Source organism: Sparus aurata, chromosome 7 (assembly GCF_900880675.1).
Source record: "Sparus aurata chromosome 7, fSpaAur1.1, whole genome shotgun sequence".
NCBI lineage: Eukaryota > Metazoa > Chordata > Actinopteri > Spariformes > Sparidae > Sparus > Sparus aurata.
The window spans coordinates 19,288,925-19,524,574 of NC_044193.1; the positions used below are offsets into that span (position 1 = coordinate 19,288,925).

General features: G+C 43.0%; 5 protein-coding genes and 2 long non-coding RNA genes across 16 annotated transcripts; 5 read left to right on the forward strand and 2 right to left on the reverse strand.

Moving 5' to 3' along the window:
* Window positions 1-2,814: 2,814 nt before the first annotated feature.
* LOC115585552 (uncharacterized) lies at window positions 2,815-13,181 on the forward strand. 2 transcript variants are annotated; one of them, XR_003984721.1, is made up of 3 exons: window positions 2,815-3,071; window positions 6,847-7,129; window positions 12,297-13,181. It is a non-coding gene; the product is annotated as an uncharacterized LOC115585552 (long non-coding RNA). The 2 variants fall into 2 exon arrangements; XR_003984720.1 differs by having other exon boundaries at window positions 2,820-3,067.
* Window positions 4,669-16,077, reverse strand: LOC115585551 (uncharacterized). The gene is made up of 6 exons (XR_003984719.1): window positions 15,941-16,077; window positions 12,359-12,588; window positions 11,000-11,274; window positions 7,477-7,678; window positions 6,763-6,913; window positions 4,669-4,706 (listed from the first exon to the last, which is right to left on the reverse strand). It is a non-coding gene; the product is annotated as an uncharacterized LOC115585551 (long non-coding RNA).
* gpr157 (G protein-coupled receptor 157) lies at window positions 15,596-23,000 on the forward strand. The gene is made up of 4 exons (XM_030424005.1): window positions 15,596-16,216; window positions 19,381-19,594; window positions 20,271-20,465; window positions 20,992-23,000. Exons 1-4 carry the CDS (start codon window positions 15,840-15,842, stop codon window positions 21,208-21,210), a joined length of 1,005 nt encoding a protein of 334 aa, XP_030279865.1. The 5' UTR covers window positions 15,596-15,839; the 3' UTR covers window positions 21,211-23,000.
* A 3,909-nt stretch (window positions 23,001-26,909) lies between these two features.
* Window positions 26,910-35,212, forward strand: slc2a5 (solute carrier family 2 member 5). The gene is made up of 12 exons (XM_030422580.1): window positions 26,910-27,117; window positions 27,228-27,326; window positions 27,414-27,574; window positions 27,646-27,770; window positions 28,553-28,705; window positions 28,792-28,917; window positions 29,000-29,187; window positions 29,371-29,481; window positions 29,598-29,699; window positions 32,806-32,881; window positions 33,092-33,219; window positions 34,656-35,212. The coding sequence occupies exons 1-12, from the start codon at window positions 27,070-27,072 to the stop codon at window positions 34,878-34,880; spliced, it is 1,542 nt and encodes a 513-aa protein (XP_030278440.1). The 5' UTR covers window positions 26,910-27,069; the 3' UTR covers window positions 34,881-35,212.
* On the reverse strand, window positions 35,121-42,361 carry ca6 (carbonic anhydrase VI). Of its 2 annotated transcripts, none has more exons than XM_030422579.1 (10): window positions 42,328-42,361; window positions 39,121-39,300; window positions 38,475-38,623; window positions 37,934-38,029; window positions 36,893-36,959; window positions 36,652-36,809; window positions 36,395-36,521; window positions 36,179-36,262; window positions 36,052-36,084; window positions 35,121-35,953 (listed from the first exon to the last, which is right to left on the reverse strand). In XM_030422579.1, the coding sequence occupies exons 1-10, from the start codon at window positions 42,344-42,346 to the stop codon at window positions 35,325-35,327; spliced, it is 1,542 nt and encodes a 513-aa protein (XP_030278439.1). In that variant the 5' UTR covers window positions 42,347-42,361; the 3' UTR covers window positions 35,121-35,324. The 2 variants fall into 2 exon arrangements, with proteins under 2 accessions (XP_030278439.1, XP_030278438.1); XM_030422578.1 differs by lacking the exon at window positions 42,328-42,361 and adding an exon at window positions 39,833-40,056.
* A 6,371-nt stretch (window positions 42,362-48,732) lies between these two features.
* eno1a (enolase 1a, (alpha)) lies at window positions 48,733-58,035 on the forward strand. 3 transcript variants are annotated; one of them, XM_030422582.1, is made up of 12 exons: window positions 48,733-48,887; window positions 51,421-51,515; window positions 53,492-53,587; window positions 53,725-53,783; window positions 54,547-54,616; window positions 55,241-55,374; window positions 55,527-55,749; window positions 56,154-56,351; window positions 56,836-57,037; window positions 57,125-57,233; window positions 57,363-57,421; window positions 57,512-58,035. In XM_030422582.1, exons 2-12 carry the CDS (start codon window positions 51,431-51,433, stop codon window positions 57,573-57,575), a joined length of 1,299 nt encoding a protein of 432 aa, XP_030278442.1. In that variant the 5' UTR covers window positions 48,733-48,887; window positions 51,421-51,430; the 3' UTR covers window positions 57,576-58,035. The 3 variants fall into 3 exon arrangements, with proteins under 3 accessions (XP_030278442.1, XP_030278441.1, XP_030278443.1); XM_030422581.1 differs by lacking the exon at window positions 53,725-53,783 and adding an exon at window positions 54,070-54,128; XM_030422583.1 differs by lacking the exons at window positions 48,733-48,887; window positions 53,725-53,783 and adding exons at window positions 51,316-51,336; window positions 54,070-54,128.
* Window positions 58,036-60,882: 2,847 nt separating this feature from the next.
* Window positions 60,883-196,537, forward strand: rerea (arginine-glutamic acid dipeptide (RE) repeats a). 6 transcript variants are annotated; one of them, XM_030422327.1, is made up of 23 exons: window positions 60,883-61,222; window positions 92,198-92,264; window positions 118,068-118,572; window positions 127,696-127,766; window positions 152,491-152,596; window positions 154,739-154,835; window positions 157,173-157,277; window positions 163,263-163,311; window positions 164,811-164,935; window positions 166,705-166,804; window positions 167,800-167,898; window positions 176,321-176,401; window positions 187,362-187,524; window positions 187,628-187,720; window positions 188,238-188,437; window positions 188,699-188,860; window positions 188,958-189,071; window positions 189,166-190,544; window positions 191,193-191,415; window positions 191,507-192,227; window positions 193,768-193,938; window positions 194,046-194,226; window positions 194,321-196,537. In XM_030422327.1, exons 3-23 carry the CDS (start codon window positions 118,212-118,214, stop codon window positions 194,352-194,354), a joined length of 4,635 nt encoding a protein of 1,544 aa, XP_030278187.1. In that variant the 5' UTR covers window positions 60,883-61,222; window positions 92,198-92,264; window positions 118,068-118,211; the 3' UTR covers window positions 194,355-196,537. The 6 variants fall into 6 exon arrangements, with proteins under 6 accessions (XP_030278187.1, XP_030278190.1, XP_030278188.1 ...); XM_030422330.1 differs by lacking the exon at window positions 92,198-92,264; XM_030422328.1 differs by lacking the exons at window positions 60,883-61,222; window positions 92,198-92,264 and adding an exon at window positions 100,202-100,871.
* Window positions 196,538-235,650: the final 39,113 nt, after the last annotated feature.

Genomic DNA, 235,650 nt, shown 5'->3' on the forward strand with positions numbered 1-235,650 from the left:
TTGGCCTCTTTTGTCGTTGACAGTGCGTGTCTTTTTAACTCCACTTGGCCTTGGGAGGAATCTGCTCGGCTTTACAAAATGAGGTCAACAAAGAAGCATTGGCGCAGTGAAACACCTTCTACTACAATCTCCATCATTCAGTCTATCTCTAGACCAGACAGAGTGAGCCCAGCAGAGAGAGAAATATGTTTGTGAAGTTAATTTATTGCTAGCTAGCTTCAATTACCTCCTCTCTGACTCAATTTTTCATCACCAATGTCAGATTTCCCCTAAGGATAGCCCCTAAAACCACCTAATCACTTACACTCACTGAAGCCCTTTTTTTTTATTTCACATCTTGTCAAGGCTTTCAGAGCTAAATTCTGCCATGTGCACCCAAAAAGTTTCATAGACACAGGAGTCAGCTGTCAGTCAAGGCAATTCGCCTCCTCGACTGAGGACTATTGAGAATTTGTCTGAATTGATGAGTAAACCAAGCAAGCTGCTGAGCTTGTTAATCAATATGTCTATTATCTTTTCCGGACAGATCAATGGAGCAGAGGAATCGACTGTGAATGGCCAAAGAAAAAACACATGCAAACGCACCAGCTCGACTCCATTATCTGCCATGCGTCAAGAATGTCTTTTTGTGACAGATATCCCTTTTTTTCCCCTCAGATGAGCATTACGTCACAGGTTGTGTCTGATAAGTCAGGCAATCAGGCATTGACGATGGCCTGCTATGATACAAAGTACCATACAGAGTACAAAAAACAATCACCTACTTAGGTAAACAGTTCCTATCAACAACAAAAAACCCTAATAGTCAGGCAGTTTTCCAAGGTCTTAATGCAAATAAACGTGAGTGAGAGTCTTGTGTGTACACATTCAATGAGCTGCATAGATGACTCAACTCTGAATCTCAGCACTCGTATGATCTATGAGCCCTAACACACATTTACACATTCTGCCCTTGGCTTGGCTAACAAGAGAGAATATTAAGAAGAGTGGAGAGCCAGAGGCGATGAGGTGACAGTATCCAGGTAAAGCATAGCGAGGTAATCTAATAGGACATGTAAAAGGGCCCCTCCTCATGGCTTATTCATCACAGGGGATGCCATTACTGAAAATGGCGTGGGCCATGTGAGGGATATGCTGGCGGGGGCATTTTCCCTGGTGTCAAAGAGTACAGAGGAGAGGACAGATGCTGCGAGGCTCTGCAGGCTGCTGCAGTAGCAGCGCTGCATGCAGATCGCACATGCAGGGGATGACGCTCCGCTCTCAGCTGACGGCATGGTGCACACCTATGATTCATGCTGACACTGATTGATATGGACAAGCAGCAGATCGTCAACAATCAGAGATGATCCATTATGTGAATTTTACTGATTCAGCAGTCTTTTCAGGATTCATAAGGGCAGGGATACAAGCTAATCAGGTAGAAAAGCCTTGATGTAATACACAAACACTAATGTTCTTATAACAGGTGAGGGTATACCTTGACTTGATGGATTCAAGGTTAATATGAGATACATGTACCAGAGGACAAAAGATCGCAAGGCTCACCTGGGGTCCCAGGCAGAACAAAGTCATGCAAGAAAAAAAAAGTGGGGGAAAAAAGGCCTGGCTCCTGCAGTGAGGAGCAGAGAGCGCTGCACTGCTGCAGAGAACAGCCGAGGCGCTGATGCCTGAAACGCACAGAATTTGTAATGGCGCCACCATTCTCCATACAAAAACCCATGCAGCGCACTGCAAACGTCATCACCGAAAGAAAGACAGAAAGCTGAGAGAGTGAACCACTGAGTGCATTTTTGTGTAGTAAAGAACATTGCAGAAAGAGAAGTTCAACCTTATTGGCTGACTAAATGATGGATGATCTCACTCTCACAGAGTTGTGCAACGCGCAAAAGACAAATTTGGTTGGTCAAAGATATTTCTATGTTTTAGCGCACTGCAGAATAGCACCAGTAGTGCAGTGCACTGTGGGTAAGGAAAGGCAGGTATAGGGGATTGCAGATTAAGGACATTTTACTTTTGGTGAAGGTTATTTTGTTCCTGAGGCAATTGTGAACTTCTGAGCGAGTTCTGAGATAGCAGCAATATTCACTTACTGATTGCATTATTATTGCTTGTGTGTCAAAATGTTTTGGTGATCTGTGCGCAATTATCCTGTGGTGTGCCTTGTGTTTTGTTGATGTACATGGTCTAAACAATTTCTTTAGACTATGATAAATAACCATGTATCCTTGCTATATCACAGGTGGATCATTTTGATTTAAAACTGGTGACCAAGTCTCTGATTTTCTTAATCCAGCCTTAAACTGTCACATTTTCTGTTCCTCTATGTACATTTTTTAATAGTTCAACATCTTTTTCCAAAACATAGCAGGAGAAATCCTTCCGGGCATTTTCTGAGGAAATTAGATTTTAGAAATAATCTGACAAGTTCTAAATCACACCAGAGGAGATGGCCTCTCTGTGGAGCATACTGTTCCTCACTGAGGTTTGAGCACACTCATATCTCAAAGCAGCTTTTGCTGTAGTGTGAAAATGAATTAAAGGGGGAAGGAAAGTTGTGCGTGCGTGGAGGGGGTCTCTCTTGTGAGGAGTCCTTTACACTGATGATTCTCAGGGGTGTTTTTGGAGTGGGGGGGTTGGGGGGGGTGCAGAGGAGGACAGGGAGGAGAGGAGGAGGATGGACTGAGGATGTGCACACACACTGACCCTGGAGGTTGCATTCCCCTTTAAAAGTCCCATCCCACTCAGATACGCAGAGCTCATGCAGGATCTGCTGCGGCAGTGGGGGAACACTGCTGAGCTGTGCAGTTTATGCTGCCAGCAAGCGTGCAAAGAAGAGGAGGGGGAGCGAGCGCGTACAGGAGGAGGAGGAGGAGGAGGAGGAGTGAGGGAGAGACAGAGGGAGAGGGAGAGAGAGAGTGCAAACAATGTCATTCTGTTCAGGAGGCAATGCTGCAGTCAACTTTGCCGCGCCATGAAGGCACATCACAAGCGACCATGAGGCTCAGAGTGAGTGCAGAGAAGTTTTCCTCCTTGCCGCCCCGTGAGCGATGCAGTCCGAGACTCATCCGTAGGTATACATTTTATTTCCTCTCTAGTCTTATTCACCTTGCATGTTGTCTCCTAATGTCTGTCTCTCCTTTTGCATTGGACGGTATACTTCCTAAATCAGCCTTACAGGAGTTGATGTCGGTGTGCATGCCTGCAGTGTGGAGGCTCCCGGCTGCTTCTGTCTCATCAGTGTCAGCCTCCTCTGCACCAGCAATAACCAGGCAGCAGCCAGCCAGCCAGTCAGTTAGCAGTCAGGCTCTGCTGCTCCCTCATCCATGTTTAAAGCATGGTACGGGCTGGAAATAGCAGCCGGCGTGTCAGATAGCGGCTGACTCGCCATTTGACACAAGGACAAAAAAAAAAAAAACTAGCCAGGATGGAAGACTTCAGTAGAGGAGACTTTTATCTTTGCTGACTTAGCTTTAAGGAAAGAACAGACAGTTACGAGCTATCCACTTTTCTCTGCTAGTTGTGGGTTTATATTTAGCAGCATGTGTTAGTTGTGAATATGATGCTGGAAACTGGTAGGAAGGATCTATTGTGTCAGTGGTCCTGTGCTGTCAGTGTCTGAGTTCTGAAATGCGGAAATGAGGACGAGGCTACAGTGGCCTGCATGGGACAGGGGAGCTGTGCTGCAGTCATGAAGTTGTGCACTGGCTACTGGGACTTTTCTGCTGTCCTAAAAGTGGATTTCAGGGCAGAGCACGGCTTTTTAAGATTCTTTTTGGGGAGTTTAGCACATACTGTGAGAGAAAGCACTGAGGTGGTTTTGTATGCATTTTATTTTTTTTATTTTTAGTTTTACTTGTCTCTTGGATAAAAACAGACATGAAAAGGTCTCCAAGAGAACATCCACTCCAATAATGTCAGTGCAGCAGTATCTCAGCAACTCTTTGCTCTAAAAGTCGATGTTGCTACTTTTGTCTTTTATGCCATATTGCTCTGTCTATGCTCGACTGCGAGCCCTTTCAAAGGCCATGTAAAAATAGTTAGTGGGCGAAAAGCTTCGTATAAAAGTGAGTCAGTGTTGAAAATTGTGCTGTGAAACCTGTCTGGGAGGTCTCGATGATGGATCCAGCCAGGTCACTTCGCCTGGCTCTCGCCTGGCTCTGAGTTCACCTCAGGTAACTGTGCTAAGACCTTGAAATGCGGGCCCTACGTCGTCATCGGGCTCGTTGTGAGGCTGAAGTCCAGAGCATCTCTCTGGCCTTTGGATTTCTCCCCACTGCAGGCGGGTAGTGCGGGGGAACAAGGCGATAGCTAAATGTACATGAGGTCCGCGCCACAGCTGGGGCCTGACATCATCTTGGAACATCTGCAGTTCTATGGCTCGCACTTTCACTGAGGGTGGGTGCTGCACTGCCAGCAAAGGAAATTGCCGCACTCACCTGATGTTCCTTGCGCCTCACTTCTGCCCTCCCCCCACCTCCCACCCTCTCTCCTCTTCTTCCCTCCTCCTCCTGCCTCGTCTCCAATTTCTCTACTGTAGTCTCTCTCAGAGGTACAGTTGCCCAGCACAGCGCCTCACCGGCATGCTTTGCACCTCTGTGATTCTGCCCTCCCCCCCATCCTCTCTCCTACACTCACCCTCCCCCCTCCCCGCCCCTGATGAAAAAGTATGCAGCACATGCTCCCACCATCCTCCTTGAGCAATTTGCCTGAGTGAATAGAGAGAGCGAGAGAGAGAGAGAGAGAGAGAGAGAGAGTGAGCGGGAGAGAGAGAGTGAGAGAGAGAGAAAAAAAACCAAGAGCCAGTGAGCCAGCAGCAGAACAGCAATCCTGCAGTGTCCTGCAGCAGCTGAGTTCCTGCAGTGCCGGCCGTGAATAGCACACATGCACACACACACACAGACGCTACTGCACACACACTCACAGGGCTGCTCATCGAGACTCTCAGACACAGACAGCCCCTCAGTCATGTGACACACTGGTGGTAAATGTGAGGGAAAGCAGGCCGTCTCACCCTGGACTGGACTGAGCTGAGTTTAGAGACAGAAGACACACACACACACACACACACGCACACACACACAAACACACACACACCACACACTGCTCATGGAGCTCCACAGGGAGGCAATGGTGAGATTAGCCGGTTGCCCCCCTCCTCTCGATGGTGCATTGTCCCGTTCCAGCACTCCAGTTCCGATGATGTAATCAATGCAGCAAGCTTTGAACTTGCTGGGCTAGGGGTTCCTGCCCCCCCACCCCCCCCACCCCACCCCCTCCACCTCTCACACACCCCCCTCAGGTGTGTGAGGCCTCAGCTGCAGTCTGTATCCCAGGTAGGAAGATGAATTAATTTCAGTTTTATGTGATAATTTAGCTATTAAAGTGTAGGCTGTCCACATTTCACTCTTGTGCAAGCAGCAGATAGTGTCATGCTGCCATAAATTAAAAAAACAACTCAATTGGTGAAACTACTGTTGGCACTTTGTCAAAGCGCTGCTGTGCAGTGCAGTGCCGCATCACCACTTCTAATAAATTAAAGCAACTGTCTGCAGGCGAATACGCCTTTGCCGCTCGTCTTTTCTACAAAGTTGCTCTAGTTGCTTTCAACGCGGGGGGGCGACCCTCTGAATTCTTTCTGGGTGTAACATCATAGTGACTTTGCTCTCTCATTGATAAGGTCATCAGTCAGTTGACGGGCTGCAGTAGAGTGGAGAGCAGCACCAGTGATGTTCAGTACGCTGCTTTAAGAGATGCTCAGGCAACCAGATTGAGACCATATTGTAGCAGGTGAGATTTGCTGAGCTGGTTCCTGCCACTGCACCTAGAATCTGCCTAGTGATCAACTTCCACTACAGCAGTGATGAACTGGCATTACCCCTCCTCTAGTGAAAAAAAAAAAAAAAAAAACCTCAGCTAGCATCAGAGCAGCTCTGCATAATTAGCACTCGTGGATGGTGATGATTCTGCACATTTGACACAGTTTAATGTGTCAGTAGCTAAGCTGTACATAGATGTACATTTGTATTTTATAGCTCTCTGATCCATCAGATAAAGGATTATTTCTCCACTGCATTAATACATCACTTTAAATTCAGATTTGACATGATTAAACATCACAAATCTGGGAAAATATTAATATTTCACAAGTTTTTGCGCATGCATTCCTTAAGATTTTCCCAGTCGTTTAATTCATGCTGATAGGCTTCATCTGTAACTGATGTGACCTACAGTGGGTTACTGTGTAACATCAATTGATGAATCAGCAGCTTTCATTAGTATGCTGTGCTGGTGCCCAGTTACAGCTTCTATAAACTATTCATTCTGCTGTGTAAAGGATAAAACAGCACTACTTGCTAATAAGACTATGAATGAAGCGCAATACTGTAGCTAAGATATTAATTTCACTTGTATCCGTTCAGCTTACAGCATTAAAGATAGTTTTTTAACTTCAGCCAGTAAAAGACGGAGAACACGGTGCTGCTGCTGCTGCTTCCACAGGCTGGACAGGGAAGCTGAGAGAAGAGAAAGAAGTCACTCCCTCCAGGCAAACTGTTCTTTATGCTCCGTGACATAACAAAGATGATTTGACAAGTCAGACCAATTCAAAAATGCTCTTCTCTCTTACACTTTTTCAGCTGGTCGGCATTGTCACCTCACATCAGCTAAAGAAATCTGCTTCATCGTGTCCACCAGCTTAATTTATGTTTAAACAATAACCCCTTCATGTGTTGAGTGTGGAAAGTAAAAGCTGTGTATGCTAACCGACTGAAGCAGGCTGAGTCATGCTGGGTCTTTTTCCTGGGTTTCCCCTCTCTCTGATCCTCTGCTCCTCCCCCTCTGGTCTAGGAGCAGGCTCATACACCGGTCCGGCTGTTGGTGGCGTGTTGGAACATGCCTTGACTTGTTGTGCTGCCTGAGTGGAGCAGAGAGAGAGAGACATCCACAGAGACACAGAGGGAGAGAGAGGAAGAGAGAAGCTTGTGGTCAACACTTTGCCAGTGTGAAGTGACCCACACAATGGGGGAGCCCTGCAGCCCTGGTGGACAGACTCCTGCTGATGTCAACACCCAGAGTGCACTCACTGGAGACGAGCCTGGATGGAGGAACTCCACTGCTGCCTGGCTGCGTGGTGAGTGTCAAAACTGTGTGTGAATAAAAACCTCTCACATATAATATTACAACTGAGCACTTGTGCAAGCGTCTTGGTTAATTGTTATTGCAGAGAGAGGACCTCTACTTTAAAACTCCAGAAAGACTAATTAGTGTGGGGAAATCAAAAGATACTAAAATGAGGCCTTCAGATCTGCTTAATAAGTCCTGTAAATTGACTGAAGTATAAATGAGAACATGTTCATTTGAAGTGTACAGCTTTAAGTATTGTGAAAGCGTCCACACCGAGTCTTGATGCTAACCCGATGCCATGGTAACTATACAAAAGGTTATTGAATGCAGTGATACACCCGGACACACACTTACCAATCACACAGTGGCACAGTAACCTCCGCACAGACAGAGCACCACCGTTGACCCTTTCACAAGCCCCTGGGGACTCGGCGATCATTGTCTGACCACAGTTTGATCCTCACAGAGAAGGACAGCTGTTTTTGTTATTGTTTTCTCTTCTGGCCAGAATGAAAGCTGGTTTCCACCGGGAAACCCAGCAGACCACGTCTCCTCTCTGAAAAAGCAGAAACCAGACAGAGGAAGAGTTCTGAGTTCCTAATTTTTTACAACGGAGTCCAGAGAATTAAAAAATTAGTCATTTTAAGTCAAGGGTTGTCATAAGATTACACACGATGTACATAGAAATAGACATGCTGTCAGACTGTCCACACTGTCACACTTAAAAGCTTCATCTTACTGACTAGCGCTGCACTAAAAACTCAAATACATTAGTCACTCAAGTGACTCAAAAGATAATCATTTAGTGTCTTGTGTACTATGATCCGTGTATTTTGCTCCTGTGTGGTCAAGCCTGCAGATAGTTACTGGGGCAACTCTATTTTCAGGTAACCACAGGTAGTGTGTACCGTGGGTAATACTCAAAACCATTGAATTATTAACTGCACATGCAGAAATGAATTCACGCCTCTGAAAATAGTTCAAAAATGTACAACTATAGGTAGAGAACAGGCTTTTTTTGAAAATTTCTAATCATATTCCATCGACTTAAAATGCCTCCAGTGGTGATTTTTAATTCTCAATTTAAAATTAAAGTATAAAGCAAAACTTAAATTCACACTTTTGCTACATAAACCTCAGGAGAGGCTTGGCTCCAGCATGACATCGTGTGAAGCAACATTCAAAAACATGGCTGTACAGTAAATACTAGTGTCATTGTTGGCCATAAGATGATTAGGTTTGTGTAAAAGGAACTGGAGCAGAGAAGCATGACTGTTTGAGCGTTGTTAGCTGACACTGGAACAACCAAGAAATGCACAGCAGAGAGGAGCGCGGAGGGGTGGGTGCACAGGGTTTGTGATGTTGGGTAGCTGGGAGATGAGTGTGATCCAGAAAGTGTAGGTGGGTCTGAAGTTGGGATGTGTATTATATATAGCTGTGTTTCCACCCAGTCCCCAGAACTTTTGGTTCCAAGAAGTCCTTTTCAAGAACTAAAAAGGTTCCTTTTGCCAACAGATAGACAACGATAAGGCCAATTAGTCCACTGACGTATGAAAAGGTCATGGATTCTTTTTACACTAAATTTGTCTGTGTATGAAGACACCACAATCATCAACATTCTATTGACATACAATTAATAAAAAGTGGATTAGTGGTTTGAGGTACACATTTTAAAATATGGTGGCTGTAATAAAATCATGTATAAATCCTATTTAAAAACATTTATACATATTAAATGATATACTGTATTATATATACACATTATTTTTCATCTTGTTATCATGATTTATCAGGCTTTATAGTCTCTATATGTATTCTTATATATGTATATATCTATATATTTATAGATATATATAAATATGTATTTGTATATATATATATATATATGTATATATATATATATATATATATATATATATATATATATATATATATATATATATATATATATATATGTTTATGTGTGTGTCTGTGTGTGTGTGTGTGTGTGTGTATAAGAATACAAATGATAAATGATAAATCATGATAACAAATTGTCTACACTTACACAATGTAACTATCCTGTGCGATTCCTGGTTGTATTCTGTGCAATCCACATCTCTGTGCAATTACATTCATAAGTTTTTTTAAATGCTGTCTTTAGTTAATTTGTATATTTTCGGCTTGCTTCATCTTGTTTCATTTTTATCTACTATTCAATCACTTTCTGCCTCTCCTTCTGATTCTGAAATTGCTGTTTAACAAATGAACTTCCCCACTGAGGGTTCAACAAATCTGTATTTTATGTGATCTGTGTTTCTGGAAAGTACTACCCCCCTAGCAGGGACTTTTGGGGGATAAAATAATAACCCCAGATACTAATTTAAACCCTGGTATCCACGGTGGAAATGCAAAAAAAAAATCACAGTCCCTTGGGGAAGTTCCTGAGGTGGAAATGCAGCTAATGTGTGTCTTTGTGTTTGGGTAATGTGATGAGAGCTCTACATAGTTGCTGAGGAGGTTTGTTGCCTGTAGGTTGAACATGTCATAAACTACAGATTTATTGGGGAGAATTGCTAGTGTAAGAACTGAGTCTAAAATAAAGAAACACTATCTCAATTTTGTTACACTTTAAACTGTTGATGTGGAACCTCTCATACTTTAATAAATTGACCAATATTAAATCTTAAAATATATTAAAATAGCTGTATCATTTTAAAGATCTTTATCTTTATGAAAACTTCAAAGCGTTTGGTTTTGACACATGGGTGTAATGAGGCATGTCTATACTTCAACATTGCCAGACACATCAATTAAATTTTTTTTTCATATAGTAATTTACTTTCTAACAATTTGTCTGTTATTTAACAAAATAAGCTTTACTTAGCATAAGGTCACTTATGGTACTTTGAACATTCAGATGATCTTTACAAAAGGACATTGCCTTATAAAATAACATGGATGTATAAAAATGTCTTAAATATTATTAATTACTGGTGTTTTATCTGATTTAAATCACTTCTGGTATCTGAAAAATTAAGGCTCATAAGCTTAAATTATTTTTTTGGCCTCTGTCAAGTTCAACATAACAGCTGTATTAGAGATGACCACTGTGTCTCTTACTGAGGTTTTTACCTGCTACAATGGGTTTTTTATTCACAGGAGTTTTTCCTCACTTGAAGCGAAGGTCAAAGGACAGAGGATGTCGTTTGCTGTACAGATTGTAGAGCCCACTGTGGAAACATGATTGTGCTTTTGGGCTATATAAATAAACATGATTTGACTGGAACTTCAAATATTCCATTTACTATTTTGAAGGTTGATTAATCATTTAAGTAATTTTTCAAGTAAAGATAACCAAAATATCCTTGTTCAAGCCTCCTACTGTGATGATTTTCATATGTATTATGTGACTGTGAACTTAATATCACTGTGTTTTGGACCCTTGGTCAGACAAATCTTGAAATTTGAAGAAGCAACCTTGGAATTAAGGAGAGGTAATTTATTTACTAAATGAGAGAATAATTGTCAAATTAATTGTTGATGAAATTAATCATTAGCTGCAGCTGTATTCGTGTTGTTCCATCTGGATCACTCTCAGTCGTATTGGCTCCAATATCCCTCTTACATCAGCATACTCTGCCTGAGTCATAACTATTTCCTTTTCCTGGACCTATAAATTCCAAATTACGGTGTATTTAACATTATTTTAAAATAATTTTGCTTTCTAGTCAATTTCAATATTTTTTTAGGTCTCCCACGAAATCAATTCATGCAAGATTAATCCACACCTCACTATACTATATTATACTATACTATACTTTAAACTACCTTTTTTTGTTTGGTCAGTAATACAGAAAAAGGAAGATGAAATTCTATCAGGAAAGCTGGAGCCAACCTGAGGCCGCAAACATATTTGTTGACAGGTTTTGAGAGTCGAGTCTTTGCTGCTCCTGCTGCTGCTGTTTGCCATTCATTTAGCAAGCCGGGTGTTGTTTTCACTGGCATTCCTCAATCCTGTATTAGGGATTACATCAAGCCCTGTGCAGGAAGGAATTCCTCTCATCATGTGCTCAGTGGAGGTGGCGTTTGGCCTGCCACAAAGACACACAGATGCAGCCGTTTGGCCACTAAAAGGAGGTCAGGTGCTCCTGTGCTTGTCAGTTGATATCACTTGTGTAAGAGAAGAGCAGGGAAATAAATATTTAGTGTTGGTATCATCAAGGCCTATTGTGTCAAAAATTATATCAGTGCATCACCAACAGTAATTAAATCCTGTCTTTGACATCAGATAAGGTCAAAATGCTCCAACGACCAATCATGCAAGCAATGTCCAGTTATACAACCAAAAATGCGTCATAAAATACACCAAAAGCAGACATGGGGAGCTACAAATAGCCTTGCTGCGAATTCTAACAGTGAAGGTACACCCAGTAGAGGACGTTCATCCATCTGTGTTTTTCCAAACATCCCTCCGGACACCTCCCTTCCTCCTAAATAATTCCCTGTTCCTTCATTTGCAGCAGATCACTCTCTCGTATCCATGTTGTCCTGTCAGCAAAGCAGAGCCCACAGGGAGAGGGCAGTATGGAATGGTCAGTCGGCCCAAAAATAGCACTGCAGCGAGCAAATGCAACTGATAGCGAGGGGGTTTTAGATGTTGTCCCTTAGGTACACAAACACACAGACACTTGCATTATATAGTGCTCATGTGAACAGATAGCCACACCAGATACACACACACACACACACACACACACACACACACTCACACTCACACACTCACACACACCACACACACACACACACACAAAGATGAGAGCTAAATCAAACTGAGCTTTTTGTTGCAAAATCATGAGTCATGGCAAATCTATTCTTAGTTCGGGGGTGTTTGTGTTTGCCCAAGTTGTGTGCACTTAAAGTGATGCTGCAAAAAAGGCTAGAGGAGTATCAAGAATCTGTTTGGGACAAGCTTTGGGTCACTCTGGGCAGTGGAGCATCAATGTACCGCAGTTATATAAAGCCGAGTTGGGCAGGAGAGAGTGCCTCTTTAAATCTTAATCCAAGATTTCCAAAGAGAAAGGGAACCCAACCATATGTATATTTTCATTTTACATCCAAATGTATCAGGCAAAATCAGTCTTAATCCATGACACAATTCTTATTCAATCATTATGTCCCCATTTCTCTTATAGAGCTTCTGGCTATTGGCATAGGATCATGCCACCCCCCAGGGGTTTTAGTGTGAGGCCGTTACCTTCCAACCACTGCACCATGAAGCTGGGCGTGAAAAGTGTGAGCGTCCGCAGTGCCAGACTCACAGGTGGAAGTATCACGGCAAAGACCAGTCGAAAGGTGGAGGGAAGGACCGTTGGACGTGGCTCCTGTGGGTGTTTCTCTGGCAGTGTCTTAGCTGGTTGTTGTGAGGAGTGAGAACGAAGCAATCAGCAAGTATACTGCCGCAGAAATTCTTCGCAATAAGAGGCCCTGGGATCACAGCCGGCACAGGGAGAAAAACTGCATTATCAGCATTGTAGCAAACATGGATCCTGCTGCTACTGTAAGTTCTTTACATATGTGTGCTGACACTGTAGAAATTAACAAGCGCAGTGGATCTGATACACAATTAACTGAAAATAGACTAAGAAAGCATGGCCTTTTTGTTGACAGCCACTACAATATTTACAATTGGATGAAAGCGTCAAATGTCTGCACTTTGTGTTGTGTTTTTATTATGCTCTGCTGCCATCTTGTGACTGAAAGCAACCTCCCAGCCTGCTTTTGTTCATTAAACACTGCAGCAATTTGTAAAACCTACATCGTATTTTGTTTTCAGTCTAAATTCCATTTCACTCAAGAAAAATGGCCTGGCTCATCATGACTCGGGATTCCTTTAAAATTGTAGATACATGTTGTTTTTAATTTTCATTAACAAATTTTCACGAGCAAGTACTTTCTGGATGCTAACACATTAATATTAAATGTGGATGATTGTTATTAATCAGTTACAGTCTAATAAAGTCTTCATGTCATAAATTATTACTGTCAAAATAAAAAGGGGGAAATTAAAGTTGCATAAATGTTTTCACTTGACTCATTTGTTTTCAGAGTACACATGCATTTAGTTATTATGGAAAAACTTGTGTTGTTGCACTGTGTGAAAGCACTTTGAGACCCTTGAAAAAAAGTGATGTTGCCATGCGAGCAAGGTACAACTAATGAGTGCAGATGAGGCAGAACGGCTTGGATGCCAGGTGCACACTAGTTTAGTTTTTCACTGAGCGAATGCAGACACAGCTGACTGTACAGTGCGCTCCTGATCTAAGAGCCAAGAAACACCTTTTGCCTTTTTTAGTGGTCAATTTATTGTTAACACTTGGACTGTTTTTCTGCATTGTGAAACTGATGCTGATAATAATGCAGATGTGTTTGCAGCCGACTGCAGGACAAAAAAGACAACGCACCACTGCATTGCTGCAAACACAAAAACGGGTTGCATTTTTATGGGCTGCAGCAATGCAGAAGCATTAAAAGACTGCTCTCAGACAACGAAGCTGCTTTAAGGCTTTATATCTTTTTACATTTCTTCAACTCTTTGGAAAACCACAATTATAAGGCCACCAAAAATGAACAGCTGCTCCGGGCATTACTCATTACTCAAAAATGTCACAAATGCTTACTTTATGATGGTAGGCCCGTGAGCCCAATGAACTGTTTGATAACGAGGAAATTTACTTACAGGCAAAAGGTGACCACCAGCAGCACATTTTAATTAAATCTGCATTATAATTTCCTTTTTAAAGTCCTTTCATTGCCCCAGAATGCTGAGACTGTTCCTGTTCAATGAAGGCAACAAACTCAGGTTTTCCTACAATTCAACGCTTACATACTGCATGGGTAATGCGATGTGTTACTGTGACCTGCCTTTTAAAAATGAAATATGTGCATCATCTGCATTGTTTCAATCTGATGTTTCAGTTAAAATTCAGCCAGTTAATGCATTCATGCAGAATACCTTAATATTCATAATACAATAAGTAGTGCTGAAATGGTAACAATTAACAAAAGAATAATTGGCAACAATTTTTATACATGAGTAACCATTCCAGTTTTTTACCGAGCAAAACTGACATTCACAGTTTGTTTTAGTGAACTGTGGATTTAAGACCTTGAGATTTTGCAGACGGTCGGACAAACCCAGCAATTTTAAGACATCACTTTTGGTTTCTTAGCAATTGTGACAGGCATTTTTGAATATTCTCAGGAGTGTTTATTAAGCATGCAATTAATCCTGTTAACCCAAAATGAATCGAAAGATTGATCAATAATTAAAACACTTATTAGTTGCAATCCAAATTGTATTTTGGGGGACAACTACAGGTGCTTCCAAAAAATATTTAAACACATGAATAGACTATGGAAATGCCCTGTTTTAGATTAAAAATGAGCAAAAACTTAACTGTCTCCAGGCTTCAAATTATTTTCAGAAATTATTTTACAATTAATTAATTAATTCAAGCCACCATGAGCTAATAAGGGATGTTTTTACTGTCTAAGCTTAACTTACTACACCTGATGAGGTTTGTATGTACACTTTCATTCTCTTTGTGCTGCAATTCTTTTCTTTTTGTACTATACTTCTTTTACATGACCCTTTTATAAGCTTGCACTTGTGTAAATACCTTTTAAGATAACACGTTACTATGTTACAATGAATAAATGGTAAACTTAAGTTAATAGTTAAGAAAATATATGAATTGCAACTTGTTAACTTGGTAAATAAACAATGTGTATAATCACCTATAAACATTTTTACATTGCAGCTGATGTTTAACCTTTACAAATGCTTAATACATTATATCATTGAATTGTTTGTTATAAGTGAAATAACTAGTAACTACAGTTTAATCAACATAAGTTTACTATTTATTTATGATGGTTATTTAAAAATGGGCTGAATGCAACTAATAACATCCACTCAAATTACTGTATTTAAGTAATTTCATTTTGTATAAGAAGAATACTGTGTGCTTTTACTTAAGTATTGTTTCAATACCAGTAATTTTACTTTCAATTGAGTAATATATGAGTAGTGTAACTGTGCTCGTACTTGAGTTCATTTCAGTCTTTCCACAACTGTTAAAAAAGTGGTACCCACTTTTACTGCTTTGCAAAAGCTTAATTAGGAATGGGACACTTATACAATGTATTGGGTACCTTTGCTTATTTATATATGAAAATCAGATGTAGTATTCTGTAGTGCTTAACTGCTCTCTGTGTTAAGCATGCCTGAAATGGCAGATGGCATAACAGAACACTTTAAAAACAAACGTGCCTGGGAAGGAAAAGTAAAGGTTGTCATCTGTTTTTATGTTACTAACTTGCTAGCTTTACCAAGGCCCCACAAACAAAGGCCATTAGAGACTGAAATAGACTATAGCCCACGACCAGCTGACTGACTTCTGCTTTTAGTTCCGGTTGGTGCAACGAGAAAGAGAGGCGGAGAGGGAGGGGTTAAACACTGAAGGAAAGTTTGTTTGGCTCCCTTAAAAGCAATGGACGAAGTTTGTTAAGTCATAAGGCTCGACTCGGTTTTAAATGCCACCTACACGGAGAGACTGTGCTAAAACTCTAAATGCAAAACATGAAAGTTTAGTCGTCTCGTCGGAGGGATGTTGTTTGTCAGAGAAACTTTTGTGCGTGAGGTTATCGTAGTTCATATGTAATCACACTGAACGATGGCAGAGGGAAACCACACAGTTGTGTACTTGTCAGAGCAGGTGATCGTTTTGTTTTCGTGCGCACTGTCGTTTCTGGGCTCCTCGCTCATCATCCTCACCTACATTATTTGGTCGGACTTGAGAACGACTCCGAGAAAGCTCCTAGTTTACCTCTCGGTGTCTGACTGGCTCTCCGCCGTCTCCTACGCCTTCGGAGCCTGGAGAGTTTTTCGCACCAACTCGGTGGACTGCATCGTTCAGGGGGCGATATCGACTTTCGCCAACACCAGCTCCTTTTTCTGGACGGTGGCCATCGCTGTTTACCTTTATGTTTTCATTGTGAGGTCCAGCCAAAGAGTCGCTGACAGTCTGGTGTTGTTTTTTCACCTTGTCAGGTAAGTTCATAGGTTAGGTCTAAGTTGTTTTCTTCGTGGCTGCTATGCTAACTAAAAGCTATTATTAATTTCTGGGCTAGCGAATCAAGTTAACGTAGTTAGCTTCGGTGAGACAACAAAAAATTAAAGCCACCTGCTGCCTGCTTCATTAACGAGTACACGAACTTGTTTCAGTTTAGTACATGTGTTGGACTGGCCTAATTTGTTCATGGAAAAAAAAAAAACATTTTAAGGCTATAAAGTTAGCCTCGCTAGCTACTCCAAGCTATCACAGCGAGAAGAACAATGTTTCCATGGCAACACGGTCATAGGGAAGTTCTGAGCCCCGCGCGGAGGAACTTTCTTAAAGGAGCCGGCCTTTTTTCAGATAAACGCACTGATAAGTGAGTTATCGCATTTGTTTAAGTGAAATTAAAAGAAATACCCGTTTGTATACCTTTATTATGTCAAAGGCAGACACTGCTAAACATCTACATGTGTTCATAGACCAGCTGATGGAAAAACTTGAACTTGACCTGAGGTCGCAAGATAGTGTTTTTTAAGCTCCATCTCTCAGTGGGACATCAATGTTATCACAATAATCACACTTAAAGTGACTTCCCAGTTGTTTATCTGCTTTGGCAAAGTAAAATGTGAATACATGCAGGCTGCTCTTCTTGCTAACTAAATGGCCTATTAGATCTAAATGAGTGCTGGTAAAGAAACCTTTATTTTTTATTGCTGTAGGCTGTTTATTATCACTTTCAAATTACAGTCTAGTCCCGTAATGATTTAATTATGTCTCACAATGACATAATTATCCCTAATGTCTTTGTAGCATTGTCCTAATCTGTTTTTCAATTAGGCAAGGCGAGTTTATCCTACAGCACCTTTCAAATACAGGGCAATTCAATGAAACATTAAAACAGGATATAAAGCAACACATTACAATACTGGAATGGCACCCAGCAGAGTGCATACCTCCGCCAAGGCCTAACAGTCCCCTTTAATTCAATCAAACCTAATCCAACATCAAAGTGAAAATCTTGGTTTGGCAAGTAACAGAATATGTGTAACAGGATTGTGTAATCTGGATTAAAAAAAAAGTTACAGAAAAGAAAATGTGATTATATTACAAATACATTGAGTAAAAAAGACAATTAGATTACTAACATTAAAAGATTGAAATACTGGTTTGTAACCACTAGGGACTTTTCTGGTCCGAGACCCATCCTCCATCCGATTTATGTGAAAATCTGTTCAGTAGTTTTTGTGTAATTGTGCTGACAAGCCAACAAGACACAGCTGAAACATAATCTCATGGGTGGAGGTAATAAGACAAGATATCGTAGTACATTAAAAAGTAAAATAACATGGAAAACAAGGCTAAAATTGAATAAAACAGAATAAATAGCAGATTGAAAAAAATCAGTGTAATTATCACAGTGCAAGATATGGATGAAGAATCCCAAATTTAATTAAAAAAAAAATGTAGTTTCAAACATGAAAGTTTAAAAAGAACAAAAAGTTGGAGCAGAGCTTGGGTTGAACGCTACTTCCCCATGTGAACGTCAAGCTGTTCTCTGCTCCCTTACGTTCTTTGTACTACACGTCTTACAGGAAGCAAACATTCAGATTTAGTTTTTCATGTTGTTGAGTGAGTAACACTTGGAAATTCTCTGCAACTGCTTGTCTCACTTTGTGCAGGTGATGAAATTTGATGAAAAAGACATGGGCTGACATCAGCAGCGGGGAATGTCTTGACCTGGTTGACTGACATGGAATTATTGTCATCCTCGTCTACTGGTTCATGGAAATTGTTCTCACTTAGTGCAAGAGAAGACTTAAATAAAACTCTGATTCATTTGTACCATTTCATATCTTATTTAAAGTGACACTGTAGTCAAATGCAACTAAAGCAGATGAGTAGAAATTAGGTAACTCAAATGGAAAAGGAATATGTAACATTTGCCATTTTCATTTCATTATGTTTGCTCCTTTGATTGCCATTGCCTTTAGATAAAACAACGTATTAAATAACAATCAGGGGAAATCAGCTCCATTTTATCAATACAAAGGTACAGGAATTTTGACTTAACAAAATATATTCATCTTTACTTTGAATATATCATATTTAAACACATTAGATTTCCATAGTTGATAGATTTGGTCATTTAAATTACACACGATATGCCATACAATATTGGTAGAATTTGATTTGTCCCAAAATGAAGCAATATTTCATTATTGTTAAGCATAATTGCCACCCAAACCTGAAAAACAAGCAAAAATATCATGCGTGTTTTTATGTACTAATAGTTATAAGCTACCACAATTACCAAAACAGTGAACGATCACAGTCACACAACTCTTTAAGATTGGGTTTTTCAGGATTAAACCCTCATAAAACAAGCTTTCACCATGTTACAACTATCAATATGAAGGAAGTTAAAAGGTTGAGCAAACCACTTGTTTCATTATAAGCTCCGGTCTACTTTGAATGCTCTGAATAAGCACATACGTCCTCTGTTGTCAGCTTTCCTTCTGCACATTAATGAGCTGTCCATGTTGATTGTGAAGATGTGAGGAGGGAGTTGATTCACTGTGCCCCGCTGTATAATTGATCTATTTTTGGACACAAGAACATTTTCACCCCTGGGTGCGCCTCGCAGCAGCGTCTGTGGTTGTTGTCATTCTGATTCCGTTTCTGTGAATTCTCAAATGCCCCATTGAATTGAAGATCGCACAACAGAGCCATTCATCGAGGGGTGTATGCATAACACACACACACAAATAACAAGCCCTTAAGCACTATGGTATTTCGAATTATTAAGCTTATGCTGCCTTGAAAGTATTCTTTTAATTTGGTGTTATAAGAGACAAGGCATTGCTTCAGGGGGAAGCGGAGTAAACATTGTCCCTCAAAGTGTTGAAATCACTTTGTGGTTTTATGATGCACAGAACAAAAACTACACAGCTGGTATGACTCTGCACTGTGAACTATGTAACACAAACAAGCCTTAAGCACAAAATAATCTATCACATGGTGTCACATGTCTTTGCAGTTTTAATGCTGAACCCAGCAAACAATTATGTTGAAACTTTGCGGAGATGTTTAAAGATAGGATGTTTTGTCAAACTTTTAAGGGAGTCAAGTTTAATCCTCAGTCTGTTTTGTACTCTAGCTGGGGCGTTCCACTGGCCATCACCATTGCAGCCGTGTCCCTGGGCAAGATTGGCTATGACGCATCAGAGGTGTCGGTGGGCTGGTGCTGGGTCAGTATTGAGGCTTCTGACCGGGTCCTGTGGATGCTGCTTACCGGAAAGATCTGGGAGTTCATGGCCTACCTCACCCTCCCCGTCCTCTACATCCTAATCAAAAGACACATCTACATAGCGGTGAGATCCAAACCAGGATTTTACCAACTCCATGCTAGCTCTTATTCGTGTATTTTAAGGATTTCCTTTTCTGTCAAATGACCCGTCAAGATATGTATGTTAAACACAGTTCAAACCAGAAAGTACTTAGAGATAGGGCAACTAACAGTTATTTATTATTGTTTATTCTAAAATTATTAGTATTTTTTTTTAAATGCTCGTCACAGTTTTCAAAAGCCCAAAGTAACATCTTCAGATTTCATCTTTTATCCAACCAACAGCCCAAAACCCAAAGACTCTTCATTCATGCTATACATGAAAAAGAAAAACTGCAAATAGTTACATTTAAGAAGCTGGAACCAGCTAATTTTTTAAATCTTGCTTGAAAAATGAATAATATGATTGATCCACTTTCAAAGGTAGATGGATTCATCTTCTGAGGACCATGAATGTCTGTACAAGCATTGTAGTCCATCAAATAGTGTTGAGATATTCAGTCATGACCGAAGTGGGAAACTGATCAATAACTGTCCATTACTAGAACCGTAGTGCTAGTATGGCTTAAAAATCTCTGTCATTTTACATTAAGAAATCATCTTAAAGAGTCATCCATCTTCTTCTTGATACAAACCAAAAATATCAGGTTTTATATTCTGTTTTTCTGCTTCATGTTTTACAAAACAACTGTCTGACGCAGCATGCTGCCCTGTCCGAGTACCGTCCTATCTTGGGAAACAGGCCGCAGTCACACTCCTTCTCCTCCATGGCTGATGTGAAGCTTACACTCATTCCCATTATCTTCATCGTCCTGCGCATTTGGAGCACGGTGCGCTTCATACTGCTGCTAGCCGGCTCTTTGGCCAGACAGCACCCACTGCTGGTCACTCTACATGTGAGTTAATCTGCGGTGTACTCCTCCTGCTCAGTGCAGCTTCATCCTGTAGATTGCGTGTGTGTGTCTGTGTGCGTGAGTTGTTTTGGGTGTGTGACAGCACATATGTGTGTGGGTGTATACGTGTGTGTGCTATCATTAGTTTGTGCTGTTAAAGTTATGGTGGTGTGACTTCATGCTGGCAAGCCTGTGAATCATCATGCCATCATTGTGAAGTAGCTTCCTGTGTAAATTATATTGTCACTGAAAATGTGTGTGAAATATGTTTATTTGATACAGCAATGAAATATATCTTAAGAAAAAAATATTTTATTAGTCAATTAAAAAAACCTTGTAGTAAATAAAAATATATAATGTCCAATTATTACTCTCATTAGGTGCAATCACAATATGGTATTCTCTTTGTCAGATAGTAATAATACGAATTTCTTTTCACATTTTTAAAACATTAAAGGATATTTTATTCCAATGTGATACTTTAATGCTTTCATACTCCCCTTAAATGCTTTATTTTTGGACCCTACAGGGAATTGGAAACACCTCCCAGGGAGCAGCAAACTGCATCATGTTCGTACTTTGCACTCAGCCAATCCGCACGCGGCTCTGCACCGCGGTCTGCTGCTGCAACAAGTGTCGGGAGGAGATGCAGTACTCCCATGATGCTCCTCCGAGCCTGCTGCCAGGACAAGACACCTCCGCACACACAGAAGAAGACAACACCAGTCGAGTCCGGACTGATAGATGATATTTGACTCTGGAGGTCACTGCTTCACATTTAGCCTCATTAAAGGACGTTCCTGCAGCGAGGTTTGGCAGTTCTGCAGGTGCATCCACATGTGCCTGTGTCACGGGAAAACGTCAACATGCCTGCACTGATGAGGTTGATGCTTCCTGACTGTACGAATATGTTGCACACAAATATTGTAGTTTGATGGATGGATGTTACAACAAACTCCCAAATGCAGTTTTAGTTCTCTTTACATGTGTTTTGGTGGCATTTTGAGCACTTGTGCCATCTGTGAAAGAACATCAGCAGCTTTATTTATCCTGTACTGTGTGGATTCACTTACGTAAAGGTTACTTACATTCTGAGGTATCACTGTGAGATGAATATTCAGTTTTCACCTTGTTTCCTGAGTATTCAAGTATTGTAAAACTGGTAAAATGTGTGTGACGGTATTAAGTTATAAGAACTCTAGAATTCTTACTTGAAGTGAAGTTATTTTGATCGTTATTGTTAGTTTCACAAAAAGCTTGAAGTGATCACTTATGACAATTAAAGTCTATTGGCTGTAAAAAGGTAGCTGTTTTCTTTGAAGAAATTGCCCAAAAATGTGTTAAGCTAAAGTTCACATCAGTTAGAGAGTATTTGCAGCAGTTGAAAAAAGACTTTTATCAATATAATCATTCCAGTCCTGTATTCTTAATCCTCCCCGAACTGTACTCTGTTGTCGATCTGTGTTCTCAGTCATTGTTTTGCTAAAATTTGGCTCTATACATTTCATGTTACAGAGCTTTATAGCTGTAAGAAAGGAAATCTTTACTTAGTGGAAGATGGGGAACAAAATGCTTCCATCACAAATGTCCAGATGGACTCAAGAACAAACTCATGAGATTTTGGTGGTCAAAGGTCACGTGACCTCACGGCATCCTATTCTTTTGAAGGCGAGTAAGACATCAAAGGGATTTCTTCAAATTAGGCACAGACGTTGTTTAGCTTCATAGCCGAAAGGTCAAAGGTCAACTTCACTGTGTCATCATAACATGCTGCTAAAAATGTTGCGGCCTTTATTCAAAGCCATAGCTTAGGAGCAGCAACTTGTGACTGGTGCACGGAGGCAAACCACTGCGGTGCAGTAATTCTAGTTTATGAATGTTTTCTATTATTTGAAGTGGAAACCTGTCACTGTCAACCATAGTAAGTGGAACGAGCTAAAACTGACCATAGCTGCTGTTCTGATTCTTCTTTTGCTCTTGGAAACTACTAACCTGTTACATCCATCGCTGAAGCATTTATTTTTTTTATATTAAAAAAAGTATATATTTGGGGTATGTTATCACTTTAAATGTTCAGTGTGTTGGGGTTAGGGGGAGCTATTGGTAGTAATGGCATATTATATTGTTAATCATGTTTTATATTAGTGTATATACACCAAGAATAGTTTTTGTTACCTTAGAATGAGCCTTTTATATCTACAGAGTGAAGGGGTCGTGTGTGTTGCACCGCTGTGTTTCTAAAGTAGCTCAGAACAGACGAACCAAACAATGTCTTGCCTTTTTCCGAAGTCTTGTGTCCACTTTAGAAGAGTTATACAAGACAAAGGGTATTTTATTGGTGGCATTCTGCTGCCACACTGCTAGATCCCACTATATCTTACACACTGGACTTTAAACATATTCTACAGCGTAACCTTGTATATAAAAGTAATTTCCAGCATTCTGTGTAACATGACCACTGTTGTGTTCAAAAGGTTTGTATATTAGACTTGGCCATCTTTTTAAAATTCAATAAATGAGAATAAGATATGGACACAGTTTTATGTCAGTGTTCAATTCACTTCAACATGTACACCAGAGTCACATTCTCCTACGCTGCTCATATCAGAGTTTGATGTCTTCACTTCACAGTTGCAACATTTTTCAGACAGCGGTTGCAAAAGCCAATCACTTTTCAACATGTCACCAAAATTGACTCGACATCATCACGGTCATTGCGGTCAGGATGCATGACCTATCATCATCACATGCCATCCTTCCTCCTTGAAACCAGCGCCTCACTTCTCCTTTGACCCCTGCTGTTGTCGGCTCCCGTTTGTCCGACTGAGATGCAGGCCGAACGCATACCAACAAGAAGTATGAACCCGCTGAACCTCACGGGGCTGACCCGGTTTACAACCACAGCAAAACCTCCTCAAGCTCCTTCGGCTCTTTAAAATATCGCCCAAGATCCATTGAGTCTGAACAGGCCTGCATTCAAATAAGATTCATTACTGTGTTGATGTTTGGGGAAGGTGAGGGAGGAGAAACTGCACCATGTTGACAGCCAATTTCCTTTTATCCTCAAGTTTGACTCTCACAAAGGGCAAGCGTTTATTTTGGGAGGTATTGTTCGGTCTGTTTGATGAATTAGGCAATGCAAGGGTGCATGATATTGCCACAATAAGCCTTTATATCAGGTCAGACACACTTTTCATTACACGGCAACAGCACTGTGCTCTTATGAAGGCAGTTTGTTCTCATACATTTAATCCTGAACATGGAGACCTTTACTGTTTATACTGAAAATATTAAAAACATAAATACACAGTTTTTATGAGATCAACAGTTTCCATACAATCTAATTTTATCTGTGGTCTAAATTCATGAGACACAGTGCAGAGTTCGCTCCCTCAGGACCATCAGTAACACTGACGTTGCACTTGATACCATGTCTGGGAAAATGGAGGCAGCCGTTTATGCTGATGACATCCAAAACGGCCAGTGCACAGTTTTCTGTCCTTGAGGATGGCAGAGGCCACACAGAGGACCGACACTTACTGTATTTCCTGCAGGAATTAATCCATTGTGTGCATTCAGAGATTTGGCTGACATTGAGGTAACTGAAGCCTTCAGAAACACTTAAGGATGAGGGTTCTGCTCTCTCCTCCGCTGGCTCTCTGCCCACCTAATTCATTAAGTTAAAGAGAACCAGAGGGCCGTACTACGCTGCGCAGGGTGACCATTCACCAGTCAAGTTAATGGAAGCCTTTTTTTTTTTTGCCATAACACGGGCTGTTCATTTGGCTGTGTCAGTCGTTCTCAGAGCCAATTGTCAAACGCATTGTCCACCAAAGATAATGGGCAGTAGGTCAGAGCTGCGACAGCACGTTTTAATAAGATCTGACAGAACAGTTTTTACACATGGAATAAAAAAATACATCCTATTTTTCAGATTATATATTCCCTAAATGTGCCAGCTCATGACTGTCTGTCTCGATGTGTTTCTTGTTCTTCCTTTGAGGCCAAAAGGTCACAGTTTCCATTTGTTTCCCCTGTTAAAATATGATTACATCATCATCTCAGTGGGACCTCATGGGTGCGTTCTCCTAATGAGAGATCCTGCAAATGGCTCCATCATATTTTAAGGTTTCACTCCTCAAAATACATGTAGCTGCTGTCACACATCTGAGTGGTACAAGGCAGCTAGGCAAGGAGCCAAATGAAGATGGGCTCTGTGATTTTTTGACAAACTACTCTCTATGGGGACCATAGTAAGAGCCAAATCCCTGTCTCTGTACTCAGTAGCAATCTATAACATTGTTATACGTTTTCTCAATACAAAAACCAAAGTTACTGAACTGTAAAATCCAACTTTTTGTACAATATACTCTGTAATAATATAATTTGTAATTTAATATAATTTGTGTGTAACTAGCGTACACTAGGGCCCATCTTAATAGCAAGCACTGGGGCTTGTTTTCAACTACCTTACACCACTGCAGCGTTCTCAAAGGTAAAACTTAGTCGAGACTCGATTTGTGGAACTGATGCTGATATGATGTTAGGTAAGTAAAAATGTCCACTCTTGATACATTGGCCAAAACACAAATACACAGTTGTGTATTGTAATGATCTCTCAAAAGTGGTTACAAAACACTTGTGACAAAGACATACAATGGAGGCAGGATATTTTACATATTTACAATAAACTTTACTGTCTAAAATGACATCAGTGCAACGAGAGAGTACACTGCACAAAGAATTTTACAACTAAAAATTACCCGAAGCATCTTTTTCTGCATTGAAATATTTCTTATATAGTTTTTCATATCGGTCAACATAGAGCTGACTCTGATATAGATATCTCTGTGATGGGGTAATATCAGATGATAATATTAGCCAACTGATATATTGCTCGGGCTCTATTCATAGGTCCTTGAAACCCTTAAAGGTTTGTATATTAGGGGGATCAAGGCCTTGAAACTTTCTGAAAATTGTCATGGACACACATTGAAAGTACTTGAATTTCCAAATGTTGTGCACATATATAAATTCAACTTAACGTTTGTAATTATCACACATTAGTGTCTGTTTTATGCCACCTGAACACAGCACTGTAAAACAATCTATCGACGTTCACACATTCAGGCCTCTCTCTGTTTAATCATTGTCTGTGTCCTTCTGTAATGCCTGCTAGTTCTGATTAAAAGATTCTCAGTGTTGTAACAGAAATTAACCTTCATTTGTGCCTGTAAAATATGTTGTGTCAGGTCGTTAAATTTGAGGGTATTGTGCCTGGGAAGTCCTTGAAAAGTCAGTTAATTTGATATTTCAGACGGTGTGGGAACCCTGATAAATACTGCAGGGCCGATGAGGGAAAGTGGAAGCAGGCGAGTGAGACAGTCGGGAAAGCCGGAGAGAATCTGGTGGACAGGTAGAGGTCGGCAATGAAGGGGTCCGGGGAAGTGAAAGTCTGGCCGGAGGAGGGAGAGAGAGGCAGAATCTGACAGCGAGCTTTATTGTATTGCCCCTGTGTGTTGAATCTAGTATAAAACAACCGAGGCAAGAAACTCGATAAAATCCAGCAACTCTGTATTCAGCTTTTTTGTGCATCTTTTAAACACTGAGCTTTTGATGAAACATTTTGCTGGATCGAAACTATTTTATTTTTTGATGTTGATGGAAAGATTTCCCGATACCAAGCAGGCGTAGACGTCTATGCAAGTCTGCGGGGTCTTCCTTATTCCTTAAGAAGATTACACCACTCCATTGGTTTTTGGTAAACTGTATTGAAATATATAAGTGGTCTCCTAAGAAAATACTGACAACTTTATTTAACAGTACATCTTTTGCAATATTTTGCTCTGAGCATATCTGACTTCTGACTTTATTTCCTTCCAGCACGATCCATTCACAGACCTACACGCGAGGCCTGTTTTTTTGGCGGTGAGGCGTCCCGGAAGTAAACAACATCCAGTTTTAAGAGCAAGCAGCTTCAAGGCCGTTGTGTTGATAAACAGCTTTTGAGATAAGAGGCAACGCAGCACGTGATAAAAGTAAAGACGGGGCACACATACAAAGAGATTTGCAGCTGTTGTGTCTCTGCAGAAAAATTAGCCTAGTCGCTAATCAGTGTGTGAGATGAACCGTCTTCAACGTGGGAACAGATAAATCCTTCAGATTGTGCGAGGACCCACACTGAAGTCACTCCGAATGTGTGTGATTCCATTATCGTGTTGTCACTTAGTGATAACACCTCGTCTGTAATCTGGCCTCAAGGTGAATAAGCAATAAAGACACTTGTGTGGTGTAATCGTTACATAATGCCAACCTTTAATGGCAGCTGTAGCTACCATCCATTGAACCAATTTAGTTGAAGCTGCAATAAAAGTCTCTCATATCAACAATCAGCCCAGGGCATTATTTAATATACCTCGAGTTTATTGCATACAAAACTCCCTGCAGCCGAGAGCACAGTCAGCAACATGAAAACGGTAACTGAAGCCAAGCTGTAAACCACTGCTACGCTCTCTGATCTAGAGTCCAGGGGGGCAGGCAGAAACCAGTGGTGCAGGCATGACAAAGTGAGCTGTGGTTATTACACAAAGTGAGTCCAAACAGTGCCATGGCGAAGGAAAATGAGGACGGGGGGAAGCCAGTGGAGAGGAGAGGGGTGAGTTAAATGCCAAGTCTGATCATCACATCTATGTTTGTTTTGTCTGTAAATAGTGTACACATGATGTTGAGTTGTAAAGAGAGATTTCACATGATGTCCCCTGACAGAGATTAACTGTGGTCCTGGCATTGGCAACGCTCATATCCGCGTTTGGTTCATCGTTCCAGTATGGATATAATGTTGCTGTGGTCAACTCTCCATCAGTGGTAACCAAACCAAAAATATTAAATGTAACTTCACAGTGATTCAAAGGTTGTTGTCACTTATAAGATGATGTGTTTCTCTCTCTTTAGTTCATGAAGCAGTTCTACAACACCACCTACATGGGGCGTTACGGCAGGCCGATGGAGGACAGCTTCCTCACTCTGCTGTGGTCTTTCTCTGTGTCCATGTACCCGCTCGGAGGCTTCTTCGGCTCTCTGATGGTGGCCCCTCTGGTCAACAAGCTAGGGAGGTAATGTTAAGGGTGGATCAATCACATTAAATAAAGCGTAGATTTGTTTGACTGATGTGACTCTGCTACAGGAAGGGCACTCTCCTCTTCAACAACATCTTCTCCATCGTCCCCGCGGTGATGATGGGAGTCAGTGAGATTGCAAAGTCCTACGAGATCATCATCGTGGCGAGGGTCATAGTGGGAATCTGTGCAGGTCAGATATGTTCAACCATGTCATATGATGTCAGGATTATCCCGGCCAGAAAAATGAAATTCACGCTTTTATCATGATTTTTATTCTGGTATTTTTTAAACCTGGGCCCTTTTTATTCACATGTTTTGGTGTGTAAATACTTCAGAAGTACCAAAAGATTTGGAGTTGTTCCAGTTGATCGCCTCAGTGTTATCCTTTAGGGCACCTTCGACCTTCAAAGTTATGTCTACCAATGTTTACCTGATGCTGACAATCTAAATGACGCAACAGCTGTAATGATTCATCTTGCAAGATTTTAGAGCGAGACTTCATCTTGAATGACACTTGTGTTCCTTGTAACAAAAAAGGATCTTACTCTTTAACAAAAAGCTCCACCTCCATCTAGGAATTGTCTCTTAGGATAACCTCAGCCTGTTGGGGGCAAAATCAAGCATTTGTGCCAGAGCAAGGACTTCACGTTGTGATGTCACAACTATACAGTCTCCGCCGTCAACCACGCCTTCAAAGGCGATACAGAGTGGGCTGTGAGCTGACAAATCAAGGCACACTGGGCATCTCGGGAGGAGGGCCTTAAAGACACAGGCACTAGAACAGACAGAGGGTGACTAGAGGCGTTTCAGAAATGGACAGCATGAAGCATGAAGTTTGACAACTTTGAACCTGAAAATGAGCTCAATATGGGGCCTTCAAGACACTCGTGAGGATATACATTATTGATTATTATGATAAAGGAAATTCACTGTGAGTAACTTATCATGAGTGTTTTATTTCCTTGTCTGCAGGTCTTTCATCCAACGTGGTGCCCATGTATCTGGGAGAACTCTCTCCAAAAAACCTGAGGGGAGCCCTCGGCGTCGTACCACAGCTCTTCATCACCGTTGGCATCCTCAGTGCACAAGTGCTAGGCATCAGAAACATCCTGGGCAACAGCACAGGTAAAATACCCATTGATTAGACGATGAAGCACAAAGCACATGACAGCTGATTATTTGAATAAAGTCTGTGTTCGCTCTGTGTCCAGGTTGGCCCCTCATGCTGGGTCTGACTGGGATTCCTGCCGTGATAGAGCTCGTGCTGCTGCCCTTCTTCCCAGAGAGCCCCAGGTACATGCTCATCCAGAAAGGAGATGAAAAGACAGCGAAGAAAGGTGAGAAAACACTGGAACTGCCTCAAAAAAATAGCAACGGAAGCTGGGAATCATGGCAGTCTGTATGCTCTGTCGCCCTCAGCGCTTCAGCGTCTGCGTGGCTGGGAGAACGTGGAGGAGGAGCTAGAGGAAATGCGTCTGGAGGAACAGTCGGAGAGGGCCGAGGGCCGTCTGTCCGTGCTCAGCCTGCTGTCCCAGCGCTCCCTTCGCTGGCAGCTGGTCTCCATCATCATCATGAACATGGGCCAGCAGCTGTCGGGGGTCAACGCGGTGAGCCATGCCGTTGTCCTTGTCCTTGTCCCTGACCCACTGATGCCCACACTGACTCTGTCTCAGATGTAACACTGATCAGTGTGCATCAACTGCAACTTCATTCTGTCATTTATAACTACAATATACTGTACGTTCCCGGCTAACTATTTAACCAGAAGGCCTTTCTCTCTCCCTCCTCAGATCTACTACTATGCAGACAGCATCTATGCCACTGCAGGAGTGAAGGAGAATGATATCCAGTATGTCACTGTGGGAACAGGTGCAGTGAATGTCTTCATGACCATAGCTGCTGTAGGTATCCCGTGAACAAAGTGAACCTTTGAGGGGAGGAGCTGAAATCTACCGTCTGGTGTTTGATCACATCAGCAGGAGGCAACTGTTCTGAACAGCAAATTTGTTTTCACCAGGTCTTCGTCGTGGAGGCCTCAGGGCGACGGCTGCTCCTCCTCTGCGGTTTCGGGATCTGCTGTGCAGCCTGTGTGGTGCTCACTGTCGCTCTCAACTTCCAGGTACCATGTGAAAGCTTCATTGTGGCTCCCACCCTCAACGCCTTACTCTGCTGCCCTCAAGTGGCTCAGCTTCTATTCTCAGCTATTTCAGAGTTTCTCAACCTTGAGGTCAGGAGATTTATTGTGGAGACTGAGTCATACAGGCTTTCAGGACAGATTTATTATATGTTTGTTCATTTTCTAGAACAGATTACTGACAGATTGATTGCTCTGGCTCTGTAGTCCAGCATATTATATTTGAAATGAAACAAGATTTAGAGATTGAAGCGCTAACATGTACCTTTAATTTGAGGAAGATTACATCCACGCCAGGTGAACTGTGTTGGTAGATATGTAGCGTTTTGCAGACACAATCCAACTGGCCAAAATGTATAGTACAAATTAAAATACAGTTATATTAAGTCATCATATCAATAACCCCTACATCAGTAGATACTTTTGCATTTTCCCTGGTGATGTTCCACCTTTACATCTTGCCTGTTTTCCTTTTGCTGAGTCCTCAAACCAACTCCCATCAAAGTCTGTCACCTTAATGGTCGAGAACCTTTTTACGATTCGGCCATAAAAGTTTAACAGCGGCAGCGAAAGAAGACTCAAGCACAGAAACACACAGGAGACCTCACGAAAACCCTTAAATTTAAGGCTGGGAGCAGTCAAGGAACCTAAAAAAGGAGTAAAGGTAATTTTGTCCCTGAATCTTGCTTTGGTGCCATACTTTTGTGCTGTGTTAAAGTCTATGGGAGCTGCAATGAGAAACACACACATTTCTACGACTTCTGATGAAGAAATACCTCCAGAAAATAAAAAAAAAACACACTTCAGAGAGTAGGTTAATGACTGATTTTGGAACATTATCAGCGCTGAAAAGAAATCAGTTGTTAACCTGCTCTCCCTCACCAGAAGTCACGCGACGTACATATGCTGTGTTTGAGTGTGTTACTCCATGCTTCTCCCATTGACTTCAATACAGCTGACACCACATTCTGGTGTGAAAGCAAGATTTGGTGACATAAATTCACTTTTGGAGAATACATGGTAGCAGTCAGGAATCAAAAACTACAATCTTTGAACAGAAGGTGAGCCAAGACAAAAACTCTGGCAGGACCTCTTATGTGTGTCATTAGAGTCAAGCACAGACTGAAGGAGTTAATGATCTAATAAACTCCCACAGGCTGATGAACCGTTTGAACAGGGAGAGTGCTGATTGCAGGCGGCTGCAGGTAATTGAAGGCTGGTAGGGGCCTCTGGTGGCTCTGGAGGATAGCACAGCAGTTAGCAACAGCGAGCATGAACAAAAAGTGTGACGTAAAAAGAAAAAAATCGAATCTTGTGCAAATTTTCTCTGTGCTTTGATCACGTCTTTTTTTTTTTTTTTTTTAATGGGTGTAGGTTATGGCTCAGTAACACATTGTCTGGACTCCAGAACAGGACTCGCAGGAACAACCTGTCAAGTAAATCCCCAGTTTACAATGTAGGCGGTCAGTAGCATACAATGAGGCAGGACAGGCAAACAAATCCAAGAACCCAAAGAAAATTATTGAGAACCCAAAAGGCCGGCACCATAACAGGACATGAAACATATAGAGTCAACCGCAGAGAACCAGTGTGACGTAGGATGTTAAGTCAGATGGATGGTAAAGACAGGAGAGATTTTCATGTTCACGTCATCCAGGCGGTCTTATAATTACAGAGTTGGTCGTACGAGGGTTGAAGAAATACTGCCCAGTGACAAAACAACACCGTACGCTTTAAATGTGGGCTTCATGACACGCAAGAATGTCCGTTATATTTGTTTGGTTTGAAGTGCCAAGTCAGATATATCAGAGATACAACATGAATGCAGCATAAAAGGCAGGTGTATATATATACAGGGGAGCTGATGAAGGAGCTGAGAGTGGGTATGCAGGTGGTGGTGACATGTAGGAACAAACTGAGGACTAGGAGGAGAGTGGCTCTGAATGAAATAGTCAAACAAAATTTGAGACCACCTTGAAATGGGATAGCAAAATCCATCCACAGACAGACAGACAGACAGATATATAACCACCTGGCAAAGCACTGTAAAACCTGACAAGGTTTATTTAATGTACTTTAGTCCACTTTTCTTGGCAATTCTGAAGTAATGGATTTCGGGTCAGGCCGATCCTCAAACCTGGCTTTTTGATCTCAGCTACACACTTGTAGTTTCACCCGCTTGCAGGGTTGTGTTGTGCACTGTTACGCTGACAAAATCTTTCCACAGACAGACAGACACTTGGAAAATTACTCAAAACTGCTTCCGTGGTAGTTCCCGCTACAAAAAGTGTCACTAGGACCACATTTTATCACTCGAAAGGTGAAAACATTACCGGTCCATGCTGTTGCAGCGATGTATTTTCCTGAACATTCTTCTTTGACCTTGACGGAAAACATCATACAGTCAAGGAAAGATGTGAAGGGGAATTCATACTGACTTGTGAAAAGATGACTGCAGTGCTCAGAGAACCTAGCGGCACTTACACTGGTGCTGCAAAGAATTGTAGTAGGGCATTATCTCCTTTTCCTTTCTAGTTTGGGATATTTCACTCAGTCAGTCTGTTCCTTAGTAATACAGACTATTCGACTGCAGCCGGAGGGGGATTGGCAGGATCTGAGATGACAGACGAGGCAAAAAGAAAGATTAGAAATGAGCTGTCACCATGGCAGAGAGAACCATCCATTTATGTCTGAGAGTCAGCACTTTAACCTCACGGTCACTGTTTCGTTAAATTCCAGTGTGATAGAGTATGAAGTCAAAGCAGCGGCAATACAATTTACTCCTGTAATGTTTATATAGCATACATTTAGTGCTTGGTCTGGAAAAATTAAATGCTGACTTGACATGTCTATTCGCCAGGGTCATGAGAACTTTGAGACATAAACACAGACTCATAAATGCATGAGAAACACCGGCCATTAGACGGAGCCACAAAGACAGCGCTGCCCCCATTTAACCCTGTAATCTCACCTGCATCCCACACCGTCAGACAGGCTTCAGAGCAAAGGCACGATTTAAAGGGAAAAAAAGTGAAGAAAAGCATCAGTGTGACCGGTTAATGATAACAACAGCTTCTGTTTGTGTTGACAGGAGAGCGTGACTTGGATGCCCTACATCAGCATCGCCTGTGTCATCATTTACGTCATAGGGCATGCAATAGGACCCAGTGAGTCTGCCCCCGCCAGTGGTTATTTACACACACACACTGATTACAACAGGGTGCTCCATTAGCTGAAGTGTTGTTTGGATGTGAGCAGACATGTAATGATATATGTTGTAAATCTGAGACATGAGCATCCTGACTGTGACCCTCAAGACTGATGATGTGTTTCCAGTGTTTTGGTTGTGGTTGACCACATCTGTGGGATCTCTCTAGGTCCCATTCCTTATGTGGTGACCACTGAGATGTTCAGGCAGTCGGCCAGGCCCGCCGCCTTTATGGTCGCAGGCTCCGTCCACTGGCTCTCCAACTTCACTGTTGGCCTCATCTTCCCCTTCCTAGAGGTCAGTTACACAATTTCTAAGAACTCTTACATTGGGGGAGATAAAAGTTTATTATTTTGAATTGTAATTAGTTACAGATGTTTTGAAGAGTAAACAACAACGTCAAGTCCCATCCTGAGTGCGATCTGATAATTCTATATTTTGAATCACTTTGCTTCAGTTTTCCGTTTTTACAGACAAATATTTAATTCAAGGCAAGGCAAGGGGATTTCTCATCTCTGGCAGCACTAAGCCGATTGAAGAGGCATCATTTTGGACATTGACCCTCCTCAGGCATTAAACTCACAACATGATACAACATCATTACCACAGAGAGATGCCGACCCTGCTGAAAAAACCAACATAGACCAGCACTAAAACCAGCACCAAAACACAACATATGCTGGTCTTGATGGTGACCAGTCACTAGCAAGACCAGCATATGTTGTGTTTTGGTGCTGGTCTATGCTGTTTTTTTTCAGCAGGGGAAATACCACAAAGATACAGAAATGTTTTATCTCTTCTTGTGGTACTTTTGTATCTCTGAAGCAATTTTGTGTCTCGTTTGCCTCATTTTCACGTTGGTGTGCTAAGCCAAGCCAAACGGCTACCGGCTGTAGCTTCATGATTAATAGACAGACATGAGGGTGGTATTAATCCTTCCGTCTATCTCTGAGCAAAAGAAATGGCCGACCACTTCTGAAGGGTCAGATGACAAGAAGTAAGTAGAAAATATACTGAATGGTCATTGCAAAATAGGTCATTTTGATTACCAAACTAGAAACACTTTTCATAGCCTTCAGGCAAACTAATCCTAGTTAGACAGCATATGAGCAAGCAATTTTACACAGATCGAGAGTTATTTTCAAGTGCTCAGTTTCCACTGCACTCAAAAATGTGTTTTGCCTTTTGATGCTGCACTTGACTGTTTGACCTGCAATGAGCAGAATGATATATGTGCAGACTGTATACACTAAAGGCCACTTTCACAGCCATCTGCAGAAGGAGGAGTGAGCAACTGGGAATTGAATTGTGATTTGGGAATTTTAAATTGAAATTTAAGTAATTATTCTTTTTAAATCACATTAGACATACAGTCTTACTTCCAGCAGAGCATTTTCATGTCTTCAAAAATTATTGGGGGGGAACTTCAAGAATCGTTTATTCCCAGCTCATCTTTCGTCCATCAGAGGAGGCATTGCTCAGGACCTGGTGTTGTAATCTTAATATACATCAACATTATTCTTGACTCATGTTTACTTCCTCTCAAGTCATAATCGACAAACCAAAAAAGCAAACAATGGAGGAATTTGTTTAAGTAACAGGAACTTAAAGAAGAGCTTTCCAAAAAGGGTAGCGTCACCCTCTCTGCTGTTTGAATCCAACCAATCGTTTCTGAAATGTTTACACTGTTGAGGACACACTGATCACATTTCCTCTCCCTTGTCTCCCTCCAGACTGGTCTGGGCCCCTACAGCTTCATCATCTTTTCTGTCATCTGCCTGGTCACGCTGGTCTACATCTGGCTGGTGGTCCCAGAGACCAAGAGCAAAACCTTCCTGGAGATCTGCCAGATGTTTGCCAAGAGGAACAAAGTGGAGCTCAAACTGGGTGATGGAGATCTGTCATTGAAAGAGACCAAAGAGAGCCTGGAGGATGCATTGAGGGTCACGTCCTTCTGAACACAAATGGGAGCATTCAGAAGAGAGGAAGTCTCCGCTCTGGGGGATATTGAAATGGACTGGAAAGGTTTTAACTTAGCCTCTTTTTTTATCATACAAGGAATTCTTACACAATCTCTTTTTGTATTGTTTATTTGTGGCTACTTTTGATCTTTGTGTAATTTATTGCTGCTTAAATATACTGTGAAAAGTGATCTGTGCAGCCTGTGATGTGCTTGAATCATGAAACAAACCAACAAGTCCCTTTTAAACCTTTATTAATGATGCAAATATATGAAAACAATACATGTCGGAAGCATTAAGATGCACTTTGCATTAAATATTGACTCACAGGTGCCCTGAAAGACATTTTTATTCTTCATTACACATGCCAAACACATTTCAAACCCCCTCCATCATCAGTGACATTTTAAAGCTTGCGCTAACGGAAGCAGCCGAGCCTCTTCAGGAGCATCTGTACTGATTGTCCAGCTGCACGCCTCCATACATACTCAGTTTGGTGGTCCCCCAGCTCAACACATTTCCCACCGTGGTGCTGTTCCTCTCACATGACATCTGATCGCGGATGTCTGCCGTGGTCAGGGGATAGTCCCACAGGTTGAGATCAGTCATCTTCCCCACAAAGGCGTTCTCGTTAGTGATCCCCAGATACCCATCCTGGTCTCTGCCCACGACAAACACTCCCCCAGGGCTGATAGTGTAACCGCTCTTCAGGTACCGCTGCTCCCCCACCATGCCATTGATCCACAGCTCGGCGCCCCCGGTGCTGGACGACCAGGTGATGCAGTAGTTGGCCCAGTCGTGGGACCTGAAGTTGTGTGGCAGGTTGACGAACTCGTTGCCGATCCAGAGGTCCACCTCTCTTGCATCTCTCCTGATGGAGATCATCAGCTCATTGTCATTGCCGTTGCTTGAGTAGGAGATGACAGTGCCGACATCATCCATTTGAGGCAGGACGTGCATGCATACGGTGAAGGAGATCAGTTCCATGGCCTGGCTGAGGTGGGCCACGGCATAACTACCGGAATTTTTGTCCTGGAAGTCAAGCACCAGCGGAAACAGGCCACGAGGTTCTAGGAAGAAAAAAAAAAATTTGAATCAGACTATCTATCAGACTATCTAGACTGTCCATCTAGCAATCACATGTCATAGCTGTAATCAAAGGACTCACCATATTTGGCAGGCCTTGAGTTGCGTTGTCCACCTTAAGGCAATAATTAAGAAAGAGAGTAATTATGGGCACTTTAATTTCACATCCAGCCATTTCTAACAGAGTCTATGATTAAGAGCTCCCTCACCTGAATGAATGTGCTTTCCAAGAGACGTGATGAGACCCTCGATCTTCAGGAGCCTGGACTCGATTTCATCCTGCCGACAAAAAGCTGAAAAGAAAAAGGTGATGATAAAAAAAAAGAAAATAAGGATTAGACTCAGGTCTCATGCCCCAGCTCAGTTCTGAGGAATAAATGATATTGCCCCGTTGTGTAATCACGATGTCACAACAAGTTACACACTTCCTTTCCCAAGGCGTGGCAGGAATGAAGACTCCACCACCCGGTCGTTGAGCGGCTGGGCAATGCGATAGTCGTTCCACAGGGTCTTGTTGTCAATGTCCATCAGAGTGCCCTCCAGTTTCCTGATCTGAGCACAACAGACAAGAAGAGAAACCACATAATAGTCAAAATAAGCTGGTTTCCTTAAAACGGTGACAGTCACAGTCCATAAATAACAGCTGTAACCAGACAAATACAGGCTGTCCTGTCTGCTGTACCTGGTTGTGTGAGAGAGTGATGGGCGTATCGAACACAGTCCAGAGGATGCTCTCGTAGCAGGGCGGAGTGGTGAGGGAGCCCTGGTATCTGAAGAAATGGTTGAGGTTCTCCGGGAGCATGGAGCGCACATCGATGTTCGATATGTTCATGGTCTGACCTGTGAGGATCAAAGAAAACTCAGTCATGTTCGGCTCGAACGCAAAAATCAAGGACGGCTCATCTCTTTGTGCAGCTACTCACCTGCATACTTGATTTTGTCCAGGTTGGAGATGAAATCACTGTAGTAGGTGTTCTCAAAATGTCCATCCTGAAAGAAAACCAAAGCCGTGTCAAAATTACAGCTCGAAGGTTCAGTCAAAACAGGAGAAAGGACTGACGGCCACGACTACAAAAATAAGACCCAAGTGTAATGCGTGAGTGAATACAAGAAATAAACTCAAACAAATATTTTCTTATTGTTTCCAGGTAGTTACAGCTGAAGTGCAGGCGTCAGTCTGTCCCCTGCCTTCCCTCTCTGCTCTGTGTGAGTGTGTGTGTGTAGATGTAGCTCAGCCCCGCTCTTGGTCACACAGACCTGCAGCTCTTATGTCAGACCGAGAGCAGAGGAGAGAGACGGAGACAGCAATGTAACCTGGTCACTCAGGTTTTAACGAGTCATGACTGTTACTGGCTGAGGGCTACACACCACTGCCCAGAGGTTGAAACCCAGAAATGTCCCGAATACAGCAAAAAGAAAAATTAAGAAATCAGAAGAAAAATGCACAAGGCTAGTTGTCTGAGGATGCATAAACTGCTACATACTACTGGTGGGTGATGATTGAGAACACTGTACACTGACAAATCCTGCATAGTTTTCCTTTAAACGGCTATAACCACAAATCAGTTGCAACTTAATGAGTTTGTCTGCTAACTCTCAGCCACTATGTACTGAGTGTACTCCTGCTGCGGTGAATGCCAGCAGTGGCGTTGCTGCAGCAGTGACCTTTCCCAGCTAAGAGCCAAACTGACCGCCTGAGATCCAGAGCATTACTCTGGAAACAAGCACTCATTCATTATGTCTTCATTTAAATGAGCTCTCAGTGGAGCCTTTCAACTCAACAGGATGACCAAGGAACAAAATATCAAACACTTCAAAGGGGCATCAGGTGATTTCACAACAAAGACTGTTTTTTGGTCAACTTCCTATTGCAGCATTGATGGTCATGTCATCTCGGACAACCTGGTGGCGAGAAAAAGGAGAACATAGAGGACAGTGAACAAAAGTGTGTGTGGCTCACGTACATCGTAGAAAAAGGCGAGCACTGCCAGCCCGTCTGGTTTATCTCTGGCTTCAGTGAAGCTCTTGTACTTGTCAGAGTTGTAATGGACAACATGGAGCTGGAAAACAAGGTGGAAATACAGGTTAGGTGCCAAATTCAAATGGAAGAGAGGCAGATCATCAGACATTATAGAACACTATCAGGGAAATATTCAGAAAAGAAAAAAAAGAAAAGAAGGGCGTCTGTCAAATACATTTACATGTAGGCGGGTATGAAATTGAAGAAAGAAGAAGGGAGAGGATCAGTTTCCCCATGACGCAATCCCAGCCCGACATACTTCGATCTCTCATGGTAATTCATGTCCTATGCTGTGGGAGTGAACCGAGGCAGTGTAATCTACAAAAGCAGTCTGAAACGTCTGTTTGCCAAAGCATCTAACTGCTGCAAAGGCTTTCATGTAAAGAGGATGTTTGTGTGCCACAGTTAGTTTTCCACCCTGTCTTGCTTTGTCAAGGCTAACGTCAATGTTGAATTTGTTAAAGTCAGTCTTGTTTGAGCCAAACCTCTGCCATGTAGCGGATGCCGTCGATGGTGTGCTCTGCTCCGCTGGCCTCCAGGTCCCAGCCGCCCCAGTGCAGGTGCATCTGGACAGCTGTGTATTTTCCTGGGAGGCCCTGGGTGATCACCATAGACGGGGGCAGGTCAATTTGAACTGGTGGAAACATAAACATAGATATTAAAGTTGTATTTATTCAAAGCAAATTGCTGCAGGTTCCTCTTTTGCCATTTGTTTCTAGTTTATTCTATATGCAAAATAACAAATAACAGACTATTGAGACTGGTTTTAGGTTGTGAGCATATGAAATCAGCATCACTGACGAGAGGCAAATGCAGTGCAGTACGTTTCATATCAAATCAATACCATGCAGCAACATTGTTCTGGGAAATTGTGCAGGCTTGATGTTGTAATGGATTTCACAACTCTGGAAAGTTTCGAGAATGCAGTGATTGAATTGTGAACCATAGAAGAATCAATTAAGAATTGCGTCATTTAAAAAAAAAAAAAAAAGAAAAAGTGAAATATTTTCAGAAATTGTCAGCATAAACATAAAATGAGGTTTAAGCCCCAGAATCTAGATATGCCTCAGTGGTGAGTTTATAAGCCTGCCTGAGTCATTTACACACTTTCTCCCAGCTGGCTTCTCTTACCGGAGTGCCCGTTGTTGGACATGAGGAAATTCCCTCTCTGAGCATCATAACCAGTCAGCTCCAGCTGCAACATGTCCGGGTTGTGCCTCACGCTGCGCCGCTGGATGTCAATCGGGGACTGCTTCTTGCCACCACATGCGGGGTACTTGGTCGGCCAGTGCATCTGGTCCAAAGCTCCCTCTGTGGGAAGAAGAAGATCGAGGACTGAAAAACCACTCACACATTATAGAAATCACCCACTTTGTTTGTGGAGTATTAAAACCAGCCACATGTTGTTGGCTTTACTGGCACGCACAGGACTTGCTCAACTGGATATTGTGGCAGCTGATATGTGTTTTACTTATAGTACTAATCACTCCCATAGCATGATCCACTACACGCATTAGTTTCTCTGTCCAGCTCCAGGTGGAACCACACTCAGGTCATCCGAGGTATCTGGCCAACGCAGCGCGCTCCACCAAGGACAAACTAGCTGCCAAATTCCTCGGGTGAATGTCGGATAACTTTATTAATAGCGTGGTAATACTGACACAACTTGAGAAAGAAAAAAACTTTTAGTGTACAGCTTGCTGCGCAAATGTGCACTGGTTAGACCAAGACCGTGACGCATGTTTTACGCATGAAAAAAAGCTTCAAATCCGGCACAAATTACGCATAAAAGTTGGTTGTTTTTCCTCAGTTCTTCAATCAAAAAAAAAAAAAAGAAGCCTACCGGTGTATGTCCAGTGTATTCCATCATGAGGAATCCCCGCACTGACAACACAGACCAAAAGTGCGGACACAAACGCAGAGAAAAACTCCATCGCCGCGTCTCTCTCTTTCTCAGTTCCTACACGCAGGACACTGACACCTCACAGAGATTCTCTCTCTACATTTAAACTCCGAAAGTGAAGGGAGGTGTTGAAACCTCTGATGAAAACGCCCAGCAGCTTCCTAGCAGCCCCATAGTCAGCAGCTCTCACCCACTATCTGACTCTCCACTGTGATATTTGAACAGGCTGCAGCCAATCACATCAGGTGGACACCAAAAATAAATCATATATTTTTTCTTTAGAGTTTCATATTTGACTTTTGAATAACATGAATAATGGCGAGGAGTTAAAGACAAAAACTTTCAGATTGTTGGCTTTCTGTTCAGGATCAAAGTCGTGACTGAGAATCTAACTTTATTTTAACTTCACTTGCTTAGAACAAGCAGCTGCTGATCTGTTTTTCATTTGGGAAGTTCAACAGATCTGGCAATCGTTCTTCACAGAAAACCTTAGTACAAGCACACTCATGCCACTGTCACTTTGTTGGTAAAGCTGCAAAGTCACTCTGAAAAACCCCAGATGGCGTCTGATAAAAACACACACCAGAGAATAAAAAGACATGAGAGCGAATGATTGTGAATACTTGGATACCATGACATGTATCACCTGTTCATGCACGCCAGTCTCAACATGTCCACCTAACCCTCAAATGCCAACTGTTCAGCTCTGGGGTGTTTGAAGTGAGCAAGCAGATTAATTCCAGGGAAACGCATAGAAGGGAAAGTGGAATGAGTGCTTTATGGGAAGAACAACATCTTGATAGAGATTTTAAAGGATTAGTTCAACTTTTTTGGAAATATGTTGAGTCACTTTCCTGCCGAGAATTGGACGAGATACCACTTTCATTTCTGTCTGGTTACCTCAGCTTAGCATAAGTCTTTATGTCTTTAAGTCTCACACTGAGTGTGAGACTTAAAGACATAACATGAAACTCTTCTGCACTTAAATGTCCATGAAAGTCTAGATCTTCGAGTTATGTCCCTAAATCAGCCCAAGTGTTTCCAAGTTTCTAAGTTTTCACCGAGGTAACGGTGCGTTTCAGAGAATGATTCATCAGTTACGTCGGTGAAAATGACTAAACCTCCCATGAATAAAACTGTATCATTACCTCACCCATCAACATTTCTGCATGAGAGATAGATTTTCATCTGCAGTTGTGCAATATGTACATGTTTTAGTTTCAACAGAATGTGACTGACAATTCTAGACAGCAGTTAGCGGTTACTCTATCAATCTGCTGCCCCACATTTGTTTTGTGTATGATCTCAACAGGTGGTCATCTCACAACTTTAACAATGACAACTCCCATGATCTCACGCCGCCTCTTGACGTCATCTAATGCTACATTCCTCTGCCCTCAAAAAGTTCAATGTAGCGGCCATCAAAATTGGAATTTCTAAACCGGAAGTTCCACTAAGCCCAAGTTCACAGACAGAGACACAGCTGACATCCCAGCAGTATGGCAAGAACATAGTAAACAATTACCTTTTACCTTTTCATCACTTTTTACTTTGTGCAGTGATTGTGTTGTGAGACGTATTGCAGCAACTCTGTAGTTGCCATTTTTATTTCCAATAAGTCAATTAATGCTTGATTGAAGTCTTTGTGAGCATGCGGTACCAGTCTAGTCCTTCTGACAGAGCCCTGATCTGTTAATTCAGCTGCTGTTGTTGCTTGTGAAGTTCACAGACTTGCCGTACGAACATCTCTTTGTTGCGGGCCTCCATGTTTTCCCAAGCAAATGCACTGGGACACATTTAGATGAGAAGTCGGGAACAGCAACCTAGAAATATCGTTCTTGGACTTGCAATGGACTGCAGAAAAACTGTCTGTCTTTATTAAGATTAAGAATTAAAATAGTTACACATTTTCTGTATATTGCACTTAAAGATACTTTACAGAAGTTAAAAGGAACACAGCACATTCATAAAAGTAGATATAGAATATAACGTTAGAGCAGAAAGTACAAAGCTGTGATTGTTGAGCTTTACAGGTGCCGATTAGCTGATTTTGCCTTTTAACAGAGCTAGGCTAGCTGTTACCCCCTTTATGCTAAGCTAAGCTAATTGGCTTACACTCTGTTGGCACAGATTTAACCAACAGACATGTGAGTGGTATCGTTCATCTTGTCTAACTCTCTGCAGAGAAATAAAATACATTTATTTTCCAAAATTATTTATTTAATATCATGTTAATATTGGAGGTTTTAGGATTCAAATTTGACCTGTGCATTAATGATACAATTTCAATCCTCCATGGGGAAATACATTTGGAATTAAGGACTCAATTTAGTCCAAGAGAGTTCTCACGGGAGTGTGTGTGTCTGTCTGTGTGTGTCTTTGTGTGTGTGTGTGCGTTAGAACTGATTAAATCAGGAGGTGATCAAAGGACTCACCTTGATTTAAGAGTCTCATTGTTGCCCTCACATCCTTCCTCTCAGGACTTGCATTACATCCTCTCTGCAGCCTTCGCTTGATTGATACCAGTTGTTGTTGTGTTTGGCTGTCAACACCGGGAAAAAAAAAAAAAAATCTGCTTTAAACAAGCCCAGGTGGAGAAAACAGAACTGACCTTTACGGATGAAGTGCCAGAAAAGTGTTTTCTACAAGCCCTAAGTCTGAGATCATTAAGAAGCCACAGGTTTGAAGCCCCTCGGCGCTCAGCTTGCATACACCAGCACTTATAAATGAAGCGGAGCTGTCTTCTTCTACAGTAAATCACCAGGTTTATCTTTGCCTTGAGGACAATCATAGTTTTTAAGGGTTTTGGGGACTCTAATGATGCAATTGTACCAGCCAAGAACAAGCCTGGCAATTTAAAGGCTACATATGGAGAGCGTGACATATATGATTCAGCTGCAGACTGCATACAGACGCCTGTTAAACTATCTAACAAATAAGCAAAACAAATCACTGTCAATACCGAGTTAGTTGAACAAGGTTGTTTCTTGGCTACAAGTGCTTAAGTATGAGATACATCCTGGCCTCTACAGTGTCTTCTTGCATTTATGATCCCGATGAGAATTTATTTTCCAGTTTGTTCCTGCTCTATGTTGGGAAAAAGCCCCACAACCTACTTAATAAGCTTCAGTTCCAATGATTTGTGATGGTAATATAGTTAGCAGGCTGATTCAAACCATATGTCTCCCTGTGACTTGACTTTGGATGTAAAGTAGCTTCCGACAAACATGTGGATAAGTAACCGTTTACAGTTTGATCTGCTCAACAGGGAATTGGGATGAAAAGTTGGGCTTGATGGACTGTTGAATAGATCAATATGGCAGAAAACATCAAACTTAACCAGCAATAAAAAAACGTTTAGAACTGTAAAAACCTTGGGGTTTTACGGGAAATATTTATTTGCAGTTATACACACAAGCACACCACACTGTTTAAACAATTGCATTCACGCATGCAAACACACATGACTGATGCAGAAGCTACACATTATTTCAACAATGTGTTTGCTTCCTTTTTCACTGTTGGTGCACCACTTCATTCGTCTGCAACATCTCAGTATCTCTCACCATCAGCTGTGAGTTTTGTTTTTATTTTGTGGTCTGCACACTCCACGCCCATGACCCCTAACTGTCTTCAAGTGAAACATTTGTTTGTTTGTTTTTTTATTTATTTTTATTATCTTTCTAATTTAACATCATGTGTCATTCATTCTGAATTGCACAACATTTTCCTTATTTACAGCCTGTAAGTTTTACATTCTGCCTCCGTTTTCAGTTCAGGTTGAATAAAGTGTTTTGTTAGATGTACTATTCAACATTTTTTTCTTTTCTTTTTTCTAATTCTCTGGTACTTTGACATATATGAACTAAGATATTGTAAAGATAAATTAACCTTGTGCCTTGAATATATTTTTGTAGATTTGTGCAAAATGAAGGAATCTCTGTGCTGGCTGCAACAGCTGATTTGTGTTGCTACATCTTTGCAACTCATATGTATTTAGCAATCTTGAATCAGTTTTTCATTTCTGTCTGTAGAATCCACTCGTGACTGACACTAATGGAAAGAGAGGAGAACTGTAACTTTGCATTGCTTGATTAGAATACTTAGTAGTCGACATTGTCCCCCCCCATGTTCTTACTTAAAATGCTGTAGTGGCTGCCAGTCAACACTTCAAAACATGAGGTATTAATGGACTGGAGTATCTGTTCAGCTTTTAAAAATGACAGAAAAATGATGTATTATGTGTATGCATGTGGGTTTCTCAGGTTACTTTCTCCGCACTGGCACCAGAAAGTTCCTTGAGTTAGGAGAATGCAAAGAAATGCATTTGAATAAAACAAAAACAGGTTGTGTCGTTTTTGTCTGCGACAGTCATGTGGCTTTCATGGTGCAACCGAAACTGTGTGTTATCATGTCTCTATCTATGGCGCTGTGATAAAGTCATAAACAAGTAACAATGCAATTTGTCTTCTCGATAAGAAGCGACCCTTCCACAAATGAACCACCTCACGAAACAAGCAAACTCATCTAACTGGGGAAGTTGTGTTACTTGGAACCAAATAGCTGTGTGAAAAATAAATGAATACAAATTGACGGGTCTTACTTCTTCATTTACTTGTACTTTAACCAGGGTCTGTTGGAGACAAAGACTCTTTCCAGGAACAAGGAACAACTGAGTTGCACAGCTGCACAGTACACAGCTGGAAGCTGCCCAGTGCAACCACAGTCTGAGTCACTGAAGCTGCATACTCTGACACTGTGCGCAGCACGTCAGCGGCAATGACATTTTCATAAGACCAAACTGTATGAATTCTCTGTAGAATAAGGTTGCAGGCTGAAGTGAATGATCTTAAAGCAGCCGTGTATTTGACTTTCACATAGATTTTGTCTGCGTATGTGTTGGAGCCAGAGGGCACAGATGGAGATTTAGTCACTTCCTCAAAAATATGCAGGCTTCGCTCTGGTTTGGCATCTCCCCAGCTCTGTGCAGACTACGTGACATTTTAATGTAACATCAAAGACGGCTGGTGCTTTAGTTATGGGAATTTTTTTTTTAATGGACTGACAGCAACATGCAGGTTACTAGCTTTCTTTGAATGCTTCCTCACATCCTGGTGCAGCTTTCTAATGGTGACCTACATATTTGCAGGGCACAGATCACTCAGGTAATGGAAACTCAGGCTGCCACCAGGTGACTGACTGGAGGCAAACTGAGTAAAAGTAAATGTGTGACTTAAAGGAGGAGGTTGACATGTTGGTAAAATATATGTTGGAAATATGCATGATAGGAAATTTCTTTGGCCCTTGGCACCCAACAGGCAAGAAGCAGAAACTAGGGGAAGTTACTGTACCAGGTCACATAACCTCTTGTGAAACAGTGAATTGTCATTTTTAAACTTGTTTTTGGTCCTGATTAAAGAAACTGAAATAATAATGTGTGAATTAATGAGCTTTAGAGGTGCTGATAGGTGGATTTTGTTATCTTTGGGCAGAGCCAGGCTACTGTTTCCCCCGTTTCCAGTCTTTTTTCTAAACTTTGCTAAACTAAGTTAACGAGCTGCTGGCAAACACTCAGCAAGAAAGCAAAATGTATTATCGTATGAGTGTAGCAAGTATATTTCAATGTCAAACTTTACCTTTAAAATCTCATTTAAATGACGGAACTGGAATGGTGAACAAAGCTGACTGATGGCTTTAATAATGGTTGATAAAACATTTACTAATTCTTTGTAGATACTGATGTTATGAAACATTATTTAGAACAAATTTTGATTTATGACAAAAAGGTCATTCAGCCTCAACATTTTATACGCCATTAACTCTGCCACGACATAACCAACAACCAACCAACAAAGTCGTTAATAATAGGTGTCACGAATTTCAAACTTTCTAATAAGTCATTAACTTCAATGTCAGTAATAATCACTTTTGTGGCATGTTGGGCGTCTTCTTTGACAGCCAGGAGACGCAGACAGGAAACATGGGAAGAGAAAAGGGGGACATCATGCAACAACAGCTCCCCGGTGAGGAATTGAACCTCTGACATTTAGATTTTAACCACTGGCCCAGCGAAGGGCACCTGTGGGGCTGTCGTACTAATAAACCAACAATCCTGCTGCTTGAAATGTAAACAAGTTGATGATGAAGACGATCCATCGAGCCTGCAGCTGTAGATAAGTTATTAGTAATTTTGTTTTGGTCCAGATGTTCTGCAGCTGTCTTCCTGAAGGTCGAGTGGAGTAATCTTTCTGATGAACATCAAGCTGAGGGAGTTTAAACGACAGCAAGAGTGATTCTTCACAATCTTGCAATCCAGATTCAATCCAATTGTTCTTATGAAGGCGTGTAAAGATTTATATGGTATTTCTGAATTACTTGTGAACCCCTGCAACCATCATTAGAAAGTGGTACCCATAATCTCCTCTTTGACTAGTGCTAGATTAAGGATTTCCATTCATACTTTATGTGGTTTCCTTCTAAAACAAGATGTGAGGCGAGGGAAAAGAATGTGCAGCTACCTGAGATTGAAACTGTGGTCTCTATCACTGCAAAGCTGCTGGATAAGAGCACAGATTTCCACAAAATTCTCTCTCCATAGATGGCCTGTGCAGAGCAGGACGCACCAGGGGTGAAGACATGTCGACATGTTCAAAGAGGAAATGCGCAAAATAAAGTAATGACCGCTGAATTCCTTTTAACTGCCTCAGGTTCCTGGTACTGGTGATGCAGGCTCACTGTCACACTGTTATGGCTCACTCAAAGAGAAAGCACCGTTGTAAATGTTATTAGAAACACTTGAGCTTTTCCTTTTTTTAAGATAAGTCAAAAATTTCTGTCGTGAAAGAGGTCTATTGTCTAGGAGTGCAACTTACCTGAAATTAAGAAGCTATTATTGCCATTGTCAAGATGTTTATTAAGTATTTTTGGGGATTTTTCATGGTTTTATTGACAGGAAGGCTTTGGGCGATGATGTGAGGGGGGATGGGGGAGAGGGCCTCTGAACATCGGTCGCATACTCCACCAACTGAGCTACTGGGGCCCATTATCAAGTATTTTATGTAACTTTCATAGAACAAAGGAAACAAGCTGGATGACCCTGAAATAAGACATCATTATTCAATGGTGAAAAATAAGTATTCACTCAGGACCTGTGCATAAATACAAGTTGAGCTTATTCTTTTTTACTATCTGCAACTTTATATTTCAAAACTACTACTACTTTTATCTGACGACTGGAATTATCAGTAAACTTGCAGATTAAAATTTCATATACTAAATATATTGTCAGTTCATAATAAATGAAGCAATAGCAGCAAAATGAACCAATTTACTGCTCATATATTCATAATAATGATATGTAATAATGTAATAATATAGACTAACACTGACAGGTAGACCTCTGCACAAGCACTTTTATTTTTGATACTTTTTCTACATAGAATTGAAAATGCTTCTGTGCTTCAATTCACTAAGGATGATTGTGAATAATTAGGCAACTTTCCAAGTTCGGCCTTGCCTCTCTTACTTAGTTTATTTCAATACTCCTTCCAGCGCTGTCTTTAAACCATAGTTTCATCACAAAAATGCTGAGCACATGAATAAAGTAGGCTACATTAAGTTTATTATAAATTATAAATTATCAGCTTTATCAGAAAATACATGTACTGTGAAATAGAACATTCTTGATATTGGGCTTGATCACTACAACATACTACAGAAGGTTGTTTTTTGTAGCTGGTCATGACTGAGTAAAAAAATTCCTCTCTCCTTATGTTGATGATTACCTCCTTCCAAACTTGGACATGTCTGCTGGAGGCACTTGTTGCAGTGCCTCCATTTTACTGAGAGCATCTGTCCAGCAGATGGCGCAGTTGGATTTAAGAAGGGGCTGAGTCTCAAGGTCACTGCAGCAGGCTGTCATCACACTGAAGCTCCAGCAGCAGCAGCAACATCGACAGCAGCAGCAGCTCTGATCTGCTCTGCTGTTTGTGGATGCTGCACTCACTGCACTGCGCAGCTGCGTGGGATCAATACGTCTTGAGAGACGATGAGACGTCAGATGTGCGGGGGGGGGCACTATCACTCAGGCTGTGATTCAACACGGCAATCTCCACGTGAATGAGTGCAGCCATTCTTTAAAGAACAAGTGGTGCATATTTCGAGCAGTTCTACGTTATCAGTCAGTAAAAGGGAAGGGTTTACATAAAACATGGATAAATAATTGATTATTGATAGTAATAACTGATATTAAGGACAAAACATGTTAAATACTCCCACCTTATAGCACCTTTAACCCTCCTATTGGTCCAATGTGCTGAACAAAATACCCCTTTTGATATGCTGCTGAAACAACGTTTCAATGCATCCATCAGCCAGTTTTGCTCCAGACGTCTGGACATATTTCAGCCCACGGGACTACAACGATGCTCTGTGGTCTTGTAAGAAATCCACACACCTCGTCGTACCATGAATCTTGTAAAATTCGTGATGGGAAAAGAAGAGTCAGAGCCAGAAAACGTGACCACAAGTGTCATGTGACCAACAACGAACCACTGCATCGGAGATCCCTGCCTGCTACTCTGCACGTACTCACACTGCGTCATCTTTCCGCATTCTGCCTCTCTCATCCTCACGCCAAGGAAATCACTACGTTTCCCATAATCCACCTCAATTAATTAATCTCCCTCTGTGTGTGTGTGTGTGTGTGTGTTTATGTGTAATAAAAGTAATTATTATCTCAGGTGAAAGAAAACTCCGCATCCTCTTCGCCTTCATTAACGATGTGAGGTCTGACTCCTGATGGTGAACGTGCGTCTCTGCTCGCACTCTGCCTAGTGAGTCATCCCCAGCCAATGAGCTTCCTCGCCTCCGCGTTACTTCCTGGTTCCGTCCGCTTATCATCCAACCCGAGGCGTCACGAGCGCCTTCTCCGCTTGCCTGCCTGCCCGCACGAGAGAGAGACAGCACCGTCCTTGCACACAGTTAGGCTGTAAAGGTAACTTTTACTACGTTATTTCTGCCTCTGAAATGAAATGTTTGTCGACGACAACAGCTTTAAAGATTAAAAGAAGCTTGTATAAGTCAGCTCGCGTTAATATAAACTGAGTTACTCTTTTATAAATGTGTACATGATGTTCCACATCCTCGACGATAACCTCGGTCTTGTCCTTGTAGTGGCTAGTTCTCCATTGATTATTCCTTTTTTTACACACGCCTTATTCTCCTTGATTGTCTTCTCGAGTTGATGTTTTAAAGGCTTGCAGGATGGAGTAGTTTGTAGCCCAACGTCTATTTTTAAACCAGGCCGTCAGCTGGCGAGATGTCACTCCATTTAGAGCTGCAGGGTCTGTGGGAAAAAGGGCGTCAGGTTGCAAGTCCAACTCCCAGCAGCAGTCCTCTCCATTTGATGAAGACCCACTATATGTGTCTCTTTTGTCTGTAGATTTGGAGGATGTGATGGTATGTGAGCTTTTGTCACAGGCTGCACATGTTGGCACAGGCAGTGAGTGCTACCAGTTGCTTGCAGCAGACATGGGGGTGTGTCTAGTGGCTGTAGGAAAATTACTGTATGGAGCAAGATTACTCACTATGTCATTTCTTATGATGATCACTAATTTCTCTACTTATCACACCTCCAGGAGACACTTTTACATTGACAGAGCCACTCAGTTAGAGGATTACGAGTGAATTACTGCAGTTTTAAAGGTGTTTTTTTCATGAATTATTATTAATCATGTATTAACACAAATATGGCTCACTGCCAGACACTATTGTAGCCTAACGGAGGTCTCAGCCAAACTAACATGCATACACACATATCAGGTGTCAATCCTTGATTATTTATTTATCTGTGGGTGCCATTTTGTGCTGCCAGCTTACCTCCTTGATTTCCAAGTTTACACAGGACCTGCAGCAACAACAAAAAGGAAAAGGAAGAATCTGTGTCTATATGTTAGGGGTGTGGCTAACAGTAATTCCTTTATCGATTAATTAGTTACTTTCTCCATGAATTGAATGATAATTTAGTCAGAAAATAATAAAAATACATCACAATCACCCAAAGTAGTTTTGAATCGCTCTTTTTTGTACAATCAACAATCCAGTGCCCAAATATTTAGTCTTTGAGCTCCAAAGATGAGCAATTGCATGAGGATATGCGTCTTCACAAATTTCTGGAAGTCGGGGTTTTTGGCATTTTTGGACTGAAATGATAAAATAATTTTTGTTTTTGGTTAATACTTAAACCCCCTATTGTTTCGTCTATATTTTTGGACTATTGTTGTTGTTTCTGTAGATGATTTAATCTGCATAGCAAAGGTTAGGTTATAAGTTGAATTTTCAGAGTTTCATTCCAGTACAATTTTGTACCATCTTGGATACATTACTTTGAGAATTGTTGACATGTTTTTATATAAGATGCTTGTTTTCATTCTTCTATTCATTCATTCTTTCATTCTTGTTGGTGAAACAAAAGATAAATCTGCCATAATTTGGTAAAATGTTTATTTTAATCAGGTATGATCTAATCATAGACTAACTTCACGAAAATTGTATAGTCACTGAGACATACAATGTAAAGTGTACTAACTTGACAGTTTCAGACACTCAGTGCCAGAGACACATTTGGATATTTAGAAAAAAGTATTTAGGTTCAATATCCAGTCCCATTAAACTGTAAAACTTCCCACTTAACTAAAGATCATGGTCCATGTATTGGTGTCTTTGGGGGATTTTGCCTATTGGCTGTAGCCTGTGGCGAGTTTCCAAACATACTTTTAAGGCCAGAGGATTTTCCATCGGTTCTGCTGTACTCAGACTGTACCCAGAGTTCACTCATGCAATCAGAGTGGGTAGATGAGTGAGTTGGTGCAGATTCAGGACAGTTAGATAGAACAGTTGAGAATCAATAGTGCAGCAGTGGGCGTACAGACTGTCTGACCTCAGCTGCCAGAATTCAGAGAGATAATGAAGGCTTCATGAGATTGGACCACTACTCAGGCTTTTGACCCATATCAGTACAATAGACAAAAAGAAGCCAAACATGCATTGTGCCAAGTCATTCACTTATTGTTCCTTATAGTGAGTTGTCACTGCTGTTATCAAGAGCTCTTACTCAACTGTTTGACAGCAGTGCTCTCAGCTCAGTTTTGACAGGATTTTGCAATGCTGGTGTGTAATCTGTCATATTAAGTAAACGGAACAGACTTTGAATAGATTTTTTTTTTTGCTGCATAAGCCACGCCTTTCTGTGACTAATACCCCTGCCAGCCTGACCAGCACACATCAGTCGGTTCAGGTGACCTGCACAGCTAATATATATATGTATCTATTAGATGGTTTATTGCTCTTAAGCTATAAATTAGATTGCATTTTGTCCCTCCTGCGTCATTGAGCAGTCAGGTTTCTGCAGAGTCACTGTTTTGGCTTGAAGTAGCTTTAATTCAGTAAGTAGCAGTGTCAGGTAATGGGTGTCTGCTCAGACTGTTGAACAGCACTGATGTCATTTTTCTCTGTGGTTTCCTCTGCAGATCCAGAACCATGTCCATCCTAAAGATCCACGCTCGCGAGATTTTTGACTCCCGTGGCAACCCCACTGTGGAGGTCGATCTGTACACCAAGAAAGGTACTGTATGACTTAAACATATGAATTTATGTACTGAAAAGGATTGCACGCCTAGCTAGTTGACAACTGAGAGTCATTGCAAATAAAACTTTAGTGCTTTTTAAACATCTACACATTCTACATTGTTTAACAGGTAATATGAATCTATCCATAATTATAACAAATAATTATGATATAATGTAATTAGTTAGTGTAGTGCTGAAGTTAAAACATCAAATTTGAAGTACATTTTCATACATTTTTGTGTCATGTTCCATTGGCTAGCAAGTGAAATTTAGTCAAGTTGTGGAATAGGACGGTCAAGACAGTGTGGCATCTCTGTTGCCCTGCACTGTTGCAAGCTGCAGGCTCAGAGTCGATCAGATCAGACAGTGAATGTGTGAAAATAGCTCCTGTAACATCACACTGCCTGTACAGCACTCTGTTACTGTAATGGTTCCTGTTTGTGAGCACCAATACCTTATACAGTAGTAAACCTATGACTTGAATGGAATCTCTGATATTGCCTGCAAGGTAGAAATGTCAAATTAAAACTGCTTCCTTAATCTAACAGTATGTCAGATTACATAATGAAGCTGCTGAGTATAAAACATCCAAACCCTGTGATATATGAAACGTCTGCCTAATATTGAGATCAGCTTACTCAATTACTAATAGCCCGACTGTGACTGAAGTCTTTTGATGAGCTGCTCTGCTCTGAGATCTTAAACAATGGAAGAGCTCAACCCCATGAAATGTCCTGAGAATGTTAATGAAGCAACCTGAATGACCACTGACATGGAAGTGAGTGGAACAGGCTACATTGCCTAGAATGCATTGGCCGGGAATCGACTGCTCTCTTCTGCAGCCCGGTCGTCTCCACAATAGTTCTAGTTTACTGTAAATAGCACCCTTTTTCCTTTGTGACAGGATTCCCTTTTATGTCAGCCAGGCCTGTTTTGGCATCATTAGACCTAACCAAGTGTGCTGCACCAAGAGCACATCTGTCATACAGTTACTGTAATGTGATTTGCTGTGTTACGTAACCAGTCTGCCTCGCGGTCACAGGAATACTATGCTTGTAGTCAGAATGATGCCACTTCAGTAGCTCTGGTAATCTAGAGCGACATTTACACTCACTGTTACTGTTATATCCTCTGCTTAGTTGGGTTATTAGCACAAAATAGAAATCTATTTAATTAAATGTACTTGTGCATGATGCCTTTACGCCGTCAAGACGTTCTCAGTAGAGTTGTTAATATTGTAATACTGATGAATATTTGGATTGTATTTGACCAGATAGATTGTTAATCAAGCAATGATAGCCCAAGTTCTCAGTTTATATAACCAGACTGGCTGCTGGCAGCTGCATCCCCCAGCAGCGGCCAGGTGATGTCTTGATGCAGATGATTTTTTAATCCTGAACTCTGTCCTCCAGTCCTCCAGTAAGCCTTAAATCCCCTCAGACTCACACCATCCCTGCCCGGTCCACTGAGCAAACTCAATAGATTTTTCCTCACCACTAAAGTTCTCCTTCCTTGAATGAATCTGAACTGGCCATCCTCTTATATATGGGTGTGGCTTGGCATCCTTCCACAGATGCAATGCGCATGCTCAGTTGGCAGCCTGTGTTCCGTTGTTACATCACAGCCTTCTGCCGCACAGCCAGTTCAACTTCCTCCACACACGTTGCTTTATTCCTCTCTGTAGTGCTGGACAGAATAGTAATGTATGTTACTGTGTCAGAAAATGCATTTAGCTGATTGGATGTCGGCCCCATTGCCTTTTACTTTACTTTACTCCTTGAATATCAATCAGCCTCGCCTGCACTTAACACTCCCAGACATGTTTGTGTTTTGCAGATTCTATGTATCAGATATGAATCGCATAGTTTAAAGTCAGACATATTGATTGTCATGTTAACATTTTTCAGTTCAGTCCTTTGCGACATGAAACAGCAGTTTAGGAAGTGACCAAATGTCCTCTGTGTCTCCAAGGTCTTTTCAGAGCTGCAGTGCCCAGCGGTGCTTCCACTGGCATCTATGAGGCTCTGGAGCTCCGTGACAATGACAAAACACGCTACATGGGCAAAGGTAAGGCATTGATTCCTCTTCTCATCTCACCAAACTCTATTTTGTTGCTATCTCTCATGTCCTTTCAACACGTCTATACAGTCTGTGTCCTCCTTCATCATTTCCAATTCCTCCATCTTTCTTCTTCCTCCTGTTAGGAGTCAAAAGAGCAGTTAAATATATAAATGAATTCTTGGCCCCTGCATTGTGTAACCAGGTAAATAAAGTGTGGAATAACAGGATGCCTCTTTTCACGTACCGGTGTGTGTCGCAGCATGAAGAAACTAATCTTGACAGGCACTAACAGATGTTCACAGATCGAAAAAGAAAACATTAGTAAACAGCACATCCATAAATGGCTAAATAATAGTCTCCCCATCAGAAACACTCACATGTCCTCATACATAAGAGGATAAGATGAGGTGCTCTGTGGTCATCTGTCTCGCCTGCTCTGCATGGACTTCTCCTGTCTGGGTTGGTCATGGTCTGCTTGTCCCTTGCAGGTGTCTCAAAAGCTGTTGAGCATATCAATAAAACAATTGCACCTGCACTGGTGGCCAAGGTAGGACCACTTATTGTTTGACTAATATTACTGTGCAATAAAACTTTAATAATGTACCTTGAAAATTCAATAGAAAATGGTTCCACAAAAATTTGTGCCATTGGCAGCTTTACGATTTTAAAACAAAGTGGTGAGACATTGCATAAACATGTCGTGTCATGTTGAGCAGTTGTTTTCTTCTTCTTCAGCATATTTTACATTGATGTGATTGTTTTTTTACCTTTACATTAATATAGAAGATATATTCTGTAAAGCAATGCATTAGCAGAGCTTTAGTGGTATTATTCTGATATGCTGTGATCATTCTAACATTACTGGAGTGTGTTCTTCTGAACTAATGAGTTTTAATATATGAAAACCTCGTTCAACTTTTGTTTCCATGTGAGCGGTATAAAATGTCTTGTTGTGTCTAATCCAGGATCTGAGCGTTGTGGATCAGGCCAAGATTGACAAACTGATGCTGGACATGGATGGCACAGACAACAAGTGTAAGATGCTACTTAATGTACTATGACTGGCTTGTCAATATCAGACAGGGCTCCAGACTTTACACACTTGCTGCACTGGTGCACCACACTTAGTATATGTACACCCAGTTATACATTATAACTTAATTTCTTAACACATCATGTAAATGATTGTAAACGGGAAATAGTGTGAAAATACATGTTTTTCTTCATCAATATCACATGCAACAAGGGTTATAATAATCACCATTATTTAAAAAAAACAAGCCTCTAAATCTCAGGCGCAATGGTGCGATCAATGAAAATCAAATCGATATGACTTTCCATTTTTAGGCTCGGAATTCAATTACAATTTTATTCTAACATTTTTTGTCAACACTGACTGCTATGCCATTGTAAGACTGTTGAATCTTGATCTTACCTTTTCAGTAACCACTTATACATTGTGTTTATGCAACAAAGGAGTCAGTTAGAACCTTATTATTTCATAATCATTCATACATTATGGATTTTTGTCCAGAAAATACTCACTGAAGAATACAGATATCAGAAGACAATACTGGTTCATTAATGGATTCTTCAAAGAATTACACTCAATATACACAATACATTTAAATATATTTTTTTTGTGTATCTATCCCTCAGCTAAGTTTGGTGCTAATGCCATCCTGGGTGTCTCCCTGGCTGTGTGCAAGGCTGGTGCAGCAGAGAAGGGCGTTCCCCTCTACCGCCACATTGCTGACCTCGCTGGCAACCCTGAAGTCATCCTCCCTGTCCCTGTGAGCATGATAGTGCAGTTATCTAAGTCATGTATCACAGGCTTCATAGAAACTCGTAATGCTCGTCGGACAGACATGTTTGATTTGAAGAGTCATTACATTCAGTCGTGATTGCTTTAAGCTGAAAGGGGATCCTGTCTGCTTCCTTTCAGGCTTTCAACGTCATCAACGGCGGATCCCATGCAGGCAACAAGCTCGCCATGCAGGAGTTCATGATCCTGCCTGTGGGAGCCAGCAGCTTCAAGGAGGCCATGCGTATTGGTGCTGAGGTGTACCACAACCTGAAGAATGTCATCAAAGAGAAATACGGCAAGGACGCCACCAATGTAGGAGATGAGGGAGGCTTTGCCCCCAACATCCTGGAGAACAAGGAAGGTGAGTAAATACACTTTACGCTACAAGTTTCAATACAAGCCGACAGAGTTAAGATCTAACTGAATAAATGACTTTTTTTGAGAAAAGAGCTTCATTAAAAGTTATTACTGTGTGCCTTTAACTAGTCATAGGGAGTCTCTTGAAAGCATTACATTCTTAGACCTCCCAGGGTAGTTCTTCACTTATCATGTCACTCCTGGCCTGACACATGGTTTCTAAATTAAGGCCTCCACTCAGTGCAGAGTGCAGTAAGCGCCAGCCTCTGACTCCAGTGTCAGGTCAAGGTGCTGATATGGCAAAAACCCCAGTGGAGCAGAGTCTTCAGTCGTGACACATTTTTTGAAAAGGATTGTTTTATATTCATATCTAGTCACAAATGTATTGTATGATGTTGTTTGTCTCAGCTCTGGAGCTGCTGAAGAATGCGATTGCCAAGGCCGGCTACACTGACAAGATCGTTATTGGCATGGATGTGGCTGCCTCTGAATTCTACAAGGCTGGCAAATACGACCTGGACTTCAAGTCTCCTGACGACCCCAGCCGCTACATCTCCCCTGACAAGCTGGCTGACCTGTACAGGAGCTTTGTCAAAGATTACCCCGGTGTGTTTTAAACAACGAACAAATCTTCTTCATAGCCTTAAACCATGTACAATTTGCTGCTCTCAAAGATCAAAAGCTTAAGATGTTATAGAGATGAAATTAGTATAACAAGAAAAAAAGGCAAAGCATAAAGAACAGTCTCAAATGGCTGGACTTGGTCATGTCTACTAAATTAATTTGACATAAATTTTGAGATGAAAATTTTAAATTGTAGATCCTGCTTCTGTGTACCTGCAGTCTGCATTATACCTGACTATGCGTTGTTTCATGTTCAGGTTTAGGGTACTTTATTTGTACACAAGCAGCCAGCTGGTGAGCCCAGTGCAGCTTTTAGCAGATTGTTTTTACCGCCCCCGAGTGGCCACAAATCAGTCATTGAGGGTGTAAGGTTTCAGTCAAAACTTTTAACTTTTAAACACTGGATTTCGAAAACAGTGCTTTGATTTATGACTGTAACACTGCATACCTTGTTCCTATCTTACAGTGGTGTCCATTGAGGACCCCTTTGACCAGGATGACTGGGAGGCATGGACCAATTTCACAGCCAGCACCAGCATCCAGGTGGTGGGTGATGACCTCACAGTCACCAACCCTAAACGTATTGCCAAGGGTGTGGCCGAGAAGGCCTGCAACTGCCTGCTGCTCAAAGTCAACCAGATCGGCTCCGTCACAGAGTCCCTGCAGGCGTGAGTGTCCTCAACAGAGTGCTGCCATCACTCTATACAAGCTGTTATATGTATGTATTAAGAGGGATGTATGTTTCTCTCTTTTAGCTGCAAGATGGCCCAGAGCAACGGCTGGGGTGTGATGGTCAGCCATCGCTCTGGAGAGACAGAGGACACCTTCATCGCCGATCTGGTGGTCGGTCTCTGCACTGGACAGGTAGTTTTCAGTCTTATTTTGAAGTCCATTGGTGTGTTTTCAGTAATATTGTTGAGATTTTTAAAACTTTCTATTTAAAGCTTTTACCTCACGGATCGAGTTTTATATGTTATTTGATTCTTTTCCCAGATTAAGACAGGTGCTCCTTGCCGATCTGAGCGCTTGGCCAAGTACAACCAGCTGCTCAGGTGAGTCATGGCCAAAAGAAAGCTTTGATAGTTGGGTGTTAACCCCCACAGAACGTTCTAATTTTACAAGCTATCATCCCTCTCTTCCAGGATTGAGGAGGAGCTCGGCGACAAGGCCCGTTTCGCCGGCCAGAACTTCAGGCATCCCATCTGAGCTGCTCTCGCTCCTTGGGCCTCTGTATGTTCATTGCTCATAATAAATAACCCCCACACATATACGCCACGCTAGGTCGCCTGCCCGGTCCGGAGAGAAGATGGAGAGAACGAAGCTGAAATACAAGGTCCAAGTCTGTGGTCTGTGGCGTTGGAGAAGCTACAGTACGTCCTAGTACAACCACAGCTCAGCTCACCCTCAAAATATGCTTTAGCTCCTCCTGAATAGTGTTGGTCCCTATGTTTGTGTCAGTGTAACTGTGTGAGAGATTTTTGTTCCGCTTCTCGTGAGTTGTAGTGATTCTTGGTGCTCTACTGAGTGTTTGAGCTACTGTAACTTTAATACAACTCTGCCTCAAGCAGTGGTGATAGTACTGTTATGTGCAATGTGTCGCATCTGACAAGGTCTTGTGTTGCTGTAAGCGTTGGCAGAAATATGTAATAAACAATATAGTTTGAAATTGTGTGTTCTACTTTTAATCTTAGAATGTTACAATTCCCAAGTCAATTCAAAGATTTATAACATAACCATGAATAGAGGCGCAAGGGAGGAAACAAATAAGAAACTCTGGTTTTTAAATCTACAATTCAGCTCATAATGATCACTATCAAATGAAACAAAGGTCAAAATCACAAATCATTTAGTATTCAAAGCTTTTCTGCAGATAATGTGAGTGGATTTGCAGTAAAAAGCCTCCTCAGTAACTGCTGTGAAGTGTTTGATGTAATCTGAGTGCCACCAAGAGGCAGAAACATGAGCTCGGTGCTCTGAGACGCCATTTCTGGCCCCCTGGGTGAAAGAATCCAGAGGCTCTATGCAAGCTCTTTTTGTACGCAGCCATGCCAAGATAAATGAAGGTCTATTCACCAGTTGTATGGTACCAGGGGGGATTGCCAGCTGGGTCCGTGCCACACCAATTCACTTTGTGTGAGCCCTGTCTGAACCTACCTCCATTGTTTAGCCGTCACCAAGGAGATGTACAACAAATCACCGGTACAAAGAAACTGCCAAGTGTATATTACAGAATCTATAAACATCCTGCGGCTATCAGCAGCTGCAGGTTGCATTTAGCAACACATCTTCTTCACACTTAAATGGACTCACAATCATGTTTTCACAGAGAGTTCAAAACAGTAAGAGCAAAGCTGGCTGACTTGTAAAGTGATACAAGAGTGGGTTATAGCCTAAAATACATGGCTTTCTATGAGACTGCAACGCTCAATTTCTTTTCTTTGAGACCTGCTCCATCCAGTGGTCAGATTCAGGCAGTACACTTCCCTATGACATGTTCCTGGTGGACAAGAAAAGTGGCAGCAACCAAAAGGTTTTAACCTCCAACCACAGTGACATCGAAGGTCGATAGGCTGATAAGTCGGTCAAAAGAAAATTGATTGCTAATATTCTTAACAATCAGTTAATTGTTTCGGTCATTTTTCAAGCAAAAATGTCAAACCTTTGGTGGTTCCAGCCTCTTAAATGTGAGGATTTGCTGCTTTTCTTTACATTCATGACAGTATACGAAGTATTTTTGGATTTGGGACTGTTGGTTTGGTAAAGAAGCAATTTGAAGATGTCTCGCTTTGCTCTTGGAAATTGTCATGAGGATTTTTCCCCTTTTTTGACATTTTACTGTCTACACCATTATTCAATTAATTGTGAAAACAATAGGCAGATTAATTGTGAGTTGCAGCCCTACTTGACAGATTATTTTATTAATCTTCATCAAAACGTGCAGGCATGTTTTCTCATTTTTCTGCAGAAAACGTTCATAAATGTGAAACCAGTTTGCCACCTAAAATCAACATTAAAGCTGATATTTACTTACTCATTTGACTACTGTAACAGGCCATACTAAAGAAAACTCCCGGTGCACAAATAAAGCCTGAACGCACCAGATAAATAAAAGCTAAAAACTTAAATCATCGGTGACTGCTCCATCAAACTGCAGCTCAGTTTAACAGAAGAACTCATTAACGGATCAAATATCTGATGTCCAATCCCTGTGGGCCTTTCAAGTTGATAAGCACTACAACTGCCACGACTTACACCATATGGCAAGGATCATTTAAACAGGATTAGTTTGATACAAACAATTCACTTCAATTCAATTCAAACAAAAACACATACTGGCCAGTTTGTCCCTTTCACCTGCTTTCCACCGCACTTCTCGTCAATCAATGGTGGTAAAAGATAATACTGATATAAAAACAACTAAGGTGAAACCCAACCACTGACCTTTGATACCCCAAGCAGCCCACAAATTGTGCATGTGCCAAGAAAACAGCACCCGCTACAGTCGTATTCTATACTAGACTCTGACTGACTTTTACATTTATACTTTAGTTATAAAATATTTCATTATGGACTTTTCATTTTGCCCGATTTTTGTTTTGTTTTGATTCTAGTTTCGATTTTGTCATATTGCTCTCCTACAATTCTGTTATCCGTTTACAGTATGCCTTTTATAATATAATATGCATTATTAACTGTATATTGACTACTGCAGTACTGCAGTTCCTTCACATCTATCGACATGAATTCTACTCCATTCTATTCTATTCTTTTCCACTCCACTCCACTCTATTCTATTCTATTCTAGACTTGTCAGAAGATTATTTTCTAATCGTGTTATTCTTTAACAGCATACCATTGGTTTCTGTCCAGTTCTGCTGTTCTTTATTGCCTCCAGTGTTAATATCTATTCTATTCTATTCTATTCTATTCTACTGTCATCTTATTCTCTCCTAATTATATCAATCCGTTACTGCATGGCCTTGATTTCTGTTTGGCTCTGCTGTTTGGTGTACATTTACAGTATGACTATACATATATACATTAATACACATCAATGTTGCCATTCCCTCAAATCTACCAAGATATATTCTATTCTATTCTACTGTCAGATTATTCTTTCTTGCACAACATACCTTTTCTGTTCTGTTCTGCTGTTCTTTCGAGTGTCAGATGTTAAAATCAACTCTATTCTATTTGTATGTATTCCAGTCTATCTGTGTATTGTTAGATTGTGTCGTTAGATTCATATGCGTATATCCAGAAGTTCCCTCAAATCTATGACTATAAATTCTGTTCTATTCTATTCTGTTCTATTCTATTTCACTCCACTCTTGTGGGCTCAGTGACAGTCCAGATATAGTCTGATAGTATCCCAGGTTTATGAGGATGAAGATAGAGCCGTTGTTGTTACCGAAGAGACATCCAGAGGAGGACTCTCCCTCTCTCGGTGGATGTTCCCTCTTTTGGCCAGTGGGTGACGATATTTTACCGGTTGAACTTTGAGAACCCCCCAACTGTTCTCACCCCAAGATGAAGAAGGATGCTGTCATGCTGAGTGCCCCTCACACACACTAGTCTGAGCATTTCGGCAACGATTACTCCCTCTTTATTCTCAAGTCCATCATTTATGACAGCATTGTCTCAAACGTGGTGCGCTCCGTTATAGCTACATAAGAGAAGATACATACAGGTGGCACTGCAGCTGCTGTGCTACTCTGTAGTGGCGACACTTGGCTAACTAACGTTGGCTAATTGCCCCTACCGCTGCTGCTGCTGCTGCTGCTGCTGCTATTGTTTGTTGTTGCAGTCTCTCATCAAACAAATCACAGATGTTGTAGATCAAGCTCTCTAAGGTAAGTGTTGTGAGCTTCAACCTGCCGTCTTCTTTGCCTTTGACGTTCATCAGCAAGCGAGAGGGGGGGGGGGGGAGACAAATATTAAGAACCAGTTTGTAAACGTTGGGCTGTTAACGTACACCCTTGCTCGCTAGCTATTTGGCTAATTTGCCTATTAGCATCAGCTAGCTAGTTAGCTGATAGACTTGTTTGCCCCTTACTGTTGCTGGTTACCATGGACTAACGTTAGCGGCTAGCGCCAGTGACTAGTACTGATTGGGGAATGCCAGCCAGGAGCAGTGTAATGTCTGGATAGAAACAGCTCGTTGACACCGGTTAGCATAGAGCACATGCAACACACACAACATGGCTGCACTTTATTAAACGCTTTGTGGGTTTAACGTGCACGTAACCTTGCAGTACCTCGCAGCAAGCGGTTTCTCATTTTGAATCACCCAGTGTAGTGTCTCTGTTCCGGGGAGTAGCCGGAGCCCATTCAGCTATTGTCATTAGCTCATGGAAACGTTAGCTGGCGAAGCTAACTTGCTGTCTTTGTCTGCTTGACTTTTGCTCAATTATTGTTATTTAGCGTACAGTACGTGACCATTTCCGAGCTTGGTTTGGCCTGGTATTAGCAAATGCAGCACTGGATGACGGCACACTCACGTTGACTTTTAAAAACAAAGCTGCAAGGCTCGTTAAAGCTTGATTGGAGACATTTGTCAACAAATACAATCAGCAGAATTGGCATAAACACTTCACCCCTGGCAGGCTGAGCAGTTCAAAACATTTGACAAGTGCAGTAATGATTCACATGAGGTTCAAGGATAGTGGCATTTGCTGGGTTTATTCTTTTATCAGTGGAGTGGGATTTTTGAGCTCAGACTAAGTTATCTTGTTTGACATTAGTAAACAAAAGACAATTCACTGACATTATTTGGCCAAGGCGACCATTCATGGTCTGTCCCCTAAGTCAGATTCCAGAGATGCTTTCTGTTCATTCTCATATCTGTATTCACAAAGGCAGAACTATTAAGAGCAAGTGAATTATTTTTATTGAGTGCTTATGACTCACTCCTGACTTATTCACTTCCCAGGGCTACATTGCCCTGCACAATTGTGGACTTCACCATAACTAATGAAAACACACTCAGCTCAACGATCAAAGGATTGAGGAACATTTGTTTTTGCTCCATAAATGCCAAGCTATTTTCAGCCATCTGAAAGAAATGTTAATTTAATGTTGACAACAAAGTCGGCACTTCTTTACTCGTCAGAGTGCCATAATGTCATTACGCTGGGTCTAAGGAGAAGTTTAATGAATTCTCTGATATCCCGGCAGCCCTGCATTGTAAAAAACACATACATGCTCAACACCACATTATGTTTGAAGGCTATAAACAACCTAACATTAGACAACTACACCACTACTCCTTTCAGTCATTACCTCCAGTTCAGGCCTCCCCATGATGACGTGACTGTGTCGAGAGCGGTCATTGAACTGAAAAACAAAGTTCACACTCACATAATGTATGCCTGTAATGTCTGATACACACTACAGTTTAGTAACAGAAGGTTAGGTAATAAAAAACACACACCCACATGCTCAGAAATGTTTTGTAAGCAATACTAGGTTCTTTAAAAAAAAACCACACCTGTTAAAGGTGAGATATGCAGTCTTGAGGATTGAATTTGATTAGAAGAGGAAGATCTCAACTGACTGATTTTTTATTTCATGCCCATCCTTAAAGGAGAGCACAATTTCATACTGTTTTACTTTGCTCATACTTGGAGGACCCTGGCACCTTTCTAGCTTCAAACAGTGATCTTGTGACCAGAACAGCTTGTTATTCAGTATTCAGTTATAATGTATTCTTACCTCTGTAATATTATAAATATTAAAAGTCTGAGATTGAATTTCTTCTCCAAGACTACATACTGGCCCGTAATGCAAAAATGTTCAATAGATTTAACTGGATCAAGTCAGTGCAGTTGTTATTAAAGTGGCACCTTTTATATACACCTTTCTTTTTATCTCCATACATCTTGCATATGCACATCCAAAGTTTTTGTGGCTGCCAGCATCTTAAACTACCACTTAAGACTGTAAACTCGCAAGGTTAGGTTACAGAGGTCTGCTATTACGGGCTATATGTTGATTACTGCTTCAGAGCAGCTCTGGCAGAAAAGCACCTTAATGTTTGCTTTATGTTTTTTTCTGTTGGGAGAGCGTTCTTTAGGTTCAGCCAAGATGATAATTCAGAATAGCTGAAAACGGAGCGTTTGTGGTGTTATTTCTTATTTCCAAGGCTGTTATTTGTGCTAAGTGTGTGAAGTCATTTTTAAATCCACATCATCTCTTTAGTTCAGGGGTCAGAGGAGGTGAGGGTGTTTTATAGTGTTTCAATTTGAATGGGATCTCAAGAGCAGCAGTGGGTAAAATTACATATCCAATGACACACTCCGTCCATTGAGTGTTAATCTAGCTGGGTGGCTGTAGCAGCGGCAGCAGAGCAACGATAAGAGAATTGTAATAACCCTGCTATTTTCCTTTAATGACTAATGTGTGTTTGAGTAATAGTAGCCCCCTGTGAGCACTATGTGGCAAATGGAATGCTTCTATGATGAGAAGGAAAGACCCCTTGCTCTGACTCCCTTTTTTTTTTTATTTGGAAGATTTGTCAGTACACAAGCTTGGCAATTCAGTGTTCACATGCTGTGCTCCAATGGCGTCTTGCTGGTTTTCACCTACATGCCGTCACTGCGTTTTTCCTGCGCCATGAATTGTCATGAAAGATGATTCTCCATTATAATGGCTGGCTAGAGTCTCGAGAGCTACTTCAGAGGCATTGTGTTGCAGTATGAGATGGTGCTATAACCTGTCATCACTGTGGTTAGCCTGGATTTTTAAGAAAAGAGGCATTTTACTTGCAGAAAGGCTATTGTGTTTCAAATAAAGGTGATTAAGCTGATTTATTGTTTTCTCCCAGACTGTTTTGTGCAGGGATTTCACATACAGTATAAAATTATGTTGGCAGGAGACGTAGGTAAGCGGTGAAGTGTCTGCTTGACAGAACCAACACAGGAAATGATGTGTAATCAAGCGTCTTGAGACATCAGGTTTGTAATTAAGACAGTCTGTTGCCTTATGTTTATATTCTAATGACTTTGCACAGTTGTTGCGAAGAGGACGCAGTGGACAATATGGAAAACAAGTGGATAAACTGATTTAGCTTTTTCCTTTACAGCACTTGATAGCAGTTTCATTGCAAGATATCTGGCTGCTACATAGAAAATTAATGCTCTGAACAAAGGAGCAATGTTCGCTCAAAGACCTCTTGATGGGCCATTCAAGTGCTGTATATTCATTAAAAATAACAATCTGTCAGCACTTACTGACAGCACGCACAACAAGCCAAGCTCTCTTTATTGTTCTCCGAAGATGTTTTTCAGTTCCTGTGCCAAGAGCTGGGTAATTGGCTGTAGCAAAGCCTTGCATGTGTTGTTTTAAGATATTGGACTGACACGCACAGGGCACACTGGCAGAAATGAGGCAGGCATCCCCCCCCCCACCCCCTTCCTTCTTCTCCTCCTCCTGGCTTATCCCAGCAAGTCAGAGGAGGCAAGACGCTGGATGTGTTTTTGTGTTCTTTGACAGCTTCCCTTCACCTCTCATAAGAGGAGATCCAAGCATGCTGCATCATATCTCATCATTGTTTGATTCAGGCCTAGCTCTGCAGCAGCTCCACACAATTGTGCCAAGGAGATAGCATCAGCAAGCGCTATCCATGTTAACAATTGTGAGCTGTCTTGCTACATACTGCTGGTGGTATTTGATGTACTAGATGTGATCAAATCTGCTGTTATTTTTCTGTGAGCTCAGCCATCGTGAAGTCAGTTCATCCTGCAAATGGTGTCTTCATGTGTCTTGTTGGGGCCCGCCTGGCATGGATTCACATCTAAACTAATCAGACATGTTGGGTTTTGTGTTGTTGCCAGCCTCTTGGCAGGTCCTGGGTGCACTTATAAAAAAAAGGAAAAAAAAAAAGTTGTCGCCATATTTGCCTTGTTCAAAGTTGTATGTGGCTGTGAGGCTATGAGGCTGGAAAGTGTTGCAACTCGCCACATTTCAGTGTCTTCTGTGATTTATGTACATGAGGGGTTGTACAATAGAGTGAGTGTGTGGAAACTGGAAATGGAGGCTTGGCTCTTGCATTTGTCAGAGTTGTGGATCAACAGCAAAATGTAGGACAATGAATACATGAAATAATTGTGTAGATAGCGGCTACACGCAGCAGATTTTTTGTCTCTAGAGCTGTGATTAGTTGTCAACTAATAAATTATTTATTTCGTATTTTGATAACGGAAGAAAAAAAACATCTGATTCCAGCTTCTTAAATGTGAATATTTGCTGGTTTCTTTGACGGTGAAACTGAGTATCTTTAGGCTGTGTACTAAACAAGACATTTGAGGAGGTAAAAGAAAACGTTTAAAATAATCACTTTAGCTTTTCGTGTTACTACATTTCTCATGTGTCTCACTAATTATTAGGTAAAACACACCAAAGCAAGCCAATGATAGCCTAATTTTTAAGGATTCAGGCAAGATTGGCTAATAATAGCACTTACTCAATTACAGTGCCAAAAAGCATGAATTGAAAGTGTTCAAAAATAACAGTCAGCCATTTGCCATCTCAGTAAAAGAGGAAAATGAAATGGTGTAGGATCAGCTGGCTGGCCCCTGAGGAGAGGGAGAGAAAGGGGGAGAGAGATGAGGAGGAGTGCCTTGCTGCTGTGTGTGTGTGTGTGTGTGTGTGTGTGTGTGTCAGTGCTGATTAGGTAAGAGATTGCCTCATGTAATGACACGGCATGGCGCTAGTGGTGCAGAAACACAAACAATGCATACCAGTGTTTTACTGCACACACCCCCTGCAGCTGCCTGCCTGAAGATGTTTATATAGACATATACACTCTCCCAAGAATATTTCACCATCTTCACATGGTGCCCTTTTTAAACTGACACACACACTCACTCCATCCGGAAGCCCTTCTCGCCGTGCTCTCCTTTTCTTCTGTAGCACAGATGAAAGATGGAGGTGATTAAAGGGAAGAGGCACAATGGAGTCTGTGTAGTTTTCTATTAACGCTTATTGTTACTATTGACAGCATCATTTTTTCAGCACGGACAGTATGTTGTTAAATATGCTACATAACCTGCAGAAACCGTGGCTCTGTTAACTGAATCTTAACCATAAGTGAACATGTCATACTCCTGTTCCTGCCTGTGACAGTTTAGGTTTCTGTCGGTGTGTTGGACCCTTGATACACAGGAATGTTTACTGAGCTTTCACTCATTTGCTTGGCTAATAATACACCAGTTGTAACTGGGGCTGGAGATCCGATCTTAAAATGATATTACTATATTTTTAGGCCCTAACATGATACACAATTTATTAGGGCTGTAATCAACCAAAGAAATCCTTGGTCGACCAAAGCCGTGAAGTTTTGACTAAAATCGACTAATTGGGGGGGCAGGGGGGAAGGGTTAAGTAAAAATAATTAATTAAAGATAAACATTAAGACTAGTAGTGTATTTGCTTTAGATTAAATCGTTTTTGACCCCATTATTTTTGCACTTAAATTGATTAATTTAAATGAATTAATTAATAAACACACTGGAGTCTGTAGGCTCTGGCAGCATTTTGCATCATGTGCTGGGGATGCTGCCTGGGCGCCTGCAGTTATAAAATGATTATTAGACTAAAACATTGAAATATGCCAATTCTGATATGTTCATTTACTTAAAATGGACGGAGCAACCTAAAGCACACAAGTTAGCTTACCGTTTTTAGGTGATATACCATGTTTGTAGTCGAGCTGTGATATACAAACTGCTGTTTGCAAACTTTGCATTCGACTTTATATTTTTATGAAATGCTGCCACACTGCTGATGTCTTTGACTTGGTAGAATAGGAATGACTGTAAATGAAACGCTTGAAAATAAACAAATATTTAACAAACCACCGGACTGAGGCCTTCTAGCACGTTCTTCAATCTAAGTCTGTTGTGGGTTGGGCTAATCCAAATTAGTGAAAACAAGGGGGTGTTCTGAAGACACACTGTTACATGTGAAACAGGGGTGCTCTGAAAACACCCCCATTAGCACTTGGTACTTTCCTCCTGAAGTCAAATGCCACATGCAGGACACACAGCATTGGGATGGAGAGGACCCGCTGCGTCTTTACGCACTGCCATAGCAGCATGTAATTAACACCAAAAATCCACCAATCAGAATTTTGGTCAAGCCAGAACGTATCGACCAGTAAATCGACCAGTCGACTAGGAGATTACAGCCCTACAATTTATACATCTCAGTAGTTTGAAGTCTTCTCAGCACTTTATAAATGCCAGGACAGGGCCACAAAATTCTCGATATTTTAGGCTACATCATATATCTCTATCTATATTGCGAAAGTATTGTAGGGATGACTATTGGTACTTAAAATATTAATACAATAATCAATAATGTGGATATAAAGTTGGTTAAGGCAAGTATTGGAATAAGCAGAACTGTCTGATAAGTTCAAGTAAAGATATCACTACTGTACAGGAAAAGACGATATGTATGACAAAAGCTAGTCTCAGCTAGAATGGCACTCAATAGAGCGCATGTCTCCGCCAAGGTCCAACAGTCCCCTTTAATTCAATCATGCTCTGTCCAGTATCAAATAAAACATATATTTATATCCGCTTGGATGGATTCGCATCAAATTGTACTCATAGATACCAGCCATTTATATAACGTTTTTGTCATGAATTTGCATTATTCCCAGAGAAATTAGCTAAAAAGTTGAAAACACCCTATCTGGCAATGTCAAATAATGTGAGGGGGAAAAAAATTCCTGTGGTAAATAACATATTTATTTACATATCAAAATTAGGAATCACTTTATCACATTAAATTAGATGTTATGGTGCTATAAACAATTAGTTATTTTTCGTGATAGTGTTATAAGGATGACAAAAAAATTTCATGTTTTAAAATATGTAAACTCTCCTGTAGGTAGATTTAGCATCCTAAACCTGGCTGGACCAATATAAAACAAGTTATTATGAAAGTAATTTAGTTACAGTGTCAAGCAGTTTCAAGCACTTTATCCAAAACCTTAAAAAAACACTGGATTAAAATGTAAGCATTTTCAAGGTTTTTCAGCACCTATACAAACCTTGACACTTTGGGCTGCAACCACACTTAAAATCGAAGATGATTTATGGTCTTATCATAAGATAACAATATACTATCAATATACTGTCCAGCCCCATTTTAGGCTGAGTTCCATAAAATTGTATGTTGAAATGTCAGTGAAGTGTAACGGTCAACTGTATTTCCTGACGGAGTGATTGAGGTAAATAGTCCATTTGTAGAGAATGAGAAGCCAGAGAAGCCGACTTGATTAGCAAGTCTAAATCATGCAGTTGATTTAATTGATTGTTTTATAGAGAGATGTGTCAATAACAGCTGTCTATTGTCCAGAGGAGCATATGTCTCTGTCATTAATTAACGTGTCTGTTATGCTGTGTTTTTTTTTTCTGTACTGTATTGGGTGTGCAGGACATTGATTTTCATCACTGTGAGTGAGATAGATCATATACACATCTCTTTACAATGTGCTTGTTGTGCTCTGTGGCCTCCGTGACTCATACAGGCAGTGCATTGATGTTGGGAGTGTGCACATGAGCCACAGTTTGCTCGCAGAGCTGCACAGCCCCAGACCTGTGACTGATGTTTTAATGGAGACGGCACCCAAGCATGTTTTGAGCTCAGGATTCATGCAGCCATAAGGAAATGACCCCCGGTGACATTGTGGCGCTCTGCACTCTTCTGCTTACGAGGTGCCTCCGGTAAACTGTGCCCTTGCTCGCCCTTGCAGGTTGGGCACACCTATTGAGCCCGGTGAGCCCTCAGTTTAGGTGCTGCGACTTACAGCTGGATCCAGTGTAGGTTTTAAGGATGGACATCTTGTCTCTGTACCCCAGTTCCAGCAGGGAGCACAGAGAAAATGAGTTCTGAGGATTGGGTTTAGATTTGCCACTGTAGCACTTCAACTCTGATACACTCTAGCTACCATCAGGGAAAAGGCTGTCAGAGAGAGAGAAAACAGCGAAGCACAGCAGTGCTATCTAATAGATCAATTTGTAATAAATCTGTTGCCTCAAGCTGTTGTTGTTCGCTTCTACTCAGTAAAAGGTGTCTGCGTTTCTCAGGCAAGAAAATGCTTGTCAGGCAGGGCATACAGAACTATCAGTGAACGAGACGCGCCCAAAGCACAGTAAATCATTTTCTCTGTGCTCAGTTTACATAGGTCGAACACATTGCTCTCTTATCAGCACATTCCATTGGTCAAAAAAGGGGGGGGTTATAACCAATCGATAGGACTGAGCACTGAAATGAGGAAGTAACGCTCCCCTCACATTAAATTCCCCCCATTATCCAATATGAGCCATTAATCATGATGAAGGAGCTATTGATTAGACTATCAGCCAAGGTTGGTCAATTTATTTGCCGAGAGTCATTCCGCAGTGTGAGGATCAGTTGAAGTCGAGCTGCTGCTTTACAAAAACCAAGTGGCTGAATTGAATCGGCCCCATTATTATGACAACAGTTTGTTCTTTAAGGTAACAAAAGAGCGGGCCTCTATAAGGACCACATGGGACCTCTCCTGCTCCTCCTCCACTAGCAGCCATATGGACCGTACTAATTGTGTTTTACGCCAACCATTTTCACCGATCCATCGGGGACTTGTGGAAGTGCTGTAGCTATAATGTCACCAGCAGTGGGCTGGCTCATGAAAGAAACATTAGCGAGCGAGATGAGAAGACAGGAAGGCAATACACTGCAAGTCAACACAATTATTGATTTTATTCAAATGAAATCGGTGCTTCTCTGTTCCGAGTCTGCTGCCTTCAAAGGCTGATTTCTATTATTTTCTTTTCCCAATTGTAGCTTTTGTCTGAGTATTCAGTTCAGTCTCACACATGCACTTTGTCAAATGGTAAAATCAAATGCTAGGCATGATGCCAGTGTGTAAATATAGAGCTATAAAAGAGGACTTGTTCTTGTAATCCCATATATCTCCAAAGATGTTTTTATCCCATTAATTCACATGATGATTTATCTGATTCTAGTAGTAGTACCTCATGTAAGCCCGGCGTAATTGCTCCACAGAGAAATCGTCTCGCTCTCGTTTTGTTTTGTGACAACACAAATGCTGAGGTTCGAATGTTGAATGTAAATGTGACATTCACATTATTTGCTCTGCCCTTCAGGCCACGGATTGGTTGTAGAGTGTTTGAAGTGCTAAGTGTGACTGAGGCAAATCAGTGTGTGTTTTAACGTGTTTATAATATGCAATCATGAAAAGGGCACATCTATGGAAATTGGATCCACTGAAGGAGGTGGAGGGGAGGGGAGAGGAGGAGCGATGGAGTGGTGATGGTGGAGAAAGAGAGAGAGAGAGAGAGAAAGTGTGTGTGTGTGTGTGTGTGTGTTTCATTGTGTCCCCGCTAACAGTTTTCTTGTAATTATTGAAATTGATGTTTGCCGCGGAGCTGTAAATCTGCAAGATCTCTTGTTAATAAAGCGGCAGAGGAAGCCGAGCTGTTAGGCTGGGAAATAAAAGGCAATCAAGCCTCCAACATCCCCGTCCCTCGCCCCAAAATGAAGCAGCAGAAATCCTAATTAACTGAGAGGACGAGAAGCTCTTACAGTGCTTGGCTAGTCGGTGCCAGAGCTACAGTAGCTGCTATACTCTAATGAAGACGCTCTGCAAGCCGCCCGCAACCTCTCTCTATCGCCATCTCTCTCTCTCTCTCTCTCTCTCATCCTTCCTTCCAGCCCTCTCTATCTGGCTCGCCCAAGGTATTTTCTCCCCCTCGGCTCCTCTCCTTCTCTTCTTCCTCCGCCCTCCCTCCTCGAGTGTGAAGTTGTGGATGTTGCACTGATGGAGTGAGAGGAGCCTTTTTTCTTGGCCCGGAGGTGTCTGGGAGTCCTGCACAGGAAATCGGTGAGCTAGACGATAGCCTCTGTGATGGTTATTGCTGCTTATGTATTAGTGCTACGAGAGAGAGGGAGAGAGAGAGACTGCATTGATCTCCTCCCATTGATTTCATAGATCCTCTTTAAGATGACAATAAAAGTGTCTTTCTGTGTCATCTTCCAAGTGCCTCCTTTTCAAATCAGCCATGTGGCAAATTACTCCTGTCATCAGCCGCCCATATTCAAACGGCATTGTGTGATCATCCGTGGAGTTGAGAGTCAGGTTAAATCCTTGCTTTGCACACTTGATATTTGTTTGTGCAACAGCGCCGCAAATCTTTGAACATGACATTCAGTAATACATTGGTTACGTACTGCTGCAACTAAAGCTCTTAGAGTTTATAGGCCTGTTAAGTGGCTTTTACACAAAATAAGTTATGTAGCTCCGAGCCACGTCTTTGTTGCCGTGGAGGACTGATTGATTGTTTGAAACCCGAGCACACCTCAGCTCCCAGCCAGCTGACTTCTCACTATTTACCTGTAAACTTGTCCTTTCCCGCTTTTTGCTTTGTCTGTGGATGGCCGCAGAGCTCTTTCTCTGTCGCCTCTCCCCCTCTTTGTTGTACCAAAGCCTCCAGGGATGAACGGACAAATAGAAGACAGCGAGAGGTGAAGGCCCCCCCCCCCAACCTCCCCGTTCTCCCATCTATCTTTCTCCCTTGCGAGGCACTCTGCCAGACAAGTTTCCAGGCACTCAAAAGCAGCAAATCGACTCACTGTAGGATTCACTGTCACTTAGCCGAGCTGGGGCACAGCAGCACGCTAGGAGGCCAAATCCTCCTCCCCCTCCTCCTCTCCCCATTTCAGCGCCTTCTCAAATGAAGAAAATGCTATTTGGCATGCCATTGCTGAGGCCTGGTTCTCTGTATAGACAAGCTTATTTCACTCCAGCTCTTTTTAAAAGCCTCTTCAGTTTTACATTAGTGGGTTGGTCCCGATGACGACTTGATTAAGAGCTTGTCACATTTCAAACAAGACCAACTGCAAGGGGTCTAGTGAGCGGCGTTCCATCTTGATTCGCTGCAGTTAATTTTAAACAACACGATTGGCAGGCGAGATGGTGCGGCGCCATCCCACGAATCGCTCATCAAGGTTGGGGATGTTTTGTTTTGTGCACAGATTTCATGATTGTGATTGAGCGCGAGGAGAGCGCTGTCAGAGTTGCAGGCTCTTCCTTTTATTCTTGGCACAAAGCAAACGATCCGCTCGGCACAAAGCCAGCGCTCGCTGCAAACGCCAAATGTAGTTTGCAAGAGGAAGGTGGCGCCTGGTTTTTTGCTCGTGCCCGTGCACTCCGATGGATGCGCACAAGCACGTAAACACATGCGCGCACGGTGTAATAAAAGTGAAAAAATTCTCCTGACAGCAGGAGTTTAAATTTCGCTCCTCAGTGCGACAGCTTTGTCACAGGGAAGCGATTCGCCACCACCTCGGGCAGCCCTCAGAGACCCCTCCTCGGAGAACTAGAAGTCCCCCCTTTCTTCTCCCTGTTTCCCTCTGTATTTAGCACTCAGCCTTTTTCTCTAATCAACGACAGGCTTGTGAAAATCTCTACATAAAACAATGCACAATGCTGCTTTATTTCCCTTTTTTCTCTTCCCCTCTGCCTGACTCTTCCCCAGAGTTAGTTTTTTTTGTCTTGCCTTTGCAGCTGCTGCTGTGAAGAGGATGACAACAGGCATAGAAAACTAAAAGGACACGTTGTCCCCCCCCCCCCCCCCCTTTTTTTTTTCTCTCTTTAGGTTTCTCTGTAAGCAGCTACCTTGCTAATGTGGCCGCTTACATTACACAGGGCTCGTCCACCTTGTATTTGCTGTTTCGGGGAGATAAACACGATGAAAGTGAGAAATAGGTGTGACGTTCTCAGGGAATTTAGCTTAGTAATGTTGCTGTACGTGTGGGTGTATAGGGAGGAGGATGGAGGTCATACGAGTGTGTTTTCCAGATTCTGTTCATAAGCAAATGGGGCCGAGGGACTGGAATCGACGGGCGTGTTTTAATTGTTTGTGACACGTGAAATGAGAAACAATAATGTGTGACTAGCGGGCCGGGGAGATTACAATCTGGTCTGGCGCTTAAAGGAGTGTCAGAGAGATGCATTACCACTTCTTTGTGTCCCTTTCTGCCCCCTCTGAGCTATAAACCACTCAGGAGCATTTAGCCAGCAGTGATTTCTCCTCCGTTCACCTCCTCGCCCTGTTTGTGATCCTGTGGAGCTGCTGGTGGAAAACCTCCCAGGCTTCTTGACTGAATCCCCTAATATGTGTGTCTGTGTGTGTGTGCGCGCAGCCCGGGTTCTCTGCAAATCTCTGCAGCACCACCTGATTTGACTTGGTAATGGGGCATTGATGAGTCTTGGGGGAAATCGGAAAAGGAGCACAAAAACGCACAACGAAAAAACCCACTACTGCGCGGCGGCGGTGTTGAAGACAGCGTCAAGTTGCTCAATAGCAATTGACAAAAGAGGAAAGAAGATAGGGCGAGGTAAAAATGGAGGACTGTGGAGATATAGCTGTCATGTGTTGATGCCTGCGGCCGCCTGCTATTTCTGCAGGGGTGGGGGAAAGAAGCTTAGAGGTGGAGATGGGCTTCAGCACCCGGGCTTCAACTCGATTTGTATTTTTTACTCCACTGTAGTGAAAGAGCCAGTTCTCTCCCCAGGACAGCAGATTATTTACATCTTTAGCAGAGCTCGTTGCTCACAGAATATTGAGTTCAGTGTGGAGGACATAAAAGGTAGCCAAGCCAGGAGTAGTAGGGGAGATAAAAGCAGGATCGCTTAAGCACTCTGTGTTATTTGAAGCACATTTCTACCGCTGTTGATGTAGCCACTAGCCTAATAATTCATCTTGCCTAGTTTTTATCACTCAGCACACACACACACGCCCACACACACACAGTAACTACTCACAAACACAAATTCCCCTCGCCGGCAAGGGTTGGCCCCCTCTAATATAAAACAAGCGATTCAAAGATGAAATGCTCATCATTCTGCCATCTCACCATGGCCATCCAACAGATGAGTAGTGCTGCTAACAAAAAGCAGGGGGCTGCCTGCGCCCGGCTCCCTCACAGGGGCATCTTGTCTGTGTTATCACTCCAGCTAGTGCTGCAATTAATATTAATGTGCTTTAAAGCACGCTCCAGCAGCCCTGCTTCTCTCTCTCTCTCTCTCTCTCTCTTGTGTGTGTGTGTGTGTGTGTGTGTGTGTGTGTGTGTGTATATATATATGTGTGTGTGTGTGTGTGTGTGTTTGTGACTCAGGAGGAAGAGAGCAATAAAGCCAGCGGGGGATAAGAATCTAGGCAGGATATGACAGTCCTCATGTCAGCTGTCTTAGAGCTGGAGGGATATGTGGATAAAGACAAGGGATGAAACTGAATCCCAGCCAGCCAGACAGGCAGGTAGTACAACATGTAGGTAGAGACTTCCAGCATCCACAGCGGCTGCAGGGGGGTGGGGGGCGGCCGAGCTGTTTATTTAGTCATGTTGTAATAATGCTTGACCTTTTCCTTCAAGTCCACGGCCTGACCTTTAGCACCTTACTCCTCTGCAAATCGGTGAGTGTGTGTGTCTCTGTCTCACACACACACACACGCACATGCGGAGAGGGAAACGAGCACCTCCTTTGCAGGGAGCTTCATGGTCTGCCAACTCCAGGAGTGGATTGTTCCAAATTAGTATGCATTAGGTGGTTAGTGCAAAGCATTTAATTATGCGAGATGGCACTAAACTGTCTATGTTATGATTAGCCCAACACGTTACAACCTTAATTTCTTCATTTTTTTCCCCTCTCTCTTTCTGGGGGGTGAGTGGGGGGAGGGTGATAGGCTGCTGAAGGGAGACGGCTTTAGAAATGCTCCCATATTCCCATTAGATGTTACAAGTATCCCCAGTATCTCCGCAGCGTGTTTTCTCCCTCGAAGGATTTTGATATTTTCTTGTCTCCCCCTTTGCCTTCACCCCCACCCTTCCCTCTTCATGCCCCCAGATACTTTGTCAGACGATATTGAATCAAGTCACTTCCTTTTTATGTGTGTATGCGCACGTCCCCGTTCTCTGTTTTCACTGAGCCGCTTTTCATGGTAGGCAAGGCTTTTTAATCTTGGGCAGCAGGCAGCGGTGGCAGAACCAGGCTGGGCAGAGTCAGAGCGAGCGAGGGAGCCAGGCAGCCATCCAGCCATCCAGGCAGGCAGTCAATCAGTCGCTGCAGTGGAGCCCCAGCAGCTCCCCGGAGGAGCCCATTATACAGGAGAGATATCAAACCATGAATCATTTACGCCAGTCCTCCCCTCCCCTCCCTTCTCCTACCCTCGCATGCAGCCTTGACGCCTGGCCGGCCGCCTGCTTGCCGCTGTCTGCATCTTTAATGAATGATTATTGCATTTCATAAACATGGGCTACAGTAATTAAAGTATTATTGATCCTTTCCAAAAATGTTTTTTTTTTTTTTTTTACTTTCCTCTTCACATCTTTTTTTGTTGCTATGCCGAATAGAAAAGTCCCTCTAGGAACAGCACGCAGTGATTTATTTAGCCTGACGGTGTGATTTTATTTTTTCCCCCTGTTCAGGCATTTCAAGAAAAGGCTCCACTCAGGGAGGAGGGTGATAATACAGCAGGGCGGGGCTTTTTTTTTTTAGGTTGTTGTCATTGTGCAGTGTGTGGTGAGGATTGTGTTGGTTGATATGTTTTTGTGTTTCGTGTAAAAAGTGTAGCGACAGGGGGGTTAATATGCTGGAAAAGAGTGATTTAGGTCAGTGGTCGTGTCTGCATCTGTCACTCTGACAAGCTGGCGCTTTAGGAGGCGGCCCGGCGTTGAATAAGGGAGAGAGTGAGAGACAAGTGAGGAGAGAGTCGGCTCTTTCAAATGGAAAAAAAGGGAAACCTGACTTGACTGTGATTTGTTCGCTCAGCGACAGGCACCGTGTTACAAGCAGCCGTTTGATATAAACCTAATCAGTTTCACCTCTTCATTGAGGATCAAGACAGTTAAAGCCTCTGCAAATAAGTGCGCGTCTCCCTGCCTTCCTCCATCTGTTTTCTCCTTCCTTCTCTCCCACCCTCCTCGAGCTCTCCCTGCTGTCATATTCCTGTGGTCATTTCTCCTTCCCTCTTCTCACTTTCACTACACTTTGCTTTCTTTCACACTCTCTCGACATCTATCCCGTGTTCCCTCATCCATCCTCTCCCCCCCCGTTTCAGTCACTTTAGTTTCTGTGTAAATATCACAATTGCTGATGAGGAAAAAGTGCTGGCATCTCCGCAAGGGGATTAGAGGAGCCATTTTGTGCGTCACTTATTAATGTGTCTATGTCTTTTTCTCGCGTCCCTCGTGAGCTGTGTGGATTGTTTCTTGGTAGCCAGAAATATGTTTTGGTCTTTTTACACCACACAAGTTTTTACCTCGAAAATTGGCAATTTTCATTCAAAGTCAAGCATTCAAGTTTTATGTAAAGCGTTATGTTTTGATGAGATATTAGTTCAATCTAATTATTTTTATTCATAACTGTTGTTTTGCTTCACAATAACATCATCATATAACCACTAGCTAAACACAACATAAAATCAGACAGTCCGATTGATCCTGACATTAAAAGTCTGAGATAGCCTGTCTCTGCTGATTGCTAGCCTTTTCTCACTGCCCTATGGCTCGTCCCCTTTGTTAGTGAGCCACATGGCTCTCTCTACAGGGCTTAGTCTAATCAGTGCTAAATATTCAGCGGTAGCCCATAGCCTAATCAGCCAGAGCATAATCATTGTCAACCAATTGCATTCCTCTTGACCTCCCAGACGGAGGTAAACTGCACAGCCTCTCCATAGCGCCGCCTCAATTACTGCAGCAGTAACGGTGATAAAGAAGACCACAGGCTCAAATGAAAACGGCTGATTGATGTGGACACACACGGCTTATAATTGGATTATAAAGAAGGACGTTAATGGTGTTAGGGGCTCCGTGGTGGACCGGTAATCTAAACACTGACCAGGTATTTAGTGATTTCCCCCTCCTGCCTCTTCATCTAATGCACTTGTGCATCATAACTGTATCCTCGGGGGTTTTGGCACCTAAAGTACAACCCTCTTGTCTCGCCCTGCTACAGTGTCAAGGGTGTGTGTGAGCGAGTGTGTCTGCGTGCGTGTGTGCATGTGTGCGTGCGTGCATGCGTGTGTGTGTATAAGTAAAATGCTTATGTGAGCTGCCAGTGACTGGCTCTCTTATGCTCGTGACAGCTGTGGGGTCAGAACAAAAAGCTGTCTATTTCCAAAGCAGCAGCCCTCCTCATCCTCCTGTCTAACACACACACACACACACACACACACACACACACACACACACACACACACACACACACACAGAGTGAGTCAGTGTGAGAATTTGGGAGGATCCCTGTCCTACAGCAGTTGCACTGAACAAGGCTACAACTAAAGCTTATTTTGATTATTGAGGAATCTATCAAATATCTTTTCCTGATCAAGTCTGTAGCCTTCTCTTCACAGTGATCCACAGCTCAAAGTAATGAATTTACATATAACGGTCTAAATATAATTGAGTAGTTTGTCAAACAAAAAAACAAAAATTCAAATTCAAATGAATATATTTTTTGTAGACTGACTAATAGCTGCAGCCAGTGTTTCCTCAACATTCATTCGGGATGTTGGACCATCACAGTAAGAAAATTACCAACACAGCGAGATAAAATTGGAAACTAAGCGTTAAAGTCTACCAAAAACAAATGGTAACATACAAGCATAGGGCCCATTGCATAGAAGTATACCTTTAATCATGATCAAACAATAGATATAAAAAAGTCAGTGCTACAATCACTTATAGCACTAGAAGAAAAAAACCAAGAGACCAACAATGATGGATGCAGAAACGAATACCATGTCTCTTTCTGTCTCTGTCACCACTGCTACAAGACTAGAGGAAAGACTGCAATGCGAAGTCGATAAGTCCTTCGAAAGAAAATTAAGTTTGTGATCGCTTATCATTTTTCTAAAAGAAATGAAAAAACACTTGCTGGTTGCATCTTTGTAAAATGTAAGAATTTGCGTTTTTTTTTCATCATTTATCATTTTTGGACTGTTGGTTGGACAAAAGAAGCAATTTGAAGGCATCACCCTGAAACTCTGAATCTGTGATGAGCATTTTTCACATTTTTTGTAGGTCCTTTAAACTAATAATGAAAATAATTTTAGTTTCAGCCCTATTTACTAATTGATTAATCAACAGACGGAGGAGCTGGTCAGTCACGTTGCTTTGGGGGGGGGGTCAGTGCCCCGGTTGTTGTCAGACCCCTCCTCATTTATTTCTGTTTATCCTAATGGAGAACGTTAAGAGAGGGATGTAATTAATTGACCCTGGCAGCTTAAAACGGGGCTGTGTTCGAGTCCTGGAGCAGGTGCTCACTGTGCTGCTCCACCTTCCTCTCCATCAGCCGCTCGTCTCAGTGTGCATATCTCCGCCAAGAAACCCGTGACTCCCTGCTCACCGATTGGCTTCTGTGCTAAGTGCACTGATGCTGGATGCCTGAGCCCTGCATGAACGGCATAATACCAACTAATGCCTGAAGGAGTGCTCTCCCCATTTCTATCTCGCCTCTCCCCTCAGCCGCTGCTTAGCCAAGCCTGGCCGGCGCAGACTAGAGCTGAGTGCCTCCTTTTTCTGCTCTCACTATGCTGCTGCTCTGCCTGGCAGTTTATTAAAGGGAATACTAGCTTTTTCCTCGCGCCCGGGCGTTTGATTTCGACAGCAGCAGAAGCTGTCATGGCAGATAAAAGGCAGCAGGGCCCCAGAATTACGGTGCACACACACAGCATCTGTATTTACTGCGTCATTCTACCCGCCTCTGACAAGGGAGGAGGAGGAGAGGAGGAGAAAATGGAGGACAGGCTGCTGCATTCATGTGTCTTTACATTGACATGTCTCATCAGGGAGAGAGGTGGACAGACAGTCTACAGTGAAGCCATCAATCAGCCCTTTTCAATACGCCTGTCCAGCACACTGTAATACTCACACATAAAAACCCACAATGGACGGGCGTTATTGCTGCTGTTGACGTATTTCTATAAACCCAGTTTTCAGCTGCCTTTTGTCAGGTCAAGTAAAATAGTAAGGTGATTGTGTTATGCTGGCTGAATATGTCAAGGCTGACTGGGACAATCTGGATTGATATTGATATTATCATCAGGTTTATTTAAACTACAACATCATCGAGGACAGGCCCTCATTTTCAGTCGTGTCGAGTAACAGTTTAAAATGATGTATAGGATTTGAAATGGTAACAGATATAAAAGTAACAACATTGATTGTAAAAAAAGGCTACAAATACAATTCATAAAAGATAAAGAGACGAAAACAGTTCAATTTAAAAACAGGTTCAAACAGAGGCTGAATGGTTCATATTCATGGATTTGAATTCACCAATAGTGTTAAAATGTTCATTTAAACAGGGCATGGGGGGGGAAAAAAGCTAAAAACTGATCTTCCAAGGTCAGTACAAACTTGACAGGCGTGTAATCAGCGGTCCAGTCTCATGCCATAGCGTGTACTGGACTCTAAAGGACAGCATGTTGGGGATGGCGGTGCCAGCAGGGGGTGATAAGATGGGAGCAAAGGACAAACATTCCATAAAGAGCCAGAAAATAAGAGCAGGACAGAGGTTGGGGTTGGAAGTAGGAAGGTTTGAAAACCTGAACCTGAACTGTGCCAAGTTTTGGTGCCTTTTTTATTTATGAGTGTAGTGTAACCATCATTTTCTTATAAGCAGGCAAAAATACAAATAAAAAAATATATATACAATCATATATTTATAAAGAGAGAGAGCAGTTCTTTGTTCTAATTGTGGGCGTAATTGATTCCTCGGATGTTTGCCACTTTTAGTTAATCAGATAATTGGTCAAAATGATTTATTTTTATTTCAGCCTCTAATAAAAAGTGTTTTCTCTCTAAGCCTCGCCTTGAAAGCAACTTAACAGAGAGATCCTGGCAGTATTCCTCTCCGAGGCTGTGGGTCATGCTAATTTTGCATCTGCATCATTTCATTGAGCTTTAATTAACACAGCAAGGATTCGGTGTCCTCCAGTGTCATCCACTCAGACAGCTAATACAGACTCATTAGCCTAACTCTGAAACAAAATGTTATTACACTGTTTACTCTTTTGGTATATATTAGAATTGATTAGGTTGATGTATTCATCCACCTAAATTAAGGTTTTCACATCATATCCTGTCGGCCATTTCATCTGCGTAGTATCAGAGGTCTGATATAAGCCTTTTATTTTATACAGTACTACCTTAACCTGCTTCCTCAGCAGTGTTTTGAAGGAGCCAGCTGTCTGTCTTCCTCATGCATCTCGATGCTGTAGCCCGTGGTGACAGCAAGACTAATGTATTCATGGCGCTGCCACGGTGAGAGGCATTGCTTTACCTTTGCTTAATTGAGGGGAAACTCCCCTGACACCTGCTTAGCACAGCGCTAGGCTAGCAGAGCGGCCAGACTCAACCCCAGGAGCTGAGGCCACTGAACCCTGACTGAGAAATAACACAAGCCAAGACCACCCAGGGACTGCGTGCCGAGGGGGGAAATGATTTAATAATGCTGATGAGATATTACGCCGGCCCCTTCCTCCACTGTCTCCCTCTCTTTCTGTCATTACTTCTTACCTGAGCAGGGAGACAGCTCTGACTCGGTGCCTGAAGGTGTATTTAGATGGGGCTGCTAAATATTTCACGCCCTAAAGACAGAGGAGTGAAAGAAGAAGAAGCAAAAAGGGGAGCAAAAAATAAGTGCAGAGGGTTTTGACATGGATTGTGGAGGGAGGTTAGTGAGTGTAGTCAAGGGCAGTCAGGGCAGGCTTGTAATTGGCTGACACCAGACTGTAGTGTGTGCGTGTGTGTGTGTGCATGTGTGTGCGTGTGTGCGTGTGTGTGTGCATTCAAACACTATCTGAATACTGTAAGGCCAAATATATCACCCCAGCCAGACTGCATTGCTTTCAGGGTGTTGATATGCTGCCATCAGCATGCACTACAGTGAATGTTGATCTCAAGTACAACAGACAGTGTATCATTTTCTTTGGGCTCCAATACTAAAACTCTGCAGAGATACAGGCGCTAGTCCCAATCTGAGACACGGCATGACAGCTCCACTGAGTTCCTGCCCTGTTTTTAATTGTCCCATGCCCCAGGGGCTGCTGGGAGCTAGCTGGGCGGGGCTGAACGTTTTCTCCACGGGGGGGGGGGGGGGGTGACAGAGCACTCGTGGTGTCAGGTGCAGGTGTGTGGAGAAGAGATGGAGAGGGGGCTGACGAGGAAACCATGGGGAGTCGAGTGGTGGGAAGCCTTCCACTCAGATGCAGAGAGGAGAGGGAGCTTTTATGAAAGAGGAAAAGCACGCTGGAGACATCCATCACCACCGCACTCACTGATACATATGATCCAGCTGACAGACAGACACCACTGCTATAGATTGATACGGAGCACAGTGTGGCCTTAGTGGTGATAGTGATAGTATCCTGTGTCTTTTTAGTGTGGACAAGGAGAATGTTTTTTATGACCTCTGTAATTTCATTTCAGAATGTCACCAATATTTGAGCCAAAATGATGCCAAAATCACTTTCCTGCCATTAAAAGACTTGGGCACAGCACCCAAGCATTGTAATCCACATTTTATTTATTGTCTTGGTTTGTGTTTTATTTATTTTATTTACTGTATTTATATACTTATTTTACCGTGCCAGAGAGGTTATGTTTTCGTCCGTGTCTGTTGGTTTCTCAGCAGGATCACACAAAAACTATGGATTTTTCATGGAACTTGGACGGCAGATGTGTCTCAGCCCTGATTAAATCCGGTCCACTTTTGGTGTAGATCTGGATAAAGGGACGGATTGAGGAACTTTTTCCTCTCTTTTCTTTAGCATTGTGAGCTAATTTTTCTCGGGGAATAATTCATGGATTTTGATTATCCAAAATAATGTTTAAAAAATGTAATATTTTTGGTGGCAGCTATCTATGAGTGAGTACAAATTGATGTAGATCATTGTGTACTCTAATAGGCTTGCTTGAAAGGTGTACTTGCATTGTAATGCACTTATATATTTTTTCCTTATGTCACTGATACAAGATGGTCTTAAATGACATCGATCTTGTTTATCGTAATTATTTCTGAGACAATAAATTGTCCAAAAGTAGTTAACGTGACAAGTCTGTATGACCGTCTGCTCCCCACTTACTCTCCAGTCTCTAGAGCTGACATCAGGAATAATTCAACAGAAGAATCCTTTTAATGATCCGTTGATTGTCATTTAAAGCAAAAATCATAAACATTTGGTTCCAGGCTCCTAATGGTGAGATTATGCTGCTTATTCTCATTTTAACCTACAAACTATGGACTGAATATATCTCTTTTGACTGTTGGACAAAGACGTTATTTGAAGATGTTACTTCTAGAAAAAAAGTGATTTAATTCAGGAATAATCAGGCTATTGAGCAAATAGTCTGCAGATTGATTCATAATGAAAAAAAAATTCATTTATAGTTGTGGTGTCAGATGTGGTAACTATAACTATCATTACTGCAGTGATTTCACAATTGACCTTATTCTACATATGTGTATTTTTTATTAGCTGCTTTGTGCGTTACAAATTCCCATTTATATGCCCCCCCCCCTAGCAGAGCCCAATTAATATCTTAAGATGCCTCCTCCACGTTATAATGCTAAGACAGTTTCCCTCCAGCCTCATGCCGTATCATCTGTCATGTTGCTGCTGTGTTATAGCCTCTGTACAGATCCTGCAATAACACTGCGCTTTGTACTATTCATCTCGCAGCTACATGAAAGCCGAGTCAGACGGTAGAGCCTGTTTTATGCAGCAGTTGGATTGCTGCGAAATACTGTCGAAACTCCGTTTGTGATTCATCATTCCTTTGAGGTGTACACATATTGAAAATGCCGATGAAGAAACAGCTGGAATGCATGCCTTAATGTGATTATGCTCTCTCCGACGATGACTGTACTCAGGTTAGGGTAATTTGAAAAAGTATGTTTACATAGTCCTTTATTATTCAGAGCATTGTCTCAACTGGGGAGAATATTGACAGATTGCAGTCACTGTAAACAGTCATTGAGCCGATGAGTCTTTTTGTAGTGAAACATCTGAACAATAGCAGAGCTGTTCAGGGCTGCAGGAATGAAATGTTGTGCAGCCAAGAGGAAGCGGCAGCGTGGTTTTTGGGTCTTGCTCTTCCTGTGTTGCTGGCACAGAGACGTCATCCAGCCAGTCATGCAGGGGTCAGGGGCTCTGAAAATAGCCCTGAAGGGATTCAGGCTGCACTGATAGCATACCTGCTGTTACCCTGAGATGTTATCCAACAGCAGAGCCAGCCCCGGCCCCCTCCCAGCTGCTGCGCTCTGCTTTGAATTCTTCTGCAATACCTCACACAAAGATGGAGTGGGGCCATTATACCTCTGGCTCTCTTAACGCTCCCTGCAGACACACACAAACATGCTTAGTTCCACCTGCACAAACAGGCATGCACGTTTCCTGCAGCCATGCACATCGTCACTGCATCCAGCTCCGCATATGTTTTCAGAGATCACACTCGTATGCGACCACACACACATCAAACCAGATTGCGCCGTCGCCACAGAAAGCTTTCGCGGCGGCTTTTTTTTTTTTTTGCTAAGGGTCAGAGTTGACTGCAAATTACAGCTGGTGACCGAGCGAAGGCTGGTGATAGATCTCATCGTGCTCTGTGTTTACCCATACACACCTGCACCCCCACCGATGGGGGAGGCGGCAGCGAAGCCGAGAGCACACAGCCATTTTGTAACACCTCGAGGAACTTTCCCTCCTCTCTCCCTGTATGAGGAATAGATGAGGTGGTGCCATTAAGTGAATTTGCTGTTATTTCCCCAGGCTCTTAGCTGAAGATGTCAAACCTCAGCCACTGAAGCAGCCAAGGATGACTGCCGACTCACACACACACTGCGCTCTCTGCCATGCACATGATCAGCTTTCATGCTTCTGTGTAATTTATCAAATTGCTTGGGCATGTGATGAATGGGCCCAGATCTTAAAAGGAAAAAAAAAAAGACATTTATTTTGCATTAGGTTGCTGTAATGCCCATGTACCAGCTTAGAATTTAATTACAGTAAACATTCACATTTTTCTGAAACAATAATTCAGTAGGCCTAATTGCTTTGTAGTTTCACAGACTACACTTGAGCAATTACACAAGTAGAATCAGCTTGTTAACCAAAAACTGTTCAATCCCATTGCCTGTACTACAGCCTACTATATTTCCTCACTGTGTTGATCGCAGCGAGCAAGTAGGCTTCATGTTCTCTGCGTTTTCTCACAAATGCCCCGTGCTCACACATCCCTACTGTAGAAGAGGCTAGTTCTTTCCTGGTGATTTGTCACAGTTCCTCATTGTATTACCCACCACCTCTCCTTCACACTCCAAATCCCCCCCCTTTCTTTCTCTCCCTCCCCTCCCTCGCTCCCCTAAATCATTTCTTTACATGTGTGTGGGTGCCCCCTCTCGCTGTGATTCTGATACTTCATAACGGCGGGAGGAAATTGAGCTGACCTTGAGGCTGCCGAGCTCCTTTTATAATGCTGATGTATGGGGCTGTGGGCGCAGGCAGCCAGTAAGTGAGAGGCATGTTTTTATTTGCCGGGGAGCGGGGCCCAGTGTCAGGACACATAACAAGGTTCATTTCTCGCCCACTCGAGCTAGCTAGTACGCCGGGAAGCTTAGTGTCAAGCATTCGAGTCCACTAAGTGTTTACCTGCATTAGCCTTTGTGTGCTGGAATAAGTTGCATCATGCTGCCTGTAGGGTGATGACGGGGCAAAGCCACGCGCGGAGTTAACCCCGTTGACAGATTGGTGCCAGTAATATGTTATTTAGATGATGCTGCTGTATTGCAAAAGTGTTGCCAAGGCCCTCCTCTCAAGGTTGAAGAGGAGATGAAATTCATACATCGTTACTGTCCAGTTTGCATTTTATCGAGTACAGTCTCTTTGACAAACTCGTATCAACCCCGACTGTCACCGATGTGATTATTTGTTCAGTGAAGATGGCCCACTTTCTTCTCCTCTGCAGCTCTCTACTCATCAGCGCAATCAACTTCCTCCTAACACAATCAGGCTGCTCTCAAATTACGGTCATGATTGAGACCAAGTCGGTGGCAGGAACAGACGAGAGGGCTCATGATTCTTGCGTGAACGCTGTTCAGGAGGTGGACACAATAAATTAATATCTGTAAAATAGAGTGCAATCTAACGCAATAGCCCTGCAATAAGTGCAGCAGATTTTTATCAGCGAGGTGTCACTTGGAGACTGTGTTCTTTTCTCCAGTGTGGAATTGATTTATATTATAATGTCGGCTGATTTATTTGTTACAACAGTTCACCCCAAAATCAATAATTCATATTCACTCTTACCTGTAGTACAGTTCCTCCATCTAGATTGTTTTGGTATGAGTTGCAGAGTTTTGGCCTTACAGGTGGATTCTATCTAATCATGGGGCGACAATAGAAAGACAGTAGTTCCTACATGAAACTGCTCACAACGAGGTCTGTGGATTATCTTGAGAAATGGGGTCATGAGTGGTGGAAAAAGACACTGCTGTATTGAAGGAGAAGGCCAACTTCTCTATGACCATTATCTCCAAAGCTCATCAACTCCCACCAAATGTCTATCTAGATGGATTCATAGGTACAGCGTGTATTTCTGATTTTGGAGTGAACAGTACCTTTAACTAAAATCTGAAACATGACCAAATTTAAAGCAGGGCTGCAAATGAACTTTAGTTATATCATCAATGAATCATGTGAAAAATGGTTGACAACAAATTCTCACAGCCCATCGAAACATTTTCAAATGTCCAGAGGTACAAAATCTGAAAATGTAATGGATAATGGATTACAGCTGGTTAAAATGAACGTCAAACTATTGTGTCCACATTTATACGTAATAATAATGATAATGATAATGATAATGATAATCCTGATCAAGCCTCGAGCCTTGACACATTCATGCCTACACACAAAACAAATTAACTGATTGCATAGATCAAAACACGTTATCCAGAATCGATACTGAGCTCATGCTGCTAAAGAAAAGAGGAATGTTTGTAAATGTCACGCACTGTTCAGGTGTCCCTGATACAAACCCATTCATGTGGAACCGTATGGGCTGCAGACAGTCAACAAATGTAAAAGGGGTGCTTCAAGATTAAGACGGTTTTACATGTTAGAGTGTGAATAAGCATCTACTCTAAATTTAGATCACACGACACAATGTCCTCCAACCCTAATGCAGTGCTGGTGGTGGAAGAGGGTAATTTACTATAATGATGCTTTTCCATCTTCCACACCAGGATGTTTTGTGTTCAAACGTTTAACCATGCATGTAGAACAAAACCATCTGCCTCTGCACAGTGTGCAAGTTTGAACGCTCCCAGGCTCCGAATAAAACTACTCTGACATTGTAGTGGCGTGACATTTTTCACAATGAAAAAGACACAATAGAAATAATATCCAAGCGTTCCTTTTTGTTTTTACTTTGTCAGGAATGTGAAATAGTTGCTTTAGCCCTAATTTGGAGCCTCGCATGGAACACTAGTGGCTGTGGTTGACATTAAGATGAGCGGAGGAAGCCGATCAGCCCTGCCAATTCGGCTCACTTCTCATATGGCACGGATCCACTTGCCTAACCCCATGTCTGGATGCTGCACTCTGAAAACAGGCAAGCACCCAATTCATTCAGTGCTCATCCAAAAGCACATTGACTGTGCGCAAAATATGTTTTAGCAGCTTAACAGCGGCAGACTAATCAATCGATCCAGATTTTGCCGTCCATTGATCTCGGCACACCCTGGGTCCAGACAATTACAGCGCGTGTATGATAATGATATCATTAGCAGCCCATGGCCGATCTATTAGGGCAGAGGAAACACTGATAGAAATCACCCGAACCATACATAAAAACATTTGCACTGCCAAATGCTGGGAAGAAACGGTCCAAATCTGCTTTGCAAATGCCTCCCTGTCACTCTCCCCTCCTCCCCGCCTCACCACAGGAACAGTAGAGCGGCGGGCGAGCCTGCTGGTGCTGCTGACTGGCATTCTGTGTGTTGATGAATGTGCCGGCCTGACGGCTCAATGTGCTTACCTAATAGGAGCTGCTCTACTGTCACGCTGAGTTTCTCCGTCTCTCTCTCTCACTCTCACTCACCTCCCTCATGTCTTTTTATTTTTTTTCTTCTTCTGGAGGTAGTAAGGAAAGCGTTCCACTTGGCTAGACACTGCAGCCTCCATACTCTGTTTCTCAAAGGTTAATGGAGCTGCCTCACAACGCACACTAATCACCAGGTAATTGCTTTCGTTTGGCTTGATAGGTGGCTAAGGTCAGCCACGATGACCAGCGCAGCCATTTTGGATGAGGGAAGCAGGTTGCTGCCGCTTGCCAAATATGGTTGCCAAGATTATGCTGCTGGTCCATGATCTTTAAAGGCTTTACCCAGTTTTCTTTGGCCCCAAGTGCGTTTTCCCTGTAGAGGTGCAGGTCTAATTTTGTATTTTGAACTAAATTTCTTTCAGCAGTGTGTTTTTCTTTTGGAATCATTGCATGGATCTGAATTGGGACTAATTTTCCTTTCCCATTGACCAGGCAACTAGACTAAAAGAAAACATTCAAAAAACTGTAAAAAATTTAGCACAATTTAATCTACAAGGTTAAATATCATCCCCCAAAATATAACCCACTGTCATAAAATCCATTTGAAATGTGAAATATTGAAATGTTGATCACATTCTTCAATAACGAAATTATATTTTAAATCCTGCTTAAATATGTGGCACACATGAAAAACCTCACTGATGAAAGCTGACAAATACTGTTTTTGTAGACAATACTCAACATATCGCAATTATTGTTCAAACCTGGAAAAATCTGTCTTTTTAACATTGAAGGCACCTCCCATGATCCCTTGCTACTTCATGACATCATCAAACTACTCTTTTGATGCCATTGTTTTGATTATCAGCCCCTAGAGACAGAAATTTATTACAATGGAAATTCATTGGCCAGACGCAGTCACATGTTGAAGATGAAAATACATATTTGATTTACAAGTATAGCCGTGTTGTTAACATTGGTAAGAGATGGAGTTTTTTTTTTTAAAAGGCAACATTTGATTAGAAAGACTTGACATTGCAATATGTAATATAAGGGGGCTGAATGTAAAAAATGTTATGTAAAATAAAATGTTCTGATTCCAGCTTCTTAAATATGAATATATTCTGGTTTCTTTGCTCTGCTGGCAGTAAACTGAATATATTTTGTTTGTGTCGAGTAATCATGGGTTCAGAAAAACACTGATTGACTTTTACAATTTTTCTGACATTTTTAAGACTAGACAAATAACAGATTAATTGAAAATTAAAATAATCGTTAGCCCCGGCTTTTACTCTCACTAGTCGACAAGAGAAACACAAATCGGTTATTAGTGTTTCTCGTGTTGACTAGCGAGAGTAAAAGCCTAATCCCACACATCCTTAATCCTAAAACTCTTAGAGTATGGAAATAGTGGGGCTGCCTTTGTTCTCCTCATGTTGTGTTGTAGAGGTGTTTAATGTGGTCACTGTGAGCCTGGTGTTGAAGTAATGGCTTTTTCTGACATACCGGACAGCCGGAGACACTGACAGACTGAGAGGGGGGACTGAAGTCATGAAAGCAAAGAGCTTGTCTTTGATGTCAGCCGACTTCCGCAGGGCCCTGGTGGTCGGGGGGGGATTGGGATTTCAGCACAGGATTTTGGGATTGTCGTGTCAAAAAGGTCTCGTCTGGGTCAAGTAAATTTTAGTCTGTGTGTGTCTGTGTGTGTCCATGTGTGTGAGTTTGCATATTGGCAAACCACAGCTGAGACCAGGCAGCTGAAGGAGGAAAGGCCAGTTTGTCTTTGTCCACATCAGCCCAATGCCATTCACATACAATAACACTCAACCTGCAGTGCATGGAAGTGATCTTTCACATGAGCACACATACTACAATATAGGAGTAGACGTTTCTAGGCCTGTTGAGCTTGTTTTAGTTGCTCCGTTGTGACCAGTGTGAGTGACTGGATTGATGGGCAGTTTGTGAAAGGAATGATGTTGCATGCCTTGTGCTGTGTGGACACAGCCTCTAGGCCCAGATATGGGCAGATTAAAATGGAGATAAGTTAGTCACAGACTGATTTTTAGAGGGTTTTTAAAAAAACTAGGATACACGTGTTTGTTTGTGTGTGTGTGTGTGGGTGTGTTTGTGTGTGTGTGTGTTAGCTTGATGGCCACATTGTCTGTCGGCGTGGAAATCCCAGAGTTACTGAAGGGATTGCAAAATCGATGTGAGCTATTCATACACGGATCTAATCCTCAGATTTACTGCCATTTAATCTGTGGTTATGGCACGGCTCTGATGGCTCTAATGCCGTCAAACAGATGTCCCTGCTCAACCACCCAGGTTAGGCTGCACCTGGTGACACCACTGAGCCCTGGCACTGGGTGTCCCGCGCTGCACATTTCATCTTCTCCTCAGGTGGCGACGATTGTACGAAAACATGCATTATAGTGTCACGGTGCATCTCCGCGACAAAATCAAGCCAAATGTTTACACCAAACATCTGTGACTGACCCCCCTAAACCGCTGATCATGGTGTGGATGTGAATATTACGTGCTTATCTGGATCGTTGTTGTGTTGTGTTTTAGCCGTCTTTGACAGCATACAGCCTGCCCGCTGTACAGCTGAACAGCGCTTAGATTGCACGGATGGAAATACTTGTTTTTTATTCACTGCACACCTGGTGTTATTTCCAAATTCAGAAAGGACCAGACCATTTCACTTCAAAACGCAGACTGAAATCAGGGGGTGTATTGCATCAAAAGCAGAAGATGAATAATAACAAACAGGATCATGTTTTACGTTTTATGTTTTGTAGCGTCAACAAATAATTGGTTTAGATAAGAGCCACACCTTCCTTTTTTAAGGGAAAATAGCTACATTCTACAGTGCCCTGCATATTTATTAGTAGTTTATCATCTTGTCTTCTCTCAGTAGTTTTTCATCATATAAAAGTACTATATTTTATAGCAATCGAATTTAATGTTTTGAGTCGAACTACATTGTTTCTATGCAGCAACAGTAATTTTACCATAAACTCAATGAAACATCACTGGAAAAGAACCTAAAACGTCAATGAAATAATTTTCAAAATACTGAGTGAGGTTGAGGGAGAATGAAGAACAGACATCAGTGAGTATCAGTCCTGTGATTCACTGCCTTCATGTTGTGCTGGTAGAGGGAGGAGGGGGCTGGTGTATCTCAGCCAACAGCAGTTAACAAGGATTTGCCAAATTTTACAAAGCCAAACATACTACATATAGACAGCTTTTGTTTTAGCATACTGGTACCTGTTCTGTAACAATATACTAATAGCTGAGCTAGGGCGAAACTTAAAATAACAAGTGTAGTTAAAAAGCACTGGTAAAAGAACTGTTAAATTTTGTAGCTTATCTATACTGTACTATCTAATAACTATGTATTGTAATATTTGATTTGGTTGCCCAGTCCTTTTTTAAGTTTTTGAGGAAATTTCAAAATATCGAGACATATATCTTGTTTAGCGCCTTGTGATATTGCAATATAATTTTGAGACTAAACTGCCCAGCCCTTACTATTTTGTACCATCAATTGATAATTTGTCAACTGTTGATGACTCAGACAAAATCCTCCCATATATTACTCATACAGCACCATCTGTAAAATGTCCTTAAATTTCTCCTCATAATGTTTGAATCTTAATATAATGAGATACTACAAACATGTAGGCTAAATTACTATTTTAAACTGTGTTGAAAAACAATTCAGAATTGTTGTCGTCATTCATTTTGTTTTGCAACAGTTTAAACCACCAAAAAAGTGGAATTTTGAATGGAGTCGTGAGCAGATTGAAGTTTTCAGTGGATCGTAATTGAGCACAATGAACCGTTTTAGGAAAAGAACGACACAAGTATGTAACAATCAATTTCGTTTAATGAGTGAGTTGTTGCCAGATGGTTGATTTGTTAAAATCAAGATCTAAATTAACAGGAGGGTAGACAAGTCAACCCTCCCGTTAATTTGGATTCTTACACCCATACCCCATACTACACACATACAGGACAGAAATACAGACCTGTACACCACCCGTCTGTGCTGTATTATACTACAGTGAAATAGAGCAGATTGGTGTAGCTGTGTGTGCGCGTTGCGTTTCTGGGTGTTAAAGAGAGTAAATGCAGGGAATCTCTGTGTGCGGATGCCGAATGTGAAATGTCAATGTTATTGAACAGGTGCTGCGAGGCAGAGCTGTGATGTTTTTATTTCCAAGCTCTTGTCAAGCAAGGCAGAGAAGAGAGGGCTCATGGGATAATGGGGGAGGTTCAGGGGTGGGGGACTGTGCGTGTGCGTAATTCTTTGTGTATATGTGTGTGTGTTTTACAGTGTGTGTAGAAAGTACGAGTGCCTAGATCTGCGCATACCCAGAGAGGTTTTATTGAGAAGAGGGAAATGAATACGGGCGCAGAATACCAGCTCGCAATCTCCTCATAGAAATGTTAACTGCACTGTGAATGGTATTATTTTTATATTGTGCACCTTCATGTTTTTTCAGTGCCTGTATTCACCATGTGTTAAACATGATGCCAAATATGGCAGCCGTCTTCACCCATGCATACGCCTTTACTGTCAAGCTGTTATCACCTCGTTTGTTCCATTTACACATCATTCATATTTTCTCCCCTTGTCCTCTGTGTGTGTGCGTCTGTTCTTCTTCCCCCTTCGTTTTTTTTTTCTCTTGCAGACTGTCGTTGTGTCAATACTTGTTGAGAGGCAATGTGGCAGTGAGCTAGGAGGTGAATGCAGTCAAGGTTAGTCAACAATGCTTTGTGACACTGGAGTGCTGACTAACACGGCCCCCTAACCCCCCTCTCCTTCCCCCAAAATGTTTTCTGTTCCTGCCCCACCCAGTGTGGACCTTGATCATCTTCCCCACCTGCCCTTGGTGCTTTTTAGCCTCATTCCCCACCCCTCATTGTGAGCAGAGCTGTATAATTTGTGGATGAATTAATTTAATCAAAGGAGGTTAGTCATTTCAGTTGTTTACAAGCAAAAATGTCAAACATTTTGCTGGTTGTAGCTGCTTAAATGAGATGATTTGCTGCTTTTATTTCTCATTTATGAGAGTAAATGAAGAGTCTTAAGGTTTTTGAATTTTTGTTTGACAATAGAAGCAATTTTAAGATGTCACTTTGGAGCAATTTTTAATTAAAAAAAAACGTTTTTACATTGAATAAACTAAACAATTCATGAAAACATTGTGACAATAATCACTCAATCAATAATCACAGTTTAATCACTTGTTAAAATAATCGTCAGCTGCAGCATTAATTGTTGGGGTTCATCAGAGGACAACGCTTGAATTTTATTATGGTGTTCTCAAGGTTTGAAAAGTGCTCGAATATTGGATAACTGCTAACTCATGCTAACCCACTCCTGTGTTTGTGCCTGGATGCATTATTTGCTATTTTTTTCACGAGTGCATTACAGCTACCCATGTCTTACCCAGTGCAATGCTGTTTTTTGGTGGCTTGAAGACGTCATGCAGGTCTTTGTCATTGCAGTTCCACTTGTGATTCTGCACTGCACTTTTAATTCCAGTGAAAATGTGATTACCATGTTGCCATTTCCACTCCCCTATCCAGCTCTTTTTTTTTTTTTGAAGAGGTGCGAGAGTGAGAGCAGCGCCTATCTGAATGTCCACGACAGCGGCAGAGAATCCAGCCACGAGGGGGGGGGGAATGGGCTGGGCTGCAGTTCAAAGCCGACTAGCAGGTTACTTAATGAGTTTGGTAATTGGCTCGCTGTGGCCTCCGCGCATCCCTGCCCTCCTGCTGCTGATGTGTGCAGGAACAGAGAGAGCCCGACCCATCCATCTTTCCACTTCCATCCATCCCTGCTCCAGGAGCTGACTAGAGGAGCTAATGCTGCGCCAAAAAACCTCCTCTGTCTGCTCCCCTCAGCCCTTTCTATAGAGACAGTTAGTGTGCTGCAAGTTAGGTTTCCAATCTGCTCAATATCGAATATCAGCAGCGTTACTCTATCTCTCTTCCCCCAGTCTCCCCCAGTTGGTCGCTGGGTGTGATCCCCCCCCCCCCACACACACATTTCTATCATATGTTAGATGCTTCATGCATTATGCAGAATATGTGCATCCAAACAAGCAAATTGCAGAATTTCCAGCTCAGCACGTTCTGAGTAGTAATTCTCTGTGTGGCCGCAGCGGTATAATGAGAACCACACTTCCATGCTCAGTTGATTCATAAGTCCAAACAATAAAGACAAAGAGCAGCGAGCTTGCCATGTAATCATCAATGACACATAACATGTTATTCTCAGTTTTTTCGGCGCATTATCTCCTCACCAGGGACATCAAAAGGACAGCTATTTTTCTTGTCGCGATGCTGTTGTAATAATGTGTGGTTGGAGGGAAAGCATCACATCTGGTTTAAATCTGTTGTGAAATTACAGTGATAATAGTTTGGGGGGAGGGGGGGGGGGAGAATCTTGAATGACCTTCACAGTTAAGATGTAATTGAGAGATGTTTTTATTCTGTATTGTTTATTGCTTTGTTTGTTTATAATAAGCCCCTAGAATTTACTGCCTTCGGGGATCCGCACCAGTGAGGCTAACCTAATATATATTCTAACTAATGAGCAGGCTTCCCACCTTACTACCTATTCCCATTAATTTCCATTTTGTACCTTTAAAAAGCCGTAAATAAAGCCCGCGCACATTAGCAAATGTGGTCTGTAGTCTCTAGTTGCAAGAACCACTGCCAAGCTTTTTATCTACTCCCATAGTGGAGCAGTTGATTCTGAACGCTGTAGGGGTTGCGAGGCCAAAGCACAGCTAAGTGGCTCCTCTTGACCTCAGCGCTGATCTCCAAACTGTCTGCTCCGACTGCACACAGACACATTTTCACCCATTCGCTCCCAAAAAAAACAGTCTAATCACACAAACACGGCCTCGACACTCCGGTCTGCACGGCGTCTCTGTGAGTAACACATCCTTTTTTTTCTCACCGCACCCAGCGCCGACATGCTCGACCGTACATTTGCTTTTGGGATTGCTGTTATTCATGCCAAATTGGAAGAAAGAGGGAATGTGAGGAGGACAAATTCGAGATGTGAAAAATTAGCCTGAATGAGTCGAGAATCTCCTTTCTCTGACCTATAATGGATGCGCTTATTCTAGTTATCACTATCTGTCTGTAAACTCGATGGCTGAATCATTAGGTTACACATTGAGAGCAGCCAAGTGCGACCAGAGGAGAATAATTGATTTCTGATTTTCTCAGTGCTGGTACTGAAGGGAGAAAAAGAAACATGCAGCTCTGTGCGCCATATTGAGTATCTTAATATGCATGTCATGAATGGGAGCGTAGGGAGTTAATTTTTTTTCTTATTGTTTCACACACCACCACATCCACCTCCTCCTTTTTAGCACAGCAACAGCCTGAAACCTGCACCTCCCCCGCTCATCCATAGGGTGGCAGTGTGTGGAGGTGAGACGGCCATGTGCTCTGTGTGAAATGGAGCAGTCACTGGCTATTTGAGCAGATTAGCTCAGAGACAGTAACCACACAGGAATCACACACCCCAACCGCCACTCTCTCTCTCTCTCTGTCTCTCTCTGTTTTGCTCTCACGATCATGGACCCCACTCGCTTCGCTGACTTGCCGATCAAGTTTAAACACAGTCTCACCCCGCTGCAATAGGATTTTCCTAACTGGTTCCAGAGCCGAGCATCAGACACATGTACTGTTTGTTTATCTTGCCGTGTCTTTGTTCACAAAAGGATTTGCCTGAAATGTAAACTTCCTCCTTTTAGCCACAGCCTGCACTCTTTCTCTCTCTTTCTCTCTCTCTCTCTCGCTCGCTCTCTCTGTGGCCCTCCTTGGAAATACAGTCTCATTCCTCAGAGTCTGTTCTCAGTGCAGTCCACGGCAAAGGCTGAACTGCTCTTTTATTCAGATGAATGAGGCCCTGTTTTTGCCCGGAGAATCAGACGGACAGTCCATGTGAGAGCCTGAAGAATGTGGAAAATCAGGGCCTCAGTGAAGTAGCAATCGAAGGCATTACATGGTTTGTTTGTGGCTGTTTCCGCTTCCTATGTTTGTGAGTTCATGGCCGTACAGCGCCGGCTGATTATTCTCTGGCTCATAAACATTTCACACCCCGATTCTCTTTTACCTCGGCTTCTTTCATTGTCTTGAGAAAACTGTCGACTCCTCAGACGCAGCGAAAGCTGCTATTAAAAGCTGTTTGTTTCTCCTTGTGTATATATATCAATGAGCAATTAGGGTTTGCTTTGTTTTGTAAGTAGAAACTGCTGTGGCTCCTCTCAGTAGCATTTCATCGATTTGTCAGCCAGGTGGCAGCTACCTCCATCTGGAATAAGGTTTACTTACATTCTTTTTTTTTTTTTTTACTGTGCAATAGTTTTACCAAATGGCTGCTGCGAGCAAGTTTCACTCTCTTGAGTAGCTTGTGTAGCTTGGCAAAGAGATTAGACATATGTAGCCTACAAGTGTCTTGGTTTTCAGAGTGTTGTGAGGCTGCCAAATGCGACTGTGAATAGCTATGTAAACAAGATAGCTATGCGAGGCTAGACCTTGCACCGATTGCCTAAAGTGAAATACCATTCCTCGGCTTCCCTCACATTTTAACAACTTTGTTAATGATCGCAAATAAAGGGCTTGCTAGGTAGCAGCCTAATTGCTAGCTGTCTGTTTGGATTGTCTCCAGAGGACATCTTGATGACGGCTGTTTGCTCGTGTGGAGAAAAAAGTGCGACATCCACGGTTTTTAAAGGCCCCTTTTTTCCTCCTTTGTTCATTAATGAAATCTCGCTCTTTCGAGTGCTGTTCTTTTCAGCTAAAGCAATACTCCTTGAAAACCGTGATTCTCCAAATCCACAAGCGTGCAGTTAACCATATTTAGTTGAGTAATTTCCTTGAGTCACTTTGTTGGGAGATTGGAGAGGATTGTTTTATTGCTTCCCCTTCTCTCAGCCCCCTCCAGGCAAAGTCTGTGTTTTAATTAGTCGTGTAAGACCCTATTTTCCCTTTGGATTCCCCCAACTTGTAAAGTGCTCTCTTAAGAATCCATGAAGGCTAAAAGGGGCAATGAATGATTTGAAGTCAGCTTTTTTTTTTGCTTGCCTGCCAGCAGAGAAGAGAGAGGGGAGAAGGAGGAGGAGGAGGAGGTGGGGGGGGCTATCAGCACTTGCCGTCAGCATGAGGAACAGTAACTTGAAGCAGCAGTCACACAGAGTCTTTGTTCTTTATGGATTTAGTACGTGTGGCGAAGAGAGAGTCGCTGCTTTAAAAGCCCCATCTGGAAAAGCTGTTCAAGTTTGCTAATATGAGTGGAAGCGGCTCCTGTAGGTAATACCTGCCCGAGAATGGTAAAACAGTCTGGAGGTGCAATCTAGCACATCCGCCTCCCCCCCATATTATGTTTTGGCAGCAGGGCAGTTAGCTTGTTACACTGTCGAGATTTAGTCGTGTTAAAGTTGAAGCTTCAGAAGTACACCCCCACCGCCACCACCAAAACAACCTAACCCTCCTCTCGGTTTACAAGTCTGTTTTCATCTCCCAATCCCTCTTTTTTTCCCCCTCTCTCTCTCTCTCTTCTCCCCTTCAACTCGTCTGCTCATCCCTGGTGAATGTATTAAATGAAGTTACTAGATATGAGTGCTTAAGAGGCCAGGGCCTCTGAGGCTTGCCAAGTCTCTCACAGGCTTGGCTCAGTCATCCATGTCACTTTTTTCTGTTGTTTCAGCTACTGGCTGACTTACTCGAGCACTTTCTCTCTTTCCCGCCCGCTCGGTCTGGTGTTTGCTGCCTCTGAGAGGCTTGTTTTTTCCTCCAGCGTGAAGAAAAAAATCAGGCTAAAGCAAACAGTGTGTGTCAGCCACAGCTTTTGTTAAGTATTCATTTTTAATGAGCGTAAGTGGCTACAGAATCCTATAAACCATAAATGGAGTAGTCAGACTGAGGAGGAGGGGAGGCAGCGAGGAAGGAGGGGGCATGTTGGCCTTTGATTCAGTGGCAGTCTTGCAGTCTTTTTGTTTAGTAACACTTGTACTAATTATGCTTGATGTGGATGAAGAAAACATATTTCAGAGCGATAGTTTGTGTTGCTTTGTTGTGCCATTTGTTTTCCCTTCTTCTTCTTCCCTCCTCATACTGGTTCTTTCTTTGAGCTCATACAAGGAATTGTTCTCCTTTTAATAATCTTTAGGAAAAAGAGCATGTCACGGGAAAGTGTCGAGCGGCGCGCAGCTCCGTTAGATTTAATTTCCTCTGAATTCAGGAAGAACGGGCTCCGAGTAAACCAGTTTTTGTTCTGTCGTTGCTGGAAGAAGGCACCGTAGCTGTAGATGGAGGAGTTGCTTGGGGAAAAAGGTATTGTGATGGGCCGTTTGAATGCTGAACAGAATTGAATAGACACAGTCAGCTTCCCAGATACATGCTTAGGCCTGTAGAATGTGGAGTGCTTTGCTTGTAACTGCACCGGTTGTCTCCTTTCATTATCGGTTAATGGTGCCCAACTTGACAGAGCCATGTGATAAACAGTGGAGCTGTGAAATCCTGGAGGTGGAGTTCTCGTCCGCCTGATAATGCGATCTCATCTGCCGGGGAGGGGAGCCTGCCGCGCCAGCCAATCCAGCTTTGCTGCTGCTCTGCCTTCAAGAGAGGATTCACCACACTCTTGCCCTCTGCACCGCTCCAACTTAAGCCTCGCTGAAGATGTTGCCGTTCGACTGTTTTTTCTTCTCGTAGAATCTTTTTTTTTTTTTTTTTTTTCTCTGGAGCCTGATTTACCATTGTAGTAATTTTCGGGCTGTGATTGCACATTAAACACAAAGAGACAAGCATTTCCGCCTCCTTATCAGTCGCTGGGTGTTTGTGTAACTCAGGAAAAGAGGCAGACTGTGTGTGTGTGCGTGTGTGTGTGTGCCTGTGTGTGTGTAAATATCATAAACATTGACCTTGTGAAATGTATACATACTGTGATAAGGGAGGAGCTGTTGCTTGCTGTGCTGGTGTTAGGTTACCACGTAGAGGGTGGGTGGTGGGGTTCGACTTCTCAGGACAGTTGCCTCAGGAGGAAGGTTTTACCAGCACTTTGTTACACAGCACAAACCCCCCACCATCCTCCTCCTCCTCCTCCTGCTCTGCTATTGAAACGAAGACGACCAACATGGCTTGTAGCACAATGAAGGACCCCCTGCACACCACCCCTCAACCCAATTGCTATTGATCCCCACTGCCTGTCTCTCCTGCTTTGCCCGGCTTTAGTGCATTAAAAAAAAAAAAGAAAAAAAAAAGGTCCCAATGTGCAAACTATTTGCTTTTCTTAATTGGATTTTGACAGTGATCCAATATCATGTTTAAGACAATGAAAATGTGTCAAGCGACCGGCTCAGTAAAATGGAAATCATCCTATTAATTTATAACTTAATGCGGTCCATCTTTTGTCGTCGTCCCCCCTAACCCAGCTCCACCCCCCTAATGTGTGTGTGTGTGAGGGGGTAAAAAAAAAAAAAAAAGACAAAACAAACCATAGTGTACATTATTCAACCACAAAATGAGTTCCGAGACCTTGTGGGGGGGAAATAACCAGCATCACATCTCTTTTTCTTTTTTTTTGGGTCCTTTTTTTATGATGTGATGCATTAAAAATCAGCCTCCCAAATATTGCTAATGGACTATTCACATTATCATCCCGGCTTGTTTCTGCCTTTTTAATGGGTGGGGTGACTAATTAATTCATTATCCAAATATGCAAATGAGCTCCACAAGCCTGAGCGGCGTTCAAGCCCTTTTCTCTCTCCCAATGTGAAATCATTACGTTTAAGGACGGATGACTTCATTTATGTTGCTAAAGAGGCACTATCTAGTTCAGAACGCACACTTTGATATTCACAACAGTAATGAGATAAGAATACAGTCTTTAATTTTGTCTGTAACTGAATAAACAAGCAGTTTCTCTGAGGAAAATAAGGTCCAGAACACTGTTTGTTTAAAGCTCGAGAGGGTGGCAGGGTCTGCCACGCATGAACAAACAAAAAAATTAAACCAATGTGAAATGGTGTCGTCCTTTAAGGTCAGTTTGTTTGCTCAGTTGACTCAGTCATGAAAATGAAGAGGTGTAAAACGTCAGCGAATGTAGATGGTGCTTTCTGATTTCTAAGCGTTGAACCCTGTCACTGTGCAGACATTATTTACAAGACACTTCTACTATTACTTCCAGCTTTCATTGTCTCGCTCTGTTTTTTGTTTTTTTTTCCACTCACATTCCCATAAGCATGTTTTTTTTTTTTTCCCCAGTTTGTTTTTTTTTCTCCCCATTGATCCTTGATGATGGTCAGTTTTGGCTGCCGTGCATCTCGCAAACACACAACACACACTGCGCGCAGCTTTTCCCTACGGGGGCTGCCATCAATCAACAGCCACATTGGGCTCCCACCACCACCACCACCACCACCTCCTCCTCCACCCTTTTGTCCCTGGCGATTATTTGAATCCAGTCCATGTTTTTGTTTCGCTCTGATTTCTCTCTCTCTCTCTCTCTCTCTCTCTCTCTCTCTCTCTCTCTCTCTCTCTCTCTCTCTCTCTCTCTCTCTCTCTCTCTTTTTTGTGTTGAGCGTGGTCGGGGTAATTCTCCTTCACTAGTGTCTGGATAAAGAAAGACTAGGTCAGCCATGTGGATGCGTCTGTTGAACAGCTGAAGAGGAGGGAGGAGGAGGAGGAGGAGGGAGCGATAGGGGGAGTGAGTGTGTGTGTGCATAGGAAAGAGAGAGAGGAGGGAGAGAGAGAGAGAGAGCGCGCGCGTGTGTGTGTGTGGAAAAAGGAAGCGGAGCCTGTAAACGGCGAACTCACTGGTTTCCTACCCCTCGAAACAACTATCAGCGCCGCGGTACTTCTCATGTGGACACTACCACCGCCGGAGGGGAATGGGAGCCGGACTATCTCACGTTATATAGTGCCTTTTTTCCCCCCTTGTTCTTCATTTTTTTTTTTTTTTTTTTTTTTTTTTTAAGATTTGCTCGGCGATTTCGTGGACGTGAAGAGCCCATCAGTTAAAGTGAAACCGTCTTTTGTTGAAGCAAGTGCTCGCCTGCCTGCCTGCCTGCCTGCCTTCCTTCCTGTGAGCCCCGTCCGTGCAGGGTTTTAAAAAAAAAGAAGGGAAGAAAAAACGATAGAGAGGAAAGAAGAAGAAAAAAAAAAGTGTCCGCGTTCGAGTGCTTTTCGGTTCCCCCGGTTTCCTTGGATTTGACCCAGCTGGCTTAAGTTCGGTGGGTCATCTCGGGCAAGGATCGCGTGTTTTTTTTTTGTTTTGTTTTTTTTTCCCCAACTTGTTTGCAGCAGTCTCTGGGACTCCAAGAATCACCAGACTGGCGGGTGAGTAGTTGAATACAAAAAAAGATTGCAGGACGGTTGTGGTGAGGAGGAGGAGGAGGAGGAGGGAGGGTGCAGACAGGGGGAGCAACGTGTGTGAGATTTTTAAAAAGGAAAAAAAGAAATGTTTTCGAGCAGCAGTGTTGACTAAAATCCTGGTGGCACTTTGACCCTTGAAGTGACAAAAAAAGAAATGTGTGTAAGGAGGCGTGTGTGACCTCCAGTCAAATGTTTTTCTGAGCTCAAAGTTTGGCTGCATTGTTGTAAAAACTTGGCTCCTCTCTCTCTCTGTGTGTGTGTCTCTCTGTGGACCCTCAAAGCAACCTCCATGACCTGGCCCCGGCCTGTAACAGGGCTTCAGACCAGCAGCTAATGGTTTTAAAGTGAGAATGATGAAGTAAACAAGGAGGGAGAGCTCAAATGGCCCAAACCTCTTGCTGTCCAGGAAACATGCGTAAAAGATTTTTTTTTCTTCAAAGCATCTTTAAGTGTGTGTGTGTGTGTGTGTGTGTGTGTGTGTATCAACCTCGAGGAAAAGAAGAAGTTCTGACAGGGAAGAAGAAAATGTTGAAACAGGTCCTGATGAGTCAGTGGCACATACATTTGATGGGTGGGATTTCCCCCCAAGTTTCACATAAAAAAAGGGGGGGGGGGGGGTGTTGGATTTACAGCCTCGCTTGTGTCATAAATTGATTATTGGACTGTAATAATGGAAAGTAGTTTAGAGGTTTGAAATGAGGGAAGGTTAGGAGAGCTGTTGGGGGGGGGGGGGGGGGGGGGGGAGCAGTGTGTGGGAGAGCGGGTGAACCGGTTGCAAACTGTTGAAGGACCACCAAATTAACTTGACTTCCCCCTTTCAGCACCCCAGAGGCTATGAACTCTGGCCCCAGCACATGCAGCTCTCACTGTGTGTCTGGGGGGGGGGGGGTCTGTGCCTGTTGTTGAAAAGAGCAAGGGGGGTTGGCTGGTGGGATGTGTGTGTGTTGAGGAGGGGGCCAGCTTAGGATTTGAAAGCAGACTACAGTTATTTGTCTGAAAGGCAGCTTATCTAATGTTTTCCAGTTATACTAGAAGAGGAGGAGGGGGGGGGAGCTTGTTTACTTAAATCACTGTAAAATTGGTCATAGTAAGTCATAAAGTGAGTCTTCATGTGACTCCAGTCAGAAGCTGAATCCTCGGGGTATGTGGCCACATAAGCACAAAGAGAGCTACAGGCCTGAGACAAGAGTCAAATCAAGACAGGGGGCCAGGCAGTGATTGCCTTCAATCTCTGCCATATAAAAACAATCCCTTCCTGCAGTCCTCCCCCCGCTGCTGTGTTTCTTACATGGACTCAGATGTTGCATTGCTAATTGTGAGGAGCTAATCTCCACCATGCCCGGCTCTTCCTGTGGCATTTTATTTATTTATTTTTGCCCCCTCCTGCTCGCTGAGAAGTAACCTCAAGCTTAATGATTCAGATGTGATTAATCCACTTGAGTGGGACGACACCGCACGGGCTAATGTATGGCACAAGCCCCGCAGATAATGGATGGCTGCTGGAACATAAAGGGCAGTTTTCTCCGCGGAAAAAAGCATTGCTTGAACGTTCTTAAAAAGTCACGGCACTGTGAGGCTGACACATTGTATAAGTCACGAGGTGCAATTATGGTTAAAATGTTAACAATGGTTGTCTTTCTTAGTGTTGCTGTGAGTCACAACGCTGAAGTGTTAGTGCTCTCTGTTTAATCTTTGATTTAGATGTCAATAACAGATGGAGTGTGAATATTTTACAGACAACAAGCCTCACTTCCCTTTTTATCGATGATTTTTCAGGGGATGTCACTTGACAAATGAGTTTATTTGCAATACGGCAGCGTAAACAAGACAGGGTGTGAGCGTTGGACTCGTGTAGGCGACATGGACTGTTTACATGCTCAAAATATTCCAGTTTTTGCATTTAGTCAGTTAAAGACAGTAGTATTGCTATGCTGTTAACATGGCTAATGAAAAGGAATATTCCACTAATACTCCTTTTCCTGTTTATCAGTGTTTACAAGGAATTAAATGCTTTATAAACCACTTATGCAATTGTAAAGGTTTACAAACATCAGTTGCAACTTTGTAATGGCCATCTAAATGATTTTTATACCAAGTATTATAAACATCAGTTGCAACTTAACAATAAACAGTGGCTTAATTAATTGTTTGCATATTTCCAAATGCACTGTGTACATGTTCGAATGTCCTCCAAAAAGAAAAATAATCTTGGCAAATTCCATGTGTCTTAATTGGAAATGCTACATATGGAATGAGGCCTAATTCAGTACAGCCATAAAAGTAGAGCGGTTCGCAGACCTGTATCATATTCTGAGCATTGTCATGTATAATAGTGGAAAACTAGTCTGCGCGTAAAAGCAGTCACTGAGACTTTTCCTGTTTTTTTTTCTTTTAAGACCAGTCTGTTTTTTTTGTTCAGCGGTCCCTGATTCAGCCGAGGATTAGCCCTTTTGTAAGTTGCACTGCAAATGGTAAACAGTAGTGTGACAGGAATCATTTTGGTTATGTGAGTAATGTGCAATCACAGTCCCTATCTCGGCCCACACAGTCATGTGGGAAAACTTGCGTAGCTTGTCTTTCTGAACACATTTTGAAATGGCATGTTCCTCTCTTCCCCAGAGGGTTAGGATATCCATTTAGTTTCACCACTTGTGGACTGAATGAAAGAGGAAGTGGTCAGCCCCTCTTAATGGAGTTGTACGCACGAGCCCGGGTTGTTCTGCAGTGTGGGATTTGTTTTGTGGAAAAAAGCAGCGCTGAGGGTTTTCACGGCGAGGCTGCTATCGAATGAGAACATAGCAGGCTAAATCTTAATTATGTGCTCACTGCCATACTGCTGTCGCTATCACTTTACATCATCCCCCATTTGCAGTGCTTCATACCAGTGTTTTGTGGGAAATTAAATCTGATGTGCAATTTGATCTGGGTCTGAGTCCGCAGTCTGTGTTGTTGATTCATGTAAACCGCGGGGAAGCATAGTAGCGGTGTGAGTCACCCGCCCTTCCACAAACACAAGTCTCACCGCTGACAAGGTACAGAGAGCTAGTAAACATTCAGCTCACATACGGGCGAGTGTCACCTCTGAGGAATCTGAGGGGCGATATCCGGATCAAAGAGGCTGTTTCCGACCTTACAGAGAAAGAGGGATGCTTCATAGAGTGAGGCTGTAACGGCTGTCTAGCTGCTCAGAGGCGGCTGAATGTTTGACAGGGCATTGGAAAAACGTTATTTAATCTGCTCGCATGATGGTCCTCGCTGGGATTGCACCACGCTGCGTCTCTGCCCCCTTTTTTTTCCTCCCCGTGTCAGGATGATGGCAGTTTTCTGGCTGGTAGCAAAACACACAGCGGTTGTCTGTGTGTTTTTGTTTAAACGGTGTGATGTAATGCGTAAAGAATTGGAGAAATTGTAATTGATGCAGTGTTGGCGGGCCTCTAATTCTCTTTCTAATGAGTGAGTCTGCCGAGGTCTTGATATCCTATCCATTTGGGTAATAGTCTGAATGACTCAACTGTGCTGCATTGCAATCACAAAGAAATGACCCAATTGTTATTATAATGAGGCACGTGAATGAAAACAGATGTGATGTTTGAGCCAATACAAAACAAACAGTTTGTAAGATGCTGATCAGGTAAGCGTTTGTGAATCACACCACCGGCTTTTTTGGTTGTTTTTAACTGCATGCGCATCAGCCACATAAAAGGTATCGCTCCAACAATACCGAAGCACGAGCGCCGCCTTGTCATAAAGCCAGGTGGAAAATCAATGACAAGTGGCCTCCATACCATTTTAGGAATCATTTCCATCTCCCTACACGGAAGCAACCTCATGGTTCTGAGGAGCGATGATAAACCTCTTCAGGTCATGTTGATTCCTTCGACGAGATTCATTCCTAAATGGAACGAGTCAGCTCGGCACGTCCTGACCTATTGTCCCTGCGGATAGTGGTTTACCAGTGACGCATTTAGAATACATCAGCCACTGATTGACATAGTAGTACAAATGGAACACTGCTAAGGAGGCAGTACCCTCTGCTGGGTGACTACTGAAATAGAGAGTGATGAAGGGCTGGAGAAGTGATTGTTCATAGAAAATTCCAATCTAATTTGTTTTGTGCGCAGAGGAAGGACCGATATCTTTAATTAACATAAACCTCAGGAGCCAACGATGAGTGAGAAATTGGGATAATTGAAAATAGGCCCCGTCTCCTTTTCCCCCCCTCTCTTTGTCTGTACATCCTTAAAGCAGCTGAGCCCATCGGAGGGCACTTTCACACATGTTAAGTGGGGGGACATCTGGCCTTGTTAATTCAGTGCATGGTCATAAAGTGGAATGGCGGTCCCCACAGGGCCGCCTGCTCTGAACACCATCAGATGGAGGCTGTGTGCCCTCGCTGCCTCCTCGTCCTCCCTGTTGACTGTCCCTCTGACACCGGCTCTGACACTTGAAACAAGAACGTCCTCGCAACCCCCCCATGATGCTTAAACATGAGCAATGTAGCGCTACGTGTATTTAAATTGTTTGGTTCAGGACATTCAGTTCAGTATGTGACTTCCTCGGTTCAGTCTGCTCTGTAAACCAAATAATTGCCATGAAAATAGCATGGGCGACCGAAATTTTAGAACATTTTGTCGGTGCGCCAGTTGTTGTGTGTTAGCTGTAACACGCTACCAGGACTAGTCAAGCTCATGTAGGGTCACTGCTCCGCCGTATGGTAGCCTTACTCTTCTCCAGTTACGTAGGTGTTACTATGGATCTCACTGCTTTTCTTAGCAAGACCTACCCTCCTCTGCTTCTGATTGGCTTTCCTTGATAATCTTAACTGAACCCTGAACCAGTCACGCTCCTCATGCCTAGACCTGCCCAACCCAATCAAGAAGGGCAACCAATTAGAGGCAGAGTAGTAGGTATTGCCATGAAAAGCAGTAAGATCAATAAAAATGTGTTGGTTATAGTGAAAAAATTGTCAATTTGTCAAACAGTGCACTATTATTTAACAGAAGTCTGTTAAATCTGTGGAAACACATCAGACACATCACTCAAGAAATTAGACACTCTATGATCCTAGCAATCAGCTGCAATTGAATGGCTCTTCCCCCACCATATATTGGAGTCTTGCGCCCGTTAAGTGTGTGTGTTATGATGAGTGGGCTGTCAGAGTCTATATCCCAGTACCCACCTTGCGTCCCTGCATCCTCAGTAACGATAGCAAATAATCGAGTGACAGCAGCGGGGAAGCATTCATGCTGCGCATTCATTTTCTATTTTAGCAAGTAAACATTTAATGTGTTCAAATGTATCACAGCTTTATTTATGCATAGAATCTGCTGTTAAGTCTGAATTATACATTAGCCAATGAATAATGCATCAGTGCCATTCCTTAATGATTACTTGCCAGGCAGCGAATGGTAATATTTGTTGATAAATTTGCCCATTGATCTTGCTGGTGTTTAACCAGGCTTGTAGAGATGATGTTTGCTCCATTTGGTGTTAAGGGGGGGTTTTTTTGTCAAGGATGTAATCAAAAGGAAGCTAATTGTCTGTTTTTTTCCCCCCCCAAGAAGATGTCTTTTAAAAAATGATGGGTAAGCCCTGAGGAATCAAAGCAAAATGGATACGATCTGATTTTCTGAGCACGTACTTCTTAGTGCCTGTAGTTGTCAGTTCTCTTACATCTCAGTAAGGTTTGTGTGTTTTATACAGTGCTGTTTTTGTGGCTGCTCTTAGGGATGAGTTATTTATCCTTAGACCTCGACAGATCAATGTCCAATTACAGTTTTGTCTTTCTTGGCTTGTAGCCCATTACATGACAGAGTATGTTTGTTCGAGTCTAGACGATGTCTGGTGAGTTTTTAATTTAGTCCGTACTTGGTGAAGGTTCTCTTTTGATACCGCGTCTTTATTGATGCTGGTCTTACAAGCCACACCGAGCCGGATTATTGACACATTATCTGTATAATGCGGCGAGTCTGGCACCGCCTAAGCCTCGAAGTGCAGCCCGTTACTGTGCAGATATATTGCTTGTCCACACAATGAGAAAATATTGACTTGTTGTCACTCACTCATTTGATTAGTTGCGCGGGTGATACTCCTTTTCATTTGTCACCCTGGCAACGTAAATGGGGAAAACACAGCAACAGCCTCCTTCTATCCAGTAATGAAGCACTGGAGCATTGCAGACTTATCACATCTGGAAAACCTCTCTCTAAGCAGGAATGTCTTTATCACTCATGGTTGTATCATTGGCACTTGTCAGCTCAGCTAGTATCCACGGAAAGCCAACATTTGACAGCTTTTCTCACTGCAGAATATGCAGCTGCGTGGGAGTGATGTACTCCAACAATTCCACTTTGATTTTACAGCTTAGTTGTGGGAGATTTATCCGTATATTTACAGTGCTGGCGATTTACTCCATTTTCTTTTGTCTGTAAGCAGAGCAGCTTAACGCAGTCTGCTGCTTCTGCTGTGTGTAAGCCAGGTCATAACGAGAGCACCTTACATTTAACCCAACAGGATTCATCAGCGGCCTTGTTCTTCTAAAAAATAATGAGGTAGACAGTAAGGGCTGCCCCGGGCTGCATGTAGGGAGATGATCTCTCTGAACCGGCAAATCATTCCTGTTTTTAATGCTAAAAAGACAGGCTAATGACTATTCTTGATGTGTGTCAGTGCTATAAGTTAACTAGCTTTAATTCACAGAAAGATCTAATGGGCTTGATTGTCAAGCCGAGTCGAGGCGGTCGGTGAGAGGCTTGTGCTCGGGTGGAGGTGGGAGGGGGAGGGTGGCGTAATTGTTTTAGCTGGCGGTGATTCTCTCTGGAAGGGATGACTGCACAATCCAGATATGTAAACCAGGAGGAACTGAGAGGCAATGTGCTGATACCTTGTCTGTTTCCTCTTGATCAACCTAGCTTTTGAAATTACATTTCTAGGCTCTATCCAAACACTCTTTGGAGTCAGCTCAGCAGTAATGGTTGCTTTTACAAACACAGTGCCTGCTCAACTGAGCATTTCAAACATGTAAATCATATGTGCAAAATGGAGATCTTGAGGAAATCATTAACTGTGATGCTGCGCCGTACAGGAAAGAGAGGGAGAATTAAAGACAACAGATGCTCAAAGGGTTTGATTCTGCTTATTGGAGCATGACACTTATTTAGTCCAGCGAAGAGAATCTCCATGCGCTCATGGTAGACAATGATGCTGTGTCTTGCCAATGCCCTGCCAGTCATCTGCTCTCCAGAGGCATTCGCAGTATCCATTTCATGTTTTTGCATCCAATCCAAAACCTCCGCATTTCTTTGTTTGCTCGAGCCCCAGTGTCATTTCTGCACGCTCATAATCAGGTTGCTTGTTTGCCTGCGCACGACAGCTTGTAATGTGTATCAGGCTGTAGTGGAGTAGACTTCCACCTCTTATGTTTCATAAATAACAAAGCTGCTCAGCCAGTAAAAGAGGAAGGCTGCTGTGATAAAGTGAACCGACTCGATTGGTCGGATAAAGATCAACTTAAGAACCACCAGGAAGCGGTCCAGTTTGCAAACACACGCTTTTTAGGGTTAGTGTTTGAGTCAGCGTCGGGGCAAGGCTGGACATCTGTCTCCCAGTGATCTATAACGCCCACAATCCCTCCCACAGACTGTCAGCTTTGGCACTCAAGCAGTACACCGGTTGCTGTAGTACACCCAGCAGCCTACCCACAACAGTGGCTTATCTTGCTAGCATAACAAACAGTGGGCTAACAAAGAGGATGGAAAGCTATGGGACACACAGTAACAGAGGACCTTAAGAGCGCTGTGCCATTGCAACTCCACTTCAAAATGGAGGCCTTTGTTCTGAGATTGTTGGAGAGGACATCATAGACAGGTAGCAGCACATGTTTTCATCCTCAAACACACTCACTCCCACTCATTCAGTGTACTGCCGGTGAAGGAGATCCTCTGCCTGATAGGGCTTCAGAGAAAGGTATTCCTCTGGGACTGTTGTTGAGGGATTTCTGCCGTTCTGCTGTGCGCTGATTAAAGGAACACTTGTAGATAATGCTTTTTAAAAAAATAGGTCTTTGTTGTGGCACTGGTGGAGCGAGTTCTTGGGTAGAAAAAAAGCCCCCAGATCTGGATTTTTAAATGGTTATCACCTTGGTATGATCGGCAACTCTAGTAAGATAAATATTTAATGACACGGCGGCTGAAATAGAGCCGTTACTGACTGCTGGTGAGAAATGGAGCTTCTATTTAGAGCCCATACTATTCCATAAAGTCATGGCATTGGTAGACGGCCCAAGGTTATTAGTGTGGTATGAGAGTAGTGTGTGTTTGTGGTGTGTCTGTGGGCTGCTGAAGAGTTTCTCACTCTTTTTCTTGCTGCAGTGATATGAAGGAGAGAAATGCACTCTGTTATTGAGCATTCACTCATGAATCCTTGATGGATTACGGTTGTGTATGTGTGCGAGAGAGAGCGAGAGCCCTGTTGTGGCAGCACTATACTTAATGCACGACAGCGATACTATTCAGCCACACTTCACTTGAACTATTTCCACAAGCAAAACAGCTGTATGTTTTGCCCTCTACTACCTTAGTTTTGCTCCGTTTCATTTCACATGCTCCCTGCCCTCTGGGTTCTTGTTTGATGTCATTCATGTCATGCAAAATTGATTGCGAAGGCTTGCATCAATGCCGGCTGCAATAAAGTTATCACAATGCGAAGACAGATTTCCCTGCATTGATTCTCTTAACCTTACACTTTAACACTCGAGTGAATGGGAGCTTTAAATTGCTATCAGCTTTGCTTTTAGATGTTTTTCGGTGAGGATTGTGAAGCAGCGCCTGTATTAGGACTTGAATGTGACTGCGCAGCTCATTTTACCAATGATTTAGGCCCTGCTTGATTCATCCTGTTTACTCATTACATGATAGCTATGGCGAATGCCATTTCTTTCAGCTTTCAAGTACCTTGCTTTTGGTCACACCGCGGCTCTCGTTCATTTCAGTTGAGCTACCCAAGGCCCCAGGGCTTCCAATCAGTCCGGTGAGTGTCATGCACTAACGTCTTGCCTCTTTGTGTAGGAAATAGGTGGGTAAACACAGCAAAGTCCTTGAAGCACTTCCCATCCCAGCTATTGGATTACCAGCTGCCTTTCCGGGTCTCATCTGCACAGATGAGTGCCAAGATCAATGGAGCTCTTAGTGCAAAGCTAATTCGATCAGGACTGGCTTTGCTACTGCTGATCAGAGATAAAAAAATTTCTTACGTGAAACAAAAACTTAATCAAGTCAAGCCCATGTCCAATAGCCCGTATTTTCAGCCACTCCGACTCCCATAGACATCAATTAGGAGGCATTTCATATTCATTATTGAATTGTTGGGCTGGCCTGCTGAGGAGAGGTGTGGAAATGGAAGTAGTGAACTGCTGCGTAAAGTGATCCGGCCAGTTTTTGCTGAGTGAAGCAGAAAAGCCGCCTTTTCTCCAGCAGAGCAACTGGCATCATAAATAAGCTAAGAGCATGTTTTTAGAGGGATGAGATGTCTCCCGCTCTGACGGTTAGCCAAGAGAAAGGGGTTGAAGGGCATATTGACCCTCTTGTTCTGGAAAGCGAAAAGCAGACTCCTCAGTGCCCCTTGTTCCCCCATTAATTATTGTTTGATGCTAATAAAGGAAAGGGGGGGGATGGGTGCATGTTATGAAACATAATTATTCATTGCAGCATTTCCCCTCGACGAGCTTTGCCCCCCCCCCCCCCCCCCCCCCCCCCCCTTTCTCCCCTTGTGCTTAGTGAGGAAGCTGCCAGTGCTGTCAGTTGAGTACAGCAGGCAAAGATGTCCCCTCAGCCTTTTAAGGAGGGGACAGGAGGGAGCAGGGTGAAGGGCGCCATTTGCCCGAGTGATATATGAGGAGAGACAGCAATATATGTAAGGAGCTGCTGAAAGACAGATAGAAGGTCAAGGCACATTACACTCCAGCCATTTATTGGCTGAGCACATAGTCTGACCTGGACTGCAAATACAGTTGCTCAGCAGCGGCAGCTTTTTTTTTTTGTTTGTTTGTAATATATGTATGTGCGTGCCTGCGAGTGTGCGTGTGTCAGCGGCCTGCACATTTTAGATTGACACGTGTGTGTACACATAGATGAATGCCGCACTGTAGTGAATATGCTCTGAGTGGCTTTTTATAAGCTTGCAGATGCAGTGGGAAGCTATTTTAACAAGACTGTAGCTCCACAAACCCGTCCTCCTAGGGTTCTACTAAGCGACGGCAGAAGCACTCGAGGCTGATTTCCTATGCATGAGCGCAGCATATGGCGCGCTTAAACACAATGCAAGCATGGGATTAGTTAACAATCGCGTCTCATAGCATTGTGGTAATTGGGCGGCGTAGAGACGGTTACTCCAGCACTTCTTCTCCTGCTGTTTCCAAATATCAAGCAATAATTCAGGCGATGTTCCTCTGCGTTTTTTAAAGGAGTGTGTTCTTGGCACAGGCAGGGCTAAGTAGTATTTTCTTAGTCATTAATGGCCCAGTGACGAGAGCAGAAGTGGGTGAGTCTGCCATGGTTTAAAGCCTAACATTAACATTCCAAGAATATTTGAGGCTTATTCACAGCAACTCAACCGCACAGCCATCTGCGCTCACCTTTCGTTTTAAAAAAAAGACGACAGGGGCCATGTTGTGTCAGGCGGTATTTTTAATGTGCCATTGTTTGGTGCACGGTGAGGGATGCAATGTGTAATCCAATATATTGCAGTTGTTAGGTGTTTGGAAAGATGAAAAATATGCGGCTTGTGTTTGCTGGAGGCGTAGCACACTATCAGTCAGGGATCAAGTCTCCATTTCACACATGAACAGGCAGAGTTAATCTGTGGATCACTACTGTACACTGCGTAATATCCAGCCTCTGCTCTTATATTTTTCCCAAAAGCGCATTGTTCTAGGCCCCTGCTGCTGCTGATGTTTTTTGGAAAATGGTTTGTAGCTGATGTGTATTTTTAGGTTAAAACATGAGCATTCACCTGTGGTTCAGGTAGTAAACCACACAGGTCTGACTCCTTCAGACTCTTTAAAATTAATTGTGTGTATTTGTAGCCTGTGTGTGTGTGTGTGTGTGTGTGTGTCCACTAAAATGCCACTGCTGTAAGAGGCCAAGTCCCAGCCACTGCATGTTTTATGAGCTGTCCTCAGAGGATATGGGAGCTCTGGGCTCAGATCCTGCTTGTTCCAGCAGCGTTTTCATCACTCCTGCCCACGTCTCCATAGATTTTTTTTTTTTTTGATGAGGTAGAGGAATCCAGAACATTTACAACACAGCCCTGTTTGTGGCTAAAGTTTTAAAAAGAAGCATGCCTAGCTGCACGGAGGCCTCATAGAGCCATGATTCATATTATTCTCCTCATGCACACTGCAGAGGGTGTTTTCCCTTCTGCATGGGATCACTGGCCTGCACGACTGAGATGGTGGATGACAAGGCTGAACGCTACACTGCGTATTCCACTCCCCCTGTCACCTCTTCCCCCCCCCCGCTGGCTGCTTTCTAAAGGCGTCCTTTTCCTTGAACATTCAAATCATCTACCGGAGAACGTCCACCGACGGTGTCCATTTGTGTGGGTTGTGAAAGAGTGCTGAAATAAGCGTGGAGGGTAACAAAAAAAAAGAGGGGGATGCTATGCATAGAAGAGGAATCCTTTTGTTGTATGTATTTTTTAATGGCAGTCAATTGTGATGGTTGGTTTTGGTGGCAGTTGGTGGTGAGACGAGAGGCGTTTGCATATGAAATGATAGCCCCTCCTAATTAGAGGTAATACCATCCTGCAGTATCTAGAGGTGGAGGTGTTTTTTGGCTCGGATCATTATAAGACATTGAATGGAGGGATTGCCCCCCCCCCGACCATCTGCCCGAGCACGGAGCAGGGTTTGCCACCACATAGCTTAATAATTTAGGTGGAAAAAATGGTCTTGTGTACTGACCTAATGGCTTTGTTTTTGGGGAGCTGTTTTCCTAAAGACATCATTCAGTGCCCCCGTCGGCCCGCGCTGTCAGTCTGAAACCTCAGAGCTGTCTTATCTGTCACTCTAATCTATTTATGTTAGTTTTTTCCTCCGTGTTGGCACGTCGCTCTGTGTGACATAGTGATTAGAGTAGCTGGAGGATGTAGGGCAGCTGTATGAATACATTTCCTCCTCCTCCTCCTCTCCCACACTCATTTAGACTACCAGTTGGAGTTGAACTGACGGAGAGCATCGTTAAGCTGATAGGCAGATCTGCGAGGAAGAGGGGGGATATTTGATTGCAGAATATCAGTAGAAGTGGTACATGATTGAGTGCTCAAATATTAAAATCTCAAGAGTCCTTTCGTTCAGCACCCACTGTTCGGAGGTTTTTTTCCCTTCCCCCAGTAAATCTCTTTTTACTACATACATCTGATTGAGAAAATGTCATGTAACTCATATCCTCCTCCCTGCGCTAGAGCCCCGTTCATTTTAGAGAGATAAATGTTTGAAGATACATATGTGATACAGATATTTTTTAGTACAAATCAGGCTTCAATGTGTCCCCAGTGCATATTTACACCCCTGCTGACCCTGGCTTTCCATTACAACAGCATAATTCACCAAAAAATTGAATTGTCACTGCCTCTCCAGAGGTGAAAGACACTAGAAATCCTTTGAATCAGGCACTTTATTCACATAGCCCATAGATTTACAGGGAAACTCAATTAAGAGCCACATTCATGATAGCGCTGCCTGCCTGCCTCCACATAGCTCAAGTTCTCCTGCCTCTCTTATCAATGAATCATTGCTAAAGGTCCTTTTTTCACTTGCCCGCTTACGATTACATTTCTCAAGAGCGCCTCATTTAGAGGAAAGGCGAAGGGTGACAATGGACAACCCTGGCATTTTCCCTCAGGAGCCGTGTCTAAACACGATGCCTCGCGCAAAGCAGTCAGAGCCACCAAAATGGCCTTCAGCTTTGCTCCAGCCTCACAAATGTGGCACACTGAGAGGTACCGTGTCTTGAAGTAGCTGGTATTAGGCTGTGAAATGAAGTCCTGCTCACAGGCCCTGCAGATAATGGACATCTTGGGTTGTGGAGCAGCCCCCTCAGGGCCGTTTGGAGCTCTCACGGAGAGCACACAAACAGGGACTAGAGTAGGATTTAGGCTTCTTTTAGAGATGGAGTAGAGGCTTAGACCCTGTGGAGCGCACGGTCTGATCCTCTGTAGCTGTGGACTGTCGGAGACAGAATATGTTTGACTTAGTGGCTATTGGTTTATATTACAAAAAGAAAAAAGAAAGTAATGGATGCTATTGTTGGCCCGGGGGAGATTCTGTAAATTGTCTAAAATGGTTTTCGACAGTGATAGTTTATTGTTGCACACTGTCATTGTTCATGAGAAGCCTTTTTGCGTTTTTACCATGGGAGTCTCTAGGCAGGTTTAAATGTTGATGTTGGAAAGCCCCAAGCTATCTTTTCTCGAGCATGGCTTTTACCTACTAAACTAACCCCGGATGCCAGCTAAAAATAGAGCCTTTGTGAGCACGGCTTGAGCAGAGGGAGAAAAAAAAAGATGTGGTTACTCATCAGTGAATTGAAAAACAAGTGGAGCAGACAAGTGTCTTTGCCCTGCCAACGTGAACTAAAACAGAGCAGGCCTCGGAGAATAAAGCAAGCCATGATTGCACCAGGTAAGACAAAGCAGGCAGGGTGCAGAGACCACAGAGAATCCCTTTATGAAGTGGCCTACCCCTTGCCTCCAGCTGAGCCTTTCATTGTGCTGTTGTTTCTAGGGGGGCTTGGATGGCAGCTTAGATTAGATGGCACTGAGTAATGGATTGAAGCTGACGAAAACCTGCTGCAGCTCGACATCACCGCAGCGAGGATCCGTGCGCTGCTGAGGATCTGGCTGGTTTATTCGGATCAATTTGAGTTGCCCTCATTGTTAATAACCCTGTGTATATTCATGCTAACATTGTTCTCCTTTAATCTGTATTCATGCGAGTATTTCATTCAATCCCTTTGCAAAGCCGGCCCTAAATCCTTGCCAATCACATTTTGCTACTTCATAATTCTCCAATTGAATATGCCATGAATGACTTTTCAGCCTCTCTCCCAAAACTGAGTGGATCACTGTGCTGCTTATATTGTTGTTAGGTTCTGGTTTTTGCATTTAAATGTAGACATTCCTGGTTTTTCTCTATTATTTCTTCTATGAGAAGCCGTGTGAATAAATGTCCAGTTTTTTTTGCAAATTCATAATCCAAGATAATCAATTACTTAGAAATTTGGCAGGATTAAAAAGACACCCTACAGCTATGTAGGTACTGAAGCGAAGCGTGATGATTTGGGTGTTTATCCTTCGACAGGTTTTGATTAAAACTACAGAGATGAGCACGGATTTGGGTAAATGTGGGAGTGATTGGGATGAATAAAACATGGCTTTTTTAAAAGGCTGTTCTGAAGAGAGCGAGAGAGGGAGAGGGCGAACGAAAAAAAAGCTGTGTTTAGTAACAAGAACCTGCTGTGTGGCCATTGTGGGGGATGATGTGTTAATCGAGCCACAAACTGTGTGGTTTTTCAGGCCAGAGGTCTCATTTAAACAGGCATGGAAAAGAGAAATGTATTCGGGCTGGGGCCCTGCTGGCTTCTAGCTCTTGACTCCATCGCAGTAATGTAAATGGTGGATTAGGTGACGTTGGCTGGGACCCCCTCAACCCCTTCTCCAGCCACTGCCCCCTCCTTCTCTTTTCCATTAAGACAGCTGGTATCTTTCAAAGGGTCCCGGCCCAGTGATTGATGTGTAATAGCTCCAAGCCTCACCTGCCCCCTCACGGCGTTATTCATCGGCCAGGCAGCCAGCGCTGCTTTCTGCTAAGCACTTTGTTTCCCCAGTAGTGGGTGGAGAGCCTTTCTCTCTCACTTTCTCTCTCTCACTCTCTTCCCTGTCAGCCATCAATACATTATAGCTTTTTTTTTATTTCCACAGTGTTACTACTTCACTTCAATGTGACTCACTGCTTTTAACTCACTCAGTTTGTTCAACTTCACATTGCTCCTTTATCTGCATCAAACAAGGGCGACTGATGGGCAACAATGGACTCTTGAACACATTGTTAATTGACCCAATAAAAGAGCAACTGAATATGAGCGCGAGAATTTTCTTTTGCTGTGAGGGTTAATAAACACAATGACGTTAACGTCGGCAAAGTAATTGGAGATACAAGATGTGGAATAAGTGTGTCCAGATGCAAACTAATAGCACCTGGATTGTAAAGATACTTATAGCAGCTTATAGCGGCCCACAGCATCAAAGGAGAACGGGCCAGCCCTCCATTTGCAACAGTTCAGGGTCGTCGCTGGTTTCAGTGGAAGAGGCTTATGTTACTGATTAGAGGAGAGAAGAGGTGCTTAGCTCATACACAGATTCTGGCAGCTCCTGGGATTAAAGCTGTGCTATCAAATGCTACCTTCATCAATGTTTTCATGTTTCTCACACCTCCAAGACATGCTGCTGGATATGGACACGAGCGGGGGCACAGTATGTATTTTGGCACACCGATGGAGGTGTGTATCCTTCGCGCAGTGCACATGCGCATTCATTCTCTCCCGAGCCCTTTGCCGTCCTGCGTTTGCACTAATGTGTTCTCTGTGTGTGTGTGTGTGTACGCTGGCAGCCCAGTGGTCGCCGTGGTAACTCATCATTAGGTGATTAATGGGGCTGTGACGAGGCTGCGGTTTAATCAGGCCCGGTGTTTGTGTAGAAGCCGACGACAAGAGCAGCTGCCCTGTCAGTTGGTGTCTGCTCACGAGATGACAGCACCCGCTGCTGAGGAGCGCCATTGTCAAACGCGCCTCATTGTGTGTTAGTGTGCGCGTGCGTGTGTGCGCCTTTCTTCCACCTTTCCCTTTCCTTCTATTCTTATCCTCACACTCTCTCAATAAACCTGTGTCCGCTCACAGCCACGCTGTATAATTTTACCTCAAAGCTGGGTCCACTTTACCTAGCTCAATCTGTACCTCTCCCTCCTCCCGCTCCCATTCTGCTATCACAACCATGGTAACACGGGGCCTGATTGCGTGGTTTGATCCCTCTGGGGGATGTAATAACTATTTCTAGTTAATTTGTTGTGGTGGGGGTGGAGGGGGCAAACACTGGCAGTAAATGAAAAGTCTCCTTTGTAGGCGCAGTGTGTAGGGCAGTGTAGTGCAGACAGCATGCCGCTTCAGCTTTGCCCATTTCACTGTTTATGGAGGATTTCATTATGGCATGAGAAAGCAGTAGCCGAGTTCCTTTTTGAGTGAACGACGATAGCTGAAAATGGCAGTGGACTGGGCATGGCAAATGACTGGCTCAGCCTCTCTCCTCTCCCTTCTCTTACCCAGTGGATTGCTGTGTTCTTCCCTCCAGAGCTGTCACTTCACATTAACACAACGGTGACTGTCAGCCAGGGCAGAGGGCTTGGGTGGGGTGCAGTCCAGTGAACCAGAGTTGACACACACACACACACACACACGTACTAAGACACACACAGATGAGTAAGAATTGAGCCTGGTGTCATCACAGATGGTCTGCAGAGGAGTTAGCCAGTTAACTCTGTCACTGAGCTTCACGCTGTGTCTCTCCCGTGGCATTGCAAAAGACAAGCAGCGTCTTGTGCTGAAAAAGTCCCTCGACACATTAGCTCTGAGGAATTCTATTGGTTGAGTGCCTCATCCTCAATGCAGCACCACCTTCTTTATGCTTATTCAGTTACGACTTCCCTTTAGCTTATTTTGTTACAATATTGTACATGCAGCACTTCTTTGTACTTTCCTCACTCTTTTTTTTCCACGTTCTTTTACACTTTAATAACTCTGTTTTACTGCCTCTCTGAAAGCATGGAAATGTGTTTGAGCAGGAAGCTGGAAGGTTCTGTTCTTTGATAAAGCTACACAGTGCTCTCCAGAGTATACATGGTTGTGGAGGGGAGTGCCAACAATTACTGTGATGTTGAGAAGAGTCAGCACAGCTGCCTCATCTCTAGGAACTAATCTTGTATTTCTCAACCACAAAAGATCTCTTTCAGCACAAAACAACTCTTTGTGTTTAGTGAATGTATCATCTGCACTGAAAGAGTAATAGTCATTGACCTGGGTTATGCTAATTGTCCTCCTTCTCTCTCATCTGCAGCTTTTCTGAAACACTGGGGTTGTTGGTGTGGCCAAATTTTCCCTGGATTTGACTGGTAAATTCAGAAGACTGAAGCCCAGGCTCACAGTCTACCTTTCACGGAGGCCCAGCCGTGAGAGGACTGAGGAAGGCACGTGGCGGATCATGACGGCCGATAAAGAGAAGGAGAGGGAGAAAGAGCGGGACAGAGACAGAGACAGGGATCGGGACAAGAGAGAGGCCGGTAAGTCCCGGCGACAGGACGGGGGCGACCGTGAGAGCGAGAGCTCCCGGCCCCGACGTAGCTGTACGCTGGAGGGCGGGGCCAAGAACTATGCAGAGAGCGAGCACAGCGAGGATGAGGACAACGACAATGGCAGCACAGGCGGAGGCAGCGGCACGGCCGAGGAGGCTGGCAAGAAGGGCAAAAAGAAGACGCCGAAGAAGAAGTCTCGCTACGAGCGCACAGAGAACGGAGAAATCACGTCCTTCATCACGGAAGACGATGTTGTTTACAGACCCGGAGGTAGGCCTCATTATTACTCATCTAATTGTGTCTCTCTTTAGCAATTTCCAAGTTAAGTGATTAGCCTGGGAACCAGACGAATCTGCCAAGCTCATGTTTTATTCGCTCTGGTAGGTGCGTTTGACTCCGATCCTGTTCAGACAGATTCCCACCTAACCTAGCCTGTTTTAGGCCAGTCACAGTCTAGTGATCTAGTATGGTGTAGATCTAGATTTGAAAAGTTGTATCGCTGCTCTGATTGGTCCGAGGTCGGTCCAATTGCATCCAGAGGCATTTTGGTACGCCCCCATTGATATCTAAAAATGAACTGAGATAGACCAAACCAATCCATGGCTAGATAATTATAGGCGCGCCTTCTTAACGTCACATTCGCTCATTTACTTAAACCCGGAATAAGCTCGTTTGAAACATCTGAATGAATCAATGATTTATTTCTGGGTTACTGCATCACAAACTGCATCACAAACATCATCTCTGTTGCAAAAAGGTGCTGAGGGATTGCATTTTCTGTAAGCAACTCCCTAAGAGCAGAAGTACTCCCTCAGGTGAGGGGCCCGATGCATCATACAATCAATTCCAAGTTGACCCACTCTGTGCTTTGTCTTGGTCCAAGTCAATAAAGCAAAGTGGTGCTCCAGGAGATGATGTGATAGTGACGACAGCCATGATAATGATTTCATCCCAACACCATCTGACTCACTGAAAGTATGCCATCTCCTCTCGGGCCAAAAGTCACTCCAGTTTCCTGGAGAGATGTTTGAGCTGCTGTGCGATGTCTTCATTATGTCGTTTGAATGAGGCTAAAAAGGGAACCAACCTTTTCCGCAGCTGTAAACATGGCCTCTCTTTCACCTGCTGTTTATAAATTGGTTGCATTAGAGGAGGGAATGTCAGCACTCACTGTCAGAAGGAAGCCGGGCTATGCTAGCCGCGTGTCTGCAGTCCGCACTCGCTCGGCTTTCTGCTCACTGCCTTGCAACTAAATCATTGCCGCCATGTCTTTTCGTTAATCTAGCAGCTAGCAAAAGGTCAAGTAGTAGTGGGGCTGAGGATGGAGCGCTGGCTTGTACTGCTTGGGGGTTTAATGTGAAGACGCTGGAAATTATAGCCAGTGTGTTAGGTTATCTTCGTCTCCAACTACCTACCCGTGCACACACATCCAACACACAGCCCTTCTTCTTTCTTTCCACCACTAAAGAGACGGCTTCCAGTAGCTGCAGTGAAACAGCCAGACCTCCCCATCCCACACTCTCCGTCTAGCTGCGTAATCTTGTTGGCCAAATTATCTCTGTGCTGGTATCAGTGGAGGTCCTCAAGCAAGCAGTCACACTGAACCCAATCCATGTTGTTGTTCACACTCTATTTCTGTCCCTCTAATGCTCTGCAGCGGACTCCATTCAAGCCTTTTTTGCTCCGCATTTCATGTTTAATAGAGAGAGCACTAGCGCTTTGTCTCACAGTTAACCATGCGGAGAGGAAGAGAGAGGGGTTAAAAAAAAAAAATACGGAAGCAGTCAGTCACATCAATGAAACATTCAAAAGGCATATAAACAAAGTCGACAGTCTCAGTGGATTAGCCCCGCCGAATATTTATATTTCCACATCCGAGTGAACAGCGCAGCCAGTGTCTGGCTGATGGGGAATATTTATGTTTCCTGTCTTCTCTTTCAATTATCTTGACAGGCCTAGAACAGCCTGGGTGTCACAACCTGCTCCCTCCTCATAGACTGGAGCAGTTGGATTGGTTTAGTGAAGGGATGAGACAGGATTGGGTAGTAGTGGCTCCAGCACCGATACACTAGTTTGTAATTTACCTCCCATTGTCAACACGGAAGATCCTCCACCTCAGCAACTGACCTCCTGCTGTCACCTCTGCTTATTGTTCAAGTGATAAGCCCTGTGTGTGTATGTGTAGTGCATGTTTTCCTCCTCCTGCTTGGTCATTGGTAGCAGCCTTCTTGCAATCAGATTTGATGTGTGCAGCTTAGGCAGGCACAAAGCCTGCAATGGATTATGCTTTACTAAATGTTAAATCCCTTTATAGCCGTCTAGTGACACACAATATGTAAAACTGACCACCCTCAGAGAGGGATTTGCACCTCCCCAGAAATGTTGAGAGGGAAAAAGGCGGTGTTGGAAAGCGGGGCAGAAACCCAAAGAAATTCCAAACCAAAATACTGTTTAGATTGCGTTTGTCACAGGCTGCTTTAGAAACATACAGGCCCATGTCATCACATATAAAATAACAGGTAAGCTAGTATTGAAACGGTCTGCACACTCCCAGTCTCCAGCCACCCTCCAATCTCTCTGCTTAGCCTTTCTATCCCTTGAAGATGGGTTCAGGCGGCTTAGTGCACATCGATTGGATGGGGAAGGGTAGGATAGGTGGGCCCGCAGCTAAATCTAGCGCTGCTGCTGTTTTAAAAAAGGATGGAGGAGTGCGTCTGCGGTGGTGGCCTGGGGACTGTGTCCCGGGTCATTTGTATGGTCGGCTGCTGGGGCGAACAGCCCAATGCAGTGCAGGCAGACATACCAAATCGATCTGTGCCCCGTGGCTGAGCTCTCACCACCTCCTCAGGCCTGGCCAGACACCTCCAGAGCCTGTTCTCTACACTCACCCCCCCACCCCAGATTATAGATCCTCTCTCTGGAGATTATACACACTGCCATGGGGGGATCAATAGGAGACACCCTAGAAGCTCGGACACACACAAAAAACATGTCGGTGCACATAAACACACACACACACACACACACACAGCAAACTGATAACCAATATTAGTGCACTCTCCGAAGAGTACTGTAACATATACATGCACACACTAACACTTATACAAGGCATGCTTTTAACAGTCATAGACCCAGCCTCTATCAACGACAAGCACACTCCTGCAACACACACATAGCCTGTCCAGGTTGCTCATCCCCTCTTTCCACTGCAGCAGGACTCTGCTTGGTGCTGCAGGTGGCTGGCGACCACAGCACGTCTCCTTCCTCCCCAACTGACTCGCTGCTTTAAAATGGAGCGAGCTAATGGAAACCACCCACCACCTACTCCTCTTGCCCTTCTACCTTAGTTTATCAGACAAGTCACACAACACGGGTGCCACAGTCGCACAAGCACTAATGGACTTGATTCAATTTAGAATGTTTTTCTTAGAAAGTGATGGTTTGTGTAACACAGAGAGTTTGCAGTCTAGTCTGACAAAAAAAAAAAAACACCTTGTGTGTATGAGTGTTGGGGGAGTTGTTGATGTGGACAGCTGGCACTTCTTGCCGCAACCACAACAGAACCCTGGGGAGTGTGTGTGTGTGTGTGTGTGTGTGTGTGTGTGTGTGTGTGTCATGTGCACACACCCAGTAAGCTATGCGGCAGGAGTATGCCTGACACACATGAAGAGCTGGCTAACCAGCCCTTCCTCCCCCTTTCTTTAAAGTCAGGACCAACTGTTGGCAGTCACACAAACTGACATGCAAGGGCTTCACTTCATCTGTCAACTGTAATTTTCTTCACGCTGTATATAACGTATGTTGCCATTGTTGACAATGATGCAAAATATCTGCGTCAGTGCAATTACTGACATGTCTTAACCACATTCACTGCAATTTATAACTTTTTGTTTTTCTAATATAGAAATATAAGACATTAGTCTACTAAGGCTGGCCTACCGGGACAGGAATTGTAAATCCTATTTTTTTAAGTATTATGAAAAAAGTAGATTATAATTCATAGGACCCTCACCTTCAGTGCCAGTTAAAATGAATATCCTACCTAAGATTTTATATGTTCTCCAGTCTCATTCAATCAGTGGTCCTTAAAGCAAATTCATAGCCTCATATGATCTTCAGAGCCATTTGGAATAGCAAAAAAACAAGAATAAAACTCAGAACACTTGGAGTGCCTGCAAGTGAGGGTGGAATGGCTTCACCAAATCTAAACGAATAATTTATGAAGCTCGACTCCAACCCCTGGCCTGTTGGTATAAACCTGACTATGAATGTTAGATGGAAAGAAATTGAAAGGAGAGGAACGGGGTTATCATTTCATGGATGGGCACTAAAAGGCATAACGGCAGTGTGTACAGTTTAAGATTTAAAGCTAAAGTATGATCCCTAACAAAGATTTTTATAGATACTTGGAGTTAAGAGACTACAAAAGAGATGAAGTTTGAACCAGATGAATTTAAATAATGCGACTGGGGTGACCGGAGATGAATGCAAATAGAATGTGCCTCAGGTCATTGCTGCTTTCTACTAAGCATCAGAGGAAGCATGGGGGGGAAGGGGGGGGGAGAATCGATACACTAGATAAAAGCAAAGTAGAAGAAGAGTGTAAGATTCAAATAACAGATGACAAATGGGTTCAAATGTGCAAGACACATTGTACATCTATGAACTCACCAATACAGAGGGAAGTCTGCTGGAAGAATTGAAATCGCTTTTTCACAACACCGAAAATGCAAAGCAGGCCACTTGATGCTGACCACTGGATTGATATTTGGAATTGTCGACGGATAAGACTATATATGGAAAATGTCAATGGGGTTGTGAGAAATATTTTGGGTTAGGGTTAAATCTAAAATACCTGCCCTGTGGTGTATTTTGGAAAGATTTTTACTGCTTGCAAGAATAAATAACATGGCTGGAAATTGTCCAAGACATTTTTGTTTTTGGTGAGTGGACACCTTTTGAGAGTTAGAGAGAATAAATAGGACACCGACTAAATGAAGCCCAATTAAAATGTACTTATCTGAATATCTCCAGACATGTATTTTTAAATTTGTTTGTGTCGATGCTGATGTGCTATTTAGTTCTTTATAAGAAGATGAATTATACTTTATAGAAGAGCAAGACGTTGAATTGTTTTCACTATGGGTCCTCTTGAGAAGCTGGTATAATGCGAGTTCAGTAAGTGTTGGATTGGTTATTCTAGAGCCAAGACAGCGTAGGCTAGAGGGCGATTAGCATAGCAAATCCACTCCGCTACAAAGGCTAGCTGTCGATCAGTCAGCTGTTTCCAGTGAAGCTAACATGAGGGACAAGCCCTCGGAGTCATCTCATATTGAAACATAGAAGTGTGAATCTGTAGCCTGTCGCTTACTGAACAGATCTATTTTTAAAAAGCCCTCTCTGCTCTCCCATCTCTCCCCACGCTGGAGACTCTGGGAAAAGGGCTTTTTAGTGAAATCCAACCACCTGCCGACTGCTAAATGAGAAAGCGTGGGCTAGCCGAGAGGGAAAGGAGAGGAGGAGGAGGGAGGGAGTGTTGTCAAAGAGCCTCTGTTCTCCCCTAGGAGCTCAGTCAGCTGTAGGCCTGCCCTATTGTAGAGAGCTGATGGTATCGCTTGCCAGGTATTTCCCACCGCCTTTCCAGTGAGAAGAAGGGAGAGTTGTTGGGCTTGTGGACATGGAGAGAGGAAGGAAAAGTCGGGGCAGGATCCATGTGCCTCCAGGCAATGGCGGCCTGTTACGCCGCCACGCTGGGATGACCCAGCAGGAAGTGGCACAAGGGAACAGTGGTCATCATCTGCTCTTCCTTGCAGAGGCTCTGTGGCCGGTGGTGGATCTGTAATAACACCAGTCCTCCCTCTTTCTCCCAAGCTCTGTCTTTCTTGGCCCTCCAGCCCCCTCACACCCCTGCAGTTCCATTATTGCATTCCTCGTGCTATTTAATTTTAGGATCAGTAGACTCAAGGGGGTAGCTTCGCTAAAGCAGCGCGCTGCTCTGCCGTGTGTGTGCGCCCGTGCGTTTGTGCATGCCGAGCACCATGTTTTAACAATGCAGGTGGATCCTGACTCATGGCCAACACTCCCCACCTGCGAGCACAGCTTAAACAAATGCTCCTCTTGATTTAATAAGCCCGCCTTGTATCTTAAAATATGCTCACATTCTTGCATTGTTTAGCTGATCTCATTCCGCAGCACCAACAACCACTTCCCCCCGTCGCTGTTTACAAAACATTGGCGTATATGCCTGCGTTCGCAATGTGACTTTTCCCATTGTTGGCTGCTGGTAAAAAGAAGCTGATATTATCTAAGAACTCCCCTCCCTCCCTCCTTCCCTCCCTCTCTCCCTCCCCTTCGCTGAAATCCTGCAGCAAATTAAACAGCATCTTATTTGCTTGATACAGAGCTAGTAGGACACGGCTCTTTTGCTGAGGCTAGGTGTGTTTTAGATTAGACATGCTTGGCAGCCGTAAGAGAATGGCTGGCTGAACAATGAGCTACAGCTCAGAAAATTGCTGTGTGTGTCGGGAGGTTATAACAATGAATATTACAGTGCTTGAACTCTGCAGCGACAATGTTCAGGATCAGGTTTCGGTGAAGTTGCTCGGGTCTGAGAAGCTGGCCCTCCGCAGCTTCGTGATTATCTCCCCGTGTCGAAATATTGAACTTTTCTCCCGCTCTCTGTCTGTCCGGGCGGAGCGGCGGTCAGCAGTGGATTGTAGGGCGGAGGGGAGTGGAAGAAGCTAAACTCACGGCTGCCGAGGGAGCGAGAGCACTCTACTACAAAGGCCCTGCTGTGGTTCTAACTCCTACAGAGAGGGCTACATCCATCCAACGAGCACACACTTCAACCCTTAAAAAAGCTGCCCATCCCCCCCCCCACGGACCCCCACCACAGCTAAACCCTCTCATCCCCTCCCCTTTTCCACTTCTCCACTTGAGCGAGGAGACCCACTTCCAAATGCACAAAATGGCAGGAATGTTTAACAAGGCAGGCGGACCCTGGAGGAACCGTGTGGCCCGCTTCGACGAGCCCCCTTCCCCGCCCCTCCTCCTCCGCAATCCCGACCAAACCTCCCTGAGCTCCATAGCCTCCTTTTTTTTTCGTTCAAAAGCCAGCAGCGTTAACTCGGTTTTAACTTTCACACTCATTGAGATTCGCGTTGTAGTCGCTTTCAGAGAAATGCCCTTGAGGTAGCAGACTTTTAGTGCCCGGGATGAATTCAAAATGTGCTTTTGACGTTCGAAGAATAGACTCGCCTGCTGTCTGCAAATGATTAAACTAGATCCCTGTCTCTCTCTCTCGCTTTTTTTTTTTTTTTTGCACCACCTATCTTTTTCACTCTCCCCATCTGTTCTGTATGCCTGTTGATGTGCTCTGGGGTGTAGACACGGAGATCTGGCCTCTCTAAATGAATGTGCCGACGAGGTGAAGGGACACTAAACCCTAATTCCCCCGATTTGACTCCTCCGAAACATGTCATCTCATTCAGATTAGTCTCTTTTGTTCTCTGCCCTCCCCCCACTCCCTCCCTCCCGCTCTCTCCTCCTCCTCCTCCTCCCCCCCGTCCTCCCTCTCTACCCGCTTCTCTCCCAGCACTCACACTCACACTGTGTTGCTTGCAGATCACACAATAGCACTGATGGATATTTTCATTCATGTTATCTTGTAAATGACTTCCAGGGTTGGCGTAGAGGAGGGAGAGGGGAAAAGCGAGAAGAGGGCAGTAGTGAGAGAGATATAATGCGTCACTCAGAGCCAACGAGGGCGATAAAGTCCCCCCCCCCCCTTCCCGCCTTCTCTCCCCTTAGAACAGCTCATTCAGCCCACAGCAGATAACAAGCCCACCCTGGGGTTACACACACACACACACACACACACACACACACACACACACACACACACACACACACACACACACACACAGCCTCTCAAAAAACAAAGCCCATGATGTCACAGGCGCACCCGTACACACCAGCCCCTCTACAAATTGTATCTTGGGTGTCAGAGCCATTTAATATCTTTGCAACCCCTCTTTTCCTCCCCAAGCGGTAAGATAAACCACAGCCAGATCGATAACTCTGTTGACACAAACAAATAAATAACAGATGATGGCAGTGTCAGTCACTGGGAAAAAAGAAAAGCCAGCCGCACACATCTTTTGTTTGTGGGGGGGGAAAGTGTGGCTTTTTGCAAAGGACAGCTCAGCATGTGTTTTTGGTGAAATGAGCACCAGCAGTGTGTGTTGTCAGTGGGAATCTTACCTACAGTGGCTTAAAAAAAAAAAAAACAAAGCTGACAGAGCTGCAAGTTGTTGTCCGTCGTCATGGCCTTGTGAATGTGTTATTGTTAGCGAGAGCGCTACACTCCGTTGTGCCTAACATTAGGTAAAACCAGCCCTGGGAGCAGTTAGATGGATTGTTCAATGGCTTACATCTGATAAAAGGTCAGCATGTGCAATCTGTTTTCCCCGCCAATCAATTAAGTGTCCGTGGCATTTGATTGCTGTCTTTTACAGGTCATTTTTTACCCAAAATAGATCGGATTTTCTTCCTCACGGTTTTTGGGTGAACGGGCAGCTATAATGTTAATTAGACGTCTGTGAATTCAAATCTCGTTTTCTCTAATAATTCTAACCCATGGCTGTTTCTGGAAAGTACTCTGCCAAGCTTAGCAGTAACCATTAGCCATTCCCCCCCCCCCCCCCCTCCTCTCCTCTGCCTCCTCCTCCCTTTCTTCTCCACAGAAGTGGCTGTGTGTTTTTGTCCTCTGCAGCGTGAATGTTTTTGTTAAGGAGATGAGGGTTCACGACCTGGCCATACCACCAGTCGAATCCAATTTAACAGCACAGCCAGGCCAGGGCCACCTCCTCACACTCGATGTGAGAGGGCTGCTTTTAACACTCGCGAGGGTTATGTAATTTGGCAACATTTTAAAATCATGAATGAGAGGAGGCAGAGGGGAGGAGTAGGAAGCTAACCCAGAGCTAACTGGACATGTAGTGGTGCATTGCATTGACAGAAGTTGTCATTTCTCAGGAAGGCGTTGCAGTGATGTCTGGGGGGGGGGGGGGGGGGGGGGGGGGGACGTTGGAATGGGGTTAAAGCCAGTATTGCTCACTGGTGTATAAATGGAGTGGAACAATAACATAATTCCCCTTGGGCGTAATGTTAGCTTTGGAAAGGCAACCTTGTAGCGCTCCAAAAGTCCTTAATCCTATTACTCGCATTCCAATTGAATTTGACTCAAGGAGAAAAATGTCTTTTCAGCAGAGGTAACAGCACGCAAAATAATATATAACTGAGTCTGGCTGTATAAAAACATGAAAGCCGTGAGAAGTGTGAACATCTTCTTTCCAACTCACATTCTATTTTTTTCTTTACTCTCACTTGCAGATTGTGTGTACATTGAAAGTCGTCGGCCCAACACTCCCTACTTCATTTGTAGCATTCAGGATTTCAAGCTGGTGAGTAACTTTTTTTTTTTTCACTTCCTGTCTGTCGTGTTTCATGTACTCCTGTCCTCACACTGACCCCGGCGTTCAACGCTAATCCACTCACCCATCCTGTGAGTCCCAAGGCTGGAGAACAACACCACTGTTGTTCTAGTGCGCAAAAGTGCCCGAGGCAATCAGGGGTACGATAGTTTGTGCGCCATAATTAGGGGATATGGGTGCAGAGTTGCACATTTTTGTTGTTGTTGTTGTTGTTGTTGTTGTTGATGAGAATTGAATACAAATCATGGTTAAAAATGTACGATCTATAATAGGTTTGTTTGCTGAGGTTTGTTTTTAAAGCGTTATTTGGCAAAATAAAACTCCCTCTGACGATCAGGGTTTAATATTAACCACCTTTGCGATCCCCTGGCGGTGCAATAATGCTTTTAATGGAAATAAAGATGTTTGTCGATGCACTTAATTGATTTAATGAAGGAGGCCTTCACCAGTTTTCAATTGATTTTTTTTTTTTTACAACCTAATGTGGCCAAATTGCCTCTTTTGCTGAATAAAGAAAGAAATTAGTTTTTAATTTGCTGCAGAGAACAGCTGATTCATCAGGCTCGGACGGCGTAGTGAAGTGGCTTCTCTGCAACAGGATACCTGAAATGTTTCACACACACGCACACACACACACTTACTTACTTTTTCCCACAATGCTTTCCCTGTTTGCTAAAGGGGAAGGCAGATCTGAGTTTAAATGCTTTGCTGCACTGTACATGTGTTTTCTCTTGACACATTTGCAAGTCAAAATTCTCCAAATGAGACATCATCATTGAAGCCTGAAATCCTTTATGCAACTGAAAGTTACCATTTTTAATTGTGTTCCAGCTGCAGTGAACACATTTCTGTGCAGGTTTGCAGTAATGTGTGGCTGCCATTTAATATCCAAAGAGTCCTGGAATATGTAATCTATGGGTGTGTGTTGTGGCATCTAACCCTGCTGGAGCGAGTATTGCCTGTCTTCTAACAGATTGGTTGTCTAAGCAGAGCTCAGAGGGCGGCCAGGCCCCAGGGGGCCAAAGTAATGGCTGCCAACAGCCAGGGTGATGATGGGAGGTCAGCTCAGAGGCCACACACACCACTTTTGAAAAAGGTGGAATAGTGTGTGTATGTATATATTTATGTGTGTGTGTGTGTGTGCATTTGAGTGCGTAGGCACATTTGTTTCATGTGTGAATACTTCTGTGTGCGAGGGGCAGTCGTTGTGTAGACGAGGGTTTAAGGTGAGCTGCAGGCCTTGCAGCAGGGAGGACAGCCAGGCCCCACAGCAGCAGGGCTTTAATCGGATTGCTGTTGGAGAGTGCTGAGGACGGCAGGAAGCCCTCCTCGTGCACGCACATGCGCACACACACCCTGCTTGCACAAAAACCCACGCACCTGCACCTTGATTAAGAGCGCCAGAAGAGGTCTGGGGCAGACAGAGGTAATTGTCCAGGGAGAGATAGAAAACTGGCTCCATTAGCTGACCCCTCTCTCTCTGTCTTTCCTCTCTCTCTCTCTCTCTCTTTCCCTCTCTCTCTCTCTCTGTCTCTCGCCCTCTGTTGCTCCCTCCCCCTATCCATCTGTAATTAATGAACAGCCATCTGCATGCCTGTATGTGTTTGAGCAGACTGTACCCTTGTCCTCCTATGTTAAAACAACAAGCCCCGCTGGCTCTCTAAACAAGTACAGCGTTTTTCAATGAGCTCGCTTTGTCGCCGGGCTACGACTCACAAAAGACTGGCACTACGCTAGCTACATCTAAAACTGGTAATCTGTATTTACTCGACCAGGACTAAATCCTCTTTTAGGATGATAGCTGATTTAGTTTGTAATTGCACACGTTGGTTTAAACAGTCTAGCTGGCCAACCCCTCGATTCTACACCGTCACCCTGCTCTGAAAACTGGGGCGCATTATTGTGCCTTTGGGAAAAACAGTTCAGACGCTCATTCTGCTCCTTGTGGACAGCGTAATCTCATTTCCTTCTGTTGCCACAATATATCGAAAAGGAGAGACAACAGGGCAACTTGAGATCCATGTAGACGTCAACTCATCCCCTCCAACCCCCCCCCCCCACAGTTTTTCTTGCTGCACAAATTATCGATCAACCCCCCTCTGAAGGGGGGAACCGGGCTTCGGAGCAGAGGGGGAGGAAATTTCATTGGTCCTGAACCAAACAACCTCATCAATATTGCCCCCTCACGCACCCCTTCTCCTCTTTCCTGTCTCCCTCTCTCTCCCTCCTTAGTCTTTAGGCTGTAACGGTCTCACTCATGTACTTTATCTAATGACCTGTGAATCCAATTAGTGGTGTGTAGAAATCTTGAATGCAGCCATCAATCTCTCCTGCGTGGGGAAGAACAAGGATTGAAACCCGCCTCTGTATGTTATATCTTTCGCTGCGTCGTGATGATTCTGAGACCCATCTTGTAGCATGTCTGCACGCTTCCTTGTTGCTTGCACTCATGCACACACACGCACAGTCATTTAGCAATAACACATGCGAAAAACAAATCGATTCTGCCCCATTATTGGGGTCATTTTTGACTTGAATGACAATCATTCCCCCCCACCCCCCCGAGTGTGTTTACTCAACAGTGGCAGCAGCTGTGGGTGCCCACTGTAACCTCTGTGACATATTGATCCAGGCATATAGATTTCAGACTCCTCCTGCCTTTCTCCTAAAATGTCTGCCCAGATACAGAGGTGACCAGTAGGAGGCCATTTTAACGGGGAGAGCAATGAAACACAAGCAAGACTCGAAATGGAGCCACTGTTGGATATTGTTACTAAAATAGGAGAAGATGGAAAAACACAACTGAATAATCTGCAGATTATCACAGTGAATCATTTAAAAATCATTTAAAATTTCATCATCACAATTTCCCAGAGCCCAAAGTAACATCTTTTCAAATCGCCTCTTCAGTCCAGCCAACAGTCCAAAACACGAAGACTCTTTATTTACTGTCATAAATACAAAGAAATGTTTGAGGTTATCTTACAATCCTTACAGTCAAGGAGGCTTTTTGGCTTGAAAAATGATTAAAAGGATTCATCAATTACCAAAATAATTGCCAATTTATTTTCTTTCACTTATGTGGCCAACGGTCCTCCAGTTTGTTTTCCCTAAAGAGTTGGTCTCAGTTTACACCAGGTGGCATGACCTTGTAATGTGTTGTCAATCTATATTTAATGAGTAATGCAGTGAGCCTACCGACTGTAGACATATCTGTGTGTGTGTGTGTGTGTGTGTGTGTGTGTGTGTACAGTTTGTTAATCATCATATTTATGTTCCTGTGTTGCAACTTCTTTTATCACAGTACATTTTGAGCAGATATTTATCTGGTCCAACACCACACATGCACACATACAGCCCGCTGTGAGTTTCCTGTTGTTGAGACTTGAGCACGTAAGACAATAAGCCATCTGACAGCGACTGAGCACTGAACAATCTGCAGCCGTATCTGCCCATTGACCCTGGCTTCACCCATCCATCCTGCTTTCTTACCTCGATTGTCTCCTCTGTCTCCATTTCTCTCCCACTCACTCTCTGCACCTTATTCCCCTCCCTCAACCCCACTCCTCTTTATCTGCTGTCACTCACTTCCCTCCCTCCCTCCCTCCCTCCTCCCTCCTCCTCCCATCCCATGTTCTAGTCATTGTGTCCATGTCCTCGACGCTCATTGACACCCCCCCCCCCCCCCCCCCCCCCCGGTAGCCTCCCTCTCTGCTTGTATCTAACCTCATTTGCTGTTATTGGCCAAGTCAGCTGTGTTACATCCTCCCTCCCTCCCTTCCTTCCCCAGATCCCTCTCTCTTACTCCCTCTGCTTTTGCCCAGCATCCCTGTCTCCCTCCCTCTTTCGCTAATGGAGTGATTGCCGCGTTTTTCCCTCCGGGAACGTGGGATTGAGGAGCCCAGTACACCAACACACCCAACTGCAGCCTCTCTCTCACTGTTAGCCACACACACGCACACACGCACACATCTCTACTTCTGGATCTCCCTGCTTATGGACATTTAATTAGATGCCATGTACAATGCAATTATCTTGCCAGGAGTCCAGCTCATATGTTGCAGCCCTGATCAGCTTAAAAGGATGAGGGATTTTCTTTGTCATAGAACCAGTGTACTGTGTGTGTATCCGTGTCTCTTTGTGTGTGTGTGTGTGTGTGTGTGTGTGCGCGCGTGCGTGCTGTATTGGTTTGCTTTTTGTGCCTCTCATCTTGGCATCAGTTTATAGACACAGTGTTAGGTTATAGTCATCTCAAGGTTGAGCATGCTCAGTTTCCTCTCTGATAGGTTTTTCATTCACGCGTGTGCAGTGGAAACACGCTGCGTCGGAGTGCGTTTATCAAAAATGTCCACATGTGCGCGTCCTACTAGTGTTATTGAGATTAATCGATCTAATTAATGAGATGTGTAAAAACGAAAAAGGTGTGCCTGGAAAAGAAAACAAATTGACTATAAACATTAGCTTTATTGATTAGTGTTTGGCCTTGTAGCCTACATGCTTGATTTGTGTATGCTGGGTTTGTATGACCTCTGGATACCTAATAGGTCTGCAACTTTATTATTATTATTTTTATTATCGATCAACCTGCCGATTATTCTCAAGGTAAATCGTTTATTCTATAAAATGTCAGAAATTGTGAGAAATGCTAATCACTATTTTCCAGACCCCCAAAGTGATGTCTCCAAATTGCTTCTTTTATCCAACCAACAGTGCAAAACCTAAAGACTCTATTTACTGTCACAAATGTAAAGAAAAGCAGCAAATACTCACATTGAATAAGCTGGTACTAGTAAATGTTTGACATTTTTCCTTGAAAAATGACTTTAAATGATTGAACAATTATCAAAATAGTTGCTCTATTGCCTTTTTATCAAGGTTGCACATGGTAATTATCAAGCCCGTCCAATACTGGATTATTTGGACTGATGCCGCTATTAGGAAGTAAATATCACACACAATTTGTAGATGGTCCCTGAAAGGATGGGGATATGTAATGTAGGGAATGTGTTTTATGGTTTAACAATAAACCTAATTGTGTAATTAACCAGTACATTTCTCTGGGAATTTTTAAAGTCAGATATTATCCCAAGCTTCTTTTCCTGCATTATAATCTCCCCAAAACAGTTCTCATATCACATATTGAACAATGTGCACACCGATGACAATATAACTGTGACCGGCCAATATCCAGTGATAATATTATAATAAATTATTTGGACTGAAATCAGCAGTGTCCTCATCACTTGTGTTGTTAGTGTATCCTAGCAGTGGGATCTTACCATATATACTCTCTCTTAAATGGCAAATAAAGCATAAATGTTATTCAGCTTTCTAAATTAATGTCAGCTCTGTGTTTATCTGTTGCCTTTATCAGCTGCCATTAGAATTTGTGAGACCTTTGTTTTTTTTACTTCGTTTTTAACTATGAATAGCATGTGTGATTTTCAGATGCTCACTCAGCCGTGTGACAGGTGAACTTATCCGGTGTTTGTATAAAATCGCCTTGTTTTTTTTTCCTGCTTTATTTGATGGATGGAATTAGAAAGCCAAAACACCTAATTAGCAGGTAGCCTGAAACTGATAAAAACAACAATTATTCTTGTGGAGTTTCCTACATTTTTCACTCAGCATTGCAACAAAGCTCAACTATTTATATTAATAGAAAACAATGACTGTGAATGTGCTGTCATGTTTTTAATTATGGGCAAAATTACATGCAGATTTATAAAATGCCACAGATGAAAATTTCCAGGCAGTAATTTATCTAGCTTCTTCTTCTGTGGTTAAGAGATTTTAAATACGATCCAAACCTAAAACAATGGTGCAAAAAATTTAATCCCACAAAGTTCGGATTATATTATCAACCAGGACTAATTCACTGCCCATGTGTGGTTACATGTGTATTCAACATGCCTGTTTGTGTTGGATAGATGCAGCGGCGTAGCTTTCCCACTTGTCATGTAAACAGCATGTGTACACCTCCGCTGTGCACACAAACCCACACACAAACGCACAGAATGTTAATAGTATCTCACAGAACTGTTTCCTGATGGGTTTAGCTGGTGCTTATCTTACAGCCTTGGAAAATGCCACCTATTCAAAGCCCGTAATTAAAAATGTTTGATAAAGATGCAAATATATGTGCATAAATACGCATGCTTAACATGAGCAGTTATTAGGTTTTCTGTGGAGCCGGAGTACAGTCCTAATGGAATCCAAAATGCAGAGAATTAGCTTAACAATGAGATCCACTAGCTAATTAGCTTGCGGCTAGCTTGTCTGCGCATATTCAGATCCATGCAAAGAAGAAGGGGGAGAAAAAAATCACTTAATATACAATGTGGCATTGGTAAGTGGAGTTCCCTGCCATCCCTCTGATCCCTCCTCAGATATTCATATAAAGCTACAGTGTCACAGTGACTTTAGATGCATGCAGCAGTCGATGAAAGGAAGATTGTCAAGATTGTAATGCAGAACGTGTGCGTGTCTTTTTCGCCAAAAAGTCTCTGATTGGTGCTGAGCCATCAAGATGGTGGTAAGAGGTTGACTAGACAGGCATCACTCGTCTCTTGTCACTGCCTGGAAGGCTGACTTCCCTCTTTTTATCTCCCCGTTTCTCCCTCCGCGAACACCCTCCACCCCACCCCCATCGAACATTTTGAAATGCAATTATGGATCAGTGAGCACCGCCATCAGTCGCACTTCTTGTTAATATTTATCGAGTGGAGCAGCAGCCGCTGCCATCTCTTGAGAGAGGGGCGCTACCCTCATTAGGGGCAATTTTGTATGTGTGCCTGCGTGTGTGTGTGTGTGTGTGTGTGTGTATGTGTGATGCTCAGCTCTTCCTTTCATTCCACGGTCCACTCAGCTGCTGTAAGCGAACTGGTCCATTTCACAGACATGAACATGTGGAGGTGCAGCCTTTCGCTGTGTGTGTGTGTGTGTGTGTGGCCGTCTTAAGTGTCTGCTTGTCTCTATGCTCTCTGTGAGGAAGCAGCTTTGACAAGGGCATCTCGGTGTCTATAGACATGGCCGGCCAGCCGAGCCTGCTGCAAGCCGTTTGATTGAAGCATTCTGCCTGTAAGGTTCCCCATTGAGTAGCAGCCTTAAAGCAATAGAACCACAGCACAACAGCTACTAAACTGTGAATGGCCATTCTTTGTCACTTACCTACAAAAGGAAAACAGACCACAAATTGCTGCTGACATTATATTTCTTAACTGCGGTAGGCTGGAGCAGGTTAACACGAAGTGGAATAATGTTTTTGATTTGAGCAAAGTAATTCTGCTCAGATTACCTGCTTTTATTTGACAAATAGCCCCCCTCCTCTCTCCTCCCTCACAGCTGGCTGTGACCAGACCCTGTGAGCAAAGGATTTTTTTACTGCTGCTTTGGCAGGATTGGGTGACTTTCCCCATTGTGACCGTTTTGATTAATGCTCCTTTATGAGGAGGTATGCACCCCACCAATCCTGCCCTCCCCTCTCTTTCCCTCCCTCCCGCTGTCCCCGCACACTTGAAATTTCACTGAGGTGAAGCTATTAATGCCGTTCTTTGGAGTAACATTAGGTCATTTAGATGAGGTGTCGGGGTCACTAGCTGCAGCAGCTGCTGTTTCTGTGCAAGCATGTTTCTTAGGCAGACACAATCTGCGGGTCTGACAAGTGCGAGCCCTCCTCTGGTGTCAGTTTGCCAGCTCTGTGCATTTCTCAAATCAGATGGAGACAGGCACGCATCTCTCAGACAGCTACACAGCTCTGTCTCTCTTTGGGGAGGCAGGTGAGATTGATTGTCCACACGAGCGCAGCGATGAATAAATACAGCAATACAAATGGCATGGTTGAGATAACAGCACAGTTCAGACTCAGCGAGCGCAGGAGGCTGTATTCAGCTCTGCTCGTGGGTATAAAACCAAACCTACCCAAGCCTCCCCTTGGCTCCTCACTTCCTCTCTCCCTCATATCGCCCTCTTTTCATCTTTTTGGACAGATAACGCTTTTTTTCTCTCACCCTCACTGCCCTCCCTGTGCATTAGCTAAATGCTGCTATGGAAACTAGTTGTTCAGCCAATAGGATGATCTCTTTCTCTTGGATAGAAGACGGGCGGGGAGGGAAGTAGAGACAGACTGAAATCAAAATGGGGTTTGGTGTGTGTGTGTGTGTGTGTGTGTGTGTGTGTGTGTGTGTGTGTGTGTGTGTGTGTGTGTGTGCGCGTGTGTGTGTGTGTGTGTGTGTGTGTGTGTGTTTATGAGTGGTGATTACCTTCCCAGATGGAGAGGGTGCATCCTCTGGACAGTGGGGGTTGGTTGGGCTGAAGGGCCAGGCCAGCGGCCACAGCATTTTCATAAGACTCTTTAAAAGCTCAATCAATAGCCACCTCTTTGACCCACCACTGCTAAATTATTCAGCAGTGAAGCCTTTTGCCCACTCTTCTCCCTTGGAGTTTCATTAGTTGAGTTTACTTTCACCGGCTTGGCTGTATCTCTCTCTCACACTTGCACATACACACAGATGCATGCAAATTTGTCACGTCATTTTTCAGCGACAGCTGACATTTGAGCCCTGCATATATATCCAAGTGCTAATTTCACCCCTTGTTGCTGAGTTGTTGAAATATTCAGCGGCTCCTCTGACACTTTTTTTTTCTTCCTGGCACATCACAAGTGAAAATGTCTCCTCTGATGTCTTCACTAACATCTGAAGCAAATTCACTGCGCTCCGGCTCGCAGCACTACACTTTATCTTTAAAGCAGGAGAGCAAACAGACAGTGCTATCGTCTTTGGCACCGGCTTTGATGAGAAAGTGGGAAAACAAATGTAGCAAAGACGCAGAGAAAGGCAGGTAGAAACTGACACTCTCAAAAACTTGCAGGACTTTCAACCCGGTCGCTGTGTATGAAAATAATGACAGGGCCTGTTTCATTACCTGACCAGGTCTTCCTGTTCAAATGAAAGCAGTCGACTCCTCCATAGGGGGTTGACTCTTAATTAGAGGGTGAAGGGTCCTTTGAAGTAGGCTAATGTTTGTAGCGTCTCACAAGCTCTGGAGCTGCAAGTGAGTCCCTTCATTTTGTTTTGCTGATATCAGATATCTCAAATAGTATCTGTTAGCAGTACAGTATTTGGAGGAGATTGTCTTTGCTGGCCACCCAGCGCTGAGTGTCGTAACCAGACACTAAACACATTTGCGTGGATTGGTCAAGCTTTAATTGGATTGGCCTCTGCTCTGAAAATGGGCGGCTAATTTTAACCCACCTCCTTGTCCCTCTTTCCCACTTTACATTTCCACTTCCCTCCTGTCCCTGATTTTTTTTTTTCTTTTTTTCCCTCCATTCCACCCTCTACTTTTCCTCTCCGCTCTCTCTCAGCTTAAGTGGGTATTTGGCGTGCTTCACCACTGGTTCTCAGCTCAGCTCGGTGTAATTTCCAGCTTGTCCAATGTGTGACATGCCAATAAAAAAAGAATGAGAGAGAACAGGAGAGGAGGAGGAGGAGGGGCCGCGGCGAGAGGGGTAACGCTATGGAAGTGGAGATTTACAGTGGTATCGGGTTCACACGCTTCCACTCAGGCCCTACCTCCCCCACCCTTCCTCCTTCTCCGCTAAAGAACACATGGTGCAAATTAACGCTTGCCAGCAGAGAGAGCAAAGCGAGGAAGGAAAGAGGGGAAGAAGGGCACTGGTCAGAGAGAGAGAGGAGCAGACACGAGAGGAGGAAATTTCAGGGATTGCTGTGAGGTCTGAGGAATGTCTACACTTTGTACCTCTGGAGCCCGCTGCCTCACACAGCCCTTAGAAACAACAGCAACATCACCACAGGCTGCCATCTCCAGCGGCTCCCCTGCAGCAGCACTGCAGTCTCACACAGACCCTCTGACATTTTGTACATGTGCTACAGCTTGACTCGCTGCTGGCTTTATCTCCTCTCCATATCGGAGTGCTTGTTGATCTAATGCAACGCAACTGGCTCACATACGCTCGTGCTTTTGATCATGAAGGGGGAAACATCACTCTCTTTTTTAAGAACTCTCATATCCATTTTTTTCTCGCACAACTTAGCTCGGTCAGTATGTGTGAACGAGAAAAACCTGTTGTCCCTCTAAGACAGAGTTTTATCAGTCATGTCATCAAGATTTAGACACTGGAGCTGATCCATTACCAACGAATAGGAGACTTGAAGGGCTCACAACTCAAGATTTTACACTCAAATGAGGTCTTTTTTAGTAGCTTGTAAAACCGTCTTTATTATTATATTCACTAATATCCCCAGAGATTCACTGAGCACTCAAAAAGATGAGTATCTGCAGTGGTGTATACTGGGGTTGCAGTGACACATTTTCAAGGTATACCTTGGTATGAAAATCACACTTCGTACATTTGCTCATCTATTTATCTATTTACACATTCTCTGTTTGAGAGAGAAGGTCGGCCATTAAAAGGGTAGTGAAACTGACTGGAGGGAGGTTTTAAGTTCTGTACCCAAGTAAATAGTTCCGAGTTACATTCCATTGCTGCTTATTCCACATTTTCACACAAAGGTTCTCATTTTTACAGCAAGTCTATCAGTTCCTTGATTAATAATAATCAGTGTTGTTGTCAGCTCTAAAGAAATCAATTAAAAAAACATATTGGTCAATCCCTAGTGTATACAGTAAAAAATCTGGGATGAACAGGTTGTTCAGATTTGACAGCTTTAGACCATTCTTTCCAGGGACACAGGAGGAGAGGATTGTGTGTTTTCCTGTTCGGTGCGTCACATTTCCGCCCGCGTTGGCTGTGACTGGTGCTGCGTGTGCTTTGATGTGCAAGTCTAAATTGTGTTTACCTGTCTGTCACTGCCAATGGATCACATGGACTGCAGGAACCGCATCTGCAGGGGGCTTGGAAGACGCTTCGGCACACATGCGCACACACTTCATTTATTGTGCGGATAGGTGTTTGTGCACTTTTGGGACTTGCGTCCACACACGAAACACTGCACACTCCATTATTCCTGTGTTGTTGTGTAAGTCGTCTGTTGTGCTTCCCAAAAAACCATCCGGTCCAGACCTCTAAATTTCCAGCCATCTCCACGGCTCGTCTGCGGCACATAGCTCCCTCCCTCCCTCTCTCCCTCCCTCCCTCTCAGCCCCATTTCTCTCTCGAACATCATCTCTGCTGAGATTTCTCGCTACTACCAGTTGATTTTTATTGTTGCCTCGATCTCAAACAGTACACTATGAAGCAGCATAAACACTATCCGCGATGGTAAAGACATTTCCTGGCTTCAAAGGGCTGAGCTGTGCTATCCCCTCAGTAGCTGTATTCATTTCTGCTCCCGCCACGCTCAAACGCTCTTTGTTCTTCTCTTTATAGGAATGTACTTAACAGTTCGGCAGTGTTGTGTTTGTGAACAGAGCCGCCTTTGTTCCAGCAGGCAGTTAACACTTGTGTACGGAGTAGAGGGAGGAAAGTCTGCGTTATTAAGCCTACTGGTAAATTATCTTAATAAAATGATTAAGAAAATACAAACCTCCCCTAAGTCTCTTTTTTTTTTCTTTTTTACTCTTTTTTTTTTTTTTTTTTTTTACATATATACAGTTGTCAAATCCCCACGTCTTTCATCCGATTGCTTCTCCTCTGCCCCTGTACAGTTGTTAAGGCAATCTGTGTTTGGAGCCGATGTGTCCCTTAATTCCTCCTCTCACTCGCTCTGGAGCTAATTGAAATAATCAGAGCTTTTTAAATACATTTTTAATCCAGATGGTGCCGGCTGAGTGTTTATGGTAGGGCTACTAATGCAGTCATCTATATAGACTTTCACAGCAGTGTCACGACAAGCTAACCTTGGGCTATTGAGCTTAACAGCCCATTTATAGATTGCCATAATGCCCTCCCCATTTGAGGGTGAATAACTCTTTATAGGCTCCCATCATTTTCTTTTTTCATATCTTATGGCACCCCCCACCTTATTCCGTGTTATTTCTCTTCGACTTCTCCTTTCTTCGTCTCCTCTACTGTCTGGTCTGCGTGATGAATCTTGCGCCTCAAGGCATTGTGGGATGGGGTGAGGTGGAGGGGGCTGATTTGGGCCCGTTACCGATAGAGGCCCAGCACGTGGGCATGTCCGAATCGGTTCACACACTAAAAATAAAGGACGGGGGTGGGGGGGACTCCTGTCTCTCTCTCTCCCACCTCTCTGTTTCCCACCTTCGCCCTCCTCTGCAGGTGAAATGGGATGATTTAATGTACGGCCCCGTCGGAGTGGGTAATGGAGTTGGCGGATGAGTGCGAGAGGCTCTTTCCATCAGCCAAGCGAAGGGTGTGTGGAGGGGGGTGTAGGAGGTGATTGAGACCCCCGTCTGCAGAGGTGTGCTCCTTGTACAGACAGCGACCTCTCGTCCTCTCCTCCCCGCAGAGCCAAGATACACACATTTACACAAAACACACACCTCATTTCTTCGACGTGTGCGCCGCAGTGGAGCTCATGCTTAACACTCTTCTAGCTGTACACTTGTGACAGGACCTGTAGGAGACTGTTGGTGCTTGCTGTTAACAGATGGCCAACTGTCTCTTAGAGTATATTTTGGCCCAAAACATCATCTCTTAAGGATCATTAGTATTTTTTTTTTTTTTAGATGCAATCACTTTGACTTATAATTAATCATAATGTTATTTATTTGCTAGCACTGCTTTTGCTGTTTTGCAGCTGCTAAAGGACTCTTCATTGCAAGTGTATGTGAGACTTTTTCTTTAACGGATTGCACACTGAAATAAAGTGACTTTGAGCCTGTCTGGGAGGTTACATTGCCGTGCAATACAAGTACTAATTCACATAGTGAAAGGTACAGAGGGAGAATATTGATTACTACTATTGATCAAACTCACACTGTCCTTGCTCTCTCTCCTGTCTTTGTTTGCACTGTTAACATTTTACATGTTATAGAGCCTCCTTAAAAAACACTCACATCCAGCCTTAAGGCAGACGTATTGGTTATCCTCGAGAGAAAAGATTTAACAGTCCTGCTCTTGTTTGGATGGCTCTCTGAGACTCCCACTTAACTCAGGACACAGCAGCAACCGGCCATAATTAGGTGCAAACAGTTTGCCGCCACGCTAAAATGCCATTTAAATGCCAAATGGCAGTGAGGGTGTGTATAATATGAGGGATCTCTGGCCTGTTGCTGTAGACTCTCGGCTGGATTGTTGCTGCCGCCAGGGAGAGGTTACACAGAGATAAGTGGCTGTTCTTGTGGCGTCAGCCCACACTGCCCCTTGTTAGCTCATCAGCTAGGACTCCCCATCCAAAACCTTAGGCAGGCTCAGCTTTTGCTGTGGAAATTCACTGAAGCCGTGTAGCTCTCCACTCAGCAAGAAGAGCATTTCTTCTTTTATTCCCCACTTCAAATCTGCTACAACTGTACACAGCTGATCTTGTCTCTTTGATAAAGACTTTTGCCTGTGTGGTGCTGACACCCACTCTGCGCCGTTTCATTTAACTGCTTTGACTTTAGTGGGCTAGCTGCTGGTCTGTTGCTGGTGAGTGCAGGCCCATATAAGGAGTGTGTGTGTGAGCTCCGTGCGGTTCTGCACAGAATCACAAGGTGTCTGGAGCCCACCTGTCAAGCCCCACCACAGCCATCTTTAGCAGCCGCCTGACAAAAACCACCAGAGCAACAGCCCAATTTACGCCAGCCTGCTGACGTGCTATGCTAACAAGCCATAACAACGGTATTTATTATGGTAATACGTCATGCTAAGCTCACAGTCATTGGATGCCTTGAATGAAAAGAAGCAGTGTTTTCACGAGGCTGGTGCAGCAGCCGCCGAGCTTTATAGCCTTTAAAGTAAAGCAAGGCTACACTTCCCCACATCCCTATCAGAGACTCTAATGTATGTGTGTGTGTGCTCGCATCACTGTGTGTGAGCAGCCTGTGTAATCACTCCTAGCTGGCGGGCTCAGAGGGAGAGGTGGAATCAATGCAGCAGGCTATGAAGAGAGAAGAGAGAAAGGAGGAGGGGAGGAGATGGAGGAAGCTGATCAATATCATAGCAGCAGGGTGGGGTAATATCCACTTCATGCAGCGCCGCCACAAACGGGGAGGATTGTGGAAGTGTAGGGGGGGTACACGCGGAGGAGAGAGAGCACAAATGAGAGGGAAGAGGAGAGGGAGGGGCGACGGTAAAAAGATGCAAATCTCCGTGGCGCCGGTAAACAAGAGGCTTTGTGTCAATCAGCAGATGAAGTGGCACATTTAGCATTCTCCCCTCTACCCTCGACCATTCCAACACTGCTGGGGATTGTTTGCTCGGCAGCCGCCTCCCCATTGGTCCAGGAGCCGGTGACGGGGGTGTGGCAGCGCGGCGATAATGTATGGGCTGCCGTGGCAATGATACCCGCTGGTTAAGAGAGTCATCAATAACCCCGCCCTGTTGTATTCCACAGACCGTAAGTCAATGTCTGCTGGATCATTTCATCATCAGCCTATCATATCAACCTCCACGCACAATCTATTACAAGCAACCACTCCGTTACAAAGAGCCAGCTGTAAGAACACCTAATCACCCTCCACCCAAGGACAGGTGGATGTCAATCACACCAGCACAATGGAGAGGGGGGGGAAGAGAGGAGAGGTGAGAATCTGCCAACAAAACGGGCTGAAAGCAGCTCACACACAAGCACCAGACTAGCATGCGGAGCTCTCTCTGTACGCCGTCGGTGCTTTGTCATTTGAGGGTTGCGTGCGCCCTACTAGATCTCATGCTGATGCTGATTGCATGGTATGGTGAACTGTGTCTCCTTTCTGCTTGATTTAACTTCAAAGCCACGACAGGGCTGAGCCGAGCAGGCTTCACATTAGAGCTGGGAGACAGGATGTGATGGCGGACAACTGAACTGTATGCTGTAAACGGACACTTCCTGTGCGGTGGGGTAGGAAGTCCCCACCAAACCATATGGTCACACTGGGACGACTTGGTTTTCCTCTCAACGTGTTTGTGCATTTATTCCTCTTCCTCCTCCGTCCCTGTGTATAGTAGCTCGCCCTGAACATGATGTTCCAGCTAATTACATTGACCTGAAGTCTCGTCTAAACGCCTCACAGCTATTCCTAAAGACACAGCGAGATGTGTCACCTTTCAATGACGGTGGCAGGGGGGCAAGCGAGGGGTGAAAGTGAAGCAGTAGGTGACTCGCAGAGAAGAAAGCGCCGTCTCAGACACTGCACTGACCTCTGTCTTTTCTTTCTTCCTCTCACTCACTGCGGGTAAACAGTCATCCCCCTCTCCTCCCTGACAGAGTGAGCTGAGGCAAGTAATTCCCCCGTCTACAGCAAATTCCTTTACCTCCCCTACCCAGCACTGGATGCTGCTGCTGCTGCTGCCGCCGCTGCTGCACAAAGCTAATGCAGTTTGAGCCTGTGCACACGCACTCGTGTGTGTATGTGTGTGCGTGCATGTTCAAAGTATGCTGTTTGATTTACAGGCACACACACAGATAAATGGGCGGAGAAGGGCTTTGATGTGCCTCGGTTGCACAGAGTCGAGATGTTGGTGTGTTGTTCAACCTCTTTGTCTCACTCTCGCGCTCTCTCTCCCTCTGTGGGCGCTGTGTTTGTGCCTGCGATTGTGTGTGAACGATAACCAATGTGTCTGACACACTGTGCTCATCATGACTCCAATGTTTATCCCATGTTTGGCATTAGTGAGTGTTGTTTGTTTAACCATGTGTATTTTATTGTGTCGGTTTTTGCAATTTGTATTTTGCAAGGCGTAAAATGTGTTTTTAATCCATTATATCTTTGGTTTCCTTGCACCTATTGATCCATTGTTTTATCAGCTGAATGTTCTCTTGGTACATTGCCATTATAGTTTTTACAAAAATAAACAAGGAAAGTTTAATCATTGATCAATTTCATTTCATTTCATTGAAGTTAATGACATACATATAATACATGATATCGTGTTTTGGAAGATTGTCAGTGGCTTCCTTCAGTCTTGACAGGTGTACGCAAAAGTGTCTAAAGGATTGTTTTTCCACAGCGTCTTGGCTCAGCTAATGCAGAACAGGGCGTGCGCGGTTTTCCTTCTGTAATGACTTCAATAATTTGTGCCTTCCTTCCCCATTTATCTTCTCTTACACCAGTCATTTTTACGTTTCAGAACCCTAATCAGATAATTAAAAAAATCAGTAGTTTGCTCACAGTGTTGCTATTTTAGTTTCTCCATTTACATTTTTTTTTTGCCTCATTAGCTCCATCCTGCAATACCTAACAAACATGTGACAGTTAGAGATAAACAAAAAAAGCCAAAACATGCCTTGATTTTTTTTTTTTTTTTTTATGCACTGGCACTGAGCTAATCGTGTAGGAGGAATGCATAACAAATTCAGTCAATAATACTATAACAGCGTCGTGAACAGCTCGGCCTTTCCCATCACTTTTGAAAAAACGCCTTTGGACTTCCTAACGGATTTTTATGTTTTGGGTTTATATCCAATAATTGAATAAAGGAGGCACTCAGTCTGTTTGACTGTGGGTTTCAGTTAATTCTCAGGTAGAATTAAACATGGTTGAAACGGAGTGAGATGTGTCGCACTCTATCTCCAATCAGGTTACAATATGGTGGCTGTTATTGCCCGTCTAGACTGAGAGTCATGCAGTACAGCTTCTTCTAGCACTGGGCCCTCCTTGTTATTGCAGCTGTGTTGTCTACAATACATCTCTTGTTGCAGCACAGCAGGAGGCTGCTCAAAGCTTCTGGCGTGTTAGTGTGTGTGTGTGTGTGTGTGTGTGTCACATTCCTCCCAAGCATTCGGCAGTTACAGTTGCTGCGAGTAACCTTGTGATTTTTGTGAGTTCTTACTGTATTCGGTGACAGGCCTGCATAACTTCTGTAAATCTTTTGTTGTTAACACACACATCTTGATAGCCTGCCGCATTTGCATCGACACTGATATGTCGTCACACACACGGATAGGTAATTTGCATGTGATTATTTGCATATTGTACAAAGCAAGCGTGCCTGACAGACCACCCACTGCTCGGCCTGTGCGGCATCTGGCAGATACACAGCTAACATGATGTATTACTGATACGGTCGGTGTCATCGCTAGAGACTGACAGACAGGCAAGGTCACCTTCAGAGGCCGAGATAGCTGGTGAGGAGGGGGGGTGGAGAGAGGGAGAAGGAGAGATGGATATCTTCAGAAGCAGTGGCCAGATAAAACCATACAATCACAACTGGTTGAGCTCATGATGAAACAAGCTCTTCTCCCGCGATGCAGTCTGTGCGGTTTCACGCTTGGCATTAATATCTGTTTGTGCATGCTCACGCTCTTCTTCTCTGGTTATTTGCCTCCGTGTGTGCAGCCACTCCTCTCTCTCCTGCCTGTGTATGTGTTTGCATTTCTTACAAAGAAACTGTCGATGTGTGAGTGTGTGTGGAAATGAGCTCTGGTGCGTGTTAGAAGGATCATAAATATTCCTATTAGCCGTGTATCGATGTGCGCTGACCATACTGAGCAGCGCACACACAAGAAACCCCTCGATTTCTCCGTTTCGATGTCATTCTCAGACACACTCCCCATAGACACTCCTCCGATGGCCTGACAGCTGCTCCTACATAGTGAAAAGTCTTCATACGCATAAACACACGCTCAGCTCCTCCCCCCCATCTTCAGTCTTTGAGGTTGTACACACAACCTGTCCACCCTTCACACACACACACACACACAACACACCCCAACACTTTGCGCGTTTATAACTACTGCGTTTACGTAAATGTTACGCGTGTGTGTGTGTCCGTGTGTGAATCATACCAACGGAGAGATCGATTAGCAATGGCTTAAGGGAGCGTTCTCATTTCCTGTCTTCCATTACAGCACTCAATCAGCCCCACAGCTCCTTCTCCTGCTCATGAGGCTGCCTATACACACATATACACACACAGGGTCCGGATTAGCCGGCTGGGCGTGCGTCCAATTTGACACACACACACACACAGCCTGATATTCATATCCTTTCTGCACGGCCCTCTCCATGGGCAGTCTCCCCCCCCCCCTCCACAGCAGTAGTCCGGTCGGTATTAGTAAGACGTCTCATTAGCTCACCAGGCTATGCTAACAAGGCAAAGCTAACACAATGGATCACAGGCAAATAGCTTTCCAAACAAAACACCAGGCCGTTTAAACACTCCACGCAACACAAAGGAAGCCTGTGTCGTCCTAAGAACGTCGGCATTCCTCAGTCTTATTCCGTGTGTGTCTATTGAGTCTAACTCTGAATCCTGACTCATGGGTATTACCTTGAGACCAGACAAGTCTCTGCTCTCAAGAGAACATCCCAGGCTGTACGCAAACACATACTCGAGCGTGCGCGCGCACACACACAGACAGACAGGAAGCCAGGTATCAAAACTAGATGGCTTTGAAGCGGCTAAATGAAAGGCTGAAGGCAGAAATGACAATGTTTTCTGGCAGGCTATAACTGTATGTCTGGCTGAGAGGGAGAGCTTGGGAAATAAAGTCAGTATTATGATCTGAACACCCAGATATGAGCTCTCCTAACCGCCTCCATCTGTCCTCGCACAGCCTGCCGTTTGAAGTCTCACTCGGATCTGCATTCTAGTCTATACCCTGCTAGTGCTGCAAGGATTTCTGACTGACTGTGTTTCAGGAAAGGAAAAGGAATAAGAAGTGTGTTTGTGTGTAGCTTAAATCAGTGAACACAAGTTGTCAGGTCCTCTGGTGCTCTGTGCCTGTGGTCTGCAGATAATGATCATCATTAGTGAATGTATTCTTCATATCCTCTTCTCCTTTTGCCTTTGACGGCGCTGCTCTCTCCCGTACCATCACTTAACTCGTCTTAAATTTCTTGGCCAAAAAACCGACACGCAGCAGAAGTGTGTTTGAGGCAAAGACAAATATTTGAGTTGGCCTCAGCTGGGCTATTTTATGGAGCGAGCAGCCAAGGCGAGTGTTCTCCATTCTGTGCTGCCACTCTCTGTCAGGAAGCAGGGCAAATGTGGTCAGCATCACGCATTTTTCTCCTTAATTCTGACATTAATTTACATTCTCTCGCAATAAAGGAGAAATGAAGCGTGTTAGTGTTGGACGAGGTAGGACCTCAGATGTGGCGGTCATGTGTGGTGCTTGTGACTCTCCAGTGTGTGAAGTGTGCCTGTGGTTGGCAGTATGATCCACCAATAGTAGCCCTCAAGTCTTAATTAGTGTCATCTGTGAGTTCCATGTGACTCCCCTCTCCTTTTTTTTCCCTTTCTTCTTTCCATCTCTGCCACCGTCCCTTCTTCCTCTGCCTGGGTGACAGGAGGACCTGTTAACATCCTCAGATGTGTTGCTGTGTGTTGTCAATTTGCACGAGGAGTCTGTCGGGAAGTGATTTCCTGCCTGATTCCTCAAAAAGGGGGGCTTTTAAATTTAAGGCAGGCTAGTATTCAAAGGCGCACACACACAGCGCACACAAAGAGCAACGAGAGCAAATCTGCCCACTTTGAATCGGCTAAAGCTCATCCAATCCAATATGGAGCCGGGCTGACAGATGGGCCCAGTGTGTTCAAAGCAGAGGGCGGCGATTTAATATCCAAACAGGTCAAGCCAGAGCGAGGCAGAGAGAGAGACACCCCTGTGTTGGCACGGCGCAAAGGTCCCTGCCAGCACCGCCACCACAGCTGGGACTCACCTCTCCTCCCCCTCTGCCTCCCACACTCTCTCCGTTTGGGGGGGGGGGGGGGGGGGGCAGGCCATGCACATCTCCTCCTCTAACATTGTAATCAGCATTTGTGTAGTGTTATTATATGTGCCTTAAGAAGAGGATGCTCGGAGGCAAAGGCTATCCTTCCTTTCCACCGAGTAGCCAAGCGCTCACTGTGAAGCCCACGAGGTGAGAGGAGGATTGCAGAGTGGATTCCTGCTGCTGCTGCTGCTGCTGCTGCTGCCGCTGCTGCCTCTGACAGCCTGATTTAGAGGTGCTTTTTCTTACCTCTGACACAGAGTCCCAGCCTGCCCCGCTCTACTGCGGGGTTGGGAGAAGAATAGTGGTGCTTATCCTGAAAGCCTGTTATTTGTGTGTGTGTGTGTGTGTGTGTGTGTGTGAGAGAGAGAGAGAGAGAGAGAGATTTGCTTGTATGTGTGTGTTTGCTCACACAGCATGCTGGCATTTCTTTTTAACAACCTCCTTTGTCAGTCACTGAGATGTTGTAGATTGCGTGAGCACAGCAGATCTCTTGTACCTCACCAGTGTAGATTCACACACAAACAGTGTGTCTGTGTGCGTGTGTGTGTATGTGTGTGTGTGTGTGCTGTCGTCCAGATGGAAGTGCTTATTGAGTGCTGGTGTGCTGGCAGATATCTCTGTCTCAGAGAGAGCGGCAGAAAATAAGGGAGAGAAAGCAGGAAAATGAGGAAGGGAGAAAGCCGAGTGGAAAACCCTTCCAATCAGATCCATCATCTTCGTGCGTGTGTGTGTGTTTATGTGAGTGTTTGTGTGATCTTCCCAGCCAAGCTCTTCCTGCCTCCCCTCTCTAATCTTATCATGTCGGAGCAGTAGATTAGTCCTCCCAGATCCCATCTCTGCCTCCAAATGCCACAATCAGCCTTTTGTTCTTGGGCTGTGCTTACTCTCCCCTTGCGGCAGGCGAGGTGAACACTCCCACAATCCCGCCCTGTGTGCCATTTTGAGCCTCTGCCTGTCAATGTCACACCGCGACTGGCCCTGATCCGCCATACCCGAGCCTCCCCTTGCCCCTGGGGCGTTAGCTAACCAAGCTGTTAGCTCGGCAGACTGCTAGCCTGGCTGAACTGCTTGACATTCCTTGCTAACACTGAGCCGCGGCTGCTGCTCTTGTCTGTTTGACCTCCACCCTCCCTCCCCCCCGCCTCCCTCCCTCGCTCCTTTTCCTCTCTGCCGTCTCCTCTATCTGTGTGTTTGGGGATCTGTCTTTCCTTCCTTACTCCTGGCTGCCACCTCCTGAAGGAAGTCATAGATCCTGTTGCTGATGTCACCAGTGGGGGGGGGGGGAGGGCAGGAGGAGGAGGACGGGGTCACTAACAAGGTTAGCAGAGGAAGAAGAGAGTGTTTGAAAAGCAGAGAAAATAAACAGAGGTTTCCTGTTAACGAGGTGCACTGGGGGCCTGTCGTGTGGGAGCGGGAGGGTCTGGTTTTGTTTAAAGCAAAGCTCTTGTGTTACAGTGCGGGGGGGGGGGGGAGAGAGGAGGGGGAGGAATAGGGCATTAGGTTTGAGGGTTACAGGTTGCAACAACGTTCCCTTTAGTTTTGTCACAGCTCAGCTTGGCTGCGAGGCAAAGACCATATTGTAAAAAAAAAAAAGGCCACTGCAAACAGACGTGAGAAAGTAGCTGCCGCCGTGCACTCTCCCAAACACCGAAAGGTATTAAAGTTGTCATTGGCTTTTGCGCTGAAAAGCGCTGTATTGATTTCACACTCCTTTTACTTGTAAACCTGGAATTAATTCCACACTCGGTCCAATTTTTAAAGTGTATGTCGAACAGAGCTGGTTTCTTTTCACATTTAAAGCCTCTGCGTGTTAAAAGAAAAAGTCTGCCCTCTGTATTTCCCTCTCTTCCCCCCCTCAGTCTTTGTAGTGGTGTAGTCGTACACAGGGGCCCCAGCTCCAGAGTTGACTGCGCACACATGCAGCCACACAAAGAAAACTGCACAGCCATTATGGATCCAAGGGGCCAGCCACCTTTAGCGAGTCAGAGGGAGAATTAACTGACTCGCACAATGCCTGGCTTGTCTAGACAGTGATGAATGCATTGATTTTTTTATTTTTATTAATAGTGACTCACGTTGGATCTATTCTACGAGAAATGTACTTAAAAATCCTGTAGTATTTTGCCCAATGTATAACCTTTGAAGAAGAGGCCCTCCTATAATCCAACCCCTGTCTGATGAGTGTGCCCAGGAATGCCATAGGCCAGGCTGAGCCACTGGAGGGAAGGAGGTGGGGGGAGGAGGTGCCATTGTGCTCAGCCCCAAAGCATGACTCTCAGATTTATATCTCCTCAATGAATAAAGGGGTGGCCTTGTACCCTGGGGGTTTCAGTAAAGCAGGAGGAGGATAGTTGTAATTTTAAGTCTGAGGAAATGAGAAGGTCTTGCTCCTCCTACCTTAATCCAACCCTTTTCTCTCCTCTCCTCACCCCCTCTTCTCTATCTCCTTTGCTCTGCTTCCTTGCACTTTCTCTTTTTTCCCCCTCTTGTTTCATTTCTTTCTCTCAGTAGTGGGTTAGTAAGTCTTTTGGCCTCTCCGCAGCGAGCGGCATTCCCAGGGTTTAGGGCCCAGGAGGAGGGAGGGCAGGGCCATGTTTAGCCTCTGGCAGGACAGACAAAGATGGCTGCCGTTGTGCGGGGCTCAGCTCTCTACAGGCAGCATGGAATGCCTCTAATCAATTCAGCATTGTGGCTTCCCTCTTATACGTCCTCTCTCTGTTATTTTCTATGGCAGGCTTAGCAAAAACCCAGACAATACAACTAGTAGTTGGTGCGGCGAGCTTGAGCTGTCTGTCATCCCCCTTCATTTTCTCCTCGCGTTATCTACTCATTTTTCCACCCGGCGTGTTTATAGAATTGTGATAATTGAAAGCTATGCTTCACTCCCACTACGTGCTCCATATGTTGCACTCTCAGTCTTTCTCTCCGGCTCCCTCCCTCTTTTGCCTGAGAGGGCTTAACGCTGCTGTGAACAGCAATCTGCTCGGGAGAGCGGCAGCTACTCTGTAGTGACGAGGATACTGATGATAGCTGAAGTGACATTCACTCAGTCTCCTGCTTTGGTTCGTTTGGTTGGTTTGAAATAATGCAGGCTCGTGAATGAGGTGTAAAACTACGAGTGTGCGCGTCTTTTCCGCCCGCTTGTGCTTTGCTGTTTTTGCGTCAGGCTCCATGTTCCGGCTCTGTGAAAATCCCTTTGATTTAGTGGTTTTACAGGCAGAAAATGAAATGTTCAGGTAGCACACTGGCAGCGTTTACAGTCTCCTTAAACTATTAATTATGTATAAGCACTGTATAACTACACGTTCTGCTGTGGCAGGCAGCCTGTTAGTCTAGAAGGCAACACAGTGTCTATACTCTGGATAGACAAGAGGTTGGGATGGGTGGGCCAACTGCTGGGAGGGAGGGGGGGAGAAGAGGGAGGGGCATGACGTCAGTGCACACATTTCTTCACACACAGTATGGCTACGTGCTCAGGGGGTCTGTGTCTCACTCCATCAGTATGGCTCTCTGTCGAATAACAAGCAAAAGTGTGTGTGGTTGTGTGTGACGTTGTGTGCACAGTCGTCCAGGGCAGTAAATGCAGCTGACTGACTGCGTGCCAGCTGCTATGAAACACGTCCAGGCTCACTTACTCACTCATTCCTCCTGCTCCTCCTCCTCCCTGCTCAAGGTTGGAGAAAGGGAAAGAAAATGGAGAGGTGGTGGAGTGGACGATTGGAATGAGAAAGATGGAAGAGGGAGGGAGGGAGGAATGGGAAAACCAGAGGTGGGCTTGAGGGTTTAGGGAGGTGATGATTTGCTTGGCTGCGTGTGCTCAGCCTCCTCCCCAGTGACATAACAGAACAATGTACTCGAAAAGGCTTTAAATATCTTTACTCTGACCTCATGTTCCTGTCCACACACACACACACACACACACACACACACACACACACACACACACACACACACACACACACACAGATACAATTAAAGCCTGGAGAAAGAGCGGAAGTGAAACTGTCTGTCTTCGATTACATTAGACATTTTTTTCCCTTCTTCCATTTTTTCCATATGCTCATTCCCCTCTGCTCCACGGGTGGTGTCAGCGGTGGTGCAGGTGTCTCAGTCGGTTAGTGCAGTGCAGCGAGTCCCTAATAAAGATGGCTGGGGCCAATAGGATTGTTGCAGTCCAGCACCCCAGCCCTGCAGTCCCTCTAACGTTCTTTCAAACCACTGTGACGGTCAGTTGGGCTCATGCGAAGGCACAATAAATATTTCATAACATGAAATGAAAACAGTATTTTGCCCTTTTCATCCCTCACCTCAGCGCTGGCCTCAGTTTCTACCATTTTCTTCCACCCTCCCTTTTATTCCTCCCCTGTCTGTTTTTTATTGACTGGTCTTGGAAAAGCTGTCTTCTCACCTCAGTGCTGCCACTTGCTGGTCATGTAAAAGATTACAAGCCTTTTGTTGGGTTGCACTTTATCAAAAGGCCAGTGGGTGGCAGCACTTTGAGAGTGTAAAGTCAAAAGCAAGGTAAAGGGATATAGTCTCTGTGCATCAGTCAACTGTTAAAGCCCTAATAGTATATCAAATGTATTATTACTAGAGTATTGTTATTAAGTCAAAAATAGACAGAAGACTTGGTCGTAGGAGGCAGAGATTGAACATCATCCATCCCCTCTCATGGTTCCTCTCTCTCCACACTTCCTCCAATGATGGCCATCCCACTGTTTACTTTATTAAGGCTCTAAATGCTCCACAATCCCTTTTTAATTGACTCGGGCTCTCTGCATGCTTTTTAGCATCAGCCCGTGTGTGAGTCATAAACAGTGCGTCTGCACAGCTTCTCTGTTTGCCAAGAGGCAAGTCTGTGACGTCGTAATCAAACAAAATGATGTCTGTTTATCTTTGTGTGAGATCTTTTCTTCTTTTTTTTTAATCTCCTGCTCACTCGCTCTGTGTCTCCTCTGTGTTACAGAGTAAACGGGACCATCTGCTGATGAATGTGAAATGGTACTACCGCCAGTCAGAGGTGCCCGACTCTGTCTACCAGCACCTGGTGCAGGATCGCAACAATGAGAACGGTGAGGTTGCTGCACATGTGCAATTTCACAGTACACAGACACACACAGAAAGTAAATACACTTACTTGCTCTTTAACACAACACTTCTCTGCTTCACAAATACACACACACCTGCCTCAGCTCTTCAGCCTGTTGGGGGATATATAAGAACTAGCTGTGAATTGCATTTCAAACACAAACCAGAAGACGGTGTCCCAGGCAGCCCAAGCCAATCCCATGGCTCTGTGCTGTTCCCTGGGTAACGCTCCTTCAGGCCAGACAGCAGCACTGTCAAGTGTTAATAACCCGCAGTGTCATGTGGCCCTTGAGCACACACTCTCAACACCATCAGTGCCAGTGGACTCATCACACTCTAACACATACACATCTACAGGAACATAAGCACCGTCAGTGTTTTTAACAAGTGAATATTAAGTCCTGATGACGGAGAGGTCACAGAGAAAAATCAGATTTAACATGGCGTCTAGTAGTTGGAATAATCAGTTGATGAAGAAGGAGTTAGATTTTTTTTTTTTTTTCAAAATAGCCTTTGCTGAGCTACATATCACTGTACTCTATTGTGTAATACTTAATTAAGAAAATCATAAACACATTCTTGAAAACGGCTGCATAATGAAAAAAAATGTTTGCAATTATTGTGACAGATACTACAATTGTGATAAAATTCACAAACGGTGGAAATGATCATTACAGCATCATCATTTCATTTAAACTGAAAAACCTGTTAAAGTCATAATGATGTGACGTTTGTCTTCTCACATCTAGAGAACAGCATTTAACATTTCTGCACCACAACAACACTTTATTACAATACTCTTTCTCACACACTTTACATTTCATGAAAGAAATTGAAGTTTCTGTGATTTGGATGTTGTATTTGGCCATACTATGAAATTGATATCATGATTTAGAGCACTGCTCTTGTTTAATAAGCCATCACATAGTTGTATGTAATGGCTTTATTGAACAAGAACAAAGCTTGTAACTCTCTAAATTGAGTGAGGTTTCCAGCTTTCCTTCAACGTGTAATTTCTTAATTGGTTACTAAAATTCATAATTTATATTTCCTCAATCCTTCTTTATTACATGAATTGTTGTCCCAAAGGTGTTGACTTAAAAGTGTTAGAACGGTCAGCTACTTACAACAGCTATCTATGGACCATTTGTTTATGTACATTCTGCATTTGTATTTAGTATTTATTAGGTGCATTGCTCTTACAAATGCTTCCATGCGACATCTGTTTACTCAGTCTCACATTAGAGCTGCAACTAACGTTCATTACTTGACTTGGTCTTTAAAATGTCTGGAAATTTAGATCAGCCCAAGATGACATCCATAAATGCTTTGGCATGTCCGCAGCCACAAGATATTCAGTTTACTGTCATAGAGGAGTAAATAAATCATCAAATATTCACATTAAAGAAGCTGGAATTACACTTTTTTTCTTAAAGTGTTACTCAAACCCATTTATAAATAAGTTGGCTATTAATGTAATAGTTGACAACTAATCAGTTATTGTTGCAGCTCTACAATACACACTCTCACCTGTTGAAACGTCCTGTTAGCAGTTCTTGTCAGCCAGCAAACCTTTTTCCTCAGTTAATAACTTGTGTCAGAGGAGGGACTTAAGTTAAGTTAGTCATGGAGGCTATGAACCAGACATTTCGTGTGCTGTACCCTCCAGAGAAAGCTTCAGTGCAGCGTGGCGCTCCTCTATCTGCAGCTTGTCCTTGCAGCAGGGACTCAGGATTATTAGAATTGATGTCACAAGGCCGGAGCGCGGTGGCCACAGCACGCCTCAACTCGGGTCATTTGTCAACGACTAGAGCCGGCTATTCCTGGTGCTGCTGATGCGCCTTAACCCCCGGAAGGGTCATTTCACTTGAGAACTGAACATTATGTCCTCTCCTCGGGGGACCACACTTTATTGGCTTTATTGAATTATGTGGCATAATATTGACCTCCGCAGAGGTACTTGTTACTTGAGTGTACGCAGAACTGTGCTCGTGATTTCATTAGTGAGTTCAAACAACCCAAACTACTTTATCTCTGTTTACTCTTTGTCAGAGATTAATGAATGTCTTTACCATTTTACATAATGTAGATCTGTATTCAAGGACAACTGTGTTTTTCTTCTTTAGACTCTGGCCGGGAGCTGGTTATCACAGACCCGGTGGTCAGGAGTCGAGAACTCTTCATCTCCGACTATGTGGACACTTATCACGCTGCTGCTCTCAGGTAAACAAAACACTAACACACACATATATACAGGCTCACACACAACAACTGGGAGCGTTATATTATTATCTGTGGCAGAAAATAGAAGCCGAAGTTTCCCACAGGTTTCTGTTATCTGCCCCCAAAGGTCCAGGAACATCGTAGCTGGCAAGATTGCAACGCTCGCATTTATAGCACAGCACCCCCGTTACACCACCCAGTTTATATTTGTGGTGTTTTGTTGCATTCGCCTGTTGAGTTCACAGTTGTGGCCTATTTTTAATCTGTGAACAATCCCAGTTCTGTGGCTCTGAAAATTATTTCTTCAACTAGTGTTTTAGTTTTATTACTGTATGGCAAAATGCATTTTATTTTGTGACACCAAATACTGTTCTATAACACTCAAACAGACTAATGAGTAACACCATCTGTGTTTTAATGGTTACACAACTTTTGTAAAATACTCGCCTACTTTGATCTAGATTCAGTAGACAGAATATTGACTCTTAACTGTAATAGGCTATATGTATTGTGGGTATTGGGATGTCGATTCTAAATCGAAAATCGATCAAAATGAACTTTCACCGATGATCATCGAAATCTAAAGCAGGCTCTGTGATTCACCCAGTATTTGTTTCTCCACCCATACTTGCCTGGGTCTAAAAGAAAAATGAAAAAAAAAAAACAATACTTCAAAGATGACACAGCTAGCTTACAGTTGCCTGCAGCTGCACTCCCAGACTCTTATCAAATGTGTATGAAGACGATCACCTTAGTACTGGAACTCCGACAGCGTAGGAGATGTTTTTTTCTCTGGGATCCTTCATCGATTTGTCAAACAGAAGGGTTTACTCTGAACAGATTAGGAAAACCGAACAGAGTTTCTTCCTATTGTTGAATCCCTAAAGGGTGGTAATTTTTGTTGACCTCTGACATATTTATTTTTGGTTTATATTGATTGGACTTACCTAACCACCTGCAGAAAAAGCCAACAGGATAAAGTCCAGGATCTTTTCAAATAAGATTTTTTTTTAAATGTAAATAACAATTTAATGTACATAGCAACTTGCTACGACATACCAAAAAATGAAAGAGTCACAGTGGCAATTGCAGATATACATTTAGACAACAGTAAAGTGTAACACAGGGAGACAAAAAAGTAAAACCTAAATAGTTAAACAGATGAAATCATCTGAATCAGGTGTCAAAAAGTAGCTTAATACAAATGTGTTTTCAGTGACAGTTGTTTTTTCTAGTCTAACTACCGTGTCAGTGCTGAAAAAAAACAATGTTAGATGATATACAGTGTCAGCATGGTAATAGTTATATATTACTGCTATGGTTTAAAGAAACCACAGTGTCACATTTATCAAGCACTCAAAAGTAAAATAATACAACAGGCCTTGCTGCTGTGAGCAGGTGTGCCAGGAATACACCATATGTGTAAATATGCAAAGCCTTAAATGAGACACATGTCTCATGCTGTCTTACATTAAAACACTGATTGAAATTGCTGTGCATTACCTCCCCCATACACACACCTGCCGATGAGCCTCTGATGGTAGTCGCATTCTCTGTGCTTAATGTCAGGAGAAAGGAATACAGGCTCAGTCGTTTCCCTTCTTTCTGTGTTCCTGCTTCTGAGTCTTTCCATTCCTGTCTGACCACCCCTCCCACCTCTCCCACTTCCCCTTTTTCTTTAACCAAAACCATGTGTGAGCAGCCAAAGCCATGTCTCCCAGAAACCACTGATTTCAGGGCAAATTAGCTTCAGCGTCTCCTACACAAGGCACCCTTTGATTTGACTTATTCTCCAGGCTTTAGATAAACGAGAGGGAATTCCAGTGGGATGCTGTAATGCCGCAGCTCTCCGAAGACAGCCCTCCTTAGCGCCCTTTAATCTTTTCAGGGGGAGGAAGATACAGTTTCTCTGTGAGGCAGCCCAGCTCCATATGCCTGTGATGTCTTTTATTTTGATAGACCGAGACACCAGAGTGCTGGAAACAGGAAATGGTATCAAGATGTGGTCAGAGCCTCAGCTCACTGGGGGGTCATCGTGTTGGGAGGGGAGACGCACAGGTTGAGTTCCTGTCCAGATCTCCCATGCCTCAGCTGCAGTAGACGGAGCCAGGCTGACAGGTTCAGCCGGTGTTTACGGGTTCAGTAGCCAGAGCCTGATGTCTCGCCGCAAAGTCAGCAGGCGGTGACAGGCACGAGATGCCTGCTGCTGTATTTGTCAACTCCAACAGATGAACACCCCAAGAGCTTGTAATTAGGGCGATGTGTGCTCCTGCTAGGCTATCACTTTGTCACGTAGCTGTTGTTGTTGTCTAATAAAGCCTGTCTTCTCTCTTACAGGGGTAAATGCAACATTTCCCACTTCTCCGACATTTTTGCTGCCAGGGAGTTCAAAGCCCGAATCGACTCCTTTTTCTATATCCTTGGATATAACCCAGAGACCAGGTGAGGAGCTTTCTGTCCACTCAGTTCCACTGATACACCACCCTTACTTATCTTCTTACTGGCCAGAAATGTTTTGTCGTCTAATCAGTTGTTTTTTGCCCATAAAATGTGAGGAAATGGTTGAAAAATGCCCACTTTAATTCACAAGGTGACGTCTTCAATGGTACATGTTTAAACTGGACAGTAAAAAAGTTTAATAAGATATAAATATGGAACTAAATTACACCATGAAAACACAAAAACATTAATCACATCAATGTGAGCAGTGCGCATTGATCTTATTGACTGATGAGAGTCAGTGAAAAATTAAACCAATTAAAGACAAACTTTGAGCCCATATTGTCCAATGAATGGAGACGTAGAGACATCCTCACCTTGATGATGTTGCACTCAAAGTCGTCTCAGCAGATTTTCTAATCTGTGTTGTCTCCATACCTCCACAGCGTAAAGATGCTAAGCAACAGACCTAATGTCATGTTCTATATGTAATGTTATATATGTAATGTTCTATATATTCAGATCCAAGGCCTTGGATTTTTGCAACTTAATATTTAAAAAAAATTACCTAATACAACCAAGATAGAAATAAACATTGTTCGAAAGCACCAAAAGGCAAATTCAAACTTTAATCACATACAGCTATCAGGCGATGTTTGCTTTTTTTGCCATCGAAAAGCAGTAGCATAAATGCAAATATCATCATTAGGTTGTCAAAACACAACAAACCTTGACGTGACAGTTCAGAACATCACCCAGATTTACATTGTTACAAACCCACAAGAACACGATATGCAAGCCAAACCCCTGAAACATAAGAGCCACAATCACATCAACAAAACAAACAACGAAAAACACCAACTAAACAAACAAGACTAGTCAAAAAACAAACCAGAGGCATAAACACAACTCACATGTGTGCATTTTGTTTGACAGGATATGAACAACTCATTTTCAGTTTCATTGTATATGAGCTTTGTGTTTATTTGGCTCTGGTTACACAGTCTAATGATGCTCTCTGCTCATTACTGCTGTCAATGTTATCAGCGCACAAAGAATGGTCCTAATGTGGTGTAATTATGGAGACTGAGCTTGTGGGAAACCCCCACGGCTTTCTAATTGTTTGGGCGTTTGTTGATATTTGTCAAATTACATGTCAAGCTTGAACTACTGACCTTTCATGTTAAAATTAAGATTAGAATGAAAAAACTTGTCTACTGCTCATCGGTGGTGTTTAAATTCACTTGTTTGATCGTGATGAAGTGCACGTGTCACATTGAGAAAGGAAAACGTGAACAATGACAGCTGAATTCCATTAAGCTGGGTTGTGATGCTGGTGTTGGTGTGCTCAAATACTTTTGAGTTTTCATTTTAAAAAAAGGATTTCTTATAAGATGTACTTGGTACACCTGCTCATCTGGCTGCTTATGAAACTACATTACATTTAATTTAGAGATCTGCAGACACCGTTTTTTTCCTTCTCGATATGATTCTGATCATTCTGAGACTGTTAGTATCGACCAATATGAGTTCCAATCGAATACCAGTGTGTAGAGAAAAAAAAGGGATTTTATTCTTATTTTTGAACAGGCGTATACTTTTCCAGCATTTAAGGCAGTATTCGAGGCCTTACCAATACTGGCATTGCAGTGATAGATGGTGGAATGAACGGTTATCATACCATGGTATGTTAATTAGCTCATCTAGGGTATTAAATTGGACTGTATCAGTGTTAACAAATATACAAACTTTGTTAGTTTATAGTTCTAGTTAATGTCAAGTTTCATGTCAGTCTGAACATAATATTTTGGGAAATTATATTCAAGTATTGGTTAGGGCTTGCAGTATCTGCATTCAGCATGTGGACACAGAAAATGTTATACTTACAGAGTTATACACATTGTATTACTTCAAGTACAGGAATACAATTATAGCAACATTAAGTTCATTACATCTACACAAACAGAAAAATAAAAGAACAACAACACAGAGAAAGAACAAAACAAAAACAAAGAAGAAGAATGATCTTGGTTTACAAACAGATAATGGTTCATATGCACTACATATTGTGCGTATATGTAACATACATACACGCATAAATGTGCACATGCATATGTAAACATTCATATATTTATGAAAGCATACACATACACTACATGAATATATACATGCAAAAGAAAGAGGAGTCTTTTTGAAATGTTTCCTGGCCCAAGAAACAGTCTGAACAGATGAGTTGTCTCTTTTCAGCCTTTGTAATACACTACTCAGAATGAGTTAGAGATATTTTAGTGTTTCACTTTATTTTGTTTATTTTGTGACATATCTGAATGTTTAGTTTGTGTTTGTGAATGTTTCCCCCAAAATGAATACATTACATTTCATTTGACTTTTATTGCACATCCATGCACATTCATATATGCACCATATATCCCCAACACCCCTGACTCATTTTGAGTGGTGTTGCGTGTAGTGAGATTGTGTTGGGTACCAGCAGACATTTTGTCCAGTGGATTTCAGTGTCCTAACTTGTTTTCCTACAGTAGAATGGTGAATATTATCCCTCTCTATATATATATTAGATTTATGTGAATATCTAAACATCAAATTCTTACTTGCAAGGTTTCATTTACCCCTTGCATCATTCATGTTTTGTCTAAAGGACTTGTGGGACATGCTGGTTGATTATTGCACGTGATGATCAGGCTCAATTGGTGACGAACTCCCACTGTTATTGTCTATTGGTGGTGTTTGGAGATCCTCACGTGTGTGACAGCTGTCCTTGTTATTGGCACCTTCGTGTTGCCGGTTGGGAACCCCCTCCTTCAGAGCCCTGCTGCTCAGCCACCCTCCTCCTCCTCCTCCGCTCCGCTCGTTTGGTATTCTGAGCGGGCTGTCTGCAGCCTTTGCAATTTCACTCTTGTTTATTATGGCGCAGACATACGAGGAGAGATGAATTCCGTGTCGTGCATGCGTGTCTGCCTCCCGCCTGCCTCTCTGCGTGCGTGTGTGCGCGCTGGTGTGAGGTCGCAGCACATGCTCAGTAGTGTCTGTGGAGGAGCGAGCCGAGCTTGCGACGCTGTACGTGCAGGCTGAGGTCACAGCACAAGCTCAGTGAACACCTCTCCGGGAGCGAGTGCGTGGTTCTCCATTTTGAGCACCTAGAAATAGGTGGGAGAGGGGAGGAAAAAAAAGGGGGGGAGTTCAATCCAACGAGCGTCTCACACAACACAGTGTCAGCACCCAAACCTTAGGGCTCGATGTCAGAAATGGACGATCTGTTCAGCCCCAGGAGGTAGGTGGTCTGCGCTCATGTTCTCGTGCTGCTTTCTCGCTTGCTGTCGGCGCGTCTCGTTCGGTCCGGACAAAAACAAGCGTGCCGATGTGTGCGAGCTGTCTGCGTCGCCGCCGTCATGTCTGTTGTCTGTGTTTGTGTCGGGGACGAGGGAGAGCGAATGTGTGCACATTGTGTCAGCGGCAGGAGGATCGAGCAGCAGACAGGCTGTCATCGCAGAGAACGGAGCGCTACGCGTTTATTGTGCTGCCATAATGGAAAGGCTGATGTGTCACACCTTTATCAACACGCTCTCCGGCGCATGCATGGTGTTTGCGACGCATCTGTTAGCTAATTGTGCTTTTATGACGCTTATAAGAGCCGCTTAAAAGCCGCCGTGGCTCCATTTTGCAGCTCCTGTTTACAACCGGGTCGACATGGCGCACGGAGCTCCGCCGGCTCCTCCGCTCCTCGGCGATCAGCTGCCATGTGTCCACGCGGCTCGTCACGCAACCTAAACACCACCGAGTCGGGTTTGTTTTTGCCGTGCTGCAATTATGTCAGTGTGCCACAGTCTCGCGCAGCGATTGGCTGAAATTGATGGAGGGGGGGCGGGGCCACCCTTGATTGCACGCTCTCACACACAGAAAGTTGACCAGACTGTCACGTTGCTGTTTGGGTTTAATAAGTAATCCTGTAATCATTTGACAATACTGTGTACTAATGCTGAGTTAACTGTGAACGTGTGTGTGTGTGTGTGTGTGTGTGTGTGTGTGTGTGTGCTGTTAGGCAGCAAGCCTTGTGCAGCTTGTTAGAGGAAAATTAACCCATTATTAACAAGAAGTCAGATAAGTTTGAGATGAAGCCTTTCAAATCTTCAGCGAGAGACAGAAGATGAAAACACTAGTCTCCTTTCTTTTAAAAAAAAAAAAACAAAACAAAAAAAAAAACACCATCAGTATTTTTATTGGATCTTTTCCTAGCATTAACGCGGTCTCTGCTTTTATCACATCCTTCCAAATATTGTTGCTCAAGTGTGCGTGCAGCCTTTATGGAAACTCCTGAGAGCTCCCCGCTGCTAGACATCTGTATTCTGCCTCCTCTCTCAGGGACCTGTGCAAGCATTCCAGCTCGAATGTCTGCTCCCAGGTATTTGCCTGAGTAAAACACGGCTGTCCTCAAGACTCTGCCGTTTGTTCTCATTCTGCTGCACCGGCGCTCATTTGTCATCCTTACAGCCTCCTGCCAAAACCTGGCCCGACTGCACATCGTCAGGGAACGCGTTTGTAGAACTTTATCTCAGCCGGCAATGCAGACCAGAGTCACGCTCGCACAGTTCGTTCAACATTTTTCTTAGTTAGTGGGACCACATGCGGACATTCAGCATTGTAGACATAAAGGAAAACGAATCAAAGTAGTTGTTTTTCTAGCTAGATCTGTGCTACTCACTCGTAATAATGATAATAATAATCCAACTTTCAGGCAAAGAATGGCACAGGAAACACTGCTTAAAGTAGGCCTCAAGTGTTACGAAGTCGTTATGAAACCTTTTAAAACATAGTCTGAAGGGCCAATGACGCAGGAAACGACCATATTTTATCTTTATCAGTACCGTTCCTCGCTCTGGTCTCTCGTGGTCGACCAAATTCTGATCGCTCTAGCTTTTATGTTGTCGTCTGCTGAGAGTGTTTGTGTTTCGATGTGTTCTGGAGCAGCAGACGGTCCTGGCAGGCCTGGGGTCATTTACCACAGCTGAAATTCTGTTTTTTTGTTTTTCTGGCCCGTGTTGACACGGTCCGTGCCAGTGCTTCTGTCAGCCATAGTTCACGACAGTATATGGATTACTGTCTGAGAGGAGGAGGAGGAGGAGGAGGAGGAGGAGGAGGTCTGTTAGGAAGGAGCAGAATATGTAGCTGTTGTTGGGTTTAGCGGTTAGAGGACTGTAAAGAGACCAGGCGGGCTGTGGCCTCTCAGGTTTCCGCCAGGTCTCCGTGATGGAGTGCGAGCTTCTCCGGGTGCAAATCACGCTGACAGATTCTGGGCCGCCCCGCGCTCGCCTGTATGAAAATCGGGACTGTTACCTAGGCAACAGGGGGAATGGCTTTTCAAAAGGAACATCTTGTCATTTTCTTTAATCCACTGCAGCTGGAGATCCGAACACTATTATTAAATTGCAGTTGCTATGGCTACCAACATTTGTACCGGCAGCCGTTTCAGAGGCTCTCGCCCTGCATATCCAGAGCCAGCTCCCCCACCACCACCACCTCCTCCTCCTTCTCCTCCTCCTCTTCCTCCTCCTCCTCCTCCTCCTCCTTTTAGGGGATTCTGTTTTATTGCTGCATCCACAATATCAGGCCTGCAAATGTGCCCCGCTCAGCTCACTATGCAGCAGAGAATATTCTCCTGAAATCTTTATTTGCTATTCAAAAGAGAACAATGTACTTTTTCCTCACGTGACTTGAAGATTTCTACAACAGAGAACAAAGCTTGTGTCCCCCCTCACTGTATTAGATCGTGTCCAGGTCAATAATTGTCAGTTTTCTGACATTTTCTTTGTAGCCTTAGTCCCTTCTGACACCCAGTTGTGACTTTATAGTCTTTGCAATGGTTCAGCATATTCAACAGGCGCTACGCTGACAGAATTTTTTTCTAGCCAGCTTTGAAATGTTGCCAAGAAAATATTGTGTTTCAATCTGCTTTTCTTTGTCTCTTCTCAGGCGACTAAACAGCACACAAGGGGAAATCCGAGTGGGACCCAGTCACCAAGTAAGTCATTTTACAGCACACCATCAGCCGGTGAACAATTCCTCTCTCAATCTCATAAATGCCATTTAGTCTGATTCATTATACGGCTTTATCCCTCAAGATAACTAAATCCAAACAAGATGTGCAGTGGCCCAATAATGTGTTTCCATTCAGGTTTAACACAAAGTTTCCAACAAAATAACTGACGCTGCTGAAAATTACAAGCTAATTTGGTCTTCACTGCAGTCCTGTTCTTATGTTGGATGATTATATATGTTGTCAGATCTGCACCAAGATGAGAACTTTTTTTCAATTTTATAATGCAGTAAAAAACAATGTCTGGTTTCATTTATATTTACAAAATTCCCAGTGAAGTTAACTGTCTCATTGCTCTGATGTCATTACGGAAAATAAAGTCTGTTGTTAAAAATATCCTTCTTCAAATCTTCAAAAATGTGATTCTTTTTCTCCCTGAAGTTGGTCCATCAGCCCCAAAATTCAGATAACAGTTGGGCTATAGTTTGCATTAATTTTGCATGATAACTTACAGTAACATTTGCATCTGCCAGCCTGTGAAACTGCACTCTTGCGTCGTGTAATAACTGTGTATATCCACACACACAAATTAGCTTGAGTTTGAATACTACAGCTGGACTGATTCTTGAATTCTTGGGTCGATGCCAATATTAGCAGGTGGAGGCACGATATTTTACAGTTTAACAATAAATGTAATTGTCCAAAACAACATCAGTGCATTGAAACCATAAACTTCACTGGTAAGTTAAGTTTTAAGATGATATACTAAGCATCTTTGTTTTTTATGTTCTATGAAAAAAAAAAAAAAAAGGTTATCGTATTGGTGCACATCGGACAACAAACATGCTAAGGGCCAACCGTAAGGTTTTTTCATGTCGAATACCGATTATTAGTACTTAAGGGGACCGAGTAAAAATGAACGTGTTAGTTTCAAAATAAGTAAAATTTACTCATGTACTGTACTGAGGTGCAATTTTAAGGTATTTTACTTACTTTACTGACTTTGTCACTGGGTGACTGCAGACAGAGGAAGGATCAGGCTCAGATTTACACATTTTTAAAATAAATGTATTTTACGGTCAATCTGACAAGAAAAAAAATTCGTTCTCCAATATGTCTTTGATTTGCCAACATTAGACGATAATGAAAGCTGACTGATATATTGGTCGGCTCTAAAAAAGTACATCAGGAAGCCATTAATGTTTCCACTGTGTGTCCATCTATAAACCAAACAAACAAAAACACTGAGCATCTTGAAAGATGAGTTCATCTGCAGTGCTTCATCATAGAAATCCATCCAAGTGTCGCAGTTCTGTGTCGTGTTAAGATATCGAATCACTGCGACAGTAACTTGTCGCCCCTTCTGCCACCCAGTGAAGAGTTGATGACAGGGGGTTGAAAGCTGATATTTCTTCAAGCTTGCGTCTATTTGTAGTGTGACACCATCTGTCCCTCTCCTTCCCCTTCTCCCTGAAACTAATTAGGCCAAGCTCCCAGAGCTGCAGCCTTTCCCCTCTCCTGGTGGCCAGGCTGTGACCGAGAATGAGGAGCTGGTCTGGATGCCCGGGGTCAATGACTGTGATCTTCTCATGTACCTCAGAGCCGCAAGGTGAGCCCGGAGAAACACACAGCTCAGTTCAAGGGAACACTAACACCAATAAGGTCAAAGATTACATAGAATGAATATGTAGCACCAAACTTTCCCCCCTAATCACTGTATTGATTTCAGAGTATTGTTATAAAAATTCAGCTCTTAATGACATACGGACCTTAAAGGACCGCTGAGGCGTTCACTCTCGACCCATGAACCTGTTTGAAGCCAAAAATCAGTCAAATCAAATGTCTGTAAATGTTTGTCATCCCAGGAGTGGTATTTTAATGCTACTTACTAATGTTACACTTCATCAGGTGTTGTGTCATGGGATGAAATCCTTCATCAGTGCTCCCTGAGATGCTGTTACAGTGAAAGTGATACGTGTTAACAGGTTTCTATGTTCCGTTGATGTCAGAGGCCCGGTCATCATTAATCACCACCTGTCACAATGACAGTCGTAGAAATTCTGTCAAGTCTTTATTTAACCATCATGTTTATATTTGATTGCTTACCAGTATTTCAGAGATTTATATTATGTTGTATTTTTGTATATACTCTGAATTACAATGCACTTTGAAGATTTTAAAAGTTGTTCTTCTATCTGGCACAAGCATACAGAGAGCATCACGTGTGCTTTTTGATATGACGAATCATTGCTTTGACCATAGTGTAGTAAACATTTTTGTTCATGTGTGTATAACATGTTTATGAGACATGAGGTTCACTGTAGGAGAGGAGACCTAGAGTTACGAGAAAAGGCCTCTGGTGGTTGCTACATCAGCTTCTGCTACCATAATATAATCTGCCTCTTGTTTTTTCTACTCATTAACAAATCATCTGATGTATAAAACATCTGAGATGGACCCAGGAAAAAGGCCAAACACAATATCCTAAAGCCCAATGTGAGCAATCCAAAAACCCAAATTATTCAGTTGACTTGGAATAAGACCAAGAAGACCTGGAAAGGCATCAAATTGTCACAAGCATCAACATGTTGGCATGTTTACTTTTGAATTAACAGCATATTTGCCGATATATTTTTCTGTCAAATAATCCTTCAATAAATAGACTAATGTTGCAGCGCTGCTCTGTTTGTTACCAAGCTATCTAGTTTATACATTTCTTACCAAGCTTTCCATAAACCTGTACCCCGATTTGAATAGTTTGCCATTTTGTCACACTCTGTTTCATTTCATGAAGACACATCAGTAGCCATATTACAGCGGCAGCAGTGGTTTCTTGTCTGTATACCTGAAAGAAGTCATTTGCAAATGGCTGTCAACATTTTTACATGTTTCTAAAGAGGGTGAAATCTTTTAAGGTGACTCTTTTCCACAGTGTTCTTTAGTGGTATTTATATTGAAATTTCAAGTAAATTCTTTTTTTTTAACAGACAGTTTAATTTCATATGTACAGAATGTTCATTTAAGGGCTCATTGCGCACACATGCATACTTGCTGTGTGCAGTTTTGTTTTGAATAAAACTCAGAAAGACTCACTTACATGTGATGTGCATTGTTTTTTGGAAACATGATTCGTGATATACTACTCTAGAAGTGTATGATTAAAGTTTGCTTTAAAAAGCAAACAAGAATCTCAATAAATCATTATATCCAACCACAAAAGATTTTGAATCGGTACCCAGGTGATTGGGATACGTATCAAATAGGCAGAGTGGCATATGCCCCCAGCCCTAATCTTTACTATACCTGTGAGACATGATTAAAATGACATGAGACGTGATTCTGTGGCTGCTTTTAATGTTATGTGTGTTGTGTCTACAGGAGCATGGCTGCCTTTGCAGGGATGTGTGACGGAGGCTCAACAGAAGACGGGTGTTTAGCAGCCTCTCGAGATGACACTACATTAAATGCACTTAACACTGTAAGTAACCACGTAACAAGTTTAAACACTTGAAATGACGTGTGCAAGATAGAAAAATGGCAGTCCATCGAAGTCTCACAATAAAACACTGGGTTTGAACTCCATAGTGGTTTTTTTTGTTTGTTTTTTTTTAAGCTATGATGCAGCTCCACAGTGATGGGCAATGATAAAGCCCCCGAGCCAGTAGAATAGCCCCCTGTAGTAAACCCAGCCTCTGAGGCTCACAGTACATTAGGGCATAATGAGAGATTTGTCCCTCACATTGATAATGAATACCGAGGAATCAAGCACAAGAAAAAGATTAGAATCATCATAAACAGGGCATTTATATTCCGACTCTATAAACTGGAAAATTAACATAGCGGGCAGGTCATTGTCTCTCGACCTTCTTCTCTATTTGCAATTCCAATGAGCAATGCTTGTTTATTCTCAGAGGAAGAGCTCCAGCGTTCCCTGTTTCACCCATTTGAATGTGACACAGGGCCTGGAGCTGCACGGTGATTGCCTTTGTCACCGTGTTGTTCATTTCCAGGCTGGTTGTCTTCCAGATCTCTGGTTAAAAAGGTTCCGTCTGAAATCATCAGCTCACATAAAATGTTACAGTGCAGCTGATGTCATTGCAGGGCTGACGATATGGTAAAAAAAAAAAAAAAAATTTATATTGTGATAAATTGGACAGATATTACAACTGCGACATGACTCATGATTTGATCTTTTTTTTCTCATCTCAATTTTCATTTTATATACAAAAAAGTGTGACATTCGTGACATAATATCTTTACATCTTGAGAACAATATCTGTTGACCAGGGCTTCTACATCTCCAGCACTACAGTACTTAATTATAAGTGTTTTGTCACACAAAATGCCCCTTCTGCACCATTCTGCATCCTTATGTCAACAAGTTGGCACCTTAGTAAATATGTATTTTTAAATATAGATATGCATTGTTTTATTATTAGAATTATAAGCTGATATTTTTGTGATTGTCCTCAGCTTCATGAGAGCAGCTATGATGCAGGGAAAGCTCTCCAGCGTCTGGTGAAGAAGCCTGTCCCCAAGCTGATCGAGAAATGCTGGTCTGAGGATGAAGTGGTAAGAGAACACGCTTTTATCTTAAAAGGCATAGTGCTTGAAGTTGGCACGCATATGAAATTGATTTTATTGTGATTTCAGCGTATTCTGTAGTTTTCTTGGTGTTATTTCTCACTTGTGTAGCTGCTGTCTGTCAGAGCTCGGTTTGGGTCTTAAGAGGGAGCTGTTGAGAGAGAGTTTAAAAAAACGAGCCTCTTCTTGGCCCGGTCTCACAAGACATCAGTAAAAACACTCGTCAGTTTCCAGCTCCTCCAAGGCCCGAGAGCAGCTGCATCCTGTTTATCAGCCACAGAATAAATCTTTAGCGTGGAAGTCTGGAAAGGGGGGAAAGCACTGAGGGTTGTTAATGTTAGCCTCCATTTGAATTTAGATGTGAATTTCAGCACAGCTGTTGAAGGGCTTGAGTCAGAAAATGGCAGCCTGATCAAACGGCACATCATGAAGGGGTAGCAGGGCTATGAAAGAGCTGGGTAACACAGTGTCAAAGACGGCTGGCGGTTAAACCTTGATGCTTCATGACACATTCAAGACATGTTTGTATACCCGCTCTCCTTTAAAGCAAACACTACTGACTGATCTGTCTTGAGATATTAGAAAAAACTAAAGTCTCCACCACTAAAATGACTTTGTTAGTTTTTCCTGCTCCTGGGTGATTCACCCTTTTTCCACTTTGACATTGTTTCGTGATGGCAGTCTTTTGTCGAGCTCTGAAGCCAGCAGCTCAGATACGGTAGAAGTGAATGGGTTGAATTGTCTTGTAATTGAACATGATGGGCACATTTGAATAAAGCCAGTGCCCACGGCAGGACCACAGTGAATCACAACAAATTAAGTCAGCCATCCTTTTGTGGACTGGTTATGAGTTCACCTTTATTTATGTATGCTTCGCCGGCGCCAAGCTAAACTGCTGCACGAAGATGATCAGAGCCGGGTACGGCCATGATGATGGGGAGGCTTTACTGCCACAGCCCACTGCAGCAGGTCTACCACAGACCTCTGAAGGCAGATCAGTCGGCCCTCGACGATAAGGGCTAAATACCCCGATTCAGACAATAAAGTCTTCACTTCAGTAATTCACTTTTGGCTCTTTGAACTGGAAACATTTTTTTTAATACAGTGTTAAACTGTAATGATATAGCCTTATATACCTTAGAAATACAGCAAATGATAGCACAATATAGCCCAGCTTAAACTGTATTTTTAAGGTTAATATCAATATTTGGATGCAAAAAAATCAATCTAATAGTAATTTTTCAATTCCTTTTTTTTTTTTTTATTGTTATTCAATTATGAACACGATGTATACCGAGTAGAGCATAATTCAGAGAACAAATGAACTTGTAAAGGACACACTGTTTCTAAATCATCTAAAACCAATTTTGGTATTTCATATTGGTTATTAGCCGCTATATCCTCTGATATTAAAGCTGAGCTAGGCAAGTATATTAGTCAAAATCTGCCTGTAAGCAAATAAGTTGGATATTGTTATTGATGTTTGAATATAATTATTTCTCCTACAGAAGAGGCTTATAACAAAAAGAACGACCTCAGTATTTTATGAATTTTTTGTTGAGTCATTTAAATGATGATTGTTATGAATCCGAATTTTTTAAACATGTAGGAATTGATCACATGTCAACACAATACGTAGATTGTGTCAAATTTGGTATCTCTTCACATTTGGTGATAATGTTAGGTAACAATAAATATAATCAAACTGATGTTATTTGATGTTAACTGTTACGTTTCATCGGATAAAACTCTTACACATATAAAACTAAAACCTTTACTGCTAAATTTGTTAGTTTGGAGAAACCATTATTTTAAGTTGCTCATATTTTTACTCTAAAATTTCACTTACAGAACATCAGATTGCATTTTATTGCAGTTTTGTTCTGCCTTGAATCCTCCATCCACTTAATGTATTCTGTCGCCTCGGTCAAGGCAACCACCAATTCACAGCCGAGTTTCATCATGTTCAGACAGCATTATGTAAGTGAAGCGGAGGAGCTGTCAGGGAGTCTAGTTTTTAGTGTTTTGTGTCTGCGGGTGGAGGAAGCCGTTTGTGCTCCACCTGCCCCACAGTGTCTGCAGCCTGCAGGAAGCAGCATCTTGACTCTGGCTGACCGGGGACATGGCTCCCACTGATCTGAGCACCAGTTGTGCCTTTTCAGCCCTGCAGCCTTGAGGGACAGGTGTAAATGTAGCTCCAACCTTGACACACTCGGAGAAATCAGTCCTGCTGCTCTTTATTTATTTAACGCCCCTCGCTCTCCCTCTCCTTCTCCTCCCCCTCTTCCATCTCATCCCCCCTCCAGGACGGGCTTCATTATTCCTGCCTGCTCTTTTTTCACCCCAGCCCTGCGTTCTTTTCGAGATGTGAATAAAAGTGACAGCGGGGACCGCTGGAATGACAGAATCAGCCTGTCTGCAGGGTCACTTGTCACCCTCCCCTCCCCCCTTTGACTTCTCTTGCCTCCCTTACCCCACCTCTTGTCTCTCCTCGTGCAGCTGCTGCCACATAGTCCTGGACCTCGTCTCAACTCTGTTAGTGTAGAATAATATTTATAATTTATCCCCGCACACAGAAAGATGACACTGCTGCCATGATCATTTGTTAGCTCTTTCATTGCTGCACAGTTTTTGTTTCATTTTATTCTCTACTGGCTGGCACAGAATATTGTTTCACTTCAGTAAGATTTGTTACATTCAACCCCTGAACAATCTGTCACTGTGAGACTATTAGTACAACTTTCACAAACTGAAAATCCATCACCGCTCAAAGGTGATAAATATAGATTTCACCAAAGAGAAATCTCAAACATCATGAAATAAATATAAAACTCTAAGTATTTCACCAGCATCATCTACTTTTCAGTTCCTGCTTATATACTCAGCAGGCTGTTGAGTGGTTGATTTAACCACCAAGAAAAAGGAAAATGTAATTGCTAATATAATTACTGTTATTATTGGTGGTTGAAGCGTTTCAGACAGTCAAGAGGTGTCCTCCGCTGAGAGAGGCAATCCCACTACAAGACTTCTTTATGTGTGTTTTATCAGAAGCCAGATCAGTCCTCACTGCCCACACACACACACACACACACACACACACACTCACACACACACACACACACAGCTCTTTTCTCATCCTTTTTTTATTGTGGGATAGTCTCCACAGCAAAAATAATCTCTTTTTAAACCACAAGCAGAAAGCACTTCAAGTGAAGAGCACACAGGTTGTTCCCTTCTGTTTCTCCGCTGTTGTGAAATAGAATAAGTGTTCCAGCGCTGAGTAGGTCTCCTGTATAAATAACCACTTGTTTTAAAGTGTGAAACGACAATTAGCTGACAGGATGTGGTTGTCAACATCTACATTGTAGAACAGAAATCTCCTGTTACAGATTGTTACTAAAGGCACAGTTTATGCTGACTGAATGTCGGGCTGCAGATCGCCACTGTTGGCCGAGTATGTTTGTATGTTTTTGACTAAAATGTGCGTGCTTCATGTTAAGAGATAAAGTTCCGTGTTGTTAAAGTGGCAAATCCGGGTTTGGGAAATATTGTTGATATTTACCATGTAATCATCTATTGGTCGGGCAGACAGTATAAGGAAGTTATGAAAGCTAATGAGAACATGGACATTGCTTTTTTGTTGTATGAAAAGTATTATGTCACTTCAGACTTTATAGTATTTATTTTAATAATGACTTTATCTATGTAGCAGTTTTTAAAACTGAATGTAAAAAGTGCTTTGGCTGAGACCTTTTTTAAAGGTAAAGAAATGTGTTATATCATACAATAAAGATTGTTTAAACAGGACTATGTGTCAGAAAGTCTTAAAAAGAATATATGTACATAATATCTCTGCACCCAACCAAGCTACCTCATTTATTATTACAATAAATCATGTAACATTTTGGTAAAAAACTAAATAATGGACTTGCATAAAGATATATGGTATCTCCCTCCTGATGCAGAAAAAATAAATATGTATTGAGTTAATTCATTTGAATGCTCTTAAGAGAAAAAAAAAGAAATCATCTCCTCAAATCTGGTCACCCATGATTGTAAAAAAAAAGAAAAAAAAAGAAAAGAAGGGTGCTTGCTAATAATGCATCGACCAACAGGAGGTGCCATATAAACAATCAGACGCAGCAGCAGCGGTGGTCGTGCTGCGTGTCGCCGTGTCAGAGACACAGAGGCTGATCTATGACTGCTGCGGGGCAGCAGGTCTATTCCTCAGCCAGCTGCGCTGTGCCGCGGCTTATCTCCGGATGTGTCTTCAGCTGATGGATGACTGGAGCGGGCCGCCGACAGCACCAGGGAGGGAGGGGGAGGGAGGGTTGGAGGGAGGACGATGAGGGAGAGGAGAGAGCGGCGGCCCCCCAGTGGTTGAACACAAGCCTACAGACCTGAGACGCACAACCCGACCAGAAAACCACACAGGCAGATGAAACACAACATCCCCTGCTGCAGGCTGTAGATTATTTTAGAGTCAAGATGAGCTGCTTTACTTGAGCAGGGGTGGGGGGCTCTGTTTGCTACACCCAAAGATTTAGTGTCAACAGTGCATTTATCACCATTATGGTGCAGTGCCAGCAATGCTTTTTAGGGTTGTTTAGAAACTAAATAGCAGGCAGGATGGGTGTGTGCTGGAATTTCCTGTCACCTTTTGTGTCAGTGCAAGCCAAAGGAAGCAGAGGATGTTAAAAGTTGGCAGAATATGTTCATGTTATTGGGCAAATATAAAAACAGGCCTTGTGGTCTGTCAGCGTAAGGCTCCTGAAAAGTATTTCCGGGGGATTTAAGAGGAGCTTCTAATCAAAGGGTGTATATCCATTAACATCTTCGACATACATTTAATTATGTCTAAACATAGATGTTTATCTTTATGTTTGGTGTCAGTGCAGAGAGGATGTGGGTAGTCTAGTCTGTCAGTGCGGTCTCACCCTCTCTTCTTCAAGCATGTTGTGATTTCCTCTCAGCGCCCTGTAGCCAATCTTATTACTTGCAGCTATGTCATAACAGACAGCAGTGTTTTTAGCCTTTGGTTTTCAGCGAGCCGGCCGACTGTCCTCGGCCCTCTGGGTTTATACACATCAGGCTCTGAAAGGTCAGCTCTAAACAACGAGTCAACTGTAATGACTCCATATTGAGTGAAAGTGGCTTTGTTTGCTGTTGGCCGGTCTTGCGTCAGTGTTTTCATGGAATGACATTTAGCAGGAATTATGTTCCATGCGTGAGCCAGCGCTCTGTTTGTCACCGCGATACCATCTTCGTGCATATGTCTGAATTATCTTAACCAGTTTTACAACTCCCAACAATCAACTCTTGAGCAGGAAGTGCGCACAAACAACAATGGCCCATTGAATCATTTTTTCTCGTTCTCCTCCTCCTTTTATATGACTCCTCTCAAGCCTCACAATGGCGCTCTGTTAGCCGCCGAGGGGGAAACTTGGGGCGGGTGAAAAGCGCCAGCTCTCTGGAACACACTCAGAGAGAGAAGCCTGTTGTTTCTGCACAGCGGATGGCCATTTGGTAGCGCTTCCACCCAGCTCACCCCTCCTCCTCCTCCTCCTATTGCTCTCTCGCTCGCTCTGGCTCTCTCAGCCCCTCCTCCGTCACGGTGTCGCCTAGCAACGGAGGGCTGGAGCAATCGGAGCAGGGGCAGAGCGATTCAGGGAGCAGATTGGCGGATGATTTATTAGCTGGGCTGGAGAGCAGTGAGCCCAGGCAGCTGAAATGGAGCCTTAAACTGGAGCCGACGTGCAGGGGGAGGGAGGGAGGAGGAAGCCAGCAAGAGAAAGAAAACGGAAGGGAGGAGGGAGCAGAGAAGAGGGAGCATGCACACAGCTCCTCTATGGAGACGCATGGAAAGACTGTGTAAATACTACAGCGAGGGAATATAATTAAGGTGACATAATTAGGGCAGGTCTAATTGTCGACTAGTAGTTCGTTCACAACTCTTCTACTGTGCGGTGCTTCGTTAGTAAACGAGTAAACAAACTCAGTTCAGTCAGCAGAATCCCTCCGTCTCCAAAAAATCAGTTAAAGACCTTCCTCCTCTGAGAATACTCACTCATTCTCCTCTTCCCTAAATGCCTTTTTTTTTTGGTTGGGGGGGTGCTAACATGCTCTCATTTTACTTTGTGCACCTGCAGCCATGTGTTGTGTCAGGTGGAACTTTATATCAAATACTTCTTGATCGACTAGAAGTTCTGGTAAAGATGCAGAGCTCTCATCTTTCTGCAAAATAGACACTAAACAACCCCATGAAATGTACCCCCAGGACTAACTCTACGTCAGGATTATTCAAATATTTGTGCATCCTTTGTGAAATTGTAGATTATTTACTCAGTTTTGTCATCATCTGTCAAACAAGCCCTGCAGTGTTGACCCTGTGAGCCTCTGCAGTGGTTGTATACAGCTCTGTGGAAGTTTGACTGACTTACCATAGTCCAAATGGTAATCTGCTCTTAACCCCTCGAGTGGCAGGAGACGGTTGTCGGATGTGGGGGAGCGCTTGTGTTGGAGACGGCTCCATCTACTGGCTAATCAACTGCGACACCTTCAGTCTGATTAATGCAAATGAGCTGCTGTCTCATGAGTCACTGATGGGACACTTTTCCTTTTCGGGTTTTTTTTTTTTTTTGTTCACTTGTCACATCTCGCCTTTGATCAGGTCTCTTGCGCTGATTGTTTAGTCTGGTTGAACTTATAATTTTACATTTTGTTCCACATAATCACGCAGTTAAACTCACAAACTGTAGTCTGTTAGTTTTGTTTGTGTAAAGAAGACAAAGACAGTCATTTGTGCCTTTTGTTGACACGGGTCTCTCCATCTCGCCTGTAATTTGTCCTGCAGTTGTGTTTTGCATCTGTCTGTGTTACTTCTGCAAATTTGGCCTTTGTTCCCTACCAAAGCTGGGTATGTAAACACTCTGTGGTTACATAATGTACTGTACATGGCATGGAAAATGAACTCATCACGCTCGGGAGAGGGACTCCATGTCTGGTTTTCCTTCTCACTTGTCTCCTTCCACCATGTCCAAGACCTTTTCTCCACACAAATCAGCCTTCCTCCCCTCTCCGGCTGCCAGCGAGTTGAGTTTGTGCCTCTCTGTGTGCGTGCTTAACCCAACGCATTTAAAGGACTGCTGTAGTGTAGTTTTACTAAGAAACAGTGGCCTGGCTCATCCCGTGTTTGGGGGGGGGGGGACAGAGACATGAAGCCTGCTCATGCGGCGTTAGAGGATCGTGAGCAGGCTGAAATGAGCGACACTCGCATGAAGCACGGGACTCCACTCCGGGTTTTCCAGCCCGCCGCGAACCAGAGGCTCTCTTGCAGAAAGATCACATGTAAAGCCTTCCCCTTTGTAGTGGAAGAGCAGAGAGTGACAAGCTATTTCTTGCTTGTAAAAAAAAAGGGGGAAAAAAGCAGTGTACCATCGGAGACATTGTGGATTTGCCCCCTTAATTTTTCCCTTTACCTGTGGCTGGATGTAGAGATTTGTCTTGTGTTCCCGGAGGACTTTTCCCTGCTTTTTGCTGGAGTTACTTGGTGGAAACGGTTGGCTGAGATCACTGAGGAACGGGGCTCGCCTCTGAAACAAGAAAGTAAATCTGTTGGTTGTCTGCTTCGCTGGTTATGAATGTTTTCAGCCTCCGCTTTTTATGGCTCACAGTCTGTGCCTCTTAAAGGAGAAGGAATATATCTAGGTTGTTCAGCCTTTTTTTTTTTTTTTTTTTTTTTTTTTTGCCTTTTTGTCTTTTATCTGTTTCTTGTTGTTTTCGTGCCCATAGAGGTGAGGTGACCACACTCAGTTCTCATGTCAGATTTAATCCGATGTTAAGAAGTAGCGATTTGTGTCATCGTGCCGTTCGCCTCCTTTTCATATGAGGTTGTTTTGATGTATTTTTTTTACATTTGACATGTTTTCTGTGCTTTTTAAAATGGACGGACAAAAATAGAAACTGTCCAACATGCACAGTGAGGCATTTTCTTGTTTCTTTAACTCTCAAGTTCAGGTTTTCACTATAAACTTTTCTCCGGTCTCATTAACAAAATGTTCAACATGAAACCCTATTAAATATATTTTTTATAATGTATTATTTTTATGAAATTGTATTTTCTTTGCACCTGAGAAGACGAACCTTATCTCAGCGTCTCTCCCTGCCTCACTTGTCATTTCCTCTCTTGTTTCGCCCTGACATGGCTGTGTTTTCTCCCAAGTTTAAACGACAACAGAGGTTTAGAGATACACATCAAACCTCTGCGACCACAGACGAGCAAAATGAAAACAGTGTGTTTTTTTGTCGTGGTGCGAGCCAGTAACTTTGTGCGGTGGGGTTTAGCTGACTTCACAGATAGTAACTGGGTCTTTTTTTTCTCTTTCTCTCTTCCTCTATGAAAAATTTGCAGAAGCGCTTCATTAAAGGGTTGAGACAGTTTGGCAAAAACTTCTTCAGGATCCGGAAAGAGCTGCTGCCCAACAAAGAAACGGTAAGACGATGTGTTTTCTCTCTATACTGCTGAACTTTTTCTGTGTGTGTGTCATTTGTTTTATTGCATAGACGCACATAAAATGAGGTACATGTGGTTTGCTGGAGCAGTAACACATTTTCAGTGTGATATTTTGAGCGTGGACGTTTTTTTTTTTAACCCAGAGGCCTTAGTGATAAGAAGTAAGTGCTGCCTGCCAGCAACTGCTGCAGCATCTTCAGATTTACTACAGACAGTGTGAATAATAAAAAAAGACAACAACTTGTTAAACCTCAGGAGAAAATGTTAAATGTACTTTACAGACAGTTACACTTACAAGTGACATGCTGAACATTAATTAGCACCCTCTGTTAGCAAGTAGTAAACAAGCAGTGCAGATGTGATGTGAGCCGCTGTGTTTACAGCACATCTCAGGGCTAAGGAGCACACGTCTTTATCTCATGTTTGTGCTCGAGTGTTAAAGCGGCAGTCGAGATTTTTTTTTCGAGAGTGGTTAAAGGTGCGCTTTGTCACACTGGGAAAATTCTGAAATTCAGCATGGTTACATTTACAATATTAGCGAGGTAATAATTCAAACTCAGAAATATTCGTTTTTGCCTTAACTGATTAAACAAGCTGTTGAGGAAAATGAGGTCTTCAGAACTGTGTTTGATGCTAGAAAGGTGGCGGGGTCTGCCAAATATAAACAAAGTAAAACAGTAGTGGTTAAAATTTCTTCCCCAAAATTAGGGAGTGCACCTTTAGCTATTAATTGAAAGTGCAGTGTAAAGGCTTCAACGACAGATAAAAAAGCACTTTATGATGGGAGCCTTTCATGTTAACATGTGATAGTTGTGCTTTTAAAGGAAACAAAATGCTAATATAACTTACATTGGAGTAAAATTACAGATTCAAAAGATACAACTTTGATAACAGCATGTTGTCCTTTCTTTTAATTTAATTTTCTCCCATAATTTAGAGGATAAATCACATACCCAAAAAAGATTTTGAGATGTGAGTATTTTGGTTTCTTTTTCGACTGATCAAAGCTGAAGTTTTTGGCCCTCTTCATTTATGAACATGACTGATGTCAACAAACCTTTAACAGCATCAGAAAATATTAATTTCCATTTTGTTGCTGTCTAGTGTGAGTGGAAGTAGATCACACATTTGTGCTTTGAATGAATTGTCTTACATTAGGAACACAGATTATTTTCCCTTTTAACTATTTTCAGGATCAGATTATAATTCTTCTTGCATTATTGTAGTTTTAAGGTTTGTCAGTCACTTGTGGGAACTGAGATCGACGGAGACAGAGTGATTTAATATCTGTCAGGCTTTAAGGAGCTCTCCTAATTGTGTTGTTTACGTACACGAGCAGGAGGTTGTTCCTCCTGTCAGAGTTTCCCTCCTCTGTCTGTGTGGTGTGTGTGTGTGTGTGTGTGTGTGTGTGTGTGTGTGTGTGTGTGTGTGTGTGTGTGTGTGTGTGTGTGTGCTTGCATGCTTGCTTGCTTGTGCGCACGCGTCAATGTGTAAATCAGCACCGAGCAACTGTGTGCCTCGTTTAATGGGTCATATCCAGGCCTAACAATGATTAACAACAGTTGACCTTATTAAATGTGATCATTATGTTAAACACAAAAACATGTCAGCCACACAGAGTTCACGTTGCTCCAGTTTAAGCTGAGTTACAGAATTTCACTGTGATCTTTGTCTCATATTTCTGCGCAAGGAAAACTCTTTAAGGGCATGACAAGCACCGAGTTTTATCTCTGCCGTAATCGGCAATAAAGAGAACATGTTGTACATGTACACGCGGCTTCAAAGTGTGTGTTAGCTGTTAGATTATTCCTAGATAGGCAATTTGATTCACAAAGCAGTGCAGGCCTTGCTGTTTTTTATTTTTTTTGCGAGGCTGCTCCCGCTGGAAGTGTGCCGATGCAGTGCTGACACAGACATCAAAGGGAAATCAAAGGTGTCTGTCATACTTCTCGCCACTTCATTTCCTCGTCTGAGAAAGCAGGGCTGACATGTCCTCGCAGCAAACACCCACCACCCCCCTACACACACACGCATCATGTCATATTTCTACTCAAGAACTCTTTAGCGTCACCTCCTTTATGCCACATTTTTTATTCCTCCAAACCAATTTGACCCTCTTGAATAAGAGATTAAAGTGTATGAATACAGTTTCCTCACAGAGGTTTCTTCAATTATTTTTTACTGGTTTTGAAATATATGACTCGTCCAGTTGATTGGCTATAAAGGAGGTATTAATGTAATTCAACCTGGAGGGGGAGTCTACTTGGCAGGAAAGGTAATAGACCTCCTCCAGGATCTGGGCCTGCCACCACCACAGAGCAGAGACAGATTAATTTTCCCCCTGCAAATGGAAAATAAACTGCCCTTTTTAAACATATGAAAAGAGGAGAAAATGACTGGGAGAGCACGAGGAAGAGAGGGGGAAAGGTGGAGCGTAGTGTGGAACATAGACGCTGGAAAACCTGTGTTGTTGTCGCACAGTTGCTTGTTGAACTTGCCTTTGTGCTGTAAGACTGATCTGAGTGTAGGTCAGTACCCCGAGGAAAGTTAGCTATTTTCTACCTGCTTATTCTCAAATCCTGAATCTACAAGCACAATAACATCTCAGTGCACATATTTCTTGGTATTGATGACAAGCTATTGAAAAATGTTGCAGAAATTAAGGCGTCCCTGTCCTAAGTGAGCAGACAATTGTACTCGAGATGTGATTGCAGAGCATGAAGCTCTTGAGCTGATATCCAGAGGTCCAGCACAGTGCCTCTGCTCCCTCGCTGCTCCTCCCGCTAGCCCCTATTAGCTGCGCTGCCCCTGAAGCGCCAGCGCGGCTCAAACATCCAGTGCCAAGGGTAAGCACCCAGCGCTGTGTAAACACACCAGGCCTGACTAACACTCAGGAATGCTTTATATAAAGTCACATAAAGGCCCAGAGGGGGGAAGTGGGTGTGTCGTCGGACCGTCTGCAACTGACTTCGCTGCCACCATTTCCTTCACTCCACTGAGAGGATGTCATGGAACATGAGCTCGCTGCTGCTTCCAGTGTTTAAACAGCTAAATATGCTGAAACAGCAGATCACAGATAACTCTGCGCCTCATATTTGCACTGGAGGGGTTTTTCATAAAACCGTAGTTTTAGCGGATATCAACAGACAGTATTTGCCGAACAGATTTGTATCAGCTACGGCTCTGTTTGCTGTACAGCCAAACAGAAAACTGACAGTTGGAAATTAGATCAAATTAGGAGGCTCAAGTTTTGGTTTATTTCCATCCATAACTGAGGCCTGAACCATTTCACATGTACAGCAAGATAACAGTGTGCAAAGATATATTACAACATAACCCGTCTTTCCACTGTAATGAAGAAACAAAGTGAAATATGCCCTGTCCTTGGAGAGAGACTATAAGAAAATACAAGTAATTTATTTACTTTATACTGAGTGTGTTGTGTATTTATAGATCATAAAAAATGTTTCACAATAGAACTCAGGACAGCCATAATCTAATAAACCCAATGAAGCGCTGTAAAACAATTTACAAGCGTAGAACAAAAGCTTTGTTTATGTGTGCATGTTTATCAGTTCAGGTTTCCCTCGAGGCTGCATCCTGTTGTTTACTCTCTCGTGACTGCTCGCCTTTACTCCACGTTTAAATATTAAAGTTCAAACCATGTATCTGCACCGAATTACCATTAGCATCAACACAGTTCACTATTTCTGTTTTATGTGATGCTTTTGTAAAAAAAAAAAAAAAAAATCATGTGAAGAATTAAGATATTAAACATTTTAAAATAAGTTCATATTAGTTTATACAGTAATGTAATGCACTTTTAGTTATGCAGTCAGTCGGGCCCGGCGCAGCAAAACATCAGCTTCAAAACCATGTAAAGCTTCATGACGGGGGGTGAAAAAAAGAATAAAACGTACAACTGATTCACAGAGACATTTCTGTGCTCCTGGTTCCTGCTTTGTTTTGGCACGGAGGTGGAAACGACAGAAAGGTGCAGTGGCAGTGTGTTAGAACAGCTAACAGCCACAACAGCAGGGCAAGAAAAATACAGCTATAACTTTCAGTACTACGTGTGCCCTCGTTTTGCTTTTGATAGTGAAGGAACAGTAAAGGGCACAAAAGTCGCCGTGACTGCGGAGGATCTTGTAATTATCGGGGCATATGTGCGACCTGCATCTGATTTTCAGAACCTTGCCTCGTTTGTGTCGCTGTGATGTGCTGAGCAGCTCTTGACAGCATCCTTTCTTTTTCTTTCTCTGAGAAAAGAGAGAGCACTCAGCCTCCCCCCCCCCCTTCCCCTCCCTCCCTTCAGGCCCTGTCATTTACAGGATGGCCAACAGGAGAACAGTGCTCTCAACACAACCTCACAGCAGATGTTTGCCCTGGTACAATCTGTACAAACGTCAAATTGAATTCATTGCCATGTCCTTAGCTCAGCAGCCAGAACCTTGGGGATGACTGTGATTATAAATACTTTGGTTGAAACACTAATTAAACCAGCTCCAAACTGCAGGGGCCAGGTCCAGTTGGCAGCAGCTGTCAGTTGTGTGACAGAACCGCTTTGGTGTTTGGTAAATGATATAACTTGTTTAGGCAGTGAAATCACTGTCAGGCTGACGGAAGCTCAACCAGCATGTATTGATGTTCTTTCAGCGGACCGCAGCGCTTCTGAGTGCAGGCAAAGTCTTTTTTCAGCCTAATAGATGGCACACGGGGCACCAGAGCTCCCTGTGTAATTGAGTTCCTTTGGTCTAGGCTTCATGTTGTGGTTTTTGGGGGACTAGCTTATCAGCAGAACGCGCAGGATCGACCCTCCAGCAGAAAAGGCACTGTTGCCGCCCAATCTGCTTTCATTGGCAGAAGCGCTTACAGCAGGAAAAACACGAGTGCTGATTCTTCAGCATGTGCATCCCTGACCTGTGAAAGCAGAGCTTATTCAGTTATTTTCCAGCAGAAAGGCTCAGCGCAGCAGGGAAAGGCTGTCTATTTAACTGCCTTTCGCATAAACTATGCTCCACCAGCCAAGGTCCTTTTACTATTCAGTCTCCGCCGTCTGCCAATGGGCTCCGAGGCATCACTGCACTGGAGGTCTATTTTTGAATCTACTACATTGCATGTGGCCGAGAGCTTGAATGTTTGAACCTGGATCTTATTTCACTCAAACTCGCAGGTGAATTGTGCTGCTTTGGTATCAGTAGGATTAAAATGTGAATTTAAAAAGTTACGTTTTCTTTTATTGTTCTAATTTCAGAAACTACAAATCGGGAAAATCAAAAACAATTTTCTTCTAAACTTAAAGCAATTTCATTACAACTGTATTTTAAATTAAAAAATGTTTGTTTATTTCACCTTGTTACAGGAACTCATCATATATATCGTTTATTTTGATTGTTATTCCACCAGTAATTTTTTAGATCAATCAATTAATCTACAAACTGCCAGAAAATAATGAAAAATGTCCATTCCATTTTACCAAAGTTCAAGATTAAGTCTTTAAATGCTTCTTTTGCCAGTCCAAAACCCAAAGACACTCAGCTTAATGATAAATTATAAAATTGATAAAAGCAGAACATCTCCGTTATTAAACATGATGAAATTGTCATATTTTAGTGTATATTATTTTATTAACATTAACTGGTTGAAAATTAAATGGCAAGTCCCAGATCAGCATTCATCTTACTTGCTGTATATCATGTGACAAATTCATAGTGAAGTTTTACGGCATCATATTTATGGCATCTGTATCGTGTTAAGTTTACACATACTTGAATAGGAATGCACTTAAAAGACTCAAGATAAATAAACATGCACTTTTTTGATGTCAAACGGCCCTTTAGTCATCACAAGTACACTCCTGACCCGCTCAACCACACAAGCGTTTACAAAGTCTCTCTCCCCCCCGGTTACAGTCAGCATGAGGATGATAGAGAAGTCAAGCACCACTCAGTGAAGCGATACACTGCACAACCTGTCATGGCCGATGAAGAATACCAAGTCCAGGGGTCGAGCACATACATAATTAAACCCTGGTTTGATTTAGCTCAGAGAAACGCATCCCCCTCTTCACCTCACTGAAATGAATCAGGAGGCAGCAGGAGGAGCGCAGGTTCATGCTGCACTAATGGATGTTTACACAACTCAGTATCAGCCACCAGAACCCAGAAGTCACATGCTCCCTGCTCACTCCACTCCCACTGCCACAGTTAACTTTTTACCAGAGATTTTTATTTGCTGGGAGACTTTTTTTTTTGTAAGGAAGGGGTTGTGGTCGGACTGAATGCTGATTGTCCATTGTTATCCTCTGCTGGCTCTTTATTCCTCCCTCTCCCTCTCGGCTCTCCTCCACATTCAGCCCTCCCCCTCCTCGGCGCTCCCCTGTTCTCTCCTCCTTCCCCTGCTCTTGCCAGTAACGGCCTTAACCGTTTGGCTCCATGTCAAAGCAGGGGCCTTTTGTGGCTCTGTCACAAATCTGCCAGGAAAAACAGAAACCATCTGTTCAGGCCTGGGCCTGAGAGGGGATGAGGGTGTAAATACATGAGTTTAGCCCTCGCCCTCGGCCCTGCCTGCGCACACAGGACCACCAAGCCCCAGTGGAGGATCCTGCACTCCCACTCAGTCTCAACCTGCACTCCTACCAGCTATTATTCTGTAATCAACAGCAGTTTCATTGTTAACCTTATTCAATCTACATCCTACAAACACATTTAGACTGTGTAAAAAACTGATATACATTTTTTTGAATACAACATAATTTTACAACACTTTAGAATAGTTTTTATCTAGAGATGGAGGGTACTTCTAAAAATAAAAACATGTGAAAAAGTGCTCGTCACCATTTCCCAGAGCCAAAAGTGACGTCTTTAGATCGCTTCTTTTGTCCAGCCAACAGTCCAAAACCGAAAGACTCTTCATTAACTATCATTAAATGACAGAGAAAGCAACAAACCTTCCATTTATGTAGCTGGGTCCAGCAAATGTTTGAGATCTTTTTTTGAAGAATTACTTAAATGGTAAATTGATCATCAAAATAGTTGGCGACTTATTTTCTTTAGCTTGATTAATTGACTAATCGCTGCAGCGCTAACCACCTGTTAGGTGCAATATGTTAGAATTTTTGTTTTATTTTTTAGATTGAACTAAATGAACTAAAATTATCACCAAATTGTGAAGAAATAACAGTATTTGACAATATTGAATGGATGGTTTTGCAGAGATATATACTGATGTTGGCATGGTAAAAAGCTAGCAACATCCTGTTCGGATCAGACACTCGCGTCCTAGCGGTGTAAACACAGACAGTCTGTCGTCACTTCAAGCTAGGCCAGGCTGGACCACTGGATGCACAGCTAATCGAGCTAACAGGCTAACAACAGTTAAGGTTAGCAGCAATCGGCAGTTACTTTTGTTTTGATTATGATTTCAACAATTGATGTTGCCCCTTTTAAGTGCTCTTGCCCTTTAAGAGATCATTGTACAGTTGCATGGCAAGGTTAAAATACTGTTAAGATTTAAAACAAAAATGTTTTTAAGTGTTTATTTATTTGTTTATATTATATATTTATATTTATATTATCTATATGCCGGCAGCATTTATACAATTACTATACAATTTTGCAGCTATAACACTAAAGACAGCAGATTATTTGTGCTTAATAAGTGCTTTAATTCAAATATCAGCAAATTGAAGAAGACTAAAATCTTTGCTCGACGGAAGACTATCTTCAGTGTGTTTCTCAGCGATGGTTGAGCGAGAAGGAAGCCTTCGCCGTACATAATCTTTGAACCCCACATCCATTTCACACATCCATACTTGTATGCAGACGACCATTTTAAGTGGCAATAACTGGAATGGAAGCCCTGAGTGTCGTGATAGGAGGGTAAGCCCTTTCCTTGTCGGATAATCCACCGGCCAGAAAGCTCCTGCAGATGGAAGCAGTCTAAAAGGCCTTATAATACAGAGCTTATGTTGTCACTATCTCATGTTATGTGGAGCAGCAGCAGCACACTCTGTACCGCTCTGCAGTGATTTACTGGACTGCGGGGAGAAATTATGGTGCGGAGGCCAGGGCCAATCTACATTTCTATTTCAGGTATTTCAAATGAATTTTTACTGGATCCCGGTGAACCGTTTTAGAGACAGGTTCCTGGAATAGTTCCTTCTTTACTGTCATCTTTATTTTATGAAGGATTGGCAACCTCACTCGGAAGCTTCAGCATTTACACACTAAACACACAATCATAGAGAAGAAAACACAAGGTAATGAAAGTTTAAGCACTGCTGCGGGCATACGGTAGCATGACAAAGTGACTCTTATAGAGAAGAGTACAGATGAGACGGGAGATCAGACGTACGTGGCTTCAAGGGAGCCACATTTGACATGCAGGAAGGCTGAGAGGTGATCTGTCAATCTCCCCTTGACACTAATTTACAGCACAAAACCTGTCTCAACCACAGGCATGCCACGTTCATCTTCTACAGACGGCATATGTAACTCCACTTTGAAAAGTCTCGCCTGTGATTTCTCGCAGACATGGATCTTTCTTTCGTCAGCGAGGCAAAATATATAACAAACATTACAAAAAGTTCTAGCTTTTGCATTATGCATGAAAGCCTAGAGCACCTTTTGTCGTGGATTTTTAATAACTTTTAAACTCAACAAGCTTACTCTGAATTTTTCGTCGAGCCGCCTCTTTTGTTTTCCCCCCTTTCCATTTACGGCAGGCTCATCGGTGCACCTGTTATTCCCATTCAAAAGCCCAAGTTAATGTTTTCATTAGACCCTGCCTAATGTAATGGTACTTGACACAGTGTAAGTGATGGAGAGGCAGGGTGACCTTTCTCCTTGTCTGCCAAGCTGTTGTCGAGGCCGTGCGGTTGTCAGCCTGCAGCGAGGAGGCAGAGAGGCACTGCTGAGAACAGTCATTAAGCACAGAGCCAAGCCAGCGCTCGGCACCACTCGACACTTTTGATCTGCACATTTCAATTAGATTTCACATCAGGACGCCTGCCTTCCCTCAGTTAGCACCTGCGCCCTGCCCTCTCAACTGCCCGGCCAGGCTGGGTAGGGAGGGAGGGAGGGAGGGAGGGGAGGTGCAGAGGAAACGAGCAGAAAGTTGTATTAGCAGCCTGACATAGATGCACAAACACATGGCGACATAAACAAGCATCTTTGGTGATATTATCTGCGCTGTCAGGGTCATTTGAACACTGTAAACACAAGTAGAAGGTTGATCTTCCCTTCTTTATCCAACTGGTTTTCAAATTTCAGGAGCCCTACCGATTGGTCTACATGTAGAATCGTTCCCTGCACTCCAGGTGTGTTCGCCCGCAGCAGTCTAAAAAAAAACTTAGTCAGGCAGTGTGGCTCGGGACAGCCAGAGCTTTGCCATGACAGCGCAGCACCTTAATTTACCCTGAAACGTGAGAAGGTTTCATCGAGCTCAGGCACCATCAGTAAATGTTCCCAGCACTGCTTCGCTAGATAAGACGAAGTGCTACAGCCGCTGCGAGATATGAATTTCCCCCAAAGAGCCACATGAAGGGAGATCTTATTAAACGGGCCTAAGCCCACTGAGTCAAGCACTTTCTGCCAATCAAAGCGGTGATTGAGAGAGACTTAACGTCAGATACTCTCACGATTTGTTGAAGCGATAAAGTAGGGCACACACTGGCCAATCTCTGACCTGTGTTTTCTCACAGCAAGATACCAACAAGTAGTTTTGTATTATATGAGATGACATGTAAGAAATTAAAGCAGCAGTAACCTTTACGTTTCCATTTACAGCAGCCTGTTAAACTTTTCAATTGCTGGCTTAGTGATAATGTTTTATTCTCTCGTTATAAAACAGAGTTGAGTGAGAAGCTTTATATAGCCATTTAAATAACTCCACCATTTCATCAAATCCTTTCCTGTCATTGTTTGTTTTTGATAGATGTTAAGCTGCTGCCGAAAAGCTGTTACTGCATTTCGGACAGAAATGCACTGACTAATTTATGTCAAGTTTCTCAGCTGAAGCAAAGAAGGAAAGCAATCGATAGCCATTAAACTCTGGAAGCTCTGTTGAACAGCTGTTTGACAGACCTTAAACAGTAGATGGCCACCCTCTGGCCTTTAAAGATTACAGGTGACTTACTGCTCAGCCAGCAATCACACCACACCTTCATGAATTTGTTATAGAGCCAGTGGACAGCCACTAACGAGTCAGAGTTCATGGTGAGGAGGAAAAGGGCAAAGCCCAACAGGAAACTACATAATTGTCCCTGACTCCTGTTGCCAGTTTTCAAGCCTTGTTTATTATGAGCGTGGCCGGAAAGCGGCGGTTAATATGCAGAGGCTGCCTCAGCAAAGTGCTTTCTGATCCATGATTGCATGTGTTAATGTTTCAGTTGGGTATTGATTTCCTGGCGGCCTTTTGTACAGTGGATTTATCCGCCTCACTCGCTGGCAAGCGCGCCCCTCCGAATGTTTGATTAAAGTTCAATTGACTCTTCCAGTGAAGGGGCGAGGAGCCATTTCACCCCCTATTTGTAGCACCAAAGCTCTGCCTGACATGTTCTTTTGTTCCTATTCAAGCTCCTGCCACCCAGGCAGCCACCAATGCACTGATCCTAATATCCCTGCATTCAGTGAGCCTCCTCGCCTAATCCTGGGACAGACAGGGCCGCAGCACAAACATGACCGGCCGGCCACAAATCCTGGCCTGGACTCTACCACTCTGTGCCCTTTCCTTGTGAAATACTGAGCTGACCGCTAATGTGTACCGTCCACATATTTCGTTCGACCTAACTGCTCCTATTTCACTGACTTTGGAAAATAGGCCTTACTTCCTTTAAATTCAGTCACCTCCTTATAGTCAAACGTGATGCCTCTTTTCCTTATGTTTGTGTTCTCTGGCTTATTTTTACAGCATTTGTTTGTTTTGTGTTTCATTTCAGGGAGAGCTAATCACCTTCTACTACTATTGGAAGAAGACCCCCGAGGCAGCCAGTTGTCGAGCCCACCGCAGACATCGCCGCCAGCCTGTCTTCCGCCGCATCAAGACGCGAACTGCTTCGACTCCCGTCAACACTCCCTCACGCCCCCCCTCCAGCGAGTTCTGTGAGTATATTTGACCCCTTCAGTGTCCGCCAGGAAGGAAAGGAGGAGACCTGATACTTTCTGGTGTTGGAGCGATGTATTTGAAGTCTCTTCTCTCTTCCAGTGGACCTCAGCTCAGCCAGCGAAGATGACTTTGACAGCGAAGACAGCGAACAGGAGCTGAAGGGCTACGCCTGCCGCCACTGTTTCACCACCAGTAAGACCACGTTCCTTTTACAGACACTCGGATACGGTTTGCTTGGCTATTCCTGTCCTGATTGGGATCAGTGTGGGCCTGCAGAGCACAGCACTGTGTGACAGATGGGCATCAGAAGATGTCAGAACTAATTTGATCAAATCAGACATGAGCCCACAGCTCGTTCCCTCTCTCCACCTCATTATCCTTCCCCTCTTTCCACACAGCTGGCTCTCTGTGCCAGGCTCCCATCTGATCTGCCATCACAACAAGGGTGGCTAATAACTCTGGTTTTATAGTGCTAACCCATGTGGAGATTAGTACATGACTGAAGATGTAGATTGACAATATAGCAGAAGACAGAGTCACACATTAAAAACAATATTTATCTCATTAGATGTTGAACTACAAAGAAACTTAGGGACTTTATCTCTATTCTGTAATATATTATAATATTACAGTTGTTGAGAGATCATTTCTGTGTTTCTCGCTGCCTGTGAGAGTGTGTTATTTCACAACTGTAAATGGCTTTCCCCAGCCTCCAAGGACTGGCACCACGGGGGCCGGGAGAACATCTTGCTGTGCACAGACTGCCGTATTCACTTCAAGAAGTACGGTGAGCTGCCCCCCATCGAGAAGCCTGTGGACCCGCCGCCATTTATGTTCAAACCTGTCAAAGAGGAAGAGGATGGACTCAGCGGGAAGCATAGCATGAGGACCCGACGGAACCGAGGCTCGGTACGTGCTTACTCTGGCTCTCTATCTATCGCTCCATTTTCACCTTCAGGCACCACAGCCTCGGAGCTATCCCTGCAGAAATGTAGGGCAGACTTCAAAGCAAGAAGCTGATCTTCTCTAGATCAGTAAAACGGGGGCAGACTGACATTTATTGTTCCCAAAACTTGGGTTGGATTTGCGCATGGTCTATGTCAATCTTAATTTCTCCTTTCGAAATTGTATTTAGCCGTCGTGCTTAATGTTGACTCTGTTTGTTAACAGATGTCAACGCTACGTAGTGGTCGAAAGAAGCAGACAGCCAGTCCCGATGGCAGAGCCTCGCCTACCAACGAGGATTTGCGCTCCAGTGGACGTACCTCACCCAGCGCAGCAAGTACTGACAGCACTGACAGCAAGACAGACTCCATGAAGAAGCCCAGCAAGGTACACAAACACAAAATAGACACCTTAAAACTTTGTCTTTCTATGCACGTGTGGATGTGAAATGTATGCTAATGGCTCTACTGCTCTAACTCCACAGAAGATTAAAGAGGAACCTCCTTCACCTATGAAGAGTGCCAAACGGCAGCGAGAGAAGGGAGCCTCAGACACAGAGGAGCCCGAGAGGGCCAGCGCCAAAAAGTCAAAGACACAAGTGAGTTTGTAGTCTTTGTTTTGCTGTTTGTTTTAATAGAACACACTGTCTTGGTGTTTATGATACTCATGCCTCTCTCTTATCTGTTCATCAGGAGCTGAGTCGGCCAGACTCACCCTCAGAATGCGAGGGGGAAGGGGAAGGCGAGGGCGAGAGCTCTGATGGGCGCAGCATCAACGAGGAGCTCAGTAGCGACCCTAAAGACATTGACCAGGACAACCGGAGCTCCTCCCCGAGCATCCCCAGCCCACGTGACAATGAGAGTGACTCAGACTCCTCTGCTCAGCAGCAGCAGCTCCTGCAGAGCCAGCATCCCCCGGTCATCCAGTGTCAACCAGGCACCTCAGCCGCCTCCTCAGCACCCCCTCCGCCTACAACCTCAGCCCCCTCACTGCCTCCACAGGTCTCCCCGACAGCGGCCTCCACCTCTCTACCTCCCCAGCCTTTGCCCCAAGCAAGCCCGATGTCTCTTATTCAGTCAGGAGCGTCGCTCCACCCTCAAAGGCTTCCCTCTCCACATTCACCTATGACTCAGGCTCCCCCTCCTGGCCCACCAGTCCCACCTCAATCATTACCCAGCTCGCATCATGGGCCCATGCCTCCCATGCCACACCCACTACAGCCTGGCCCATCACACATGCCTCATCCTCACTCCATGCCCCCTCAGGGCTTCCCTGTGGGTCAATCTCAGGTCCCACCCCTGCCAATCCCTGGCCAATCACAGCAGAGGCCACACACGCCCCCTTCCCAGTCCCAGTCATCTGCTCAGAGTGGAGGCCAGCCTCCCAGAGAGCAGCCGCTGCCTCCGGCCCCAATGTCCATGCCTCACATCAAGCCCCCGCCAACCACACCCATCCCTCAGATACCCAACCCACAGTCCCACAAACACCCACCGCACGTGTCGGCGCCTCCATTCCCTCAGATGCCTTCAAACCTGCCTCCACCTCCTGCCCTCAAGCCCCTCAGCTCTTTATCCACCCACCATCCTCCATCGGCACACCCACCTCCTCTCCAGCTCATGCCGCAGGGGCAGCAGCTTCAGCCTCCCCCAGCTCAGCCTCCAGTTCTCACTCAGTCCCAGAGCCTTCCACCAGCAGCCAGCCATCAACCTCCTCCAGCTCCTCCTCTGCCGCCCTCCGCGGCAGCCTCACACCCAAATGGGCCACCGCAGCCGCCATTCTCGTCTCATCCTTTCAGTACAGTTCTACCTCCAACCGGCCCTCCCCCATCCTCATCAAACTCTATGCCTGGCATACAGCCTCCATCTTCCTCCGCTCCATCCTCCTCCATCTCTATGCCACTGCCTGCCTCGGTCACTTGTGCCGGCCCGGGCCCAGTGCTCCCACCTGTACACATCAAAGAAGAGCCTCTGGACGAGATGGAAGAGCCAGAGAGCCCTCCACCACCACAAAGAAGCCCCTCCCCAGAGCCTACTGTCGTCAACACACCCAGCCATGCCAGCCAGTCAGCACGGTACGTCTACAAGCACTGATCTGTGCCCAAAAAAGAGGAGAACATACACCTGCACACGCTGTTATTCATCAGTAGTCTGTTGAGCTGTTTACTGTCTTGTCTGGGGATGTTGCTAGCTCTCAAACACATCCAACAACAAAGAGTCCCTGCCTTCAGATTTTAAGGCTTTGATGTAAGCAACAAATCGAATGTCCTCAGCAAAACAGGCATCCAAGGCCACAATTAGCCCTGAGCTCTGAGTGGCTGATGCCTCAGAATTATCGGGGATGGAGAGCAGGGAGATTAATTACAGTGAGATGCGAGTGAACTGAGGCATCTGAATATGAGTATCTGTAGTTGCCTTGTGCTTAAGTGGCTCTCAGACTGCCAATGAATAGGAATGAGGATTTTAATACATACTCAACGTAGCCACAAAAGTGAATGCTGAGGGACTTTTTCGTTTCCTTTTGAATAATGGACCAGTGTGAGTTAATAAAAGCTGTCTATCCATCTAAAGGGACATTATCCTGCCATTCAGAATCCAAAATTAAACATGAACATTGTGGCTCTACCCTATTGTGTATTTTTGTAACGAGTATTAATTTATGAACTACATAATCATTCCTTTTTGTGAGTAAATGTGTTAAATGTTCTCTACCATGACTGCAGGTTCTACAAGCACCTGGACCGGGGTTACAACTCATGTGCAAGGACAGATTTCTACTTCACTCCCCAGGCTTCATCTAAACTGGCCAAGAAGCGAGAGGAAGCTCTGGAGAAAGCCAAGAGGGAAGCAGAGCAGAAAGCGAGGGAAGAGAAGGAAAGAGAGAGAGAGAGGGAAAAAGAGCGAGAAAGAGAGCGGGAACGAGAAAAGGAAGCGGAACGAGCTGCGGTGAGTGGTTTTGTTTGTCTCACTTTTGTTTGACAGTGGTTAATTTTCTTTCTTTTAAGTCTTACTAAGCATGAAATTTGTCCCTTCGCAGAAAGCCTCGTGTTCCTCCCATGACGGCAGAATGGGTGAACCTCAGATGGCAGGCCCCGCCCACATGCGTCCGCCCTACGATGGTCCCCCCACCACGATTGCAGCTGTGCCTCCGTATATCGGCCCCGACACTCCTGCCTTGCGAACCCTCAGCGAGTATGCACGACCCCACGTCATGTCCCCCACCAATCGAAACCACCCGTTCTTTGTGTCCCTCAACCCCGCAGACCCCCTGCTGGCCTATCACATGCCCAGCCTGTACAATGCTGACCCGGCGATGCGAGAGCGAGAGCTACGAGAGAGGGAGATGCGAGAGAGGGAGATTCGTGAGAGGGAGCTGAGGGAGAGGATGAAACCTGGTTTCGAGGTTAAGCCTCCAGAGATGGACACACTCCACCCCTCCACGAATCCCATGGAGCACTTTGCCCGGCATGGGGCCATCACGTTGCCCCCCATGGCTGGACCTCACCCTTTCGCCTCCTTGCATCCAGGCCTGAACCCATTAGAGCGTGAGCGGCTGGCCCTCGCAGGGCCCCAGCTGCGGCCAGAAATGAGCTACCCAGAGAGGTTGGCTGCAGAGAGACTCCATGCTGAGAGGATGGCCACAGTGGCCAATGACCCCATCGCTCGTCTACAGATGTTCAACGTCACGCCACACCACCACCAGCACTCACATATTCACTCCCACCTACACCTCCACCAGCAAGATCCTCTTCACCAAGGTAAAAGAAAGCCCTACTTGTTAACATACATGTTAATGTGTTACACAATTACACAACAGATAAAAAATAAACTTTATAATACTTTATACTTTACGATAATATATTATTGTATTCATATATATATGTTCAAATTATATCAAATTTGAACTTGTTGTTGAGTTGTGTTATCTAAAATATTTGAGAATTTGGTTACTATGAGATTTTCATTTCAGTTTAATTTTTATGATACCAACCATTTTCTCAGAGCAGTTTTTTTTTCTTTCCTAAAATGAATATTTGATTCAGAATTCTATTACATTTTCACTGTCTGTTCTTGTCTTAATGCATGAAACAGTCATGTAGGTATTTTTAAATGGACGAAATATGTACCTTTACTTGACAATGTTTTTATAGTATATATTTATTTTTGTATTTGTGTATTTATATTTATATTTCTTCCATAACTATCTGATGACATATTCAGCATGAGATACATGGATCTTCTGATAGTTACTCCTATCACATTTGTATATGAATGTATCAGGATTTTAGCTTTATGTTTTTAATGTTGTGTGATATATTGAAATTATAAATGTGTGTCATGGAAAGGTAAATTTATATTGTAAGCACAAATATATAAGATAAATAACCATTAGCAAAGAGTTAGTGTATTGAAGAAATGTTAGAGGACCAAGAATAGACCCTTGGGGTGCTCCACAGATTAATTGTTATCCATTTAAGGTGTACCAATTTTAGGAAGTTGTTCTGTTATTTAAAATAATAGCAAGCTACTTTAAGTTAGCTTTTGAAAATATACTGAAAAAAATATTGTGTTTAACAGTATGAAATATTTTGGAATAAATGTAATGTCAATGTAATTTGATCAGAGGTGGCAGAAATATTGCTAACTAGTTGAAACCGTGCCAATTCTACGATATAGTTAGAAATACATCTGCTCTTACAGGATGTTTTCTTTAACTCAGTGAAGTTCAAGGTTATAGGAAGAGATGTTTTATTTGAAGAATCTTGGAAAAACTGTTTGAAATGAAAGCAGATAACAAGAGGTTCACCTGTTATAGTAAAGGTAAAATAATACACAACAACGACCCACACGCAGACAAATATGACCCTTTAAGGAGGTTAGGATTAGTTAATGATCTTTTCTAGTATAGAGTAGTGGGCATCAGTGAAGAGTGAAAAAAGGGACTTATGATTAATGATGGTTCCACTTAAATCTTTTCTAGTAGTAGTAGTAGTAGTAGTAGTAGTAGTATTTTACCATATGATCTGAAACTTCGCATAACATTTAATTTCCTCTGTATTGACGTGCAGAATTAGAATGAGATTGGATTAAAGTATGTTACATCCTCATTAAGTGCCTGATAGGGTGAGCAGATGCTGTACTGTGGATATATATAGTAAAGAATTATTTTGGTCAACCTTGAGTGGAGTAACATTACATGAAGCTGTGTGTCATTAATGCCTGTAGCATGCACTGTTTGTAATACACTGAAAATGTAAAATGAGTGTACCCTGAACCTAAGACTCTGACTGCCGGAAGGTGGTGGTGAATGTCTTGTGTGTCCTCCAGGTTCGGGGGGCCACCCCCTGGCAGTAGATCCCCTGGGAGCTGGACCTCACCTGGCCCGCTTCCCTTACCCACCCGGCGCTATCCCCAACCCACTCCTCGGTCAGCCGCATGAACACGAGATGCTGCGCCACCCAGTCTTCGGTAAGTTCTCTGCCAGTTGCAAAACTCATTACCAGTAAAATCACATCCAATCTATCCATCATAGCCAGACCTTCCTGATCAAATCTTTTGGTTTGTGCCTCCTCCAGGTACTCCATACCCTCGGGAACTACAAGGAGGTCTGCCACCGCAAATGTCCGCAGCACACCAGCTGCAGGCCATGCATGCCCAGTCAGCTGAGCTCCAGAGGCTGGCCATGGAGCAGCAGTGGCTCCACGGCCACCATCACATGCACGGAGGACCACTGCCTGGCCAGGAGGACTACTACAGGTCAAATAAGCGACAGCAATCAGACAAAAAACAAAACATTATAAACTGAGTGTGTGTGTTTGTGTATTAAAACTTGATGTTGTTTGTGTTTCAGCCGGCTGAAGAAGGAGAGTGACAAGCAGCTGTAACCAGCCAAGGGGAGGCAGTGACTGACAGGTGCAGGACACGGGAAGTTGTTACAGAGTCGTTACATTCAGTTTCGAAGAACAGAAAAGGCCAAGTGGATCGTCTGAGAATTCTTCTGATATTCGGTTTCTGTTCCTGTCAAGGACCTTTTTTTTTTATTATAATTTTTTAAAGACATTGACATTTCAAGACATCTTTGGTATATAGCCAGTAGTGACAACGTCCTCAAGACTCCTGCATGACAAGCTTCCCTGACGTTTTTTTGTAGGTGCTAGAAACAAGACACTGTGCTTATCAACAAAAGAGAGAAAAAAAAAAGACGAGACTGGTCAGGCCGTTTATGGAAAAATAACAAGTGCTATCTTAAATTCAACATTTATTTTAATACATTGTTGGAGGTTTTTCATAATTTTAAGAAAAGCTACAGCATGGCGTTTTTGAGTCTGTAAATAGTATATATAAACATATAATTATTATTATAATTATTATTATTACTAGGTGTGGACTCCAAACCAAGTCGTTTCAACCTCCAATATAATTGTTTTGAAGCATTATCCCTTGTTTCAGAGGGGAGCACCATGGCATTATTATATGAGCAGTTTCTGAGAGAGTTCAGTTGTGACGTTCCTCTGACATCACTGTGTGTTAGATTTTAGTCCCACATCATACACTATGTAAACCTGTCGCACCCACATCCATCCATCACACACACCTTCGACAAGCAGCTGGTTGTCGGAATGTGTAAACTCGAAGTGTTGAGTTGATGATTTTAAAACACTTGAAGAGGTGACGCAGTAAGTCACTGAGGTTTCTGTGGAGTGCACACTGAAGCCATGGATTTAAAAGATAAAAAAAAAATAAGATAAACGTTTGCACTGAGAGAGTATCGTTAAGCTCCAGCCAACTGGTTTTATCCCTTTTTTTTTTTTTTTTTTGCTTAAAATCAATATTTAAGTCTACAAAATGGAGAAATACTTCTTTACTTTTGTTTTTATAGAGAATGATTTTAATATGGATTTTAAAAATGTAGACACCAGAAACTTATTTGGCTGACCTGAAGAAAAGTTATTTAAAATTATCGGGACCTGAATTTTAACTTCACTATAACGGGAGCCTAACAGGACTTACAGATTGTTTCAAATGTGTGAATGCGTTGGTTTTTTTTTTTTGTCTTTTTCATAACCTGGTCCAGTCAACGAAGTTTGTCGCAGGGCTCATATCCGACCGAGTCATCCTCCAACTAGGCTGTAATAATGTTCACTGTGACACTAGAGGAGGGGGGGGGGGGCCTGCCGACACGTGACCACCAGGAGGGTAGAGGGTCCAGGATTCTGTGTATGCGTGTGAATGTGTGTGTTTTCCTCACAATGTTTTGCCTTGGTTCACACAACCTCCTGAGCCTCAGGAGCTCTGTGTGTGTACGTGCCACTGACTGTTACAAGTCGTGTTGACCTGTTGTACCAGTGCACATGAGCCCAAAATGTAACTTTTTTTTTTCTTTTCTTTTTTTTTATTGCTGTAGCCATGACATGAGTACTGCTTTTGTTCCATGCACTAAGACTGTTTAACTGTCGTGGACACTTAGAAAACTGTGGCTGATTTTGGTTTTTTCTTTCAAGCAAATGAAGAAACTGTTATTGCATTTAAAAGTGACCATGTCTACCCATGGAGCACTATAATTTTACATTTAAACACTTGTAAACATCATCAAAACTCACAGCCCCCTTTTTTAAATTTATTTTTTTTTAAGTCCGACAAAGTCCCTGACAACAACCTGTCTCTCTGTCTCGCCATCTTCCTGTGTCTTCTCTCCTGACGACGAGCTCCAACTCATCATCATCATCATCATCATCATCATCTTTGCCTCGTTTCCTGACGATTCCCTTGCCTTTTACTCCCTCTTTTTGTGTCTCCAAAACCTTTGATGTTAAGTGTTGTCAATGGTTTAGCTTCTCGTTTCAAAGCGGCAATAGCAGAATGTAAATTCTGACTGCTAAGATTTATATATATACTGGTATCTTGAAGCTTATTGTATATATGAGTAGTCGCCATGGGATGACACAATGTAAACAAAAAGTAGAAATAATAAGAAAAATTGTGAGTCCTGTGTTCTCTCCATTTGAGTATTTTGTAATTTTTTTGAAAAATTTGTGGAATTAAAATAAACGACTAAGTTACACCACAAGATACGACTTGTTTTCTTTTGTGTGCCTTCTGATACATCAATGGATCCTGTTCATTCCTTTGTAAACGCAGACTGCTGAATCTCAGCAGCCGTGAGACAATAATCCTTTCAACGGTGAACAATTTTGATTACTCACTGCTCATTGGGCAACGAAAAACACTCCTAGTTCCATCTGTTTTGTTTTTTTTGTTTGTTTTTTTTAACGTTTGTCAATGTGATTCTCCAGCTGAGCAGAGGGACTGTTGTGGATCTGTTCTGATAACACTCATGTCCTACATTTGCTCTTGAATAACAGAATTTTTGCTCGGTGAGAGAAACGCGTTACAGAACAGATCAAGCATCCCCATTTTTCCTCAGCCTCGCAAACTGAGCTTTGAGAGATCACCTCAGCAGCAGGTAGTGAATCTTAGAGCTGAATATTGCACTGCTATGGTATAATAACATCAAAGCCAGGCTAAGCCAGAAGGAACACTTACGCAGGCTGAGATGCCTTGCTGTCAGCGGGGCATGGCTGTCAATTTATCCTCTGTGTGTGTGGAGTGATAGAGCAGCAATCTGTGATGCTGTGCCGCAGCGATGGGCTGTCATTTTGAGAGCGAGCTATTATTCTACTGCTGCTCTCTGAAATGATGCCCTGTCCTCGGGAAAATCGAGGTTCCTTGGATGCTCTATCCTGGGGCTGTCATATGGCGGCCCGCCTTATGAGGAGGTGCTGCTTGTTGTTGCCTCACCTCCCCATAAGACACAACAAGACGTCAGAGCCGAGCGGCGCTGGCTGGTTGAATAATTCATCTCCCCTCCTCCTCCTCTTCCTCCTCCACACCGGCGATGGAGCGACTGTGACTTGTGTCAACTCAAATCCTTCTCATAATACTGTGTGTACCCCTCAGGCATGCACACAGGGATGCACAGTCTCAAAAAAAAAAAAAAAATCTGCTCTTTCTGTCTGAATAGCAATATGTCTCGCTGTTCTCGCAGTGCTGTTGTGTCTGTTGCAGCAGGTCTCTCGGACATAGAGCCTCCTCATCTCCTCCGTTCTTCCGTCTCTTTCCTCTCGCTCCACTGGGCCTGCCTGCCTGCTGCAGAGTGTGATGCTCAGTGGCAGAGAGGAGCCTACATGCCATTAGTGCGTTCAGTCGGAAGGTAGCCGAGCTCTTTCGGCGGGTCGCTCTGCGGCTGCAGCAAAGGACCCTGTTTATCAAAAAACGAGCCGTGTTGACACAGAAAGCAAATCTTGTGCTGGTGTTACTGCTCATCCACTGGCTGAATTAGGTATACAAGAGACATGATAGGCTACTGGATATTTCATGTGTCTGGTGTCCTCCCAGAAAACACCCACCATGTTGGACGTTTTCTGTGCTTGGCGCAGAAATAAAATCACTGGTTCCATGTTTTATCTTGGTCCTGTTCTTCATGTGTGGCTTAAAGGCTGAGTTATCACGATGAAATGATCACGTAAAAGCGGCACGATGTAGTTTTGGAGAAGAAATCCAAACTGAGAATTTTAATATTCACAATATTACACAAAGGGGCTTTGAATAAAGTCTTTTTAAATCAATTTGGGATCACAGGGCTTCTGGAGACGTGCATGAGGCCAGAAATGTTTTGTGGACTGAGAAACTTCACCCGACTTTCCGTCAGTGTGGGGATGAGTAGATAATGAGTGAATTTTCATTTTGGTTGAACTTATCCTTTAATCTCACCCCACATCCTACCACGCGTCAGAGGGACATTATTGTGCTTTTTACTCCACTACTATAATCTAACAGCTTCAGTTACTAGTTACTATATAAACTAAGATGTTTGCAAACCTAACATAAATCTGAAGTGCTTATTCTGTTAATTGATTAGTTGACTACGAGACATTTCATAGATCCACGCTTCTCAAAGGTAATGATTTGCTCCTATTACTTTTAGCAATTTATATGCTTTTGGTTTTGAGGTTTTGAGGTGTCAGCTGTTTCTTTTACAAAACAAACACAGTCACTTCGTCACCAATTTCAGAATTTTTACAAACCAAACAACCAACCGACCAATCGATTAACAGAGAAAAAAAATCGGCAGATTAATTCATAATTAAAATAAACATCAGAGCTCCACTTCAAGTCTAACTTAGTAAGTCTCATTTGTTGTGTTCCTGCATTATAACTGGTGTCATTTTGTTCTACATTGGGCTCCAAAATGCAAAAAAAATACAAAATAACTGTTAAACATCAGATATTATCTGTGAAGATGGTCGGATGACGGGTGATGTTGCTGCACGACTGGGGGGCGTTCACAATGGACGTGAAGGAGACTTTTAAATGATAATCACAAGCCTGCTATGAAAATGAAGCATTTCTTCAATCTCTGATAAAATCAGCTTTAACTGTCTGAGCAATTTTCAGCAAGGTGAATCCATCAGTCAGTCGTTTGTACGGAGATTTATTTTGCTTAACACACCAAAAGATCCTCATGATTCCTCAATAACCTGCGTCTCTTTTTCTAAAATCAACATTCTTTCATTATATATCTAATGAAGCCGGTTATTTGCGTGTGAAATCAGGTGCATGTATGGGACTTCTTGATCATGATCCTGCTCTTTTGCAGGTTTAGGTTTGAGGATCTGTTGCTACGACAGCAGGCACAGGTGAATGTTAAACCAGCTACAAAGAACCAGAAGATCCAAATTTGAGGAAACGGCAACGTTTGACTCTGGATAACTCCACGTACGAAGAATGGGGTCCTCTGGATCCACATTCAGTCATTTACAAAACAAGCAACCTTTGCTTGTGTGAAAACGCCACTGAATAAATTGAGCACAGCTGTAGGAATATGATGCATGCAAATAAAGGTAATTAAACACATCTAAAATGCAAATGAGCACATCTCAAATATGCATGCATGCATTTTATTTAAAACAAGGTTGGTTTCCGCATTTCAGACATCTGAATATTTATATCAACGAGACAACCTTCATTTCCCAAGGAAAGGTCACAGCGAGGTTTTTCTGTAAAACGCTGGAATGATAACTACACCTGGAGGATAAACTTTAAAAGTGCTATATGGTAGAAAACTTGTGGTGTTGCCATCTGAAGCACTTTCCCTGTAAAGCCAGAGGAAAGACCGCTGAGGAAACCAACCCGCTGCTTCATGGAAGACAGAAACATCCTTCAGGTTTACAGATAACTGACCCCACGGTTTGTCCAGAGTCTCGGACCCTCTCATTCTCTCCCCCCGCCGCAATCATCTCCCTCCTCACCAAACAAGCCATATAGTGAGATGAGTGTACCGGTGTGTGATCTGCCAGGTCAGAAGTTAACTGTGGTTTTACGAAGAAAAGGAAACAAGAGAGGAGGATGGGCGTTTTTTCACTTGACGCTTTGAAACAGACAGATCGATCTGGCAGGAAATATTTCACAGTCTAGAGATCTCTTCTGGCAAACGTTTAGAATTATCATCCAATGTGACTCTTTCTGCTCCTATCCGCTTCACTCTGATGCTCGAATCAGCCACAGTTTATATGTATCAGTTCAACTATCAAGTTGTCCATCAGTCCCATTCTCAAGAACGCAATGTCTCAGGAACACCTTGAGGGAGTGCCACAAATGTCTGATTGGACACGAGATTTGAACTTATTCGATTTTGGGGGTCGAAGGTCAAAGGTCACTGTGACCTTACAAAACAGGGGCTCAGCCATGATGACAAATGCCAAATACGTTACGATAAAATGATGAAGTGATGACGTTTTACATTATGCAAACCACACATACTGTATGTTGAGGCTTTACATTTCTTGACGTTCAGTTATGTTGTGATCTGGTTAGGTTTAGGGCCAAAACCTACTTGAAAAGAGTTTGGGAAAGATCATGTTTTGGCTTGAAATACCTGCTTTGGTTGCCACAAACATGCACGGAGATGTCACAATGCCTGTTTAAAAGCAGCTATTTCTTTGTTGCCACAACCTTTAAAATTTCCATTGGTGTCCTTCTTTCAAATGTGGAAAACGCTGTGGTCCTTTGTCAAAAATATCCAGTGGTTTCATACCTGTAAGTGTTGAAATGCTGTCCCTGACAGCTTGGCAGCCTGGCTTAACTCCGCCATCACCAACTCCACCTCCCGATATAGCAGCATGGTATGAAGCCTATAACTTGTATAAATGTGAGTGTATTGGTGATATTGGCGAAGGGAGACAATTGATATGGCTTTTTCAGCATCGTTACCGATTCTGATTTTTAGAAATTGAAAAACAATATTTGGGACGATATTCATTTGTAGTAAAAATCTAAACTCTTTGGATCAAAATTTTTCAGACGACCAGTGATGAAATAAAAGCACAATTTACTGTTCCTATGTTCAGAGTATTTCCTTTTTCTGCCACTTCATACTTCCTCTCCACTACATTTATTTGATACATTTAGTTGCTTTGCAGATTTAGATTATTCATTGTTTATCGGCTATTAATTGTGACCTGTTACTGATCAGTTTTTGCTTTTGTTATAACAGCTACTAAAGCTGAACCTCCTACTGTCACCCTGCTGCCATCTGGAAAAAGATACAGAAGTTTCTGCTGCCATGCCACCAGACTACAGAGCAGCTTCTTTCCATAGACTCCTCAATTCAGCCTCCGCTTGTAGGAAAAAAAGACAAAGGAAACGTTAACTGCTAACATTTTATTCAGGCGTCTGTGGTGATTACTCAGTGCCGTAACTCATGAACAGAGGGGGAGACTGTGAACTCCACATTAAATCAGACACTATTCTCCAGCACCAGCATCGAACCTGCCGTGACTGAGATCATCCGTGACACCAGGTTGAACACGTGTGTATGTGAAGCATCCATGTTTTTACCTTTTATAGCTTCTTTGCAGCAACGTCTTTATTGGAGGTGTCATCTCTCACACACACACACACACACACAAGGAATTTGACATAGACACACAGCAGTAGTCCACCACAAGCTCACTAGCGCAGGCGCAGATTGTATAAACTAGTTGTCCATCAGCTTTCGTCTTTGCTGTGCGTTCAAGTGCAGCTTTCTGGCCAAACACAGGCGGCCTGAGGCGACGCGACTGTCAGCCCTCCTCACTGCTAGCTCTTCGATGTTGGTTTGGTGTGCCAGGGCCCTTGCACAACTTTCCTCACATATACGGCGGTACTCCCCACGACCCGTAAACACACTTTGATTGGTAAAAGGGTGGGGTGTTCTACTTTGGGTAACGGTCTAGGAGGGAGTTGAGGGTCGAGGTGGAGTTCTCAATTTGTTTTCATCACAAGAGCACCGGAGCTCTACATCACATGATGGTCGGACTCCAGTGAAAAGGAAAAGAAACACATGAAGCAGGGGAGGATACTGCAGCCCTGCATACCACAGCGTAATATTTCATGTCCAAGGAGTCGGCTGCCATTTTGATCCACCCTTAATGTTCATGTCCCTGCATGTGTGTTTGTGTGTGTGTGCAGTAATGACTTTCCCAGTGTGTGTGTGTGTGTGTGTGTGTGTGTCCGTATCACTTTATCTGTGTGTATCTGTTTGTGTTGCAGCCTGCTGTGTGTTTGAGGCCTTTCGCTGCAGCTCCCATGCTTCTAATGATATCCTGCTCTCACATTCCTGTCATAGCCTTTCTGGATTCCCCCTTGTCTGCACCAGCGGATCAACCCAGTGCAGCCACTGGCCCGGCCCGAGCATTCCTCACTTCCAACACACACGCCCTTGGGAGGCCTTTGCAGACGCCTACCGCAAAAACCGCGCGCACACACACACACATACACGTACATCGCCTCTCGTTCTCCCACACTCGCTTCTCCCTCCTGCTCCTATTGTCTTGAGTTCGATTTCAAGGGAACAGCCTGTAGCCAGAGTCGCAGGAACTCTTTGTTCAATAAAGCGTGCCAGGTTCGGTTCCTCGCTGGCAGAGGATAGACAAAGCAAGGCTCACACGCTAGACTTCCAGGCTCCTCTTTAATGTGTTGTCATAAAACATGCAGCTGGCAGAGACTTAACGTTCGGTGGGACTCCGCAGCACACTGAGCCCTGGGTATTGCCCTTCCAACTGTCCTCGTACATGTTTCTTTTCCGTGGCGTCTGTGCACTGTCAGAATCACGCAGACCTGACATTTTCAGCTTCTTCACAGTGTTTCAATTCACTGTTCACCCAGTGGGGGAAAAAATCAGGAGACTGCCGGTGCTGCAGTGCACAAAAATGTCCTCCGCTGTCATCTCAAAATACTGGGACAGTGGAGGGATGTTGGTTCTTTTGGCAGTGCACTCCCTCAAATTTATATTTCAGATGAAAATAAGACTTCAGGCTGTCATCTGATTTACTCCGCCGCTCGGAGGCAGACGAAACCCAGAGTGACTTTAAGAAACAGTCTGCACACTGCCATGCGGCTTACCCCCAGCCCCTTTAATGTGCAGTCATGAGGGTTTCATAACCTCCTATAAAGCAGAAACAGATTTGTTTCACTCTCGCGTTCACAAACAAATTCTGCTGGCCCTTAAACCAGAGAGCAGATAATAAATCCCAAACCAGGTTGCAGAGGACACAAGGTTAAGGATACGATTCAAGGACCTGTTTGACATTATGGACTAAATGACAAAAACAATAGTAGCGCAACCCAGCACTCATTCCCCCCTGGTTCACTTCAGTTTGCTCTGATTCTTTGTGCAGTTGGTAGCATGTTCTTCTGTTTCATGGAGCACCACCATTCTTACTTGTTGCATCAATTATAAATGCAAATTTCTGAATTAACACGATCACCTTCAAATTCCACATTATTTATTCTTTAACCACAACTAGAGACATCACTGCTATGTTAATGGTAGGCCCTTTGAATATTTTCTCATCTGTTTGGCTTATTTAAAATTATTAATATTATGAAAATCTATCAAAAAACAACAGATTCTTGTAATTAAATTTTTTAAACACACGTGTCTCAATGTGAAATAACTTTTACTCTGAAGAAATGCAATATAGATACAGCTCATTAAACAGATGGAGATGGAGTAGATGAAAAACTACATCACGTTATTTATCACTTCCTGTTCTACCCTAAAGGTCTTGATATTTTAAGGAGAAATGTTCACGTAAAATCCAATTCTCAGAGACAGGAAGCTGACAGTACCGTCAGACGTGGATCACAAACAATGCCTCCCACCAGGTTTATTGACTTCAGACTCAGAGCGGACGTAGCCAGGAGAATTAAAGTCACTTAAACCGGATAAAAAGCTGATTTGTGACCCACTTTCTAAGAGGAGAAAACAAACCTGAAAGTCCTGTGAGCCTTTTGAAAATCACATTTATGCCCCAACACGTTAGTTCAGGCACAGAACTGGAGGTGTGCTGCTACATCCACTCTCCCGGGGTTATTTAATCCATTAAAGCCGTACTCTGTCTTCTGCTCACACACTTGTTGGTACCACTGCAGATGAAAGGCTCGCTACAGCATTTCAACGTGAGGGCTTTTTCTGTTAAAACGACGAGGGTCACAGCTCCACTTCACCGCAGCTAAGCTAAGTGGTGCTGCATGTGCTAATGTGCATGTTGTTCGCTTGTGTTCAAATCCCACATCTCTTTGTTGAGGACTTTAAATGTAAACTATCTAAACTCAAACTTTAAAACTTGTAGATTTATCCATTTGTTGTGGTTGTAGTTTTTGATAAGACATTTTAAAAGATCTTCATTGACTGATTTATTTTTATGTCTACACACTAAATAAACAAACTCTTTTTTTAAACGACCGAATTAACAAAACTGACCTTAAAGGACACAATTTCATACTGTTTTACTTTGTTTATATTTGGCGGACCCCGCCATATTTCTCGCTTCAAGCTGTGCGAACAGCTTATTCAGTTACAGGAAAAATTATTCCCGTAACTGGTATTATTACCTCATTGATATTTTAAATGTTACTTTTCTAAGTTTGAATTTCTTCTCCAAAACTATATATCGCCCCTTTAATTTCTGTATTAATAAATATTAATCCAACACCAAAGGGAAATGTCCCAGAGGTTTAGGTAAGCAGGGTGATGCTACCATCCAGGTTGGCCTCCAAAAGTCATCTCAGCACTTTATCGTCAATTCTTTTTCAACGACAACATATATTTGTATACATATATATATTTAGTATGTTTTTCTGTTGTTCTTGTAAAGAAAATCCTGCATAGTGTACCTTTAGACAGAGGTAATGGAGAAAAATTGTAAGGGTGCACCGGGAATATCTCAGTGAACAGAAAATATAGGTTAGACACATGTTTTTGTCTATTTGGGAAGTTGCCAGCAATATTCTGATGTTGTAGTTTGTATATAAACTGCAAAAATACAATTTATTAATATACCATTCAACTTTATTTGTCCCTGAAGACCAGTTGGTTTTGCAGCCTAGAGTACAACATAAAGAGAAAAAACAAATATTAAATAACATACAGGCTCAGCAGCACTACATCAATAAAACCAGCAAAGTCATTGAGACAGCAATTTAAAAGAAATACAATGATGACCATCCTACTGAATAAGGTGTGACCTGCGTGAGTCTCCCAGTTAAAAATACATCATCATGTTCAGTAAAGTCGCCCAGCGACATCATCAGAATCATGATCATCACTTCATCAGAAGTATAAGCAGCATGGATTTACATTCAACCTACATCAACACACAGTGCCAGTGACGACAATGTCATAAGAAATCGCCATAAATCAGCCTTCAGCCGGGCCAACATGCTCATAATGGACAGCTTCGTCCTTTTCCCTGCACTGAGGAGGGTGGAGGCTGTGGGGATGACTGAGCATCTGTATCCCTTGAATCTTTTGGCCTGCACACAGCCCTTTCTCAAAAACTAAACAAACACCAGATTGACACATTCACACTTCCTCTTCCCACGCACATATTAAAAAAAACTTTTAATCAAAGCTCTGACTTCATGTGACTAATTACTTCATTCTTCCTCTTCAGATCATAATTACATCCAAACTTCAGAACACTGAAGGCTTCTGCTTTGCTCATTGCCAAACTTGACTGTATAAATATGTACACTGACGCTCATTTGTTGCTTTTCAATAAAATCGAATGGAGGAGATTGTTTGCTCCAAGCTATGAATTCTTTAGGGTTAATTTAACATGCCTGCTGCTTCCCAGGAGGTGGATCCCTTGGTTTATTCCACTCTAATGAAGGTGTGTTTGTTGGGGATTAGACACGGCTGACGCTCACAGACAGGACGAGCGTGCTTGAGAACATTTTGCTCTCGTAGTCTGACATGTCCAGCAGGAGAAGAACATGGTGAGTAGTGGGCTGTGTTTAAGTTTCTCTGGAGGCAAGTTTATTCATGTCATTACGGTCTCTCGTCGTTGCCTTCTGCTGTGCTGACCTTAGTGTGTGTGATGATCTCATGATCTAGATGCCAAACATGATCTTTATCCATACTCCTTCTCAGGTCTGTAACAAACGATTATTTTTGTTATTGATTAAACATTTAGTGTTAATGTCGGGATAGTGAAAAATGGTCATTACAGTTTCCCAGAGCCCGAGGTGACGTCTTCACAGAGCTTTGTTCGTCCAGAGATTTTCAGTTTGCAGCGGTATAAAGAGCGAAGCAGTACATCTTTACAACTGAGCAGCTGGAACCAGCAGATACTCAACAATTTCTCTTCACAAATGACTTAAGCGCATGGTATGTCATTTCTGCCACCGGAAGTCCGTCAATCAGATAGATAGAGGCAGCATGGGATCATGGGAGTTGACAACTCAGCCAACAAAACTACTGTCAGTTACTATTGTGTTCACTGATAAATCAACTATCGTTTAATGTAGAACCTTTTTAGCAGTACTTCACATGTAAATAATCCACTATTTGAAGCTGCTGTTAGCCAGCTTCTTGTCTGTGTTGCAGTTATCGATCTCTCCCTCCTCTCTACGTCACCACACCTGCTCGTCTCCTTTCTTTTTTTGAGGCAGCTCTTTTCGCCTCTTTCTTTTCTGCAAGAGTTTTTCTTCACTCGGCCTGTTTGGTAGTGTCAGCTGGCATCGGGAACGCTGGAAATTGGTAGCTTTCTCTGTTTCGCCAGGAGGATCCTGCGCTCTGTCTGTTTCCGGGGGCAGACAGGACCGCCTCTCTATGGAGCTCTCTGTCCTGATTGGATAAGTAGGCAGGGATACCAGAGACACATGTGTTACTTACCAAACTTCAACTAACTTAGATCCTGTCTGATAAAAACAAATGTGTTTGACTCTGAAGTACACTGAGGGATATTCTCCACAGTTATTATTTATAGGAAACAATTTTTCAGTTAGGTCGTTGTTAGCACTGCAGCAAAAGCTTATCTTCACTGTTGATTAATTGATAAGTTATTTTATCCGTAAAATGTTTGCAAATGGTAAAAAAAATGTCGGCCAGTGGTTCCCAAAGCCGAAGATGACGTCCTTAAAGGTCTCATTTCGCCTGCAACCCAAAGATATTCAGTTTCCTGTCAGAGAGGAGCAGTGATGTGAAGTACTGTAGTTAAGTAGAATTTTGAGATGCTTGCACCTTACTTGAGTATTTTTATACTTTAAACTTCCACTCTGCTACATTTCATAAGTATATATTGTAATAACAAAAAACCCCACTGATTCAGGTGATCAGAAAAATGCAGATTATCAGATGCCTTTGCCAGAGCAATATTTTAACTGAACATTAATCACACAAAATATAAGTTTGGGGTACTTTATCAAGAGGAGTAAAGAAACCAGAAAATATGTAAGAAGTTCGAATCAGAAAATGGTCACTTTTTCTAAAAAAAAAAAGACCTACACCGATTTAAATCTAAACAGATGTTGATTTATTAAATACTTGACAACTGATCGACTGATGGTTGCGGGTCTAGTCCTAGTGAATGTTTAATCACTTACTTTCACATTTAGTTTAATTAACTTTTCCGTGACGAACCCAGCAGATGTGATGTCACTGTCGTCGACTGACCGGTCGAATATGTTTTAGGTTAACAGCTCCACACAGTCTTCTGTCAGGCAGATAAACCAGGTTCGACCCTGGCCTGTCATACTTACGCTGTGGTGGCTTTATAAAGCCTGCCTGTCTCAGGGTAGCAACAGCAGCAACGCTAAATAAATCACAGCCGGTAAATGGCTTCTACTCCTCAGCAATTTCCTCAGCTATCATCAGTCTGGGGGACAGGACTGATAACATGCTGTCAGTCGCCTGCTACCTTGGAGCAGCCTGGTATTGGCTTCCTCTGCAGTGTGGTTCTCCTCCCCTCCTGTTGTTCTAAGAACTCAAACAGCAAAGAAAAGGTGAGTCTGAGGGCCACCAGGGGCTTACAGGTGGGGCTGCCATGCTGTGGCCGAGGGGGGCTCGGAGACAGGTAGCACCCTGACCTTGTGTTTGTGTAATGGCCGTCCCTGTGATAGATGCTGTTGTCAGTGCATTCACCCGCTGCGTCGTGGGGCTGTCCACTTGCCCTGACGCAGATGGATTGGCCTTTGTTTTCCCCCTCACCTCCGCTATGTAATTAATCTTCAGCTCGAGTTCATGGAAGAGAGTGCACTGCGACTGTGGACCGATACACTCACCGGCGGGCAGCTTTCAAGGCCCTGAGGACAAGCACCACCCGAGGAGCTGGCAGAGGAAGATGTTTAAATGCACGCTGCTCCAGGCCTCCTCGCTCACCTTGGTTATCAAAAGAAGAGGCGGCGAGCACAATATTTGTCCCTGCTCGGGAGTACAATTTATCTTGGGTGAAAATAGCATCTGTAGGAAGACTCAGCGGTAATAGACCCTCTCCAGCAGCACCGCCGCCATGACATATTTTACACTGAGGCCTGGTTTCTCTCCACCTATTGGCTCATCACATGTCTTCTGCTCCATTTCACAGGATAATAAGGCTGTGGGCTAAAATGGCTTATAGCAAATCACTGTGTCTGGGCTGCTATTTTTTACATCCTGTTTGAATCCATCAGTGTGAAGACTGAGAAATACCCACATTGAAGTGATGAGGATTGGTTCAACAAAGGACACGAGCACAGATGCTTTTTATGCCCAATAACAAAGGAGAACATAATATTGTACTAGCCAAATAATACATTCTGTTTATATATATAACATTTTAATGTTATCATTTTAAGCTGTACTTTTTACTCCACTACATGTATTTGATTCATTCAGTTACATTTACTTTACAGATAACATGCTGCATCAGAGCCAAAATAGTGCATTTTTAAATTAGTTTATATTATAAAACACTGATAATCAGAAAAATGATGAATGTCAGATCCAATAATTGTCCAGGTCGATAATAATCCTATATTATACAGTGTAGGCATGCAATACATGCAAATATGTGTTTAATTTACTTTTACTTTACTTTTTTGCCAGATTTTTTAAATATCAGATACTTTGATTGACACTTTGTCGCAATTCGTTGCAATTTACATGAATTAATCACTATTTTATTGGACATATGAGAGTGAATTGTAACATGACATGAAAAATGAGACCTTCCCCATCTCTCTCGGTTGCCTGTACAAGTTTAGAATGTAGTCTATTAACACTGCTAACCCTAGCTAGCTAACGTTACTGCTGCTAACGCGATCTAACATTAATGTCACTAACACCAGCAAGCCAACACACGGACAGTTTTCATACAGGCAGTTTTCTTACAAACTAGAAATTACCAAGACTCTTGATGGTGACAAAAATGGATACCATGTGAGACCAACGGCCTATTAATATTTGCTGACAAACCTTAGAAGCTGGAACAGAATTGTTATATAGATGTTAACAAAAAACAAAGCAATCATTTTGGAACTAACAAATATTGTTGAAATGATTAACTCACAATCATGATAATGTTTTCAAGAAAAATAGATACTTTTATACTGTACCTTTCTACAACCTCTGTAGATGTATTATTTTGATTTTTTTTTTTTATCAGTATCAGTATTTATCAGTATCAGACTTAATGCACGTTGTCAAGCGCCTCATCACCGCTCCACTTACAGAGAGCGACAGTAGGTAATGTTAGTTTAGAAATGAAGTTCACGTGCATAAACTTCCAGAACAACACAGAATTTCCACAGAGCCCATTTAATCCTTCCACTCATGAACTGTTTGAGTGATTTTGACTTTAACCTAAGTGATATTTTAAAATTCACTTATAGGTACTTTTTCACAACATTGACAGTTACACAGTTCTTATGACTTATTTGTGACTGGTTATGATAAAAACACATGTGAATGGGTAATTTGTGCCTTTACAGGACTGCGTGTTTGAACTTACCACAGAATACTACAGTAGTGTAAGTTTTCTGTATAGAGAGCATGTGGTTTTACACCGAGATCAGGAGCTTAGTATTTGATCCAGCTGTATCATAAAACCGCATGTGAATATTTATTATGGGATGTAATGAAACGTTTGATATCACTGTAATGATACAAATGAATATGTTGTATTTTGAGCCTTTTTTTTTTTTCTTGAGCCAGGCTTGTAGGCAGTGTTTGTGATTTGAGTCTAAAACCCTCCTTCGGGTGCGGCAGTGGGCTGCTAATCACAGGCTGTGGCTAATCCCTTGGCTGTGGAGCTCTTCACCAGCTGAGAGCAGCGAGGTTATGGACAAACTGAAGCCCCCTCGAGATGGAGGTGTGAAGCAAATCCAGGCAAATCACTGAGCCTCGAAATGAGCCAAACTGCGATGGAATAAAAGAGGTGTACACTGTGTCTTTTTTTTATATTCAGAAAGGAAAGCCTTGTGCTGTGCAGAGGGACAGGTCAGTTTAATGAGGTGATGTGAAGCCTGGAAATGAATAGTGTTGTGATGTCCTGCAGCACAGCAAATAGAAGCACTGGGAGCCATTGAGCTCCAGAGCCGGAGGCGCAGGACTGCAGAGCAAACAGGCAGTGTTAGTTCACTAAATGATGCAGAATGGATGCTGGATAATCACCACACTGCTCGTAAATTCTCCTTTAGAGGCACCTTGAAGAATAAACTGGCTGCATTTGCTTTTGACTGGATCGCTTTAATAATCGTCCAATCATGTGAGATAACAGACATCACAGTGTAATCATCTGATTCAAATTGAATTTGTTGAACAGAAAAACAGTTTTCTATAATAGCAAACGGAGCAGACACATCAAGAGGGGAAGTGCATGGCTCATCCTGATTATCTATGTTCATGTTGAACATTTCTCTGGTGCAGCCCCTGGGGTTATGGTGGAACAGTACATGGTTTAGTGGAGCCCTCCTCCCTCCCTGTAAGCCCTTCACTCCGGTGGCTGGCTGCAGATTTAATGGGCTTAGCAGCTGTTGAGGAAAAGCAGTGAGGGCTTGTGGCATATGCTCTGGTTAGAACAAAGAGCAGCGAGCACACCACACAAGCTACAACTGACTGAGCCCAACACAGCGCTGCCACAGGGGCTGCAGTCAACCATTAAACCCTTTTAACAGCTTGTGTTCATTCACTTTTATTTGATTGACTTTTTGTTAACGTGCTGTTCTCAGTTGTGGGTGCTGTTATTAGTGTTTTTGATCATCGCCTGCTCAGGTTCAAAAAAACAAACGTTACATCTAGGTATATGTTTGCATAGCAGCATTTACTTTCTCTATACTGTGGTTGTACTGTGGGGAGTGTGTGTGCTGTTTTATTCATAATGAGAGCAGAGGATGATGTATTTCAAACGTTCTTTAACGGCTCTTGACAAGGCCGCCCTCTTCAGGGCGAGCTGTAACCCCTCCAACACGCCTGCTTTCAATGTGCTTCCTGATGCTGTTTGGATAGAAAGTGGTGCAGAGAGTCCTCTAGTGGAAAAAACCCTAAATGACTCTGTGGAAAAGTTTGTCTATTTATAACACAACATGCAAACATTTGCCCTGGCTGACACGTGGATCAAATGAATGGTAACACGAAGTTTGACAGATTTTTAGAACCAAATGTCTATTTTTCAGGCAGATGAACACTGAACTAATTTGAATTTTCTGCCTGCAGCATCATTATCTGAGTTGGCAAAGTGCTCCACTGTTGTCTGGCTGCAAATATGATCAGATTATTAGCTGAAAACTAATTAACTCTGGCAAATATATGTGATCCATTGAAAAGAATCAGCCGGGAAGATTCCCTATGATTATTACTCTGCTTTAAAGGTGCATTATGTACGAATTTTGAGTTCAAAGCAACAAAAAAATTATCTACAGAATGCAAAGAAATACACGTTTTCATGTTATGACTTGCAAAGATATCTACTGAACTTAGCATGCTAACCAGTTAGCCCCATCCTGCTGCACTCCAAAAGCTACTGAACTAGCGGTGTAACAGCACTCCCCTGATGCGACAGATCTCAGTCTGGACCAAAAGCCACATGACCAACTGAGCTAACCAGCTAACGACACCTACCGCTAGCAGCATTTAACGTTTAGTCTGGTGATATGCTGCCCCCTTTTGGTTTGAAGTAGGAATTCGACATGTGGCCAGTTCTTACATATTGCACCTTTACATACTGCGTTCAGTATTTCCTGCACATTCAACAACAACCCGACAAACTGCACAGACACTTTCTCTGCACATATATCCGGCCCACGCAGTCTGGTTCCCCCCACAATTACCAGCTGTTGTGGACACACACAGGCTGATGTAAGTTTTATTGCAGTTTGCACAGTTGCTCTGTGCATATATGAGCTTCAACAGGCAGTATGTGTAAACAGCGATAATGTTGTGTTTGTGCAGTGTGTGTGTGTGTGTTTCCCTAACTGTCAGCAAACACGCCGTGGTGCCATGTTCTCCCACTCACTGCTGACAGAAACAGCTCAGTGACTGTGTGGGAGTCAAGTGTGGCAGGTTTGCTAACTGTCTGTGCTCGTAACAGTACAGTGTAAGCTCTTCTAAATCAAGATGCTGCTCTCGGTGTGTTTGCGTGCATCCGTAGGTGCGTGGTGTGTTTGAATAAAGTAGGTAGTAAAAGCTGTCTCTTGTGCTGCCTGTGTGCCCTCATTAAAGCAGAAAAAAAATAAATGTCCTTGCTCTTGCAGCAGGAAGGCAGAGGTGTTTAAAAACGAAGCGGATGGCTTTCAGCGGTACAAAAATAAAAATGGTAAACACTTGACATTGTGTAAGACATATGAAGGCAGCCTGTGTGTGAAGGGGAAGGAAAGGGAAAATGAGAGCAGGCGAGAGGCCACTGGGTGAACAAAGGCTTATCGTGTGTAATCTCCACCAGTGTTGCTTGTCAGTCTCATCATGGCTGACCTTGTCTCGAGCGCTGCTATAAGCGCGACCCTCTGTCCTGACTTGGCTGAGCGGACCCGTCACACTCTGTTTGTCTGTGAACCTCTCGCCCCCACACCAACCAACCGACCAACCAAGCAGCTCCACTGCCTCACTTACTGCACAGTGTAACAAGATGGCGTGCAGCTGAAGAGAAAGAGGTTGTATCTGGGAAAAGTGTCTGAAATGGTGATCACAGTTATTGGACAATGTTCATTTATTGTCATTTTATGTACCGTAGTGTTGTATAATTGTGTGTGGGTGGGTGAGAGTTAAGAGGAGGCTGAATTCCTGAATAAGATGTAAAAAATTGTAAAACCTTTGTTTCATTTTTTGACCCAAAATAGTCTTGACTAACTACACCTTCGATTTAAAAAGTAATAAACACTAAGGGGCAAAAAACTTAACTTTATGAATATTATATTATTCAGCCACTTGCTTAAAAGATAAGAGTGACAAGGTTTTTTGTTATTATCTCAGAGTGAAACACCAAACTAACAATGCATCCACAATCAGCTGGTTCCTGCTGAAGATGAATACATCACAAATACATACTTGCTTTTACCAAAGAAGCTGGGACCTGTAGTTTTTAGTAAAACAGGAAGTAGACAGGAAGTGGAGGAAAGAATGCATTTCTTATGATTGATATAATGGTGAAGCTCTATGGCACAGTAGAATAAGATATATTAGGCTTTGGGTATCTAGACGGGAGTTATTAGTAGGATTAAGTCTTCGCTGATGTTCCGTTGGATTCGTTGACGATAAAAATCCAATATGGAGCGTTATCAGACTTATCCTTTAATTGCTTTGCATTCCTAAAATATTTTATCAAGAGTAATTATGGATGTGTTCACAAGTTTATGTTGTAGTTACCTTACAAGACTTAATTGCCAGAAGAACAAATGTTGATCACAAGATTGGGGGAATTGACACCTGCCAGACTCCATAGAAGAATTGATACAAGACTAATTCAGACACTGAGTGAAATTTGGAGAAACTGGATTATACTACTATACTATACTATACTATACTATACTATACTATATTATGGTAATGGCTAGAGATCAGATCCCCAAGGTCCTGATGTGAACAGAGATTTATGAAGATCTAGGTCACAGGTCATCAGAAGCTATTGGGTGCACCTGTGATGTTCTCCCTCAGCTGGCTGCATTCAGTCCGTTGGGCAACTATATAAGGGGGGTTTCAGTTCCTCTGTTCAGTGGCTGTGTGTCTTCAGGGAGTCAAAACCTTCAGTTGGCTATCTGCATTTTCTGTTTGAGTGAAAATATGAGTTGAGTGTGTTTGACATTTATTTCTTTTGGACAGTTTCCATACATTTTGTCCCCCACTCATTCAGTGGCTGTGTCCAAATTCAGGGGCAGCATCCTTCAAGGACCCATCCTTCGCCGCCAGCAAAGGCAGGGTCCTTCAGAGAGACCTGCAGGCAGCATCAGCCTGTTGTGAAATTGGACAGTCTACCCTTCGCAGCATTTCCTGGTGGCGTCACCAGATGTTCCCGCCCCGACCCGCACCTAACCATTTCTGGTGAGGTAAGGTCCGCGAAAGTGACAAGATGAGTAGTTTGAAAAGTTTGACTGTCAGATCTGTTTGAGCTCCAGGAATTCCTGATTTCCTTTTTAATCCTCGTGCTTGTGGAGGAAGAGTAGAAGCAGCTCTGGTTTATCTCGGGCTGAGAGGACCGTGGAGAGGTAAACCTGTTATTGAACCCACAGTAATGTTATCAATATAATCATTATTAGCTAGCTAACAGTATGGGCTCATTAACATACCCATACATTACGTTAATGCTGACATGTAAACTGCTGATCGCCACATATGGTTTTAATTTATATTTCAAAGGCATTGTATTTAAAATGTTTGGTAGATAGTTTTGTTTATTGTAATTTATTATGATCATTATTATTATTATTATAATTAGAGTATGAAATTATAATTCTTGCCTCTTTCTTAAAACATTCTTAGTGACATGGCAGCCGTGGATGGAGTCAGAACTGCAGACCCAGTTGATGGAGGATGTGGTGGACAGAGGAGACTGGACCCCCAAACACCCTGAGTACCGACCCAGATGATGTCCCACTGACTCCATCCAATCCAGCAGCACTGCAGGGACTCCTGCTCAGCCTGTTACTGTCCATCATCTGTTACTGTTTTAATATTGTTTTTAATAATTATTATTTTTGTTAATAGTTAATAATAATCTGTTAATAGTTATTTATGCTGTAATTTTGTAAATAGTCGTAAATGTTAAGACCTTAATAATAAAAGAAAACATTCAATCCCTTGTTGTCCCTGAAAAGTAGCACTTGATGCCGTTTGTTGTTATAAATTGTACTTAAGCTTTAAATACCGAATGGAATAGACAATGTGTAACAATAAAACAATATTTTATGTCATGAATTATATAAAATGAACAATTATGAACAAATAATTTAAAAATAACTCATACATTTAACTAAATAACAGAAATAATGTAAGGATTGTCCTCTAGAGCAGAGAAGAGCCTCTCCATCCTCTCTGCAGCCTCGTGTCCTTCTTCATCCTCCCTCCTCGAAGCAAGAGAAAAGGTAAACTCAAGATCACATTTACACAGGGATGCAAAGATTTACAAAAAGTGACATCAGGACTGACAAATCGGCTATTTATTATTTATTATTATATATATTAGCCATACTCCCGTCCAGCCGGCGGAATGCTTCGCCCTGTGAACAAATGTTTTTCTGACTTCGGACAGTGATCAAGCTTCTCTGTTTACTCCCTAAAACACGATGACATGTGAAACACACCAAAGAGTTCTAATACAGCAAAATAATATAATCATAAGGATAATAATCATAAACATAGCTCTTTATTCCAACGTTTAACTAGACTTTACACGGATCACAGCTTGATCTAAATCTGTTCATCTTGGTCCATTTATGTACATGAAGTAAAACGAGTCTATAACATCTCCACAGTCACAATACGATATAAGATATAAGTCAACCTCTGAACGTCTAATGGTTGAAAGTAAAAGGCATTAAGTTGAGCATTACCAACGTATTTTAACTGATATTTTGAGGTTTTAACGTCCCTTTAAGTTTAACATATCTGGCGTTTGACGCTCAAATGACTAAAAACGGAGTATAGACCCAATACTTACATTTGAATGCGAGATCTGCGCCACTTGAGGTCGCCATTATTTATTTATTTATTTCTTCTCTTTAGGCGCGCAATGAATCTTGGGCAATTTGTAGCCGCGAAGGATAGTAGCGGTGTGTCCTCCAGGAACAGGCAAAAGAAGGAGGCATTTGTGGGGAGCATTTGGAGCACACTTTGAATTTGGACAGGCTTCGCGCGGCTTAGTGACGTAATTGCACTTCAAATACGCACTCCGAAGGATGGTGCCCCTGAATTTGGACACAGCCAGTGACTCCCACTTCACATAATGTTTTTCAGTCTATTCCTTTTGTTTGTCGATCATTTTGATAGAATCAGTGGGTGGCATGTGTTTTATTCCCACCGCCACCTTTTAGACACCACGGGACCGGTTTGCTTTGACCCTTTTGTGATTTGTGCAGTGCTTTGTTACCCAACCTGAGACCCCTCTCCTTCAGTGATCTGGGGAAACGTAACACTATACCAAACTATATCATATTCAATATGTTATATAAGTTATATTGCTGTACTGTGCCAAATATTATGTTATACTATCTACTACATTTTACCTTACTCTATATCTGGCATCCCATGTTATATAAGGCTTTACTGTATTATAGTACGGTGTGACTGTGAAAGTTCTACAGGTGGGTCACGGGACATCATTTACAAAAATAAGGTAACAATAATAAGGTACATATTCCTTGGACAGCTTAGATAAATTGGCCAATACCATTATGAGACAGGCACTTTTCTTTTCTCTATATGAAGACCAGATACTGCAGGTAAGACTGCATGACTTTGGACTTGACTCACCTTAACTAAGGACCTGACTTGAGTTGACTCGACAAGAAAAAAACAACTGTGACTTGTTTAGACTTGGATTAAATCACTTTTAGTCACATGTCCAATTTCTGTTATGCTGTATTTCTATATCAATGAGGACACACAAAGGGTGTCATCATGTAATCAGATCATACAGTCTGGTTTACATAGACTTGACTTGGTGACTTTGCTTCTACTAACTGCACAGCTGTAACTTTTTTCTTGTAAGTTTATCTTCGGGGATTTCTGGAAGAAACTAAACTGTGCAGCTGAAGGTTGCTCAAGCTTTGATGTGCATTAGACTTGCAGGTTATGGACTCTGAAGGACACGTGGATGAAGGTCAACCTCTGATCAGTGTGCTTTATGCCGTCACACAGACCAGCGACTGTTCAGATGCCGCTCTGTCGTCGAGCAGCATCTGAGATATAAAAGGATTTTAATAAAGAAATGATTCAAACACACACAAGGACAAGCTCGTCCATCTACATGTTGATGTTCTTGTTTCCGTACGACTGATATCTCTTCACGCCCAACTGAGCCTGTCGTCAATGAGTTATTTGACTGGAATGCTAAAACAATGTGATAGCCTGTTGATTTAAAAACTTTTAATTGCAGATGAATGAGGATTATGGCAGTGTTGACTTAAAGAGTTTTCCACCTAAGACAAACAAATACAACAAATATTTTCAATAACTTCAATCTCAAATGCCAGATTGCAGAAAATCATTTCCCAAACATTGTGCGATGTTTGTTGTTTCCACCGTTGTTATTATGTGTTGTCAGTTTCGAAGGTCCAGCAGAGGGTGCCGCAGCACCATCCCAAACTCCTCTGTCTTCTCCTGCTGCTTTAGTGGATGCTCATTAGTGGACAATCAATGGAAAATACAGGATTTTAGCAGGGCACCCCTTAACAAACCCCAAGTTTTATTGGATGCACTGGGCAGCTCCATAGTCACAATATAACTAACTAGAAGGAGTAACATTCAACATTCAGCTTGGTAGGGAAAACAGTCAGTATCTCAGCCAATTATTTTTCCAAAGTTTTGAGTCATGTTTATGCCATTTTGGCAGCCTGCTATGTGCGTGATTTCACTGTAGCCTACTGTGTACAGAGAAAATATTTTTAGTATGGGGGAAAAAACTTTTTTTTTTACGGACTCCTCATTAAAAACAGTTGTTCACTGAGCAACTGCGAAAAAGAAATCAGCAAGAAATGATTTTTTTTTTGGTTAGTTTGACCTTAACTTAAACAGAAGGTGATGAGCAATGTAAGTTGAAGATAGTCACTTTTGATTGCAAATGTTTATGGTAAAGTTAACATTTGTAGATAATTCTAGTATCATTCCAATGGTTATTTTTTGCTCTTATTTAATGATTCCTTAAGGCACTTCCCTACAGAATTCATTTCAAAATCCTCCAGTAAATTCAAGATTCAAGAAACTTTATTGTCTACCACGTAGTGACAGAAAAGTACATTTGGCTAGGGCCCGAACAACATGAAAAACATTCACACCCGTGAGACTCACAGTAAAAAGCACATAAATAGTCTCAATCCAGCAATCATACCTCTCTACTAAAGGCTATGTGTAAATATCAACCCATCCAACCGCAGGCTAGTGTGTGTAGTGGCAATACATGAGTGTTGTGGACTATGTGCCCAGGTTAGTCACAGGTATTCTGCTGAATATCAAAAATAGAAGGGGCCATTTGCCATCTATGGTTAAAATATGTGGTAACTCAGTACATTAACTCAAGAACTGCACTCCCACTACAGTACAGTTTGGAGGCAAATGCTATGCTTTAACTCCACTACATTTACTTGATTATTGTCAGTACTAGTTACTTTGCAAGGTGCATGCTGCATCAGAGCCATAGAGCACATGTTCAACTGTATTGTTGTATTGGCAATTCAATTAAAAAACAAACATTGATAACAAGACCAATGCTGAATATCAGATCTCTATAGACCCATAGCCTTGCACTAATTTTAATAAATGAAGCCTATGATTTACTTTCACTTGTAGGACAATTTTCATGTACTGCCAGAAAAAATGGGCTACTTTTAATATTCAACTATATGTAATATCAGATATTTTCAGACTTAAGACGTAATATTTCAATACCATAGCTTCACTTTTCTACCTTCAAGTCTACATTTAACAACACTAGTGATGGGAAACACTCGTCCATCTCCTGCTGCCTCTCTGTCAAGGTGACAGTGCTAATTAATCACAACAGGTGCACAGACAGACAGACCAGACAGACTGAACAAAAAAAGGCTCCTAAATGAAAAAATGAATTGCAGTTTATCAGCAGTCTGTAAGTAACCACTTTAATCAGGGTAATTCCCTGAAAAAGTGGCAGGGAAACACATTATGCTAACATTGAGTGTCAAACTTTGAGAGAAGAAGCTAGCTAGGCTAACAGTTGGGCTAACAGTTATACCGAGTCTTCTCATGACAACCAGCGTCAGTATCAGCTAAGATTAGCTAAGATTAGCTACCTTGCTGTCATTTTCTCACAGTCGCTCCTGAAAAACAGCCGTGGTGACGAGATCAGGTATCGCACCACAACGTAGCCATTTTAATGTTGTAGTTAAATCTTCAACAACATCCTAGAAAACGTAGTGTATCAATCAGCTACATAAGTAGTTGACCATTGTAGACTATACGTTACTTTATCGCTGGTGCAACTGAGTCAAGTTAAGAAATGTTACTCAAGTAACGTTACTGTAGTTGAGTCCATATCCGAGGTAACGTTACTTGTACATCACATGAGTTTTTCCATTTCAGACCACTTTAAACCTCTGCTCCACTGCCGCAGAAGCAAATCTGTAACCATACCACAGCGTGAACATACTCCATTACAAGTAAAAACTCTGCATTCAGAAGCTTACTTAAGCAAAACTATGCAAATAAAAAAAACATATATATCAAAGATATCCATCCACTACTAGGGATATGGTTGTATATATACACATGTGCATGGATAAGCAATGAAAGTCAAAAGAAATGTGTTGCATTATTTTTGGGGGAGCTAATGTACAGGCAGATGGTATTTCCTGCTTGGCATTGCTGCCTGTCGCACCTCCTCCGGTGCCCACGGGTCAGCTAGGGAGGGTTATATTCACTAAACACAAAATAGAAATTCAAATATGTCACAGAATACACAAATAAGTGAAACATTAAAATATGCCTAACTGATTTGAAGTTGTGTAATTTTGAAGAAATCCTAAATTCAAAGGTAGCTCCACCAATACAATTTCTCACTACACTCTTTGCTGTCGCTATCCCTGGCTGTGAATAGTTCACAGTTTCTTGTAAACTTCCTGCCCAGTGTTATTTTACTTATCTCTAAATTTGACTATTAGGTACATTTGACTTGATTTGAATCAGCTTTTACAGAGAGCACCCTGACTGGAAAAATTATAAATACATACATATACATACAGACAGGGACTGCCGTACTTTAAAGGGGCGATTTGGTTTGAGTCATTCAAAAACTAAACTCGACATTATCAGTAGAATGTGAAGAAACAACAGTTTTCACCTTACGTTAAAGATGTCTGTATTCTGTTGCAGAGATTGTGACAGAAGTTGGCATGCTAACAAACTGGCCCCAGCCCGTCTTGTTCAATAATACAAGGTCTGATTTTTCAAGAAAAGGATGGTCTAAGGAGTTTCAGTCAGGAGTTGTATGCAAATGGTGAATTTTCGGTGTCTAATTAATACGTCTTGCTGTCGGTCCCGTCGAGCAGTACAATCCCCTGCTTCCCTGTCGGTGGTATATGCTGCTTCTCCACACAGGGGTAGAGCGGACAGTCATCTACTACAGGTGATATTCTGACTAGGGATAAATACCTCATACAACCCCACATGAAAAGACCCGAACTGTCCAGACCTGTTTTGCCGGAGTATTAATCCTGGTCAGAGCCTCTATACATTGTTGTCTAACTGACCAATGTTTGTCTCGAAGGCTGTGTGCGGAACCACTCTGGTGTCCAGGATATCCTGACGCTGGCTGTTTGAGGTACCCTAAGATAGCTTTTAATCATATACACTTGTTAAGATGTTCAGTTTGAAATAAAGATGGCTTGCGACTACGACACTAAAGTAACATGAAAGTAGTATAACTTAACTAAAAAGGGTACAAGTATCCAGTGTCCTGATAGATGTACGTATACAGTGTGTATTATCTGCTCTAGCCAGTGATCATGAGATGGTGGTATAGGTTTTTTTCCATTTGAGGAAAGTCCGTAATTAGCAGTGTAGAGAAGGCCACTGTAGTTTGGTTAGCAGTGATCTTAAAGTCTTATGAGACCTCCCCCTAAATGTGGTCATAAGAGGTTTGGGATCAATATCTCTGCCACACACATTTAAAAGGCCATCAATAACCCCAGCCCTTCAGCCATGGTCGGGACCCAAACATATGACGTTGGATGTCGGTGCCATGGCTTACTCTCCAAGCATTCTTCTGTCCAACTTTTCAGCGGCCTTGAAGAAAATGCCAAACTCTGCTGGCAGTTTTGGGGATGACACAAAACAACTGTCTCTAAAGAAGTCCTTCACACATGTCACACCTTTACTATCCCGCAGTTGGAAAGCCAAATCAATGAGAGAGGCACAGAACTGAATACTGCCCCAAAAAGGAGTCTTGACAAAGTTGTTTACAACTGTTTACAGTCCTAAATTGGCTCAGAATCTTATGAACACTTGCTCAGTGGCAGCAGGGCACTGATTAGAGAGCTCAGTAACACCAGGGTGTAGGAGTGTTGTTCCATGTTTGGCCTTGACAGGGGTTCTTTATCCACCTCCCTCTGGACCCCAAATACCAGCTTTTGGATTTTGGCTGCCTAATGATAACACATATAATTTGGCAGATCCATCCTTCCATCCTCCCTCTACCCTTTTATAAACTGTCCCAAATCTAGGTTTTTTTTTTTTTTTTTTACTCCAGGTGAGCTGGAGAATTTATTAAACTCCTTTAAAATTACATAAGTTTAGAAATAAAAATGTTGGCACTATCTACATTTTTAAGTCATGTTTTGCCAGCGATAAAGAAATGGCCGACCTTTGATCCACTCAGCTTAACGTATAAATTGATTTAACAAATGGATGTTTTGACAGCTCTCATACATACTTGCATATCAAGTTTTTTTTTTTTAACTTTATTATATATACAATACAATATTTAACACCATTTTACCAGTATATCTGTTACATTTTCCGTATAGGTCACCAAAATGAAATAATTTCAGGATTTATATTGTTTTGATCATAGTTAGTTATTCTATTACTGTATATATTTTCATATACTGTAATTGTTTGATTTGCATAATAATAACAACTGAGCACTTACCAATTGTATTATTAAAAATTCCCCCAGGCAGATCATTACAGTTTTTCTCGATTGTTTACCCACATTTTCTGAAAGCATGCCTCATACTCTCAGGACTCAGAAATCACACACACAATGGGCAAAACCCCTCAATTCTCCTGCAAAATTAAACTTTACATTCAAAACAATGTTATTTCTTCTCAAAATGGTATTTTGTTTTCAAATGACACACACAAACCATCAAATGAATAGACATTTATAAGAACCAGTTGAACACTCATGTGCTCAGTGTAAAACACTATGATGAATGGAAAACACTTCTTCATTCATCATAATGACTTAGGCCTTTTTTGTTCAGTTACACTTACTACAGTCAGTACATTCATAAGTGTGATGTAAAATATTTGAGAATATTGTTTTTATACTCAGAACACACAAATACACGGTAACAGATATATTTTATTTTTCCCACAAAACAATGTACACAGTGTACATCTCAACCAACACAAAGTGCATATACAACAATATAAGGTTACCTACAAAACAACAGAAGAATTTACTGTACACAGTAAAAGTAAAAAAATAAAATAAAAAAATAAAAAACTGTGCAGCATGATCTCCTCTGTTTCGGTCTGGCCACAGCACCTCATCCACATCACAAGCAATGTTTTCCCTGGCCAAGCAGCAAGAGAAACATCACCTAGCATGGTGAATCCAGCCATGAAAAGCACCAACTGCTATATATCCACATGCATCTTCCATAGCTCGGAGAAGGGGTATACACATTTGTGGATTTGTGGATTTCGGTCTTACACTTTACAAAAAATTCTCAATAGGATTGAGGAATGGAGAATATGGAGGGAGATAAAGCGTGGTTGGGCAGTGAACCAGTTACGAACCAGAGCAGCCCAGTGGAAACTTACGTTGTCCCAAATGACAACGTACCTGAGCTGATCTGGTGGAATGAGTGTGTTGTGTAGGGTGTCTAGGTGTTTGCCCATGTGATGAGTCAGTGTGCATAGTAGGGCAGTTCACTTTATAATTTTGAATGACAGAGTGTTCTTTGTGAAAGCAAGAGATTTTCTTCATGAAAATTGTGCCAGTTGCAAAGAATTGTGTGTAGTGTTTTGAAAAAAGTGTGTTTTAGAACTGCAATTTGAGTGTAAAGCAGGAATTGTGCTTCTAGTTTAGCAGAATTGGTTCAGGGGGTTGGTGCATGAGTTACATGTTGTGGTCATTGTGTCTCAAGTACCAGTTTTTGTGTGTAAACAATTGAGAAAAACTGTAATAACCTACTGCATGTTCTCAAAGTGACAGCTCACGGGTGACATGTGTGTTTCTCCCCACAAGATGGAGCTGTGACCAAACAATTTGTTTTTAATGTGTTGGCACTTGTTGTACTTCAGTGTAGATAAAAACCCAGGAAACGCTCAATCCTGGATTATAGTATACAGCAGGTGGTGCTAGCGATTTATCCTCTCAGAAAAGACCTAATAAAGAGCATAATTGTAGGCTCCAGCTTTGAATAAGCAAAACAGTTTAAATATTTTGATTGTTCCTGTTAATTAACTGTAATTTGGTGGTTTAAATTGATTTTACAATCACCTCCATCATCAGTGTGATTTATTATAGTGGCAGGTTAATAAGCTGTATCGTTATTAATGGACATAAATCACGCTTGTGTTTTAACTGTTCGTCTGACTAGCAGTTAGTTTAAGCCATCCCATCCACATCATGTAGCCTGAACGTGGTTTTAATTAGTGTGATTCAGTTTCAATCCATTACCCCATTTTGGTTCTTTTCACTGAATGATAGGCGTCTTTAAATTCTAATATTCATGTATGATGAAAATGGCCAGTTTATAACCAAACAAATGTCACACATTTGTCTTAAACACATTGTAAAACACTTACATTGGCTTTCGGGGGGGATTTGAAAATGGCCACTTCACAGTAATGACTCTTTGCCGTGTCAGAAAATATTACCACTATGCACAAGAGAGGATTATAGTAATTTTAGTCATTTCCACAAAGATTGGACTGTAGGAGGAGAGTGGGGTGGAATGTGTATGTGCATGTTTATGTGTCATGGGGGATGAGGGGTCATCATTGACATTCATTATAATGGAAGTCTTCGCCCTTTCACCTCTCCCACAGTTGGTGTGAGCATTGTACGCCAATCTAAACTGGTTCCAGTGGGAGGAAAGTCCAAACAGATCCACATCACCTGAAACCTCAACCAAAAGCTATCAGAATAAGTCTAGATGGCCATCATAAGGTAGAGTACGCCAGAGTTTGATTAATCTAATTCTTACTATGAGCTATCAACCTAATTATCTAAATAAACAAGACCTTTACTAAGAGACATCTTTGGGCTCTATTTTACATTTTACAGTGAGGGCCACTGAGGGTTCCACAAGATATCAAACTAGATAGTTCACGTTTATAATCTGTCATCATGGCCTGATTCACTTGATTTGGTTATATGAAGCAAGTCTGCAATGATCCATATAAAGTCTTTGATTACATGCCTGATGTCAGGCAGGCTTAAAGTCAAAATTAACACCATATCTACATTTTGCTTCATTAAATCTGAAGTTAAATTATAATTACAGACATGTAGACGTGTGTTTTATTGTGCCAAGATGATGTCTTCCTCCTCTTTGTCCTGTATTTATTTTTTTTAAAGATTTACATTATCATTTTTGATCTTTACTCGCTACCGTGTTCTACGATGCCACTCAAGTAGTCCTGGAATTAAGTCGATTGAAAAATCTGTAAATCCTAAGTTGCTTTAACAGTTATTAATCGCAAACAGAAATGCATCCAAGCATATTAATGCCTTCACATTAACGCTTATATCAGGTATATTCAACACATAATTGTGTGGTTATAAATGATTTCCTTGATTTCCTTTTTATGTATAAAAACAATCGCAATTCTATTAATTTGAATGGGCTCTGTGAAACTTCCGTGTTGTGCTGGAAGCTGGTCGTGAGTTTATGTTTGCAAACTCCATTTCTAGACTAACGTTAGCTACTGTTGCTCTATATTAGCAGAGCGGAGAAAGGCTCTGAGAGAAGGCAGTCGAGAGGGTCACAACCTTTGGTCTCTTATTGAAAATCCGGCCTGATTCCTTCACAAAAAAATCCAGTCCAGCAGCATGAAAATACTTGAACATTGTCATCCACAGACTTGTAAAGACAAATGAGAGAGACGGTGGACGGTGCAATGAGGAACTATCCAAAGAGTCCAAAAATCACGTAGCGCCCCTACAGGCAGTCAGGATTATCACTCACCACACATAACCAGAATGGTTTGAGATAAACTAATCTTGCCTATCTAGAACTGTCTGGTCAAGGCCGCAAAGGTCGGAGTGACTGCAGTTAATTTTATCTTTGGAGAGCTTGAAGAAGTTATCTGATTGTCTGTGAACTAGACAGTTCTGAGAAATTGAGGCTTTTCCTTTCGTTTTCTGGTTGAGTAGAGGCAAGTTTCCGTGTGTGACTGTTATCCATATCATTTTATTGGTTAAAGGTATGACAGCTGACCACCGCATCGCTGCCCTATCCAACTATCTTTGTCTAGAGAGCCACGCATTCTCACTGACAGGCTAGAAAGTTTAGGAAATAACTACCTAAGCTCATAAAAAGTACAAAAGAAATGTGCTCTGGTGACTTAGCTCCAGCTTCCTGCTTTCCTGTCTTGGTAATGAATGCTAAAATGCAGGCAATGTTTGTGCTGTGTATAATATACATTGTTCTGGATGGGGCCCAGTAGTACCTTAATCCACCTCTAACAGATACGTTGCCTTGAGCCACCCGATATCTCAAATAACCCCAGTAATATAATGTAGAACCTGCAATAATATTGATCTTCTCTATGATATCTATGTTACTGCTACAGACAGCTATTTTCTTTCACCTCAGGTTACCTGATAACTATCATTATTTTGTAGCTTTCCTCCAATTAGCTGTGGTGTGTTGCGGATAGGATGTATACTTCTATGGATTTGGTTGTTTTTGTTTATATTTTACACGAGCACCGTCGTGCAGATTCGGCAGATTTTTGCGTCGGTATAACCATACACTGTAGTATGTGCCTGTGTGTTAACAAGTGTGTACTTGTGTGTTGTGGGTGATGTTGGCTTCCTGAGGCTGATTACCACCCTCATCCCAGCGCCTTGTTTTTGCCCGTCTCTCCGCCTGTGTGGAAGTTGTGTGGGCACCCTCTGGATTGCCTCACCGCCGAAGCATGCCGGACCCTGTTATCCAGCTATCCATCTGTGTTATTGATTTTTTTCCCTCTTTGTAGAGTTTCATCTTTCCTCCACTTTTCTGTAGAGCGATGGAGAGGGAGGGAGCGCGAGAGAGAAAGGAGGGGCGAGCAAGGGGGCAGAGCAGAGATCTGAGAGCTGGTAGAAGAGGGGGGATGGAGGGATGGAGCATCGAAGGAGCGGAGCAGCGGTGGGGCTTCTGAGGGTAGGGGTGTAAGAGGTTCGGGGGGCACTCAGCCTGGACTATGGATGAGCAGAGAGAAAGAGAGAGAGAGGCACTCTTGAAGTGTTGGAGCTTTTTTCTCTCTCTCTTCGTTTCTCTCTATTCTCATGGGAGCACCCCCCTCGTCCTCCTTCTCCTCCTCCATCTCTCCTTCCTCCTCCATCCTGCTCCGAGGCGCCTCTGGTACACACGCTCCACTCGCTGCCCCGCCGCCGCCCCCCCGCCTTTCGCTCCGTCCGCCTGCCTGCCGTCTCTCCTTCCCGGGGGGCTTGGGCAGTGCTGGCGGCGCAGCCGTGATTTGCAGGAGATTTGTCTAAGTGAGAAGCAATTAGTGCGCCTAAGCACCGCTAATGTATGCATGCTGGGGCCACCGACGCCGCCCCTCCTTCTTGGTGGTGCCAGAGCCAGGCCAGTCCTGGGCACCGTTGGCGCTCTCTCTCCCTGTCTCCCCGTTATTCTTTTCATCTGCAGGCCGTCATCTTGCTCCCTCTCTCCTTCAGATGACCCAGTCTTCTCTAATTCAACCAGTGCTGCTAAAGTTTGTGTTCTCATTTACCATGTAACATTTTTGCATCTTTATATACTTCTCTCCCCAAAAGCTTCTCCAAAATCTAGAGTGAGGTTGTGAACCTTTTGACCTTCCAAACTTCACTGAGGCTCATGGCGGGGGGATTTCTGTCCCTCATCTCCTACATATGTTTCCATTGTCGATTTTGAAGGAGGCTTCAGCAAGCCTGGAAATTTCAGTTTGTGACTGATTGTGAGTGGTAGCATAATTTGAGTGCAGTAATCCATCCACACACTACAGCATACACTCAAATGCACACACAGACACATCACAAACACACACTTGCACAACAAAGTGGAACAGTGGTGGGTGGTAGGATTCCCTTTGAAACCTGCGGTGTAGAAAGGCTTGTTTGCGAGCGTGCATGCATGAGGGACGCTCTGCATGCTGCGACTCTTGAAGATGAACTTTGCCCTTTTCTACACGCTCACTCTCTCTTACTCAGACAAAAACAAGATTAAGTCTGCTCATCTTTACGCCGCTCTGACTGCCTTCCAAGTGGGAGCCTACATGGACCGTGGGTGGTTTTGGAGCGAGGTGCTCGTTAATTAAAGATAGGCTAATTGCTGGCGCTTCTTAGCCTGGCTTTTGCGGCGCTGATAAGAGGATAATCCTGGAGAGAAAGGCGGAGATCGAACTGGTCCCCGGTAGACTGGGCCTCCCGCTCGACTGGGCTCGAAGAAAATGCACCCCCACTCCTCCAACCGCCCATCCCGTCTCTTCTTTAAAGAGCAGGACTTGCAACCAGAGAGTATAGAATATTCAAGTAGGCTGCACTTCAGCAGGAGGAGGCCTACATAAAAGGCTCAAAGACATTAGCCATCACCGAGGTTTTCTGATGCGTTTTTAAAGCTACATCCACTGGTTCAGCTTAATTCAGCCAAGAAAAGGCATGATGGTGTGTTGTAATGTAACAGTGACTTTATTGAACCCCTTATCAACATTTTCTTGTCACTTTTTCCCTCTGTGGACACATCTTGAGTACAACATCAGCTATAGAGCCACATATGCGAAACATGCTGGGGTTTAGTGCCTTGCCTACCGCACTGATTTGGATGCTTGTTAAGTCATATCATCAAAATCCTACGAGCTTATCCATTGGAGCCTTCCCTCATTCCAGAGCGACACACAGATGCAGACATGTAAATAATCACATTTACAATCCACCTCACGCTCTCATGACTGAAAGGTTGCATGACCCAACTATCATTCATGTGTCTCTAACCCATATTTTGTCATGGGGAGTTAGCCATTAGCACTTGCTGGGCTGTTCCCATATGCTGGGCCTCCACAGATCTATAATTCAGGGGTGGCAGATGTCCCTGTGCATTATTCATGAGTGCCGTTCCATGCTGGGCTAGCAAGCGAGCCAGCGGCAGAACCGTCACAAGGTCCTTGCATATAGATGCCGGCTTCCATGTTGACCTGCGTGTGCACCTTCCTCACAACTCCTTCCTGCAAATGGACAACAGCGAGCTTTCCAAAGGTGTTTTTCTTTCAGATAGCATCATGGGATTTGAAAGCTGTATAGATGCTGTGTGAACGGTTGTCTGTTTAGTGTGTATATTTGTGATAATAATGAAAGATAGGAATGATTTTTTTAAAGGGGCACGTCATCAATTTTACATGTCAATTAACTTGGCAGAGGCAGAGCTGTAGTTGTATAATGTCTTCTGTGGTTCAAGTGAAGGTTGTCAGTCTGTTAAAGCATTATAGGAGGTGTAGAAGCCAGTGTTGGCAGTTTGTCCCACACGGAAGTCGTCCTGGCCTTTACTCAATTGATTTTGACCATTCTTTCAGAAAATGTGTTCCTTGCGTACCCCTGAAACTTTCTGGAAATAAAGTATAATACTACTATACATGAGTAATCCTTTTCAAGGGTCAGTTCACTAAACATGTGAATTTACCATATCACAATTTTGTATTTACCTCTGTGGAATCTTGTGTCTTTGACTGAGATTTCTGCTTTCATTGATTACAAAGAACGTGGGTGGACTTTTATTTATGGTGCTCACAGCGTTGAAAAATTGCAATATCAAAATTCAGAGGCAACATATCCTTCCAAATAAATGTCTCTGATAATCTACCAAACACTTGATTTTTTTTTTTCTGTAGAAAGTAGTTCCAGTGACAGCCGTTCAGGATTGACTCTGACATTAGCGCAGTTTCCATCAACGCTGTTTTTTAAAAAAAAGACTCAAATAATTTGATAAAGGGAAGGTTTAACTTACATGGCTTATCAACTGTGTCCACTCTGAGGGAAGCAAAAGAGGCTGTGTCCATCATCGTCGTCTTCCTGACTCCTCATGCCCAAGTCTAGTGGGTCATGGTTTACCAAAGGACAAAATTTTATCCTCATTAATGGCAAAGACAACTGGTTTTGTTTCTTCTTCTTTGAGTTTTATTGATGGTTTGTAACCTCTACTTCTGCTAGTGCTGCGTTTATTTCAGCCATGTGTAACGTATCTTTTACCACCATCTTCTATACATTATATGGAATTTTTTCTTTCTTTTTTTTAATGCAGTATAAAATATTGAAGGTACTTTGGAGAAGAAGAAGAGGTCAGATTTTGTGTGTGCATGCATGAGTGTGAAGCGTCTACACTGTAAATCACACCTACATACCTGCAGGAGACAGCAGCGTTGTGTGTCGATACCCTCGAAGAGTGGGAGATAAAACACACACGCATACACACAGGCACCCAAGATCACAAGCCGCCGCCAGCACCAAGCCTGGCCGGCGCTGAACCGGCAACCTGATACCTCCTCCGGAGCCCTGCGGAGGGGGAGAGTGGGTGTGGGAGAGAGGCTTCCATAAAGTCTGTCCCGCCGGTCGGCCGTAACCTGAGCTCTCAGCAGACAGCCGCGGTGCCTCGCAGTCAGGCACGGAGGAGTGTGTGTGTGTGTGTGTGTGTGTGTGTGTGTGTGTGTGTGCGTGCACGCGTGTGTGTCGGTGTGTGGGTGTATGTGTGCGTCTCTTTTCAGTGTCAGTATGGGGGGACGGTGACATGCTGCCACACGCTTGTTACCACGCTTGGGATCAGGCCTATGTGTTTATTTCAAACATACACACACACACCAAAAGTAAGACATCCTCTTGACATTCGGTCTTTTTCACAACTTCACACTTACATTCCTTACCTCACTCTAAAATTCCTCTCAGCAGCGTGTTAATACATCGATTCTTTGTCACACAGACCCTTCCTCTTACTGAAATTGATACAGATGGTGAGATGACGGGACCTTAGTCCCTGAGATTTCCTCTCCAATATTTTCTCTCTCTTTGCCCTCTGTGAGCTTCCAACATGACCGTCATCCAAAACATCTAAGAGACGTCAGTGGGCAGAAAGCTGCCGTCAGCTGCCATATTGCTCGCTGTTGCTGCCAGGGTGCTGCCCTTTACGGATGTGAGGGTGGTGTGTGTGGTTTGGGAGCTGGATTGGTGGAGGAGGAGTGGTGGCAGGAGGGTTGGGGGAGATCATGCTTGTCTCTGGGCTGGCAGAGGGGACATGAGCCCCTCGTGCGGTTGCAGTGGGTGAGGAGGTTAACTGAGCCACAGCAGAGCCAAGACGCTGCCTGGGATATTGACAGGTTGGAACCTGAGGGCTCCTGCAGGATAGGAACACACTGCCAGAGGCTTGGTTACCACCACCGCCTGCCTGCCTCCGAGGGAAGGAGGGGTATAAGAGGGGAGAGAGGGATGAAGGGAGGAGTAGGAGGGTAAGATGGAAAGACTGGGTGAAGACAGGAATCTTAAATTTCGTCCTCCAAAATGGGCAGAAAAGGAGGATCATGGGGAACGGGCAGGACATGTGACGTGGCTGGGCTATATGGTTGCTGTCAGTATCTAGATATTGGTTATGTGTTTGTTTTTTGTTCTCTTACATTCAAAGCTTCTATTTCAATCTAACGCGTTAATATCTCCAAACCAGTAATCCGATTAAAGGTACTTATTCAAGTCACTGTGTGTTACTATGATTTTTGTCATTTTCCTTAGTAAGAATATATATTTTTGCTTTCTTCTTGTGTCTCGGGGAGTGATGTTACGTATGCGACAAGTCACGTTTTTCAGCCTGAGGACAACTCACGTGTAAGACCACGCAGCGACACAAACAACAATGGAGGGAGGAGAGAGATGTGTGTTTTCTAGCTGGAAATACAGTCACTATTTTGAGTTTGTGTCAGCTAAATATGAGAATATTAAGGTTCGTTGTACACTCTGTGCTGGCCACAAAGTACTATCAAACTTCAAAAACACAGTGTCATATTTGAAGAAACATTTGGAGTCGCAGCACAGTTAAGTTTACAGAGCAAGTCCCACCAGGTGGTGTTAAGCAGAGAGCTGCGAGCAAAGCCACGGCCTCGACTTCTGCGGAGGTCCCCCACCACCCAAACAACAAAAGCTGGACTCCGGTGCAAAACAATTGAGTGGGGGAGAGTTGAAGAAGTTGGTTGCGCGATATGTTGCAGAGGAAATGCTGCCCTTAAACATGGTTGACTCGCCCTCCTTTCGTGCCATAATAAACAAGATCCCTACTACTATCAATGCCGAGCTCGGCGTTACTGTTAAAAATGTACATCCAATAAAGTGAGTATTGGCAAAACCGGTTGTCATTTTTATGTTGAGGCGGCGGGTGTGTTGTCGGCAGCTGCTGAATGTAACTAATAGAGTAACTTGTAATCTAACTTAGTTACTTTTAAAAACAAGTAATCAACAGTAATCAAGTAACTAAGTTACTTTTTAAAGGTGTAATCAGTAATCATTACTTTTTTCAAGGTGACTGGCAACACTGGTCGTAATGCATTAAAACCTCATTACTGATCCAAAATTGAACAATATAATGATGTACATAAATGGTCAAACTGGCAATTTCTTCAGCAATATTTTACAGTTGTAGGAAAAGAGATGATGTCTTGATGGAACATTGAGCACCTTGCAAATGCGGAGACACATAATGAGCTTTTTATAACAATTTAAGTAATTTACATTGGCAATGCAAGAGTTAAAATAGATGTTTTGTTATATTGTGGTTGTATACATTTAATTAATTATACTTTTGTTGGATAAAAACTTGTAAATGATTATATCTATCATTTTCCAATAAACTCTGACTTTTGTACAATACTCTGATGTTACCCTGATGAAATGATTGGCCTGATAATGGCAAATTTATATTATCGGCTGTCTGGCAAGAATGAAATTAGAGCCGATAAATGGAGCTGATAATATGAAGCTAAATCGCAGACTTTACAAGCACTCACTGTTGCAGTTGGTAGCCATATGCTCCTTTTTAAAATAGGTCTGTGATCCGGCGATAAACACAGAAGAATGAGAAGAAGGAGGAGAGGAACAAGTGCAGTACGCTTTCGTAGCACTCATGCTGTTAAACTTCTACAACTAAGTAGAGCGACGCAGTGTAGAAGAAGGAGCCAAATATGTCTTTGCCGGTATGAATGTTTTTCTCAGTTTCAGAGGAAGAAAACACCATTTCAGCTTGCAATGCATGTTCTTTATCCCAAAGGGTTCAGAGAGGAGGGAGAAAGTGTATGAGTTAACACAACAAATCTTATGAGAGCATCTTTGCTCACTGCATTTTAGCCTTACTTACCCTCAAGTGTCCATGAACTGGAGGTGAGGACCTTCTTTTTGAAATACAAAAATGTGAAACTCAGAGGCAAGTATCGGCCATGAGAAGCAGGTAATACTGGCTATCAATATTGGCTGAAAAAAATCCGTATCTGCATCTCTCTTATAGCTTAATCTTTACCTGCAACTGTGAAGTGATACTGGAACTACTCTGTTCAGGTGTAAAACGAAACCTTAAATCCCTGATTTGTTGTTTTTGAATAACAGTTTAGTTGGAATCATTAATTTGTACAGCAAAATCTTTGGGTTGGATACCCCTGAAAGTCAATAAACAATAATGATGAATTATCCCTGAGCCCTGGAGGGCGATACTAAAACAAGACATGGCTCATACCAAGCACAACAGCATAATTAACAGCCTTTAGTTGAGGATTTGCTGTAGCTGCACCATCTTTGCGGTGCTCCACTTTGCTGCTTTCACTCAGTACGGAGCTGAGTATATGGTCTGTGTGGTTCAGGGTCATTTGCCATGGTAACGGCTGGGCCAGGTCAGAAGGTGATTGGCTTAGCTGAGGAAGGTGCTGGCGGCTGTTTGTTGATTCTCTGATAGGGCTGACCTACCCCTGACCTCCACACAAATCAATACTGCCTCCTTAAACTTTCATTTGTCCTCGTTTGCTCATGCTCACCCCCGATTGGGAGCAATTAAAGCGGGGCTTTTAGAGTCTAAAAAAAATATGTTTTTAGCTTAAATTGAATTTGGATAGAGAGCTGTGTGGTATGAAGTCCTGCTGGTTGAAAGAGATGATAAGGAATACACTATACATGTCTGTATGTATGTACAACTCTTTAAACTCACTAAGAAGAGATTGGATTTATAGATTTCCTGTATGTCAATATTTCTGGTCTACAGCTTACCACAGGTAAATTCAGATGAAAACGAGCAAGGCCTTTGTATTGAAGTAGGTGAATACGACGTTGATAAATTTCCAGTCACACTCTGATTTCAGAGAATCCTCTTTGTACTTTGTTTACAGAGAATCTGCGTGGTGTAGGGAGTCCCTCCAACGCAGGAAAGCCTTTGAGAAGCTCCTTCCTGTGTCTTCACCTCCTCTTCGTTGCACTTTTGTTTCTCTCTCTCCTCTCACCCCCTCATTCTCACTTTCACTACCCGTAATCCCTGTCGCGGCCTACGAGGTTACTGTGTTCCTCCTAAACAGCAGGGCTGTGTGGGCTCATGATTTCTTTTTTCAACCCCTCATGCCAATTTTCCATTCAGGGGTCACCCTTTTCCACTCCCCCACACAGGGAATCACCTCACTGAAAGGCACTGTGGTTGATTTAGTGGGTAGTTGCACTGAAACGTTGCAGTCTTCCGCAGTATGAGTGACAAGACATGCTGTGCTGTTAGTTCCTAAAACTGACAGGTCAAAATACAGTGTGTGCCTCAGAGCATCCTTATTACTGTGCATCAGACTCAAGCTTTCAGTTCTTTTATTGCCATATCAATGTAGATGGCAGGAATTTGCCTGAGTGCGGCTCAGGTACCAAAATGTAAACAGTAGCAGACATTTCCCTCAGAATGCCACACAGCCACAGAATATAAAAATGTAAACACATTTTTCCAAGGATCCCTCAAATCAAAAGGCATAGACATCTAAAAAAGCAGAAACAAGATTAAAATAATACCTTCATAACAGTCCAAAGTTTTTTTTAAATAAAACACATGCAATAGACCTGAAACTGTAAAGTCATCAGTAAAAACACCACTAAAATCACCTATTAGATATACATCTATAAAGTGAGTTTCAGTGTGGGAACTGCCCACAGTGGTTAGGTCTTCAACAGGGCTTTTCTTTTTTTTGACATGTAGCAGGAAAAGCACAGTGTAATTAATATCATTAATAACAACTGTATTTAATTAAGGTGACCCAGTGTCACGGTCTTGATATTGAGCATGCCTGCTTGTTATTATGATTACTGGGAGACATAATGGCACTGAGCTGACCATTGTTAATGTTACTCGTAACACCTGTGCTCTTTCTGCTATGACAAGTCAAAATACTGCTGGGAAAATGGTTCATGTAGACTAATAACTGACAGCCGATGTTATCAGTTTGCATAAGTTTCATCTTATCAGTCCATTTCTCTCAGTCAAAGTTTAGTTGTCAATTTCTCTGCAAATGTTGACCCACTGTGACATCACCCATTAGTTGGGGGACTACCGTTTTGAAGCCTTGGGTTTGCTCCTCGTGGATGTTGCCATTTTGTTTTTGTTTTTTTGGAGCCAGAAGTGACAATAGTTGTATGAGAAGGTGAAGCTGGGGAGGATATCTTGATTGGATCTGACTGGGCCATGGTAGTGACTTGTCAATCACATGGTAGTCATGCCTTTTAAGCATATACTGCTCCATTGTTTGTCTTACTCTAAATGGGACCATAATTTACAGAATGAATGTCATGCTGTATTGATGAAGACTTGGAACTATCGACTGACTACCGATTGACAACATAAACTTGATAAGAAGTAGTTTACAGGGAGTTTACAGGTTTGAGGTTCTAAATCAAGTGAGAAGTACAGTAATTTTCTCATAAGCTTATATAGAATCAGACTTCTTTTTTTAAACCAGTGGTGTCGCCTCCCTGCTGGCCATTAGAAAGAATTCATGTTGAAAGGGCTTTGGAATTGGCTTCAGTGTCTACTATTTATACTGTCTATGCTCTGTACACTAGGCTTGCTGTGAACCATCAATCTGTTTCTCTGTCCTTGTTTTCCTGTTGAAGCTGCTGAAATAAAACACGTCACTTCTCTCTTCCAGAGAATTTATACATGGAAACCATTGCTACTCTAATAGGTTTCATGAATTGAGTATCACTCTTCTGTCGAAATAAATATGTGATGGCATCAAAACAGACATTT

Excerpts from the sequence above, each read along its gene's own strand:
- gpr157 (XM_030424005.1), top strand. The coding sequence starts at position 15,840 with ATGGCAGAGGGAAACCACACAGTTGTGTACTTGTCAGAGCAGGTGATC. Across the intron at positions 16,217-19,380 it reads TTGTTTTTTCACCTTGTCAG|CTGGGGCGTTCCACTGGCCA; the intron begins GTAAGTTCATAG and ends TTTGTACTCTAG. Across the intron at positions 20,466-20,991 it reads CACTGCTGGTCACTCTACAT|GGAATTGGAAACACCTCCCA; the intron begins GTGAGTTAATCT and ends TGGACCCTACAG.
- ca6 (XM_030422578.1), bottom strand. The coding sequence starts at position 39,923 with ATGGAGTTTTTCTCTGCGTTTGTGTCCGCACTTTTGGTCTGTGTTGTC. Across the intron at positions 39,301-39,832 it reads AATACACTGGACATACACCG|AGGGAGCTTTGGACCAGATG; the intron begins GTAGGCTTCTTT and ends TTCTTCCCACAG. Across the intron at positions 36,522-36,651 it reads TCACTCTCTCACACAACCAG|ATCAGGAAACTGGAGGGCAC; the intron begins GTACAGCAGACA and ends TGTTGTGCTCAG.
- eno1a (XM_030422582.1), top strand. The coding sequence starts at position 51,431 with ATGTCCATCCTAAAGATCCACGCTCGCGAGATTTTTGACTCCCGTGGC. Across the intron at positions 53,784-54,546 it reads CCCCTGCATTGTGTAACCAG|GATCTGAGCGTTGTGGATCA; the intron begins GTAAATAAAGTG and ends TGTCTAATCCAG. Across the intron at positions 57,422-57,511 it reads AAGTACAACCAGCTGCTCAG|GATTGAGGAGGAGCTCGGCG; the intron begins GTGAGTCATGGC and ends CCTCTCTTCCAG.
- rerea (XM_030422327.1), top strand. The coding sequence starts at position 118,212 with ATGACGGCCGATAAAGAGAAGGAGAGGGAGAAAGAGCGGGACAGAGAC. Across the intron at positions 163,312-164,810 it reads GAGTGGGACCCAGTCACCAA|GCCAAGCTCCCAGAGCTGCA; the intron begins GTAAGTCATTTT and ends GAAACTAATTAG. Across the intron at positions 167,899-176,320 it reads GCTGGTCTGAGGATGAAGTG|AAGCGCTTCATTAAAGGGTT; the intron begins GTAAGAGAACAC and ends AAAAATTTGCAG.
- slc2a5 (XM_030422580.1), top strand. The coding sequence starts at position 27,070 with ATGGCGAAGGAAAATGAGGACGGGGGGAAGCCAGTGGAGAGGAGAGGG. Across the intron at positions 27,771-28,552 it reads CATAGTGGGAATCTGTGCAG|GTCTTTCATCCAACGTGGTG; the intron begins GTCAGATATGTT and ends CCTTGTCTGCAG. Across the intron at positions 28,918-28,999 it reads TGAAAAGACAGCGAAGAAAG|CGCTTCAGCGTCTGCGTGGC; the intron begins GTGAGAAAACAC and ends TGTCGCCCTCAG.